Below are 279,814 nucleotides of genomic sequence, written 5' to 3' on the forward strand. Positions count from 1 at the left end.
TGACTCTAGGGCCGGTGCTCTATCCTCTGCGCCACCTAGCTGCCCCCTCTTTCCTTCCTTTTAAAATACATATTAATTTTTTTCCAATTACGTGTAAAAACAATTTTTAACATTTGTTTTGTTTTGGAATTTTTGAATTCCAAATTCCTTTTTTCCTTTCCTTCCTTTCTCATTGAGAGGGCAAACAATTTAATATAGCTTATACGTGTGCAGTCATGCAAAAATATATTTCCATATTAGTTGTGTTATGAAAGGAAACACAATAAAAAACCAAGAAAAATAAAGTAAAAACAAAGTCAGGGGATAAGTGACTCAAAGTAAAGATGACATCAGGGAATGTAGAGACACCCCCCCCCCCAACTACTCAAGCTGACAGGATGGTTCCCAGCTAGAACTGGTTCCTTCAGGCCACATCTCATCAGTAAAGTCCTTCAGCTTATTTAGACAAAAAAATCTGTCTCCACCTAAGGCTCCTTTGGTGAGCTTGGGCTTGGGGTGGGTTTGACCCAGGGAAGATTGGATAGAATCTCTCCGGGAGAGCTTGCCTTTGAGTGGAGGGGAAGGAGAACTTGAAAGAGATCTCTAGGTCCTCCAAGATATTGATCATTAATTATTATTTGTCATATTGTGATTCCTTTGTAAGTGTTTTGGATCATTGTATCGCTGAGAATAGTTCATTCATTCACAGTTGATCGACATAAAATACCGCAATTATCGTGTACAATGTTCTCCTGGTTCTGATCACTTCACTTTGTACCAGTTCATATAAATCTTTCCAGATTTTTCTGAAACCACCCTGCTCATCATTTCTTTTAGCTCAATAGTATTTCATAACGTACACAATTCACAATTATATGCCACAGCTTGTTCAGCCATTCCCAATTGATGAGCATTCCCTTAATTTCTAATTCTTTGCCAGCACAAAACAATCTGCTATAGATATTTCTTGCATTAGATCCTTTCCTTCCTCCCTTCCTTCCTCCCTCCCTCCCTCCCTCCCTCCCTCCCTTCCTTCCTTCCTTCCTTCCTTCCTTCCTTCCTTCCTTCCTTCCTTCCTTCCTTCCTTCCTTCCTTCCTTCCTTCCTTCCTTCCTTCCTTCCTCCCTCCCTCCCTTCCTTCCTTCCTTCCTTCCTTCCTCCCTCCCTTCCCTCTCTCCCTCCTTCTTCCTTCCTTCTTTCCTTCCTTCCTCCCTCCCTTCCCTCTCTCCCTCCTTCTTCCTTCCTTCCTTCCTTCCTTCCTTCCTTCCTTCCTTCCTTCCTTCCTTCCTTCCTTCCTTCCTTCCTTCCTCCCTCCTTCCCTCCCTTCCCTCTCTCCCTCCTTCTTCCTTCCTTCTTCCCTCCCTCCTTTCCCTCCCTTCCTCCTTCTTTCAGTGGCTGACAAGCTGAAAGAGCTTAGCTTCCTCTCTGAGGGGCAGGACATGGAGTCCCCTGGGCTGGCAGCTCTATCCAGTGCCAGCCCTAGCTGCTGGATTTGAGGACAGAAGCCAGGCCTCAGATGCTCCTTGCTTAGGTTTCAGGGATACCAGGCCCAAACTGGCCTTTGTACTGCCCCCTCCAAGCTCTGACCCTGCCTGGTGTCTCATAGCCTTGTATACCCTGCTCCTTCCCCCAGTAACTGACCTGGGGTAGCTGGACCTGAGCTGAAGAAGGGAAAGAGGTTCTGCATGGCTGACCCTCAGTAATAAGCTCATTAGCTCAGGTAATAACTTTGCCTGACCTCCCGGTAATTAGCTCATTATTAGGTAATGCCCTTGTTTTTGTCTGTGCCCTGGCATGCTCTCACGGCAGGGGGTACTTGAGGTGCACTGGGCCTCCCCAGGAGTCTGGGGTTAGCGTCTAGGCTCAAGCCTCAGCCAGACCAAACAGCCCCCTCCCTGCTCAGAGTGTGTGCTGGGAGCATGGGGGTGGGGTGCTGCTGCCCTGGGGAACAGCCTATGTAGTTCCCATGGCCACTGGGCCCTGCTGAGAGGAGTGGACAGGGAACCTTAAGTAGGCCCTTCCCCTTCTCCCCCTTCTCATCCCCCCAGCCACCAAAGCCTCCAACTCAGCATCAGAGCTATGGTCTCCCCCAAGAAGACAGGTGTAGGTGTTGGGGGGCTTTTGGAGAGATGGAGAGAGGCTGGGAGGGGCCAGAAGCTCACAGCCCCCAAGTCCCAGAAGGTTTCCAGAGCTCTGAGAAGGGAGCAAATGACTACAGATGAAGAGAAGGAGATTCAGAGAGCCCAAGTGACCTGCTCAAGGCCACACAGCATACAAGCCTAGGCCAGGGCACGTGGATGATGTTTAGACTGGAGAAATAGAAAGCTTGTGGGGGGGCTTGTGGGGGGTGGGGGGGCATAATACCATAGCTGCTTTGGGGTATTTGCCCAAACAGACAGAACAAATTTACTCTGTTTGGCCCTGGAGGGCACAAGTAGGATCCCACGGCAGAAGGTGCAAAAAGGCCAGTGGAGGCCGGGTGTCAGGACAAACTTCCTACCCTTCCCAGCCAGGACCAAGAGGGAGGAATGGGCTGCCTCAAAAGGTAGTGACTTCCTCACCATGGAAAGGCTTGGGAATCCTTGTTTGGAAACAGGTGAGAGTGCGGGCCTCTGAGGTCCCTTTCAGCTCTGAGAGTCTCTGAGATGTTTGAGATGTCTGAGACTGGGCTTAGATTAATTCAATTCATTCTGGTCACTTTTATTAAGTGTCTGTTCTAAGAATACAAACACCAACAGAAAAAAACTCCCTGCCCGGGGCAGCTAGGTGGCATAGTGGATAAAGCACTGGCCTTGGATTCAGGAGGACCTGAGTTCAAATCCAGCCTCAGACACTTGACACTAGCTGTGTGACCCTGGGCAAGTCACTTAACCCTCATTGCCCCACAAAACAAAAAAACAAAACAAAAAAACCCTCCCTGCCCTCAAGAAGCTTACATTCCCCCTTGGAGGAAAATCAGCACAAGCATAGAAACCTAAATAAAAACCATACACAACCCCTCCCCCAACAACAAAACACATACCAAGTAATTTGGGGGCATGGAGGAGGGCACAAGTTCAGTAAGAAAGGCCTTTTCCTAACATTAGCATAGTGGTTCCAAGGGGGACAACTGAAGGGTAGGGTGAGGACGTTAGGGGACCAGACGGAACGAGGCTGATGCAGATTGTGACTAGCAGAAAGCAGTGGACAGGGAAGGGAGCTTCTGCCCAGACAGTCCAGGCACAATTACAGGAATCATGAGCAGAGCCAAAGGGCAACAGAGAAGTGTAAAATCTTTCCAGGGTTCAAAAAATAAACTTCCTTATGCTTCTAGTGCATAGAGTGCTGGACCTGCAGTCACAAATACTCATCTTTCTGAGTTCAGATCTGATCCCAGTCACTTCCTGGCTGTGTGACCCTGGGCAAGTCACTTCCCTCTGTTTGCCTCATTTTCCTTATCTGTCAAATGAGCTGGAAAAGGAAATGGGAAACCACTCCAGTATCTCTGCCCAGAAAACCCCCAACGAGGTCACAAGGACATGGACACAACTGAAGAAGACTGAACAATAACAGTACAAGGTGGGGCAAGCAGAGCTATGGAGCAGGTTGTTTGTGAAAGCTGGGGACTCCGTGAGCTGCAGACCCTGTATGAGTCGGCAGAGTGACATGGCAGCCTTTTGGGCCGAGCGTGATCTTGGGGAGCGCTAAGAAGCTGGGCTTCCAGAACAGGGAGGGGACCATCCCACTGCCGTTGGAAGACGTCAGTGGGATGCTTGTGGTCACTACGGTTCAAAGACACGGTGGACTGGAGAGGATTCCAAGGAGGGCAATCCTGAGTCCATGGTGTAGGAGGTCAGAGGTTGACACTGGACAAGAGAAGACTCAGGGGGCTGTAGGAGTTGTTTACAAGGATTCATGGGAAGGATGTCTTAGGCAAAGGACTTAGGCTTGTTCTTTTTGGTCCCAGAAGGCAGAACTAGGAGTTGGGGGGTGGGTTTGTGAGGAAAAGGGAAATGAAGAGGTGCATTTAAGTCTGACTCAAGGAAATATTCACAATGAGAGCTGCCCAGATGTGGGACAGATGGGCTCTCTTGGGAGGTAGTGAGTTCCCCACATTTGGAGGTGTTCAAGCAGAGACTCGATGGCCACCTTGTCAGAGGCCACTTGTACAGGGATAGAGGTTGGACTTCTGTCCTCTGAGGCCCCTTGGAGCTTCTGTGCTTCTGGGAAGTGTTGGGCCTGAGGCTGGACCCAGGTCTTTGGCTCCAAGATCAGTTCTTCTACTGCACTGGGCTGTTAATGAGCTGGAAGAATGGGCCAAAGAAGTATAAGAAGTTAATTAATAAACCACTGGTCATACGTCAAAGCCCATGGGAACTTCTGCTAGGGCTGGAGGAGGTCACAAGAGAAATGAAGCCTGAGGCTGACTTGGGCTGGGGCTGGGGGGGGGGGTGCCTCAGGCCATGCAGCAGGGAGGACTAGAGCTCAGCTGGCTTCTGCATCTTTCTCCCCATCCTCATAATCCTTGGTGGCTGAGGGTCCAAGGGTCCTGCAAAGGGTCTGACTACCTGGGAACAGGGGAGCCCAGGCCCCTTCCTCAGGACCAGTGGCCCCATGCCCAACTTTCCCAGGGAACTTCTTTCTTTTTCTCCTCTCCAGACTGATAAAGCTCCATGGCGGAGGATTTCTGCAGGGGGTCCCCAGTGTAGGTGCTTTGGGGCCTTCTGGAGGATTTCAAAGTCATCTCAGCATGGGGGTATGGTGGTACAGCTGTCCCAAGAAGTGGAGGTGGGAGATAGAGAGGACATAGGGGTTCCTAGAGGGAGGGATGCAGGGGGTAGGGGCTGGACAGGGTGGGACATGGAGGGAGAAATGAGGGAGTGGGGAGACAGGGGCAGGAGTCAAGATAATGGGAGCAGGACCTGGGACAGAGGGAACGTGTGTATAAATTGTCAAGGCAGGGATCTTGAATGAGAAGGATCTTGGGGGCAGGGCTCAGGCTGAGAGGTAGCAGGTCTAACCACTGGGAGGGTGGGGGAAATAATCATTACAAGACCTGATTTTTTTCCACAGCACTTGTGATGACAAATTACCTCATTTAAGATGAGACTAGATAAATCCCGGAGCCCCTTCCAACTTGAGAGCTAGGATTTTGTGATTCTAGAACAATCTTGGGAATTAGGAATCCCCCTTTGACAGAGGAAAAGCTGAAATTCAGAGGGGGAAGGGACTAGTTCAGGGTCACACAGTGAGCAAGTGCCCAAGGGGGAAATTCTAACCCAGAGCCTCCCTGAACTCTGTCCAGTGCCACTTCCCCTTTCCCCAGTTCCTTATCAGCCCAGTGATGTCCCCTTTCCCTCCCCCATCATACCTTTTGTGTCTCTCCTCCAGGCATATAGAGAAAGTCAGAGTTATGTGTACATGTTAGATGACTGAGAACAGACAGAGATTTAGCTAGAAATTAAACAGGTGGAAGAGAGAGGGAGAGATGGAGAGAGACATGAGAGAAGCAGCAGGAGAGCAGAGACAGACAGACAGACAGACCCCCACACCGAGATTATGAAATGTTTACTCTGTGCTGGTTCCAGCCTTTTCTGCAGGGCCCCTGTCCTATTTTTTTTTTAAATTTATTTATTTAGTTACATGTAAAAAAAACCAACAATTTTTTTCACATTGATTTTTTAAAACTTTGTGTTCCAAATTTTCTTCCTTCCTCTCTCCTCACCCCTCCCTAAGAAATCAAGCCCCCTGGCCCACACCCAGCCAGACCCTTTCCCTCCGAGACTCCTTCCCCACTTTTCTTGGCTTCTGCACCTCCTTCCTCTTTGAGATTTCCTTTTTGAGATTCCCGTCCTTTCTCCCAAAGCAGGGAGGAGCAAGGGGAGATCGCGGGCTTGGGCTGGGGACGGATGGGAGGAAGGAGGGAGGGATCCATATGGGATGTGCGATAGGGACGCCGAAGGGGGAGAACACAGAGGAGGGGAAGGAGATAAGAGCCTGCAAGAGTGGGGCAGCTCAGGCTGGAGGTGGGGCGCTCAGAGGCACAGATGCAGCCTGGGAGGGGGGAGAAGGACTCTAAGAAGGTAGGGAGTAGGGCCAGAAAGGGAGGAACAGTCTGCAGGAGAGGAGTGTCAGGGGGAGCACAAGTTCGCTGGAGGGAGGCTATGGCAGGGCGGGGCGGGGTGGGGCCAAGGGAGTGTGTGCAGCGAGACGGGAGTTCTAGGTGGAGGAGGCAGTGGCCACCGGCAGCGAGAAAGTTCAGGCAGCGGGAGGTCCAAGCAGAGCAAAGTTGTCCAGGGGCTCCTCCTGCTGGCCAAGCTGGATCCTAAGCCCAGCTAACCCCATATCTGGGTTGGGACTCTGAATCCATTGATCCAGGTTGGGGCTGTGGGTGAGACACTGGGGGTCTGGGTGGCTTTGTCGGATCTCTCCCCCAGATCCCCAGTGACCATCTTGGTGAAGACTCAGACACCACCCCCGGGCTTTGGGAACTTTGTCTAATTGGGAATCACAATAAAAGCATCCATTTCTAGTACTTTAAGGTTTCCAAAAGCACCATCCTCATACATCACCCTGGAGCAGGTAGTGTAAAAAATGAGGAAACCCAAGATCAGCAAGGGAAAATCACTTGCTGAAGGTCACACAGCTAGGAAGGAGTCTGAGGCAGGAAAGGCATTGAGGTATCTAGCCTCTATTATGAGACCTGCAAAGAAGAATATGAGATAAAAAAGATCTCCAACTCTCACTGTCAGATTGGAAAGGCTGCTCTGGTTTCAAGGTCTGCATTCTGTCTGTGGGTCTGCATTCCTAAATCTTCAGTAGTCAGCCAAAGAATACACTTAGGTCAAAGCAAAGGCATTTATCGACATTGCAGGGTTTCAACTCCAAGATATTTATTCCACTCTGGCCTTTTCATCAGGAACGCTTGGAAGTGTCCTGTTTTGTTAAAGGGCCATTCCCCTCCTCCCCCCTAGTAGTTTATATTCAGTTTTGATGCGTAAACTTTTTTTGGCTAATAAGCCAACCCTTTTGCCTTCTATAATAACGTATCCCAGCCTCTCCACTCTTTCATACCAGTGGCTGCCAAATTGTGTGTGATCCTGGCTGTTTGCTCCTTGGTACTTCAATTCTTTCTTTCTGGCTACTTGCATTTTTTCTTTAACCTTGAAACTCTAGATTTTGGGAATAATGTTCCTAGGGGTTTCTATTTTGAGGTTTCTTTCAGGTGGTGATCATTGAGTTCTTTCTATTCCCATTTTGACCTCTGGTTCTAAGAGATTTGGGAAGTTTTCTTTTAAGATTTCTTGAAATATAATGTCTAGGCTATTATTTGCATGTGATGGATTTCAGGTAGCCCAATTATTCTTAAATGTTTTCTCTTCTGTTTTCCAGGTCAACTGCTTTTGCTATGAGATATATTACATTTTTCTTTTTTTCAGTGTGTTTACTTCATTTTAGTATTTCTTGTCTCATAACATAGTTGGCTTCTATTTGGTCCATTCAAATTTTCAGGGAGTTTGTTATCTGTGCGAGAGTTTGCACCTTTTGTACTGAGCTGTGAATTTTCTTTCCAATTCCTAACTCTCATTATGGCAATTCATAGCTCTTATTTCTTTTCCATCCTGACCCCCTCCCCATTCAGTGCTCTCATTTAATTTATAAAAACATTTTAAACTCTTTAAAAACTCATACTTCATGAACAGTATCAGAACATTTTGCACAGTAATAGCAATATTGTAATGACTGTCAACTGTGAATACACTTATCCAAGACAATTCCCAAAGACTCATTGTGAAAAATGCTATCTACTTCCAGAGAGAGAATTGAATAATGAATTCTGAGTGCAGATTGAAACATACTTTTTCCACTTTATTTTTCTTGTTTTTTTTTAACATGGTTATTGTGGAAATATGTTTTGTATGCCTTTACATATATAATTGGTATCATACAGCTTGCCTTTTCAATGGGTGGGGGCAGGGCAGGTGGGAGAGAGAGAATTTGGAAATTAAAAATTTAAAATATGAAGGTTTTAAAAAGTATAATTATTTAAAAAACACAAGTTTTTACTTTACTTCTTCCAGGACTTCTACTTGACTCTGTGTCCCACTTGTGTTTTTCTTTGAGGCTTTGCTTGTAGATATTTTGTAGTCATTCTCTTCTTCTGTGTTTGTGTCTGGTGGGACTCTTTTTTTAGTTTGCTTATATTTTCAATCTACCTTTGGACTTTGGACTTGATTTTAGGTTCTGTATACTGCTGGAGGTCTAGGATAGTACTGTTTGTTTGTTTTCTTAGCTGAGTGTTATTCCAGGCTCTCAGAGACAGTTTAGCTTGGAGACATGCAAGCACTGAGAGCTCTCAAAGTGGTCTGATCCAGGACAAAGTCCGATCACTGCCTTCCCTGTTATAACTCTGGGAGTGAGGATGCAGCTAGGTGGTACAGTGGATAAAGCACTGGCCTAGGATTCAGGAGGACCTGAGTTCAAATGTGACCTCAGACACTTGACACTTACTAGCTGCATGACCCTGGGCAAGTCACTTAACCCTCATTGCTCAGAAAAAAAAAAACAACAACTCTTTGTAAGTGGCTGACTTTGGTTTGGTTCTGAGGAAGAGAACAGAACAGAACAGAAATCTGCTGTTGGATTTAGCCACTTTTAGCCTGCCCCTGGTTATTTTCCTGTGAGCTTCAGATTGGGCTACAAGTTGAAGCTGATACTCTGCTTTGCTCTTGGGGTCAGTCACACTGCTGCTGCTGCTTCTGAATATATTTTCTTGGTTGGTGAGCAGGACAGCATCCAGGATGACAACTCACCCTGGTACCCAACCAATGTCATGCTGTTCACAAATCCCCTCCTCATTCCTCTCTGAATTTCTGACCAGGATGGGGGTGGTTAGTGACTGAGCTGCCAACTGGCACCTATTCCCACTTCCTTGTCAGGTCATAGAACACTGGTTTAGGTCTGGGACCTCCTCTTTCCCTGATGTCCAGCTTTGTTGGAATGATCCACACCCCCCAGGTTGCGCCTTGCCAGAATTATCCTTGGCGTCCAAAAACCTGTCTGTCTTTCTGTGCTGATCTTGCCTGGAAAAACAACTCACCAACATGTAGTGCCCATATCAAAAAAGGCACTGTGCTCTATGGGTGAAGCAGAATGGCAGTAGCTCAAATGAAATGTGAGATGTGCAAATTTAGGGACATTCCCACTCCAAATGTTCTTACGGGCTATTTGTGCTGACCTGTGGGAGAGCCTTCCAAGTTTTTATTGGTCTGATCAGCCACAGTTAATTGCACTTAACCCCAACATAGTGATGTCATTTTGATCCTCTGTGAGAAGGAAGGACAACAACCGACAACCATCAGAACGTTAGCAACTCCATCTTCATACAGCACCTTCTAATTGATCAAATAAATACCTTTCTAAGTTTCTCTGTACACTTGCGTTTGTTTTTCAAAGTTCCTATTCATCTCTGGTCTTTCCATCAGACATGCCAGAAAGTACTCTATTCCATTAAAATTGATTGCCTCCCAGTAGGTTGTAAGCTTATATCTTTTGCCTTTTGGAATGCTGTATTCCAAGACCTTCTTTTGTTTATAGTTGAAGCTGCTAGGGCTTGTGTGATCCTGACTATGGTCCCTTGCTATTTGAACTGCTTTTCTGGGTGCTTGCAGCATCTTTTCTTTGAAGTGGGAGCTCTGGATTTTGGTGATAATTCCTGGGATTTTTCCCTTTGAGGTTTCTTCCAGGAAGTAATCTGTGGATTTCTTTCTCACTTTACTTTGCCCTATGATTCTGGGCCAGTTTCATTTTTGCTATTTTTAAACACAGTGTCCAATATATAAATATATTATAATATATATTACATATATAGTATATATTATCATGGCTCTCAGAGAATTCAACAATTCTCTGATTATTTCTCCTTGACCTGTTTTTGAGGTCAGTTGTTTTTGATAGCAAATACGTTACACTTTCTCCTATTTTTTGATCTTCTGATTTTGTTCTAATATTTCTTGCTATCTCATGAAATCATTGATTTCTGCTCAGTCTAGTCTGGTAGACTTTTTTTTTGGGGGGAAGGGCAGTGAGGGTTAAGTGACTTGCCCAGGGTCACACAGCTAGTAAGTGTCAAGTGTCTGAGGCTGGATTTGAACTCAGGTCCTTCTGAACCCAGGGCCGGTGCTTTATCCACTGTGCCACCTAGCTGCCCCTACGGTAGACTCTTAATTGGGCAAAGCTGACCACCTTTTGTTCTAAGATATTTATTCTCTTTCGGATTGCTTCCTCCAGAACTTTTATTTTTTAATCACTCGAGTCATTTCATCTGGGCATTCATGGAGTCCAAAGTACCCAATCCAACCAAAGTCCAGGACAAATGGGAAATCATTAGGAGGAGGAAGCCAAATGGGGATGGTCGCCACCCCACCCTTACACTGAGGTGGGGAAACTGAGGCCCAGGGGCTTTAGCCCCTACCAGGGCCCCCGCTGCTCTCAGGCCATGGGCAGGCAGGGGTTCGGAAACCCCCCTGTCCTTTCTTGAAGCGCCGCATCCATAGGAGATGCAGGAGGAGAGAGGGCACGAGCCCTTCTCCTGGTGCCCAGCACGTGGTCAGCCCGCCCAGCGCTGGAGCGGGGTTGGTGCAGAGGAGGGGGCCGGGACTCGCGCCTGCTCACTAGGCGCACGTTGGGATCTGTTGGGGGCGGGGTTAGTGAAGAGGGGGGTGCCTGCACTTCCTGCCTGCTCAGGGGGCTCCCGCTAAAAGATGGAGGCGGGAGTACGGAGAGGGAGATGTCCCGTGAGGCGTGAGCGTGGGCGGGGCTCCGTTGGGGGCGGGGATTAGTCAAAGGGCGGGCGCTCCGGCTTTGCGCCTGCTCAGTGGGCGCGCGCGCACAGGGGAGGGGCGGTGTCTCGGGGTGTGTCGCCAGCTCCAAGGGGCGTGTGCTTTGCGTTGCTAGGCAACGCGGGACGGGGGCGGGACCGAGGGGCGCATTTCCTGGGATTTTCGGGCCCGTGGCGGAAGTCTCTGCCGTCGCCTTGGCAACTGTACCTCCAAGGGGACGCTCGGTCCTGGGCGCAGGTTGGTCCGGCCCGGGTCCCTGAGCCCCGAGGCCCAGGTGAGGCTGAGGCAGCGGCCGCGGGAAGCGGCCCGGGGCCCTCGGAACTCCGGAGTTCCCAGAAGCCCTGGGCCCGGGAGACCCCCTCGAATGCGCCCGGCTGAGGATCGTGGGGTTTAGGGCTGGAAAAAAAAGAGGGCTTACAGGCCCTCAGCTCCAATCCCTCTATTTTACTGATGGGGAAACTGAGGGCAGGGGGGCAGGGGGCCCGCCCCAAGTCACATACACCGGGGACCTTAGGATGCCGGTATAGGGCAGTGGATCTAGACCAGGGAGAAACCTAGAGATTGTCCAGCCCCACCACCTCCTTTTAGAAAGAGGGAAACTGAGGCATCTGTCAGGTGGAGGACTCAGGCTGGGGAAACGGGTGTGAGCCTCAGCTTTACCGCGTGTTAGTTGTGTGACTTTGGACAGGTCACTCACCTCCTCCGCAAAAAGGGATAATAGCATACCACAGTGTAGCCTCAAGGGTTACTGGGGGACAGTGGATCTAATGGGCTGGTCTTGGACTGAAGAAGACTTGGCTCTAGCAAGGCACGGCCTATCAGAGCCTCAGTTTCCCTCTCTGTAAAGTCAGGATAATAAGAGCCTCCTCCTCACGGTGATGTCGTGAGGGTTGAATGGAATAGTGTAAGTGAAGGGCTTTGAAAATCCCCCATTAACGTGAGAGCCCCAGGCCACTCTTTTATTTATTTATTTATTTTTATGGGGCAATGGGGGTTAAGTGACTTGCCCAGGGTCACACAGCTAGTAAGTGTCAAGTGTCTGAGGCCGGATTTGAACTCAGGTACTCCTGAATCCAGGGCCCTTGCTTTATCCATTGTGCCACCTAGTCGCTGCCCCCCCCCCCACTCTTTTAAGACCATTCAGAGAGTTTGGATCTGCAGCAGTGGAGGGAGCTTCCATAATTGGAGTTCCTCCCGTGGAACCAAAAATAAAATCTCTGTCTGCCTGGGTTTGGGGCAAGGATCAAATGGGGGCAATGACACGGCTTAGCAACTGTGAACTGTTGGGTAAATGTCAGCCGTTAATGGACCTGCAAGCACTTATTTAGGGCCTACTAGGGGCCAGGCACAGTGCTGCGGATACAGAGACAGAAGTGAAAGTCTGCTTGTTCTAAATGGGGGAGGCAACATGTCTGTAAGTATATGTAATAAACACGAAATAAATATAGTGTTGATAATAATAAGGTTGCTTGAGGTTACCCAGCCAATAAGTATAAGAGGTAGCACTTGAACCCATATCCTATGACTCCCAATTCATGGTTCTTTCTTGGGTCCAACTTTCAGGCTCTAAATGTTTTTTCTCCCTTTCAAGTATATTCAGAGCACCCAGTGCCTTGAGTAAATGGGTTGTCTCCATTATTTGATCTCCCCAAAGGAGGATTCCTTCCCCGCTGGTAGGCCTGGAGAAGCCTCTTGCTTGGAGAGATGGCAAGTCCGCTGATTTCTCAGTACCTGCCTCCTGACATCGACCCTACCAAAGTGTCCATAGCCTATGGACGCCGGGCTCTGCCGAAGCTGAATGAGGAGCTCCAGTCAGAGGATCTGCTGACTCGGCAGAAGGCCCTCATGGCCCTGTGTGACCTGGTGCATGATCCTGAGCACGTGTATGAAGCTATCAGCATAGGTGAGGGGCTGCTTGTGTTAGCACATTGGTGAGGTGCAGGGCTGGGACGGGGACCTCGGATGGCAAGGCCTCCCCCGTGGGGAAATCCCTTCTGAGCCCTCCATCTCAAGGGAGGGAACCCTCCCCGATCCAGCCCTCCTGGGTAGCTCGCTCCATTTTGGACAACTCTACTTTTTCTTCCAAGCCTGTTCCTTTGCCCTGTCTCCCCAATGTCCCTACTCTCAGAGACCTGCAGAGTGATGGTGGCCCCACAAAGCTTCTCTTCAGGGTAAACTACCTCAGTTCCTTCAGCCAACCCCCTGGGCCATCGTTTCTAGATGGTCAGTCCTCCAGCTTGGGGTCCCTTCCTAAAGGGGGCTCTCCATTGACCGCCAGATTCCAAAGGTGGTGGCAGAGAGAACAAAGGGATCGATTCAAACTCCCTTTGTTCTTGGCCTGGAGAATCTCGGATGGTGGGGGCTGATTTTTTTTGCATAGCTGTGGAGGCTTTGGGCTCCTATGCAGGTCTCTTTCATATAAACTGGGGTCCCTTCCTGCCAGCCGAGGGGCTCTGGCCTCTGACCTAAGCTGGCCCTCCCCATCTTGGGCCTGGGAGGTTTCTTTTCTTAACTCCAGTGCAGAACGCCACACTTTCCCCTCTTAAATGCCACATGTTAGATGCAGCCCAGCATTTGGGGGGCTGTTGAGGTTTCTAGATAACCCTTCTGGCCCTAGTTTGTCTTCTGAGATGGAAAACCAACCCACCAGGTCTAAATGCCAGCCCTTGACAGAAATGCTGGGCTGTCCAGGCAGAGGACAAAGGTGCAGGAAGGGATCTTTGTGGTGGAATTGCCCTTGGGGAATTCCCTTGGAGGGAATCACTCGCATGAAGACACTTTGGCCATGTTTATCAGATGTGCACTGGATCCCAAGCTTGAGGTAGGACGAAGAGGGGACCGTGGCCCAGAATTGGGATCATCCCGGGTATGGTGATTAGCTAGAATGTGGGGCTGACTCAGTTAAGGTGAGTGTAAGGTCCTGTCCTGTTGAAGTTGAGTTTCTGAATCCAGGTAGGGAAGGTATAGTTAGATAGCAGGGCCCTAGGAAAAGAATCCTCACATTAAAGCTAGCTGGGAGCTTGGAGATGATCTGCCCGGAGTGGGGGATTTAGATGTGCTTCAGAGGCCGAGTTGGAGTGGTAGTGAGGAAGGAACGAGTGCCCATAAGGAACTATGGGCATTCAGAATGTTCGGCCTATGGGCTCCTCCTATGGGTGGGCTCCTCATATGACCTGGTAAGTGGCTAGGAGGTGTGAGGGGCTGGGGCAGAAGGCACTAGTTTAGCAGCCTGAGAAGCGGCCTGCTCTTTGGACAGGCAGACCAAGGAAATGGAACATGTGCCCAGTGTAGCTAAACTACACTGCTGCTTTCGGGTGGGGCTGGGCGAGGGGAGGCTGCCCAGAGGAGACTCTCAGGGAGGCCGCTTTTTCTTTCCCCAAAGGGAAGTAAGTCCCCTCCTGCACTTGGAGCTGCTCACTTGGTTCACTGGGTGAGGAGCAGTGACATTCTATGACCAGGCCTTTTTAAAGTGCTTCCTAGGGGCCAGGCAGGGTGTTAAATGCTCGGATACAGAGAAAGGCAAACTATGGCCTTTGTCCTCGGGGAGTTCCCGGTGTGGACACTGGTATCTGCAGAGGAAGAGAAGGCAGTAGGAGCTGGGGGGGGGATGGGAGCCCCAGAATGGGTTTCTGCACAAGGTGGTGTTTGAGCTCAGTCTTGGTGGGGAGTGAGAGCATTCCAGGCGCGGCACAAACAGTGCAAAGGGGCTGAGGTGGGGAACTGCAAGAAGGCCAGTTTGACTGGGTCATAGAGTTGGGGGGGGCGGGGAGCAAAGTGTAAGAAGACCGGGAAGGGCTTTGAATGCCGAACCAAGAAGTAATAGGGAGGAACCAGTGGAGGGGAGGGGAGCTCTGCAGGTGGATGGAGGAGGGATTAGAATGGGGAGAGATGTGAGGCCATTAGAAAACTAAGTAGAAGACTAAGGTAATCATCCAGGCAGGAGGTGATTAAGGCTCCTCTTTTGTTTATTGTAGTTAAACAATTGCCTGCCCTCCTGCTGATCAGAGGGATAGCTCAGGGTCCCGGAAGATCAGATTTCTCTTCTTTGGATCAATGCCTGGAGCCCCACCCTGAGAGACACCCACACTGTCTCAAAGGAGGACAGCTTGGGACTGACCACCCCATACTGCAGGGTTCCTACTTACAGTCCTTCGGGCCAGGCCCGCCTCCCTGGGGATGTCCTCAGATGAGTTTTCACTGTGGAGCTCCCAGCTCCCAGCCCCTCACTGGCTCACAACTCTCACCATATTGGTTCAGATGGAGTCCACAGCCCTCCCCCAAGCCTGGCTTGTGTGAACTTGAGGGTGGCTCCCCCTTGAGTGGTTTTTGTCCTCCCACCTCTAGCAGGGGCAGAATGTGGAACTTAGCCCCTTCATGACTTTTTCCTCTTCTTGGATGTGTCTCTGAATCAGCTGACGGAGCCTTGGGTCATTCTGGGATCCCTCCTCCATCTGTCTGTGGTAAATGTTTGTCTCTAAATATTTTGTGTGCCTGTTTCTTCCACTAAAACCCTTTTATGGTACCTTGTTATGATACAGAGATAACTGGACTATGGACCATCAGGCAGTGAGGTGGCCTAGTGGGTAGAACATTGACTTGGGGGCAGGAAGGCTTGGGTTTGAATCTCTCTTTAAACACTTACTATCTGTCTGAAGTAACTTAACCTTTTCTAGCCACAGCTTGTTCACCTATAAAGTGGGGATCCAAGCTGGATCATAAGCTTGGCTTTTTGGGTGATGGATTTCTCATAGACTGCCCACTGAGGTGTCTGTGTTAGTAGGGGAAGTAACAGACCTGAAACATTGGAGTAATATATCTCTCTAGCTACATTCTTCCACAGTGATCTACAATTCTGGCATTTCAGTGGGGACCTCGGGGAGCTTGCTGCCCCCCCCAGCCTGGGTGGCACTTTGTATTTCCCCAGGGCCTCAGTTGGGGTGCCACAGCCCTTCCCCCCAGGGCTCTTCAGGAGCTTCTGGGAAGCCCCACGATTTTACTCTTGATCTGGGCAAACCGCTCTCTTTATTAAAAGAAAAAAAAATTGTATCAATACCATTTGTCTTTAAATCATAGTCATTTCTGGCAAAAGACCCCCCAGCCTATCCCCACTGCTGATGGAATCCTCCTTTGGAACAAAGAAAAAGAGCTGATGTTGTCACCAGTCAGACCGTGTATATCATATTCTGCCCAAGCAACCTCCCACTTTTCTGCTGTGAGGAGGGAACAATGCTTCACTTTCTGCTTCCCATAACCATCTTTGGTTTCACAGTTAATCAGAATTTAACTTCCTTTCAGTACCTGAAAACATTTACATTGTTGCAGTTATTGTATATATTATTTCTTTGGGTCTACTTATTTTATTCATCAGTTCATACAGATTTTCCCATGCTTCTCTGAATTCCTCATAGACCACCTGTCTTATTTGCTCAATTCCTTTACATTTACATATCATAGGTTTTTTTAAAAGCCTTTTTCCTAATCAGTAGGTTTATAGACACCCACTTTGAGCCACCACAGGCAACAGAATTGAAGAGGGGAAAGAGAAAGCAGGATTGTACTTTGGGAGCTGTGTAGCCCTTTCAGTGACTCCAGGCTTCTCCCTCAAATTCAAACCCATCGCACCAACATTCCTCCATCAATGCATGTGGTTCCAAATCAGAGACTACGCCCTCTCCAAAGACCCCAAGACTGACAGACTGCCTTAGGGTACAGTAGGCAGGCTGCCATCTATGGCCCAAAATAACTTCTCTGCCGCCACCAAAGACTGTCGTCCAGTATTTTGCTCCATAGCGGGCCTCTGTTCTGTCCCGACTTCCTTGGAACTAATGATCAGTAGTGGAATCGCCGAGTCAAAGGTCGTCTACAGTTTAGCCATTTTGCTTAATTCTAAATCGATTCCGGCACAGTTGGACCCATTCCTAGCACTCTCGATAGTGTCTTGGTGGGCCTGCCCTTCTGCAGCTCCTCCAACACTGATTATTTCTGGTTTTTATCATCTTGTACAGAGTGAGGTAAAGTCTTTTAAGTTATTTTAATGGACATTTTCTATTGGATTTGGAATTCAGTTTGTAGTTTGGCTTTTGAAAAGCTGTTCCTATGTTTTACATGGTCATGCACCCCCTGATGATCTCTTTCATGGTGCTTCCCATACACAACTGATTTGGGGTTATAAGTGGCAACCTGCCTGCCACCACCCGACAGCCTTTCGTTGCATTTTGGGCAACCTGCAATTTGGAGTCTTTGAAGATGGTGGTATTTTGTGATTTGGAACCATGTGTACTGATGGAAGAATATTGGTGATAGAAGTTTTTACTTTGGGGAGAACCCTTTCCCCTCTAATTCTGTGGCCAGTTGATGGGCCGGCTCAGTGAGCTGCCCATCACTAGGCATTCTTCATCCACTTAGTTTTTCAGATGTAGATTGTTAGGTCAGATGACTGCGAGTCAGGAGGCTCCGTGGCAGTGAGTACAACGCCAGCAATAAGCGTCTAAGAATACTGCTTTAGGACCGCTTGCATGATCTCCTCCATGACAAGGGCAAAAACTTAGCTAGCATTTTAGTTAATATCTTGTTTGCTATTAATGAGAACATTGTTGAATAAAATTAATTCTGCTGTTCCGTCTGTTAGGGGACAGGCAAAGGGTAGAGCATGGGATTGGGACGCAGGAAGACTTGGGCTCAGACTTACCAGTTCCTCCATCTGTGTCTGATCCATTTCCTCAGCTGTCAGAGGAAGGGGTTGGAGCTGGGATCTTGTGATTGGAACATGTGAGGAGGCCCTTTGCTGGAGGAGAGCTGTCACACGGCATTTTGTTCTCCTGAATCAAGCGCTTTTTATGGTCACAACACAGTGTCTCCAGGGTTCCTGTATTCTCGGGACCTTTCGGTTGGTGGTTTTGACCGTGATGTAAATGCAGGGCATCCCAAAAGTTTCAGTGCCGTCTTAAGCTATTTAAGCAAAAACAGCACCAAGACTTTTGGGACGCCCAGCATTGTTGGTGAAAGCCTCGCCGGTTCCGTTGCTGTGTCTCCGAAAGGACGCTCCCCAGATGGTGCCGAGCTCATTTTCAGAAGGATGCTGTTCAGGTGGCTTGTAGATCAGCAATGGCCTCTCCATTTCCTTTTTTGGTGCTAATACCCTCAGGGATTTTTCTAATCTCTCAGTATTTTCCCTGCTCTCAGATAGTTTTGCAACCAATCCCCAATTCAAAACTGTGCCCCTTTCATTCTGGGCCTCCTTTCTGGTACCTTACTGCCCTTAGTTAGCTCTCTGAAGTCTCTGGTGTCAGTGTCCAAGTGTGGTGACTCTTCTGTCATTGGGGAAGACAAAAGTTAATTGTGGACATCTTGATTTCCCTCCTACCCGCCATTTTTCTTTGATTTGTTCTTTTCCAGCTTCATTTTTAAATGCCCTTGGGACAGTCTGGCTTCACTGGCCCTCAGGCCATACTTTGTTTTCCCCATCTATTATTTCTCACAATTTTTGGAGCTGATATTTCTCATAAACTCCCACCATCCTCTCCTCTAGGGTTTGGCAAGTGCATGATATTCCAAACTGGAGTGGTCCTTAGCTATGGGGAGAGCACATTTTTGCTGGCTTTGGGAAGTGCTAGTTTAAAAAAAAAATCTTCTTTATTATGGCATTTGCTTTATATTACATTAACTCCTAGAAGAAATGGTGGTAGCTTATAGTGATATCACCTTTATCTTTTATCCTAAATTTCACTGACAGTAATTGGTTTAAATAGATCAAGTTGTAGTTATTTTGAATTTATTCAGTTATCTTCTCATTTTTGTTTCTCTAATTTGGTGGTCGATTCTGATTTTTCCTCTAAAAATTTGAAATTCTACTTTCTATGCAGACATTTTATTCATAAATGACTTTCAAATTGCTAACTAGTTATGTCAAATCTCCAAGATACAGTCAGTTTTGTCTGTAATGGGGAAAAGCTAGAAGCCTTCCCAGTAAGATCAGAGGTGAAGCAAGTATGCCCACTATCACCACTACTAGTCCATATTGTACTAAAAATGTTAGCTGTGGCACTAAGGGGAGAAAAAGAAATTGAAGGAATTAGAATAGGCAATGAGGAAACTGCACGATCCCTCTTTGCAGATGGTATGATGGTATACTCAGAGATTCAACTAAAAAACTAGCTGAAATAACTAACAACTTCAACAAGGTTACAAGATATAAAATAAACCTACACAAATCATTAGCATTTCTATATATTACCAAAAAAGTCCAGCAGGAAAAGACAGAAAGAAAAATTCCATTTGAAATAACCACAGACAGTATAAAATACTTGGAAGTCTACCTCCCAAAACAAACCCAGGAACCATGTGGACACAGTTACAAAACACTTTTCACACAAATAAAGGCAGATCTGAACAATTGGAGAAATATTAATCGCTCGTGGGTAGGCCACACCAATATAATAAAAATGACATTTCTACCTAAATTAATTTACTTATTCAGTGCCATACCAATCAAGTTACCAAGAATGTTTTACAGTGCTAGAAATATAATAACAAAATTCATCTGGAAGAACAAAAGGTTAAGAATATCAAGGGAATTAATAAAAAATGTGAAGGAAGGTGGCCTTCCCCTTAATCAGATCTCAAACTATATTACAAAGTGGTAATCATCAACACAGTCTGGTACTGGCTAAGAAATAGAGTGGTGGATCAGTGGAATAGATTAGGTACATAATACACAGTACTAAATGACCATAGTAATCTAGTGTTTGATAAATGCAAAGATCCAAACTTTTGGGACAAGAACTCACTATTTGACAATGATTTATGGGAGAACTGGAAGGTAGTTTGGCAGAAACCAGAGACAGACAAACATCTTGTACCACAAACTGGAATAAGGTCTAAATGGATACATGATTTAGACATAAATTGATGTAATAAGCAAATTAAGGGAGCATGGAATATTTAATTGTTAGATCTATGGATAAGCGGAAAATTTATGATCAAACAGGAAACCATTATAGGATGTAAAATTGATAATTTTGATTAGATTAAATTAAAAAGTTTTTTTTCACAAACAAAACCAATGCAGCCCAAATTAGGAGGAAAGTAGAAAACCGGGAAAAATTTTTTACAGTGCCTCTGATAAATGCCTCATTTCTCTAATGGGTAGAGAACTGAATCAGGTTTATAAGAATACTAGTCATTCTCTAATTGAGAAATGGCCAAAGGATATGAACAAGAAGTTCTTAGATTAAGAAATAAAATTTATCTACATATTCATATAAAAATGCTTTATATCATTATTGATGAGAAAAATACACATTAAAGCAACTCTGATATACTAATATGACAGAAAAGGAAAATTACAGATGTTGGAGGGGATGTGGAAAAATTGGGATGCTAATGCATTGTTGGTGGAGTTGTGAATTGAGCCAACCATTCAGGAAATCAATTTGAAACTATGCCCAAAAGGCTATAAAACTGCATCTATCCTTTGACCCAGCAATATCATTGGATCTTGTTTGTATCCCAAAAAGATTAAGAAAAAGGACCTATATGTGAAAAAAAATTTAGTAGCTCTTTTTGTGGTGGCAAATAATTGGAAATTTAGGGGATGTCCATCAAATGGAGAATGGTCAAACAAGTTGTGGCATATACTCTTGTGTCTATAACAAATGACCAGTAGGATGTTTTCAGAAACCTGAAAAGACATGAACTGATGCAAAGTGAAGTGAGCAGAACCACAAGAACACTGTACACAGCAATATTGTACAATGATAAACTATGAATGACTTAGCTATTGTCAGCAATAAAGTGATCCAAGACAATTCTGACTTATGAAAAATGCTCTCCTTTGGGGCAGCTAGGTGGCAAAGTAGATAGAGCACTGACCCTGAAGTCAGGATGACTCAAGTTCAAATCCAGCATCAGACACTTGCCATTCACCCTGGGCAAGTGACTTAACCCAATTGCCTTGCAAAAAAAAAAAAAAAAAGGCTATCTCTCTTCAGAGAAAGAATTGATAAAGTCTGAATACAGATTGAAGCATACTTTTTTTTAGCAACTATACTTTTTTTTTTGGTGAGGCAATTGGGGTTAAGTGACTTGCCCAGGGTCACACAGCTAGTAAGTGTTAAGTGTCTGAGGCCGGATTTGAACTCAGGTCCTCCTGACTCCAGGGCCGGTGCTCTATCCACTGCGCCACCTAGCTGCCCCGAAGCATACTATTTTTAAACTTTCTTTTTTTCTTCTCTCTTTCTCCCTCCCTCCCTCCCTCCCTCCCTCTTTTTTGCAACATGGCTAACATCGAAATATATTTTGCATGACTGCACATGTATAATCTATATCAAATTGCTTGCCTTCTTGAGGAGGGGGCAGAGGAAGGAGAGAGAGCATTTGGAACTCAAAATTAAAACAAAAAGAATGTTAAAAATTGTTATTACATGTAATTGGGAAAAGTGAAATACAAAAATCTCCACTTTAAAAAAAGATATAGTCAGTTCTATTTTTTGTGACATTGAGAGAAAAGACCAAATTTGGACTTTTCTCAGAACCCTGAAGATAGCCAGTAAGTTTAGTTCCAAGCCCTACAACTTTGTTGCCCTGAGCTTCCCAGCAGGGGGCTTCCCAGAACACAAGGCTCTGAGAAGCCGAGGCCTCTGGGCCTTAGGCCCGGCAGGGCCTGGAGCGGGTCCTGCACTTTGTGGGAGCCAAGCTAAGCCGGGAGTTCACCTTGAGGCACCTGAGGTGATTCCCATGTGACCCCAGAGTTCAAACTCCAACTTAAGTTTTGTTTCTTGACAATTTGTGTATGTTAACACAGCACTGTCCTAGTGAGGAATTCTTGCCCAGAATAAGGTTATGGCCTAGTGTTGCAGTCTGATTGGTTGTTACAATTACTATAAATGGGGGGGGGGTTGGTAACATATGCTGTGATTGGTTGTTTCTGTAATGCTGTATGTAAATGGAAACTGTAATGTGATTGGTCTAGAGGGACCCTTGGTAGGTATAAATAATGGTGCAGGATCTCCCTTTGGTGAACACTCTGGCACATTCAGGAGAGTGCCCATCTTCTAGAAGTTGAGTAAAGAAGCCTTCAGCCACACTCTGCTGCCGGCTTGGATTCTTTGAGCTGCTAGCAACACTTGAGCTGCTAACACTTGAGCTGTGCAATACTATTTGAGCCTTTAGCTGTATTGCTAACAACATTACTCAGTTCTTACCAGTGCCCTTGGACTCTTGTCTTGAAGAAAGTATTTAGGGATGGTCCCTTGGAGAGAGAGGTGCTTTATGGGGAAACATCTGTTATAAAAACAAAAGACTTTTTAAGAAAGACAGCAAACAATGCTATATATGTACAAGCCCCTGACCTCTTTCATCCCCCGCCCCAGATAGATAGTTTCCACAATATTTTTCATTGCCTTCCCTATGCTTATCTTTGCAGTGAAGTCACTGAAAATTAAAGCATATGTGGATTTTGAGGAAATAAAATTAAGTCAAATTGCCTAAGCTGTGTTTCTTTGTCTCAGAGTTAGGTTCAGAAGGTCAGCTTTCTTTTCTGACCTAAGTTGTTCCATAAATCACCTCAATTCAAAGAATGATGTTGTTTCTACACATCTTACTGCCCATGTATAATTAAGGGAGATCTGTTACCTACTAACAAGTCTTGCAAGATGTAAGTGGGTGCCAGAAAGTCTGTTACTTCTGCAACACTAGCTGTCCTTCAAGAAAGTCTGGACTATTATCCACACAGGTGGACACCACTAATGGGCTTTCCCTAGCAACAAGTTAGAAGGAGGGGTTGTTACTAGTTCTGCATTCTTTTTTGTGTGTGAGGCAATTGGGGTTAAGTGACTTGCCCAGGGTCACACAGCTAGGAAGTGTCAAGTGTCCGAGGCCGGATTTGAACTCAGGTCCTCCTGAATCCAGGCCTGGTGCTCTATCCACCGCGCCCCCTAGCTGCCCCAGTCCTGCATTCTTGACTTCCATATGGTCATATTATTTGATGTTTCCTGTTCTTTTTTCTCTTGTCCTTCCTTGAACCATATGAAAGCTAATAAGTCCTACCTCATGGTCTTTTAACTGAATGGAGAGTCAAGAGACCCCTTTTATTGGTAATTGCTAGCCTTACAAATAAATAGATTGTGCTTGGAACTTTGGGCTTCAGTTTACCTCAATTTCATTTGGGGAGTCCGTATCAAAGTCTTCTTCTGATTTTTCTTCTCCATCCTCTGCAACATCAGCTTCAGGTGTTTTCATGGAAGTTCTCTTGTTTACACACTGGCCTGTGAGGTGACCACAGTGAAAGAGTGTTTCCTGTTGCCTTTGGGAGTCCAACAAGTTGAACTCTGTGAAATGCTTTACTTGGGAGAAGCGGCCTTTCATTGAGCTGTAGTCGCCTCAGAATCTCAGGTTGTGTTTGGAGTGAGAATGTCAGTATTGCTATGATTGCGTCCACAGTGCTCTGCCCGCTCACTTGTTGGGCTAGGGTCTCACATGCAGACAATTAATAGGTATGGACATTGGCTTGTTAGGTTCACAGGGAGGCCGAGCCTGGTACATTGAATTCAAGAGGGTTAGAGCTGTAGCCGACTAAAGCCAACAGGGTGTCTGCGCTGAGTCCAGCACCGATATGGCCAGAGAGCCACCAGGCCACCTTGGGAGAGGTGAACTGGCCTAGCAATAGTGCCTGAGCTTCAGCCTGTGAAAGTCAGTCTATTTCTTTAAAAAATTATTATTATTATGAATGTTCATTAAAAAAATTGAGTTCCAAATTCTCTCCCTGCAGTCTCTCTTCCACCCACTGAGAAGGCAAGCGATATGATAGCGATTTTACATGTGAAATCATGCAGAACATATTTCCATATTAGCCATATTGAAAAAAAAATGAGAAAGTTATTCTTCAGTTTGCACTCAGAGTTCATCACTTCTCTCTCTGGAAGTGGGTAGCACTTTTCATCATGAATCCTTTGGAATTGTTTTGATCAGAATAGCTAAGTCTTTTACAGTGGATCATTTTACACCATTGCTGTTATTGTGTACAGTGCTGTCCTGGTTCTGCTCACTTCACTTTGCATCAGTTCATATTAGAGAGTCAGTCATTAAAACAAAACCAGACTGCACGATTCTTTTCGTTGACTGATGGTCATTTTGGCCAGCCTGCCAAGTCAGTGAAGAAGGAGATGCAGGATCCTCGTGTCTTTTTCTTTCCTTCATAGATTGCCGTGGCCAAAGTATTTATCATGGTCTGGTGGGCTCCCTCTGGGCGGTGAATCTCCACTTAGCCGGGCTCCTTCCTGGACAGTGGATCTCGGTGGCAGGGAGGGTTTTCAGTTTGGTGGAAGCTGCCAGAGCTGGCGCCCCAGTGGCTTAGCCGCGGTGAGTCCCGGCTCGCATCCGTCGTGCGTGTGCGCAGGCATCCACTGATGATGTGTGCACTACAGCCCCCAGTAGACTCGTTTATTTTCTGTTCTTTCTTTTACTGGCTTTTAATGTGAACTCTGAATCTCATGAATGCTCAAAGGTATTTCTGATTTCCAGGGTTTCTGAACAGCTTGAAAGTGCTGCTGCGGGACCCGGACAACACCGTGCGGCAAAAAACAATCGAAGTTCTTTACATCATGTCTAATCACAGTGTGGGCAGGTGGGTATGGCCTTCAGGCCTCAGCGCCTTTCGTAATCACTGCTGCTTTACTCAGCGTCAGGCGCAGTTGGGAAGAATGCTACACTGGGGGTCAGAAGAGCTGGGTTTGGGGCTGGGCCCTTTTTGCTTCTCCCTGCTGGCACGGCAGGTCCCTTAAGCTCTCTTGCGTCAGGTTTTCTGTTGTAAGATGAAGGGGTGGGATTCCCTCAGTCAGAGGCCTCTCCCAGCTTCAGCTCCTGCGACGTTTGCTGTCTTGTGGAGGTGTCTGTCCTCAGGCGCACGGGACAGTTGGATAGAAGGAGCATCGTGCCTTTGGAACTAGGACCTCCTGGCTGTGGATGGGACTTGGGGCCAGTGACTGGCCTCTCTGAGCCTCAGTGTCTTCTTTGTAAAGACCAAAGGGACAATCTTGCCTGTCCCAGCTGCCTCACACGGTCCTGGCGGAGGGGAGGGGGGGCAGGACATGCTTGTTGGCCTTAAAGCACAGTACCCAGAGGGCTCTTGTTCTTGTTCTTGTGGAATTCAGTAAATATTTATTGAATTACATCGAACAGAGACATTCTAAAAGAGAAGGCTGAACTGTCTTAGAGGTGAGAAACTGTGGGTTCTGTACACTTTAGAAATAGAGATTATAGATTTCGATAATCCCTAAGATTTCTTCCCAGCCATTTATTCTACAAAACGGTGATCCAGATCAATGGTGCTCAACCCAACTGGAAATGGGGCCCAGCCCTCTTGACGTGAGGATCCCCAGGGGCTGCCTACGGACTGTGTGAGCATGTGATGTCGTCGCTGTCCTACTGCGCTTTTGTTTATTTGGTTAAATACTCTCCAGTTGCATTTTGATCTGGTTGGGGGTGGGCATCATTTCACAGATGAAGCTGTTGAGCCTTAGAAAGCTGCAGTCACTTGCCCAAGGCCAGTAGCGATGTTGGCCGGCATTCTGTCGACAGCCTTCGTTTCCTTTCTCTTCTCTCCATTTTCCTTGTCCTCTCTCGTTCACACTTTGCTTAACGTGTGGTGGTGTCTTTGTGTGCCTCCCCTTCCTCCAGTATCAGCCAGTATCTGCCTTGAGTGCAGAGACCCATCTTTGTTACCCCATATGTGTTTCAGGAGGACAGAGTTGGGGCTCGAAGGACCCAGCTTCATACATTGTCCATTTAAAGGAGACACCCTGGGGCAGCTAGATGGCTCAGTGGATAAAGCACCGGCCCTGGATTCAGGAGGACCTGAGTTCAAATCTGGCCTCAGACACTTGACACTTACTAGCTATGTGACCCTGGGCAAGTCACTTAACCCCCATTGCCCTGCAAAAAAAAAAAAAAAAAAAGGAGACACCCTAGAAGGCCGAGAGAAGGGCAATGAGGGCCTGCCCTCAGGAGGTGGCCATGGGAGTAGAGATAAGGGGACATCTATCGGAGAGGTTGTGGAGGGGAAGAGGAGGTTTGGCAACGGAGTGGATATATGGGATGAGGGAGATTAAGAAGTTAAGTAGGTCCTCTGGACACGAGGTAGAAAAAGTATCTTTTGGATACTTTGATTTGGATATGCCTGTGGAATGTGCAAGTAGAGACTCCCGTGGGCTTTCGCTGCTGCTCTGCCGTCTTACTCCACCTCCCTGCGAAAACTCTCCTCCCTATCCCTCCCTCCCTTCGCAAATCTCCCATAGCTTCCTCTCCTGCTCTCTTAACTGAGAATCCCGAGAATCTCATATTTTACAGAAAAATCGAGGCTCCCTGTGAGCTCCCTCTTCTTCCCTCTTCCCCATCTCCTATCATTCATGGACCTTCTGTCACCTTCTCCTCCTTCCCATATCTCATGCGATAAAGTGGCCTTCCTCCTAACCAAGGCTAATCCCTCTACCTGATAAAGTGACCTCATTCCATCCCATCTCCTCCAACAGATTGCCCCCTCTCTCGGTTGTCTCCACACTCACTTCTTTTCTTTTCTTTTTTTGCAGGGCAATGAGGGTTAAGTGACTTGCCCAGGGTCACACAGCTAGTAAGTGCCAAGTGTTTGAGGTCAAATTTGAACTCAGGTCCTCCAGAATCCAGGGCCAGCACTCTATCCACTGCGCCACCTAGCTGTCCCCACACTCACTTATTTTCAATCTCTCTTTGCCTTCTGGCTCATTCCCTACAATCTGCAAACACAGCCATGTCTTCACCGTCCTCACAGAGCCCTCCTTGATCCTCTTGTTCCCAGTGACTGGCCCTGGGTCTCCCCGCCCTCAGAAAGGCCGGTTATAACAGGTGCCTCTGCTTTCTCTCCTCTCACACTCTTCTCAGCCCTAAGGTGTCTGGTTTCTGACCTCATCATTTTGCTGAAACTGCCAAAATTACCCAGATCCCCTAATGGTCAAATCCGGTGGTGTTCTCCTAGTGCTCATTCTCCACCTCTGCAGCCTTGGACGCTGCTGGTCACTGTCTCTTGGATCCTCTCTTCTTTCTGGGTTTTTAGCACCGTGCCCTGCTGGCTCTCCTCCTTCCTCTCGGACGCTCCTTCTCTAGCTCCCTCCAACCCTAGGTGTTCCTCAGCTCTCCTCCCTCTCTACCACTTCACGGGGTGATCTCACCAGCTCCTCTGATTCTGAAATCTCCCTTTCCTGCCCCAGCCTCTCTGCTGACCCCCAGTCTCCAATCTCCAACTGCCTTTCAGACCTCTCTCTCCCACTGGATTTCCAGGAGACTTCTTAGACTCGGTATGTCCAAAACAGACCCAAATCCTCTCCCTCTCCTGCCTTCCCGGTGGGTGTCTAGGGCATCACCATCCTCCCGGTCCCTGGGGCTCCGAACCCAGGCCTCATCCTGGGCTCCTCACTATCTCTCCCCATCTTCCCCCACCATATCCAAGCTGCTGCCAAGTCCTGTGGAGATTTCACTTTCCCCAACATCTCTCTTTTGCCCCTCCCTCCTGTGTGTGCCGCTGATGCTGCCCCCACTCGGGTGCAGGCCCTGTTGCCGTGGCCTGCTAGCGGGTCTGCCTTCCTCAAGTCTCTCCCCACTCCGGTCCACTTCCACTCAGCCACCAAAGGGATTTTCCTAAAGCACAGGCCTGGTCATGCCACACTCCTCCTCAGTAAACTCCTGTGGCTCCCTATTGCTGCCAGGATCATGTACAAAACGCACCGTTTGGCCTTCAGAGTCTTTCCAGTCTTCTCACCCCTCACTCCCTGACCCATGCTCTTTGATCCAGGACCCCGGCCTCCTGGATGTTCCAGGGACAAGACCCTCCCGCTCTCAGCTCTGGGCATTTTCTCTGGCCATCCCCATGTCTGCAATGCTCTCCCTTCCCTGTAGACTTCTCTGAAGTCCCAGCTAACGTCTTATCTGGACCTGGGACATTTCTTTTAAAGGTTTCTAAAGCCCCTTTACATTAAGAGTTTTCAAAAAATGGATAATCATTTGTTTTTTGTCCTTGCCTCCTTCCCTACCAGGAAAAAAAAAGAAAACCAAAAGCCTTTTTACAGACCGCCATCACCCACAGGTAGTGAGGCAGAGCCCATTCCCACCTTGATGTCCCTTGTACTCCTGCGTCAGGATGGTCGTATCCTGGCCCGTTGGGCCCTCCTCTCCATTCCTGTGACCCCACGCCATCTCTCCTCTTCTGGGGCTCTCTACGTCCCTCGAGTGCCCTCACACGGTGGCAAGCACAGGGTTTGCCAGGAATGTTTGCCGGTTGTCTCAGCATTGACCTGCTTAGGTAGGAAGGCCCAGTGGTTCCCTGGCCTCTCTAGGATTGAATCTGACCTCCTGGCCAGTGTGGCTCTGGGCTCCTCCCATGGAGGACCTCTGGGGCCTGGCCCGACCAGCCACCAGGGTGGCAGACTGCTGTCTCCTCTCTCCATCTGGCCCCAAAGCACCACCTTGTTTGTCCACGAGGCCCGTCCTGATCCCCTGCCGCCGGCACTTGGAAGTTCCTTTACATTTACTTTTTATGTGTGTATGTGTGTGTGTGTGCGCTCACACACACGAGGGTGTCAGTGTCCTCGGGAGCAACCCCTTTGCTTTCCCCCCTGTCTCCCAAATATCTCGCAGAGGGCGTGAGCCAATGGCGGTGTCTGGGGGAATAGACGGCACTGCAGGAGGAGATCTGGCGGAGGGACGGCTCCCTGTGACGGACTTTCATTGGCGGGCCACTCTGCTGCTTCCCAGAGTGCCCTGTACCAATGAGGCACTCAATCCTCGTCTGTAGAATTGAATTATATTCGCCGTGCCCTTCCTCCGGATCATTAAATAAAATAAATCCGATTGGAGCTTCCTCTTGGCCTGTGTTGCTGAGACGTAAGGGGTTTCATAGAAAAATGAGGTGACCTGGTCTCCGCAGACATCGGCAGGCCCGTTGATTTGGTCCATTTATGTGAAGGCTGCAGACTCTCTTGAGGGTGACAGAGGGACAACAGAGGAAGGATTATAGGCTTTTTGCCCTAGAACAGACCCCCCCCCCCCACTGGGGCCAGGAGTGACCCCTTCAGAGGAGCCCAGGAAGGTCAGGGAAAGGAGAGCCCGAGCCATGGCATGCCAGGCCATTGCAGGAGGAGGATGGTGCCTCCTGTTCTGCTCTGGTTGGCCGTCCTGGGTCCGTCTGCACTGGGGCGTCAGGGCTGCAAGTGTGGGCACCTGCTTGGGTGGGTCTGATTGGTTTCCCATCCTGGAGCCAGAAAGATGCAGTGAAGCTTCTCCCCTGGAAGCATCCAGGTGTCAACTCCCAGGTATTGGGGGGATGGCTCAGAAAAAGGGAGCACAGACGGCTCATTGGACGTCTAAAGCATGAGCCCTCGTGGCCCGTGTGTGACCTGCTTGCCTGTGCAGGTGTGCGACCCTGTGGGGCTCATCCAGTGAGCCGGAGGCCACGCCTCAGTTCTCTGGAGCAGGGTGCAGTCTCCCTTCTAGCCACCAGAGGGGGCTCAGCCGGCGAACACCTGGGCTGGTTGGTGCTGTGGGGGAGCTGGCCATATGAAAAGAAAGCCCAGGAAGGCTGACGGCAGAATTGGAACGAGGGGCTGATAGGACATCAGACACCCAACTTGGGAAGCCTGGGGTTCCCACTGCCACCCCAAAGGTTTCCGGGACAGGCTCTTAGCCAGCCCTAGCACGTTTGTGAAACACGGGGGACAAGGAAGGCTCAGGGCCTTTGGAGCCCTTTCGGAGCCCCTTCTGAGCCCCCTCGGAGCCCCTTCTGAGCCCCGTCTGAGCCCCCTCTGAGCTCCTTCTGAACCCCTTCGGAGCCTCCCTCTGAGCCCCTTCGGAGCCCCCTCGGAGCCCCTTCTGAACCCCTTCGGAGCCCCCCTCTGAGCCCCTTCTGAGCCCCGTCTGAGCCCCCTCGGAGCCCCCTCGGAGCCCCTTCTGAACCCATTCGGAGCCTCCCTCTGAGCCCCTTCTGAGCCCCGTCTGAGCCCCCTCTGAGCCCTTTCTGAACCCATTCGGAGCCTCCCTCTGAGCCCCTTCGGAGCCCCCTCTGAGCCCCCTCTGAGCCCCTTTGGAGCCCCCTCTGAGCCCCCTCTGAGCCCCTTCTGAGCCCCGTCTGAGCCCCCTCTGAGCCCCCTCTGAGCCCCTTCTGAACCCATTCGGAGCCTCCCTCTGAGCCCCTTCGGAGCCCCCTCTGAGCCCCCTCTGAGCCCCTTTGGAGCCCCCTCTGAGCCCCCTCTGAGCCCCTTCTGAGCCCCGTCTGAGCCCCCTCTGAGCCCCTTCTGAACCCATTCGGAGCCTCCCTCTGAGCCCCTTTGGAGCCCCCTCTGAGCCCCCTCTGAGCCCCTTCTGAGCCCCGTCTGAGCCCCCTCTGAGCTCCTTCTGAACCCCTTCGGAGCCTCCCTCTGAGCCCCTTCGGAGCCCCCTCGGAGCCCCTTCTGAACCCCTTCGGAGCCCCCCTCTGAGCTCCTTCGGAGCCCCCTCGGAGCCCCCAGCCGCTTCTGCTCCTTCGGGAAGGGCAGGGCGGGAGTCCCTGAGAGCCTCGTCATTCTGGGAGCTCGCTCACCCTCGGATGGGGTTCTCTCAGCTCTCAGTCCTGCCCCGTTGGCCGGTCTCCACTCTGTGGGTCTCTCAGGGTGTGCTCAGCTCCTCTTCTCACCCTGCGGAGCGCTGGCGGGCAGAGCCCTGGGCCCCGGGGCGGCCGCCGCCGCGGGAATCAGACGCCGCCGCAGCCCAGCAGCGCCCCACGGCAAACGGAAAGGCTCTCGGACGCTGCGACGGGAAAAGGACGCTGGGCTGATGCGCTCGTCCCGAGCTCATCCCTCCTTGTTTCCAGCTCTGCTGTTTCTTCTCCTTTGGGAGGAGAAAATGGTAGTGGTTAGAAACTGAGGGATTATCAAGACCATGCCCTGGCTTCTGGGGGGGGGGCGGTACAGTGGCGTGGGCAGAGGTTACAGTAGAAAAGGCAAAGGCTTCTTAGAAACGCAGGACTTCCCTGGACAAATGTGTATGTTCAGTGTGCGAGCGCACACACACACACACACACACACGTTCTCTCTCTCTCTCTCTCTCTCTCTCTCTCTCTCTCTCTCTGCCTCCTCCTCCTCTCCTCTTTTCTTCCTCCCTTCCCTTTCTCCCTTTTCCTTGCCAGGGCAAACACACACAAGTGATTTCCTTCCATCCTGTCTTCTGCAACAGATCACTCCCTCTCTCCTCCTCATCTTCCACTTAACCTTTAATCTCTCCCTGTCAGCTGGCATCTACCCTGTTGCCCCAAACACGCCCTGGTCTCCCCCATCCTAAAAACTCCCACACCTGATCCATCCATTCCTGTTTTCTATTGTCCTACACCCTTCCTCCCTTTGGTGGCTAAACTTGAGAAGGCCAGAGGTGCCCCATTTCCTTTTCTCTCACCTTCCTAACTCTTCTCATTCTGGCTTCTGACATCATCATTCAACTGAAACTCTTGTGGTCACAGTCACTAACGATGTTGTCATGACGAGATCGAGTGGCCTTTTCTCAGTCCTCATCCTCTTTGCAGCCTTGACACAATTAATGTTGTTGATGAGCCCCGAGCTGTTCTTAGCATTCTCTGCCTCCTTTTCTGTAACTCTGTCACTGCTGCTGCTGGAGGGGGGTGGGGGGTGGGGAGCTGTGTGGGGGGAGCGGGGGGTGGTGTGCTGCATCAGTCTTTGTTTCTTGGCTTGGCATGGCCAAAGAATGCATTACCCAGTGGTCAGCCAGTAATGGACCTCTCTAGATTTTAGCCAAGGCACTCGTTGTCTTGGTAAACCTTACCAGGGCTCCTGGTACTTACACAATCAAGGCGAGCCCAGGGCTACTTCTGTGCTGTAATGAGATGTCAGAGCAAGATTTTTGTTGAGGGTGGAGTTCTCCTCCCCCTTCCTCCTCCTCCTCCTTCCTCCTCCTCCTCCTCTTCCTCCTCCTCCTCCTCCTCCCTCCTCCTCCTCCTCCTCACCTCTCTCTCTCTGTTTCTCTCCCCTCATCTCTCCTTCACCTCCTCTCTGTATATATGCATGAGCACATACGTGTCTTTCTATGTATATTTCCCCTCCCTCCAGGCTCTTGGTTGAGGGGAATGGCCTCACTTTGGAGAGCCCTTGAGCTGGGAAGGCCGCACCGCCAGCCTCTGTGGGAATGTGGGCTGCGGTGCCAGGACGTGTGAGTGCTGCGCTGTCGCAGTCCTCGTCCTGAAGCCAAGCTCTCTGTTTCTCTAGAGAAGGCTTTTTGAAACACCAGATCATCCTTGCCCTCTCCAAGATCCTGGACGACCCCGTGCTGTTGTGCCGCAAGTTCCTGCACATGACCTACGCGAGTGTGGCCCAGATACCCAGAGGTAGGACCCTGTCGTTTTGTTGCTTCTCCTTGTGTTTGCTGTTGGTCGTAGCGTGTGCAGTGTTTTCTTTATAAGAAGCCCCTCGGTGGGGCAGCTTCAGTGTTATGCCCCTTGGCTGTTACTTAAGCAGGTGTCAAGGAGAGAAACTGAGTCAGGGGTTGCCGCCACCCATCACCAGCGCTGCCTGTTGTTCACACAGTCCCCTGTGCTCTTCCTTCATGCCCGGCCCCTCTTTTCCTGCCTTCAAGGTTGAACACCAATGTGGCTTCCTCCAGGAAGTCTTCCTTGACCTTTTCAACACTCCAGGTGAGAGAGATCTCTCCTTTAAATGTCTTTGCTACCATTCCATTCCTCCCTGGTTTCACACTTATCTGTATCCATATCATGTCCTTCCTTTTGCCCTCAATTAGAACGGGAGCCCCTTGTGGGCAGGGCCTACTTAATTTTTTTTTTTTTGTGAGGCAATTGGGGTTAAGTGACTTGTCCAGGGTCACACAGCGAGTAAGTGTTAAGTGTCTGAGGCCAGATTTGAACTCAGGTACTCCTGAATCCAGGGCCGGTGCTCTATCCACTGCGCCACCTAGCTGCACCCCCTACTGAATTTTTTGTTTTGTTTTGTTTTTTTGTTTTTTTGGTGAGGCATTGGGGTTAAGTGACTTGCCCAGGGTCACACAGCTAGTAAGTGTTAAGTGTCTGAGGTCGGATTTGAACTCAGGTCCTCCTGAATCCAGGGCCAGTGCTCTATCCACTGCGCCACCTAGCTGCCTCCCCCCTCCCACTTAATTTTTTATTTGTGTATCCCCCATGCCTAGCCCAGGGCCTAGAATGCAGTAGGCGTTTAATAAATGTTTGGTACCTTGGTGATGCTTGGTCAGCTTGTCCCCAGAGACATGATGCAGAAGGCCCTTTCATGGGGTCTGCATACAGTAGGAATTTAATAAATGTTTGGTATCTTGGTGATGCTTGGTCTGCTTGTCCCTGGAGACATGATGCAGTGAGATAACCTCTTCAGGCAGGCTGGTGTGATTCTTAGAGAGTTGGCCAAGAAGAGGGCCCTTTCATGGGGCCTGCATGCAGTAGGTGTTTAATAAATGTTTGGTACCTGGGTGATGCTTGGTCAGTGAGATAACCCCTTCAGGCAGGCTGGTGTGATTCCTGGAGAGCTGGCCAAGGAGGATCCTGCTCCTGGGAAGGGCAAAGATGGATGGGCAGCAAAAAAACCAGTCAGACAACACCCCCTCCCCCTAAGAAAAACCCCAAACCACCCAAGACGACAAAGCAAGACATGACCCCAAGCTCTTGTTGGGTGTTTCTGTACCTTCTGTTACTTACTGGTTTTCACTTTTTTATCTCCGTCATGACTGTAACTGTGGTTTCTGCAGCATTCCAGGGCTCTCAAAGCCGTTTCCTCAGACCTCCCCTTGAAGTTGGGGGTGTGAAGATCAGGACCTCATTTTGCGGAGCTCTTAGAGGGTCACCCCGCTGCCCTGGGTCCAGAATTCCAAGAGTAGCCCTTGAGGATAGTGCAGGGAAGGAAGCCGGTCTGGCTGCTTGGAGGGGTCTGGGCCCGATGCTCTTGAGGTGATCAGACGCCAGGCCGCTTCCTCTGCCAGGTAGGACCGGTGCTTGCTGGAGAGGGCTTTGTGGCCGTCTGTGTGGAGGGACCTTGGAAAAGGAAGCTCTGGGGACAGGTTGTCCAGGAGAAGACACTGCAGTGTCTGGGAGAGGGGATGAGGCCTCCCAGCATGCTTGTGGCTAAGAGAGGGGAGACATGTGGCCTGAGCAGACTTGACCAGACATGGCAACAGAGGAAGGGGCGAGGGTAGCCGAGCTTGTGACCCTGGGGGCGTGGGGGGAGCTGGTGCGCTTGAGAGGAAGGGACTGTTTGGAGGAGGGCAGGTTTTGGCTGCCTGCCTAGAGGTACCCTGGGGATTCGCAGGGGCAGATGCCCGTGGGAGGCCTTTGGGACGTGGGCCTAGAGCTGGGGCGGGCACGGCCAACAGGGTTAAGATGTACAGAGAGGTGGGGCCAGACAGCCGAGTGTAGAGGAGAGAGTGTTGGATTGGGCAGTTAGGAGCACCTGGAGGGAGCCGCCTCATGGGAGTGTGGACAGCCTTGGGCAATGAGGAGGAGGCCTTTCTCGGGGAGTCTGACTGCCCACGGGAGGCCAGAAGGAGGCCCATCCCTTGTCTTCTATGTTGCCAAGGCCGGGGAGAGGCCTGGGCCTGCCACCTATTCATTTGGTGCAATCTGAGCTGCTCTTATTTAATGCCTACTGTGTGCAAGGCACTGGGATGGCAAGTGAAAGGGGGAGGCCACAGAGGGGCGTGCTTCCAGAGCCGATAGGAGCGGGCAGCCCTGGCAGAGAGGAGCAGGGCGGCAGAACTCCCAACAGAGATGTTTCCTCAGCCTAGACGAGGGGGAGGGGGCCATCTGGCTGTGAAGATGGTATAGGAGGCTCTGAAGTGGGATCCTCTGGAAGGGAAATTCCCTGTCCAGGGTCTCCCAGCCAGTCACGAGACATCGCCTGTTCACTGCAAGCAGAACCGATCTCCACCCTTCCCCCAACCCTCCCTTGGGCTGAAGTTCCCTGGTACTGCCAGCCCCCAGAGTCACACCCTGGGAGTCCTCACCCCCAGATCCAAGCTGGTGCCAAGGCCCATCGAGGTCACCACTGCAGCCTCTCCACAGACACTGCTGCCTCCCTGGTGCGGGTCTTCATCACCTCACATACGGACCATGGCCATTGTCCGCTGGGGAGGTTGTGCCCTCCAGTTCGTCCTCCGTTCAGTCTCTGAAACTAAGATTGGACCATGTCATGCTGCCCTCCTCCTCCCTCCCTCAATAACTCCAGTGGCTCCCTGTCACCTCCACAGTGCAGTCCAAAATGCTCTGTTTGGCATTCAAAGCCCTTTACAGCCTGGACCTCCCCCCCCCCGCCCCCCCAGCTCTCCAGACATCTTATACCATAATCCACAGACACCGGCCTCCTGGCTGCTCCTTACCCAGGATACTCCCCAAAACATATCCCTAATAAATGCCTGTCGACTCACTGATAGACACATATACACGGATAAAACACATACAAAGTAAGTCTAAAGTCATGTAGCAGAGAGCGCTCAGAGCCTTGAGGGGGGCCATGACCACGGGCCCTACAGCCAGTCCAGTGTGGGTCGGAAGCTTACCTTCCGTCCAGGCTGGCTTTCCCTTCACCCCATGTGTGCTCACGCTCATGCTCACACTCTTGTGTGCGCTCTCTCTCTCTCACTCTCTCTCACTCTTTCTCTCACTCTCTCTCTCTTACTCTCACTCTCTCGCTCTCACTCTGTCTCTGTCTCCTGTGCTTGTCTGCTTCTGGGCCCCAGCTTCCCTCTGAAATAGAGGACATTTTGCCGACAGTAGACATTCTATGGACTGGAGCAGAATGTTTGGAATCGCTATCACAAGGGGGATGTGAAAACCCCAGGGCCCAAGGGGTCGTATGGGTTTCTCATCATCTGGTAGGCTTTTTAAAAAATTCAAGGGCAGGGAGCCACGGAGACTGAAGAAGCCTGCACAGGTGAGAAGGGGGAATCTCCTGGGTAGGGGAGACTGCCTGCGTAAAGCCGGGAGGTAGCACAGGGTACCTGGGCCCTAGAAGGGACAGGTAAGAATGGGTCCTGGTGTGAAGAGCCTGCAGTGGCAGATGGAGGCCTGTGTGATGCTAGAGGTGGGAGGGAGCTTCAGGACCGATATGGTCAAGCCTGTGCTCAGGGATCATCGCCGGTGACTTTGCTAGTCCAGGTGAGAGGTGATGAAGGCCTGGGTTTGGGAGGGGGCTGTTTGGGTGGAGAGAGAGAGATGGGAAGGCAGAAATGGTAAAACGAGATTTGGTGGTGGATTCACTCTGGAGGGTGAGAGTGAGCAGTGGGGGTTGGCCAGTCGGGGTGCCTCTTGTTGGCCTTGCCAAGAAGATGGGCTCCCTCTTTTTCCCAGACTAGAGGAAAAGGAGAGGAGGGTGGCTCAGGTCAAGTAGATGAGGAAGACACAAGAAGGAGCTGAGTGTCGGGGGTGCTTTTCTCATTAAAGTAGGAGATGAGATCAGGGCTGGGGGGGGTAGGCTCAAGGAGAGCAGACTTGGGAGCTGCCACCGGGCTCTAAAGCTGGTGGACGCTTCCACGGTTTGTGCCAAGGGGGGGGGGGGGCTGGCCGGTCAGGGCCAGAGCATCGTGCAAGGCTAGGGGTGGCGGGCCTGGGGCTGAGGTGCCCGGGTGGGAGATCCACATTTGGAGCAGAAGCCAGGACCCATAGCCCCTGAGGGAGGGGCGGCCAGCAAGGGGTTCACTTGGGCAGAGAGTGCCTGGCTCTGCTGCCACGCAGCCAGCCTTTCCCTGGGCACCCTGCTTCTCCTTGGTAGCACCAAGGTCGGGAGAGCAGCAACCTCATATCTCTGCCCCAGTGCCCCGGACCCAGCTGCTGCTCCTACAGTAAGCCCCAGGGCAAGGCCTCACTATTTCTTATTCTACTGCCACCAGCTTCCTCAGGCCTAGCTTTGCAGAGAATGGATGTTCAGACACAGCCATTTCTGGCCTGGCTCCTGCTGACATCCCTCACTTGCTCTGCCTGCCACTGAATGGTGCTCCTTGAGCATCGTCTGGGGGAGAGCTGTTGGGGCCTGGCAGGCCTCTCCCTGCACCCTCCTTGGCGATGGCACGAGGGGTGGCTCATGAGCACCCTGGGGCTGCTTTAGTCCCACCAGTGAGAGCTAGCAGCCAGGGACCCCAGACAGCCTGCAGGAGATCCTTGTGCTCTCACTCAGGGCAAACCCTCAAGCTCTCGAGACCAGAGGTGGGAGCCACTCTTTGTTTCCTAACATAGGATGATTCTAGAGAATCCTGGAATGTCAGAACTGGCAAGGGCCTAGCCTAGATCTCGCCCGTTATGTACCAGACACCAGGCCGAGTGCTGGAAAGGTGGCGGGGGTCACGTGGGGAGAACGTGACCCGCTGAGCAGGGAAGTTATAGGGGGCCATTAGATTTGATGGAGTCAGGGATTGATTAATCAAGCAGTAACCATTTACTTAAATGACTAACATGGGCCAGGCATTGTGCTAAGTTCTGGGAAGAGAAGAGGCAAAAGACAGCCCTCACCCTTAGGGAGCTTACAGTCTAATGGGAGAGACCATATGCAAATAGACATGATGAAGCAAGCTCTCTACAGGATAAATAGGAGATAACTAACTGAGGGAAGGCCCTGGAACTCAGGAAGGCTCGAGGGCTTCCTGCAGAAGGTGGGGTTTTAGTTGGGACCTAAAGGAAGCCAGGGAGGTCAGTGGTCAGAGCAGAGGAGGCAGAGGCTTCTGGGCATGGGGGATGGACAGAGAGAATGCCCAGAGCCAAGAGATGGAGGGTCTTGTTCATGGAACAGCCAGTCGGCCGGGGGGCACTGGATGGGAGAGTAGGACGAGTATGTGGGGAGGAAGGTTTAAGGAGACTGGAATGGTAGGAGGGAGCTTTGAATGCCAAGCAGAGCATTTTGTATTAAATCCTGGAAACGACTGAAGTGAATTGGGCTGGAGTGGTCGGGTGGTGGTGGTGGTGATGTGATCAGACCTGAGCTTTAGGAAAACCACTTTAGTGGCTGAACGGAAGATGATCTGGAGTGGGGAGAGACTGGAGACAGGCGGGTGGGTCTCCCCCTCCCCTCTCCCCAACCAGGAGCCACTGCAATAGTCCAGGTGTGGAGAGATGCAGACCAGAGCTGGGGGCAAGGTCAGAGAAGAGAAAAGGGCGTATTGGAGAGATGTTGCCAAGGTGAAATCATCAGGTCTTGGCCACAGCTTGGTTATGGGGGTGAGAGGTAGTAAGGAGTCCAGGATGACTCCTAGGGTGTGAGCCTGGGGGGCTGGGAGGGTGATGGGGCCCTCCTCAGTAATAGGGAATGCAGAAAAGGAAGACGGTTTAGAGAGTTCTGTTGTGGACATTTAAGTTTAAAACATGAGTCTACTAGACATTCACTTCAAGGTATATGAAAGGCAGTTGAATATATGAGATTGTAGGTCAACAGAGAGTTTGGGGCAGGAAAGGTTTGAGAATCATCAGTTATAGAGATGGTCATGAAATCTTTGGGAGCTTATAAGATTTCCCAGTAAAGTGGTATAGAGGAAGTGGAGAAGAGGGCCCAGGGAGGAGCCCTTAGGGGTGCCTTTGGTTGGAGGGAATGGTCTGGAGGGGGATCCAGCAAAGGAGACAGAGAAGGAGCCGTCAGAGAGGGAGGAGAGCTGAGAGAGAACAAAAACAGTACCAAGGAGGAGAGAGTGCTCACCATGTCACAGGCTACAGAGATGTCAAGGAGGGCGAGGACTGAGAACAGGCCATTGGGTTTGGCCACTAGGAGACCCCCAGTAACTTTGCAGGGAGCCGTGTTGGCGGAATACTCAGGTCGGAAGCCAGATCGTCAGAGGTGATTGGTTAGAACATGGAAGCCCAGTGGAGTTAAGTGACTGGACTAAAGTGATTCAGCCAGTTGAGTCAGGGGCTGATCTGGGACTCAAACCCAGGGCATCTGAAGGGGGCAAAGGGATGGAGAGAGAGTAAGAGAGGCTGCAAGGGGCTAAGTATCATTATTAGCCCCACTGGCAATATTGATGAGAGGCAAAAGGGGAAGATGACTTTAAAGGAGACGGCCTTGTTGGAAAGGGCATTGGATCAGAAGACCAGGGTCTGAGTTCAGTTTTAGCATTCTGTGATCATGGGCAAGCCTCTGACCTCTCTGGGCCTCAGGGTTCTCCTCTGCAAAAGGGGCCTACTGGTACCTTGTCTACTCTCAGCAGGTTGCTGTGAGACTCAGATAAATCCTGTAAAGGGATTGTGTTTATGCTGAAGCAAGTATAAGAGATTGCCGCGTCTGATTGTAGAAAGGGTCCTAGAGCTGCTCACAGAGCTTGGAGTGAGAAAGGATACCTTACCCCTCGCATTGTGGTGTTTGAAGAGAACAAGTTTTGGCCTTAGAATAAAAAGTCTGAGTTCCAGCTGCATCTCAGCGTGTAGCCATGACAAAGCTGCTTCACCGAGCTGGGTCCATTTCCTCATTGGCAAGACGGGGGATTGGTCTAGATGAAGTGTAAGGTCCCTTCTAACGTTAACATTCTGTGACTTTCCAGATAATGAGATGGAGGCCCCAGAAGGGTCAGTGACTTAGCCAATGGCACAGTGCTGATCCGAGGGCGCCGTGTAGAGAGGGAAGAGAAAAGGAATTGGGATTGAGTCTTGGGGGAACCCCGTGTTTACAGGGGTAAGAGATCTGTAAAAATCTGCAAGAGGGGCCTGAGGAATGAATGGTCAGAGAGATTGGAGTTGAGTGTGATGGACAAGCTGAGGAACGAACACCATCTAAGGATGGGTCAGGAGAGGCAGAGTGCCAAGGATTAGGGAAGGCACGGGGCTCCTGCTGAAGTTTGGGTCTAGGTGGCTCAGTTCTGGTTAGCCCACACTGGAGGATCGTGTTCAGTTTGCAGGGTCCAAGTTAAGGAAGGACATTGATAAACTGGAGACTCTCCAGGGAAAGGTGACCAGGATGAGGAAAGAATTTGAGATGATGATACAGGAGGATAAAGCACTAAGAATGTTTTGCCTGGAGAAGAGCCCCGGAGGCCATAGGAGAAACCTTCTGCCATTTTAAGAAGGACTAGACTATTCTGCTTGCCCTCAGAGGGATGAATTGGGAGCAGTGTGAGGAGGTGACAAAGAGACTTCTTGGCACTTAGTCCATTCTCTGCCCAGGGAGGCCGTGAAGTCAGCAGTCACTGTAAGTCTTCCAGCAAAGGCTTGGTGGTCACACACTGCACGTGTGGTGGAGAGGATCCTTGTTTTGGAGCGGGCTGGACCAAATGACCCCCAGCGGTGCTTCCAGATCTTCCGTTCTGTGACGTGGGTCATGGAAGTTGAGGTTGACAAACTGGAAGACCAAGGTATTCTAAGGTACATCACCGTCCCCAAGGGTGGAGGGCAGGGGCTGGGGCAGAAAGGAAGATGGTGAGTCAGCTACGGAAATCCTTAAGAAAGTAGACGAGTGGGCTGGACATGTCTGGCAGCGCGGGTACCATTGCTGTGGCGCAGTGAAGATGCGCAAGTGGCGGTGAGGAGTCTTCCTGGTCTGTTTGGGGGCAGAGATGTGGCTTCCCAAGAGGAAGGCCCTCAGCACTGAGGAGAATGTCCATGGGACAGCTGGGCAGGAGGGCTGAGCTGGGTAGGGATGGCAGTATAAGGAGAGATGGCGGGGCAGAAGAATTTGTCCCAGAGAACATAGGATAAGGGAACTCATTTGATTGGGGCCAGGGCTGATGATAATGGGCATCCTGAAGATGAAATGGCAGAAGAAGCCCCACCCCAGGGCATCATGGGGCTTGGGCAGCCACTGAATTCTACTCCTCCTTCATGGTCCTGGTGAGTGGCAGCTTCTGGCCCCTGGTAGGTTAGTTGGGTGCCAGAGGCGGCTAAAAGCCTGGGCACGAGTCCTTCCTCTCTCCTTGGGGCTGGGGACCCTTGGCCCCGTGGCCTGCGTACAGTGGCAGGAAGCAGGGTGGCTCCTGCTCCCGCCAGTGTTTCTAGTCCATTGCACAAAGTGGCCAAGCAGGACGTTGGGACCCTTCCACAGTTGTCAGTGGCAGCTGGTGGTGGTGGAGAATGCAGGGAGGAGGCAGGGCTGAGGCAGCAGCCGTGGCAGGGACAGGGTGGTGGCCCGAAGGTCGTCCTCCCTGTACAGTGGGGAGCTGTGGTGTAGTTGGCCTCATTTTACAGGTGATGCAGTGGAGAACTTGTGGCTTGCTAGTAGCTCCTGCCTCCAGGGTCAGTGTCTGTTCCATTGCGCCATCCCTGCCCTTCCCTAGCAGTTTCCAGTTGACGGTGAGGCCATCCTGCCGCAGGTTCCAGCAGACAAGGAGCGGGGATGGGATATGGTGGTGGGGGCACAGGCCAAGAGGTCCCAGGACATATCTGAGGCCTCGCAGAGACAGGAGGAGAAGCGCGGTGGCTTTCACTTGTGCTGGTATGTCAGCACGGTCTGGATCAGGCCTGGGGTTCTCAGGAGCTGTGGGATTTTTGGAACAAGCTTCAGAGGGGAGCCGGTGAGGGGCTGAGTTTGTGGTGTGAAGGCCAGGCCATTCAAATGCACAGAGACTCATCTCCAGTTCAGATGGGCCCTGGGCTTGGAGGAGAAATGTCACAATCCCTGCCCTCCAGGAGCCGACAGTCTAATAGGGCAGATGGGCACCAATGAGTATACCACCAAGGAGAAGGGAATGGAAGCCCAGGATGACCCTCGAGGAAGTGACACCAGAAGGAGACCTTGAGAGAAGAGCTGACCCCATCAGAGGGGGCAGAGGGGGCAGCCTCGGAGAGTACACGGAGGCACAGAGACCAGACTGGGGGAGCAGCAAGCAGGCTGACGATCTCGAATAGTCGACGTCTGGCCGAGGTGTGAGGGTCAAGGCAGATGGAAGCAGGCCCAGATGGCGGCCAAACGTGAGTCCTGGGAGCTTCGTTCCCAAGCGTCATTGGGGAGCCTCCAGACTTTGTGCCCAGGGCCTGGCATGGAGCACAGGATTAAGATTTTACAGTTGCTGAGGTTCTTAAATCATCCAAGCTCCAGAGAGTGCCTAGGACTTGCCTCAGGTCACCCAGAGAGTAAATGGCAGTCAGCAGCATTCGAACCCAGGGCTTCAGACTGCAAGTGCAGGCTCTTTGTACTGCAATGCCCTGCCTCTGAGAAGGGTCAGCAGAACCCCGGGGAGAAGCTTGGCATCGAGGCAGTGAATCTTTTGGTCATGCAGAGCAGCTTGTGCAACATGATGGTGCAGGCCCCGACAGCTCAGGGTACCTGGAATGGCCCATTGACTCAGGTCCCCGGAAAGCCTGGGGGGTTTTGTGTCTTCGTCAGCCCTGGCAGCATTGGGCAGCATTGCCCTTGTCAGATTCAGAGTCTTTGGCGCCTGTTGTCTCCGGTGCCCCTCCTACCATACATAGTGGTGGTCAGGGGGTGGCTGCTCCCTTCATGGTTGGCAGGAAGAGCACAAAGCCAGTCCCAAAGTCCTCAGGCCAGGGCGCTTTCCTTCCAGAGCCCATGGAGGGACTCCAGGTCCCCCCCCCAGGCTTAGGGTGTCTGAGGGCAGCGGAGCAGGAGCCTCCCCCTCCCTAGAGACCCTCATTAACGCTCCCAGAGAGCAGCATGGCCTCTCCTGGGACCTCAGCTTGGGAGGGCAGTGACTCCTCACCTGCTGGTGAGACACAGAGCGGCTGTTGTCCCTGCCCTCAGGGAGCTCCCAGTCCAGGAGCAGGGAGTGGCGCACCTGGCCGGATAGCTGGAGTACCCACGTAAGAGCAGACCATACGGAGTCACGCCGGCCATGCTGGGCAGGGATGTTAGCATGGAAGGGCCTTTGGCTGAGCTTTGGAATTTTACAGAACTTGTTCCCCACTTGAACCAGGTCATAGGACTCCCCTCACACGATCTCAGAGTGGGAAGCGACCCCTTAAGGAATCTAGTTCAGTGCAGACCTGGAGGACTCTCCAGCATCCCTAGTAGTGTTCTTTCCTTCTTCCTGGGTTGCTGCCTATTGCTGGGCTGCTCCAGGTATCTCCCTTCTCTGTAGGGGGGCAGGGGAGGGAATTGGTCATGGCTTGGTCATTTGGCTCAAGTCCTTTGAGGCTGAGTTCACTAACTCCACCCCCCTCCCCCATCCAGGAGGGCTGTGTAGCTAAGGAATCGATCTCTTTCTAATACTGGCTATCATTCTCTGAAATTTCATGGGGTGAAAATTTATGCCAGGTCTGCCTGCCGGAATCTCGTATGAATAGGAACCAGAAATAGTTATGGGACACATAAAGGTGTAGACATCTGAAGTCACTCCTATTTTGTAAAACAGCTACCGTGGTCACAAGCACTGGAGCTCGGGGTGAGTGCGGTCGGCTGGCCAGGGAAGGGGTCCAGGGGCACTGGACAGAGGCCCTTTGATTGGCAGCTCTCAAGGGAGGTTCCCAGTAACAGGCCAGGGATGTCTAATGGAAGCAGGGGAAGTTGTGTTGGGTACTGGGAAGGGCCTTGGACTTGGAAGCAACTCATGTTCTACACACATCTGTTAAGTGCGAGGCACTTTGGGTCAGAGATGGACCAATTCCTGCCCTCAGGAGGCTTACATTCTAGTGGATAGTGGAGGAACAGAACGTGGACGCCCATAAATAGGAAACAAAGTAGAATGTGAGATCCCGACAAAACGCTCAAGGAGATTTGAGTCCGAACAAGGCTCAGTTCCTGCGTGTCCCCTTGTCATAGCTTCCTCATTTATGAATTGGAGGCGAGCCGCTCATTCGTGTACCCCAACCTCACAGGGTATTGTGAGGAAAGGCCGTGCCCGTATGTGCCGCTCTCATTAGCTGTGAGGCTGGGGGACCTTCCCATGGGGCACTGCTCCTGCTCCAAGCTCCAGACCTGTGCTGTTTGCTTAGTAGCTGCTTTATAAAGGCTGAATAGAACGGGACAGAAGGCCAGGCCAGTTTTAGTTTGCCTCCATCTGAGGAATACTTATGGAGTCACAGATTTGGGACTGGACGGGGTCTCGTTGATCATCCAATCCAATCTTTTCATTTTCCAGAGGAGGAAACTAAGGCCTAGAGAGTGACTTGCCCAAGGTCACAGAGGTAAATAATAGCAGGACTGTAATCCCCCCTCCCCCAACTTCTTCTTGTACATTGCCTCCCAGTGGGGAAAGGGCAGGAAACCTTCAGCTTGCACTTCAAGGGCCTCCTCTCAGTGCTGGAGCAGGCTGTCTAAGGGACAGACTGGGAGGGAGCTATGTCATCTGCAAAGGGATGCGCGGACCGAGGTGTGTAAGGCAAAGGCTAAAGGCCGGGGCTACAGGATGAACCAGAGAAGGCTGCTCGGAGGAGGTGGCGCTGAGCTGGGGCCGAAGGAGGCTGGCACCGCCTCCTTCACGTAGCTAGCATGGCAACCGCGGCCGCCATGGCTAACTGGGACCAGCTCGCTATGCTTGTGTCCAGATTGCATCAGTACGATTTCCTCACGCTTGCGTTGCCCCAGAGAAATGGAAGAATTTTTGTTCTTTCTTTTAATTAAAATTCTTTGGGGGAAACTTTGCTGCTCATTTGCGTGCACAACCGCGCCAGCCCGTGTGAGCTGGTGAGGAGTGGGCCGGTGAGATTCACGCCTCCTCCACAGCACACCGTCAGCAGGCAGCTCGCCTGCTAGGGAAGTGGGGGGCGGCCTCCTGAGTGGAAACTGTCACTCCTCCGAGAATGAGGTGCTTTCTGGGTCACTGTCTTCTTTCAGAGAGAGAAACAGTTTGGGAAACAAGGGCTCACTAGGGAGAAAAGGTGCCTCTTCTCGGTGTTCTAATTTACTGGAGGCAACTTAGACCACCGACTCTCACGCCAGCCGCTTTTGAGAGATGGGGCGGCATTCCAGAAAGGCCACAGTGTGAGTGCCAGACTCCCTTTCCTTCTGGCTCGGTCCCCAATACGTAGATGGCTAGAACTGGCCTTCCCTTTGGAACCTGGACAACCCCACTGTTTGTGGGTGGGCACACCAGGCCCCAGGGGAAGGTCTTAGGTCCCCAGCTCTCCAGACCTGCACCCACCATGCTGCTGCACGCGGCCACAGAGTACAAACCAACCAAACAACCAGCATCATTTGGATGATTTTATTTTCTTAAGGTGGACAACTTCTGACTCGGATTGGATCTCTTCCCTCCCTCCCACTTTTCTGAAAGCCCTTGTCTGAATCCTCACCCTCATCCTGGACCACGTGGGAGGGAACAAAAGGAGAATGAAGATTTTCACTGGGCTGGCCACTTCAGCCATGGCTGGACATGCATTTGTACCACCCATTTCTTCCCAGACAAGTCTGAAAACAGGCTTTTGTGGTGGGGCTGTGGTGGGAGGAAGGATGGGATGATGGGAGGGTGTGTTTCTTGGTAGAGTCCCCATGGTATACTCTCATCTTCCGTCAGGCACCCAGACTCTCTGGGCCTTCACAAGAATTGGGGCTGCTCAGTGTCAACCTGTGATGATGAGATGATGTTGGGGAGCCCATCCCTAATGGAACCGAAGAGCCAAGAATTGGCTCTTTTACACACCAAAACACTTAGTTATTGTTCACAGTGCTCCCACATTAACCTTCATCAGATACACTGTTTTAAAAAAGAAAAACAGAACCAAAAGCCTTGGCAGGAACAAATGGACTTTTGTAGGGGCTTATATTCTACACCCATAATGTCAGGAGCCCGAGGAGGCTGGTATGGTCGGACCACGTTTCCCAGAACTTCCTTTGAGGATCCAAAGCTATCCAGTGGCTGTTTTTATACTCAGCAAGCCAAACACACAAACAATCCTCTGAGAAAAACACACGCGCGCGCGCACACACACGTACACACATACACACACACACAAAAGCCAAAAAACTATCGTGCGATTTCTTTTTGCAGTCCACATTTTAAAATGAACACTCATTTGCTTTTTTTGGATTTTCTGTAATTTTCCCCCTCATCTGTAAAACAGCACAAGGTTTGCCCTCCCCACCCTCCTTCAGAAAGTCAAAGAAGAAAGCCCACATCTGGATGTAGAAAAGTCCTGGCTGATCCAAGGATTGCTGGTCCCTTTTTTGGCCCGCTTGGCTCATCGGATGCACGTCTTTTGAAGCTTTTGTGAAGAGCTCCAAGAGGGTGACCAGTCAGGTTGGGAACCTTAGGCTAGGGCTATGCCATTGGCTCCTGAAGGTTGTGGAGGGCACCCGGGCTGAGCCCTGGGCAAAGCAGAAGCCGCCATGTCTAGCCTGTGTGTACCCCCAGAGCCCCTGCTCACCCGGGTGCCCTCGCTTGCTTGCCTGTCTTATCCCAGAGGCCTTGAGGAATGCTTTGCCTTTCTCCTGGAAACCGAGTACCAAGTGGGCCCACGATGCCTCTTCTCTGAGGTGGTGAGACGGCCCCAAGGCCGGGTGAACGCTTGTCTGCTGCACAGGATGGAGCTGCTCTCCAGAAAGCCCGATGAAATGGATGGCTGGAGCATTCAGTGACTATGGTGAACACCCTTCAGATCCCTCCAAAAGCCCTCTTTGGGGAACTTTGCAGATGTGTTTATATATGTATATGTCTAGCTAGCTAGCTACCTACCTATCTAGATCGCTCTATGTATCTGAATATATATATGTACTTTTGCAAAAGATGTGGGGGGAGGAGAATAGCAGGAGGTGTCCTCCACCTCGCCCCCCACATTTTCTCCTTTGGCCTTCAAGGGCTGCCCCTCGGGGTGGCGGTGGGCTCGTCTCCATTGGTTTCACCACAGGCAAACAGATGCATCCATCCCCAGGCATTCTTAGCAGAGGCCGATGTACTTGAGATTGTTCTGGATAATGACATCCGTGACCGCATCAAAGACAAACTGGATGTTACTGGTGTCGGTGGCGCATGTGAAATGCGAGTAGATCTCCTTGGTCTCCTTGTTGCGATTCAAGTCCTCGAACTGGCGCTGGATGTAGACCGCCACCTCCTCGTAGGTGTTCTGGCCCTTGTACTCGGGGAAGCAGACGGTGAGCGGGATGCGCCGGATCTTCTCGGCCAGCAGGTCTTTCTTGTTCAGGAAGAGGATGAGAGAGGTGCTGATGAACCAGTTGTTGTTGCAGATGGAGTCAAAGAGACGCAGGCTCTCAGCCATCCGACTCTGCAAGGGGAAGGAAGCATTGGGGTTTAGTCAGAGCCACAGAAGAAGAGAGCAGCGCAGCCTCCCCTGCTTCTGGGGACCAAGGCTCAGGAGAGCACGCAGGAGGGGACCCTTCCAGGGACAGGCGAGGCAGCTCATCCCCCACTGTTGGCCAGTCTCTCACATTGAGCTGAAACTGGCCTCCCCAGAACCTTGTGCCGTTGGTCCTGGTTCTCTGGACCCACGGGGACAATGGAACCTTCAAGCACGTGAAGACAACATGTCCACTTCCTCCCCTCCCCCCAGACACACACACACTTCTCGAGGTTAAGAATCTTGGAGGAGAGAATTCCATAGGAGAGAGCAGAGAAAGGCCTGCTCTCTCAAGTGGCCTTCTCATGGCCTGGTCTCCGGGCCCCTTCCCATCCCAGCCACCCTCCTCTAAGTTAGCTCCAGCTTGTCCGTGTCCTTCCTAAAATGTTGTGCCCACAGCTGGACGATGTCATGCTCCAAGCAGGACTCAAGACTGCGGAACCATTGTTGCCCCTGTTCTACCCATTGATCACATTGTCAGCCGTTTGCTGCCCTTCCTAGACTGAGCCTGTGTTCAGCAGGAAGGCTCACATTTTTTCTGCCAGAGGAGAAGCCACGCTCTAACCCTAAACTGTGCTCAGCAAGGGCCAACCTTGCCGAGCGCTTGCCTCACAACACCTCTGGGCAGGCAAGGGTTACTGACCCCACTTGACAGAGGAGCCGACAGGTCTGGGAGGAAGCCATTTGCCCGACTCAGCTGTCGAGCTTGGGAGTCCAAGACTTTTCCATCACAGTCATATCATTTATGAAGCACCTTCAATGTGCCAGGCATCATGCCAAGTGCTAGGGATACAAAGAAAGGCAAAAGAAAAAAGAAAAAAGCTCAAGGAGCTCCCAGTCGAGTGGGGCAGACGGCACGCAAAGGATTATGGGTACACCAGCTAGGCACAGGAGAGGATGGATGAGAACGGCACTAGAGTAAGAGGGACCCAGAAAAGAGGGCGTCCCGAGGGCCGGTGCGGCTTTCAGCTTTGATAGCTCCAGACCGCAGGGAGACTCTCGGAACAGTTTGTCGACCCTGTGTTTGCGGGGCCGGGGCTCTGCCCTGCTGGTCCTTGCCCTTTCCTTCCCCACACTGAGTCTAGAGTTCATGGGCTGGAGGAGCCAGGACTCAGGGTCCCTCCTCTGGCTGTACACCATGGCCTGGAGCTGGGGCCCGGCCTGGATTCCTGCAGAGCCAGGGATCTTCAGGGCCAGAGAGGTCCTTGGCGAGTGTATGTAGATTATTTCACCGTGAATGGTGTCCCTTGTTGTCCTATGTATTGTATTTTATGCATTTAAAACCATTATTCTAGGACGGGTCCAGAGAGTTCACCAGACTGCCAGAGAGGCCCATGGCAGAGAGAACCCCGATGTAGTCCAGCCCTTCCATTTAACGGATGGGGAAACCAAGGCCCAGGAAGTAAGTCATAGCAGGAGTAAATAACAGACTTGGGATTCTCAGACCCCAAATCCAGTGTTCAACCAGAGGGAGGCAGCAGCTGCCCATGATTTAGTGATGTCTGGTCTGTTGCCCAAGGGTTGCTGGGCAAAGCCACCCAGAACAAAAGCTCTGTGTTTCGGGCTGTGTAGTATTTGGTCAGGATGGATACTGGAGGGCTCTCATAACCTGCAGAGGCTCCCACTAGCATCAGCCATGACGCAGTCTTACACTACGCTAGTAGAAATATGGCATCCAGAATGAGGAAGATGATGGCCCGCTGTCCTTTGCCCGGATCAGGCCACAAGTGGCCTCTGGGGCCGTAGGAAGTGCTCAGGATAGCACCGAGCTGACGAGTGTCCGGAGAAAGGTGACTAGGATGACAAAGGGCCTGGCTCAGGCCATGGCAGGACCGGCTGATGGAATAGGGGACATTGAATCTCGATGTGAGAAATCTTAGGGAGAACATGGACTCTCTCTTCAAGCGTATGAAGAGTTATCATGAAAGATTGGTCCTGCTTGACCCCAAAGGACAAAGCCATAAATGTGGAAGAAGTTTTAGGCCACAGATTTCATCTTCCTGGAATGAGGAACTTCCCATCGGTGAGGTCTTCCTTCTACCCTTGGTCTTCAAGGGGATGGTTGGGGATGCTTTGCAGAGGATTTCTGCTCAGGCTCCTGTGGGATTCAGTGGCCATTGAGGTCTCATCCTGCTGCTCTGCGACCCTGGGATTCCTTTGAACTCCATGAAGGACTCTGGGAAATGGGATCCTTGGCACAGAATAAAGGCTGTTCCAGGGTTGGGGTACCAACATGGTTGTCTTGACATCCGAAATGATGACTCGTTGAAATAGGAGGTGTTACTATTTTGAACTGTAACTTGGGAAACGTTTCTACTGTTGTAACACTTTCCCTGGGGCAGCTAGGTGGTGCAGTGGATAGAGCACGGGCCCTGGATTCACGAGGACCTGAGTGCAAATCCAGCCTCAGACACTTAACACTTACTGGCTGTGTGACCCTGGGCAAGTCACTTAAAGTCACTTAACCCCAATTGCCTCACACATGTGCGCGCGCACACACACACACACACACACGCACACACACACACACACACACTATGTTTGGGGCAGCTAGGTGGCGCAGTGGATAAAGCATCAGCCCTGGACTCAGGAGGACCTGAGTTCAAATCCAACCTCAGACACTTGACACTTGCTAGCTGTGTGACCCTGGGCAAGTCACTTAACCGTAATTGCCCTGCAAAAAAAATAAACCAACCAAACAAAAAACCAAACAAACACTTTCCCCATTAGTGATGAGTGATTTCTTCTCTGGGTTTTAGGCCTGCAGGAGTGGGGCACATCCCCCCCCCCCTTCTCCTCTCTGCTCAACAGTACCCCATTCTGCCTGGCCAACCTGACCTCCTTGCCCCAGACCTCATGTCTGTTCCATTCCAAGCATCCCAGCCCCTTCTCTGTGGTCCTGGAAGCAGGGAAGGGAGCACCTGACTATTGGTTAATAAGCCTGGCGTGGTGGGAAAATAAGTACTGGCTTTGGAGTCGGGAACTGGATTCAAGCCTTCACTAGCCCATTTACTAGCTGTGTGACCTGGGGTAACCACTTCCCCTCAGCCTCTGTTTTTAAAACGAAGGGGTTGGCCTAGATCATTTTTTTATTTTTTTTGGTGAGGCAATTGGGGTTAAGTGACTTGCCCAAGGTCACGCAGCTACTAAATGTTAAGTATCTGAGGCCAGATTTGAACTCAGGTACTCCTGACTCCAGGGCCGGTGTTTTATCCACTTTGCCACCTAGCTGCCCCGGCCTAGATCACTTATAAGGCCCCTTTGAGCTCTAGCCTGACGTATCCCTTCCCTCTTCTCAGAGCTAATCCCTCTGGGAGAAATGAGGGTGAAGCAGAGATTGCTTTTGCACAGGTTTTTCCCCAGGCCTAAAGGCTCTCTCTCATCTCACCTGATCTCAGTTGACCTTATAGTTATTAACTATACCACACACTTCTTTTTTTAATGTATTTTATTTGGACTCTCAGTTTGCTAACAAGTAGCCCTGGGCAGGACACACACCCTCCCTGACCCTCAGTTTCCTCATTTGTACAGTGGTGACCGTATAGCTGCTGTGAGTAGACTGCTTTGTGGCCCTCAGAGTGTCGTGTTATTGTTATCATTGTCTCTCTGGCAGTGCCTTGCATGTAGTAGGCGCTTAATAAATGTCGACGACACTTGAACGCCTCTCCCCCTCTGCGATCCCGGAGAACCAGTGAGAAGTCGCCTCCATGCACATCTTAATAAAAATGAGATAAACCACTCCCACAGGGCTGCTCTCCAGCCCTTCCCCACAATCACCCTGTGAAACCACTTGTCAGAAGGCCGCTGTAGCCTCTTCCTAGATGAGGAAACAGATCTGGGGGATGGAGGGTCTTGCACTGGCTGCCTGTGGACATCCCACGTTCACCAACCTCAACCCCCAGCCACTTCTCGCTTTTCTGCCGCCATCTTCCCCGCAGCAGTCACTTCAGATCTGCCTGCCATCGATCCATCGACACCAAACTGAAACCAGCCTCCGCCCCTTATAGAACACTTGTCAGTTATTTAGTAGGGCCCCCGCCGCCAGGGTCTGACGCCTACTCGCCTTTTGGCCAAAGTCCATGCCTAGGAATTGGGTCTTTCCGGCCAGACTCTTAGGTCAGCCACCTATGGGGGGGAGAGGGGTCAAGTTGACCTCCCCTCTTAAGTTTTTCCTCTTGAATGGTTCTTATTCATCTTTCCACAAAGATACTTAGATCTTTGCAGTCCTAAAAAGCCCTTCCGCTGACCACACGCACCCTTTCCTCTCTACACCCGTGACTTTGTGGGCTGCTGGACCAAGCGAGGTGTTTGGAGCCAAGGATTCCTGACTGGGTGAGTAAGTGCCTGCGTGGTCTCGGACAAGCCCCTTACCTGCCCTGGACCCATGGGCTTCATCTTCAGAGGGGCTGGATTAGATCTCAAAGGCGCCTTCCCCTTGTCTCTGGTGAGATGTGCCAGCACCTGGCACTGATGTAACGCTGACAATGAGTACAAGCTTAACCAATGGTCATCGAGGCAGAGAGGCTGGCTTGTGATGGGAAGGGAACGGGCATTTATATAGCGCCGACTATGTACAAGGAGCCTCTCTACACGCCTTTTACAAATATCTCTTTGGATCCTTACAACCTCCCTGGGACATAGGTGCTGTGACCCTCATTTTACACTAGAGGAAACTGAGGCAAAGAGAGGTTAAGGAACCTCCCCAGGGTCACCCAGCTGGTGTAGGAGGTCAGGTTTGAACTCAGGTCTGTCCGACTCCAGGTCCAGTGCTCTGCCCACTGCCTCACCAGCTGCCCAGGGTGTGGGGGGGGTCAGGGCCGGACTGGAGGCAGAAGGCCTCCATCGGTCACAGATGAGCCATGTGACTTGAGACAGCTCACCTAATTCCCCTGAGCCTTAGTTTCCCTGTCTGTGACCCTTGCTGTCCCTGTTGGATTGATAAGCCTTAGCAGGAATGGATGTTACTGTCACAGATCATGTCATCCTTTCTCTCTCTCTATAGCAAAGTGTGTCACTGTCGTTTGCCCTTTGTTCCCAAAGAGGTCATGACAGGGGGTGATGTCATGACATGCAGTGAATTGGACTGAAGTGAGGGAGGGCCGTGCAAAGTCACCAGCCTTGTGCTCTCCTCCAGATCCATCTGGGCCCAGTGGCAAGATATAGATCAGGACCACTGGGGATGGTCTTGGATGTTTTAAGGCAATTGGGGTGAAGTGACTCGCCCAGGGTCACATAGCTCGTGAGTGTCTAAGGTGAGATTTGAACTCAGGTCCTCTCGACTCCAGGGCCAGTGCTGTATCCACTGGGCCACTCAGCTGCCTGGGGACCATGGCCTCCTTGGATGCCTGCTCCTTGAGGCCGGGATTGTTTTGCCCATGCTTAGTCAGTGCTGTCGACTGCCAGGCTGGAGGTTAGGCCTGTAGCTCTCAGCAATGGGCTCCTGTCCCCTGGGGGGAATGCCCACTATCTCAGGCTCCCGAGGCCAGCATAGAGTGGATGGCGGAGGCAGGATGAGAGTGTAAAAGCCACCAGCATTTGAAGAAGGAAGAGGTCATGGGGACTGGTGCAGTCCTCAGAGGCTTCATGGAGGGGGCAAGACGTGAGCTGGGCCTCGAATGCCGACCAAGAGGCAGGCGGAAGCAGGGCTGTGCAGGAGGCCAGCTTGGCTGGCCTAGCAGTTTGGGGTGGGGGAGCAGGTGAGGGCCTTCTTGTGGGGGGCCTTGAACACCAGGGTGAAAGGCCTTGAAGGGCTTAGAGAAGTAGGCAGGGCCTGGATTTGGGAGAGCCCTGAATACTGGGATGAGCAGCTGCTTCTGAGTTGGATGGAATCTCTGAGGTCACTGAATCATTTTACAGATGAGACCTTGTGGGCAGCATGGACACAGACAAGGGGATACAAGGTGCTGGCCATCTAAAACGGGCTGGGAGTTTTCATCTAGTGCCCAGCGCCCTGTCGACCCTCAGCCCACCCTTTCAAGGCTGGGCAGAAAGGCTTTGGTGCCCCTCAAAGGAGAAGCATGAGTTCCTGTGATCCCCACTGCTCCCTCCTGGGGGGCTGGGCCTGCCAGGGCCCTTGGCTGGCAGCACCCATCCTGCAGGCGGCACGAGCTGAGTTCCTTGGTTGACCCGGGTGGCCAGGCTGTTCCGCGTCCTTGCCCCGGAACCTCTTTGGCCCTCATGCTCCTGCCCTCCGCTGGTGCCACACTGACCAGGCCCAGGGAATGGATGGGTCTACGTATTGTTTAGTGCATAGTAAGCCGGTAGTGAATGCTTGTGGACTGAATGAGTGACTGATTGGTCAGGCAGGGTGCACACAAGGCATCATGATCACCACTTGTGAGGGTTAGTAGAAAGAAGTGGGGATGTTTAACTTGGAGAGGGTGGGTGGCAATGGGCCGCCTGCAAGGCGGGGGAGCTCCCCATCCCTGGAGGTCTGCCATCAGAGGCTGGGCACCCCCTGGTTGGGAGTCCCCAGCTCCTGATGCGGGAGCCCCCGGGATGGGGGGGCACATTTCTCCTCCCCCCTTACCCAATTCAGAGAAGAGAGACTGCCTAGTTTCTACCCTGGGGTGGGGGCACCTCCCGAGCCTGTTCCTGCCTCTTCTACCAGGCCCCTAACTCAGCAAGTCGCTCCCCCTCTCTGGACCTCAGTTTCTTCCACTGTAAAGTGCAGGGGTTGGATTCACTTCTCTCTCAGCTCAGCACCAGAAGCCCAGCAGCGACTCCAATTCAGAGTCCAACAGTCAGGGTAGGGTCTTTACCTGCCTCAGACTGTGGCTTCAGAAAGGACAACCAAGAACCACAACATGCCGGCACTGGGGGGCCCTCCCCCACATAGCTGCCAGGGCCCCAGGAGGTTGGCCAATTAGGGCTGGCCTTGGGGAGCCGGGGAGCGCCTTCCTTCAGAAAGCACTTATGGGGCCTGGTGGCTTGTCAGAGCCGGAGGGACTAGGCCTGAGACGCTAATTAATTAAGGGCCCCACCCCCGCTGGCTTCTTGCTCTGCCCAGAATAAATTTGGAGTCTGTTTGGGAGGCTGGCTTCCATTCACCCATCCCGCGTTCCCAGGCGGTCCTAGCCCAGTACACGGCTTCCCCTGGCCTGTCAGCTGGAGCAAAAGAGAGCTCAGACTCGGACTCTCACAGATACCTTGAAGGTGGCCTGGGGCCTGAAGCACGAGCCCTCTGAGGCATTGGCATATGGCCAGGAGGTCCCTGGTCTTGGACAGTGAGGCCCACTCTGGCCACTGGCTGTCTTGGGTGACTCTGGGCAAATAACTACCCCCCAGCCTCAGATGGAAAGCACATTCTGCCTCATTCTGCCCATGGGTCTTGGTAACATCTCCAGCTCAGTGTCTTTCTCTTCTCCAAATCTACCCCTTCTGCACACTTCCCTCATCCTGAGGAGATTTCCATCCCTCTTGGTACCCAAGCTTGCAACCTTTCTCACCACCCATATCTAGTGCCAGTGATTGCGGAACCAGATCTCGTCAGTTCTCTTTGTACAGTCTCTGTCCCTGTCTCTTTTTCTCTCTCATACACTCTCCTTCATCCCTGTTTCTCCACCCACACAGACACTGTCCTGCATCAGCAGTGGTTGCAGAAGTGTAAGGGGACAAGCGCTCCTGGGTGTGCTTGATGCCAGGCTGCTCCGGGGGGCTGGCATTTCGGCTGAGAAGCCTTGGAGCCAGGGCCTGAACCAAACCGGGTGGGAGGTCTGTCAGTGACAGTGACAAGGACCTGGGTGGGATGAAGGGACCGTGGAAGGGCCAGAGCCAGCTGCAGAGGGATGGCAGTCGTGGAGAGAGGAGCTGTCTCCCGGACTCTCCCCAAGCACCGGCAGGAGCATGTCAGACCCTGTACAGGAAGCATTCTTTACTCCCTCTTGCTTCTAGGATCACCTTTCATGCCTGGTTGGTGTTTAATGTCTTCTGTCTGGCTCCAGCCTGGCTTTCCAATGCCCCCTTCTCAGGGTCCTGGTGCTCAAAATCCCCTCTGTGCCTTTGCTGGGCCATCCCCCTCCTGACCCAGAATGTGACTGGTCTCTCCTTGCTCCCTTTGGGGCTCACTCGCCCCACCCCCAGCTCTCCTGAGTAGTTCTCTCCCTTCCTGGTCCAAGTGTCATTGTGGTCTCCCCGCTCCCCAGCAGAATAGGAGCTCCTTGAGGGCAGCAGAAGGGAAGGACAGAAGCGCTTACACTGCACCCGCTGTGTGCCCGGCTGTGCCAGGTGCTTTACATGCATAGACCGGCAGCCACCCGCCTGTCTCTGTGCTCCCACACTCAGCACAGTGGCCTGGCCCGCACTATATCCTCACTTAGCTTTTGTGGAATTGCATGAAATCATCAAGTACCATCCAGCTCACTACCTGACCAGCTAGCCCATTGGACGTGGGATGTCTCTAACCCTCCCCTCTGTATCCTCCGGCCCGCAGGGGACATGCACACAGACATACACACAGACACACAGCGTGTACACACATACACACACACTCATAGGTGCGCGCACACTTGGCCTCTCAGATATTTGAAGGCAGGGATCCTGCCCCACCTCCCGTCTTCTCAGGAGACTAGACATTTACCTTTTCAGGCAAAGCAGGGGAAATGCTTATGTGCCCGGAGGGGGTGTGATTGGGCTCAGTGTCTGCTGGGAGCCCAAGTCCCTTCATCTCTGGGGCGGGAGTGAAGAAGAGAGTCCCACCCTGGGAGCCGTTGGATCCTGCCTCGGTCACTTGCTCTCCCTTGGCCTCAGTTTCCTCCTCTGTACAGTGGGAATAGTCATCCCCGCCCTGCCCTCATCATAAGCTTGTTGGATCATAGATGGAGGGCGCGATGACATCTGAGCTCTCCCTGTTCTCATTAGGATATGGGGAGGAGAGGACACGTGCTGATCGGCTGGTTCTCCATGGGGACGGCTCAGCTGTGGGGGGAGTGTGGGGGGCGGCGCCGGGATCAGTCCTTGCCCTCCCACAGCTTCCTCGCGTGCCAGTGGAGCAGGGCTAGACTTGATGGAGCAGGGCTAGACTTGAAGGGTTTGTTTGCTTGTTTCTTTTTGGGCTAGTGGCTAAAATAAGGCGGCCAGTGTGTATTCAGATGCTTCTTAGGGACGTGAATGGGTCTGTGGCAGCCTTCAGAGATGTCTGGAGGAGAGTGCTGCCGGGCTCTGTCATGGGCTCTCTCCTGGTCAGCATCTTGTTCGATGACTGAATGGAGGCATAGACGGCGTGCTTGTGCACCTCACAAAGATGGAGGCAGAGACAATAGAGATAGGAGCCCGGGGCCTGGAGCAGTGGTTTGACTATAAGGAGGTGGTGCTTCAGGAGCCTGGGATCTTGTGGACAGTTAGAAACTCAGACACCACTCGGTAGAAGGCCCCCCAGAGGGTTTATGGTCGCAGACTTCTTACCCGGCCCTGAGGCTCTCTGAGGTTTCCTGGCTTGGTACTTGGATGAGGCATATACAGTATTAGCTGGCATAGCCGACGAGAAGGTGTTGAGGGGAGTGGGGCGGATGCCCGAGGATCGCTCGCTTGAATTGGAGAGCTCTAAGCCGCTGGGCTGGCCTGCTGACCCAGACGACATCCGGCCCCTACCGCTGTGGGGAGCCCCCAGGAGCCCAGGGCCAAGCAGGCGGACAGTGGAGGAGAAGAGCAGCCGAGGCAAGGGAAGCTTGCCTGCTGACCAGTACTGGGGGTAGCGGGAGGACTGTGAATGGCTGCTGCCCTTCCAGCCTGGGAGAGTTAGAGACCCAAGGAGCCAAGGATGGGCTTTGGAAGCACCAGGGGAGAGGACTGGAGAAGCACAGCTGGCCTCGGTCCAGTGTGCGGGCAGCTCCAGTCATGCGGCCTGTGTCTGAGCGTTGCGGAGCCGGGCCCTAGAGGGTCCACTCTGCTCGCCCCTGCTCTCACATCTCCAGCCATTGGGCGCCTTGAACTGGAAAGGACATAGACATCCCAGGACCGAAGCAGGAACTGTGCTCTTCCCCTCACACTTCCCACTCTTCCTGACCTCCCTGTTCCTGGCAAGGGCACTGCCATCTTCCCGGGCACCCGGCTTGGTTCCTCACTTTCTCTCACTCACTCTGTCCAGTCAGGCGCCAAGCCCTGTTGATTCTGCCATGGCAGCATCTCTGCTCTGTGCCACTCCGTGCCCCTCTGCCCCAAGCCCTGGGCACAGCCTGCCTGGACACTGCCCTGGGGTCACTGGTTCTTAGGCTATAGCAGCAGGGTGGATGGCAAGGGTCAGGGGGTCAGAGAGAGATGCTTGTGGGTGTGGAGGGGATAGTAGGGAGCATCAGGTAAAGCCTGGTTCCCATCTTCACCACTTCCTAAGGCTTGTATCAAACCATTTGACATCTCTGGGCCTCAGTTTCCCCATCTACAAAATGGGAATCCTTCAGGGCAAAGAAGCCTGGCTCTGGAGCCAGAAGACTGGAGTTCCAATCCTGCCTCAGAGATCTGCCCCCTGTATGGCCTTAGGCCAGTCACCTAACCTCCCTAGGCCACAGTTTCCTCAAGGGGCTGGACTGAAGGATCCCCCCCGCCCATTTAAGAGTGAGGGCTGCTGTGGAAGAGAGATTGTGGCTGTGCAAAGTGAGAAGGGAGATGGAGGAGGGGGCATTGGGGTTCCCGTTCCCCTCGTTACTGCTCCTCTTGTAGCCGATGGGAAGGGAACCTGTGGCTGACTCGCCTCCCAGGAGGCTACCGGGAGGAAGCCAATTGTAGGCCGCAGGGATGGGAGCTGCCAGAGAGGCCTCTGGGGGCCCGAGGCAGGAGCTGACGGAGTCCGTCTCTGGCTGTTTACGCCTGGGGCCCAGACCGACACTGCTCGCCCTTGGAGGAAGCTGGCAGGCCATGAGGCTTGGCTTGGTTATTTCTGGAATTCTTTTTACGTCTCTTTGTAGAGTGTGTGAGTGTGCGGCGTGTGTGTGTGCATGCGTGCATGCGTGCGTGCACAGGTGCACCGCTACCTGATCTCCTAGCTGTTGAGGCTTCCTGCGTGTGTGCATGCGTGCATGCACAGATGCACCGCTACCTGATCTCCTAGCTTTTGAGGCGTCCTGTCTGTTACAATTAATTTGTGTTATTATTGGTCTAACTCACATAGCACTGCCTAAGTCTGCGTGGCGCCGGGAGGCAGCTACCGTTATTATCACCTTTATACTGGTGAGGAAGCTGAGAAAGAGCGAGGTTCAAGCCCCTTCTCTAGCTGCTTCGAGGCTTGCAGGCCACTTTGACCCTCCCTACAGAAGTTATTGTTATCCCCATTTTGAAGGGGAGGAGACTGAGGTGAAGAGTTAGGCTGGAGCAGCAAGCGAGTAAGCGATCCCCAGACATCCCGGGACGGTTTGTTTTGTTTCCATTTTCTTGGTGTCTCTGTGTCCAAGGTGCCGAGCACTGGGTGAGAGCTTGTTATATTGAAGGAGGAAGGTGTTTCCATCCAGCACAAAAGACCTGGCTTGGGCGTCATCTCGGCCCGGCTGCTGTGTGCCCTCCAGGCCTCGGTTTCCCCCTCCATAGGCTGAGAGGGCCGGACCACGTGGCCTGCAAGGTCCCGTTCCTGCTCTTCTTCCTTTGCTGCAGGTTTTCAGGCTCCTCCCTGTCCTATCTGAGGTCCACCATGGTCTGTGCTGAGGTCCCACTGTGTCAGTGACGCTGGCATCACTGATGTTGTCAGGACGGGGCAGTGCCCTTGGGGACAGACCCACCACTCAGAAGCTGGTTGGACCTTGAGCCCCTGCATCTCTCTCGGCCTCCTTCAGAGAGGGGACTAACTGTGTCGCAGTGGGGCTAATGTGGTGTGGGGACCTCGAAGTGCATAGAAATGGGAGTGTTCTGGTGGGAGGAGGCTCCCTCCCGGTGCCGGCCAGCTCCGGAGGCCCACTCTTCTTGATTCTGCCTTGTGACCTCCTGTGTTCTCCTTGGCCAGAGTGGACAGGCAAGTCCCCAAGAGGGGAAGGGGCCCCTGCAGCCCCGGCTCAGGAGGCCAAGACTTGTTCTGGGCCACACCGTCTTGGTCCAGAGGCCCTGCGAGCTCCGGCTCCTGTGCTTCTGGCTCAGCAACTGACCACGTCACTGTTCCCAGCCTCAGTTTCCTTCCCAGTCTTCCTTATGTCTTTGAGGGCATGAGGAGTCGTGCTAAGGAGGCGATCAGCGCTCTGCTCTCCCTATTAACTGCAGGGCTAGGAACTGCTTTAATACACACCTTCCCTTCGCCTCCCTGGCTGGCTCTCACCTCCTAGGCCTCTGCTGGAGAAATTTAAGCTGCTGCCCAGGCAGGCGGTTGGCGGACAGAAGCTTCCTCAGAGCCATTGCCTCTTGGGCAAGCCTGGGAGAGTCTCTGTTCCAGTCTCCAGGCTCCGCCTCATGAGGGAACTGAATGATAATGAACTGGGCTTTCTCTTGGCTTCCTTGGAAGGGTTCCAGTCTCTGAGGGGGACAGGCCACATGGCCCCGACCTGGGGCCTGACAAGTGGGCATCCAGTCTTTCCTTGGAGACCTCTGGGGAGGGAGAAGGGAATAGAAGGGAGACGGATGCCTGCCCTCCTGGGCATGTCTCCCTCTTGTTTCTTGGTCTCCCGTCTTGGCCACAAGCCCAGATGCATCGTGGGGGCCTCGGCTCCTGTTTCAATGCCCTCCATCCAACCCCCCCCCCCACCTCCCTGAAGGCCTCCTCTCCTGGCTGTCTTCCCCAGCCTAGGCCCAGGAGGCAGCAGAGGGGAAAGAGAAGCGGCAGGTGGGACGGGGCAGGGTGGGGCAGGGTGGGGCAGGGCGGCGTTTTGTCCCCTGGCAACTCCCAGAATGAGCCTGGTGTCAGGAAGGCGCCTGTCCCACAAGTCTCCCACACTCCCTCAGCACAGCTCAGCCCCCAGAATGCCACATCTTTTCAGCAGCACTCGGCCGTTTCCATGGAAACCCAAGTTAGAACCCTCACATGAGAGTCTGGGGGAGGGAGAAGGAATCTGCCCATCCCCCTCCCTTCAGGCACCCAGCCCGAGGAGCAAAGTGATCCATCAAGGTGCTGCTGCACTTGGGCCAGTCATTGCCTTCTCTCAGCTTTGGTTCCTCATCCGTCCCATAAAGGGGGATGGAGGGAGGGTAGCCCAATGATGGCCAGCTCAGCCAGTCAGCGTGCCCTGTCCAACAGCGAACCCTTACTAAGCACTGCTGATGTGCAAGGAAGGCGCTGGGCTGGGCAGTGGGAGTGTTCTCAGTCTCCTCCCACCTCCGACATTCCCTCTTCTAAGGCCCCCCCCCCCCCATCTGACATCCCCTGTTCTCAGGCCCTTCCACTTCTTAACCTCTCGGTATCATTTTTTGCTAGTAACCACTCTTTTGTTTCTCAATACAGTCCCCTTCTGTGAGACCAGCTTCCTCTTTTTCCCTTTATAACGTCTCTTCCTCTTCTTGATCACTCATGGTGGGCATCTCCCACTGTGTGGGCTCACTCTCTGTCTCTGACTCTGTCTCTGTCTCTGTCTCTGTCTCTGTCTCTGTCTCTGTCTCTGTCTCTGTCTCTCCTCTCTGTCTCTCTCTCTCCTCTCCTGTCTGTCTCTGTCTCTCTCTGTCTCTCCTCTCTCTGTCTGTCTCTGTCTCCCCTCTCTCTCCCCTTCAAACTGCTTACATCTTTGACCCTTCCTTCTCCCTGGTCCCTCAGACCCAGTGATGCTAATTCTGCCTCCAGAATTTCCATCTCATCCATCTCCTTTCTATTCCCACAACCCCCACTAGAGGCCAGACTTTCATCATTAGCCATTCGGATCATCACCACAACTCCTGCCTTAACCCTCCCCCAGCTGCCCAGTGCATCCTTCACACCTTGACCAGAATCTTTGCTGCGCCTCTTGGTTATAGGGTCTCTTGTTGCTCTGCAGTCATCTGGTCTGGTCTCAGGCCCCTCATTTTACAGGTGATAACACTGAGGCTCAGAGAGGGAAGGGGGCTTGCCTGAGGCCACTCAGGTGAGAAGAGGCTTTCCTGGTGTCCTGTGGTGATGCTGTAATTGTGTCACTGATCTCCCCGTCCAGGGCTGTGCCCCCTCTCACGGGATGCCGCATCTTCCCCTTCCAGGCTTACTTCTGCCCATCCCTTTTAGCCAGGGAGCTCGTGAGTAACCAGCCTTCCCTGTTTCCCACCTCTTTGCCTTTGCTCACACTGTTCTGTCTGAGAGGCAGAACCTCTGAGCCTTGGGAGAGGGATGCTCTTTTGCTACATAGTGCTAATGCTCCCTTCTTCCCGGGGCTGCTGTGAAGCAGATAGAGATCCTGCAGTTGAGGTGCTTTGGCAACCTCTCGGCACAGGCGCAGCCGGCATGCACAGCACACGTGGGGTCTTCACCTGGGACCCATCCCTGGCGGGAGGACTTTGGGGCTCTCTTTTCACCTCCCCAAGCAGCCTGATGTACGGCGCTCCTAGGAAGCCCTCAGTCACACTGACGCTTGTTGAAGTGTTGTTGTTTGTCCTTCCTGAGGATGATGTCATGACCTGCACTGAATTGGATTGAAGTGAGGGAGGGCTGTGCAAGGTCACCAGCCTCACTCTCCTGCAGTGGGTCCAGTGGCAAGATAGACATCGGGATGACTGGAGGTGACCCAGGATGTTTAAAGCAGTCAGGGTTAAGTGACCAGCCCAGGGTCACACAGCCAGTAAGTGTCTGAGGTGAAATTTAACTCAGATCCTCTTGACTCCAGGGCCGGCACTCTAACCACTGCACCACCTAGCTGCCCTGATGCTTGTTGAATTGGGTAGGGATGTCCCCCTCCCATTCTGCCTGGCAAGATCTAATCCATCCTTTAGCCAACTCCCCTAACCCTGTGCTGTCCGACTCACAGGGCTCTTCTAAACCACATCAGGAGAAATTTCTGAACTTTGAGGGGCTGTCACAGTGTGAGTCCTTGTTCTTGGGAGTTGGGACTCTGTCTCCCCCCCACCCACAAAAGCTTCCTATGGGGAGGGGCCGTGTCTCCCTCCTGTTGTAGCTCTCCCAGTGCCTGGCCCAGGGCTCTGTACCCAGTAGAGACATACTGCACATTTGGTCAATTGAGCTGATGTGAAGGAGGAAGTGGCTAATGCTTAATTAATGACTGACTCTCTCTCCTCCCCAGAAGGCAGAATCCCTCCCCCACCCTTCCCAGATTAAATTTTGCTAAAGGTCTGCTCTGCTCACTAGTGATCACGGGCATTGCCGAGATCCCTGTCAGCAAGCAGTGCCTGACATCCAACAAGGGAAGCAGTGGGGTTGGGCGGCCATTTGGTGAGGATGCTAGAGGGAGCTCATGGCTTCTGAAGGTCCTTCCAGCCCCAGAATCTTGGGTTTCTACTGCTAGCGAGGATCCTAATAATGCCCACCTTCCCAGGTGCTTTGAGATCTGCATCTCCTGCGAAGGGGAGGTGGACGTACAGACTCACGCCTCTACAAGTCCACGCTTCTGCCCGAGAAAAGGGGCAGGGTGGGCCAGGAAAGCTATGTGCGCCCAGATTGGGCAGTGGTGGCAGGGGCACCCGTGGGCTGCCCCAGGGTGGTTACTCGGGAATAGTGACCCCATGGTCCGTGCCGCCTGCCGGCAGTAACAGCTCCCCCTCAGGTGACTGAGTTCTCAAAGGCTGTGCTGGTGGAATGCAGGCCCTGGCAGATGTGTCCAGCTGGCAGGACTTCATGCCCAGCCTGATCTGAGCATGGGCCTTGTTATATGTAGGGGGTCACCAGTGGGAGGCTGGGCACCTTGTGGCCTGTTTTGGGCCAGAACCACTGCAGAAGGCCTGCCTGCTTAGATGCAGTGATGGGGGTTTGTACTGGTAGAGTGTGTTCCCCAATTAGGGTTCTCATCAGTTGGGAGCTCCCCTCGGGGATGCCAGTTACAACCCATCTCTGCCTGCCCATCGTGTGCCACCGTTGCCCATGCCCCTTCCAAGGTTTGCCGCAGCACGTCCACCCTCACTCCCCGCTACTGCCGTGCACCTGCCAGCCCTCCACCTCTCCACTGCAACATGCCGAGTCTTCTCTCTCAGTCACATAGCCTCTCGCTGACGTGCTCTGCTCTTGCTTTTTGGAGTTCTTGGCTGGCTTCCTCACTGGAGTGGGCTGCGGCCTCCTCCCACCCCTGCTGCGCCTCCCTTCTCCTTGCCAAAGCACACCTCTCTACCTGTGCATCATCCTCTGGCTCGTGTTCATCTTGGGGGGCACAAGTCTGGCTCACAAGATGGCCTTGGCTGTCCGAGGAAGCTGGAGATCCGTCCTCCTGCTCTTCTTGCTGCAGTGAAGGGACTTCCCAGCCCAGACCCTGCCCTGCATCTCTCTGGCCACGGTGATGGATGGCTTTGGTGAGCATGCCGCTCTGCTGTGCGCCTCACCTGGGCCTCAGTATCTGAGGGCTGCTGAGCAGGGTATTTCTAGTGTGATATCTTCCAAGGAATCCTCACCGATCCTGATCCTTGGAGATACTTGGACCAAGCACTTGTAAGGTGGCGGTGGGTTGTTCTTCCATAATCACACACAGTCAGCACGTCCTCTCCATCTTTGTGTCAGTCTCGAGGCGGTCAGGATGGGGTTTGCCTCCCGCTCGCTCCCTACGGCTCTCTCCGCCACGCACACAGATGGCCAGACTCGTTGTCCTGCCCTCCCCTCCTACCACTTCCATGCCCAAGAACCCTGGAATTCCCTATCTACTGGCGGTCTGTTGTCATTCTCCCTCCCCCTCGGCCTCACTATGACCCTCGGCCTCTTGACCCTTTGGTTGTTCCCAGGCCATCCCTCCTGCATATATCCCTGCCCCATCTCGACCTTTTGGTGAACCATTTGCCTCCACAGTGCCCTCTTCTCTGGGGTTTTGTGCCTCCTTCTCATCTCTCTCATCTTGCCCTGCCAGACCTTGACCTTGGGTCACTTCCCCGCCTGTTCCCTTCTCTCCTACATGGCTGCTGAATGAAGCTAGAGAAAGCCATGAAACTGTGTTGACGGAGCCCACCACACACGCTGGGTAGCTTCAGCCAGCCTCAGCGCCTTGGGGCAGTCTTTCATGCCTCCCTCATGTGCCCGCTCACTGTTCCCCTCAGCCCTTTCGTACTTTTTCATCTTTATTCAAGCCTCCCGGGGCTCCCCCTCCCTCTGCCCTGTCAGATTAGAATGTCACCTAATTCGTTGAAAGAACAGAGGCCATTGGCCCAGAATTCCCTTTCCCGCCTCACGTCAGGTCACCCAGATGCCTTGTGTCACTGTCATCTTCTTCACCCTTCTCCTTGCCAAAGCATACCCTCTCCCTGCACACATGACCCCATCCCATCATGCCTACCGCCCTCTCACTTACCCACAAACATGCCCACGTCTCCCCCACCTTCACAAACTCAGTCCTTCCTTCCTCACCATCATCCTAGATTTCTCCCTTTTGTGGCTAAACTCCTTGGGAAGGGGCTTCAACAACAGGGGCCTCCACTTTCTTTCCTCTCACTCTCTCCTTGGCCCCTTACAAGCCACTCCCCAGAGCTGCTCTCTCCAGAGTGACCAGTCGAGTCTGAGTACAGAGGCCTTTTCTGGATCCCCCAGAAAGCTCTTAGAAGCCTTGGACACTGTCAGTCACCCTCTCCTTGATGCCCCTTTCTCCCTGCATTTTCTACAGGTCCCACTTGTCTGACTGCTTCTTTCCCAGGCTCCCACCCTCACTCCATGTGGGTGTCCTCCAGGCGTCTGTGCTGGGGCCTCTCCTCTGCTCCCTCTGTACCACTTCACGGCGGGGGGGCGGGGGTCTCATCCACTTCCATGGATTCAGTGATCATCCCTGTGCCCACGACTCAGATCCACTTTCCAGCCCCAGCCCTTCTCCTGGCCTCCATACCCCCTTCTCCAACTGCCTGGGGGATATCTTGAACCCAATAACCATCTTAGACTCCACATGGACAAAGCTGAACTCATCTTCCCCCAAAGTCCCCCCACTCCCTAGATTTGCTGTTTCTGTGGAGAAGAGGACCAGCATCCCCCTGGGCACCCAGGGCCACCTCCTCCTCCCTCTGCTCACAGCCTGGATCCAGTCTCCTGCCAAGTCCTGCACACTCTACACTTGCGCCTTCTCTCCTCTGATGAGTCACTGCTCTCGCCGCCTCACTCCTGGACTAGGGCCATCGCCGCAAGTCTCCCCCCACTCCAGCCCATTCTCCATTCATCCGTCAGATGGGTTTTTCCTTCCTTCCTTCCTTCCTTCCTTCCTTCCTTCCTTCCTTCCTTCCTTCCTTCCTTCCTTCCTTCCTTCCTTCCTTCCTTCCTTCCTTCCTTCCTTCCTTCCTTCCCCCCTCTCCCTTCCTTCCTTTTTACTTTTTTAAAGACATTTTATTTTTCCTAGTTACATGTAAAGACACTTTTTAACATTCATTAAAAAATTTTGAGTTCCAAATTTTCTGCCTTCCTCCCTCCCTCCCCACATTAGTTTTCCTAAAGCGCTTGCCTGAGAATGTTACCTCTTACTCACTAAACTTCAGTGGCTCCCTAGCACCTCCAGGCTCCCATAGGAAATCCTCTCTGGCTTGTGAAGCCCATAACAGCCCGCACCCTCCTGCCTTTCCCATCTTCTTACCCTCAGCATCTCTGTGCTCTGTAACTCCATGACCTCGTGACCCCTGGCCTCCAACATCACCCTCTCCTGACTCAGGGCGTCTTTAAGAACTGTCCCTCATGCCCGGAGTGTTCTTTTTCCTCCCTGCCGCCTCCTATGACCCCTCGATTCTTTCAGTCTGGCTCCCGGAGATCGCTGCTGCCCCTTCCCCCCAAATTAAGTTGTGTTTGCTTTGCTGACCTATTTTGTATCCACACAGACACGGCAACATAGACACATACACACACGTGCGCGCATACGTGCACACTCGGCCTTTTCCTCAATAGCAGGTGAGTTCTGTTAAGGCAGGGCCTGCTTCTGCGTTTGTGTTGCTGGAGCATCCTCATCTCTGCCTCTCGGTTACCCAGATAAAATCCCACCTCCCATCAATCAATAAGCACCTACTATGTGCCAGGCACTATACTCTATGCTGGAGATGCAAAAAGAGGCAAAAGACAGGCCCTGCCCTCAAGGAGCTGACAATCTAAAACTGCATCTCAGTCTGGACTGTTATTTACCATGACTTTATCCAAGTCACTTGACACTCTGGGCCTCAGTTTTCCTATCTGTAAAAGGGAAGCCCCACCCTGAATCCCTCCCTGTATTACCGTGGTAACAATTGATTGAACCTTGCATTGATTACTAATCATTATTATATCAAGAACAACATATATACGATGCTTTAAGACCTGTAGTGTTTTACATACGTGAAATCTAATGATGATAATGGCTGGCGTGTATATAGAGCTTTACGGTTTGCAGTATTAACTCATTCGATCCTTACAACAACCCTGCGAGTAGGCGCTGCTATGATTCCCTTTTTCCAGATGTGGAAACTGAGAGACTGAGGTGGGTAAGTGCGTTGCCCAAGGTCTCTCTCTCACACACACACACACACACACACACACACACACACACACACACACACACACACACACACACAGAGTCAGTGTCTGAGGACAGAACTGAACTCGAGCCTTCCTGACTCCAGGCCCGGCGCTCTACCCACTGGACCATTATCTGATGCAGGTAACATTTCTCGTGCTGTCTGTGTTAATAGACCTTAGGCTCATTGACTTTCATGCCCCTAGAATCTTAGGCTTTGTGACTCCTCTAGGCCGCTTTCCTCATCTTCCAGGTGGGGAATCTGAGACCAGAGAGAGAAAGTGACCCCACCCATGTCACACGGCAAGTGAGTGACCCCCAGGAGGAGGCCTCAAGTCTGCTGCCTCCTGGGCCTTCTCTTGCCTTCTGCGCCGTCGTTTTGAAACATGACTAAGTGTCGCATTTTCAGAAGTCCCAAGGCCATCTTTTCAACTGAAAGCCAAACCGCTTTCCTGTTGCTGTTTTTCATGAAATATGTCCTGTTTACTGCTAGCCCCCTGATGTCCGTGGCGGGGAGGAAATTGGCAAACAGCAGGCAAACAGTCTGGGAGCCGTCCAAAAAGATGGCGGATCCCAGACCCTTCATGGCCCGCAGACACTTAGCCTCAAAGGCATTGGCCGCCGTCTGTGAGCCAAATGCCTTTGGTGGCATCATTCGGAGAAGAATTAGGAAATTCAGAAAGGCCCACCAGCTTTGTCTGCTTTCCTCTGTGGCTGTAAGGACAAAGACATCAACCCTCCCTGGCGTCCAGCCACTTCCTGCTTCTTAATGACCTTGCCCACTCCCAAGCATGTCAGAGACCATCTGGGTAAAGCTCCCACTTCACAGAGGAAGAGGCTGTGGCCCAGGTTAAGTGCCTTGTTCAGGCTTACACAGCTGGGCAGCTGCAGCAAAGCCAAGATCCAAAGCTGGATCTTCTGACGCCATCTTGATAATCCATTCGTCTACACCACACTGGATTCCCTTGTGGGACTGGATCAGCAGTAGGCTCGAGCTCGTTGAGTGCAGGCACCCACAGAGATTCCAACTTTAGGACAGTTTGACTCCTGCTTACAAGGTAAACTCCCTCATTCCTATGAGAATTATAGAACACAAAAGGTTGCCGATGTAAGGGACCGGAGAACAACAGATCACAGAATGTTGGAAGTCACAGGGACCTTAGAGGCAGCGTATCAGGAAGAAGCACAACAAGCTCCCCTCCCCACATGGATCCAGAAAATGGTGCAGATCACAGCCTTATGAAGAGTCCAAGAAACCCACAGTGAGTCATTTATCCAGTCCAGGGTGGCACAGGCAGAGAGGTCTGTGGCTACCAGTCTTGGCATGTGGCCAGGAGCACTCCGCCACCCAGAGACTGCGCCCAAGGGCAAGAGGAGGGGCCAGATCCATCCCGGGGCACCTAGATCTTATGGAGAGGGTGGGAACAGGTGCCAGCCGGGAGCTTTGTCTGTCACTTGTCGGTTGTGGGTCACAGATCCAGGGCAGGGTCAGGAGGGGCTCTGTGGCATTCTGGGGTGAAGAGAAGTCATGGGCCCCAGCCTGTGTACTGAGAGCAAGGAAGAAGCTGCAAAGCTAGCAGCAGCAGGGGCTCAGATCTCAGGAGCAGTGTAGGATCTCCGTTCCCATGCCAAGCCTAATCTGAAGCCTGTGGAGGAATACAGGGCAGGAATACGAAACCAAAAGGAAGCCTACAGAGCTTCTCAGCTTTCTGCTGTTGCTCAGACTCAAACCCAGGCCAGGAACTTGCTGAGTTCAGACCGGGGGGGGCGGGGGGAGGGCAGCAATCCATGAGATAGCAGGAGATATTAAAACAAAGTCAGAAGAGTGAAAAAAATAGAAAAAAATGTAAGGTATCACCTAGCAAAAACAACTAAGATTGAGGAAAAAATATGGAAAAGTCATTGGACTGGGGCAACTGGGTGGCACAGTGGATAAAGCACTGGCCCTGGATTCAGGAGGACCTGAGTTCAAATGTGGCCTCAGACACTTGACACTTACTAGCTGTATGACCCTGGGCAAGTCACTTAACCCTCATTGCCCCACCCTGCCCCAAAAGAGAGTCATTGAACTGTCTGAATATTGTCACCAAAATAAGAGTCTCGATATGATATTTCAAGAAATCTTAAAAGAATACTGCCCAGCTCTCTTAGAACCAAAGGGTAAAGAAAGAATCCACTGCTCACCTCCTGAGAGAAACCGCAACACAAAACCTCCCAGGAGCATAGTCAAAATTCAGGGCTTCCAGGTAAGAGAAGGGGCTTTAGAATGTAGACTATAGAACGTCAGAGCTGGAAGGAGTCTGAGAAATGGAGGCTAGGAGCTGGCAGAGCAGCAGCACGTCGCAGAGCTGCTTAATAGAAAACTGCAATACAGGCCTGCTGGTGTCTCCCCAGTAATCAGATACAACTGTGGGAGAAGGGGGGAACGGGGTTAAAGAAGCAGGACAGGAAGGGTGGGAGAGAGAGAGAGAGAGAGAGAGAGAGAGAGAGAGACAGAGAGAGAGAGAGAGAGAGAGACAGAGAGACAGAGAGACAGAGAGACAGAGAGAGAGACAGAGAGACAGAGATAGAGAGACAGAGACAGAGACAGAGAGACAGAGACAGAGAGACGGACAGAGAGACAGAGACAGAGAGACAGACAGAGAGACAGAGACAGAGAGACAGAGAGAAACAGAGACAGAGAGACGGAGAGAGACAGAGAGACAGAGACAGAGAGACAGAGAGAAACAGAGAGACAGAGACAGAGAGACAGAGACAGAGAGACAGAGAGACAGAGAGACAGAGACAGAGAGACAGAGACAGAGAGACGGACAGAGACACACACAGAGACAGAGACAGAGAGACAGAGAGAGAGAGACAGAGAGAGACAGAGAGACAGAGAGAGACAGAGAGACAGAGAAACAGAGAGACAGAGACAGAGACAGAGAGACAGAGACAGAGAGACAGAGAGAGACAGAGAGACAGAGACAGAGACAGAGACAGAGACAGAGAGACAGACAGAGACACACACAGAGAGACAGAGACAGAGAGACAGACAGAGAGACAGAGACAGAGAGACAGAGACATAGAGACGGCCAGAGAGACAGAGACAGAGACACACACAGAGAGACAGAGACAGAGAGACAGAGACAGAGAGAGAGACAGAGACAGAGACAAAGAGACATACAGAGAGACAGAGACAGAGAGAGACGGAGAGACAGACAGAGAAAGAGACACACACAGAGACAGAGACAGAGAGACAGAGAGACACAGAGAAAGAGAGACACAGAGAGAAAGAGAGAGAGAGACAGAGAGGGAGACAGAGACAGAGAGACAGAGACAAAGAGACATACAGAGAGACAGAGACAGAGAGAGACGGAGAGACAGAGAAAGAGACACACAGAGAGACAGACAGAGAGACACAGAGAGACAGGGAAACAGAGACAGAGACAGACAGAGAGAGAGAGAGAGAGAGACAGACAGACCTGGAGGGGAGAGGGGTGTGTCTGGAGACTCCAGGAATGGGAAGGACATTCTGCACCACCAAGCTTGGCTTCCACACTGTCTGGTAGACACAGAGCCCTTTGGCAGCTGCCCAATCAATGGCTGGGTGACCTTGGGAAGATCACCTCCTTTCTCTTTGTTTCCTCCTCAGTAGAATGAAGGCCCTTGTAGTGCTCATGTGGTCAAGTGGTCAGCCATTTGCTGAGGCCAATCTGGGTGGTCCTCTTGGTTGAAAGGACAGAAGAGGACTAGAGGTGCTGAGTCTCCAATATGCTAATAGATCCAGGCTCGATCACTGTGTCAAATGGTTTCGCTTGGTCTTTTATTTTGTAATCAGGAGGAATTCTGGGTAGGGAGGGTATATCTGGAAAAGACTGCTTTTAGAAAAAAAATGTATTGGTAAACCTTTAAAAACTTCATTCAGAAGGATCCTGACATTCTTCTTGTGAAAGAGAATAATTTGTTAGGTTATATAAGGCTACCTTGGAAATTATGAATCTCTGAAAATAAGACTGAAGATGAAACCCCCCCACTAAGATTCACAGGCGTTTATGAGATTCTTGCTGGTTATCTGCCCCTTGCTCATGAGTGAGATGCTACTCTTTCTGGGAAGGCTCAGCTTCAAGAACAAGGGTTGGGAGGCCTTCGGTGGCTTTGCCAGCTTCCAGGTCAGGCTGGGCATTCACTGAGTGCTCTCTAGGAGAAGTGGCGTTTGCATTCTAATGAGATTTCCCCGAGCCATTGGTTGGAGAGGGAGCTCTGTAACAAGAGGCCCGTGGCCCGGTCAGGGAGGAATCTAATAGAGCAGGCTTGGCCTGGGCTTCCCTGCACTGCGGGGAGGTTCCCTGACCTCCCTTGTGTTTTCCAACTCTGAGCTTGGTGGTTTGCACCACTTGGCGATCCCAGAATTCCAGGGTTTGAGACGTTCATGACGCTAAGATCTGGAAGCCCTGAATTTTGACTTATTCCCCTGTCTCCCCTCATTCACAAAGCTGTGGTCTTTCCTGAGACCACCTGTGTGTGTGGTCTGATCTTTTGAGTGCTCCTGATAAGCCTAGGTACTCCCTGAGGAGCGCTGGCCATCTCTAAAGCGTGGAGAAGGCCCTTTTCTCGGAAATGGCTGAATCCATCTTCCTCCAACTTCCCCCAACGGCGTCATCACAGGACTAAAAATAATCCTGGGAAATGTCAGGCCGGAAAGTGTTCGAACAAGAATTGACAAAAATCGAGAGTGCTTCCTTCCCACCCCCAGGAGCCATCTGAACATAAGCTCTGCAAAGCCTGGGGGCAAGGGGAGGCAGAGTGAGAGGAGGGGCTGTGGGGAGTGGGATGGATGGGCAGGGGGAGCACAAGCAGCTGCTCCTCTCCGCCCCATGGGGGACCGTGTCTCATGGGGGAAGAAAGGCAAGCAGACAGGTGCAGTGGGAAGGACCCTGGCTCCCCGGGGAGGAGACGGAGGCCTGCTGCTGCCTTCGCTCTGTGGCTGCCTGTGTAGCCCTGGCTAAGACCAGAGGCTGATAAAGAGCAGTTTCAGAAGGCCCTTCCAACATTTTATGTGATGTCCCTTTCAGTCCCAGCACTCTGTCCCCCCCCCCGCCCCCGCCCCAGACTCTCTAAAGTTATAGACCAGTCAGGATTGATTTTGGTGGAGGGGCTTCCTCCACTGGGAGTTCCAACACGGACGAGCTCGCAGGGCCTCGACTTACTGACTCATGAGAAGACTGGGGAGGGAGGCAGGCAGGCTCGGGGAGAGAAGCAAGATTAGGCTCGTTCTACCTGGCCCATGAGGCGAGAACTGGCAGCGGCGGAGTGAGGGTCGGTGGAATAAAGAACTCTAATCAGAAGAGGTGTCCTTCTTTCTTTTTTTTGTGGGGCAATGAGGGTTAAGGGACTTGCCCAGGGTCACACAGCTAGTAAGTGTCAAGTGTCTGAGGCTGGACTTGAACTCAGGTCCCCCTGAATCCAGGGCTGGGGCTTTATCCACTGCAGCGCCCCCTAGCTGCCCCTGAGAAGAGGTTTCTAATGATTGGAGGAGGGTGCTTCACGGTGCACTAAGATCCTCAAACTGAGCCTGGAGGAGCCTCTCTCGGGAGGCTGTTGTGGGGCCTTAGGTCGGGGCTGGGGGTTGGTTGGGCAAAATAAATGAAGGAAAAGAATTTATTTAGCACTTACTGTGTTCTGGGTGCTGTGCAAGCAAGAGGGGGAACATCATGCAGAGGGTAGCGGTCAAGGAGGCATGTTTTGGACAGGGAGAGATGTCTCTTGGACTGTCATGGCTCATCGGGCAGCTGATGAACAGGTGTGGGAGGGTTGATTTGCTTAACAGGGGCCACTAGGGGGCACCAGAGCGCACAGAGCTAGGGGCTTGGAGTCAGGAAGATTCATCTTCATGAGTTCAAATCCAGCCTCAGACACCTACTAGCTGGGTGACCCTGGGCAAGTCACTTCACCCTGTGTGCCTCAGTTTCCTCAGCTGTAAAATGAGCTGGGGAAGAACTGGAACTCTCAGGAAGTGACTGTGGTAGGCCTGGGTCCAGGGGGTGTAAGCTTGAGTTCCTGGACAGTCTGTGAAGAGGTAAAAGAGCAGAAAGGACCCTGTCCCTCTCACTGTGGTCCCTGATAAGGCTTCCTGGGCGTGCTGCCACTCCCTACCTTCTCCCCTTCTTGTCCCCTTCTCCCTTCTTCAGGAAGCCTTGGCTGGGCCTCCCAGAACTTTCCCCATTACAATTCCAGACTAGTGGTTGTGTGGTTGTATCTTCTGTAGCCCTATTAGACTGTAAGCTTTATGAGGGCAAGGACTCTGTCCTACCTAAACTGTGTATTTCCTCCAGTGCCTGGAACACAACCCTGACCACAGCAGGTGCTTAATAAACATCAATATTTATGATTAATAATTAATAGATAATATATTAATTGTAGCCATTAGTAAATATTGGTTAAATGAAGGAAGGAATGAATGAAATTCCTGGAACCCTGGCACCTCCTCCATGAAGCCCTTCTTGACTTCCCAAAATTGAAGTATTCTCTCCTGCCTTCACTTCACTCACAGCACTTTTCCTGGAACTTTCCCATGTTTCTGAAGAACTGATCTCACTCAGTATCGTGTCATAGTTATTTTGTGCTGTCTTTCTTACCCAGCAGATGGCTAAGGTCTGCGTTCAAATATTCTTTGTGTTCCCATTGCAAGCACAAGACCTTGTGCCTAGTAGGTGCCTAGTAGGCCCTTAACTGATCCTTATTAGAGCTTCCATTCTCTGTCCTCCTGTTCCCTTCTTAACTCCTGTAGCCTGGTTTCTTCAGTGACCTCCTAATGGCCAAACCAAGCGGTTGCTTCTCAGGCCCTGCCCTCCTAGGTGGCTACAGCCCTGCTCTTTGTGCTTACACACCTTGGTCCCCACTGGGATTTCAGGGGGACTTGAGCTTTTCGAAGTGTTGATCCTAGAGCCAAGGACTAGAGTGTGCCTCAGAGAGAACAATGAAGAGGAAGAGAAGAAGGATGAAGGTACTGGGCTATGTGCAAACAGGGAAGAAACTGGGGCATCTTGGCATGGAGGAGCAGTGACCCAGTGGAAGCCTGGCATTAACTGGGCTTCAGATCCTGAGGCCTCCTTTTTTGTGAAGCAGTTGGGGTTAAGTGACTTGCCCAGGGTCACACAGCTAGTAAGTGTCAAGGTTATGAGGCCGGATTTGAACTCAGGTCCTCTTGAATCCAGGGACGGTGCTCTATCCACTGAGCCACTTAGCTGCCCCACCTCTCCCCTGAGGACTCTTGTAGGGAAATGGCAAGAGACTTGTTCTAACTGAACCCAGACAGAGAACTAGGAGGGAAGAGTGGAATTTGCTGAGAGGCTCCGCATAAAGAAAAATGGCCTAACAATCAGAGCTGCCCCAACGTGGACAGAATCTACTGCTGCCTCTTCCAGGAAGCTTCTCCAGATTTCCTACCCTGCGGCCACCCCACAGATGCTAGGGAGCTCCCACCTGCCTACCAGCCACCTTGGATGTGTTCTCTCTATAAAGTTGTGTACAGATGTTCCCCATCTTGGATGTGTTCTCTCTATACCCTTGTGTGCAGATGTTCCCCATCTTGGATGTGTTCTCTCTATAAAGTTGTGTACAGATGTTCCCCATCTTGGATATGTTCTCTCTATACCCTTGTGTGCAGATGTTCCCCATCTTGGATGTGTTATCCCTATACCCTTGTGTGCAGATGTTCCCCATCTTGGATGTGTTATCCCTATACCCTTGTGTGCAGATGTTCCCCATCCTGGATATGTTCTCTTTATACCCTTGTGTGCAGATGTTCCCCATCCTGGATATGTTCTCTCTATACCCTTGTGTGCAGATGTTCCCCATCTTGGATGTGTTATCCCTATACCCTTGTGTGCAGATGTTCCCCATCCTGGATATGTTCTCTTTATACCCTTGTGTGCAGATGTTCCCCATCTTGGATGTGTTATCCCTATACCCTTGTGTGCAGATGTTCCCCATCTTGGATGTGTTATCCCTATACCCTTGTGTGCAGATGTTCCCCATCCTGGATATGTTCTCTTTATACCCTTGTGTGCAGATGTTCCCCATCTTGGATGTGTTATCTCTATACCCTTGTGTGCAGATGTTCCCCATCTTGGATATGTTCTCTTTATACCCTTGTGTGCAGATGTTCCCCATCCTGGATATGTTCTCTTTATACCATTGTGTGCAGATGTTCCCCATCTTGGATGTGTTATCCCTATACCCTTGTGTGCAGATGTTCCCCATCTTGGATGTGTTATCCCTATACCCTTGTGTGCAGATGTTCCCCATCTTGGATGTGTTATCTCTATACCCTTGTGTGCAGATGTTCCCCATCTTGGATATGTTCTCTTTATACTCTTGTGTGCAGATGTTCCCCATCTTGGATATGTTCTCTCTGTGATGGGTAAAACTAAATGTGTGTGGTCACCTTACCTGTCCCCAGTGTGGGGAAAGCCAGCTACACATCTCTATACCCTTGTGTGCAGATGTTCCCCATCTTGGACGTGTTATCCCTATACCCTTGTGTGCAGATGTTCCCCATTTTGGATGTGTTATCTCTATACCCTTGTGTGCAGATGTTCCCCATCTTGGATGTGTTCTCTCTATACAGTAGTGTACAGATGTTCCCCATCTTGGGTATGTTCTCTCTATACCCTTGTGTGCAGATGTTCCCCATCTTGGATGTGTTCTCTCTATACCCTTGTGTGCAGATGTTCCCCATCTTGGATGTGTTATCTCTATACCCTTGTGTGCAGATGTTCCCCATCTTGGATATGTTCTCTTTATACTCTTGTGTGCAGATGTTCCCCATCTTGGATGTGTTCTCTCTATACCCTTGTGTGCAGATGTTCCCCATCTTGGATATGTTCTCTTTATACTCTTGTGTGCAGATGTTCCCCATCTTGGATATGTTCTCTCTATACCCTTGTGTGCAGATGTTCCCCATCTTGGATGTGTTATCTCTATACCCTTGTGTGCAGATGTTCCCCATCTTGGATGTGTTCTCTCTATACCCTTGTGTGCAGATGTTCCCCATCTTGGATGTGTTCTCTCTATACCCTTGTGTGCAGATGTTCCCCATCTTGGATATGTTCTCTTTATACTCTTGTGTGCAGATGTTCCCCATCTTGGATGTGTTATCTCTATACCCTTGTGTGCAGATGTTCCCCATCTTGGATATGTTCTCTTTATACTCTTGTGTGCAGATGTTCCCCATCTTGGATGTGTTCTCTCTATACCCTTGTGTGCAGATGTTCCCCATCTTGGATGTGTTCTCTTTATACTCTTGTGTGCAGATGTTCCCCATCTTGGATGTGTTCTCTCTATACCCTTGTGTGCAGATGTTCCCCATCTTGGATGTGTTATCTCTATACCCTTGTGTGCAGATGTTCCCCATCTTGGATATGTTCTCTTTATACTCTTGTGTGCAGATGTTCCCCATCTTGGATGTGTTCTCTCTATACCCTTGTGTGCAGATGTTCCCCATCTTGGATGTGTTCTCTTTATACTCTTGTGTGCAGATGTTCCCCATCTTGGATATGTTCTCTCTGTGATGGGTAAAACTAAATGTGTGTGGTCACCTTACCTGTCCCCAGTGTGGGGAAAGCCAGCTACACATCTCTATACCCTTGTGTGCAGATGTTCCCCATCTTGGACGTGTTATCCCTATACCCTTGTGTGCAGATGTTCCCCATTTTGGATGTGTTATCTCTATACCCTTGTGTGCAGATGTTCCCCATCTTGGATGTGTTCTCTCTATACAGTAGTGTACAGATGTTCCCCATCTTGGGTGTGTTCTCCCTATGCCCTTGTGTGAAAATATTCCCCATTTTGAATGTATTCTCTCTATACCTTTGTGTACAGATGTTCCCCATCTTAGATGTGTTCTTGTGTGCAGATATTTCCCTGTTAGAGCGTGAGCTTCTGGGGCAGGGACTCTGGCTTAGCACAGTGGCTGGTAGTAGATGATTAACAAATTCTCGTTGCTTGACTGTTGCTTTGAGAAGTAGTGAGCTTCCCTCTCCTGGCAAATCCAGCAAAGCCTGGATAAGTACTTGTGGGGGCAGTTGTGGAAGGGGGGCCTCATCGTCAATTACAGGTTGGACCCAGTGGACTCAGAGATGACCTTCCGACTCTGAGAGTCAGTGAGCCTTGTGAAAATCAGCATTTGAATCCCAGTTCCCATGTCTACTGGCTGTGTGACTCCAAGCCAGCCACCACAGCTTCCAGAGATACACGTTCCTAATCTGTGAAATGGGCACCATCCTCTTGGCACCATCTGCCTTGCCAGGGATTGGGAAGAAGATGCCTTATGAAAGCAAAGGGCCTCAAAGTGTGGACTGAGAGTCTTCTCATGTCTTTTGTTTCCATTGACTTTTCCTCTTGCCAACTAATCCTTCCCTCTTTTCTGCTTACCATCCTTGTTTCTGCATCTTCCCTAAATCCCTCCCTTCATCCTTTTCTTCACCTTCTCCCAGTACTGCGCAGAAGGGAAGGACAACAGCTACTTAGTACACACTAATGGAGGGTGGCCAGATGCCCAAGAGATTAGTTTTTATTTGAGAGGGGACTTGAGACTGAAGATCACCCCTAAGAGATTCTCTAGTCCTGCTGCCCGCAGTCCAGTGTCCCAGGTGAAGGGCTCTGGGAGGCTCTCTCTGGCGCTCATAGCGGCTGAGAGCTCTCCTTGTAGTACCTCACAAAGCAAGCTCCTCTGTTTCTGGACATTCTGGTTGCTAGTAAACTTGGCCTTCCGTCGATCTGAAATCTTCCTCTCTTTCCCTCCTCGATGCCCTGGTCCTGCCCTCTGAGTTGCTCTTTCCTATGGTGGTCCCTTGGGGAAAGGAAGGCCTGGGGGATGTTGATGCTAGGAGCCCCATATCCTCGTTGCTGGACCAGGGTCTCCAGATTCCATAGAATCGACCCACGGTGGTCACAGTGAAGGGTGATGAGAGCCTCTTTCTGGAACAAGTCAGCAAACTCTACCTGACCCTTGAACTGGAAGAACATGAAAACACTCAGATAATCTGAAGTGTCCACTAGAGCTGGAGTGGGAGCGGTGTGGACAGAGGAGAACTCTATGGCAGTGTGGCCACAGCTCTCCCCACTCAAGGCAGGGGGGTGAGGGGGTGGGGAGTGGCAGGGGATGAGCGCTGGCCTTCAGGCAGAGGCCTGTGAGCCCCTTACTCTGTGTGACACCTCATTTCCTCATCTGCAAAACGAAGGGTGGGGGTGGGGGTCGAGAGCAGGGCTGCTTCAGGTTTTCCCACTCCCCACCCTTTTTGCCTGAGAAATGTTTACGCGACCCTGGGTATAGCAGTATATAAAACAGGGATACCTGGCCTTTTCCTGTTGCCAAACTTTTCACAATCCCCACATCCAGTTATGACCCCAGTTGGGGTTGTTAGGGTCTGGAAGACATGGAGAGTATCTTCTAGTTCTGACAGACCGTGGGGTGCCTGGGTAAATCTCTTTCCTTCTCTGGGCCTTGGTTTCCCCATCTGTGACCTCTATGGAGGGAGAGCCCAGCCCCTGTAGAGGCGGCTCATTTGGCTCTGTTAGCAAGCATTTCCTTTCACTGAGGCTCTTGGAAATGTCCACCCACACCCCCTAACTCCCGGCTATGCCCTCTGGGACCATGCCATGCAAGGAAATCTCTCCCTTCAGATCCGAGGCAGCTCGGAGGTGTAGTGGTCAGAGCACTCTGACACAGACTAGCTCCCCAGCCTGTCCGGGAGCAGCACAAAGCACCGAGTCCCCCTGCAGCCAGGGGATCTTCCCAGTTGGGGCCGTCAGCGGTGAGGCGTCCAGGGCAGGGATGGGGCCAACAGCCAAAAGCTGGCCACGCTTCGGTTTGGGCAGACACGTGGTGTGGGAGAAAGCCAAGGTCACACAGGACGTGGGGCAGGCTGGCAGCTGAGGTTAGCCAGCATGTGCTTGGGGTGAGCAGGTGGGCTGGGGGAAAGATGAGGCCAGGCAGGACGCATTTGGGTCAGATGGCTGGTTTAGGCGCTAGCTGAGGTGAGACGTGACGTGAGCTGGGCAGGCAGCTAATACCTGAGGCATCTGAGGTCAGCCAGGGCACCATGGGGTTAGCTGGGGCCAGGCAGGGCACTGAGGGGGCAGTTATAGTACAAAATGCACCTGCAGTCAGAACAGGCAGGTGGTAGAGGGGTCACCCAAGCTTGTAGGTCAGGACAGGCAGATGGTTTCAGAGGCAGCTGAGTTCAAACAGGACATGGTGTGGGGGGTGTAGGTACCATATATGTGGGTCAGACAAGGCCAGGAAGCATTAGGGCCAGGCAGCTGATGGGGGGCTTCCAGGTTTAGAGAGGACAGATGGGAGAGCCAAGGCAAGAAGCTGATAGTGGAGGTCGCCGAGACCAGACCTGGCTTTCTCACAGGTGCTCCTGCTGCTCAGGTCAGCCTCCCCTTCCTTGCCTCTAGCCCCTACCATGGGCAGCGGTTCCTAGCCGCTTTAGTTTCCCATTCCATCTGGGCCATGCCGGCCCACGTGCCAGCTCACCAGCACACGGTGCCCTGTCCATCCTTCAACTCCTGCTTTCAGGAAACGCCATCAAAGTGCCTCATCCCTGCTTTGGGATGGGGGCCCAGAAGCTTCCTCCACCCTTCCACTCAGCAGCCTTGAGTAGAAAACTCTCTGGGAGGGGAGCCGGCCTGTCTGGGTGTGGGCCCAAGCATCCGCAATGATAGCAAATAGGATTGTGTGAGCCCAGTCCATTCTAGGCCCAAGTGTGGCTCTCTGGAGATGGCTTCCACCTCTCTCAGTTCTCTCAGTCTCTCTCAATCTCTCTCTCTCTCTGTCTGTCTCTCTCTCAATCCCTGTCTCTGTCTCTGTGTCTTTCTGTGTCTCTGTCTCTCACTCTCTCTCTGTCTCTCTCAATCTCTCTCTGTCTCTGTCTGTCTTTCTCTCTGTCTGTCTCTGTCTGTCTGTCTCTCAATCTCTGTCTGTCTCTCTGTCTCTCTGTCTGTCTCTCCTGACTTACAAAATGGAACTCATTTTATCTCCCCCAACTCATATCTTTTTCTGACCTCAGTCAACAGTCACTAAGTTCAGACTGTGTCCTTGGCACTGTGCTCACTTCTGGGCAGACAGAGAGACAGGAACGTGGTGTCTGCCCTCAAGGGGCTCTTAGTCTAGAGTGGGGGACAACCTGGCTCTTACAACCTGGATGCAAACAAGAGATGCACAGTTATCCTTTCCACCGTGCGGGTTAGGGGCACAGTGCCCACCGATCTGGAAACTCCACCTAAGGTCCCCAGGGGCAGACCCTTCCCCTTCAGTGTCCTTGAGGGAATCCTAGAAGGACACAGCCTTTTCTCATATGTGCCAGAGTCTACCCGAATGCCCTTATGAAATAACAATCCTGCATTTCTGAGTCCCTGAACTTCCTGTCGTCTGCTGGCCTTTGAGCGTTGGCTGCAGCTCCCGCAAAACTACCAAGAAATTCCCATTTAATTTCTTATGCCGATCCATGAGTCATGGAAACCACAAGGGGGAAGGTCATGATTTGGAAGGGACAACTGTCCAGTTTGTTGTTCATTCATTTCAGTCGTATCTGATTTTTTGTGACCCTATTTGGAGTTTTCTTGGCAAAGATACTGGAATAGTTTGCCATTTCTTTCTCCAGCCCATTTTACAGATAAGGAACAGAGGCGAACAGGGTGAAGTGACTTGCCCAGGGTCACACAGCTAGTAAGTGTCTAAAGCTGGATTTGAACTCAGGTCTTCCGGAATCCAGGCCTGCACTATAGAGCCACTTAGCTGCCCCATACACAGTGTGGATGGAAGGTCATTTCAGAGGGGACGGCGTTCATGAAAGGGAGACAAGGACCAGGAAAGGACTCCTGCCAAAGGTGGGACTTGAGCTGGGACATGGAGGATGCTGGGGAAAGTCAGAGGCAGAGCCTGGGAGTAGTGATGGAGGCTGGTACTCCAGGAAGAGCCAGCTGGGGCTGGGCTCTGGAGGACTCGGAGTACCCTCGAGGCGCTCTTGGGCACTTCATCGGTGTCAGCGGAATGGCGGCTGATGGGAAGGATCTGGTGCTGCCCCTCTCAGTCGGGCCCATGCAGAATGCAGTCTCCTGGCTGTCCCTCACCCTGTATCTGATCAGCTGCCTCGTCTTGTCGGTCCTGCCTCTGTGACACGGCTCAGGTGTGCCCCTTCTCCGGTCTCCCTAACCCCCCCAATCCGTGCTCTGCCCCCTCCCAAATGGACAGTCCTAAAACATCCTCCGACTCCCCTCTACCATGCTACTCTTTCCACCCTCTGACGTCCCTGCCTCTGCTCAACAAGCCTTTGGGATGGGCTGGCTCTGAGTCATGTGCTGGGCTGCATGTTGATGCTGCTCATACAAAGAATGAAGCCGGGTGCCACGGGGCAGGACATGGTGCAGAATAATGCAGAATGAATGAATTATAGACATAGCTGTTACACACCCTGGCGGCGGGAGAAGCGGGAGACACCCCCCCCAGACAGAACCGGGGGACCTCAGAGAGCTAGTGGAGCCCAGGCCTTGTTGGACCAAGGCCTTAGGAATGTGGGTGGGGGGTTCCAGGTCACCGGGCCCTCCAGGAGAGGGGCTTCCTCCTGATCCATCCTGGTGCGTCCCTAGCCTGGGGCAGTAACATTGAGGCAGGGGAGGCGCAGAACACTTCACAGGCTTGTGAGGAAGGTTCCCTATAGATGGGGGCTGGCATCAGGGATGGTAGCCAAAATTCTTGAGTCTGAGTGAATCTGGCCTGAAGTGTCGAGGCCCTGACCTTGTTGGCACCAGAGCCCCTAAGCCCCTTAGATGTTGGCTTGCTATTCCTGGGGGCTGCTCTGCCATCTCTCCTGTCTCTGCCTCTTCTGCTGCTGTTTGCCACGTCTTTCAGACCACAGGCTGCACGTCCTGGGATTTGCTCACCAGGAAGAAGAGTGCGTGTGCTGTGAGAACACAGGATGAAAACCGTGTCAGCCTGGCCTGGCGGGGAGGCCTCACCTACAGTTTGGCCTAGACACCTCCCAGAGCCAGGCCCCAGAGAGCAGAGCAGATGGCACTCAGACATCCTACAACACCCTCCTCTTTGACGTCTTCATGAGGCTCAGGGCTGGGAAAGGCCCTAGAGATCATCCCTTGCCTACAAGTCACAGCAAAGAGCCAGAATTCAAACCCGGGGAGCCTGCCACTGACTGCACTGGCCTCTTACCGTGAAGGCTAATATTTATTATGCACCAACTGCGTTCAAGTGCCCTGTGTTAGGCCCTGGAGGAGAAGCAAAGTTGAGAAAGGAGGGGCTTTGGAGGGGGTCCTGGACCAGCAGCACCTGTGCTAAGTTGTCGGTTAGATCCCGGCTTATTTTCTAAATGCCCTGTGCTAAAAGGGAGTGCTGTCGATTATTTGATTTCCCCAGAGTGAGTCATGATGAATCAGGAGGGATAAGTTATGTATCCAATTCAAGTGGAGCAAAGCTGGGGCCCAGCGTGAATGGGCACACCACACCGGGAAGGCTGCCTGCTGCTCTGTAATGATGGAGTTACCATGTTAATGTGCCACATGGCGGGTAATGCCCCAAATGTGCATAGATAGCCACAGGACAACACAGTAATTCATGACCAGCAGGTTAGACAGGAGCAAACCCAGAGCCTGGTGAGGTGTGTATATGTGTGTGTGTGTGTGTGTGTGTGTGTATGTCAGGGGGTGATTCCCAGAGGCCTCATGGATCAAGTGGCCTTTGGGTGGAACATGCAAGAAAAGGCAGGGCAGAGCCAGAGAGCTGGCCCAGAAGGGGAGGGTCTGAAGCAGGACCATTTTACCTCTAAAACACTGTCCTGTGCAGTAAGGAGTCGACTGTGCTTTGCTAAGATGGGACAGTTCTAGGAAGGCAGACCTTCCTAACCTTGGCTGCCCCTCCACCAGGGGAGAGGCTGGGCTAGGGCTATTGGAGAGGAACATGATTGGGGTTTCATCAGATATCCTCCTCTTTGGAGGAACTCGGACCTCAAGCTCTCACAGACCCAACTCTCCTCTCCTCTCCTCTCCTCTCCTCTCCTCTCCTCTCCTCTCCTCTCCTCTCCTCTCCTCTCCTCTCCTCTCCTCTCCTCTCCTCTCCTCTCCTCTCCTCTCCTCTCCTCTCCTCTCCTCTCCTCTCCTCTCCTCTCCTCTCCTCTCCTCTCCTCTCCTCTCCTCTCCTCTCCTCTCCTCTCCTCTCCTCTCCTCTCCTCTCCTCTCCTCTCCTCTTCTTTCCTCTCCATCCTTTTGCTAATTATTACATCCTCAGATCCTGCCGCTAACCCCCACATAGCTTTCTTTCAATTATTGAGCATTTTCCTCCCTTCTACCTCTGTTTCTCCTCCTCCAGAACAAAAACCAAAACCTTGTAACAAATAAGCAGTCACACAGAACATCCAGTCTCAGCTTCCTCATCTCTAAAATGGGGATAGCAATAGCCCCTGCCTCCCAGGGGTGTGAGGATCAAATGAAATCATGTATGGAACGTGCTTTGTAAACCGCCAAGCCATGCGGAGTGTCAGCCCATCACCCCATCATCACCATGGTCACCCCCACCTGCCCAGCGCCTGCCGCCAGCTCCAGTCCAAGATCCATACAGCTGCCACCCGCTTGTCCGCCCTACCTCCCATCTCCAATCAAATCAATCGACGTCCTCCTGCCATCTTCCTGAAGATACCCTATGAGCTCTTCAGCATGGCCTGACATTGAACACCCTGTGGCTTTAGCTGACTTTTGGAATCAGCTGGGGTTGCTCACAGTGCTGGGCTTGGAAGTAGGAAGACCTGACTTCAAATCCAGCTTCAGGCACTCACTCACTAGCTGTATGACCCTGGGCAAGTCACGAAACCTGTCTGCCTCCCTTTCCTCAACTGTAAAAAAGTAAGGCTAATTACAATGGCGCCTTATCTCCCAGGGTTGTGGTGAGGACCAAGTGAGAGGGTATTTGTAAAGTGCTTCGCACAGCCCATAATAAACGTGCGTTCCCTTCCTTTTCCACTGCCTATTCCAATTCACTGACCCATTCATGGCATCTGCTTTGCTGCCTCCAGATCTTTGCACAAACTGGTCCCAGGGCCCGGAATGCTGTTCCTTTTTTTTTTTTTTTTGGTTGTTGGTTTTTTTTTTTTTTGCAGGGCAATGGGGGTTAAGTGACTTGCCCAGGGTCACACAGCTAGTAAGTGTCAAGTGTCTGAGGCTGGATTTGAACTCGGGTCCTCCTGAATCCAAGACCAGTGCTTTATCCACTGTGCCACCTAGCCGCCCCCTGTGCTGTTCCTTTTTACTTCCTCATCTTGGGATCCCAAGTTCAGGTTAGAGACTCCCCTCTCTCCTTCCCCTCTGACAGGTCTTTCTTGAACCTCCTCTTCATTTGTGCCTCCTCCTTCAGTTGCTTGATTATTCTCATTAGGATGGAGACTCTGCCAGAGGCCTAGTGAGAAGATTCTCTGTTGATGCAGATCAGCATCTTTCTCTGGAGAGGGAGTCACCAGGGATCCATCCAGATGAGGTCCCTCAGCCTGTGGGGATCGAGCCTCCCTCTTGGAATTGGCTTTTTCCCATCTTGCAATGACGTATTTGCACACCAGTTTTTCTTCCCAGGCCTCCAGTGAGCTTCTTGAGGGCAGAAAGGTTTGATGCTCTTGTCTTTGTATTCCAGCACCAAAGCAGAGGGTCTGATACACAGGTGGTGCTTCATAAATGCTTGTCATGTTGCTGGGTTTAAAGCAAATCGGATCACGCGTTCTGTGGAGAGAGCTCGAGGGGTCCCTGGACTGGGTATGTTTCAACATAGTTTCCTTTGTACTCAATGTATTCTCTTGGATGCGTTTCACAGCCTGATTCAGGGGGTCCGTGGGCTTTAACAGATGCCAGAGAGGGGCCACAGCACTTGAGGGGAAAACCCTTGCTCTGGTTTGGAGATGGGGGCAGTTGCCGGGCCTTGCAGACTCAGTCGGTGGCAGAGCTCAGGGTGCCTTGAGCCCAGACCTCTTGCTTGGCAGTCTAGGGGGGCGGGATGCCCTCACTGGGCTCTTCTGTGATCTCCTTGGAATCTGGGGCTTGTGTGTGGATTCAGGGTGGATGCTGCCACCTGGGGCCACAGAGACATGCATCACACAGAGCCTTTGTGCCAGGCTGCTGGTGACTGCTCTTCCGGGGAACAGGGTGAGGAGAGGGCAGCCTGGTCCCTCAGGGCCTCCACCCGTCTTTGGTTTTATTAATGAAATTAGACAAAGTGGATGGAATAGCAATAATAAAAGCACTAACAACTGGACTGAAATGAACATAAATAAAACGTTTGGCCAGGCTTGTCCTCTTTCTAAATGTCAAAGGAGATAGAACTTGGTATTTCTCAGAGCTGTCTGATGAGGGAATAGTTTGTCATGTACAGGTAATGAGTGCCCTGTCACTGGAGGTATTCGAGTGAAGGATGAATAACAAATGGAGAAGAGACTCCTGGATGGGGTGGGAGGTCGAGCTTTCTTCTAGCTTTGGGAGCCATGAGTCTGCCAGAGCAGAGTGTGATCTGGAGGGGTGTGTGTTTGGGGTGGGGGGAGGTAGGAGTGCTTCTCTCACAGTCCATCTATCCCATCCCTATGATGTCTCCTCACCTCCAGGATGTCTCTTGCTCTCTCTCTTTTTTTTTTTTTTGGTGAGGCAATTGGGGTTAAATGACTTGCCCAGGGTCACACAGCTAGTAAGTGCTAAGTGTCTGAGGCCAGATTTGAACTCAGGTCCTCCTGACTCCAGGGCCGGTGCTCTATCCACTGTGCCACCTCGCTGCCCCTAGGATGTCTCTTTATAGCCTTCCAGGGCTGTCCTTTCCTCCTGAAATCTTACGGTGCTTGAAGGCACCGCCAGCCCCATCCACCCTTAGCCCTGGCTCATTGGAAGCTATTCATTGTTTCTTGCTGGGTCTGACCTGAGACTTCACAAAGAACAGAAACGTCACCTTCTCTTAACTTCCCACAGCTCAGGTCTAGACCAAAGCTTCTTAAACTGTGGCTTGCAATCCCATATGGGGTCGCATAGCTGAATGTGGGGATTGTAAAAAAAATTTGGCAACAGTAAAAGGTTATGTGTGCCTATTTTATATACCTATATACCTGGGGTCGTGTAAAAATTTCTTGGGTAAAAAGGGGTCGCGAGTGGAAAAAGGATAAGAAGCCCTGCTCTAGACAAGCCCAGGGCTAGGCTCTGAAAATACTATAGACTTATAGGAGCAAGGCACTGACTCTGGAGTCAGATCCTGCTTCTGACCCTTCATACCAGTATGACCTTGGGAAGGTCATTTAACTTTCCTAGGCCTCAGTTTGCTCAACTATAAAACAAGGTCTCTTAGGTTCCCTTCAGCTGTAAATTGATATCTATGATTTCCATTTCTGTTTGGGATCCATGAATTTGTATTAAAATTTTTTTTTGGATCACTTCTTCTAATACAATTTGTATTCTTTTGTCATCCTTTGTATTTTATTTTATGCATTTGAAAAGCCTGTTTTTGAGGAGTCCCTAGGTTTCACTGTCTGTTGTTGCCAAGACCTGTGATTGTTGCCTCCCCAAAGCCTCCTGCATACACCCCTCACCCTGGCACAGGCCCTCATCACCTCACCTCGAGACTGTTGAAATAGCTCCTGGGCAGGGTGGGGGGCAGGATCTGCCTGCCTCAGTCTCTCCCCACTTCAGTCCATCCTTCACTCAGCTGTCGTCTGAGTGTGCCATTCCCCTCCTCAGTAATTCCAGTGGCTCCAGTGGCCTCCAGAGCCCCCTCTTCCCTTTCTGGTCTCCTCACATCTCAGACCCCGCCCATCTGCTCTTCCATCAGTGCCAGGCCTCCCGGCTGTTCCTCCCTCTCTCAGCTTTGGGCCTTCTCTCTGGCCGTGCTCTGTCCTCATCTCTGCCTCCTGGTCTGCTCCTCCAGCTTCCTTGGATCCCAGCTCAAATCTTGCCACCTTCAAGGAGCCTTTTGGACGCTTCTGCATGCTCCTGATTAGAGCCACCATCTCCTCGGCATCTCGTTTGTTCGCAGTGGTGCTCCTGTTGTCTCCCTGGTTAGATGGTGAGCACCTCGGGGGCAGGGGCTCTCCTGCCTTTGTATTCCTAGTGCTCGGCACAGAGCCTGGCACACAGTCAGCACTTGTAGGAGTGTTGGCCTAGGGACTGGCTGACACAGGGAGGCTAAAGCACAGGACCCAGATGGTCTTTGTGGATTTCCACCCGGAAAAATCTCTAAATGTGAGTCTATTTCACATCGGTCGGGTTTGATCTGTGTGGCGCCACAGTGTGGGTGCTGACGGCTGGTGGAAGCCCATGTGTGGCTGGCCGCCAGTGCGGGCCCCATCACCTCTGACTCGGATGTGGCAATGGCGTTCTAGCTGGCCTCCTGGCCTCAACACCCCACGCTAACTGTCTACCATGCAGCTGCCAAAGCATGGGTCTAATCACATCACTCCCCTTCTTGATAAACTGCAGTGGCTTCGGAATTCTCTCTAAGACCACATATAACTCCAGTGGTTGGCATTGGAAGGCCTTTGTAACCTGGCCCTGGCCTGCCTTTGTAGCCTTAACACATGTCATTTCACTTCACATAGACTGGGACCTGACAGAGCCACCATGGGCTTCCTACCACTGCCCACACCTTGGAGATACTTCTCCTCACCCCTACTTGTAGAATCCCTTCAATACTCCAGCTGAGCATCAGCTTCTCCACGAAGCTGCCCAGCTGCAAGTGCCCTCCTACCTAGGCCTGCCCTGCCCCAGCCAAGTCACCCGCTGTCTGCCCCAGATGCCCCTACACTGCCCAGCATGTGCTGCCTGCCTGAGAGAGGGGCCGGTGGGGGCAGGACCGTCTCCCTCTGTTGCTGAATGAACGTGTGGACCGAGCACCCTTGGAGGTGTTGAACTTAGAACCTCTCATCTTCTAGCTGAAGCACCTGGGAGCCAGAGAGGGAGAGGGACTGGCCCAGTCTGTATGTGTGTGAGCATGTGAGAGCATATGTACACGTGTGTGCACATGTGTGTGCATGTGTGCATATGTGACAGGGAGACAGAGCCGGCTGCCAGGTTAAGCAGCAGAAGCCAGGCCGAGAGCCCCTTCCGGGGAGTCTCTGGTGAGCTGCTCTGCAGGTGAGCTGGGAGCTGTCCCTCAGCACCTGCTCTGTGCCTTAGGAGCCCTAGCATGGCATCCACCGCACTGAGCTGCCCCAGCCTGTGCCAGAGGCAGGACTTGGGAGTCCACTGACTCCGGAGCAGCTGCCTCTCTTCCTGCTGCCTCTCGGAGCTGAGGATTCAGTGGGGAGGCCCTCAGAGGCCCCTCTCACCCCTTCGAGTCTCTGCTTCTTTGACATGTGCACACAAACACCATACACGGTGGCGTGTGATGGGGGCAAAGCACTCTGAGTGACTGAGGGGAGTGGGAGCCTTGTCACCTGAGGCTGTCAGGAATGCCATCATCGGGCGTGTGTGCGTGCTTGTGTGCATGCGTGTGTGTGTCTGCATGCGTAGCTGAAGGACAAACAAGGATCCCACCAGGTAGAGATGAAGGAGGAGTGCAAAGGGGCAGAAGATGGCAGGTGTGATCCAGAGACAGCCAGGAGTCCATTTGGAGGAGAACACAAAGTGCATGCAGGGGATGGGGTGAAAGTAGTCTGGGAAGGCTCAAAGGCAGTTTGTGTTTGATCCTCTGGGCAGTAGGGAGCTACCGAAGGTTTTTGTTCAGGGGACTGACAAGGTGGGAGCGGTGCCCTGGGAAGATGATGTGGGCATCTGTGGAAGCAGGACAGTGAGGAGACTAGCCTAACACCCCAGGAGGGAGGGCATGAGGCCCTGCAGCAGGGCAGTGGCTGTGGGAGTGGGGAGGAGGAGCAGGTGGGAGAGGCCCAGGAGGCCTTGGGGTGTTTGAGCCAGGGTGCCTGGGAGCCTGAGGATGCTGAGCAGAGAGCCAAGTTGGTGGTGGAATGGGTTGGGGAATGACTAATGGGGCCTGCTTCAGACAAAATGGAAAGTCTTCCTTCTCCTCTCTTGAGTTTTTGGAACCCAAATGTAAGACCTTACACTTATCCCCATTACATTTCTCTCTTAGGTTTGGCCCATGTTCCAACCTATTAAGATCCACTTGCCTCCTGAGCCTGTTGTCCAGTAAGCTAGCGATCCCCCCCAGCTCAGTGCCCCCTACAAACCAGCCAAGTCCGTCGGGTTTCCCTTTCCCCTGTCACTGATAAAAATGAGACACCTCAAGGTCAGGGATCACTGTGTGGTCAAGCCACTCGACTGCTCTGCCCCAAAGGAGGAAGCCTGCTTGGGGGCTGTTGTGATGATGACTGAGTGGGGTTCTGGCAGTCCGGCTTGCGGATGGATGCGCCTCATGTCCTGGGTGTAAGAAAATAATGGGCTTTTGCCAGTGCCCAAAGGCCCCAGATTGATTTGGACTGATTGGATTGGCTGAGAGTGACTGACTTGGCTGATTAACTCACTTAAAGTTGATTTGATTAAAACCATATCTGGGGGCAGCTAGGTGATACAGTGGTTAGAGCACCGGCCCTGGATTCAGGAGGACCTGAGTTCAAATCAGGCTTCAGACACTTGACACTGACTAGCTGTGTGACCCTGGGCAAGTCACTTAGCCCCAATTGCCTCACAAAAAAAACCCAACAACAAAAAACCCAACAAAACAAAACAAAAAAAACCACAAAACAGCAACAACAAAACCATATCTGCCTGACTCCTAAGAGGGACTGTTCTCAGAGGGTGTGAACTCTGACCTCAACACAGGACCACCCTCAAGTCCTGTGAACCAATAGATTTGATTGATGCTAGCCAATGAGCTTGAAGCAGTGTGTAAGGACTGCCTCTCCTGCGGACCCAGAAAAAGCTTCCACACACAGTTACTTGGCAGTTTGTTGCTCTAAGGAGCTCATGGTGGAGGACTTGGGAGAAGAAGCAGGCCAGGCTGAATTCTTATCTCTGCTCTAGGGTAGATAGGCTTTTTCTTGGCTTTCTGACCCAGGTGTTCTCTTTTTCACAAGTAAATGCTTAATGCCCCAAACTGGTGCTAAAGCTTCTAGTTTATAAGTAAGCCTTAGCTAGTTTTCCCTACACTAGAGGCAGGAATAAGGTGACCACACATTTAGTTTTACTCATCATATGGGGCAGCATGGCATAGATGTCACTGATGGGTGGATGGCATCTGCTCCACACCACACCTTGTATGGCATCATGAGAAATGTTTGCACTGTGCACCCCCAGTGTTTGTCTATCAAGTGTGATAAAATAGTGGAATTTGTCAGGTGCCCAGGGGTTCCACCTGATTGATTTAGTATTGTTTGAGAAACCAACTAAGTACCTACTTGGGATGGTTAGATATAGGCTACACCTGGCCTGCCCTGAGTGACGTATCTACTGACGTCACCAGAGGACCACTCTCGGCCAAGCAACTTGAAGGACCTCCCTTTTGGGGGAGGGAGAGAAAAAGTAGAAAAGAGAAGGCTGAGGCTGGGAGCTCTCTCTTTTCCTGTTGGTGAGCATCCAAGAGTGGACTGGACAGGGGCTGCATAGCTGACTCCCATAGAGACTCTGGACCCCAGGTGGTGAGTTAATAGAAATGAGGCCAGCTCTTTGGATTAGCTGAGCTAGAAGCAAGTTTGGGGATTGTGTCGGTCTTTGCTAGAGCCAGGGAGCTTATCCATTTTTCTCTTCCTCTATTCCCTTGTCATTGGCTTTATTAACTTGACCTTTATTGTCTATTTTATTCCCATTAATAAAACCTGATTTGTTTGTGGAAAAGAGGCTCTTGATCTCCTTTCTTATTAGCCTGGGAGAAATAACAAAAAAGGCAGTTTGGAAGAGAGAAACTTTGGACCTAGGGGTCCCTCATTATTTTCTGAACCCCAAGATTATGGCGACCCACCCAATTAACTCTCCCCATATTAAATTTGGCCCCTACACAAGCAATCGGTGTATAGGTTATATACCCATGCTACTAATAATGATGTACAGGATAAAGCTGACACAAAGATAGGAACTGTGAAAGGATGAGATAAAGATGAAATAATGTTTGGCCAAGTGGACTGCCAAGGTTACCGAGCAGGAGAACAGCATCATGGGTGGGCCTGACCTTTAGGGTATTCACTGGGGCAGCTGTGTGGGGAGAGCCTGGAGGCAGAGAGACTGCCTCATGATGAGGCTTGAGGTAAGGCAAGGGATGCTGAGGTCCTGAACTAGGGTGGTGGTTGAACCAAGTAGAAACAACGAGGTTTGGCAACTTGTTAGATGTTACACCTGCCTCCTCCCTCCCCCCTCCCATGTTGGTCAGTCATTTTCAGTCATGTCCGATTCTTTGTGACTCCATTTGGGGTTTTCTCAGCAGAGATACTGGAGGGGTTTGCCATTTCCTTCTCCAGCTCATTTTACAGTGAAGGAAACTGAGACAAACAATGTGAAGTGACTTGCCCAGGGTCACACAGCTAGTGAATGTCTGAGGCTGGATTTGACCTCAGGCTCCTGACTCCAGGCCCAGCTCTCTATCCATTTTGCCACCTAGCAGCCCCATAGTAACAGGGAAGTTTTAAAGAGAGATGGCTTTTTGGGGAAAGATAATATAATTAAATCTGCAATGCAGATCACAAACCATTCAGGCCTGGTCATCCCATGTGACTCGCTGTGTCTTACCCAACTCTTCCCTGGAGTGCAGAGCCAGCAATGGTGCCTACTGTAGCCATGAGATGATCTGAGGGTTAGGGTGCCGAGGTATGTTTGTGTGTGTGTGTGTGTCTGTGTGAGAGTGTGTGTGAGTGTGTGTGTGCATGCAAGTGCCCAGTGACACCTACTTGGTTCCTGGTGTGGATGCCTGGGCTGGGCTTGAGTGGCAGCCATGCAGAGGGGCCCATGCCAGGGCAGAAGGGGTTAGTTGGGGCTCTTGCTGAAGTGTCAGAGGATATGGTTGTGTTAGAGACCAGGCCTGTGATTGGCTGTCGCAGGGAGAATGGGATTGTAGACTGCCATTGTTGGGGGAAGAACGTAACCTTCCTTGTTGGGATCTGTGGTGTGGGAGACAACAGAGATCCTCCTGGGGGGTGGGGTGGGGGGTGGTGTAAAGCCACTGGTGGGCATCCATGGCTGAGGCCAGAGTGGGGCTGATTGGGAGCTGCCCTGGTAAATTCTTTTTTTTTTTTTCAGTGAGGCAATTGGGGTTAAGTGACTTGCCCAGGGTCACACAGCTAGTAAGTGTTAAGTGTCTGAGGTCAGATTTGAACTCAGGTACTCCTGACTCCAGGGCCAGTGCTCTATCCACTGCGCCATCTAGCTGCCCCCCCCCCCCCCGGTAAATTCTTCATGTAGAACCCTCTTTGGCTGCTCTGCCCTGCTCTGGGGAGAGGAGATGGAGGAGAAGCTCACCTGTGCACCCAAGCTGTCCCCTAGTCCTTCCCTCCAAGACCACTGCCTAGGGAAACACCAGTGTCTTGGGTCACTTCTCCACTTCTGCCCAAGGTGGTCCCTGGCGCCCTATGGGCCTGGGATTGGTTAGGCAGCCAGAGAAGGGGCTGAGGCCCCAGGACTTGTGGCACAACTTGTATGGGAACCTGGGGCTCTCCTCAACACGTAGCCGGTGTCCTCTGGATCTGCCTCCTCCCAACTCCTGCTGTCAGCACCCAGGGGTCTCACAAGCACTCGCTCCCTCCCTCACTCACTCGCTCCCTCACTCTGGCTGCTTCCCACAGCAGCTCACCCTTTGTAGGCTGCCAGATCTGGGCACATCGTGCTGCTCTGAGCCCCCTGTTGCCTAGGAAGTCTCTGCCTGGTCATGAGAGTCCTGCAGCTCGTCCTCCCTGCCTCCTTCCATGTATGGTCCTTCCTTGAAGATGTTACTGAAGCGGGGGCTCCTTTCCTCTTGGGCTTGGATGGGGTGGCCTCTGGCTCTCCAGTCCTATTGATTATCCTTGCCTGTTTAGATCAGCTCTGTCCATTCAAGCCCAACTCAGCTGCCACTTCCTCTGGGAAGTCTGACCTGCTCTTGTCTGTGCAGTGACCTCCCCGCTCAGGAACCTCACTGAAGAAGCCCCTGGCCCTGTTCAGTCACTTGGTAGTTTACAGTTATCTGTGTATGTGTCCTGTTCCCCGTAATATCTGTCTGAGCCTGGGGCCCAGCACCCTGGTCTGAATGAAGAACGCACCTACCAGGAAGGTGCCCTTGGGTGGGGGGCATAGGGGACCAGAAAGGGCTAGTGTTCTTGTCGTCTGTCCTTCCACCTCTGTCAGCATCCAGGGACAAGAAGCCATTTCCCCTTGGCCTCCTGCCACCCCTTCTCTGCCCCGTGTTGCCCTCAGAACAAAGCTCTGTTTGTCCCTTGTATCACCCTCACTGAGGGAGAGTGAAAGCCTGGGTGAAGGCTGTGGCTCCCACCTGGATGTGTCTTTGTTGTTCTAGGCCTGGGCTGAGGATGGAGGGATAAGAGTGGCGTGGCCTTGAGGGCTATGGCAGCAGTTCCTTCTGCCAACCGTGTGGCCTGGTCTGCCCCGCGAGCTTTGGAGCAGCTGGGCCCTGGGGCGGCCACAGAATCTGGGAAAAGCAGAGGGCAGTGCCTTGCCTGGGCTGCCTCATTGGCGAGGCAGGGAAAGCTATCACCCACGTGGTGCCTGGGCAAGAGGGCAGGCTGTGGACCGGGGAGCCCTCCTGGCCTATGCAGGAAGAGCCGAGAATCAAGTGTCAGAGCAGAGCGGGCCCTGGAGGCCCAGAGAGGACCTGGCTCAGCCGGGGCTCCCCACTGGCTTGTGGCACAACTGTGTGTGAGCCTTGGGCTCTCCTCTCCTCAACCCTGCTTTCCTCAGCAGCCCTGCCTGAGGGTCCCCTCCCTCTTCTCAGCCATAACCAGTCTTCATTCCACTGGGACCCTTGGAGTTATTAGACTCATAAGTTTCCATGAACTGAAGGGGTAGGAAAGGAGGGAGGTAGAGAAGGTGTTGGGGCAGCTTGGTGGCACAGGGAAGACCCGAGTTCAAATCCTGCCTGAGATACTTCCTAGCTGGGTGACCCTCATCTGTCAAATGAGCTGGAGAACGAAATGGCAAAACTGTGTGCAGGGACTCCTCCCTTTGTTGATTTAAAAAAAAAAAGATTTTTCATTTATCCCTGTTATAGTGAATCTTATTCGGTTTGGCCCAATATCTAGCCTATCCAGAGTTTTTTTTTTTTTGTTTTTTTTTTTTTTGGTGAGGCAACTGGGGTTAAGTGACTTGCCCAGGTTCACATAACTAGTGTCAAGTGTCTGAGGCCAGATTTGAACTCAGGTCCTCTTGACTCCTGGGCCAGTGCTCTATCCACTGCGCCACCTAGCTGCCCCATCCAGATATTTTTGAGGCAGTATTGAATAGTGGATAAATTGAAATCAGAAAGACCTGGGTTTGAATCTGACCTGAGCCAGTCACTAGCTCCTCTGGGCCTCTCTTCCTTTGGCCTCCCTGTCCATTGTTTTTGGTCCCTTTTGCTGAATCATCTTCCCCTTGCATCTGTCTATACCCAAGTCTCTGTCCTGGGTCCTTTTCCCTTTTTTCCCCAACACTTTCTAAGACTTCCATCATTACCCCTGGGCAGAAACCCTCTGATGACCCCCCTCCCCGCAGCCAAATCTATCATGTTCAGCCCTAACCTCTCTCCAGGGCTCTGGTCCCTAACTTCCCCTGTTTTCTGGGCATTTCCCACTGGCCAGGTCGCTAGCACCTCCAGTTTAACAGCCCAACCTTTAGTTCTTCCCCTCTCTCAGTCTTCCCCTGCTCTCAATTTCCTGCTTCTGTCTAGAACACTCCTGACCTCCCATTGTCACCCAGGCTCAACACTTGAAAGCATCTGACTAGGCTCAATCCTGGCAACTCTACCTCTGCCATGCTCTCTTCTCTGCTCCTGGTTAGGCTTGGGCCTTACGCCTCACCTGGGCTATTGGCCTAGCCTCCTGGTCCATTGTCTCCCTGCCTCCGGACTCTCTGCTCCTTCCCCTTTCCCTCTCTCCTGCCAGACTAATCCCCCTAATGCAAAGTTTCTTAAACTGTGGGTCTTGACCCCATATGGGGTCATGTAACTGAATGTTGGGGTCATGAAAAATTTGGCCACAGTAAAAGGTTGTGGATCCCTATTTTATAAACCTATGTACCCGCGGTCGCATCAAAATTTCTCAGATGAAAAAGGATGGAGAGTGATAAAAGGTAAAGAAGCCGGGGTCTAATGCCCTGAAGTGCCCCCTGGGTAGAAGGCAGCCTCATTGGCCTGGCATTCACGCCCTACCCGACATGGCACCAAATTCCCTTTCCAGCAGGAGTCGACCCTACTGCCCTTCACCTAGTGTGGCTTGTAGCTAAGCTGAACTGCTCCCCAATCTCTGGTCCTGAAGGTCTCCCCACATTTCCTTTGAGGGCAGACAGTGCAGGCTCTCTGCACTGTGGAGAGATGAGGCTCCACACACACTCTCAGGAGGCCCTAATCGGCCCCTTCTCTCTGGTCTCATGTCGCCCTGAGATGTCCCCCTCCTCCCCTGTGGGCTTTGGGCCACATCCCACCCCTGAGGCTTCCTGACTTTGTGACCTTGGACAGATCCCTCAGCCTCAGTATCCTCCTGTGTCCCTTCCAGGACAGAGTCAAGCACAAATCCCTGTGACACCCTGACCTCCATCCAAATCCTTTGCTAAAATGTGGAGGCTCTAGCCTGGGGCCTGAAGCCAGCAGGGCCTGTCCTCATGAACGTGGGCGTCTCCGCTCACTGCATTTGGAATCAGTCGAGCAGAGCTCCTTGCTGGCCTAAAGTTTGCAGCCCCCTCCCCTTCTCTCTTTGGAGCAGCAGGACACATGCCTGTTCCAGAGCCTCTTGTGGTTTCCAGGGCACCTCTTCTTTTTCTTGGATGCTCCATGATCTTCCCAAGGGGCTCAGCACCTTGGCCAGTTCTCCCAGCTCTTAGAGTCAAAGCCTGCAGACTCTCTGAGGCCAGGGAGGCCTCCTGCTGGGCTGAGATCAGGGATTGACCCTTGGAGGTGTCTGTGGATCAGGAGACCAGGCCTCTACCACGAGCTTCCTGAGCTTGCTCGTTCTCTCTCTCTCTCAAGGGCAACACAGTGGATACAATGCTGCCTTGGAGTCAGGGAGACCCGCATTCAAATCCTGCTGCAGAAATTTACTGTGTGACCCTGGGCAACTTCGCTCAGCCCCAGTTCCCTCATCTGTAAAATGGGGCAGTTTCCTTTGATGACCTCTCCGGCCCCTTGGCTCTATGTCTATGCTCCTATCACTTCCAGCATCATATAAATGGCTACATAAATGGGCTGGCTGGGGTAGGACCCTCAGTCCCTCTCCTTTGCTTGTGCCCCTCTCACCCAGAGAGAAAGGACTTGGGTCATTGGCGGGACGCCATGCTAGTGTGACAGCTTCCCCGTGGCCAGGTCATCTCTACATGGGGGCACCAGCTTCTAGATCTGAGTCCTCGCCACAACCTGATCCCCGAGGACCCACTCAGAGTTTAGCTGACTTGGGGCTAGATGGACCCACAGAGTTAGATAGTCACTAGTCCCATGAGCAGGGCTGCTGCCGGGCCAATCTCTGGTGTCCTCTACACTCTCCAAGCTCCAGTGGCCCCTGGAATTGGGCTGCCACCAAGGTGCCACTAATAGGCTAGTGTGAATTAGGGTAAGATGTTCCCCCTCCCAGGAGGAGGTGAGGAGGGGAAGGTCCAGGGCTAGAGCTACCCTTGAGGGCAGGTAGTTGGGAACCTCGGGCCATCTGGGTCCTGTTCCAGCCTCCAGCCCTGGTGGCCCTTTGCTAAGGGGATATGTCTCCCAGGGCACCCTGGGAAATGACCCATGGCATGCTTGCTGGCCTGTAACCCAGCCCTTGCCAGCACCTCCGCTCTTCCTCTGTTGGTTTGGACCTCTCAGGGTTCCAGCCTGGAACGTGGCTCCGGACCCAAAGAGGCTCTATCCTGTGCCTCATGTAGCTCTAAGAGCTGGGGCTGATGCTGCCAAGTGTGAGAGCCCCTTCTTTCTTCTGGGTGCTCACTCTGAGTGCTCTTTTTCTGCCCAGAGATTCTTCTCTTTGGCATCTGCCTGGGTCTTCATGGCGCTTTGTGCCGGCAGACTCCCAGGCTCCTCTTTTTCTCCTTGGCAACACACTGACGCAGGGGGAGGCAGCTGGGGCAGATGCTGCTCCCACACCCACCTGGCTCTGTGGGGAAAGGTTCTATCCCGAGACCTCAGCAAAGGGAAGAAATGTTGCTGGGACCCAGAGGACGAGGCCTTGCTGGAGGGAGCCTGTGGCTCCCTGGTGCCCCGTTACCCGCTGTGCAGCTGAGGGAAATCTGCCAAGCCACAAGGGAACGTGGCAGGACCACTGCTGAGGCCAGCCACCCAGGAATGGTGTGCCAGAAGCCACAGTCCTGGGCTGGCCTCAGGGAGGCCTATAGTCTGAGCTCTACTCCTAACCTTTGTCCCTGGCCTCGGGTCTATCCCTGGCCCAAGCTTTGCTCCTGTCCCAGCTGCCTCCTTGTCTTGGCTCAGGAAGGAGTTACTGGTGGAGGGCTAAGGGACCTCATCAGAGATATGACAAATGTCCAGGCCTGTGGGAGCCAGGGGCACACGTGCATGCACATACATGCACATGCACATGCACATGCATGTACACACATGCATGAATATGTGTACATACACATGCACACCCCCTACACACATGTAAACCTACTTATATACACATACACGGTGAGGTAACCGAGGCTCAGAGAGAAGGTGCCAGAACTAGCACAGGTTCAAGGGGTCCTGAATTTGGGGGGGCCACCCCCCAGGTGCTCACCAAGGCCCACCTCCTGTTGCCAGGTGTGATCTGGAGAGAGTGACTGCTTCAGCCTGCCTGCTCACAGGCCTCTGACGGAGGGCCTGTGCTGCTGTACTTGTGTTTGTATCCCAGGGGCAGGCCCTTAGGGGGCCCCTAAGGCAGCTCCCTCTCTTAGGAGTAAGGTTCTAGAACTGGAAGCTGGCCTCCGAGGGGACCCTGGGAAGGAGCCTAGCCCTGAGAGCACTGCAGGTTGGAGCATGCCTGAGAGGCCTTGGGAAGAAGAGCAGCTCGGATGTCTGCTCAGCTCACAGGCTCTAGGTCCTCCAGCTGGGAGGCTCGTCAGAGGCCCTCAGGGCCAGCCACCTTATTTGTCAGGGTTCAAGGAAGCCGAGGCCCAGGGAGGGGAAGCGACTTGTCCAGTGGCACACAAGCAGTCAGCAAGGCATAGGGTCTCTATTGGACAGAAGAAGAAACTGAGGCTCAGAGAGTTGCCTAAACCCACGGAGCAGGTAGATGGCACATGACATTAGAACACAATGTAGCAGTGTGGCAGAATGGTTAGGGTTTGGGGCTGGCCTGGGGGCCAGGAGGCCTGGGTTCAAATCCTACCTCAGACCCTTACCAGCCATATGACCCTAGACAAGTCACTGGACAGCTCACAGCCTCAGTTTCTCCTCTTGTAAAGTGTGGGGGGGAGTAATCCTCACACGACCTATTTCACAGAGTAGTTGGGGAGAAGGTGCTCTGCCCGAAGATGCTTGGAAGCACGAGTCCTCCGTCAAACCTGTCAGAACCCAAGGGCCCTTGGAGGTGAGAGCTGGGGCTTGGGGGCAAACCCTGAAGCTCAGAGTGCTCCCCTTCTAGGAGCGGTCACTGGGGAAGGGAGCAAGCCCTTGCAGCTGGTTAGCTCAGGAAGGCTTCTGGGAAGAGCCGGGTTTGATTTAGATGAGGCTAAGACCTGGTGCGGAGAAGGGTGTGCACGGCAGGCCGCCGGGGCCCCAGGGGCCGGGGACACTTCCTGTTAGATGGGGCAGCCCGGTCGGGAGGATGCCAGGGCTGCCTCCTTGGACTCTTGGAGCGTGCAGGCTCCGCATCCCCAACCACCGCTGAGGGCTTGGCCGGGGAGTTCGTATTTTAGGGTTACTTGGCCGGGACCATGGAGAGCACCTTAATCATCCTACTGGGATAAGCAGGGGGGAAAAGACTTGGCCAAAGTCACAGAGGTAGGAAGGGAGAGAGCTAGGATTCCAACCCAGGCCTTCTCTTCCCACTAGGCCATGTCTGCAGACACAAAACCAGTGCTCGGCCGTGCGTGAGACAGGGAGGTACAGAGGGGTGTCGGCCTCATGCCTGGGGCCCGCGCTGGCAGAGCTCCCATCTCCTTGGCTTGTGTCCCCCCGCTCTGATCTCCCTGCCGACGCCCCGCAGGGACGACCCAGGCTAGAAACACAAGAACGCGGAGATCAATAGAGACAGAGCAGGGCGGTCTCCGGCACAGGCTGCGCTGGAAGAGAGAGCGGACATGGCTCGGCCTCCCCACCCCCTAGGCAGCACTCTGTGCATGCGCCATCTTATCTTTGCTAGAGTAAAATGGGGTGCTCAGAACTGGACCCGAGGGTCCAGTTTGTGGAGGCTTTGAGCAGGACAGCGGCTGCTGGGCCCAGCCCACCCCTCTTTCAGGACACTAGATGGTTATTCAGCCGAACCCCTCCAGGGGTAGAGGGGATTACAGGTCATACTTGTGACTTTACTTGAGTGTGGTCCACTAAAGCCCCCAGTTCTTCTTCCTTCACTCGAATTGCTTACTATCCAACTGCATCTCCCTGTCGGGGCAGGGTGGTGGTGAGATGGGGAGACAAAGGGTTGAGGACACATGCATTTTTCTCCCCGGTGGACTAGAATCCCATCTATAGGACTGGGCGTCAGCACCCGGGAAGGCCCAGTGGTCATGCTAGGAGAAGTTCTGTGCTGGAAGCTAACTGGCAGCCCTGGGTCTCTAAGGGCTGCTGCTACTTTATGGTGACCCCTCCCCCCAACTGTGACTTAGGAGAGAGCAGACACCTGGCTTCTGGGGCCTTGGGAAGTAGCCACCGGCAGGACATGGGAAGGAGCTGCATCAAGGGGCAATTTAACGGCCCAATTCCGAGAGCACCTGAGCCAAAACACGCCTTTACTCCCCCACCCTCCCAGCACCAGCTCCCCACGCAAGGGCCCAAGGGATCCCTCCCTGCCTTGTGTCCCACTGCACTCCTCTCAACAGACACTCGACTCTTTTGTTCAGTGCCCTTTCCCAGTGACCTTGCGGAGGAGGTGCTTCGAGTTGTCAGTGTTTCAGAATCGCAGACACAGAAGCTGAGGCCCAGCAAGGAGGAGTGACTTGTCCGAGGTCACCCAGCGAGGTGGTAGGGGGAGCTCAGATTTGAACCATGACACCTCCCAGGAGGGGAGTCCCAGCAGCTTGCTTAGTGCCTCTGTCCAGGCCCACTTCATGCTCTGGCTGCTAGTAATAAACCAGTATGTTCCACCACCATCAGCCATCCCCCCATTATTCCCATCACGGCCCTACAGAGCAAGCGCGGCACCTTTCCATGGGCTGTTGGGAGAAGGGAGAGGCGTTTAGGGCCCACAGACGGTGGCATGAGGGCTCTGGGCTCCGGGATGGGGCACTGAAGAGAGAGACAAAAGAGCACCTTTGCTTTCTTTCCCTGACACGGGAATCTGCAGCCAAGGGCCCAGGCCAAGGTCCTCCCGCACCCACTGTTTGCCTGCTGACCCTGAGGTATAGCCTGCGCCACTTGAGGGTTTGAGTGAGACCTCTGCCACGCATGCACCTTCTTCAAGATTCCTCTCAGCTGTGATCTTCCATGTTCTAGGGTCCTTTCCTTCCCCAGATTCCATGGCCCATGGCCCCCAGGCCTGACTTCAATCCTCTTATTCTACAAAGGCTACCAGCTATGAGGACACACCAGAATATCAGAGGTCAGAAACCTGGGCCACACAGACAGACAGATGGAAGGACAGCCTACCAGTCTCAGAAGGCCTGAGGGGAAGAAAAGGCTCTCAGGGTCGTTTATTTGGTTCTTGACAGATTGTGATTCAAGCTGAGGGTAGAGGTGACTTGGGCAGAAGGGAGACTAGGAGATGGCTCTAGAGGGCAGATCCCAACACCTGAGCAGGCGGGCCTTGGGGGAAGTGGGGGCCTCCATTGGGCAGCCTCCTCAGGAGGCCCCAGGGGAGCAGGGCCCTTCTCTTACTGTGGGACCAGACGCGAGAGTCCTCCCAGCTTGCTGAATGGGTTACCACTGCAAGGACAGAGGCATGTCCTTGCCTTCTGATCCAGCTGTCTAGTGCTTTCCCATCAGCACCCCCACACAGCTGTGTTTCTCAACACAGCTAGTGGACACTGTGGGCCCCAGGTCAAGGCACAGTGGGGCACGGAGGGAGGCAGCAGATACGTGGTGAATGGCTCAGCATGGAAGATCAACTGGGATGGGTGGCTCTGTGTGTGTGTGTGTGTGTGTGTGTGTGTGTGTGTGTGTGAGAGAGAGAGAGAGAGAGAGAGACAGAGAGAGAGACAGAGAGATAGAGACAGAGAGACAGACAGAGAGACAGAGACAGAAAGAGAGACAGAGACAGAGAGACAGACAGAGACAGAGAGACAGAGAGAGACAGACAGAGAGACAGAGAGAGACAGAGAGACAGAGAGAGGTGGAGGGAAGCACGAGGGCAGGAAGCCTCAGGGTGGCAAGCTTGCTGTGTGACCCCCTGATGCTGCCCTGCTGGTCTTGGGCTGTCGTCCAGGGAGGGCTCTCTGAAGGAAGTGTGGGTGCAGGGGGAGGGGCCAGGACCTTAGGGGAATGACTGCTTTACCTTGGCTTTCCAAGGTGAACAGTGCCCAGCATCAGTTTAAGTAGGTGCTGAGTAAATCCTAGTGGGGCAGCCTGGTATGGTTGGGGAAAGTGCCCAGTCCTGCCCCATAGCAATCTCGTGTCCTCAGGTAGGTCATTTCCCTTTCCCTTTCTGGTTTCAGTTTGTTGAGCTGTAGATTGGAGATACAGGGGCATCAAGGGAGTAGGGAGAGTCCCCAGCCTGGAGTCAGGAAGACTCCTCTTCCTGAGTTCAAATCCTGCCTCAGACACTTAGAAGCTGGGTGACCTGGGCAAGTCACATCACCCTGTTTGCCTCAGTTTCCTCATCTGTAAAATGGGCTGGAGAAAGACATGAGAAACCCCAAACCCCAAATGGGGTCCCAGAGAGTCCGATGCAACTGCAAAATGACCAAGAAGTGTAGACCATCAAACCTGGCTTCCAGGGCAGCTAGGTGGTGCATTAAGTAGATAGAGCACTGGCCCTGGATTCAGGAGGACCTAAGTTCAAATCCAGCCTCAGACACTTAACACTTACTAGCTGTGTGACCCTGAGCAAGTCACTTAACCCCAATTGCCTCACTTAAAAACAAAAACCAAAAACCTGGCTTCCTTTGTGTCCATCCCAGGCAGTGCTGTCTGCCTCCCTCAGACCTCAGGGAACACAGCTGTGCCTTCTCTAGTGCACTGTCTTACTTCTCTGTGCTCAGGGTCAGCCCCCTCGCAGCCAGTGCTTAGGAAAGGGTCCTTGAATGACTGGCACCCCTCCTCCAGGCATTCCCGGGGTGGAGTGAGGAAGACCTTTGTGAAGCTTAGGCTGCTGAGACACAGGTTCAGGGACTTGACCCCCAAGGGGCCCACAGGCTCTGCCCTGAGTTCAAGTCCTGAAACCTAGGGAGGACCGAAAACACCGGACTAGGCTGGAATCAGGAGACCCGGGTTCGAATGCTGGCTCTGTCCCTGATCAGCTGTGTGACGTGGCACCAGTCCTTGCTCCTGACAGTCACCTGCCCTTGGGCTCCTCAGCCTATGCCCGTGCAGTGACTAACCTGGGGCCATGAGGAAGTCAAGGGTCAGAGGAAGGAGGAAGGGCATGAACAAGAGGGGGAGCGTCCAGCTGGGGAGACCTCCCCATCCTCCTGTGCCAGCTGGGGGAGGGCAGCCTTTGGCATGGGGGGAGGCAGGCTGTCAGGGCCCAGGGACCACTAGCACAGGCAGCCAGTAAACTGGCAGAGCTCAGTGGGGCAGGAGATGGCCCTGGTTCCAGGCTTGGAGCCTTTCCTGGGGCTGGAGGGGGGCGGGGAGGACGCTCCCCAGCTGAACAACTCTTTATGTCCCTGAAGTGTGGGTGACTTCAGGGGGCTCTCCCTCAGGGATTGCCTTATTACAGTGTGTTCCCAGCAGACCGCACACGTGCCCCCACCATTCACCTCGTCACACTCCCAGAATCCTGCCAGGCCTGCGCACTGGGCAGGGAGGACTGGAAAGAGGCCCTCCCCAAGACCCAGGCCTTGTGGTTGGGTGGGGAACAGTGCCTGCTAGGCAGCCCCTGCGGAGTTGGCGGGGGTCTCTGTGCCCTGGCTCTTCTCCCTGCGGCTCAGCCGCTCCCTGGGAGAATGGATAAGCATGGAAAACAAAGGGAACGGGAGCCGGCGGCAGGAAGAGCCACGGGGGCCGCAGCCCTGGTCCTGCGAGCGGCGCCACCCTTTCCCTCCAACGCGCCGCCCTCCCTCTTCCCCCAGTGCGCCGGCCGCCGGAGCCTTAGAACCTTAGAACGAGGACCCTCTGCCTGGCCCGGGCCGCCGCAGAACGATCACGCACACAGACCGCACAGAGCATCGCCGGGCCCGCGGGCTCAGGTCGCGCCATACTTACCGTCTGGTTGTCCTCGTAGAGCTTCAAGTCATAGCCGCTGAGCTCCACGCAGAAGATTATTGCTGTCACTCCCTCGAAACAATGAATCCATTTTTTGCGCTCTGACCTCTGGCCCCCCACGTCCACCATTTTGAACGTCAGCTCCTTGAAGGTGAACTTGTTCTCCACAATGCCAGTGGTCATGTCCCGGGAGCGCAGAATGTCCTCGACCGTGGGGATGTAGTCCAGTGCGGCGATCCTTTCGAGGTCGTTCAGGTAGTAGGCCGCATTGTCCTCCAGGTGGTACTCGCTGGAGCGGCAGAAGCACTGCTGCACCCCTGGGTCCGCCCAGAGCCGCTTCATGACGCCCAGCAGCTCGGGGGTGATCTCCCCGCGGCTCTCGGCGGGGCCCGTCAGGGCGAAGAGCTGCACGGCATCGTAGGCCCGGTCCGGGTTGTGGAACTCGATCTTGAGAGCCGCCAGCGCGCGGATGATGCGCGTCAGGGAGTCGATGGCGTTGTAGACGATCAGGGGCTTGTACTCCTTGCAGGCCTCCAGGTTGAAGCCCCCGCTGTGGATGATCTTCATCTGCTTGACGATGGTGCTCTTGCCCGAGTTACTGGTGCCCAGGAGAAGCAGCTTGATCTCTCGGCGTTGGCGCTGGCTCTCTGAGCGCAGGTGGCGGTCAATCCTCCTGGACCGCCGGGCTGCCTCTTTGTCCTCCGAGCTTTGCCGACATCCCATGGTATAGCAGCGGGGAGCCGGCCGAAAGGGCGGGGAAGCTGAGACGGGATCTGGCTCTGCCTCTCCCTCTCTGGCTCGCCCGCTCCTCGGTGCCTCTGCGTGGGGAGCTGCAGCGTCTTTGAGTCCGCGTGTGCCAGGTGCACCTTGTGGAAAAAAAGAACAGAACTCTCCAATACCCGATGGGCCAACAGGTCTGTACCAACCAGCTCACTCCCAGCAGGGGGGTGAAGACCTGCAGACGGGCAGCCACAGACGGACTGTTTCTTCCCCGCCTCTCATGGTGCTCCCCTGCCCACAGAAGGAATGGTGGCACATTCCCTTTAACGAGAAGACACGTCCCTTCTCCTCGGCTTGGCCCGATCTCTCAGGGACCCCTTCCTCTTCGGCATAATGATTTGCCTTCCTTCGGGCCAAAGGTGAAGAGCTGCACAGTTTGGGCTCGGCCTCCGTTTGCCTGTCTTTTAACTCTATTTTCTTGTTGCTCTGGAGATGTTGCCAGGGTCGGCTGGAGAGCCTCCCGGTGCTGCTGCCGCCGCGGCTGCTACAGTGCCCTCTTCGCCCCTCCTGGATCGGGCTCTTGCAGGTCAGATCTGGGCATCCTTGTCCCCCACCTGCCAAACAGAGAGAAAAAGCAATGAGTGCCGGAAGGAGCAGCCTCGCTCTCTTGCTGCCTGCATCTTCCTGCATCTTTATCACTCCCGATCACCACCAGGCACCCCCAAGCTGCAGATAAGAAGCAAAGGAAGGCATTTCTGAGAGTCCAAGCCTGATAGCCCAGCCAGAAACACAGGAACAGCTGATGTCTCCTGGCCTCGGAAATGTGTTCCCCAAACAATGGTAAATCAAATGCCCTTTTCTTTCCAGCCTGCTGTGGTGTTATTATCCAAACCCACAGGAAAACAAACAGTGTCTCGCTGTGTCCCAATTCACTCCCAGCTAGAGCCAGCCGCCAGCCTGCCCAGCCCTGTTCTGACTGGTTTGCCCCAAGCAAAGGACGAGAGGGAAGGGTGGAGGCTCAGTTGGGCCTCCTCAGCCCAACCCACTGTGTTTACTGTACCATTCATTCCCTCCCTCTACTCCTGGCCCTTGGGTCCCTCTGAGCTCCAGCCTGGCTTCCCGTCCGGGCCCCACCCCTTGGATTTGCACAGGCCCCACCATTCCTTGCAGGGTATTGCTGAGCTTGGAGGAGACAACCTTGACCCCCCTCCCCTGCCCTTTTATCTTCCTTTGGGGAGAGGAAACGGATTTAATAGAAAATTCCCTGAGCTTGGATTCAGGAACTCTAGGCTTGAGTCAGAAACACTGCTACTGAGTGCTGGGGTGACCTTAGGCACATCCCTCTCCCATTTGTCAAGGAGGGGGAGGTTGGGTCACAGGGATGGGAAGGGATCTTCTCAGTGTGGTTCATAGTTCTTGGAGGGTGAGTGAACCAGCTGGGGCCATGAGAGTCCCATTGGACAGCTCACTCTTCTGGAGCACTTCACAGTTTACAAAGCACTCTCCTCACAGTGATCCTATGGGACATTCAAATGCAAGAGGGGTTTGGAAACATCTACTAGTCACAAGGCACTTTGCCAAGCACTGGGGATACAGAGAAGCTTACATTCCACAGGGTGGGGTCCCATCATCACCTCGTCCCAGACAGGGATGATGCTGAGGAGAGACTGAGGGGCACCAAGGAGAGGTGGGCCCTAGGAATCTTGTGTGTGTGTGTGTGTGTGTGTGTGTGAGTGAGAAGCAATTGGGATTAAGTGACTTGCCCAGGGTCACACAGCTAGTAATTGTCAAGTGTCTGAGGTTGGACTCAAACTCAGGTCTTCCTGAATCCAGGGCCAGTGCTCTATCCACTGTGTTACCTAGCTGCCCCAGGCCCTAGGAATCTTTAATGAGGGAGTGGTCATTGACATCTGGAGGGGGACCTAGCTGGCTTCATGGAGCCTTGAAGGGGGATTCATTTCATTTCCACCAAATTGTATTACACATGCAAAGCCCCATGCTGGGCGCTGGGGATATTCTGAAAGACAGTGATGAAGGGGGACGTTGAGGCATGGGATGGTGTATCCAAATGCAAAAACAGAACGTCAAGTCTAGGCATTAGCCAGAAATGCAGTTGTTCTGGGACTCGGAGTAGATGGAGAGTAACTCAGATTAAGGCTGGAAAGGTGGGTTGGAGCCCAATTAGAGGGTCCCAAAATGCCAGGCCGAAGGGACTGTACTTGATCTGAGGGCCAGTGGGCTTGCCTGGGCCAAAGGTTTTGGAGCAGGGGAATGGCCTGGTCAGACCTGGTGCTTGGCAGTTTGGAGGATCGTCTGATTGCCAAGAGATTGCCAAGGTCCAGGCCAGGAAGAATGAACACCTAAGTTGTGATGGTGGCCCTAGGAGGAGGGGACAGATTTGAGGGATGATGCAGGTGTCCTGATTTTACAGGTGAAGAGCCTTGAGCTTCAGCGTTGAGTTCAGATGCTGGGCGTACACAAGTGACCAATGACAAAATGAGGAATGACAATCCATACTCATAGATATTCAGAGAAGGAAAGATGAGAAGGCTTCTTGGAGGAGGTCAGGCTTGGGTTAGTTTGGCTTAAAAGGGGGTGGGTTTAAATATAAGATCTTAGATGGGTTAAGAAAACAACTTCTAAGGGGGCAGCTAGGTGGCGCAGTGGATAGAGCACCATTCCTGGATTCAGGAGGACATGAGTTCAAATCTGACCCCAGTCACTTGACATACTTAGCTGTGTGACCCTGGGCAAGTCACTTAACCCCAACTGCCTCACCAAAAAAAAAGAAAAAGAAAACAACTTCTCATGTACAAGAGAGGGGAGGCTGGTCTGAAAGAGACAGGGGAAGTTCAGCCCCCCCATCAGCAGTGTGATATGGCACCCAAAGGTCTGTGGGACCTCCGCCTACAGTTAGAGTGTCCAGGACTAGGGAGGTCACTTTCCTGCTATCCTCTGCTCTGGTCGGCACATTCAAGGAAAGGCATGGAGTGTCTGGAGAGGGTCCCAATGAGGACAACTGGATGTTGGATGGCCTTCAGTGGAAGGAACTGAGGAGGGTTAGGTTTTCGTAATGGCCTCAGAGAGGGAGTGGGAGCTGCAAAGGGGCAAATGGAAGCTTCCTAAAGGGAGTTGCTACCTTGGGAGTGGGGGGAGTCCCTGGAGTTGGGGGAGTCCCTGTCACTGGAGGGCTTCAAGCCAAGACCAGACGATCACTTGGGGGGGGGGGAGGTATGTCATAGAGGATGCTCTTGTACCTTCCCATCCTGAAGAAGAAGAAGAAGGGGATTCTAGGTGGACAGAGGGGCACACAGGAAGAAAAATATAGGACATGTGTGGGTGTTGCTGAGTGGTTTCCTCTCCAGTTCTCCAAATGTTATTCAGCAGGTGTAGAGTACTGGACAGTGTGGATTCTGGGGAAGATAAGATATAAGCACCTTGGCACTCAGCCTTACATACACCCTCATACTGAGCCGCTTTATGAGTCATTTGTATCCATGCAAATAGAAGACATTTAATTAAGTAGCAAAGTGAATAAAGAGATAAGAAAAGATTTCCCTATGCACACATGGGTTAAACTCCCACAGGTTACCTTACCACCGACTGGGGAGGGCACCACACAAAAAACATGTGACAGTTGAACATACATGTAAGGAGTGTACGTGAAAGAAGCATTAAGGTCAGGGAGATGCCGGGAACCTGAGTGGCCAGAGTGTGTGTGGGAGGCATACATATTAGGGACATGCATGGCCAGGGCAGTTCACACCTCTGAGAATCTTCAGGGCTACTAATGTCCTCTAGTGACATCACACTCTCTGCTGGGCTCTGCTTTTCACTGGGCATGTTGTCTGCCTTAGGTACATTATTTCCATGCTGGGCACTATATCTCCACTGGACACATTTGTTGAACATCTCCAATTTTCACCGCTCTATGGACACTGAGTTTCTCTCTTTGCCACCTCTTCAGACCTATCTACTGATCCTTGGCTCCTATCTACTAAGTGTGATGACTAGAAAGCCTCTCCCTGATAAAAGAGGGCTGGACTCTTTTACTCTAGTCAACGGCAGCTGAGTAAAAGTTATCCAGAGTGCCCCAGCCCAAGATTAAGTCTATTCTTTTGACTGCCAGTGTCCAGGCGTGATTTAAAGTCTCTTGTTCCAGACATCTATTTGATAGGCTTAGAAAATTCTTTGTAACTTCTGTTTAAACCCAAATGGATGGGGCAGCTAGGTGGCACAGTGGATAAAGCACCGGCCCTGGATTCAGGAGGACCTGAGTTAAAATCTAGCCTCAGACACTTGACACTTACTAGCTGTGTGACCCTGGGCAAGTCACTTAACTCTCATTGCCCCGCACTAAATAAACAAACAAATAAATAAAATAAAATAAAAATAAAAAAAATAAACCCAAATGGATTTCCTGTTCCCTCAAATTGAGTACTTAAAAAAAAATCCTTTACAGGAGCTAGATATCAGCTGGGTCTTTGAAATTTGTTCCAAGTTCTTCTTTGATGGGCATTCATATGAAGTTGAGCAAAAAAGGCAAGGGCGTTGCTGTCCAACTCATAGCCCACATTCTTGCCTTTATCATGTATACATTGATGCTCACTATGGAACATTCCTCTACAAGGCCCACCCCACTTCTCCCTAGAGCCTCTGTTGTGAAGGGGCCAAGGCAGCCTTCCTTCCTTCCCCTCTCAGCCCAGTTCCAGACTTTCTGGACTTTGAAATCATGCTGGGTACTTTGGTTCCCCCATCCCCACCCCCCTGATTTTTTAGCTCCCTTTTGTGTGATGCTTATTAATGAGGAGGAGGTTGGTGCTGTCTTCCCCCATATGTCAGCAACAAAATGACCCTGCCTTTTGTGAAGTATCATCCCGGGCTCCTTATATAAAGTTTAGGGGTCCTTGCTGTCGACATGACATATACAATGCACGATGAAGGAGGCAAGTGGTAAAGTGGAAAGAATACCAGATTTAGAGTGCAAGGATCTGGGTTCAAATCCTGACTTGGCTGGATACTACTTGATCAAGTCACTTCCCTTCCCTGAGCTTTAGTTTCCTCTTCTGCAAAATAGTGAGTTGACCTAAGCTAGTGTCTGAGGTCTCTTCGATCTTCAAATTTTCAGATACTTTGGATTAAAGAACATCATGTTGGGTGTAAGCAAGGTTTAGACTGTCAGTGCTTTGGAGGCCCAGTGAGGGGTATGGGAAATCCCTTCCTCTTCTCATTGAAAGATGCTTGGGGTGGGAGAGGGAGGGATCTGGGGGATCAGAGTCATTGATCTGGAGTGGAAGGTGGCCTACGGGCTATCTAGGTCAAACCTCTGATTTTCCAGGTGAGTGAGAAAGCAGAGGCCCAGAGAGATTAAGTAATTTCCCCCAAATTGGGAGGCCAAGACCTTCCTGCTGGGCCAGACGGTGCCTTTCCAGGGCCTTGTGCACTCTCTGGCCTGCCTGCCTACCGGGGAGGAACACTTGCTAGCTCATAAAGTCTGCTTCCCCTGCTTGGCTGACCTTGGCCCAGCTTGCCCAGTGTGCCTTATTTCTGTCCTTGACTTGTCTTTCTTTCCCCTTCCCCACCTCTCCTCTGCTGCCTGGGCTCCTGGTCAGAGCAGTCTCTGGGCCTGGACATCGTGAGTTTCAGCTCCAGCCTGGCCTCGCTTTTGCAGGTGGGTTCCTTCCAGGGGCTGTGGGCCGGGCAGCCTGGCTTGTCCCTCAGCAGGGAGTGGCCCAGTATCATAAACAGGACTTAATATGGAGAAGGTCTCAGTCCAGCGAGGAGCTTGAACTGTCAACAGGCTCTCCCTTTTCTAGGTCTCGGGTGGGCATGTGACAAGAAGATGGATCCGAGAGCTGTCAGAAGCAGTGACGTTGGGAAAGAAGTGAAGGAGGAAATCTCAGGACACGAGCAGGAAGGTTTTGTTTCCTGGCGAGGGCGTGCCAAGGAGGAGCCTGGCTCGGACTTCCTGAGTCGCCTCCCCGTTGTGGTTGTGTGTCTAGCTTAACAAGGTGTTCAAGTGGCTTGATGAGGTTAGACTTTGACACTACAAACTGCTTGGCTCAGACCATTGGTGCCTTCGCTCCAGGAACAACACCACATTGAGAGTGATTGATGGATTCCTGGCCCATTTCATAACCTGGTCTTTAGAAGAGAAAGCCGGGACACAGATGTCTACTTCTGTCACTCTGTGACCTCCCTTGCCATCATAGGAAAGACCCTGGACCCTGACTCAGAGCACAAAAAGACACTGATAACAACTCTAGGGAGAATTCCTACTTATCTTGCACTCGGCTTGCTTTGTGTGCTATTTGTTTGCATATTGTCTGTCATGATAGACCCCAAGCTCCTTGAGGGTAGGACTCTTTTTTTTTTTTTTGCAGGATAATGAGGGTTAAGTGACTTGCCCGGGGTCACACAGCTAGTAAGTGTCAAGTATCCGAGGCTGGATTTGAACTCAGGTCCTCCTGAATCCAGGGTCGGTGCTCTATCCACTGCGCCATCTAGGTGCCCCCAGACTCTTTGGATTTTTTGTATTCTCAGAGCTTAGCACAGTGCCTAGAACGTAGTAGGCACCTAATCAATGTTTCTGATTGGTTGATTTCTTTTTTTTTAATTAATAAAGTATTTTTTTTCTGTTACATGTAAAGATAGTTCTCAACTTTTGTTTATACAAGCTTTACAATTTCAGATTTTTCTCCCTCTCTCCCCTCCCTCCCCCCTCCCCGAGACAGCAGGTAATCTGATATAGGTTATATATATATACACATAATAACATTAAACATATTTCTGCATTAGTCATGTTATAAGAGAAAAAATCAGAGCAATGATGAAAAAGATTGGTTGATTTCCGAGAGATGAGAGTGAGAGACAGATGCAGAGAAGGCTTACCAAGACAGACCCAGGCTCAGTCAGTTGAGAAACATGGATTAAGCACCTACTGTGTGCCAGGTATCTGAGAACAGAAGCAAAGTGGCCCCTGTCCTTGAGGAGCCTACAGTCTAGTCAGACAACACAACAACACAACTTGGACATTTGAGGCATATATACTCAATGTATACAAGGTGCTTTGGGGGATGGGGGAGGAAAGACACCTGCATGAAAGACTTTGACGTATGAGGTGGCTTCTAAGTGGGGGAGGTGAGGAAGATGGGCCCTCTTCACAAGGTCATGAAGATGGCGTTCTATCTGGGGGCAGATCCCTCCTTTGATGGGGGAGACTTTGGGCAAGTCATTTTAAATGTCCCTATCTATAAAGTGAGAGTCGTCCCGATGATCAGAGTGAACGTTTGGTCGGGGGGGTAACAAGCTGGAGTTTTGATGCGGACTTCTTGGGATGGTAGGGACTCGAGGGGGATGCTCAGGCTTGTCTGTGGGCAGCTGGGAAGAGGCCAGCCAGTGGTGACAGAATGAAGACAAGGGAGAGGGGAGCGTTTTGCTGAAGATGCATGGAGCAGGGCTAGCCTGGGAAGAAGAGTCGTTCCTGCATCCCAGACTGGAGCTGCGGAGGAGAAGGGAGGGGGACAACTTGCAGAGAAGGGAGAAGAGGGAGCTCGTAGGGCCTGGCCCTGGCCTTCTTAGTCAAGGCTGGGAGGGTTGGTGACAGGCCGCCCCTGGGAGAAGTGTGGTAGAGTCACTCAGGGAACCTCTGTCTCTGTGGCTGCAGTGAGGGCCCAGTTTAGATCAGATGGTCAGCCAGGTTGTGTGAACTTCTCAAGGCCCTGTCGGCTAGGGACTGAGCAGGCATGACTGTAGGGTTGGGGTTCTGGCAAGGCCCAAGGGGCGACAGGATGAGGGAACAAAGGATCCAAGAGCGGAGGAATGTGTAGACCTGAACTGGGTAACTAAAGGGTTGGGGCTGGAAAAGAGGCAGCTTAAGCTAGAAGCAGGGTGAGAGTCTGGGCGGAACGGAGGGGTGAGGGAATGGCCGCTGTGGTGCAGATGACAGCTGGGCTAGGAGAAGGGAGGCACAGGAGTGAGCTAGAACGAGAGGATGCTGGCCCTGGATAAAGTCGTTACAGGCTCAGACTCGGGGCAGAGGTCATCTGGTCAAGCTGGCACTTGAAGCATAGCCCCCAGCATAGGCTCCTGTCTTTGTTGGAAGACCTTGGAGGGTGGGTGGGCAGAGAGCTGACCTTTGGCAGGGCTTCTTCCCTTGGGGTGGACTTGCCTCTGTGTAACCTTCGCCCCTGAGCCCTGGTGCCACTTGCAGTGAGTCTATCTCCTCTTTCATGGAAGTCAGCAGTCCTTGTCCCCAGGCTAAAAGTCCCCAGTTTCTTCAGGTGATCTTCCAGTGAAAGCAGGGCCTTTCCCCATGCAGATTGATTCCCTCAGATACTCTCCAATGGTCACTAAATGCACTCACCCAAGACAAACCCAAAATGGCCACCAGGGAACCTGAGGCCCAGTCAGCTGATGGTCAGGGAGCCGGCCAGCCTTCCAGTGATCTTTGAAAGACCATGACTGTATGCTTGCCAGAAGACTGGAGAAGGGTGTGGGGATAAATAATTTGAGACATATTTTCTGGGTAATTTAATCATTTTATTAATAAGGCCAGCAGGTTACTAATAAAAGGATGGTCATTTGGCCTTCTCTCTTAGACTCAAGACCCCTCATGGTGGGGGGGCTCACAGTTTATGTGCCCTTCAAAGAGTAGGTGTTCAACTCTATTTGGATAACACCATGGAAGGTGAGCTATATTAAAATGAGGGTCATGGCATACCAGACTTTGGCCACCCAAATCTTAGTCAAAGAGACATAAATTTCCATTTCACCTGTTTTGACAGTAGGGATACTCAACACTCTCCCAGACCTGTCTGAGCAAAAACAATGAGAAATTGTCTACCCATTAGGCCAACTTCGAATTTCTCTTACTGTCGCATTCAGTCTTGACAGGGGGAAATCTTTAAGAGTGATTTCCCACACTGGTTGGTTTCTGGATGGATGAGGAAGTAGAAAAGGGGAAAAACCTTGGCCCTAACACAATCAGTTATTCAAAGCAAGGGCAGGGAATGAAGGCTACAAAGGATAGGCTGGGGAGCGAAGAGCTGGGGAGGAAGCAGGGACCCGAGAAATCTGGCCAGGCTCCGGCTAAGACCAGGTCATGCCAGAATCACCTTGTTTCCCTTAGCAGTCTCTGGTCACAGGCAGTGCTGTGGACAGGGCTGCCCTAGATTTGAGCACGGCCCTTTTACCAAAGTCCCTTGTGCCATTTTTGTGGAGGAGAGAGAGATGTGGGGGAGGTTGGTTCAGAACCGGCAGAGGAGCCAGACCTAAAGAAGAGTTCACTGCTGAACGGTGCCCACCCAAGGGTCTCCAGTAGAGTGCTCCAGGGATCTGCGCCCGCCTCATGCTATTTCACACGTATAGACAGCCCTGGCCTGCTCGATCTTAGACGTTTGATGAGAAACGTTCAGATGAGAGAACTGAGTCAGGATCTGGGCAGAGTGGTGCACGAACTCTGTTAGGAGGAGATTGGATAAGGGCAAGAGCAGCATCCCAGGACTCGAGGAAGAAGATGTGGCTAGATGGCAATTGGTCTGCTGGCAGAGACGGGCTAGGGGCGGCCACAAGCTCTAGGGGAGCCACGAGTGTTCTCTTGTGGGCAGCCCCACAGTCTGCCGAGAGCACAGGTGAGATTGGTAGGTGGGAGAGGAGCAGGGGTCCCCCTGCACCAAGCCCCTTCTGTGTTCCATCGGGTCCAGTGCCAGAGCCCCCATGAAGCACCTACTGTGTGTGAGGCACTCATCTTGGCGCCATGTTCTGAGAAGGAAGTTGCTAAGTGGGGAGGGGCATCTCGGGTTGAAAGCACTGGCTGTGGTTGTCACAGTGCAGGTCCCAAATGCCACTCCCCCACTGCCGGCTGGGTTCCATGCTGGGTGCTGTGCTAGGACTGAGGATACAGAAATGACTCTGGCCAGCGGCTGCTCGGAGGAGTTTCCATTCTCCCTGGGGGCTATGACACATGAGCCAGTCTGCACATGGAGTTCTGGAGTCTTTGGCAGACTGTTGGGAGACAGAGGGACCAGGCCCAAGAGAAGCAAATTCAGAGGAATGGGCCGAAATGACAGGCGAGTCCGGTCTTGATGTCAGGAGACATTTGGTGACAAGAGTGACAAGTAGGCAGCTTCAGGAGATAGGGAGCTCCCAGGCCTCGATGGCTACGTGGGGTGGGGTAGAATGATGGGGAGGGGATTCTTGGTGAGGTACAGCTCCTGAGACCCCCTCCACCCCAGAGATCATCTTTGACATGGAAGGATTCTGTGATGAGGAACGGATGCCCATGGCACTGCCAAGGGCAGGAGGGACCTGTTGTTTCCACCCTCACTCACATTACAGCACCCAGGAGAATGGCTGGTCCAAAGCAGGCAGTTAAACGGTGCTTGATGAATACTTATTAATCACCTGCAAATTCAAAGCACCTGCCTAGGGTTGTCTTCCTGCCATAGCCTGGGCACAGATTCTATGGTGAGGAGGCTTTGTTCAAGCCTGGGGGCCCCGGCCTTGTAGGATGAACAAGAAAATCCAGATAGATCAGTAATCAAATGCTTGGGGAGCCCCAAGCCTCACAGAACACAGGATGTCAGAGCTGGGATGGCATTTAGAGCAGAGAATGTCAGAAGAGGGACCTTAGAAAAGACAAAGAACTGGCAGGGGCCTTAGAACATGGAATGTCAGGATTGGGAGAGACTTAGACAAAGAATGTCAGAGCTGGGAGGGGCCTGAGAACAGGGGATGTCAGGGCTGGGGGCGGGGGGGGGGGATGTCAGAACTCGTTGAGTAGCAGAAGAAAAGCAGGAGGTGCAGACAAGCTGAGTCCGAGCCGTCTTGCAGGAGGAGGTCAGCGGTTCTGGAAAGGTTACAAAGGGTCTGGTTTTCATGAGTTCTCTCATTGGGATTCCACAAGGATGACAGAGGCAGCTACTACAGCCATTCTCATTTCTGCTCAGGACTGCAGTGGGAAGCATGCTGGATCAGGAGCCCAAAGCCCTGGGTTCAAATCCTGACTTCCACTTATTGCCCCTGTGATCTTTACAATGCAAATGTTGGACCAGGAGACCTTTAGGTTCAGTTAAATCTCCGGTCCTGTGATTTTATAATTGACCCTGAGGAGGAAAACTGGGGATGGGGAAGGAAGGAGCGAGCAATGGATGAAAAGTAGGTTCTTAGAGCTTCGACTTAGAGATTATCCTTCAGTTGTCTTGTTTCCTTCTTCCTCATTATTTTACAGATTGGGAAACAGGCCCATCTAGTGCATGCCATCAGTGGTATGGCAGAGGCCCTGCTGTCCTGGCAGACGCTTGGGCTGTGGAGGGCAAAGCGAGTGGGGGTTCCTAGTGCTCATGGCCCAGCTCAGAGGCTGCCTCTTCTGGGAAAGCTCCCCCCACCACACAACTGGGAATGACCCCTATCCTCTCTGAGCTGGCTTTGTCTGTCCCACACATTTGGTGCCCAGCCTTCACAGTAATGCCTCATCTATCCAGCATCATGGATAATGGAGGGACATTGGAAAAACTGCTGGGCTCAGGAGGGACCTGGGTTTGAATTCTGCCTGGGTGGTCAATCCTTGGCAAGTCACAACACCCTAGAGCTTCAGGCTAACGTCCGTCCTCCCTATCTCTCCGGGTTGTAATGGTGCCTTGACCCGCATAGATAGACAGGTGCCAGATGATGCCCCATGGGCTTCATGAGTCGCTCTGACTGCCCTCGTCTGCTTTGCAGATGTGGGCAGACAATCCCAGCTAACTCCCCCCCAACAGTGGTTTACATGAGCCATCCAAACCCGCCATCTGGACAGGAGTCGCTACTGACTGCCAGGCTTGTGCCACACTGGGCCCCCTCGCTCCTCTCGTGTCTCTACTCGGTTCCCTGGGGATCTTTTCTGCTCCTGGGGAGTTGGTTACCATCTCTGTGCAGAGGACTCTCATTCCCCTCTTCCTGCCCCATCGGCCTGTTGGATATTCCTGCCTTGATGGAAGATCAGCATCTCAGACTCACCACACTCACACTTTGCCCTCCTCAAGTCGCCCCTCTACCAAACATCTCTCTTTTGGTTGAGGTCACCACCATCTGGGCACAAAGTCACCTAGCCTTGTGACCCCCTTTCCCTGACTCCTGCCCCTTGTGTACCTAGTTCTGCCCTACCCCTCCATCCAGTCAATCAGCAAACTCTGTCAGCTAGAGGCAGCCTAGTGGTTTGGTGAATACAGAACTGGCCCTGGAGTCTGGAGGATCTGAGTTCAAATCTCACCTCAGACACTCCCTGTGTGACCCTGCTCAAATCACTTAACCTGAATTGCCCCAAACATCCAGGGCCCCTCTCCAGGGATGTTTGTCTATCTTGCGACGGGACCCAGATGGTTCTGGAGGGAGAGAGTGAGGCTGGCGACCTTGCACAGCCTCCCTCACTTCAATCCAATTCACTGCAAGTCATGACGGCACCCCGAGGTCATGGCCCTCTGAGAATGATGGATAGCCAGCAGCAACAATGTTCTGTCATCTAGACAGTGATGGGCCTGGAGTCAGGAAGTCCTGAGTTCAACTCTGACACTTTCTGGCTGTGTGACTCTGGGCAAGTCATTTAATCTCTGTTTGCCTCAGTTTCCTAATTTGTAAAATGGGGGTAATAATAGCACCTACCTTGAAATGTTGTTATGAGGCTCAAATGAGATAATAATTTTAAAGTGCTTGGCCTAGTGCCTAGTACATAGTAACCATTATATAATGTTATCTGCCACTACCACCACTACCACCATCCCTGGGAAAGCCACTTAGTCCTTGTGCCCCAGTTTGCTCAGCTGTAAAATGCAGTTAATAATGGCACTGACTTCTCAAGGTGGTTGTGAGGATCTAATGAGATAATGTGGTACACAGTACGTGCTTAATCAATGCTTTCCCCCTTCTTTACTCCCTCTCCCTCCACAACCTCATTTGTATCATCCCTTTCTCTTTACTATCACACCTACCATTTGTGCTATGGCAATAGACTTCTTTTTTTTTTGTTTGCAGGACAATGGGGGTTAAGTGATTTGCCCAGGGTCACACAGCTAGTAAGTGTCAAGTGTCTGAGGCTGCATTTGAACTCAGGTCCTCCTGACTCCAGGGCCGGTACTTTATCCACTGTGCTGCCTAGCTGCCCCCGCTAATAGAATTCTAACAGATGTCCCTCCTCCATCCAGCTGCAACGATAACCATTCCAAAGCACAAGTCTGACATGTCATTGGCTCACTCTCTTGCTCAAAAAACTGGCGAGTTGACTGTGTTAAAACCTGAAGAGTCTCTTTAGCCATTGGGGGTGGAAACGTTTCCAATCTGTATCACATCCTCTTCCTTCCCTGCTTTCTCACGCAACAGACTCCACATCATCTACCTGGTCCTTGAAGACTCCGGGATCTCCCTCAGGAGCATGCGTTGTTGGGCCCTGGCCTCGGGGACTGTCTGGTTGTCCTTTCATTAATGGGAAGGCTGAGCTATCAGCTCTGGGTGTCTCCTCCCCCAACCCTACCTCCTACTGGCTGCTTTATCTCTGTCCCGGGAAACCAGAGATCCAATCTCATCGCAGCAACTCGTGAAAAAGATAATACTGTCAGAATCAGGTCTGAAATAAGGGCTCTTTTAGCTGGCTCTGAGCAAAATGAACGAGCCTTGGAGAAACCTGTTTTTCTCAACAATCTCTCACGGTCTTCCCTTCCCTTCCCTTCCCTGTCCTTTTCTTCCCTTCCCTTCCCTGTCCTTTTCTTCCCTTCCCTTCCCTGTCCTTTTCTTCCCTTCCCTTCCCTGTCCTTTTCTTCCCTTCCCTTCCCTGTCCTTTTCTTCCCTTCCCTTCCCTGTCCTTTTCTTCCCTTCCCTTCCCTGTCCTTTTCTTCCCTTCCCTTCCCTTCCCTTCCCTTCCCTTCCCTTCCCTTCCCTTCCCTTCCCTTCCCTTCCCTTCCCTTCCCTTCCCTTCCCTTCCCTTCCCTTCCCTTCCCTTCCCTTCCCTTCCCTTCCCTTCCCTTCCCTTCCCTTCCCTTCCCTTCCCTTCCCTTCCCTTCCCTGTCCTTCTCTTCTCTTCTCTTCTCTTCTCTTCTCTTCTCTTCTCTTCTCTTCTCTTCTCTTCTCTTCTCTTCTCTTCTCTTCTCTTCTCTTCTCTTCTCTTCTCTTCTCTTCTCTTCTCTTCTCTTCTCTTCTCTTCTCTTCCCTTCCCTTCCCTTCCCTGTCCTTCCCTTCCCTGTCCTTCTCTTCCCTTCCCTTCCCTTCCCTTTCCTTCCCTTCTCTTCCCTTCCCTCCCCTCCCCTTCCCTCCCCTCCCCTCCCCTCCCCTTCCCTTCCCTTCCCTTTCCTTCCCTTCCCTTCCCTGTCCTTCTCTTCTCTTCTCTTCTCTTCTCTTCTCTTCTCTTCTCTTCTCTTCTCTTCTCTTCTCTTCTCTTCTCTTCTCTTCTCTTCTCTTCTCTTCTCTTCTCTTCTCTTCTCTTCTCTTCTCTTCTCTTCTCTTCTCTTCTCTTCTCTTCTCTTCTCTTCTCTGCCCTGCCCTGCCCTGCCCTGCCCTGTCCTTCTCTTCTCTTCTCTTCCCTTCCCTTCCCTTCCCTGTACTCCTCTTCTCTTCTCTTCTCTTCTCTTCTCTTCTCTTCTCTTCTCTTCTCTTCTCTTCTCTTCTCTTCTCTTCTCTTCTCTTCTCTTCTCTTCTCTTCTCTTCCCTTCCCTTCCCTGTCCTTCTCTTCTATTCCCTTCCCTGTCCTTCCCTTCCCTTCCCTGTCCTTTTCTTCCCTTCCCTGTCCTTCTCTTCCCTTCCCTTCCCTTCCCTTCCCTTCCCTTCCCTTCCCTTCCCTTCCCTTCCCTTCCCTTCCCTTCCCTTCCCTGTCCTTCCCTTCCCTTCCCTGTCCTTCTCTTCCCTTCCCTGTCCTTCCCTTCTCTTCCCTTCCCCGTCCTTCCCTTCTCTTCCCTTCCCCGTCCTTCCCTGTCCTTCCCTTCCCTTCCCTTCCCTTCCCTTCCCTTCCCTTCCCTTCCCTTCCCTTCCCTTCCCTTCCCTTCCCTTCCCTTCCCTTCCCTTCCCTTCCCTTCCCTTCCCTTCCCTGCCCTTCCCTGCCCTGCCCTGCCCTGCCCTGCCCTGCCCTGCCCTGCCCTGCCCTGCCCTGCCCTGCCCTGCCCTGCCCTGCCCTGCCCTGCCTCTAAATGGCTCTCTATCCTCATGGCACTCTGATTCTCCTTAACATGGCTGACTGGAGAAGCTGTGCCCGTTTTTCCTCTGTTTAGAAATCTTCAGGGGCTTCCTGTTGCTGACAAAGTCTAAACTCCCTTCTCCTGGTTTTCCAGGCCCTACACCATCTGGCCCTTGCTGCCTTTCTAGGGTTATAGTTTTGCTGCCTGGGATTCCCCAAACAAATCGCTGTGTTTCCTTCATCTGGGCCTCATGCAGTTCCTTCCCATCCATCATTCAAGGCCCAGATAAAATGCCCCCTTTTTGAGAAAGCCTTCCCAGGTACCTCATCTGAACTTCTGCCAAAAAGTGCTCCCAGATAGGCTGGGTTCATTGATGTAGAGTGTCCAGAATCAGGGAGGTGAGTATCGCCCCGTCCTCTGCCCCTGTTAGATTCTAGCTGGAGTACGATGTTCGGCTTAGTTTTAGGAAGGACATTTTATAAACTGGACCTTGGGCAAAGGAATCATCCCCATTAAAGTGATAAACCCTTTGGTTGAGCGTACATCTGTCTCCCTGGTTTATGCCCTGCCTGATATTTATGGTCACGGGGATATTTCTGTTCCTGTGTATTTGATGACCAGATGGTGAAGACCTTGTTGTTTTGTTTGAAAAATACCTTTTCATCATCGATGAACCATAAGAAAAGTGGGGCCTCCTATTCCCCACAGCTCCTGCACCATGAGCCTGCCACCTTGGGCGTCAGAGGACCAAGGTTCAAGCCTTGGCTCTGTGAGCTCTAAATGTCTGACATTGGGCCCACTCCTCTGCCCTCTTGGGCTTGGCATGCCTTCCAGACCCGTGATCCTCTCCTTACCCTCCTGGAGGACATCGAGTCGCGCATGGATGATGCTGTACACACAGGACCAGGCCTGTCACTGCTAGTGTGCGGCACCCGCTCATTTACCCCTTTCCACCTGGATGAAGCCTGAGGTTCTTGGCTGAGCCTTCAGGATCTGTACCCTCTCTGCACTTAGCAGCCCCGCCTTGTTCCCTCTGTCTGGTTCTGTCCCTTGGTTCTCCTTAGTGCCGCCATCCCAGACCCCGAGGTTCTCACTCATAGGGAAGGGCAGCAGCAGCATGATTTCTGTCTGAAGGGCCGCCATTGGGAAAGATTACACTTGTTCTGCTTGGTCCACAGGGCATAACTAGGAGTGACAGGACGGAGCTGGAAGGACACAGGTTTAAGCAAACTGAGGCAAAACCTCCTGACTAAGGGGGCAGCTAGGTGGTGCAGTGGATAGAGCACCAGCCCTGGCCTCAGACACTTAACACTTACTAGCTGTGTGACCCTGGACAAGTCACTTAACCCTCATTGCCCCGACAAACAAAAAACAAAAACAAAAACAAAAAACCAAACCTCCTGACTGTTTGGGATTCCCTGTATACTGTCACATAAAAGGGCATGTGATAAGTACATCAATGAAGTGCAAACCAAGTTTTGTTCCAGCACTGTGGGTGTAGGGGATGGGGAATTTCTTCTCTAAGAGGTGATTGGTGGCCCAGGGGATAGAGTTCAGGGCCCAGAATCAGGAACACCTGAACTCAAATCCAGCCACAGATGCTTCCTAGCTGGGTGATCCTGGGCTAGTCACTTAAACTTTGTCAAAGCCTCAGTTTCTTCAGCTACAAAGTGGGGATAATAATAGCACCTGTGTCCCAGGGTTATTGGGCTGTTTATAACATGCTTAGCACAGTGCCTAGAACATAGGAGGTCCTTCATAAATCCTTTATCTCCCCCTCCCTTCTTCCCTCTCTCCTCTCCCTCTTTTCCTTCTCTCCCTCCCTCCTTTTCTTTCCTTCCTTCTTTCTTTCTTTCCTTCCTTCCTTCCTTCCTTCCTTCCTTCCTTCCTTCCTTCCTTCCTTCCTTCCTTCCTTCCTTCCTTCCTTCCTTCCTTCCTTCCTTCCTTCCTTCCTTCCTTCCTTCCTTCCTTCCTTCCCTCTTCCCTCCCTCTTTCCTTCCCTCCTTTCTTCTTCCCTTTCCCTCTCTCCTCTTCCTTCTTGGATTTTCTGGGCCCTCTCCTCTGCTGTCTTACAAGAGAATGAGGGGTTGCTGTTTTATAGCAGATGAGACCACCAGTGGGACGTGCCCAAGGTCATTGAAGGCATCAGTGCTGAAGCCAGGATAAGGCCTCAGATCTCGTGGCTTATCAGCTTAACAGGCTCCTACCAGCTGCTGACACACACTCCAAAGCTCCCTCTGAAGGAATTCTGAAACTCTGGTGCCCCGGTGATGCCCCGGTCCTGATCAGACTCTTCCCAGAGCTACCATTTGTGGGTGTCTGGAGTCCTTCTCCCAGTGTCCTGGGAGGATGAGGCTGGGGTCTCTCGATAAGCCTGCTGGGCCCTGGGGACTGGGGAGAGCACCATGGGGCAGAGGGTCAGGGCCAGAAGGGCCTGTGGAGGTCGTCCTTTGCAGCCCTCTCCTTTGGCTCAGACACAAAGACTCAGACTGCCCCGGGTCACAGGGTGGGTTAGTGACAAAGTAGATTCAGTCCTGGAGGAGCCATGGCATCATCGAATCAAGATGCATTAAGTGCCTGCTGTGAGCCAGGCCCTGTGCCAAGCTCTGAGGATACAAAGAGAGGCAAAAGGCTGTCCCTGCCCTCAAGGAGCTCCCGGTCTTATGGGGGAGACAACAAGCAAACGCGTTTGTTCCAACAAGCTGTAGATGGGAGAGACGGGAAATAGTGAACATGGGGAAGGTCCAGAGGGAGGAGGGTTCAGGAGGGCTTCCTGTAGGAGGGGGCTTTAGTTGAGATCAGGAGTCAGAGAGGAGGAAGAGGAGGGGAGGAGGAAGGAGAGGAGGAGGAGGAGGAGGAGGAAGGGGAGCACTCCAGGCATTGTAGGGGGGGCTGGTGTCCTGGATGGAAGATGGAAGCATGTGCTTTGCACGATGAGGTGGGAGAAGGCTGGGAAGGTGGGAGGGGGCCAGGCTAGGAAGGGCCATAGGGAGCCACTGGAGCTTGTTGGCAGGGGATGATGTGGTCAGATCTGCACTTTAGGACAGCCACTTTAGTGGCTGAATAGAGGATGGATTGGAGAGGGGAGAGGCTGGAGGCAGCAGAGCTCCCAGCAGCTACTGCAGTGGTCCAGGCCAGAGGTGACGGGGCCAGCACCAAGGTGGGGGGCAGGGTCAGAAGAGAGAAGGGAAAGGATGGATTTAGAGTCAGGAGAGATGTGGATTCGAATCCTGCTCTTCATCTGTAAAATGGGAATAAGGACCTCACAAAACTATGGTGGGATAATGCGCTGGTGCCATCTTGGCCACGCCTCCTGCAGGTGTCTCCAAAGGGATGGAGATGTGGGAAAGGCACGCCTATAGGCTGGGCAGAGATTTCCCGAGTCCTCCTTCTCCCACGGACCAGGAGGCGAAGAAAGGTGTGGGAATGATGCAGGAGGAGGGGAGGAGGCAGAGGCCAGATGAGTGAGATATGGAGAATCATGGGGGAGGAAGGAGCAGGAGGCAGACTGGCCCACGGAGAACCAGCAAAGGAAGCCGGCTTCCTGGAGGAGGGAGCTGGGGAAGCCGGCAGGGGGAGATGAGGGTCATAGCCAGGGGAAACATATGGAGTCTGGAGATGAGAGTGTCCTGTGGGAGGACAGGCCAGGAAGCCAGGGTCACTGAACTGAGAAAAGGATGTTGGGGTGCCGAGAGAGGGAGGGCTTTAAGTGCCCCAAAGAGGGGCCTGGAGAGCCTGGGGAGGGGCCCCCGGGCTTGTGAAGGACAGCCTGGGGTAGACCATGGTTCAGGAATGAGGTGATGAGGGCGGGCACGGGGGTGGCAGAGGCAGAGCAGAGAAGGGCTTTACCAGAGGTGTCCCAAAGGTACAAGGGACAGTCCTTGGCGACAGATTAGATAGGGAGCGTGCGAGAGGGGGATGGGCAGGTTTCAAGCCCGGGAGACCGGAAGTGGTGGTGCTCTTGACAGCGGCAGGGAAGTTCAGAAGTGGGGGAGAGCTTTGGGAGAGAGGAATCATTCACTTCTGGATATTTTTAGTTCAGAATGTCTGTGGGACTTCCAGGTGGAGATGTCTGACAGGCAGCTGGAGATGTGAGACCGGAGGTTGGCGGAGAGGTTAGGGCTGGATAAGTAGAAGTGAGAATCATCAGTGTGATGATTCAGTGAACTGGCGGCTCAGTGGATAGAGCACTGGATCTGAAGTCAAAAGACCCGAGTTCAAGTCCAGACTCAAACACTTCCTAGCTGTGTGACCCTGGGCAAGTCATTTGGCTTCGAATGGCCCGACAAAAGGATCTACTGGATCCACTGGAGAAGGAAATGGGAAACCACTCCAATATCTTTGCTAAGAAAACCCCACAGAGGGGGGCAGAGATGGTCATGGAATCCATGGGAGCCAATGAGGTCACCAAGGGAAGCAGTACAGAGGGAGAAGAGAAGAGGGCCCAGGACAGAGCCCCCAGGGACACCTGTGGGGAGGGGGCATGACCTGGAGGAGGAGAGCAGGAGGGGGGATGCTGAGGAGGGGAGAGAGGGATGGGCAGTGTCCGAGGCTGCAGAGAGGTCAAGGAGGAAGAGGAGGATGGAGGAAAGGCCAGTTACTAAAAAGGTCAGCGTCCAGCTCATGGTCAGAATGCTTCCCTCAGTTTTGGGGGGAAATTGGCCTTGAACAGCACCCAGAGTCTTTGCCTTCCGGTTGTCACCTTGCCTCGGTTTCCACTGAAAATGAAGGACACTGAACCTAGACCTTTAATAGGCTTCCTCTCGTGGGAGAGAAAAACCAGCAGAAACGGTTTGGGGGCTGTTGAGTTTCCCCCTTTCTGCTAAGTCCTGTTTCCCTTGGCTCTTGCCTAAGACCTCTTCCCTGCTTCTGAGGAGGTCCTTTCCCCCATAATCCTGTGAGGCCCGACTGTACAAGGGTTATTGGTCCCATTTCACAGACCAGGAGACTGAGTTTGAAAAGAGCTGTGCCCCTTCCTGCCAGTTCTTAGGCCCACTCTCTGGAAGATGAGCCAGGCCTTCCTTCCATTTTGCTGTCACTGCTGTGTTCTTCCAGCCCCTGGCCTGCTCCCGTGCTATGTGTGCTCCCCCCCAGCCAAAGAACCTCACAGCCCGAGCTTGAATGGACGGCCATGCTGAGGGGTCCAGCGGTATCTGGTTCTGCTCTTGTGTTCCCAGTGTGCGCAGTGGTGGGGCGGGGGGGACATGGTGGGGGCAGCCCACTCTCGCCAGGGCTCAGCTGAGGTGCCCCTTGGCTCCCTCGAGGCCTCTCCCGATCCCTCTTGCAGCCCCATCGCCTCCTATTTTCTCTGTACTCTGCCTGTGCTACTCCCTGCTGGCTCTGGCCTCTGGGATCAAAGGCCAACCCCTGAGATGTGGCTCCAGCCTCTCTTCAGGCTTTTACATGCCAAACTGCCCTCTGGTGCTGTTTCCTCTATGGGACATTCCATAGTAACCTTCCCTCCCCCCATTCCCATAATGTTGGTCAAACTATTGACAAGTCCTTCTGACTGCTTCCTGCCAGTGTTCCCTTCTGCTTTCCCATCCATCCTTCCCATTGGGCCCAACCTCTCATGTCCATGAGGGCTTGGCCTGGTCGGCTTGGTCCCCCAAGGTGGAGCTGGGAGCAACATAGAAAGCCCAGGGTCACAAGACTTCCTCCCCATTTGAGGTCTGGAAAGTCTAGAGAGGCAGTGAGGGCCTGAGTCATCATAGCTCATCTACAGAAAGCTCACACACACACACACACACACACACACACACACACACACACACACACACACACACCCGGGGCACTTCACCTCCCAGCCTGCCTCAGTTTCCTCATTGCACCCATCTCGCAAGGTTATCATGTGAGGGCTTTTACTCATCTCGAGGGGCCCCAGAAATCCCAGCTATTGTTTTTCTCTCATCGGGATATGTTGTAGTGAGGGTCCCTTGGGGACACTTTGCACTCTTCTCATTTGGTGATATTCTTGTTTGGACACAGACCTGCCATGTCCCTTCTCTGCCCAGTGAGGCCACAGGGGCACCGCTGCCCTCTACGACAGGGCACCACCTTCCTTTCCTAGTTCTCTTCGGCCACAGTGGCCCCATCTCTTTCCACAGTGGCTGCCTTTGGTTAGGCCGCCCCTCGGGCCTAGAAGCCCCCTCTCCCGCCCCAGCATCTCTGCCTTCCCTATCCTCCCCCTCCCCGTCCCAGCGCAGGTGTTCCGTCCCCTGTGGGACTCTTCTGTCCTTTCTCTCTGCCTTCCCTAATTGTCCAGTCATCCCCCCCCCCCAATTCTCATCCAGAATAGGAGAGTCTGCTTCATCTCCTGCCTTGCTTAGGGAAAGCCCTTCCCCTTCCAGAGTCCTGAAAACCCACACCATCACGGGGTTGTCATAGCAGGAGGCCCAGCCAAGTCGAGGCCCCGGGTGGGGGAGCCCAGAGGTTGCTGGGGGCAGACGCTGGAAGAAAAGGCTTTGCTTTGGGGGCAGGTGTCCACGAGGGCAGAGCGTGTGAGGGCTCTGCTGCAGGCCTTTGCCCTCTGGCAATCACCCCAGGCCGCACGCTCTGGGTGCTTCTCCTTTCATCTCCAGCCCTTTCCTTTCCCGATGCTCCTTGGAGCCGGGCCCCTTCCTGATGGTGTCCCTGGCCTCCATTCCCAACTCTGGCTACACTTTCATTTGTTCCCGCCAGTGCACTGGTCGATGCGAGAGAGCCGGACGGTTCCACGCTCCCCATTGCATTGGAGAGCCCCATGCAGGCTCTCTGTCTACCACCATCACGCAGGAGCCTCTCCTCACTCAGAATCCTAACAGACCCCCAGTTCACTCTTCTTCCTTCTTTAGTGTGTCAGTCCTTTCTCTCCTCAGCTCCTTCCCTCATACCAGGGACTTCACCTCACACACCGTTCCTCCCCCAGCCCCCTGACCTTACAGTTCCTCCACTTAAATCATTCCCCAGGACCTTCTCTTGCAGTTCTTCTCAGTCACACCCAAAGATGGTCACGCCCTTGATCTTGCCATCACCCACAACTGCACCACTTCCATGTTAATCTCTTGTCTGATCACATCCTATTGTTATTCCACTCCTCACTCTGATTTGCCCTTCAAGTCCTCACTGTCCCTCAACCCCTCAGTCCTTTCTGTGGCCTGCACTGGCCACACATTCCTCCCTTTCCCATCTTGACCCCTTGGCGAACCAGTTACTTCCACACTGTCGTTTTCCCTTGAGTCCCTCATCCCTGTATCATGTCATTGATCTTGTCCTGCCAAGTTTCAACTCTGGAACACTCTCCCCATTCACTCCTACACAAAAGTTGCCGAATGAAGCTGGAGAAAATCATGAAACTGTGCTGAGTCCATCACAAATTTATGTGGCCTAATCTCAGCTGGGCCCTCACTGCTGCAAGGCAATCCTGTTGTGGCTCACTATTCCACTCGACTGCCATGGCTCTTTCTGATCTTTTCATCCCTTCTTAAACCTCCCATGGCTCCCCCAGCTCCACTCACTGAGAGCTCCTTTTTCTCCCTCCTCACCTCAGATCACCCAGACATCCTCTGCCACTATCACCTCTTTGTCTCCCATGAAGAGGTGGCCCTTTTCTTTGCCAAGGCCAACCCTTCCACCTGCACAAGAGATCCCACCATCTCATATTCTCTATCCAGTTTCCTCCTCCATCATATCTTCTTGCATACTGGCTGCATCCCTACTGCCTACAAACTGTCTACACCTCCCCCACCCTTTAAAAACCCTCACTACTTATCTTTCTTTATCTGTTTTCCCTTTTGTGGCTAAACAGTCAGCTGGGTGGTGTGGTAGATAGAACACCAGTCCTGGAGTGAGGAAGACTCCTTTAAGTGAATTCAAATCTGGCTTCATACATTTCCTAGCTGTGTGACCCTGGACAACTAACTTTACCCTGTTTACCTCAGTTTCCTCATCTGTAAAATGAGCTGGAGAAAGAAATGGCAGAGCACTCCAGTATCTCTGCCACGAAAACGCCAAATGGGGTCACAGAAAGCTGGACACAACTGAAACAACTGAAGACTTTGTGTTAACACTGCACCAGGTACATAGTAGGCATTTAATAGGTGCTTATTGACTAACTTACTTGAGGTTAAGGACTCCTGTACTAGTTCTCTGAGGTATTTTCTAGCTTTTCAACTCTTGACATCCCATGTTCTATTCTAAAGTCCCAGACAACTTTTGAGTCGATCTCATCCATCATCCTGTGTTCTAAGGTTCCTTCTAAGTTGTGGCAGCCACTGCTCCATGCTGACAGTCTCAGCTGTGCCACCAATCCTGTTCTGAGGACTTGTTTAAAAAAATCAGCTTCCTCCTTTTATTAATTCATTAGCAGCTCCCACCATTTATTAACACCATGTTATTTAACACAGACACCAAGGCTTATCCAAAGTACTCTTGATATACAACCTCCTCATATTTTGTCAGTTTTCTTTAGCAAAGAAACCAGGAAATGGACAGTCAGATGGATGTAGTCGACAAGCTTGTCACCCGTCATCTTCATGTGACCAGGAGCCAGCAGCAACCCCAGTCCCTTTCTCATCTGAAACCTGATAGTGGATTTAACCTCACTGACCTTCGCCACCATGTTCTCACTATGGCTGATCAGAGATGGAAACCTGCCAGCTTTGTTTAAACCAGGACCCAGGAGTGGAGGGGTTTGCTTGATCAAGGACTCAGAGGCCCAAAAGAGCCAGCTTCTTGACCGGTTTCTTGTTCTTGTTTAGCTTCCTCAGGGCCTCAGTGCCAGGCCATGGATATCTATGGCCTTGGCCTCACCCCGGGGCTGCTGCTCTCCCGGGACAAACACAGAACATTTGAGACTAATGGTGCCAGAGAAACGTTTGTCCTTTGGGGAATTGTGGTTCTAATGGCCAATCTGCAGCTCCACACTGGGTTCCACGCAGGCCCTCTCACTCAGTTTCCTAGAGAACATTATGAGAGACCTTGCTTCTTGTGACTGCTTATGACTGCTCGTCACAAGTCGGGAGAGGCTCTGACACACTGTGGGTCTACAACCCTTCGAGCAGTATAATCTCCCTTACCCCACCGAGACCAGATGGAGGCATTACTGAAGTAAGATTGAATCAACTAGAGGAAACGAGGCATTTCTTTGAGCTGAGAGAAGTAAAAAATACATAAGCACGAAGGCTATGAAAGCTATGGGGAGGGGGAGAAGAAATAATATAGCCTGGCAAGAGGCTCGGGCCTTCATTAGTGAGCCAAGTCAAATGGTGGCCCATCTTTAGGGAGAGATCAGCAGTCTTCCAGTAGCCACTCAAACAGTTTCCATGGTGAATGGACTTGCTGATTTAAATTCACAACTATCACCTTTTTGGGGTGGCGGAGCAATGAGGGCTAAGTGACTTGCCCAGGGTCACACAGCTAGTAAGTGTCAAGCGTCTGAGGCTGGATTTGAACTCAGGTCCTCCCGAATCCAGGGCCAGTTCTTTATCCACTGCGCCACCTACCGGCCCTCTTTCAACTTTTTTGATGGCACACCCCCCCATATATGTATATTATTTATAATTATTTGCATGTACTGCTGTACCAATAATTATGTACATTTTAAAACTGAAACAAAAATATAAATTAAAAAAAGAAGATGAAATAACATTTTATCCTAAAGTCAGTAGGGAGCTCGTGGAGTAGGAGAATAGCACGGTCAGACCTGTGGAATACCAGGGTGATGGCTGGGTGGGGGAGTTAGAAAGTTATTATAGTGTTGCTGGTGAGAGGCAATAGCGAACCTGAACTGATTGGGGAGGGGCTGATCTTGTAAATGGGAAGGGAGGGTTGAGGCAAGAGATGCTGTTTGTGAATGTGGAGTCGGCCAGATTTGGCATGGTGGGAGTGATTCGAATACTTGAAGATGACACCAAGGTTATGAACCTGGGTAGCTAGGAAGACAGTGGGATGTCCCATTCTGTAAGAGGGATGTTTGGAAAAGGGGTAGGTTATACTGTGATGGGATCTGCCATCCATGCCCACTTGTTCCATGGGGTCAGTCATTTTGTGCTTAATGCCTCCTGCCTGCGAGTGCAGATCCTGGCGAATGCAGGACATTATCGGGGGAGGGGGGAAGCAGCGGATATTCTGCCTGTCCATCTGCTGGTCTGGATGCCCAGGCAACCATTAGGTTATGGCCAATCTGAGGGCCCAAATTCTAGAGCAGAACTTCTGTCTAGGCATGAGAAGCCAGGGACGGAGGGGATTGAGAACAGGAATGTCGTTGGGGGATGATGATGAAGGTTGGGGAGGAGTTTGTGGGAGACGAGTCCCATGATGGGCTATTTTGGGAAAAGGTGGGGCATGAGGATGTGTACCCACATTTTCTCTTTATAATTGGTTCACCCTTCAAGGACATGCCATGGCTTACTGGGGTCCCAGGAGCCTCCACTTTGGAGATTACTGCCTAGGAGCCTAGAATGTCTGAGTTGGCAGAGAACTTAGGACACAGGATGTAGGATGTCAGAGGTAGAAGAGACCTTAGCATATAGGGTATGGAATGTCAGATGGAAGAGACTTTGCCAAGTATTGAGAAGTCCTTCTTTTCCAAATCATCCTCCTTTCTCAATCTGCCTCTTGGCTCTTCTTTCTGTCCTCTTTTATTTTCTACCTAGAATGAATACTTATTGATGATTGGATGCCATTTCTTTTCTTTCTTTTTTTTTTTTTAGTGAGGCAATTGGGGTTAAGTGACTTGCCCAGGGTCACACAGCTAGTAAGTGTTAAGTGTCCGAGGCCGGATTTGAACTCAGGTCCTCCTGAATCCAGGGCCTGTGCTCTATCCACCGCGCCACCTAGCTGCCCCTGGATGCCATTTCAAGAAGCTTTAGAACACAAAATGGCAGCACTAGAATGTTAGAACTGAGAGGGACTGGAGTTAGAATATTGAATGAGGGAGCTGTCAGTGGTCTTAGAGTATAGAATTGGAGAACGACAGCGCCAAGACTTGGATCACAGATGGAAGGGACCTCAGACCCCCTAAATCCAACTCCCTTTACAGATGAGGAATCCCTTGGAGGGACCACGGTCACATGGCGAGTGGAAGACAGACAGGAGCAGATCCCGTCTCTTGACATTGAGCTCAGGGCTTTTCCTACCAGATCAGCCTTGGAAAGGATTCAGTTGTCCCTACTATTGGATCTCTCTCTGGTCCCTTAAGCCCAGCCTCTATCTTGGTTCCATGACAAAGCTCTGGGAAGCCCAAGTCTCTTTTCTGAGTGCTCCTTCTAACTCTGCCTCTTGGCTTTTCTCTCTTCCCCCTCCTCTTCAGCCTGTCTAATTCTCCATCTACTCATGATGGCTTCCATTTTTCTCCAAACTGAGGATGAGAATTGTTCTTTGCTCATCGCCTTTCTTTAGGATTGCATGACCACTGGTTGTAAGAGCTGACTTTTCCCAGAATGCCAGGGGGAGAACGAATCTGCTCCTCCTCCCCCCTCATCTTACAAAGGAGAACCTTAAGAGCCATACAGAGGAGTTGACTTGTCCAAGGTCACACTGCTAGTAAGTGGCAGAGCTGGGACTTGAACCCAGACTTGTGATCACATGACTAACATTCTTTCTAATACATCGAGCTGCTCTTCATGAAACAGTGTGTTGGATGGGAGGAAAGGAATAAGGAGGGCCTCAAACAGTGGCATCGGAAATGTAGCTGTCATTGACCTTGTGGCAAAGTCACCACTGCCCATCCCTTTGGCATATAATGTGTTTCAGGCCTCCAGCTCCTCCCAGTACAGGCTGGTGCATAAGACTTTCCCCAGGGACACAAACAAGAACAACACAAATCTGGGAACAAAGGGGAGGCCACCCAGGTAACCAGACACCTCCTGGCTGCACTGCTTTGCTGCAGTGGGCTGGCTCATTCATTCACCTTCCTCGCAACCCCCTCAGGGCTCCAGCCACAGTCTAAGAGCCAAGTAAGGTGCAGTGGCCCAGGGCTGGGGGTTCCACCTGTCAGTGTAAGCTGTCTCTGGGCAGCTAAGGTGGGTGTCCACATCAGGACCCTTACCCACACCGGCTGCCTGCCTGTCCCTCTAACAGAATTGTTCAGTTAGAATTCTTTCTGGAATAAGTCATTTCCCCTGGACTTTAGTTACTTCTTGCTCCACCACAGTCTGTGTCCTTGACAGAGAGTTACAGACCCAGACCAAGACTTGGCCTACGGATCTCTATATGGCTCTTCTGGTTGATGAGAGCCCGTTCCCTCTGCTGGCTGTGGACCTGACCATGCTTCCCCTTGGTCACCTGTCACTACCACAGCCTCCAAGTGGGGCCTCCAGGGCACCTAGAGGTGCTTTGGAAACCTGGCCTGGACCTACATCATCCTGATGGGGGAGAGCCTAGGATATCTGGGCACCCCATCCCGAGAGCAGTGGTCAAATCAACATTTCCATTGCTTCTGATAAAGGCATGCCAATCAACTGCCCCTTGCTTCATTCACTGTCCGTATCCCCTGAATATGTTATCGTGTATTAGAATGCAAGCTCCTTGAGGTCAGGGGCTGTATGGCTTTTGTATTTGTATCTCTAGAACTTAGCTCAGGATACAGCATAGTGAGTGCTTCATAAATGCTTTCTCTCTATCCATCCATCCATTCATCTATCCATCCATCCACCCACCCATCTTTGTCTCTCTATTTGTCTCCATTTATCCATCATCCATCTATACATCTTTGTCTGTCTCCATCCAACCATCATCCAGCCATCCAGCCATCTATTCTTGTCTTTCTGTCTCCATCCATCCATCCATCCATCCATCCATCCATCCATCCATCCATCCATCCATCCATCCACCCACCCATGCATCTTTGTCTCTCTATTTGTCTCCATCCATCCATCATCCATCCATCCACCCTTATCTCTCTGTCTCCATCCATCCATCTATCCATCCCTTCATGTGTTAATTCATTGCTCATTTTATCCAGCACCCTTGGCAGGTGGGGGTCTAGCGAATAGTCAATGCCAATTGGCGGGATATCCGCCCAAGTTGTTATCTAGTTATGGGACTCAGGTTGTGTGAATGCCCCGAGGTCACCCAGCTTGCAAGCAGCACAGCTGGGATTGAATGTAGGATTAGTGGTACTAAGCACACGGGGGAGAGGAGGGGATAGAAGGTTACTGAAGGCTCAGGGATTTCTTCTGAGTCTTCCATTGCCCAACTAACAGCTCTAGGTCAGTCCTGCAAGCATCTGTGGCCTGCCCTAAATTAACCCAGATCTCAGCCCCTCTAGGACCTCATAGGTGATTGTGGTAAAAAACAAAACAGAAAAGCAGTTGATGCCCTGCCTACTGGCGACAGTCTGCAGTGCAGCCCGGCCCATCCAAGAAGCCTTTCTACACTTTCCTAAACCCTGCTGCAGCTTAAGCCAAGATGCTGCATTGGAGGAAGAGGACATTGAGGTGGGGGGAGAAGGGGTGGAGGCGGAGAGAAAGCCCTTCCAAATGCCCCAAGTCACAGGCCGGCAGTGTGGGAAGGGGGCTTTCAGGGAGAGGGGGAAGCTAGGGTTCTAGACCAAGGATGTGTGTGTGTGGGGGAACAAAGTGTGGCTGCTACCTCATGAAGTAGAGCACCTCTCATTGATGGAGATATTAAAACAGAGATGGTCAGTTGATAAACATTTATTAAGCATCTACTATGTGCTAGGTGCTGGGCCTGGAGTCAGGAAGGCCTGATTTCAAATCCAGCCTCAGACATTTCCTAGTGCTGTGACTCTGGGCAAGTCACTTCACCCTGTCTGCCTCAGTTTCCTCACATATTGCCTATCATCTGTAAAGGGAGAAGGTTGGACTAGTTGGTGTCTTGGAGGACTTGATGATCTTTTTTTGGGGGGGAGGCAGGGCAATGGGGGTTAAGTGACTTGCCCAGGGTCACACAGCTAGTAAGTGTCAAGTGTCTGAGGCCAGATTTGAACTCAGGTCCTCCTGAATCCAGGGCCGGTGCTCCATCCACTGTGCCACCTAGCCACCCCCTTGATGATATTTTGATTGTGAGCCCCGTGAAGATGGGAACCAGGGCTCATACCCGCTGTGGATCCACTCCCCCTGCCAAACCCAGGACTTAGCGTCCATCAGAACCTCAGAGCTGAAGGCCAAAATCCCTTCCACAACATCTTCAGCTAGTGCCCCCTTCCAAACAGAAGCAATAAAACAACCTGACTCTTGTCAAGGCTAAGGCTCCCCATTCCCTCAGTGGATCCTTTGTGGGCCTGGATTCTAGTCCAGTCACCATCTGGGCTGCCCTGTTCTGGAGGCACATCTGTTTGCCATTGGGCTTTCTAAAGATTGGTGGTGCTCTGGGCAGCTAGGTGGCGCAGTGGATAAAGCATTGGCTCTGGATTCAGGAGGACCCGAGTTCAAATGTGGCCTCAGACACTTAACACTAGCTGTGTGACCCTGGGTAAGTCACTTAACCCCAATTGCCTCACCCCCCCCCAAATTAAATTAAAGATTGGTGGTGCTCAACCTCAATAGAAGGTGAGGGGGACTGCCACCCTCCTCATACTGGACACTAGACTGGGACACATTTAGGCAGCCTGAGATCTCATTTTCTTTTTTGTGGCTGCCTACCTCATAAGAATGATAAGGAGAAAACACTTTGCAAACCTTGAAGTGCCCTAGCAATATGAGAGTCGTCCATCACTCCATCACCATCATCACCGTTGTCATTAACCTCATTACTACCACCGTCACCATCATTGTCATGAACGGTCTGTACCGTGGTTTCCTCATATGTAAAAGGAGGGAGTTGACCTACATGACCTTCCCGTTCTCTGTCAGTAATCGTGTAATAACAACAGACCCATGTCACACTGATGACTCATGTTGAGCTTTCAGGCCATGGAAGAATATCTGCCCAGGCCTCCACCATGCTGGCCTCCTGCAGTTAGTTTTGTTAAATTGCACTGAATAGCAGCCACTTAACAGATGCTTGTTGAGGTGAAGCAGAAGGCACAGGAAGTTGGCGTGAGGTGACCTTGATGGCCCCGGCTGCCTGAGTCCCTGGGCTAGTGACTGGTCTCCAGCCTGCCTTTACCGACCCTTTGCGCCTTGGGTGAGGAGGGAGCTGTGCTGAGCAGCAGTGAGGTCAGAAGTCAGGTCAGCAAATGGCCGGCATAAAGACATGCACGGCAGGGGGGAGAAGGAAACCCCTCTGCTGGAGGCAGCTGTTCTCTGTGCTCTGGCTCAGCACTGGACATCTCGGCCTTGGGAATAATGCAGCCATCCCTTCTTGGTTCCTGTGGGCTTGTGCTCTGGGGTCATGCAGCTGCCCCTTGGTGGTCCCTGTGACTATGGGATGCTGTTAGGGAGGACCGGCCAGTGGGCCTGTTCAGTGGGCTTTGGAAGGGAGAGCTCTCCAAGGGAGAGCTGGCGGGATCTGAAGCAACATCTTAAAAAGGGACAGAAGAGAGAGGCAGACACTGGTCCTTTCCTGTTTTCTCTTAAAGCTTATCAAATAGGGGGCTCTTCTCAGCTCAGGGGCCAATCCTCTTGGACACAGTCACAGCAACCAAGGGACCAATCAGGTGCTGCTGGGCCCATGTGTCTCTATTAGGGCCCACCCGAAGGGGTGAGGGCACAGGCCTGTCCCTGCACATGCTTCCCATTGGTTGAAGTGTCATCGACTGAGAGGCCTAGAGGAGTGAAAGGAAAGCAGGGTTGGGGGAGAGGGCCAGGAGAATTGGCTTTAGTCCCGGATGGGTATTCAGGTGATAGTGAATCCCATGAAAACCTGCAGCTAGTTAGTGCAGCTGCAAAGGGTGGGAATGACCCCAGGTCCTGATAATATTAGAGGCCCCTTCCAGCTCTCCTACTCTTGTACAAAACAACGTGTATTAAGCACCCACTGTCTACAAACAGTTCCAGGTGCCAGGGACTGGGCAGAGATGGGACTGAGATTGAGAGGGGAAGGGAGCCTGGGATATGGAGTCCAACCCTCCGATTCACCAAGGAGGAACCTCGCTCAGAGAGACGGTGTGACCTACCCACGGTCACACAGGTGGGAAGGAACCTCCAGGGACCCAACCCCAATAACACATGACCCTGCCTTCTGGGGAAGGGGGGGCTCTTTTTTTTGTTTGTTTTTTTTAGGGCAGTGGGGGTTAAGTGACTTGCCCAGGGTCACACAGCTAGTGTCAAGTGTCTGAGGTCAGATTTGAACTCAGGTCTTCCTGAATCCAGGGCCATTGCTTACTAATTAATTAATTAATTAATTAATCCACTGAACCACCTAGCTGAGGGGGGCTCTTTCTGAGCTTGGAGGCAGAGCTGGAAGCATGGGGCGGGGGGGGGAAGTGACAGAAAGGCAGATTTGGGCTTAATGATTCGAGTTGTCTGATGTGGAGGAAAGGGCTGCCTTCGCTGGAGGGTCTCTTGGCAATAGGGAGGATGTTGAAGGGCCTCTTCATCAGCCCTGGGCTGCGGCAGGCCAACACCCCCTCTGTGCCATCAGCCCCACTAAGCTACAAGGCACAATATTGTGTGCTAAATGCAATAGAGAGGTTACCCCCAACCGGGAGGTTCCCCCTCCTCACCTCGGCCTCTGGGCATCCTGGGCTTCCTTTAGGACTAGCTCAATGCCTGCCATGTCCTCGGGGAGGCCTTCCTTGTCCCCCGGATGCTGGAGCCTTCCCCTCTTAGGCCCCCTTCCGTCTACCTTGGGTGTATCTTGTACAGCGCTTCCTCCAATAGAATATAAGCTCCATGAGGACAGGCGCTGCTCCACTCCTGCCTTAGAGTCCCCAGAACTTAGCATAGGGCCTGGCAAATAGTGACTGTTGAATACAGGCTTGGGGACTGATGTAAGTAAGGAAAGAGGTGCAGGTGACGTGCGGAGGTGCAGGGGCACTGTGCGGGAGAGGCGACGGATTAGGGAGCTAGACCAGGTGGGAGGGGGCGGGGCAGTCTACAGCACTGATGAGCTGCCTGGCTCTGAGGCAAAGGAGAGGGAAGAAGGCCTTGGACTTGGGCCTCAGGGTGGGGGGCAGAAAGAAGAAAGTCAAAGTGACAAGGATGATCCGCTCGCTCGTCCGCTACAAAGGACAGTAAATGCGAAGGGCCCGAGCTCCTTGACTGCCTTGTAAGGAGGGCTGGTCTCAAGAAGCCCTGAGCCCCGGGCCCTCTATGCCCCTCATAGCCCAGCTGTCCCCTGCCCTTCCTCCCAAGGAGGCCCTTGTCACTGCGGCCATGGCCAGGAGCTCCCCTGAGCACAGGGGCTCCCTTTAAGGTAGTTTCCCTAATGCCCCCACTCACTCCAAGCTGCACAACATGTGGATTGTCCTTTCTGTACTGTGAAACTGGTGGTTCAGCCTGCACTGCCACTTCTCTGGCCCATGGCATCCCTCCCTCCCTTCCTTCCTTCCTTCCTTCCTTCCTTCCTTCCTTCCTTCCTTCCTTCCTTCCTTCCTTCCTTCCTTCCTTCCTTCCTTCCTTCCTTCCTTCCTTCCTTCCTTCCTTCCCTCCCTCCCTTCCTTCCTTCTTTCCTCCCTCCCTTCCTTCCTTCCTTCCTTCCTTCCTTCCTTCCTTCCTTCCTTCCTTCCTTCCTTCCTTCCTTATGTAAGGGGCTAAAATTCTAGCTATACTGTCTAAAATATCTAATGAGTGGTCTCCAATAAATTATAAGCTTTAGCAAGAGTTAGGCTTTTAAGCATTTATTAAGGAGAATAAGAATTTGGTAAAGAGAGAGAGAAAGGCCTAGATTCCTATCTATTAAAGGGAGAGCACATTTCTAGCTCCACTCTCCACCAGAGTCCTCAGGAAAGAGAGCGAGTCAGAGCACCAGCCTCCCCCTTCTTCCTCCCACAAGCCAACGTCACTTCCTGATGCCCAAGAAAAGCCGCATGGTCCTGCCCTCAGAGGCCCTCTCCTCATGTTGGAGCTTTCCTACAGTAAATCTCCAGCAGGTGGCGTCATTCAATCGTTACAGTTCATTACCCTTCCTTCCTTCCTTTCCTTACTCATTCACTCACTCATTAATTTATTCATCCATCCATTTATTTATCTATTTACTAATTCATTTATTTATCATCTATCTATCTATCTTGTGGGGCAATGAAGATTAAGTGACTTGCTCAGGGTCACACAGCTAGGAAGTATCAAGTGTCTGAGGCCAGATTTGAACTCAGGTCCTCCTGAATCCAGGGCTTTATCCATTGAGCCACCTAGCTGCTCACCCATGGTATCCCTTTAATCGGAATTATTCCCTATCTGCCTGTGCTCAGTAAGTCCTGCTTGTCCAAGAAGTCAGCAGTGGAGAGCCTGGAGGAACCTCAGAACCCAGAATATCAGAGTAGGGAAGGAGCAGAGAACACAGGATGGCCAATGGAGACAGAACCCCAGAACTAGGAAGGAGCCGAGAGTGCAAAGCTGGGAAGAAGGGCTGGACCTGGAAGACCCTTCCGACCTGGGACTTCAGAGCCCCAGGGTCCTGAGAAAAGACATGGCAGGACTGGGAGGAGCCTCTGCCACAGAAGGCCCTGGCTGGGACAGAACATCTAGTCTGGCCCATTCTTATTCCAGATGGAGGGGACACAAGCTGTGGCGCTGCAGTCATCCAGGCTGGCAGGAAAGCCAGCGTGATAGGACACTCCTGCTCTCAAGGGGCTCCCAGTCCAGAGGGGGAGACAACAGGCTAGAGCCAGGTGAAGGATGACATCATTCCACCAGAGCCCAGGTATCTGGTAGGGGTCCAGAGGCACTCAATGAATGTTTGACATGAATTTGGACCCAACACACTCCTCTCACTCCCTGGCCTTCTGTACTTGGAGAATGATAGCCTTCTTACATCTAACTCTGGGACTCGGTTTCCTTCTTGGCCCAGCTCTGGTGGAATGATGTCATCCTTCATCTGGCTCTGCTATGCCCCAATCTGCCTTCTCAATGGAGAGGAGGAGAGGATCAGGGAGAGAGAATGTGCTTCTTGCGTCACCCAAGTGGTCAAGGGATCTGCAACAGGGGAGGATTTAGAGGTGGATCAGTCCAATCTGCCCTTTTTACAGGTGAGGACACTGAGGCCCAGAGGGGTGGTGACTTGTCCACAGAGTAGAAGACAGACTTGGGCCTCCCATTCCAAACCCAGAGCCTCAGGAGACCATGAGCACCATGTTCCTGGAGAGGCCAGCCTTTTTGCCGGGATCACAGCCTCCTATGTGGGGTGGGAAAGGGGCTTTGGGGGTTTCTAGTGCAGGACCCCCATTTACAGATGGGGAGACTGGGGTGTGCAGAGAAGCAGATTGTCTTCAGAAGAAGCTGAGGGGGATTAGAACCCAGAACCTCTGACTTCACATCCAGCAAGCTTCCCTCTGCCTCCTGCGGAAGCTGCAGAGGAGAACAGAGCTTCAGGATGCCCTCTGAGGGAGCTTAAATTGGGCCAAGACAATTCCAATTGGTTTTGTAAAAATCCATTTTTTGAGACTGAGGAAAAGTTGGGTTTTCTACTACACGTAGTGCCTGCCTGGCAGTGCCTGCCTGGCAGTGCCCCCTGGCAGTGCCGGCCTGGTAGTGCGGCTGAGCACTCCATTCTCCAGCACTTTGCCATGCCTTGTTCTAAGATGAAGGCAGCAGCCCCTGGAGAGCTGAGCTCAGAGCACAAGAAGCAGCAGCTCTGTTGGCAAGGAGAAAAATTCAAAGGAGCTTTTGTCATGCAGAGACATCCTGCTGTCCCACCTGCTTAGAACTGCTTCCCATTCCTGCTGCTTGGTGCTGGGCCAAGCTCCTTGTCCAGGGTCTGGCCATTCCGGTTCTGGGTTCTTCATTGTACCTCGCTACTGTGTATGGAAAGTGGGGGAAATGCTTACATGCCTGTCCTCAAACGCCTTACATTCTACTGGTGGGAAATAACATGAACTGGGATGAGTGGGTCCCAAATGACACAGTCATGGGGGGTGGGGTTGGGGGCCCTAACAACGTAGGAGGGGAGCAGTTAGATACAGTGGCATGAGGAGACATTGGCCCCTGAGCTGGCCTTGAAGAACAGGGAGGGAGGGGGCAGACACTTATAAAGGTGAGTAGGTCCACTTGACGGGCACAGAGGTAATGAAAGACCAGTCATATGGCTTAAGTCAGGTTGGAGCCACATTGTGAAAGGTCTTGAAAGCCCTTTGTCTTAGAGGCAGCCGGGAGCCCCAAACAGCGTTTGAGCAGGAGAAGGATAGAGGCAGAACCAAGCATTAGGATTAATATGTTCAGTGTGTGCAACATGGACTAAAGAGAACAAGGAGGCCCAGTTAGACCACGAAAGAAGTCCAGTGATATCCAATAAGAAGCTGTGCCCCAGGGGGCTGCTGCCACTACTAGCTCGTTTGATGTCAGTGGGAGCAGAGAGAGGGAACGAGCAGGAGAGACCCTGCGGGGGTAGGACGAGCAACTGATGGATTTCTCTCCTGTGCCAAGATGACTGGGGTTTGGTGCCCACCTGGTGCAGCTTCCCCAAGTATGGAGGAGAATATGGATGGGAGAAGAGGATGGATTGGGATCAGTGTCTCCTCCCCGCTGGGGGCCCTTGGATGGTGTGGACATAGGGATCGGACCTGAGATTTCATCCGTAAATGGGGCGAGTCCCCCTACCCTTGCAGGCCAGAGGGTTACCTAGAGCAGTGAGGAATTAAGCAACATGCTCAGGGGCCTCCAACCCAGATGTGGTAGATGTGGGATCAGTGCAGGAAACAGAGGGATATAGTTAGTGTCCAGATGTGGATTCAAGTCCTACCTCAAACACTTTGGTGTCTGTGCCACGTTCACCACTTCTTCTTTTTTTTTTTTGGGTGGGGCAATTGGGGTTAAGTGACTTGCCCAGGGTCACACAGCTAGTAAGTGTCAAGTGTCTGAGGCTAGATTTGAATTCAGGTCCTCCTGAATCCAGGGCCTGTGCTTTATCCACTGCGCCACCTAGCTGCCCCTGCCACGTTCACTTCTTAGCCTCAGCCTTCCCATCTGTGAAGAGGGGACAAGAATTTTTGCATCCGTCCCTCACAGAGAGGAGAGTACAACACTATAAAGGGGAGCTATTCTCACTGCTGCCCATGGTCCCCTTCATGGTTGAGTTGACAGGAGAGAGAAGGGAAAATCCCAAAGAGCCAACTTGGCTCCCTCCTTGCAGTTTGGCCAGAGCTGTGGAATTGAGGAAGCTCTGCTGGGGCATGTTGGTAGGGGCCCTAGAGGAAGTCACAGGTATTGAGTTCATTTAGGAGGAGTGGACCAATGATGGTGTTCTGCGAAGCCATCCAAGGAAAGGCTGGGTGGCAGCTTTGAGGGTCCATTAAATATTTATTGAAGGGGCGGCTAGGTGGCGCAGTGGATAAAGCATCGGCCTTGGATTCAGGAGGACCTGAGTTCAAATCCAGCCTCAGACACTTGACATTTACTAGCTGTGTGACCCTGGGCAAGTCACTTAACCCTCATTGCCCCGCAAAAAAACAAAACAAAACAAAATATTTATTGATGATCTGCACTGTGGGAGGCCTCGTGCTGGGGGCTGGGAATACAGTGAGGAAAAATCCAGCATAGCCCCTGTCCTCAAAGAGTTTACAATCTGATCAATGCAAGGGAGAACATGATAGGGGCCTAGGGAGAGAATCCTCTAGGGAAAATTGAGGATGGAGAACTTTGAGCTGGGGGAGGAGAATCAGGGAAGCCTTCATGGAGGAGAGGGGCCCTGAGCTGTCCCTTCAGAGAAAGTGAGGAAGGAGTGGCATCCCAGGAGACCCTGCATGAACTCCTAGCACCCAGTACTCACTTAATAGATGCTTGCTGATTAACTGATGGACTCATGGAGGCAAAAGAGGGCAGGCAAAAATGAAGGAGCCTGGTGGGAATGGGAACCAGATTGTGGAGGGGCCTTGAATGCCAATCTGAAGAGCTTTTTATCCTGGTGGGGAGCCCCAACCTTCCTGTACCTTAAGAATATAAAGGTGGCATCTCTCTGAGGAAGATTGGATGGTGGGGCTGGAGCCTGGAGGCAGGGAGTCGACAATGACAACTGTACAGTTGTCTAGGTGAGAGTGAGCGAGGAGCTGATGTCAAAGCTGTTCTCACGGAGGAAGCAACAGGGCTGGGCCACAGACCCTTTGGACCAGGGAGGCGAGAGAGGGAGGAGTCAAAGGAAGGGAGCCGGGCTGCGCAGCTTGTACTCTGTTGCTCTCAGAAATCCCCTAGACAGCCGTGGGTCATTTCCTCTTTCTGAGACAAGAAATCACGTGTGAATGATTGGGCACCTTCAGGGAAAAGCAGGGCAGGGACAGCAGCAGAAGGGAAGCATGAGTTAATGATTACAGATCGGAACTTTGGCAACAGAGACGATGCTTTAGGGAAATCTAATGGGTGCTCAGCAAATGCCTGCTGGGGAGGCTGGCAGCAGCTGAGAGGAGGCAAACAAAGAAATGAGGCCAGTGCTTTGGCCGGAGCCTGACGCAGCCACTCCTGCTGCAGCCGTGGGCAGCTTTCCTCCCCACCCCTGCTCTCTGTGGGGAGCCTTGTCAAAGGCTTGGATGGGGGAGATACATGGAGGGGGTCCCAGCTGAAGGAAGCCCTGCCTTGTCTCTTAGGAGTCTCAGCTGGAATGAAAGCGAAATCCTGTGGAATTGGGGCAAGTCAGGCATGGGATGGAGTGACAGGTGGCCAGTCCCAGAACCCAAAGGATCATGGAGCTCAGAGTCCGAAGGAGCCTCAGGAGGCATTCAGCTCTGTCCCTTGCATGAAGCAGGGATCCCCTCTCGAGCCCACCCTAAGCAGGTGCACCCCAGCCTTGCCTTCAATGTGTCTGGTGGGGATGAGCCCTTTGGACAGGTCTTCCTATACTGAGCCTAGTTCTTCCTCCTTCTCACTTCCTCCTCTGACACTAAACCTTCTGGGACCAGGATAGGTGTCATCACTCTTTCATGAGACAGCTGTTCAGATAATTCTCATTCCCAGAAGCTGCTCTTCTCCAAGTTCAACATGCCCTATCTCTTCAACTAACCCTCCAGTGGGCTTTCAAGTCTTCTCTTCATCCTGGCCTCAAACCATGCTCAGCAATGCTTGTCTCCAAAGTCTGCCTGCCTGAGCCTGTGTGTGTGTGTGTGTGTGTGTGTGTGTGTGTGTGTGTGTGTGTGTGTGTGTGTACTGGCAACAATGTTCAGTTTGAATTTCCCTTAAGATCACAGGTTCTAGAGTTGACAGGGATCCTAAAAGGTATCTTGTCTAACTCCCTCATTTTATAAATGAGAAAATGGGGTGGGGGAGCCTAGAGTCACTGTTGAGTGACTTGTCCAAGGACGAATGGTTAGTAAATAACAGAATGGGATCTGGCCCTGGCTCTTCTGACCACACATCCAATACCCTTTCTCCCATCCTTGGTTCACTAGCAGGAGATAGCAAGGTTTTGAACCACGTTCCTCCCAATACAGAAGTCTTCAGGACTTCAACCAGCACCGTGCTGTGGTAACTCCCCAAGCTCTGGTGAGTCCATTCTCTCATTTAATCTTTACAATGACCCCGTGGAGGTGTGCAGGAGTTAAGTAGTGTCAGGAGCATTTTACGGGTGGGTGAGGAAGGGGAAAGGGAAGAAGTTTTCCTTAGGCACCCACTGTGTGCCAAGCACTTTATAGACATTATCCCTTCAATGAGATGAATTAATGATGAGGAAATTAAAGCTCACGGAATTTAAGCAGATTGTTGAACACAGCTGGTCCATGGCTAGCCCAGGCCTTCTGAGCTCCCTGTCTAGTGCTCTGGTGGGGTGGTGGGGGGAATGAAGAAGGGCATAGACACAGACAGGTCTGTCACCTTCCAACTCCACCAAGAGACATCTCTGAGCTTCTCACAGATTTCTAACTCCCAGAGAGTTGTAGTTTTCTTCCCAGGGTGCCCAAAAGTAAGGGGAGGGGAGAGAAGATACTAAGGAGCAAAGAATTTTGATCCCCATCCCCTGCTGAGTTCCAGCTGTGGACTAACAGTAGCTTCTATTACCCCATAGACACTATTACACTCCCTACAATACCTCAAAAAGAATCAGAAATGTTGGGGTGGGCAGAAGCCCAGGAAACCCAGAAAAGACAGACTAGTCAGCCAGCCAGGCAGCCAGGAGGGGAGGGTCATAGCCTCAAGGGTGCACACACAAACATAATCAGACCCAACATATATGTCACACATAATACATAAAATCACATGCACATCTCTAGCATTTCAGAATGAAGGGGCCTCAGAGGTCATCGAGTCTAACCTGGCCCAGAATGCACTGCAAAAATACCAAGGAATGCTCATTTAGCCTCTGAATGGAGCCCTGGTCCAGGCCCACCCCCAGCCTCCCAACCCTCCTCTCCCCAGCCCCACCCATACCCAAAAAGCATCTATTGCCCCACTTGGCAGCAGCCAAATGTCCCCGTGCTACCCAGAGACTCCCGGGAACTAAAATGTCATCCCTCTGCTCTGTGATCAGGGCCACATTTGCTGCTACAGGCTGTGGACCTCAGTCCCAGAATGCGGCTTTGCTGAAATCCATCAACAGACGATAACCTTGTACTGACCAGTAGGGGGGGGCATATACCAAGAATGGTGGCATTCAGCCATTGTCCTCCAGAAACTTCTAACCTAGTAGGGAAGCCAAGGCATGCCACCATTTTGGAGGTCACCAACACTGTCCAGGCTACTCTCGCCCTTCCTGCAGCATCTGCCAGTGTTCATGTACGCGCGCGCGCACACACGCGCGCGCACACGCACTCTTACTCCTGGAGAGCCTGTACTCCACTGCCGTTCCACAGCAGTGCATGCGCCTGGTTCAGTCTCCTTGTCCGGCGGTTTTTTCTGTGGCCCCTTGATGGCGTTTCAGAGCCAGAAGATGTCAGAGCTACAAGAGACCTTAGACACCCTCCAGCTCATCCCCCTGCTCCTTTGTCAAGTCTGGTATAGTGGGGATTCTTTGATGAGGCCCCTCCATCGCTACAGTTCTCTGAGATGAGGAAAGGGGAGGCCCAAGATTGCTAAAGATTATACGGAGAGACAGTGGCAGAGGCAGGACTAGAAAAGTGATTTTGTTTTGTTCACTCGTTTCAGTCGTGTCTGACTCTTTGTGACCCCATTTGGAGTTTTCTCGGTAAAGACACTGGACTGATTTGCCATTTCCTTCTCCAGCCCATTTTACAGATGAGGAAACTGAGACAAACAGGTTGAAGTCAACCAGGGTCACACAACTAGTTAAGTGAGGGCAGATTTGAACTCAGGAAAAAAAAATAACTTCCCTATTCCAAACTCCGTTTTTTATGCACTGTGGTGCCACCTAGCGGCCCAGGACCCTAGGACCTAGTCTCTTCATCTCTAGTCTGGAGCTCTTTGCCTTATATTCTGTTGCCTCTTAGCCCCTGGGGTCCCGTAACCGTGGCCATTTCCTCAGCCCTGATCCCTTTTGGGACGATCTGTATCTCCTCCACTCAAGGCCCCAGCTCCTGCCCCAACTATTCCCCTGAGCTCCAGACCAACATTTCCAAAAGTCCAAAGAAAATTCCTCCTGAACGTCCTCAATGTCTCCATTCCCCCTTAAACTCACTCCATACCAAACTGAAGCCATTCCTTTCCTCCTCCAAACCCCCTCCTGCTTGTTCATAGCATCACCGCCCTCCCAGACCCCCAGGCACAAAAACCCTGGGGCTGCCTGACTCCTTCTCTTCCCTTGCCCCCATTCTTCCTCTGCAATGAATGTCTGAATGTTTCTTGTATCTTTCCCTCCTTTGGCATCCCTATGGTCACCACCTCAGACTAGAGCCTCATTAGCTCCCCTTAGAATTACTGTAATTGACTCCTCACAGTTCTCCCTGCCTCTGTTTTCTCTCTCCCCCTACAGTCAGTCCTACCTGCCACTGGTGGGTTCACCAGCCCCAGCACAGTCCCAATCATGGCACTCCCTCAGTAGGTTCCCAGGGCCCAGGCTGTAAAGTCCGGCATTTAAGGCCCCCACAATTCCACCTCTGCCTGTCCTTACGACCACTCTAGCCATGCTAAGCTTCCCATATCCTCCTCATTTTTCACACTATCCAGTGGGCTGGGATACCTGCAGTCTTGGCTCATGACATTCCCACCTACCCAATTCAGAAAGGCCCCCCTTGAACTCCCTCATCAAGCAATGATCTCTTCCTCCCTCTCCACTACTTCATCAGCCCTTTATTGATATCTTTCTGCAGGCACAGATCTCTCCCTTTGCCTGTGTCAAGGTGCCTTATCTTTGTACCAATCATGCCTGCCCCATGAGATCATGAGTTCCCTGAGGGCAGGAACTGATTTGCCTCTTGAGCATATATATCCCTAGGCTCAACTGCATTGTGGAAGGAAGCAATAGGCACAAAAGATCGGGATAACATCTAAGTGTTTGCTATTGTCCCAGAAGGGAGACTAGAGCTTGACTCACAGAGAAAAGATCCAGTCATATAATCTTAGGAAGGATGTTAGAACATGGGATGTCAGAACTAGGAAGGATGTTAGAACACAGAATGTCAGAGCAGGCCTTAGGATACAGAATAACAGCTGGGAGGGGCCTTTGAGCTTCTCACAGGTGGGTGGGACCTTGGAAACAGAATGTCAGAACTGGGAGGGGCCTTAAAATGGAGACGATTAGAGTGGGGCTGGATCTGGGGTGCTAGAATAACATAGCTGCAAGGGGACCAGAGACATCATTCAGTCCAACAGCATTATTTTACAGTTGAAGAAACTGAGGCTGTCCAGTTAGTCCTTGTCAGAGGCTGAATTTCCTTACAGTGCTCAACCTTAACTTGGGCTGGATGAAGAAAGCTATCTATACTGACAGCTGTTGTTTCTCTCCCAGCTGTTTATGCCCTGAATTTAGAGTCAGAATGAGTAAAACAAATATCCCCTCTGTTAGAACAGTTCCACTGTGCCCAGACTGGCTCTTGTGGCTCTTCCACCTACAAAGGAAGAGGTTGCTTCAGTAGCAGGAGCCTCCTATCTATCACACTGAGAGCTTTTTTTTTTTTTTTTAACCAGCTTCGTTTCCCATATGCACGCTAATTCCTGTCAATGCCATTTCAGGGGAAAAATGCCACAGGCCATGAAGAAAAGGGCAAAAGACCAGCTATACATCAAGTGTTAATTTGCTCCTTGGCAGCTGTCCCCTCGTCCTGCCCTCTGCCCTCTGCCCTCCCAGGGTCAGCCCTAGAGCCATTCTAGCCCCAGAATTCTGGATCTCCAGGGAGTACCAAGGCACAGATTGTGGGAGAATCTGGCCTCAAACATTCCTACTTCCCCTCAGCTGGAACCTAGGGTTCCTTTTGGCTTGGGTTATCCCAGTGCTTACTTCCTGTTGCAGCCTTGGCCCTGGGTCAGGGACTTGGGCATACGACAATGTCATTCAGGTAAAGGTCACAACTGGCCAAGAGGGATCAGTCCCCCAAAGATGGGGAGGTGATTCCCTGAGTCACTGTCTCCAGACAGCTCCCCCTGAGATCCCAAAGGCATCATCTGTTCATGAAGTGCCACCACACCCACTGAAGTGAAATCCAAGGAGAAGGACCAATGGCAGGCTGAAGATTCCTCCAGATACCCCCATTTTCTCATCTCTTCTGGAAACGACATAGCCCTGAAGCTTGGCTGCTGTCCCAGGCAGCTTCCTGCCCTCTTAACCCTCTGCACCAGGCCCATTTAGGCTACACCCTGATGATGTTACCCTTAAAGGTCAAATCAGGGATTCCATGTTGAATTCCACCTGAGAACATCCTCCTAAGCCTCCCCTTCCCCCCCCCCCCAACACCTTTTAAAAGCAGATCTGGGAGCCTGCATTCCCATGTGGCCACATATATATATCTTCCAGTGAGGGAAGCAGCTTGCTGCCCAGGGATGATTCCAAATTGACAAGGAAAACCACCTCATGCTTGAGGCCTGCCCATTCTTTTGGGGCCGAGGAGGCCTGGCCTGCGATCTGAATTGAGTGTCTCAGGGACCCTTCCTGCAGTCATGCCCTGTGGCTGCAAGGTTGGAGGGTTTCCTGGGTGTTTGTCAGCTGGGCAGCAGGTGCTTGAGACGTGCAATGGAAAGGAGTGGCCACCTAAGGATTACTCTTTAGGGGAGTTAAACTGTGGGCAGAGGAGCATTTAAAGAAGGGAGGTGGGGGGGGCACAAGTCGATTCTTTATATCCGGCCATTGGTCAGCAGGGGCACGAAGGGAACAATTTGGTGACAAGAGGGTGCCAAGAGTTTGGGTCTGGCCTTGCCCTCGCTGCTATTTTCCCCATAGCTGCCGCTAGTGGGGCCTGGGGAGTCTAAGCACAGCGGCCCGCTCGTCTGGATTAGCCAAACGGGATTAGCCCCGAAAGCCGGGGTTGGGTGTTAGGCGTGGGGGGCGCTAGGCTAGGGAGGTGACCCTCTCTTTTTCCAGCCGCCCCCTCCCCCGCCCCCTCTTTGTTCCTTCAGGGCAGAGCGGGCGGTGGCGATGAACCAGTCTCCAGCACCACCACCCTCGGACAGCTCCCGGCGCAGCGCAGTCCAGCCTAAACCAGCGCTGCGCAGCTCAGTCTGGCGCAGTCGGGCGCCGCGGGACTGTCTGGTTCGCACTTACCTTTGGGGCGCGGGTGCGGGCGTGGACCCCCTCCATCGCCCCGGGGCTGGGGGCCCACGTGCCTGCTTTCCTTCTAGCCTTCCTGCCGGGTGCTCCGTAGCCCTCGATGCCTCTAGTCAGCGCCGGAGACAGACTGATGATGGACAGCGGGAGTCGGGAGAGCCCACGGCCCAGCCCAGCCCAGCCCAGCCCGGCCCGGGAAGAGCTGGGGCAGGCGGGCGGGCGGGCAGAGAGCTCGCTAGCCTGCCTCTCTCCCCGACTCCTCCTCCCCCACCCTTACCCCTCCCCCTCGCCACCTCTCGCTATAAATAACGCTAATCGTCAATAGCCAGCCTGGCTGGACGGTTTCGGGGCCCCAGCCCGAGCGCAGCGGAGGGGCGCAGGGTCCGGGTCACCAGGTGACTGCCGGAGCCGGGTTGCGAGGAGGCAAGGCGAGGGGGAGAGGGTGGTGGTGGCGGGGGAGCGGGAAGGGGATGACTCGCGTGTGAGTGCGTGGGGGAAGGGGAAGTGGAGGAAGCTGGAGAGATGGGGGCGACCGCGAGCCCTGCACACCCAGGAGCCGGAGCGCTGCGCCCTGCGCAGGGAGCCGCCTGCTCCCCCACTCTGAAGTCCAGGCGGCGGCTCCCCCCTCCCCCAACTCCAGATTGGGCGGCGCCGGCCACCAGGAGCGAATTGCTGCTGGAGCGGTCCAATGGCAAGCCTGGGAGGGCGGGATGGGGTGGGGCTAAGTACTTCTCCTCCCCCCCCCCTTTTTTTTTTTTTTGCGGTCCCCCTCCCGTTTCGGCTTTCTGCAGCCCCAGGCTCGGGATTGTAGCTCTCGTTTTCCGTGGGCTGCGTGGGGAACGGGTGCTGAGGAGTGGGATGTAGGGGAGGTGTTCCGTGGGAGGCAAGCAGGCTGAGAGGCGGGAGGCTGGGAGGGCTGGGGGGAAGGGCGGGGAGGCTTCGGAGACATCCTAACCCACGGCCCCTCCAGTGCCAAGGAAGACGCAGCGCTTTCCCGGCAGGCCATGGCAGGATTTTTACTGTCGTTCCCCCCTCCCTTCTCCCCGCCCCGCCCCGCTTTCTGTTGGTGTTTAATCAACCTGTATTAGTGATTCCGAATGTCAGAGCTCGCATAGACCTCAGGGACCCTCTAGTTGAACCCCTTCATTTCCAGAGAAGGAAACCGAAGCCCATACTGTAAAAGAGACTTGTACAAGGTCACACAGTCCAGCAAGGACAAGAACCCAATCCTCCGACTTCAGTCCAGTGCCCTTTCCCCAGCACCCCTGCCGCTTCCAGTCAGGGCTCTGCCACAGATCAAGCCAGGCTTTCAGGATGGCCAATGTTAACCCAGCATGAAGCTCCGTCATTCCACTAAAACTGCTCTCTTCAAGGTTACCAACGATTTCTAAAATCCGTTGCCTTTTCTCAGTCCCCCCCCCCCCCCCCATTCTCTTGCCTCGCCTGGCTTGGATGACGTGCCTTGTTCCTTTCCTGCTTCATACCTGGCTGACCTTGTCTTTCATAGGTGTCTTCCCCAAACTGTTCTGAGCCCTCTTCGATTCGCTATATTGTCTCTTCGGGCAGTTCTTTTTAATGCAGATTTCTGTGTAAATAATGGTCAAATCTATTTATCTCTGTCCTCTTCTCCAGTCCCACATTGCCACCTGCCTACTGGACGTCTCTGCCTGTGTGTATCCTAAATGTCTCAAACACATCCAAAGCAGCACTCATTATGTTTCCCCCCCAAACCCACCCAGCTTCCCCCTTCCTTCCATCTATTGAGGGTATCACTAGCCTTCAAGCAGCCCAGATGGGGATCTTTGGCTTCATCCTTGACTCTTCTCTTTTCCCTAATTCCCACAGCCAATCACTGGCCATCTCTCCCGCCTTCTTCCTCCTCCACTCACACAGCTTCTATGGTAGTTGAAATCCTCATCTCCTCTTACTCAGGCTATTGCAATAGGCTCCTAATTGGTCTCCCTGCTTCCAGCCACTTTCCTCTCCAAATCATCCTCATGCAGCCACCCAATGGGTATCCCTAAAACCCAGATCTGACCATGCCACTCCCCTACTCAGAAATCTTCAGCTGCCTCTAAAATAAATTAGCAGCTCTGCAGCCTGGCGGGTAAAGCCTCCCACAATCTGCTCCTCTGCTCTTTCAGTCTCATTTCAGATTCCCTTCCTCCCTTCACTCTCCATTCCAGTCAAACCACCCTGCTACCTGTTCCCCATACCCAGCATTACATCAGTTCCCCTTTGGCCTCCTTCCCTCTGCACAGGTCCCCACCCTCTCCCCATATCTGTAATGTCCTTCCTTCCTTCCTTCCTTCCCCTCTTTCCCTCCCCCCTCCCTCCCTCCCTTCCTCCCTCCCAGCTCTGATATTTCAGGATTTTGACACCTGTAGTATTCTGCCCCCCAGGAGTATGTGTAAGGAGTATGAAATGACAGGAGAGCTGCCCATAGAATAGTAGGGGGCCTGCAGGGTGGGTGCTTTGGGGAGGGTACTCCTAGGACTGCCTGCCTCCCATGACTCCCATTTCATCCATGATGCAGATGACTTGTCACCCCCTCTTCTGGCTTCTCCTGGTGATTTGGGGCAGCTGGTTGGCTTTGGCTCTCTGCCTGTCACCTTGATAAACCTTCTCAGGGACAGAATTTCATGACTTCATGCAAGTCTGAGTCGCTGAGGCCTCTAGAGGTCTCTGCCTTGGTGACAGTCACTCCCAGTGTGGGGAACCTGGGTTTTAGATGGGCAGCTCCTCCCAGGGACAGATTACAGGATCACAGGACTCTGAAACCATCTCGTATCACCTCCCCACCCATTTTACAGAGGAAGGGACTGAAGCCCAGGGAAGGGAAGAGACTTTGCCAAGGCCAACCCGAGAGCTAAGGAGCAGAGGCAGGGTGTGACCATATTCGACTTCCTTTACAACACCCCCCAGTGCCTGGGACTGCGTGTCTTCCACCACGAACCACAGTGATCCAATGCTCTTGGCAGGGACATGAGTCAGCTGGAGAACAGTCTGCTCCCCTGCCAGCTCTGCACTCAGCTTCCTAGCAGGCCTGCAGGCTGGATTCCCTCAGGACTGGCCTTCCCCCTTCTGAGAGCTATAATAAAGGCAGCTGAGGCCAGGTCAGGAGCTCAGGTCTACCTGCCTTGGCTCTTTTAGGCTCTCCTTGTTCTCCTTCAGTTCCCCAGGCCGGCTGCCTCAGCTCTAGACTTGGGGCTCCACGGAAGCACTTTGCTAGGACCCAGTCCAGGGCAGGGTGTATATCGTGGATGCTTCCCCTACCTGGAATATTCTCCTCCTTCCCCTCTACCCTTTAGAATTCCTGAGAAACGTCTACAGCACCAGTCAATGACTCAGCATTGCTTTCTGTATGCCAGCTACTGTGCTAGGTCCTTGAATGGATGGATGGATGGATGGATGGATGGAAGAAAGGATGGATGGATGGTGTCTGACTGTTCCAACATGTAGAATGCTTCTACCTTTTCTTAAGCTGTTTGTTATGCTTGGAATGCCATCCTCCCCTCCCCTGCCATGGAATTTCTACCTGTTCTTTAATTGTCTCCTCCAGGAAGCCTTCTTTGATCCCCACAATTTCCAGTGACCTTCCTCCAAGGACTTCCTGTAGCCTTAGTTCTGTGTCTCTCTAATGCACTTATCATGTATTAGTGAGTATTATAACGATCTCGGTGTTTACGTCTTATCCACCCCACCCCACCCCACCCCCTCCCTTGAGGGAACCACATCTTAGCTAAACCCCATATGTTCAACAGAATTTGGTGCATACATGAGGTGCTTAATAATGTAGAATTGAATTGCAACAATAGCAATAGACTGAATATAGTATGGGACATAGTTCATGGAGAGAAGTAACAGGCACTCGAGTTGTAAAGGTAGGGTGGTGTCAGGTTGTGGGGGGCCTTGAATATCATGCAGAAGAATGTAGACCTTACTTTGCAAGCAGGAGGAGACCCTGATCATTCTGGAGCATGCGCAGATCTTGGTGCGAAAAAGCTTATTTTCACACTTCTGTAAAGTATGAATTAGTGGTGGGGGTAGGGTGCTGAGTCTCTTCCCCAACCCCTCCCCCTTCCAAACTTTCCTCTTTTCCATTAGAGATATGACCAGGTTAAAAATCTTGATGATCCCCTTGCCGTCATGTATCGGCATAGGCAGTCAGCTGCCAGGTCTTGTCAGGTCTAGCTCTGGGGCATCTCTTGTCCATGCCCCCTCTCTCCATTCACATAGCCACTGCCCTAGTTCAGGACCCCACCACCCGCTACCTGAACATCCCATCCTGACACACTTGCCAAATTGGCTTTCCTAAAGTGCAATTCTCAATAAACTGCAGTGACTCCCTAGCACCTCTAGGACCAAGTACAAACTCCTGTGTGGGTATTTAAAGCTCTTTACAACCCAGCCCCAGCCTCCCTCTTCAGCCTTGCTGCTGCCCCTTATCCATGGACATTTGGCTGCTCCTTTGATGCAGTGCTCTACTTCTGTGACTTCTTCATGAAGCCTTTCCTAATATGCCCGAAGGTGCTAGTGCCTCCACCCCAAATGACCTTTATGGAATTCTATGTGTGTATGTGATCTCTTCTGATAGAGTGTAAGTCCCTTGAGGGCAGGGCCTGTTTTATTCTTTATGTCTCAAGTGTCTGACATGTACTTGCCACTTACTAAATGCTTATTGACTGATAATGATGGGGAGAATAATCCAAAAGGGTGATCGTGAAGGCCTAGATTAAGGTGAGCATTGTGGGAGGGAGAGATGCTAGAGATGCTATGGAGGGGGAAATGACTGGACTTTTGATAACCACCTGTCTGGATGTGAGGGGTAATGGGGAGGGAAGAAGACTCAAAGACCGCCCCAGAATTTGGAATGTGGACACCCAAGTAAATGGTGGCATGGTTGGCAAATTCAGAAAGATAAGTTGGATGGAGGGAAGGATGATAAGCTTGGGTGTTGGTGGGATATCCGGGGGAGATGTCTGCTTCCCAACTGGAAATGTGGCACTGAGAAGAGGGGGCTGGACTGGACTGGAAGGCTAAATCTGGATATCCCTGCAGACAGGGGATGTGGAGCCATGGGAACATATGAGATCACTGAGGGAGGCAACAGGGAGAGTGGCAGGAAGAGGCCTGAGGGACCTGAAGCCTACCTATGTGAGACAGTTGGCAAGAGAGTGAAGAGAAGCCACTCAATTGGTAGAGGTGGGTTTGAATTTGATTAGAACACCTGCTTCACTTTACTCCATGAGCTCCTATCTATGTGCTCCTGGCTGGAGCTGACTTTTACAGGCTGTGGTTGCCACTTGGTGTGGGCTTCTGGGAAGATGTGGCTAGACAGAAGTTTGTGTTCGAGAGAACTGGGGCTTTCCACAGAATCTCAGAGTTTTTTGGCTGGAGGGGACTTTGGGGCTTAGTCCAACCCATGTCTGAGCAAGAATTCTCATTCATTATAATGTCCTCGGTAAGTGGTCCTCCATCCTCACCTCTCGAACCCAACCATTGCACTCGGGATTGCTCTGCTTCTTAGGTCAGGCAACATACCTTAATTACTTACCACATGGGCAGCTCGGTGGTGCAGTGGATAGAGCACCGGCCTGGAGTCAGGAGGACCTGAGTTCAAATCTGGCCTCAGACACTTAACACTTACCAGCTGTGTGACCCTGGGCAAGTCACTTAACTCCAATTGCCTCACTAAAACAAAACAAAACAAAACAAAGTACTTACCACGTGCCAGACATTGCTCTGAGTTGCCTTGACACAAATACAAGAAGAAAGACAGTTCCTGGCCTTGGGGGGGCTTATACTCTAACAGGAAAAGGTACACAAAAGGGAACTGAAAACCTGGGGAGGGAGGTGAACAGCATGGTACCGAGGAAGTCCAGGGAATCCGAAGCAGGAGGAGGAATGAAGGTTGGTCCATCTGTTCCCCTTCCCAAAATAGAGGCTTTGGGGAGAACTCTTCATGGAGAAGAGGTCACAGCGGAGGGATGTTCCAGATGAGGAGGGCCTAGGTGTTGAAGCACGGTGGCAAAGTTGGAGGGGAATAAAAGTTGGCCCACCTGGACCCCTCCCCAAAACTGCAGTTCCATGGGAGAAAGGGACATAGCATGGGGGAGGAGGCCCCAGGCACTGAGGGAGAGACCATAGCTGAGGAATCGAGGGGGGTAAAGGTTGGCTGCTTGGAGCTCTTGTCTTACCCTTGGGCCAGACTGATCCTCCTTCTTTTGATGGCTACCCTTCCAATACAGGACAGCATTTGAAAACAGCCCTCACATCCCCCTTTTAGTTTTCTCCCAAGACTATTTTTTTAACATTTTTTTTTTTTTTGCGGGGCAATGAGGGTTAAGTGACTTGCCCAGGGTCACACAGCTAGTAAGTGTCAAGTGTCTGAGGCCAGATTTGAACTCAGGTCCTGCTGAATCCAGGGCCAGTGCTCTATCCACTGTGCCACCTAGCTGCCCCCTCCCCCAAGACTCTTGACACTTGGAGTTATCTCTCTCTGATGCTTCTCCAGTTCAGCCATGTCCTTACTAAACTGTGGTACCCAGCACTGAAGCCAGTACCCCGGGTCTGAGTGGCCCGCAAGTTCAACATGCATTCGTAGTGTGAGCTGACATTCCAAAAAGCCATGCCAATTACTTGAATGCAGGCTGCATGAATGGGGTGGGGTGTTTGAGTGTCCAAAGTGAAGAAGGCAATCAGTTTTCTCCTCCAGGCAGACTACATCCGGGAAATGTGGCTTCTCTAATTTAGCATCTTGAGCATCATGTCCATTTCTAGGTGGGACATTGAGAAGCTAGGGGTGTCCAGAGGAGGAAAGAGCAGATGAGGATGAGCTGGTTAGCCAGGAGAGGATGCGATCACAGTCATTTTCTACCAGAGAGACTGTCAGATAGGGAGAAGAACAGGCTTGTTCTGTTTGACAACATAGGATACAACTAGAAGGCATGTGGGGAAGGTATAGGGAGACACACTTGGACAAACTCCCTAACAAAAGAGCTGAGTGGGTGGGTGACCAGTTCCTCGAAGAAGGATGCCCTCTGGGGTGCTGGTATAGATGATCAGGGGATTTATAGTTGGAAGAGATCTTTGAGATGCCTAGTCTAGTTCTAGTAGTCTAGGTGAGGAAACTGAGGTCTGAGGTGGAAAGTGACTGGGCTAAGGTCACTCAGTCAACAGCAGAGAGGGGATTTCAAGCTCAGTTTTCTGATTCGCCATCCAGTTCTTTGCCACAATTCCATCCTTTCTGCCTTCCAGTTCTGGCCTTTGAGATGACAGTCATCTCACTGACAGAAGCAGAGTAGGCTCCTGAAGCTCAGAAGGAACACTGAGGACCACCAAAGGGGTTTTAAACTCTATATTGGGTAAGGAAGACAGCCCAGAAGAAATGGACTGCTGCTGGGAGGGGAAGGGAGGATGCTAGCCTGTGAGGGAGAAAAGGCAGAGCGCAGGAACTCAGATCTTGGTGGGGTTTTTCTTCCGAGAGAGTAATCTTTCATTTGGAAAACACAGAACAGCTGCGATCTGGGCTGAGAAGGGTGAGAAGGAGAGAGGACCTTTATGTTTGGGGGCTGGATTTGGGGGTGCTGAAGAGCTGGTGGGTGTGGAGGATGCCACTAGTGGAGTTTGAGAGGTCATGGCCAGTGGGAGAGGGGCCGGGGAATCAAACAGACAGGCATATTTAAAGAAGGACAGGAATCTAGGCTCCTAGTAAAATCTTAGTGTGTTTGTTATTTTTTTAAATTATAAAAGTATTTTATTATTTTCCAGTTACATGTAGAGATAGTTTTCAACATTTTTTGAATAAAAGTATTTTATTATTTTCCAGTTACATGTAGAGATAGTTTTCAACATTTGCTTTTATAAGATTTCCAATTTCAAATTTTTCTCCCTCCCTCCCTCCCCTCCCCTAGACAGCAGGTAATCTGATATAGGTTATATATATATATATATATATATATATATATATATATATATATATATATATATATATATGTGTGTGTGTGTGTGTGTGTGTGTGTGTGTGTGTGTGTGTATAAAAGCATATTTCTGCATTAGTCATGTTATAAGAGAAGAATCAGAGCAAAAAGGAAAAACCTCAAAAAAAGATAAATAACAGCACCAAAACCCAAAGAAATAGTATGGTTCAATCAGCATCCATATTCCACAGTTCTTTTTTTTCTTTTCTGGATTTGGAGAGCCTTTTCCATCATGAGTCCTTTGGAACTTTCTTGTACCATTGTATTGGTGAGAAGAATCTAGTCTATCACAGTTGATCAACACATAATGTTGATGATACTGTGTATAATGTTCTTCTCATTCTGCTCATCTCACTCATCATCAGTTCATGCAAGTCCTTCTAGGTTTCTCTGAACTCCTCCTGCTCATCGTTTCTCACAGCACAATAGAATTCCATCACATTTATATACCACAACTTGTTCAGCCATTTCCCAATTGATGGACAGCCCCATAATTTCCAATTCCTTGCCACCACAGCGGCTATAAATATTTTTGTACATATGGTTCCTTTTCTCTTTTTAATGATCTCTTTGGGAAAAAGACCCAAAAGTGGTATTGGTGGGTCAAAGGGTATGCACAGCTTTATAGCCCTTTGGGCAAAGTTCCAAACTGCTCTCCAGAATGGTTGGATCAGTTCACAGCTCCACCAACAATGCATTAGTGTTCCAATTTTTCCAAGTGTGTTTCTTATTAAAGGAATGGTTAGTAACACCCAACAAAAGAAGTGGCGACCATGGAGTGCCTATGTGGCTTGAGTAAAAACTGTGCAATGGGGGATGATCGGGGAAGATCAATGTCCCTTATGCTATTCTAGGCAATAGCACAAGTGGGGAAGCTCCTTAAGGGTAGCGCTTGTCTTTGGCTTCTTTCTGTATTCTCAGTGTATTGACAGGCCATGTCTTGAAGAGTGGTTGCTATTGATTTGATGTCAGCTTGGAAAGAGGGTGTCAGGGAAGCACCCAAGGCATGCTTTGTTAGCTCAGGCCTTGTTAGTACTTTTATTAATGAATCAGATGAAGGGACGGCTGGTATGTCCATCAGATTTTCATGTGACACAAAGCTAAGAAAGAGAGCCAGGGGTGTGTTGGAACCAGCACATATTGGGGTCTGATGACAGCCAGTTGTTAAATTTAACAGTGTGCATGCTTACACCTTGGGGATTGGTGACACTACAAATCCTGGCTTGTTTTGTTGTTTTATTGGCTGTCTAATCCAAAGAAAGTGATGGAGAAGATGTAGTAATGCAGATTTAACTTGAAATTGTGTGATGCATACATTGTTTTCTTTTCAGAGAGCTAGTTCAACACTTACTAGCAGCATGCCCTTGATAGAGCTAAAATATTGGATGATGGAACCAGGATCCTGGATGATCTTATCTAGCTAAAGCATTAGGCTAAATCTACTAGGATGATTTTAATTGGGAGAAATTAATTGGGAGAAAATCTTTGTTATTGTTCAGCATTTCAGTCATATCTGAGTCGCATTTGGTCTTTTCTTGGCAAAGATACTGGAGTTGTTTGCCATTTCCTCGTCCAGCTCATCTTACAGATAAAGAAATGGAGGCAGGGGGCAGCTAGATGGTGCAGTGGATAGAGCACCGGCCCTGGAGTCAGGAGGACCTGAGTTCAAATCTGGCCTCAGACACTTAACACTTACTAGCTGTGTGACCCTGGGCAAGTCACTTAACCCCAATTGCCTCACTAAAAAAAAAGAAATGGGGGCAGCTAGGTGGCGCAGTGGATAGAGCACCGGCCCTGGAGTCAGGAGTACCTGAGTTCAAATCCAGCCTCAGACACTTGACACTTACTAGTTGTGTGACCCTGGGCAAGTCACTTAACCCCAATTGCCTCACTAAAAAAACACCAAAAAACAAAACAAAAAACCAAACCAAACAAACAAACAAACAAAAAAGAAATGGAGGCAAATAGGGTTAAGTGACTTGCCCAGGGTCACACAGCTAGTAAGTGTTAAGTGTCTGAAGCCAGAATTCAACTTAAGTCTTCTGACTCCAGGCCTAGTGCTGTAGCCACTGCGTGGTCTAGCTGCCCTTTAAATGTAAAATCTTACCTTTGGGTTAAAATATCATTTTCAAGTACAAGACAGAAGAGATGGGAAGAGGGTGTGAGGGGTTGCTACAATGGTTGACAATGCATGTCTGGGGGAAACTGTCCCTGGGGGAAGGCTTTTCACTCCTGTATCGATGGTTTCAGTGTTTCTTGCTGGTGCCTTTTGTCCCAGCCCCCATGGTCTTGGCGTGATGGGATCCTCAATCTGAAGAGGGAAGGGCGCTCAGGGGTCATCTTTTCTAACATATGCATTTTACAGATGAGGGAACTGAGGCCCAGAGAGGCGAAGAAGCTATTGAGCCCAGGTCCTCTGACTCCAGAGCCAGGGCTCTTTCCACTGAGCCGCCATCTTGCTTCTTCCGCGGTCTCCAGGCTGACTCTGACACTTTCTTAGTGACCCTGGGCTCATTCCTTAACGTCTCCAAGCCTCATTTTCTTCCTCTGTCAGATAGGGGTGATCACCCTTACACTTTCTGCCTCCCTGGATTACTGTTGGGAAAGCATTTTGCAGACCTCTATGGCAGTGCTATAGAAAGAGGGGATAAGTGCCTGGCATAGAGCAGGCACTTCATGAATGCTTGTTGATTGACCTTTCATGGAGCTTGAAAGAGATACAGGGGGGCAGCTAGGTGGCGCAGTGGATAGAGCACCGGCCCTGGAGTCAGGAGTACCTGAGTTCAAATCCGGCCTCAGACACTTAACACTTACTAGCTGTGTGACCCTGGGCAAGTCACTTAACCCCAATGGCCTCACTTAAAAAAAAGAAAAAAAAAGAGATACAGGGATGGACCCCTGCCTTGGGGCTAGCCCAGGCTCTAGAAGGTTACATGACTTCAGCTCAGTGAGCATTTATGAAGTGCCTCCTGTATTCCAGGCCCATTTGTAGGTGTTGGGGATACATAAACATAAAAATACTTTTTGTTGTCAAATTGGCTACATTCTGCTGGGCCTTCCTTATACCTCTAAGGATCCTTCCTTGGGTGTGACCCTGAGCAAATAATTTTGTATTTCTGAGGGTTATTGTCCTCATCAATCAAATGAGGTTACCAATACTTATGCTCTCTATCAACTCCTACATTTTGGTGGCCCTGTGTGGCCCATGAAGGCAGGGGTCAGAACTCTTGTCGGGAGCATGACCAGAGCTGTGGGTGGGGACGACTTTTGCAGCATAGAGGATGAAATATACAGGTCTGGCCTGATGGCCCATGGGGCCTCTGCTAACGCAGAGAGTCTGTGCTTCTGGTTGGAGCCTGCAGGAGCGAGAGGCAGGAATTAGAGGACATTGTAGGAGCTTGGCTATGAGAGTCTGAAGTGGAGCAGCAGGAGCAGAGAGGAGGATCAGAGGAGGAATCAGCTGGCTGGAGGTGGGGAGATCGAGCCTCTGGAGAAATGGAACCTGGAAGTCTGACAGCTGCCCGTGGTAGGGGAGGAAACATTTCCCGGAAGCTTGGAATCAGTAATTACTCCTCAGGGTAAAAAAGAACTCTGACCCCCTGGGGAGAGGATGGAGCCAGAGCTCCCCAAGATGCTAAGCAAAGGTGGCTAGGAGGAGAAGGGGGAGGAGAAGGGGGAGGAGGAGGAGGAGGAAGAGGAGCAGGAGGAGGATGATGGCATCGCTACCCATCGCAGCTCCATGCTTGGCCCCATGCTAAGGCAAGAACACCAATCCAGGCCTTGCGTGCAGGGGGCTAACAGTCTAATGGGGGCAGCCAGCGTGCAGAGAAATGGGCCCATACCAGATAGATGCAGTGCAGGAGGAAGGTCCCTTTGGGGGAAAGGCTTCGGCAGAAGGTGGTGTGTGAGCCAGAGAAGTTAAAGAAGGGCTGGAGGTGAGGAGCCCCAACATCGTAGGCTTGAAGGCGACCAGTGAGGAGGCCCAGAGGTGGGGGACGATGCAGCCTTTGTGAGGCACGGCCAATAGTTGGACTGGTAGCTCCCCGAGGGCAGGCTTGATGCCTTCTCCATACATCCCGTCTCCTCCGACACTGGCACAGCGTTGTCCACATGGAAGGTTCTTGGTGAATACTGGTTGTCGTTGAGCTCAGTTTTGGCCTTGTGGAATTTGAGGTACTGGTGAAATCCATCAGGCAATGGGGGATTAGGGATGGGAGCTCAGGATTGAGGTGAGGGCTGGAAAAGGAGATTGGGGTGCCATGTACCTAGAACTGGGGATAGAAGTCTGGAGAGGTGACATCACGGACGTGGAGCTGCCTCAGAGAGTGGGCATGGGCTCCTAGGAAGGGCTTTGCTGGGGCCCCCCAAGAGTTCCCTCTGGGCTGGCAGTGGTGGCTTCTCTCACTCCTTGCTTTGGGTCTATTCCGCCCCTCTTTTGCACATGGAGTCGCAGATCTGGGTTAGTTATAAATAGCCAGGCCTGCGTGTCTCCTTTTAGCACATGAAGGATCCAACTGAACAGGGAGGCAGGCGCAGAAAGCTTGTGCTGTATTTTCATATTTGGGTTTTTGCATCTCTCTGTGTCTCTGGTTCTCTTTCTCTCTGTCTCCTCTCTCCTCTGCACTCCTGCTCTCTAAAAGTGCTCACACACACACACACACACACACACATATGTACACACTGCATATGTGTGTGTGCCCTTCTGCTGAGGTGTAGTAAAGGATGGTGGGAAGTGTGTGTGTGTGTGGGAGATTGGGAGGCAAAACTAAGAACAAAACTTCTGAGCAGGGCCAGAGCTCAGGCTGCCTCTGGGCAGCTTTGGGGTTTCCCGGGCAGTACCCAGAGGGCAATACTGATGTACTGATGACCCAGGGGGCTCAGTGTAATGGGAAGAGCCCTGAATGTGCAACCTGAGTCTCAGATCTTCTGCTTCTTAACTGAGGGACCTCTTTGAGCCTCCAGCAACTCTAAGGATGCTCTACTATGAAACATTTGCTGGGGCAGCAGCAAGGTGGCACCATAGTGCACAGAGCATGGGATCTGGAGTCAGGAAGACCGGAGTTCAAATCCTGCCTCTGACACTTACTATCTGTGTGACCCTGGGTAAGACACTTCTTTCTGCCTCAGTTTTTTCTTCTGTAAAATGGAGATCATCATAGCACTTACCTCACAGAGTTGTTGAGGACCAAATGAGATAACCCATGTAAAGTCCTTTCTAAATAGGGACTAAGCTAATTAGCTGGGACTATCTGGGTGGCCTTGAGCAAGTCATCTAATGCCTCAGTGCCTCAGCTTCCCTCTGTGGATTAGCTAAAAGGACTGAGAATCTCTAGTCTGGAAGAGAGACACCCTAGGTGGAGGGTAACATCGCTGTTTCCCAACACTGGATGAGCTGCTACATACCTGGCTTGTGCCGGCCCTCACCCCAAGTGCTTGATTTCAAGGGTAGAGGCATATTGCTTTAGGGCTGAATGACCATTTGGGAGAGGGAGTTTATCAGCGTTTGTTGACTGACTGACTAGAGGGAGTCCTTGTTCATGTGTATTGTTGCATTTCATCGTCCAACTCTCCATAACCCCATTTGGGGTTTTCTAGGCAAAGATACTGGAGCAGTTTGCCATTTCCTTCTCCAGCTCATCTTACAGATGAAGAAACTTAGGCCAATAGGGTGAAGTGACTTTCCCAAGGTCACACAGCTAGCTAGGAGGTGTCTGAGGCTAGATTTGAACTCAGGAAGATGAATCCAGTCCAGGCACTCTGTGCACTAGGGTGCCCCGCAGCTGCCTGCCAACTCATGTTCACGTATGTTGTTCCTCTATGGCTTGGATCCCATAGTCTCAGAGGCCCCTTCTGGCTGAGATTCTGTATCAGCCTTCATTGCTACGTGGTCTCTAAGGTCTCAGCCTCTGTGAGCCTAGAATTCTTTCCTTCTTCCTTCCTTTCCATTCTCTCATGCCCTTTTGGGACCTTCCCATCATCCTTAGCAGAAACTCCGAGTTCAAATCCTGGCTCTGCCACTTGCTCCAGGCTTGGGGGTGGGGGAAGGTGTGAATGGCTTCCCTTCTCATCTGTGATTCTGGATGAGCCGAACTGTCCCTTGCAGTTGGAGATGCTCTGGTGGAGGAGATGGCCCAAGGATCCTCAGACATTTAGGACTGGGCTTCCCTCCTTTAGCCTGCAGACATTCCCATAAAGTCTAGCCTCCTCTGAAGCCCAGGGCGGGCCAGCAGCCCGTTAGCCTCTGAAGGAGGGGGATGCACAGCCCAGCTAGCTCTGCCCCCTCACCCCCTCCCTCGCCTGCCTTTTGAAGTCCCCAGGGGGCTCCGAGGAAGGCTCTGGTAGCCTTCTAAAGGCCATACTCCTCCAGGCTAACGGAGGTGTGGTAAATCAATTACTGCTAATTGGCGCCCAGAGACCTTTAGGCTAATGAACCTGCCCCTTTGTCCCTTTGGAGTAAATGACAGAGGTTGGCTGGGGAGCAGGGCAGACATCTCTGCTTGCAGCCACCTTTGAGAGCAGCGGGTAGGTGCCTCATCTCTGGGGACCCCTTGGGGTGGAGGGCTCTCAGCGGGTGGGTGTGCTTGGCTTGGCATCACTGGACTTCTGGCTTGTCTTGGAAGTAAGTGGGCAAGACAACCTTTGGCCTGCCATCCTTGGTCCCTCCCCACAATTCGTAGTGACTTGCATGGTCTCCGATTTCCTTGGGGGGCACCACCTCCTTCTGTGAAGGCCTTCCAATAGCACCCCCACTTCACCCCCACCTTGTGACTTGGTAGATGGTCTTGGGGAGTGCTGGGCCTTGGGACGCACCCCTCTCCACCTCCCTCATGGAAGCGCCTATGTAGCTGGGGAGGCAGGCCTTGACACCAGAGACTTCGATCCATCCTGGGCTCAGGCTGTGCCCTCAGCCTGTTTGCCTCTTCTGGCCTCCTCGACAGAATCCAGGTTGGGGTGATCACCCTAATGAGCCTCTGGGGAGCTTTTGGATTGACAGGCATTTCTTTCTACAGACAGTGACAGGCCTCCAGAAAGATGGTGCCCCAAGGAATGGGCTGAGTCAGGTGGGAGAGGTTGGGCAGCAGCCGAGGAGCAATTCTGCCCATTGCCCTTCCTTTTCCCCTTCGCTCCTTGGACCATAGAGTACTGAAGACCCATTGCAAATTCTGGTTCTATCACTTACTAGCTGTGTGACCCTGGGCAAGTCACTTAACCTCTCTGGGCCTCTGTTTGCTCCTCTCTAGAAAGAGGTTGTTGTTAATGTCCAGTTATTTGAGATGTGTCCAACTCTCCGTGATCCCAGTTGGAATTTTTTTCCGGGGCAATGAGGGTTAAGTGACTTGCCCAGGGTCACATAGCTAGGAAGCGTCAAGTGTCTGAGTTCGGATTTGAACTCAGAGTTCTGAATTCAGGGCTGGTGTCTTATCCACTGCGCCACCTAGCTGCCCTTCTTTTTGTAATTTTCTTGGCAGAGATACTGGGGTGGTTTTCCATTTCCTTCTCCAGCTCATTTTACTGCTGAGGAAACTGAGGTCAACAGGATGAAGTGACTTGCCCAGGGTCACACAGCTAGTAAGTGTCTGAGGCTGGATTTGAACTCAGGTCTTCCTGACTTCAGTGTCCTATCCACTTGAGCAGTCATCCTGTGAAAAAGAGGGGGTTGTGGGGCAGCTAGGTGGCACAGTGGATAGAGCGCCGACCCTGGAGTCAGGAGTACCTGAGTTCAAATCCGGCCTCAGACACTTAACACTTACTAGCTGTGTGACCCTGGGCAAGTCACTTAACCCCAATTGCCTCACTAAAAAAAAAAAAAAGAAAAAAAAGAGGGGGTTGCACCAGATATCCTCAGAGATGCCTTCTTTTGACTAACTCTAGGACCTGTACTCCCTTCCTCCCCCAGGGGCTGACGCGATCATTGGAAGTGGACTGATCCCCTTTCTGGTGGACAAGGTGAAAAATGAACATGAGGAAATCCAGGGGATCATCTTGGACACTTTGTACTTCTGCCTGCAGTGGGATGCCTCGCAGGCCTTGCAGAGCAATGCTGTGCCCATCTTGCGGGAAAAGCTCAGTAGTGTCAATGAGAAGATCCGCAGCAAAGCAGCCCACACCCTGATGGCCATCTGGTGAGAGGCTGCCCCATGTGGGGCGGCCCAGGAGGAGAAATGGAAGCCTCTAGGCCAGGCGCACGCGGGGTGGGGGTAGGCCTCAGTGGCCACATCCGTAAAATGAGATGAGTTGCTCCCTAAGATAACTCAGGGAGGCCGCAGCGGCTTTGGAGTCACAGGGTCTGGGTTCAAGTCTTGTTGGTCATCCTAGACAGCTCCCCTTATGTCCTGGCATTCCACTTTGTCCCTCTGTTAAATAACAGGGCTATTTAATGACCTTTGTTCGGCCTTGCTAAGTACAGAAAGGCTCGCCCTATCTCTCTGGCCTCTGCCCTTCTGCCTCCCCCCCACCCCCTTTGCTCCCCACTGTGCCCTTCTTATAATGGCTCCATGAAACAGGTAGGAGAAGTGTAATTATTCCCATTTTGCAAATGAGGGAATGGAGTCTCAGAGGAGGAAATGAATTTGCCCATGGTCACTTAGCTAGGAACTCTCAGAGCCTGGACTAGAGCTCTGGTGTTCTCCCTCCTAGGTCAGCATTCCCCCTCCTTGCCCTCCCCCACTTCTAAGGCAAAAGGGCCTGGACTGTTCCTCATGAGCCCTCCCCCTTCCCCCTTCTGGGGCTTAAAGCAGGTGGCTGGTCAGAGACCTGTATTAGACCCCCCCCCCACTGCTTCCTAACAGTCGCCATTGTTCCTGACATGTTTGGAGCACATCACGCGTGCTTGTCTGATGGCCAGTGTAACCTCTCCGTGCCTCAGTTTCTTCATCTGGAAAATGGGGGTGATCACAGCCCTGACCTCCCAGGGTTCTGGTGAGGATTGAGTGAGGTGCCCGTTAAAGGGCTTGAGTGCGCTCGCCTTTACGGTTGTTGTGGCTGCCCTGAAAGACCCTTGTGTTCTGAGGTCCCCGAGGTGCAGCCTGTTCCCCTCTGGCTGGCCTGGGGCCCTGACACTCTCTCTCCTCCAGCATGCCGCTGGAGGGGAAGAACAAAGTGTGGGAGAATGATGTCATTTCCCTCCTGGTGATGCTCCTGGATGACCCGGATATAGACGTGAAGGCCAACGCAGCAGGAGCACTGATGTTTGCCGCGGTGACGACTGCAGGTGAGGGGCCCAAGGCCAGGGGGAGACGGAGGGGAAAGCAGCGACCAGGGGTCAGAGATTTCCAGTGGGTCCGAGGTTCCAGCTGCAGGGACCATAGGAAGGGGCCCAAGGCCAGGGGGAGATGGAGGGGAAAGCAGCGACCAGGGGTTGGAGATTTCCAGTGGGTCCGAGGTTCCAGCTGCAGGGACCATAGGAAGGGGCCCAAGGCCAGGGGGAGATGGAGGGGAAAGCAGCGACCAGGGGTTGGAGATTTCCAGTGGGTCCAAGGTTCCAGCTGCAGGGACTATAGGAAGGGGCCCAAGGCCAGGGGGAGATGGAGGGGAAAGCAGCGACCAGGGGTTGGAGATTTCCAGTGGGTCCGAGGTTCCAGATGCAGGTTGGAGAGGTGACTGAGTACAGACTGGCCGGAGCCTGCCTCACACAGGGAGCACAAAAGCAGTATGCAAAGGCTGCCTTCCGAGGTGTGGTATGCACAGGGGCTGTTCCAGGAGTAGGGAAGACGGGGATCGGGCAATGTTGTCTGACCTCTCATTGCCCCAGGCAGCTCTGTGCATTGCAGAGCAGGTGCCACTTTAGATCCAGGAGCAGGGTGCCTGACCCCTCTGCATGAGCTTCCTTCTGTCCCCGAGAGAAGCAGCCTAGACCCACAGCAGGAGGACCTGGCTCCCTTCCTGAGCTCTGCCGCTCACTGTCACCTCTGGGGCTCTGGCCACTCATAAAGTCCCTTCTCGGGAACAAAGGACTCCCAGGTGCCTCCCAGCTCTAAACCATCAATCCTATGAATAAACCCCCTAATTCTAGCCCGGAGCTGTGCCCATGGGCTGGAAGCTGTGTGCCCACCCCATGCCCGACATGTCACCAGCAGGATTCTTTCCTTGGCATTTGGAGCACTGTTCAGGGGCTTCCAGAGTCCTCAATGACCACATTCCACTGGGAGGAAGACTCTGGGGAGTTGTCAACCATTGATGCCTTTTAGGAGTTAAGTTTAGCAGCTCAGTTGGTAATCCTCCTTGGGGGAGACACTTCATGGATCCTGGAGGACTGGGGCATCTGAGGTGAGAGGCTAGCCCTAAAGACGTGTGGGCGGACCCCAAAGAGCAAGGGGCCTGACACCACCAGTTTGCTATGTGCGGCCTCTAGGGACTCCCCCAACCTGCTATTACTGTCCCCAGAGTGGCCTTGTAGACCTTTTTAGGGTATTTGACAGCCCCAACCTTCTGGGAGGAGACTCGGCCACACATGATCCAGTCACAGGGTCGGGGAAATCCAAGCAAGAGTGGAGCTTCCCTCTACCCCAGATCATAACCAAGCGATCCCGGACCCCATTTTTAACCCATCACTGTCTTTGGCCCAGGCCCCCTGAGAGGTGAGCTCAGAAGGCCACGGAAGGCACCCCGAGGGCCCAGTCAGATAGGGGGACACGCCTGTCATTGTCCTGAGCCCACATATTTAATGTGGGTTGGTGAGACTAAGGCAGAGTTGAGTTTCCAGTATTTGTTCAGAAAGATGCCTGTTCTGGGGAGAAGTTAGGAAATTCTAGGGTTGTGACAGTTCTTTTCAGGCCTATGCATATATCTCTGTGTGTGTATGTATGTATGTGTCTGTGCATCTCTGTTTCTGGACATCTATGTGTGTGTATCTCTTCACATGCCTCTGTGTGTGTGTGTGTGTGTGTGTGTGTGTGTGTGTGTGTTTGCTTGGTATCTGTGTAGCTTTGGGCGCGTTTCTCTGTGTCCCCATGTATCTTTGTCTTTCTGGACTCTGGCTATGTATATGTATCCCTGGGCATATTTGTATCTGTATCTCTGTGGGTCTGTGTGTTTGTGTGGATCTAAGCTATTGTTTAGGAACATACCTATGTGCTGATTTAGTGCCCTGCATGTGCAGGTAAATGCATTGCCCTCAGTGTTAAGGCAATCTCTCCATTGCTGAAAATGCTGGAGGTTAGAAAGAGGAAGCTTCTCCTGAGTGCCTTGAAGGGGCTTACATGCCGGCAAAGGCCCCTGAGGACCATGCTGAGGTATTCAAGGAGTTGGATAAGTTTGAGAATCTGCTGATGGAGTAGGACCCAGACTTGATTCGAATAGACCAGATCGCAACCAAAGTCATCTTGTGACCTTTTAAAAAATTAGTATTTTATTTTTCCCAATTACATGGAAAGGCAATTTTTAACATTCATTTATTTAAAATTTTGAGTTCCAAATGATCTCTCTCCCTCTCCACCCCCTCCCTAAGACAGTTGACAATTTAATATAGGTTATACATGTACTATCGTGTAAAACATATTTCCATATTAGTCATGTTGTGAGAGAAGAAACAGGCCAAAAGAAAAGAACCATGGAAAAGTAAAGTGAAAACCGTCTTCTCTGCATGAGTCTTTTGGAATTGTCTCGGATCATTGTATTGATGAGAAGAGTTAAGTTGTTCACAGTTGATCCTAGCACAGCATTGCTGTTACTGTGTACTATGTTCTCCTGGTCCTGCTCCTCTCACTTACCATCAGTTCATGTAAGTCCTTCCAGGTTTTTTTGAAACCTGTCTGCTCATCATTTCTTACAGCACAGTAGCATTTCATCACAATCATATACTACAACTTGTTCAAACATTCCCCAATTGATGGGCATTCCTTTAATTTCCAATTCTTTGCCACCACAAAAAGAGCTGCTATAAATATTTTTGTACACGGAGGTCCTTTCCCCCTTTTCATGATCTCATTGGGATGCAGATCAGCTAATGCTATTACTGGATCAAAGGGTATACACAGTTTGATTGCCCTTCGGGCATAATTTCCAAATTGCTTTTCAGAATGGTTGGATTAGTTCACAACTCTACCAACAGTGCATTAGTATGTCTATTTTTTTCACATCCCCTCCAGCATTAAGAAATGAGGTCTTTATCAGAGGCACTTACTGTAAAGATTGTTTCCCACCTTTCTGCTTTCCTTCTAATCCTGCTTGCATTGGTTTTATTTGTTCAAAGCCTATTTGATTTAGTATAATCAAAGTTGTCCATTTTATATTTTGTAAGGCTCTGTATCTCTTGTTTGGTCATAAATTCTTCCCTTCTCCATAGATCTGAGTACACTATTTCCTTGCTCTCCTAATTTGCTTATGGCACACTTTTTATGTAAACTCATGTACCCATTTTGACTTTATCTCGGTATATGGTGTAAGATGTTGGTAGGACAAGAGCCTTTCAACTGTGACTGACCAGGCAAAACCCTGCCCTTGATAATCCTAATGATGATGGTGATTGCATAGTAATTGAAAATATTCATCTGCCTTATTTAGGTTGTTATGGCATCTCATTGGGCAAAATAGTTGCTAATAATTTCACATTTTGTCTTCATTTTTTGTTAATTCACCTTTTTCATTTTTAATATTAATAAATTGGTTTTCCTCCCTTTTAACAGATTAGCTAATGTTTTATCTTTTATTGTTTTTTTTTTGTTTTTGTTTTTTTGTTTTTAGTGAAGCAATTGGGGTTAAGTGACTTGCCCAAGGTCACACAGCTAGTAAGTGTTAAGTGTCTGAGGCCGGATTTGAACTCAGGTACTCCTGACTCCAGGGCTGGTGCTCTATCCACTATTGTTTTTTAAAAAACAACTTGTAGTTTTCTTTGTCATTCAGTACTTTGTTTTGTTTTTAGTTCTACTTATCTCTTCTTTGATTTTCAGAATTTCTATTATTTTTATTGGGGGCAGTTAGGTGATGCAGTGGATAGAGTGCCCGGCCTGGAGTGAGGAAGTCTCATCTTCCTGACTTCAAATCTGGCCTCAGACACTTAATAGCTGTGTGACCTTGGGCAAGTCACTTCACCCCGTTTGCCTCAGTTCATCAATTGTAAAATGAGCTGGAGAAGGAAATGGCAAACTATTCCAGTATCTTTACCAAGAAAACCCCAAATGGGGTCATGAAGAGCTTGACATGACTGAAAAATGACTGAACAACAACAACAACAACAATTTTTTTCTGTTTAGATTGAATTTTTAAAAATGTATTGCTTTTATTAGTTGCATGAACAGTACACCAGCCTATTCTTTCTCTGTTTTGATGATGAAAGTATTTAGAGACATAAATTTTCCCCAAGGACTGCCTTGGCTGTATCCCAAAGGTTTTGGTTTATTGTCTCATTGTTGTCATTTCCTTTGATGAAATTATCTATGATTTCTATAATTTGTTCTTTGACCCACCAATTGTTTAGGATTAAAATGATTTATTCTGTACGTTTGACTCCTTTCTTCAAAGGCCCTTTATTGATTAGATTGTTTATTGAGTTGTGTCAGGTAAAGGACATGTTAAATATTTTCTGTTTTTCTAAATTTTTTATGAGATTCTTGTGCCTAACACATGGTCAATTTATGTAAAAGTGGCATGCATAAATGAAAAACGTTATATTGCTTCCTATTCATATTCAGTAGTTGCCAGAGATCTATTAGCAAACATTTCTAAAATTCCATTGAAGCACTTATCTTCTTCCTTGTCTCTTTGTTAAATCTGCCTAGTTTTAAAAGGGGCTCACTGAAGTCTCCAACAATTATACCTCTGTGATTTTTCCTTTAATTTTTACCTAGATACTGTGTCATTTGATGTACATCTGTTAAGTATTAATATTATTTCATTATCTATGGTGCTATTAAGCATTACGTAGTTTCTCTGCTTATTTCTTTTAACCATGTCTATTTTTTGATGCCCTAGGGTATGACCGATGTCCCAGTTTTAAAAACATGCCTGATGCGTAATAAATTCTGTTTCAGCCTCTCATTTTAATTCTGTGTGAATCTTTATGTTTGAAGTGTTCTTTGTAAACAACATATTTTGGATCCTGCTTTTTAAGACGTTTTGCTATCTAAATCTCTGTTTTCTTACGTTTTACATTTCAAATATTCTACTCAGCTGTGGGTCTTTTCATGAGGAATTCTTGGAAGCCTTTTTTTTCTATTAAAATTCCATTCACTATTCCCACCCTGTCTGCAGGATATTATGAAGTTTTGTAGTGTGTAAACATATACCATTAAGGCCTCGGTTGTGTTATGAAACATTAGGAATTAATGTTCTAATAGGGTTTTTGGTCTGATGTTCTTAACCTCCCTTGGCTCCCTGGAATCAAGAACCATATCAAGGTAGGGACTGCGCTGAGCAGCTTAGAGGGATTCAGAACAAGTGAGCATATCCCTTTGTTACCCAAAAGAAGTGTCCCTTAGTTCATCTGGACTGAATCATGAGAGGTAAGCTGTATGTTTATCCTGGAGCAGACCAAAAGAGGAAACCCTTTAATTTTCTCAGAAGAGGGATCATCTGCAGGATTCACCTCAAACATTCATATAACTATTGCTCTGATAAAGCAACAATGACCCAAACCTAAACTGCACTTTTGTTCTGTGATGCTGTGGACTTGTGGCCTGTTTTGAGGTTCCTACAAAATGGAAGCATACATTGGCTGGGTCAGGAAGAATTCCACTTAGCAGGGGAAACTCGACCCACTTGGGCCTCTCTTTGTCCCTCAAAGCAGGACTGCTTGTACCTCTGTCTGTCAGGCAGATTTGGCCTTTCCTCTTAAATGGTCATATTTCATTTGGAGTCAGCAAGGCTGGATAACTCTGTTTCAAAAATGCCCCATGCTTCTAGGCAGCTGGCCACCAAGCATTTCTAGGTGGATCAGTTCAGGGCAATGATGGCTTCTAGTGGGTGCTGGAACTGGGGGCTTTCCAAGTTACTGAACTGTAGGACAAAACCCCTTTACTTTGTGTTTTGGCCCAAGACTGTCAGCCCACTGAGGTGTCTTTTCATTGCATCTGTTTTGTTCACGTCCATCTTTGAGGCCACCTTCTGTGTTACAAACCACACCAGGATAGATGTCTTTTCCTCGTCTGGGGCTAATCCAGTTTCAGTATGACTGGACCAAAGCTGCTCCTGAAGATGGGGATTGGCCCATAGCTGCGACCTTGTGCTGGGGACACTTTCCTTACTTGCTTCTTGCACCTCAGACTAGTCTAAGATTAAGTCATGATTCTTGTTAGTGAGCAGGTACTTAACTGCCCCCCCTTCCCGGAATTTCCATCAGCCTTGTGAATCTGCAGCTCCCAGGTAAGTGGCAAATGAAACCTTAGTTAGGTGATAAGTTTGGTTTCCTCTCCATACTGTTTGTGTATGTGACTTGTTCTGTGTTTCGATATAGCCTAGTTGCGCCTGTAAGATTGCCCTGACAAAACAGGAGAGGGCTGCAAGAATGCTGCAACAGTTGGGGCTGCTGCAATAACACTGAGCCCCCTGGCATTTGGGTGAGGCCTAGCCTGAGGTCTTGCCATCCAGGGATGTCATTAAGATGTTAAGGTTAGAGGCTCTGAGCAAGTGGGGCTGGAAGCAGACCCCTTCAGGTCAGTGAGTTTGGAGGCTCAATTTCTCCCAGGTCAGGTCAAATCCAGTCAGAATGAAGTCTCCCAATGTCAGAGTTTGGAGGGGCTTCCAGGATGGGGAACGGAGCAGCCCCAGGAAGAGCAAGAGTCTAATGTTTCACCTGATTTTGGGCCTCAGAACCTTCCAACTCATGGACCAATGGGATGGAAGTAGCTGGAATGAGCAGCGTTGAGAGAAGAACTGTTTGAGCTAAAAGATGAGTGCTCCCCCAAGCTCTCCACATATGTGAATAAGGGGTTGCTGGCACAAAAGCGATGGCCTTTGGCCTTTGTGTACGTCTCTGATGAAAGCTGCTCGTTAAAAAGGCGTTCAGCCCCTCACACAATTAGAGTCCATTTTAGGAGCTTGTTTTTTCCAGTGACTTCCAATGAGAAGAAGCCTCTGAGGCCTCTGCAGTCAAAGGTCATGCTGAAGATCCCTCTCCTGCAAGGATCGTTCTGGTCACTCCCCCCTTCTTTTTACCTCGGAGAAGGAAGTTTGTCTTCTTGCCTCATAGGACATAGTTCTGAGGAAAGGAGGTAGCTCGGGGCCAAAGGGAACCGAGTATTTTGGAGGAAAGGTCTCTACTTTATGAATGGTGTGACCGTTCAGAATGATTTAGCAGAATGGAATTGTCTAATCAATTAGATGCAAAGGAATTAGAAAGAAAGCATTAGACTGGAGCTGCCATTGCAGATAAGAAAACCCTTTCCAGGCTGATTTATAATGGCAAGAAAAGCAATTGTGTCTCTGCACCCAGATGCTTCCCTTCTTGCCTTGTTGTTGAGTTGTTTCAGTTGTGTCCAACTCTTCAGGACCCCTTTTGGGGTTTTCTTGGCAAAGAGACTAGAAGCTCTATTCACTACGCCACTCACTGCCCTGCTCTATCCCTTCTAACCATTTAGTAACAAAATGATGCAGTTGATTAGAGAAACTGCCCGAAGAATGCACTGCATGTAGCCCCAAGGGAAGTTATTTGGATATGAACATCTGCATGGAGAAAATTGTACTGATGTGCAAAAGAGACAGATTTGGGAGAAGGACGAGAGGGGGCACCACAATTGGAAGGTGAAAAATAGTTTGAAATCAGAAAAGTGTCAGGTTAACAAATGAATCAGTGTGCGCCCCCGAAGATGGCAAAATCCCAAATCAGCATAAGGAGAGAACAATTAATCTGGGTTAATCATTCAGGGACTGGGGTGAAAAGGGATTCGATCTAAATGTAGTTGGGGTAGCACAACTGCCTGAAGGCCAGACAAGTTACACTTCACACCTCCCCCAGGGTTCTCTGAAAGGGGCTTTCTCCCCTGGACTCCAGCCCTCACAGGTAATGTTCCCTGAGTAGTTGATGAGGGGTCCCCTGTGCCTCAGTGCCATTAAACCACCAATGGTGAGATTAGCTTTTATGAAGGAATATTTATTCAAAGGTATTATCATAAATATACAAACTTACTCCCCTATATATCACCTCATCAGTCTCTGGGGAGAGGAAAGGGGTTAGGTTTACAGATTAGCACAGTTCCCGTAGAGAACAGTCCCCAGTGTCAAATCCCAAACCGTCCTGAGACTTGAGCTAGGGTAAAAGGGGGTGGGAGTGAGGAAGGTATTCCTCCTCCCATTTCAGTTCATGGCACCCACATTGTGGGTGATCTTCACCATCTGGGAGTAGAGAAGAGGGAACATAGGAAAGAGAGAGTCTTTGTAGCAGGGACATTATAATTTATTAATAATTATTAATCAAGAGGACCCCAATTAGCAAATAAAAGCAATAACCACTCTGTGCTGATTTCTGAATGCAACTAGCAGGATGGCCAAAATTGGTCATTTTGTAAATGGTCCTGGTTTTTTTTGCCTGAACTATATGATTTACATAGCACTTTGTTGTCTAACTCTTTAATGTGTGTTGCTTTTTTTTTTTTGTCATGGCATAATTTTTAAAAAATCTTAAAATTATTTTATTATTTTCAAGTTACCTGTAAAGATAGTTTTCAACATTTGTTTTTATAAAATTTTGAGTTCCAAATTTTTCTCCCTCTTTCCCTTCCTTCCCCCCTCTCCAAGACAGAAAGCAATCTGATATAGGTTATATATGTACAATCACATCAAACATATCAGAACAAAAGGGAAAAACATCAAAAGAGAAAAAAAACAACAAAAAAGTAGAAACATTCTGGTTCAATCTGCATTCAGATTCCACATTTCTTTTTTTTTTTCTGGATGTGGAGAACATTTTCTATCATGAGTTCTTTGGTATTGTCTTGGATCATTGTATTGCTGAGAAGAGCTAAGTCTATCACACTTGATCATCACATAATGTTGCTGTTACTGTGGTGTACAATGTTTTTCTGGTTCTTCTCACTTCACTCAGCATCATTCCACTTAAGTCTTTCCAAGTTTTTCTGAAATCTGCCTGCTCATCATTTCTTACAGCACAATAGTATTCCATGACATTGGTGTACTACAACTGGTTCAGCCATTCCCCAATTGATAGGCATTCCTTCGGTTTCCAATTCTTTGCCACCACAAAGAGCTGCTATAAATATTTTTGTACATGTGGGTCCTTTTCATTTTTTATGATCTCTTTGGGATATATACCTAGTAGTGGTATTACTGGTTCAAAGGGTATGCATAGTCCTTTGAGCATATTTCCAAATTGCTCTTCAGAATAGTTTCTAATGCATGTTTTACACATTGTAACCTCTATAGGCCTACTTCTGCTCTCATTGGCAAGTCAAGTTTCCAGAGTAAGTAGCCTCAATCATCTCCATGCTCACTTATCTTCAATTATCTCCTTACTACTGGTTTCTTCCCTATTGCCTACAAACATCATGTCCCATCCTCAAAAAGCTCTCACTTGATTCATCCGTCTGTTCTAGCTATCATCACATAGCATTCTTCCCTTTAGAAGCCACTGAACTTTTAAGAGGACCCCAATTAAATTAACTCCAGATGGGGTTTGGGAGTGTTCTACTCATTTGTGTAGGAAGCAACTCCATAAGAACTTTTCTCTTCTTAATGAGTGAAGACTGTCCATCCGGCTGAGAGACTCCAATGGTACAGAGCCTTCTCTGAATTCTAGGAGTTTTTGAATGCCTGCCTGTGGGCTGCATCTGACAGCCTCGCTCCTCACTCTTGACCTGGCAGTATCTATGTCATGAATCAGGAATCTCTTCTGACCTATGACTGTGCAGTTTTGCCTGAAGGTTATCAGTCTGGGCATGCAGCCACTCCCAATGTACCTCCAGACCTATCACCCTATTAATAGAGTCTTATGACTTGTGGAGACCCACAGGAAAGGGATGGGAGGAACAATTCCAAAAGGGAGCCGAGTCATTTCACAAGGGCTCCTGGAATAACGCCACACATTTTCTAGGGAATAGGAACTTTGTGGACTTTCTGGCCTCCATACCCATTTAGGTGTAGGGTGCACAGAGATTAGAAATGAGGATGTGGTGGCTGTACAAGATTTATTGGGCTGGCCAAAGACTAGGAAACACACCCTCATATGAGATCATTATATTGGAGCAATCAGTGGATAGAGAACGTCCATTCTCAATGGCTGTGGTCTAGGGGTTCAGACAATTTAATGACCAGCAAAGCAGAGGGTTAATATTACCTTTAAGCTTTGATCAGACCGCCTTGGTTCCTAATCTCCAAAGCTTTCTGGCTCCTTTTGTTAGGGGATTGAAGGATTGGAGAGTCCAGAGTGTGGTTTTTACCTCCTCCCGCTGCATAGCTTCCCATGCCCCACTGATATCACTTGCTACAGGTACAAAGCAATTTCTATACTCTGTTATGCCGCTCGATATGATGTTAGAGCATCGGGGATGGTTCCTCTCTTCATCTAACTGTTTTGCTGCATCCGCTGTATTAAGGTAAACTTCAGAGAGCTCCACAGCTCCTATACTGAACCAATGAGGCTAAAGGTATCTCACTACAGATCTAAGGCAGCCTAAAAAACCAGGAGAGCTGGGGCAAAATTGGATCCTTGAATTAAGGAGACCCTGCTTGCTCAGGATTAGTTTGTGCTCAGCACAGAAGGGAGGAACGTAGAAACAACTTAGCATGATGGCCTCACTTATAAAATATTAAGAATTGATATTGTAACAATGCCTTTGATCTGGGGGTTCTTAACTCCTCTCGGCTCCCTAAAATGAAGGATCATAGCAAGATCGGGTATATACTTAGTTGCTCAAAGTGACCAGAATCACTGATTAGATAGAGGGAGTATCCCTCGGTGTATTATAGAATGAATCATGAGCTAACCCATATGTTTGCCCTGCCTGTCGAAGAGAGGGATCCAGGAGGGTGGATCAGATCCAAGAGGACGGCTCAATATTGTTACTGTTACCCTAATAAAGACCAAACATACAAACAAAATGACAGTTGCTTTATCTGGCTTTTGTTCAATGGTTACTATACTATTAATGTGAAGTGTACATTGCTCAGGTCAGAGAAAAATACACTTAACAGGAGAAATTGCTCATTTAGACCTCATCCTTGAAGCAGAAATTGCATATTAATAAAGTATGTCTGATGGACTTTGGTGAAAATGCAACAGAGAATTTTTCTTCTACAGAGGGATAACGTATTCTTGGTTATAAGCCTTTGGGTTTTGCTTTTTCTGGATTCCTCTGCCTTCTGTAACACTCACTCCACAACAGATCCGTCTATTTTCATCTTAAATCTCCTCTTTTCTCACTCTTCCAATATTTTGGCACATGTAGATCTGCCTCCTCCCCCCCCCCCCCGCCATGACATTTCTAGTACTGATTACACTTTCCCTCGTACCCTGCAACTCCCTGGTCTTGGCAAGAAGGGTGCCCAAATACTCCTTGTTTCCCATGACCACTTTTTTGGTGAGGCAATTGGGGTTAAGTGACTTGCCCAGGGTCACACAGCTAGTAAGTGTCAAGTGTCTGAGGCTGGATTTGAACTCAGGTCTTCCTGACTCCAGGGCCAGTGCTTTATGCACTGCGCCACCTAGCTGCACCCTCTCATGACCACTTTTATCTTCTCTCACCATCATTCAGCAATGTCTTCTCTTTTGAGGTTCACATCATCAAAATTTATCACTTAATCAGGATCCTGATAGTCATTATCTATCAATCCCTGGGGCACTCTCCTTTGTCCCTCAGTGAATTCACCGTCTTTCTCCCTGCCCCAACTCTTGCCCTCATCCAAGGAAACTTCAACATATATGATGATGCTCGTTCATTTCCAAGTTCCTCAGTCTGTTCAGTTTCTATGACCTACTCCTCCAATCCCCCTAAACTATAGACAGAGAAAGTCATACCATTCATTTATTCATTCAAGGATTCTACTTCTATGTGGAATATGGATTCTAAAATTCCTTTATCAAAGATAATCCCCTTTTTATCATTCTCTTTCCGTACCCTTTACTTACCCCAACCCTAGCCCTATTCTTCATCTTTACTGGGACCTTCATTCCTTTGGCTCCTCAGTTCTACTTTCTCAGGCCATCATTAGCTACACTCTCATCCCTTTCCTGTTTTGACCCCTGGTAAGCCAAACTCTTCCATCTCCTCTACTGTCAATACCCTTACCCCCTTATCATATTTTCAACCACACCTTGTCAAATGCCAACCCTGAATTACTCTTTCTATCCATTTCCTTGTACTGCTGAATGGAATGGAAGGAAATCATGAAACTGTTCCAATTGGGTCCCCCACAAATTTATGTTGTAAAATCACAACTGGATTCTCTGCAGCAAAACAATTCTACTCCTTCCTAATTGATTCCATAATCTGCTCTCCATGGTGGCTGTTATAGACCTTGTCATTATTTAAGCCTCTCATACCTCTACTTCCCCATACCCTCTAATTGATTGGCACTCTACTGAAAAAACAAAGACATGTTCTGATAGCTTTCCTTTATCCTTTCCTCATCTCAGAAATCTTCTCCCCCATCTCTTTCTTCCATTGTAAGAAGTAGCCCTTCTCCTTGCCAACTCTTCTACAAACACCCTGATCCCCTTCCCTCCCACCTTCTCCAGCACTGTCCTCCCTATTGTCTCCTCTGCTCTCTCTCTCTCTCTGTCTCTCTCTGTCTCTCTCCCTCCCTCCACTTTTCCCCTATTGCCTCCTTCCCAGCTGCCTACAAATCACAAATATCAATATTCACCATAAACATAAATATATATGTATATCTATTTGCATCTATCTATCTACTTGACCCAACCAGCCCTCATAACTATCCTTCTATATATCTCTTCTCCCCTTCATGAATGCTCTTACTCCTCATTTACACTTCTTAATTTCCCTGGTTTCCTTCAAGATTGAGCTCATTTTACCTTTTCACCTTGGTTCCCTCCCAGCTGCTTGTGCTTCCCCTTCTGAGATTACTTTCTCTCTACTCAGCTTATACTTTGTCTGTGACTGGTTATTTCCATGTTGCCTTTCTCATTAGATTGTTAGCTCCTTGAAGGCAGGGAACATTTTTGTTTTTCTTTTTATTTCTAATACTTAGCATAGCACAAGGTGCACATTGAGTACTTATCAAATACTTGTTGATTACTCACAGTAATTATCTTTGATTTGAAAGTTCTATACTTTTATTCTGACCATTTCTAGGGGTTTTCAGTTTACACTTTTTTTCAGGAGGTGATTGGTAGATTCTACTTTCACTTTGCCCTCCAGATCTGGGAAGTTTTGTCATTTCATGAAATGTACTATCCAGGATTTTTGTGTGGTTGTGCTTTTTAGGGAGGTGAATGCTTTTAAATGATCTCCCCTTCACTGGTATCTCAGGTAAGTTTTAAAATGTAGTTACCATCTATATTTTCAATCTTTTGACTTTGTTCTAATATTTCTTGTTGTCTTGTGGAGTTATTGAGACCTGATTGCTCCATTCTGTTTGTTTCTGGGAGTCCACTTCTTGGGTGAGCTCTTCTACATTATGTTCAAAGCTATTTATTCTCTTTCTACTGTTTCCCCCTCAAGAGCTCTAATTTCAGTGTTTATGTGATCCTAGTGGATGGTTCTTTAGGGGGTAGAGTTGGCCCACTGGTACCAAACCCTTTTTACTCCCTTCTCCTTTCTGGAAAGGGATAGAGCTGAGTCTTGCTAGGCCTTGCTAATAATCTACTTGTGATGTGTTGATTTAGGTTATGACATCCTCTACTCCATGCTTCTCTGTCAAGTCCAGGCTTAGGACTTAATCAGCCACGCCCTGTTATAACAGCTTACTTTTAGCCTAGGGGCAATAATGGCTTTCAGATCCACCTGCTCCATTTCTCCACTCTTTTATGATATTTTTGTTTGACAAAAAGTTATTTATACAATTATAATATCCTACAGTCTCCAGTTAGGAAAATTCCTAACATTCATAGAAAGGTTTGACTCACTGTCCTAATTGAAATTTTATGCATTTCCAGCTAACCGCTGGTTTCTTTTATTCCCCCTTTTAATGAGTTTTCATGACCAATCCTGAGTTTCTTTACATATTAATTAAAATCAGGGTACAGGAAATACTTAGGGAAGAAAAGCACGAAGAGTATGTAATGATGTCTATTACTGTATGGGGCTGGGAAGGAGAAGTTGAGGAAAGAATAGACCTTTGGAACTTTCCTTTGTTCTTGAAGAGGTGCTTAGAGCTTGTATGGAGGAGCTTCTGTTTCTTCTCAGTTTTCTTTATTGTATCTATCTTGGTCCTTTTCAGGTATTTCTAGTGAGCTGGAGTCATTAGCTACCTTCTACATCATCATCTTAACTGGGAGTCAACCTATTGTATGATAATTGTGCCTTATGCCTTATCTTCTGGACAACCCAGACAATCCCTAACCTGAATTGAATTCCTTGTCATGAAGTGGGGGGCTGAATTATAGACCTTTCTGGGGTTCTTGACATACCTGCCTTTTTGGGGAAGGCCACACCTGATCTAATCATAGCCTGGATGGGAATCCAGGAATGAAGTGACCAAGTGAAGCCTGCATTTACAGACCTGTCTGAGTATGCATCTCTCAGTATATGTGTATGGTGTGTGTGTGTGTGTGTGTGTATACACCTGCATATCTCCAGGTCTTTAATTTTGAGGATGTGTGAGGGTTTGTAGTTGTGTATCTGTTTACATCCCTGTGTCTGTATACGTGTGTTTTTGTGTATACATCTGTATATGCACCTGTGCCTTTGTGTGTCCGTGTGTTACTCTGCATGTATCTGTGTGTATGCTTCATTGCATTTCTGCCTGTCTTTGTGTATCTTTGGGTACCGGAGTGTAGAATCCTTGGCCGTGTGTTTGCATAGCTGAGTGTTTATATGTCGCATATTTGTGAATCAAATCAATATGTTGGTGTGTTGGTATATCACAGTCTATTTCTCTCGACTTAGCTCACTCCGTGTGTGTGTGTGTGTGTGTGTGTGTGTGTGTGTGTGTGTGTGTGCAAATCTCTGCATTTTTAGGCAAATATGCTGCCTTGGACTCAGGAGCGATCCCATTTCTGCTGAAATTGTTGGACATCAATGTGGTCAAGGTGCGCTTGAATGCCATCAAAGCTCTAACCATGCTGGCAGAGGCTCCAGAGGGCCGGCGAGACCTGCTCCCGGAAGTGAACAGATTCAAGGCACTGATTAACAACCCGATTCCAGCTGTGAGCCGGGCGGCCCAGATTGCCACCAAGGTCATCGAATGGAAGCCCTAAAGTCGCAGACCCCCCAAGCTGGGCCAAGCCCCATCCTTAAAAGGCTTTAACAATGATTGTGAATGTATAACCATTATGCCTCATGCTTTATTCTAGCCACGCCCCAGAGAGTCACAGGTGAATCCGGGGAGGTGTGGAAAGGCAGAGGTCCTTAGTCCCAGCCTCCTACCAATTCGAGCTAGCCAAAGGTGGGATGGGGCTGTGGAGGGTTACATGGATCTCCCCCAGGACCACAAGCATTCACATGGGCTCCTGGATGATCATTTGTCAGACATGTTGGAGAGAAGATTCCTGCTCATGTAGGAGTTAGGATACACTCACAGGCTCCTGGATTAGTACTGGACAGTACCTGAGAGGCTCAGAGGGGAAGTGGGTGGTAGGCACACTCAACCCCGATTTCCTGGGCTTCTTTGCGCTCTGCCTTGATGCCAGCCCAAATCCAAATAGCCTGGCTCACAGACACACAGAGATGCATGGAAAGGTGGTTTGGGGTGCCTGGAGGGAACACATGTCCCTCTTAAGACCTTGGTCCAGGGGTGTTATCTCCAAATGAGACCAGAGTACCGGGCTGACTCTTGGCTTGGCCCTGCAGAGACTAGCATGGAGGCAGAGGTGGCCTGCTTGTCAGGTTCTGGAGTTATATAAAATTGGGAGGGACAGTTCACCCACTGAATGACAGTCAAAATCCAAAAAGATCTCAGCAGACAAGAGTAGGGCTGAATCAAATAAAATGAAATCCAATAGGGATTAGTAAAGCACTGTGGGCTGGTGAATTTGAAGCTAGACAGGACCTCAGAACCCATCTGGTCCCACCCCTTCATTTTACAGATGAGAGAAGCAGAGGCCCAACTGAGAGATGAAGTCATTTGGCCAAGGTCAACCCATCTCTCCTTCCCCTCTCCCACAATGGGGAGGCATGCCTAGACAGCGATTCAAATGAAGAAGATCTGGGTGTCTGGTCAAATGCCAGCTCAACAGTGCGGTCCAGCAGCCAGGAAAACAGATTCTATCATAGGCTGCATGAATTGAGATGAAGGGATCAGAACAAGGGAGGTCTTAGTTCTGCCACTCCTTGGATCAGTCAATAAACATTAAGCACCTGCTATGTGTCAGGCACTGTGATAAGTGTTGGGGATGCACAAAGAGGCAAAAGCCAGTCCCTGCCCTCAAGGAGCTCACAGTCTACTGGGGGAAACAACATGCCAACAAAGCTATACAAAGTGAGCTCTATAAGGATAAATAAGAAATAATGAACCGAGGGAAGGTGCTAGGATTGAGCGCTGAGGAAAGGGTGCCTTGGAGTACCGTGTCCAGTGTGGGGCACCACTATTCTGGCAGGGCATTGATAAGTTAGAGTGAGTTCAGAAGAGGGGGACTAGGATGGAAAGGGGGACTGGAAACTGTGTCATTTGAGAATGAGTTGAAAGAGAAGGGAATGTTAGAAGGAAAGAGAAGAAGGAAGCCACAGTGGGAGGGTGGTTGGAGTTATTAGGTGTGTATAGTGATATGGACAAGGGGAGAACATTGGAAATGGTTGAGGGTTGGGGTCTATGTGTAGGGCTGGGAGATATGCTAGAGGGCACAGACTGGACATATGGACAGGGTTAGAAGGGAACTATCAGCGACCTCAACAGAACAGTTTGGGAGGGGTAAGGAGACCAGGCAGCATGTTTGGGAGAACACTGGGGAATCCCGGCAATGAGAAGAGCAGAGCAGGAAGTGGGCCCCAGTGCCCCCACAGCTGGGCATGGCAGGAGTGGCCGGTACCTGCCTTTGCATTGGTTAGTGTGGGTAGGGAGGGGGATGTTTCCATGAGAGGTGTGACTCCGGGGCGGGGGCCACTCTGATAGCAGAGCAGTGTCAGGAATGGTAAATGTCACACTGGGGTGGCAGTAGTCCAGTCATTTACTAGAGGCAGCTGCCATCAGTCTGTTCCCGTGCCAGACATTGAAGGCAGCCTTCACTAAAGCAGTGTCAGAGCTTCTTCTGACCAGCTATTCTCATTCAGGGAGGGACATATAGGCCATTGGTGGTACTGTGTCCTTGTTCTGGCTTCCCACAGAATGAGAATCCAGAACCTTCGGTCTCTTCCAGGATGTTTCTCCCCTGATAAATTCCTTGCTGTCAAAAGGCTATCCATCACTCAGGTGGCCTCGATATTTTACTCTCTTGGCTTCTGTCTGAAGATTGTTCTGCCCCCACTTTCATCAAGGGTCCATTGCATTAGTCCTGAATCTCAGATTTGGAAGGGAACACAGTAGTTGTCTGGTCCAGCCCACATCTGAGCAAGAATTCTATAGATGACATCCTCCAGCAAAGGGGGAGATATCTACTTTGAGGCAGGCCATTCCTTTCTGGGACAGCTCCTGTTGTGAGCAAGTTCTTTCTGACCTTAAGCCTAAATCTGCATTATTGCAATCTTGGCACACAGCTCCTGGTTCTGCCCTTTGGGGCCCAGAAGAACAAGCCCATTCCTTCTTTCTCATGATGGCCAAGCTAGCTCTCATATCCCCATCCTGCAAATGCTGTTCTTCTCCCAGGCAAACCTCCCCAGTCTCTTCCAGTGATCATCATGGGTAATCATACGGAAGCCTAAAGCAAAGGACAAAATGGTCTGGATTGGGGCACGGTTGGGAGGTAGGTTTGGAGGCACATAAACCACAGTGGAGACGGCCAGGGTTATAATGGAGGCAGAGGGTCTGGCCACAATGTGCATGTTTGGGGGTAGGAGAGGTCTCCAGAGCATTTTGGGGATTAGAAAAGTACATTGTTGTAGTCCTGGCCATTAAGGCTGTTATGACTAGGACAAAGGACAGCCTTCAAGGCAGGGAAGACTGTGGAGTGGAGAGAGGAGAGCATTGGAGAGAAGAGCACAGGGAATTCCAGCAGTTGAAAAGACCCTGTGCAATGGGGCTCTGTGCTAAGAGGATCCCCTGTTCCTTCTAGGAGGTGAATGAACAGGAGAAAGTTTCACATTATGGAACCTGCCCTTGTATGGTGGGCAGTTTATTTTAGAATTGAGCAGAACCTAGGCTCCCAAGATTAGTGTCACCATCTACAAAATCCTTTGATGGGTCAAGGCCTTAATGACCCCCTCTGATCCCATCAGGGAGGTGCTCCCAGATTAAAGAATTCAATGAGCTAGCCATATATATGAGCGAGACACTTTTTTTTTCCCTGAAGGGTTTGTAATAGGGCATCAGATCAATTTCCATCCCAGAATGCAGGCTGATGTCAGTGTGGTGGGGCTTGACTGGATTCATTCCCATGGAGCTGGATGTGGCCTGGGGCCCCAGGCACAAGCCGCTAGCTCTCGCTTGGTCCCTGTGACTTGGGGGTTCATATGCTCATAAACTTAGATCTGGAAGGAAACTTGGAACTCATCAAGTCCAACCCTCTCATGAGGAAACTGAGGCCTAGAGAGGTTAAATACTTGCCCAAGGGAACCCAAATCATAAGTGTCAAATTTGAACTCAAGTCCTCAGACTCTACCACTGTTGAAGATGACTATGGGTTGAGGAGTCACCTTCATTTCCCAAGTAGGCTATAAGAAACTGTAGAAAGGCCCTACTCACCCCCTCGATTTTGCTGGCAGCTCTACCCACTCTCCCTTGGCTTTTTCTCCCCTGGCCCAGAGCATGACAGCAGATCTCAAGTCCCAGGCTGCCTACTCTGGTATTTGTTTCTGTTCCCAAGCACAGTACAACCAGCAACCAGTGAGCCTGAGAGATGGATGCCCTAGTGATCAGCGATCATCTCCTGAGCTCCAGAGATCTCAGGTTCCTAAATCAGGTCCAGCTGCTTGGCAGGAGGCATTTCCTGCAAGGACATCTCTGGAGAGAAGGTTACTGGTGGCAGGTCATTTGGAACCTGAAGGGACGGCTGAAAAGATTTGAATCTTGGGATCTGCTGAGACCTGATGTGAAAGGGAAAGATCCCCTCTGAAGCCCTGCAAAGCCAAATCTCCCTCCCAGGAGGCTCTAAGAGGGATGAATGGTGGATGCTCTTGGGAGTCTTTGGGGGTTTGGTTATTTCCTTTGCGGTGGAGGAAATAAAGAGTTGCCCTTTCCCGACTGCCTACTTGGCATGTGCATTGAATACCCCTTTTAGAGGGAGAGACACCATATAGGAGTCTAATCTAAACTTAGCTTAAGACAATTTCCCTGCGATTCTGCTCAGGGTTAGGGGCAGAAGGAGCCAGAGGATATGAGAAAGGCCAGACTCTCTCTAAGGTCCAGTTGTTCCCTTAGGACCGAATCCAGTCCATGTGAATCCATAGAGTCCAATCATAGCCTTTAATGGAAGGACCCCAATCCTCACCCTCAGGTCAAAGGTCATGTCATGAATAACTTTCCTTGACTGCAGGAATGATGCCATCCTTGAGATACAATGGAAAGGATATTGGGAGGAGCCAGGATGGGCTTTTCTTAGGAAGGAGTAAAGTACAGGCTTGCTTACATGATGTGACTTACGAGGAAGTTTGGAAGGATCCAGAGCCACTTACCACTTGAGTCATAGGCTGAAAGTAAAGCCTCTCTATTTCTTGAGATAATGCAAAAGAAAAAATGCTTAATGTTTCTCTGGTATTTTGAAGTTTACCAATTACATTCTTTTGAACAACCTTATGTGGGAGACTGAAGCTGTGGCTCAGACATTTCACAAGTAAACAGTGAGGTGAGTGTTGTTAGGCAGCATTTCAGATTAAGAAGATTTGGGGACTTTAGTGGACCACAGACTCAACATGAATCAATAATACAATATGGCAGCTCCCAAAAGCTACATTAAGAATGGTTGTAGGGGGCAGCTAGATGGTACAGTGGATGGAGCACTGGCCCTGGATTCAGGAGTACCTGAGTTCAAATCCGGCCTCAGACACTTAACACTTACTAGCTGTGTGACCCTGGGCAAGTCATTTAACCCCAATTGCCTTACTAAAAAAAATAAAGAATGGTTGTACCTAACCCACATGTACAAAAATATTTATAGCAGCTCTTTTTGTGGTGTCAAGGAATTGGAGTGGTATATAAATGTAATGGAATACTATTGTGCTATAAGAAATGATGGGTAGGCAGATTTCAGAAAAACTTGGAAAGACTTAAGTAGATTGATGCTGAGTGAAGTGAATAGAACCAGGAGAACAATGTATACAGTAACAGCAACATTGTGTGTTGATCAACTTTGATAGACTTAGCTCTTCTCAGCGATACAATAATCCAAGATAGTTCCAAAGGACCTGTGATGGAAAATGCTCTCCACAGCCAGAAAAAAGAACCATGGAATCTGAATGCAGACTGAACCATACTGTTTCTACTTTTTTGTTTTTTTCTTTTTTGTTCTGATTTTTCTTGCACAACATGACTAAAGCAGAAATATGTTTAATAATGATGATTGTACATATATAACCTATATCAGATTGCTTTCTGTCTTGGGGAAGGGGAAGGGAAGGGAGGAGGAACAAAAATTTGGAACTCAAAATCTTATGAAAACAAATTTTGAAGACTATCTTTACATGTAACTGGAAAAAATAAAATACTATTAAGATTGGGGATAAAAAGAATGGTGTGGTATCTGAGCTAAGTAAACTGATGATCCTGCTGCTCCCTGCCCTGGTCAGGCTGTGTGTGGAGTCTGCATTCAGTTCTGGGCTCCAGCATTTGGGAAAGACATGAAGAAGCTGCCAAGTAGATAGAGGGCAGCCAGGATCTAGTGAGGAGCCTGGAGTCCTTGCTGTAGGGAAGAGTAGTTGGAGAAACGGGGCCTGTTTAGCCTGCAGAAGAAAAGGCTCTGGGAAGATTTGATATAGGTTAGTCATGACTCTGCTTGGCCCTGGAACTTGGATAGAGTTAGATGTCAGCTGTCTGGAAGCAAAGGCTTTATGAGAAGGAGATTTTCTAGAAGTGAAATGGACTGCCTTGGGAATCGATCTATTGACATGCACTTATTAAGCACCTTCTGTGTGCTAGTTCGAGGTGCTTCGGATATAGAAATAAAAAGAAGCCATCTCTCTCTTAAAGGAGGAGACATCCATCATCAGAGGAAGTGGTGAGCTCTCTCTCACTGGAAGGGAGGCCTGGCCGGGGGCTTCTTGTCACATGTCATATAGGAAGTGTCAGAGACAGGATTTGAACTAGGCTCTTGGGATTCCAAATGCAGGGCCCTTTGAATACAAAGCCACCCTCAAGAAAAGAAGGAGGGATTCAGAAGATGCCCCCCTGCCCTCAGTGCTCAGGCAGCTGGTGGCCTCCTGCCTCTGAAGGGCAGGATTGTATTCCTCATTGGACAATCAGTCCTTGTCAGACCCAGGGCCTGATGCTTATCAGAAATGATAGTCTCTCGGGGAAGGCCGGGGCTTGAAAAATGAGGCAGAGGAATGAAAAGCAAACAGAAGTCGACTCAGGCAAAAGCTAGGAACATGAAAATAAACACAAGGAATGGGCTGCGCATGCAGAGATGGAGAGAGCCTGGATTAAATTCAAAGAGAAGACCAGTGTTTATGCAATCAAAGCATCTGGCCTGAAATGAATCCTGCCTTGGGGGAGCAGATGTTCCCATTTGCATTGCTCATAGGATGGGGACGGGCCTCACTTGTGCTATGGACATGCCGCAGCTGGCTGGTGGCTGAGCTGGGTCAGGAGACTAATCCAGCCTGGCCCCAGGTAGGTGCACACGGCGGGCTCCCCACTGCTCCTCACTCACTTTCCAGGGGAGAGCAGGCCCTGCCCGACTCAGCCAGATGAGCAGGGCAGGGTTTGTAAGAACATTGTTATGTATTTTATTTTTAATTATTGGCATAAAACAAGCATTTCCATAATAAGGCAATAAAAAGAAAGATTACACATGAAACTGTACATCCATCGTGTACAGTGCTGGGGGCTGTGCCAGGTCCTGAGGAGGAATGAAGAGCTATGGGACACAGGCCCTGCCTCTTTCACGGGCCCTCCCAGAGACACCTTAGGAGTCCTCCTCGCCCATCACTGAGGCTGCCTCGCCTTTCCTGTCACCCTCTGATGGAACAGACAAAGCACTTGGAGGGGCAGAACTGAAGAGCACCCTGGGTTAGTGAGCACAGAAACCCCACATTGGAGGGACCTTAGAACATAGAACATCGATATTAGAACTGGATTTGGGGCTAGTACATAGATCCTGGAATGCCAGAGGTGGAAGGGGCCTCAGAATATAGACCATATCATGTTAGAAGTGGGAGGGACCTTAGAACAGGGGATGTCAGGGCTGGGAGGGACCTCAGAACATAGAATATCAGGGCTGGGAGGGGCCTGAGAACAGGGGATGTCAGGGCTGGGAGGGTCCTTAGAAATATAGAATATCAGGGCTGGGAGGGGCCTGAGAACAAGGGATGTCAGGGCTGGGAAGGGCCTTAGAACAGGGGATGTCAGAGCTGAGAGTGTCCTTAGAAACAGAATATCAGGTCTGGGAGGGGCCTTAGAACAGGGGATGTCAGGGCTGGGAAGGGTCTGAGAACAGGGAATGTCAGAGCTGAGAGGGTCCTTAGAAACATAGAATATCAGGGCTGGGAGGGACCTTAGAACAGGGGATGTCAGGGCTGGGAGAGACCTTACCACATAGAACACAGAGTGTCCAAGCTGGAAGGAACTTAGAACATGGATTCTTGAATGTCAGAACTGGGGGAGGAACATAGAAAGAAATCTTGTCAAACCCCTCATTTTACAGAGAAGGGTGTGAGAGGTAGCACTGCCTTGCTTGGGATAATGCAGTGAGTTAATGGCAGAGTTGAGGCTGGGCCAGAACTCATCCATGTTGGGGCAGAACCCTGTACAATCCACAGGAAGCCTGCCACTTACATGAGGGGCTTGGAGTGGGAAGTATATCAAATGACCTGGATAAAGAACATTCATTTATTGGCTGAGAAGTAATTGTTTGTAGGGAAGTTTGACCTCAAGGACACCTGAGGAAGAGATGAGCCTGGACAAATTGAACCTTGCCTGAGTAATATTTAATAATATTTAGCATTTATATAGATTTGAACTATATAAATATAAAATATAAATATATGTAAAAACTATTCCTACAGCTTCAAGGGTTGCAAAATACTGTATAAACATCTCATGTGATCCTCACTGCAAACACTGGGAACATAGGTGCTATCATTATGCCCAGTTTACACATTAGGAAACTAAGGGGTAGCTATTGAGTGACTTGCCCAGGGTCACATAGCCAGTAACTATCTAAAACAGGATTTGAATTCAGGTCTTCCCAACACCAGGTCCAGTGCTCTATCCACTGCACCATAAAGCTACTTCTTGTTGTTTAGTCATTTCTGACTCTTTGTAAGCTCCTTTGAAGGTTTTGGTGGTTTTTTTTTGGCAAAGAAACTGGAGTGGCTTGCTGTTTCCTTCTCCATTTTAGCTCCTAGTTAGGCTTGAAGGAATGAACCTAAACTAGAAAGTAGTCTTTAATGATCCCATGTTGCCTTGAAAGGAGGTCTTTAGTGGAGTACAGCAGGGATCTGTCCTTGGCTCTGATTTGGATGAAGTCATGGAAAACTCAGCTGGTCCATTGCATGTGTTGCAAAGCTGGGGTGATAGCTAATACCTTGGATGGTGGAACTAGAATTCAAAAAGAAGTGTATTACCCTAGAACATTAGGCTGAACAGATAAGATTAAATGTAAAATAATATGCTTGGGTTCAAACAATCAACTTCTCAAGGAATGGAAAGGGGTGGCTCGACGATGGTTTGGGTGGAAAGTATCTGAGGGTGCTTGTGGGCTTCAAGTTCTCTGTGACTCAAACTCCTGTGAATCTAGGCTTCTTCAGGAGAGGCATAGATTGTGCAGGGCACAAGAGGCCATAGTCCTGCTCTTACCAGGCCATGTCTGGAGCACTGTGTTCAGTCCCAAGTTTTAGGAAGGATTTTTTTCTTTATTTTTTTCCTTTTTTATTCATTCATTCATTCATTCATTTCCCCTCTACATTCCAATCGGTCTCAACATATCTACCTTTCTTAATAATAAACAAATCCAAAGGAACAAACATTCTCTTGGGTTAAATAGCCCTTACCTTCATAAGGTTCTTTTCCCACATTCAAAACTCCTAAGCTTTATCTTTACATAAATCAAACAACTTGGTACAATTATCCTCATTATTCCCATGCCAGTCTTTTCCTACCTTTCCTCCTGTCAGAATGGAGGGATTTTTTCAAGCTGCAGAGTACCCAGAGGAGAGCAGTGAGGAGGGGGAAGAGCCTCAAGGCCACATTAGATCAGGGTCACTTGAGAGCACCAGAGATGTTTAGTCTGGAGAAGAGAAGGTTCAGGTCTTTAAGTATCTAAAGGGAGGGCTGCTGCATGGAAAGGAGATTGGATTCAGTCTGCTGGGTTCTAGAGGGCAGATATGGGAGCAACGAATAGGGCGGCCAATGAAGGTTTGACTTAAGAAAAGGCTTCCTGCCAGTGAGAGCTGTCCCACAGTGGAAAGAGCTGCCTTGGGAGTTGGTGGGCTCCCCCTCCTTGGAGGTCCTCAAGCAGAGCTGGAGGATGACATGCTGCCTATGAAGAAGAAGGAACCATTGTCTAAGTGTCAGTTGGGTTAGATAGCTCCTGCCATCCCTTCCAACTCTGAGGTTCATGCTTTTGTGGTTTCTACCCCCAAAAGCAGGAACATATGCTACTGTTCAGTTATTCACATCCTTGGGTGATGCTTGACCCATGACCAGCAGGACCAAGCTGGTGCTAGCCCTGGTTCCAAAGCTGGATCCCTCCTTCAGTGAGCCACCCAGAGCAGGGAATTGGAGCAACACCAAATGCTGACAACCTCAATTATTCAAGCGCCTGTGTCACCAAGGGCTTGGGGGAGGGAGTAGAGTTACTGGGAGGAAGCCCAGAGCTTCCAGTAAGAAATTGAAGCACCCAAGGGAGTGGGCAAGTGGGAAGGCAGGACAGCCTTCTTCCCAGGCCTCCTTTGAACATGGCGCACCCATCCTGTCACCCACCATTGGCTACTATCCACTGCCCTCTGACACTGGTGGCAGGACCTGTGGGCACAGCTCACATGGGCATAAGACAAGCTCATCCCTTCCTTCAAATCAAGAGGGTACATTGTTGGGGTCCTCGTTGGGGAGCCAAAGGGGAGGACAGAACTCAGGGAATGGAGCACAATTTGTTTCTTTTCCCCAGTTACACCATGGAAAGGTCAATGAGGTCCAGTGGAAAGAGCAATGGATTCAGAGTCAAAGGGCCTGGGTTAGTATTCTATTTCTGTCCATTGGTACCCATTTGACTTGGGGTATGTCACTTCAGTTCTTGGTGTAAAATGAGTGGGGGGAGGTAAACTAGATGGCCTCTCCCTACTCTGAATTAAAGGATCTGTTGTAAGGCAGTGAAGTGCCTTACAGGACAGGAATTTGGAGTCAAATCCTGCCTCTGCTCCTTATTAACATCCATGCCTTTAGGCAAATCACTTTGCCTCAGTTTCCCCCTCTGTAAACTGGGGGGGAGGGGTTGGAGCAGCTGGCCTCTGAGGTCCCTTACAGATCTGTAGTCCTATGAACTCTGGGACTTAAAAACAGAATCCAACTTTCAGGAATAGTCCACCTCTTCTCATTTTCCAGAGAGGGGAACTGAGGCTCAGAGAGGGATTTCGAATCTGAAGATGCCTCAGAGGTCATAGAGTCCAACTCTTTCATTTTCCAGGGAGGGGAACTGAGGCTCAGAGAGAGGTAGAAAGTGGAGGAGCAGGGTTTGGAATTCAGAGCCTCTGGGTTCAAGTCCAGCATTCTTTTCACTGGGTCAGGCTGTCTCAAAAGGACTTGCCCATGGTTACAGCTAAGGACTCTTCTCACTGTGCCAGGCCGTTCTATGGTATGGGCAAGGGTTTAATAATTGATGGATTGTTCATTACAACAGTGCTCAGGAAATCAGTCGCACATTCATGAGCAAACACTGTGGGATAATAAGGGAATATCAGGGCAAAGAATCCCCCTGGCCAGTAAAAGGCAGCATGGAGCAGAGCTGGGGAGGGGGCGGGGGCTAGTGGGAGGGGGCAAAGGAGCAGGGAAACTGATGGTTTCTATGAATTACCAGTCATGGAGTGGCTGGCAAGGGAAGAGTTAAATATTGACCCTGGGGCAGAACCCAAGGGATCCTCTTCCCCAACACATTGACACTTACTCTTGACCCCTACCTCTCTTGAAGACCAGGGTCTTACACCAATGTAGGGCATAGATAGGGGCTAAAATGTCTCCTCTCCACCTCCTGCCCTTATCCTCTGATGCGACCCCCAGGGAGCGTGGTGCAGGGGACAGAGTCCTGCATTTGGAGGCAGGAAGACCTGGGTTTCTGTCCCACCTCAGATATTTACTAAGCAACGTGACCCTGGGCAAATTACAAAACCCGTTGGAATTTCCTCCATCTGTAAAATGAATAGAGTAAATGCACCTCCCTCTCAGGGCTGTTGTAAGGAGACCAATCATTTCTTTAAAATATCCTGTGACTCTCCAGGTGCTGTAGAAAGTGAGCCAGTACCAAAGAAGCTCTGCTAGATGATGGGGATGGAATATTCTGGTGCTCTAAGAAGTGACAAACAGGGTGACTTCACAAAGGCCTGGGAAGACTTGTATGAACTGATGTAGAGTAAAGTGAGCAGAACCAGGAGAACGTTGTATACAGAGACAGCAATGTTGTTGGATGAAGAACTATGAAGGACTTACCTATTCTCAACAATACAATGATCCAAGACAATCCCAAAGGACTAACGATGAAGCATACTATCCACCTCCAGAGAAAGAACTGGTATTGATGGAACACAGACTGAAGTGTGCTATTCTTCACTTTCTTTCATTTTTTTCTTTTATTCAAGTTTTTTTGTACAAAATGACTAATAGGGTCATATTTTACATAATCGCACAGTCATAACCCATATTTGATTGCTTACCGACTCAGGGAAGGGGGAGGGGAGGGAGGGAGTGAAAGAGGAATAAAAATTGGAACTCAAAACTATAAATAAAAATGTTTATTATTTAAAAAAATTAATCGGGCTCCTGCTACTCGTGGGAGTAGACCTGTGTTTTTGACACCTCTGTGCTGAAGAATAATAAAGATAATAAAGATAAAGTTCAAGGAGAAAAAAAAAGTGAGCCAGCACAGGACTCTACTCATGGTATCCAGTGAGATTTGGTTCAGTTCAGTGGGGATTAATGAAGTACCTATTATGTAGATGTGGTAATAGCAACATATGTTTTATGTAAGACCAGCTTGCCCTTCTGCAGGTGAACCAGGAGGCTGTTTTGTTTCCTTATTGCCAGAGGCATAAAAGGCCCAGCCCAGGCCCGGTAGGATGGGGAGCTTCCCATTGTTTCTGGCTGCCTTCAGGAGAATACTTTTCTGGCTGTTTTTACCAGTTGACTCTGCAGAAGCAGTTGAGTAGCGCTTTTTCTTTTTAAAAATGTGTATCTTTTAAAATTGAATCTTTTAATTCTTAAATCAGTGAAGTTGTTTCTCATTGGCTTCTTTGCTCAAGGCATGCTTCTTGTTCTTTAAATCTTGAATTTCCTTTAAGCTCACCCTGCAATATTTGGTGCAATGAACAGAGGATGGCTTGTTTTGTTTTTTGCATTGGTCTCAAGATTCAATTCTTTATTAAGTGAAGGAAGAGAGGGCAGATAGGTGGCACAGTGGATAAAGCACCAGCCTTGGATTCAGGAGGATCTGAGTTCAAATCCAGCCTCAGACACTTGACACTTACTAGCTGTGTGACCCTGGGCAAGTCACTTAACCCTCATTGCCCCCCTCCCCCAAATAAAATAAAACAAAATATATGGGAAACCTTCCTTGAGGGTTTGAATGAAATGAAGGCTTTTAGTGATCCTGTGGGGTTAGTATGATGCATGTTTGAGGACAGCAGGAATACTTACCTGGCTCTTATTAATCTGTGGAAAAGTTGTGCCATCAATACAAGTAAAGTAACAATCAATTGTCACTGTGTTTCAGGTCATTAGAGGGAGAGGAAGGTGAGCTATTGATCTTCAAAAATTTGAAGGGAGAAGAGTCTTTAGTGGATTTGTTGATTGCCCAGTTGAAAATGTCAGTGTTATTGGGGGCAGAGACTTCATAGCCTATGGGTAGGAAGCTTGTTCTGTGACCTTGAGCCCCCCCCCCCCCCCCAGAAACTCAGATTATAAAACAGAAGAAGAGAATTAAGTGATCCGTGTTCAAACATTTCGAGAGACATCTTGTGAAAGAAGAATTAACTTGTCTTGCTTGGCTCTAGAAGGCAGGACCAGGATCACTGGGGGGAATGCAAACTCTTTGGGGTCAAGGATTGCTTCAGTTTCATCTTTGTTTGCAAAGTGCCTGCCACATAGTAGTAGGTATTTAAGAGATGCTTGTTAAGTGAATAAATTAGAAGAGAGAAAATTTTGGCTAAAAACTATGAAGAGCTGTCTAATGTAGTGAGTCACTGATGGCATAGAAGCAAGAGTGTGTTGTACATGGAACTCCAGTGCCAGGTTGAGAATTGTACTCCAGAAAGCCTGAGCTTCTGGTTCTGCCAAATTAAAGACCTTGGTATTTTGTCCTGGGGGCAAGAAGAGGCCATAGAAGATGTGTTGAGCAGGAGAGTGACTTGGTCTGATGTTTGAATTAGGAAGAAAAATAACTATTTATTGAATTGAATTGAGACAGGAAGCATCCCTTCCCTGAGGACATCACACCCAAAAAAAGAGGTGATGGAAATTTTAAACAAAATGGGCAAGGGTGATGACTTAGGGTGCCAGACTTATGGAACACTTGCTGGGACCTTGTGTTTAAGAGCACCTAGTGAAATGGGTTTCTTTAGGGGAAGATTTCTTTCCATGCAGGCACACCCAGCTGCTGCCCTGTGCTCTCTCTATAGTCAGGGATCTGTACACGCTCTGCTTCTTCCTGTTATCTGTCACAAAAGGTGGCTCTATGCATTCCTCCCCTCCCTTCCCTCCCTTTCCTCCCCTTTCCTACTTTCCCTCTCCCTCCCTCCCCTCCCCCAACCTGCTGTGAATTCATCCCTGGTAACTGGACTGTTGGCACACAAATGAGAGGGCATGCATGAATGACCCACTCTGTGTCCATTTATATTAAAATAATGAAGCTCTTTAGTTAATGGATTTGGGATAGTTAATAATCTTAACGGCTAGAATTCTCCATGCCTGCGTATTTGTAACAACTTACATTTATATTAAGGGCTCACAACCCAATAACCCTGTGAGGCAGGTAGTATAGATATTAGTGTCCCCATTCCACACAAGGCTTTCGAGGCCTAGGAGGGGAAAGACTTGCCCAAGGTCACAGGGCTGGTAAGAAGCAAAATCTGAATTTGAACCCAGGTCTCCTGACCCCCAGTTCAGGACCAGCTCTTTCTACCACGTCAGGCTGCTGTATATTTAATGGAAGTGCTGTTATTTGACAGGGAGGGGGGCATCTTGCTAATCAGACCTTCCCGTAATAAGAAAAGATTCCAAATGGCCCTGGCTGTTACTGGTTTTCAATGGGATTAAGTTCCATTTACCTGCAATGTGGGCGGGGGAAATCAGGTGACAGCATCAGCACCACGAACAGCAGCAGAGTTTGGGATTTGGGGGGCATGGTAGTCCCAAAAGAAGAATCCTGGAATTTAAACAGGTAGGGACCTCAGTGGCCACTGTTTTGACCCATCCTTGATCAGAAATACCCTCTACAACATGCGTGTTGAATGGTTGGCCAGTCCTTGTGTGAAGACTTTCAGCAAGGGAAACCCACCCCTTCCTAAGGCAGCATATTCCACTTTGCTCTCATTTTTCCTGACATTAAACCAGATCTTCCTCATCACCGCTCCCTCCCCCATTGCTTCTAGCTCTGCCCTCTGTGGGCCCAAAAGACAATCCCTCTGCCGTACGAAAGTCTGAAAGCCCTTCAGGTATTTGAAGACAATCACCAAGTGTCCGCTGTCTTATCTCATTTAAGTGAGCATGCTTGTCTAGTGTGCTCTTGCTGTAGCAGGATCTTGCTCCTGGCCCCTCCCATCCCCACCATTCTAGTTACCCTCTTCTTGACACTCGCCAAATCATCAATGTTCTTCTTAAAATGTGGTACCCAGAAGTGAACACATTATTCTAGGCATGGTGTGAACAGGGAAGAACACAGCAGGATTAATGGGGATGCTATTCATCTCTCTCCTAACTTGATGCAACCTAAGATTGCATGTTGACTGCTTGAGGGATACAGAACACCTCTTTCAGAGTACCCCTGTCCTGTCTTAGATGTGACAATGGCATCTCAGTAATTGGGATTTGGTGATGATGTGACATCCTCTTGGGTCTGACATGTTGGTTGTAATCAGCCCCAAATCTATGATTTCATTGGTGTGGACACTCATTCCATCCAACAACTCCCTATTCTATAGTAAATAACTTCATGCAATTCTGTAGCAAAAGATCTTCTCCTGACACCAGTTTGGCAATGTGCCTCTCTAACCTTAGGAAGTCTGGTTCTCAGACAATAGATGTTACTGGGCCTCTACTCAAACCCTTTATGAATTGTTGGAACCTACCAGAGCTTGGGCTCTGCTGGCATAATCTTCAAGCCATGGACATGTTTAGGCTTTGATGAGGCATCAGTTAGTGTGGTGGTAAGGGGTGGGAAGTGATAGATGGCTTTAGTTATCTGGAGGCTATAGCATGGAGGAGATAGTAGAAGACAGATTTGATTTGTTCTGATTGGTCCCAGAGGAGAGAACTAGGACTTCTGGATAGAAGTTGCAAGGAGGCAAATTCAGACTTCATATGAGGAAAACCTCCAAACAATGAGAGCTTTCCCAAAGTGGAATGGGATGGCTCCAGAGGTAGTGGGATCCCCCGCAATGGAGGTCCTCAAAGAAACAGTGGACAACCCCTTGCATTGGTTGGACCTGGTGTAGGGGCTTCATAGTATGGCGAGTAGAACCTTGGAGCTGGAGTCAAGAAGACTTGGGTTCGAATCCTTCCTCAGAAATTTACAAGCTCTGTGATTCTGAATAAGTCATTCAGCATTTCTAAGCCTTGGTCTCTTCATCTATAAAATGGAGGAGAATAACAAGAGTACCCACCTTTCAGGGTCGTTGGAAGGATCAAAGCAGATCATGGCTATAACATGTTTTGTAAACTTCAGTGCACGCTACAAATATCAGTTATTTAGAGGGGATTCTTATTCATGTTTGGCTTGAACCAGATGATTTTTGCTGTCCCTCCACTGAGATTCTGTGACTCTATTATTTTAGTGGATAATTGTATTTATTCTCTTGATATTCTCTTTATATACTTCTAAATATACCTTGTTGTCCCCCCTCCCCCATTATAATGTACTCTACAACCAGTGCTGAAAGCAATGCTTGGTACATAGGAGACCTTTATTAAATGCTTGCTCAGTATTCAATGAGACTAATGTAATGTGGATGGACTGGAATATAGGGTCCATGCCTTGGAACACATGTAGTTAGATAGTCTCTGTCTGTTTCTAGTCCATCACATGGAAGCTTTGGAGAGTCTACTTCTAGCCAGGTGTAACTGAGAGATTTGCATTCTCTGGTGGCAGAATTCCCTAACTGGCTCAATGAGTTGAAAGAGCTTATGACTCAGGGGCTTAAAGTGAAGATTCTGAAGAGTTCTCTGACCGCTGAGCTGGAACCCAATGGTTATACAAAAGGGTTGACCATCCTCACTACCTCCCTTTCTTCCCTTTGGCCTCAAATCTGTAAAGAATTAATTGTTATTTGAGGTTTTTATGCCTCGGTGCGCACTGGCCTGGGGCTCCGCAAACCCCACGGTGCTCCAACCCTCTGGTTGTAGCCGTTGCCAGGGCTCTGGCACCTCAAGTCATCACCACTCGCCGACACCTACATGAATTATAATGATTGGAAGTCTAGTGAGGGCAGTCATGCGACTGTCAGAGCGGCCCTCCCATTGGCTGGGGCTGTGTGGGGTGTTTCTAGGTTTGGGGGAGGAGAATTGGGCATTCGAGGTGGAAGCTGGAAAGTGACAGGCGTTCTGCTGCATATTTTCAGCTGATTCCTGGGCAGTGGTACTTTTTCAGGTATTATAATTTCCCTTTCCCCATTTTATTCCCTTTCCCTTGATCCTACTGATCCTGTTTGTGTGTGTGTGTTTTTTTTAAGTTCGTTCTTGTTAAAATAAATCTTGTTCTGTTTTGAGGGAGGCTGCCGGTCTCCTTCCTTGCCCCAATATTGCGGCGAGCCACTTAGCTAGCACTCCCCAATTAAAAATTGGTCCCCACAAATCCTAAGGACTGCTTAGAGGCTTGGGTAGGGGCTGTCCTTACTTGAACTCAGTCTAAGGCTACCACTGGTCCTGGACATGTCCACCATGGGGTACTCATTTGCTTAAGATCAGGAAAAGGCAAAGGAAGTCATATGCTCACAGCTGCATTGAGGCTAGATAAATGTCAGAGTACAGCTGCACCTTCACCCACCCAAGTCACAGGACCAGTGCTGAGCACTTCTCTCCTTAAGGCTGAAAGCAAGAGACAGGGACAGAAAGCTTGGTAACTTCTTTCTATATCTTTTGAGTGTTGGCTCAGCAGGAAACTCATCATCATCTCCCATTGTAAGTCCATTCATGATTAGATCTGCCAGCTCAATAGCCAGTTTAGAGACTGGTTTTCATACTATAGTACAAGACTCTCAATCACACGTGATCAAAATTAGTCTTTCCCCAGAGCTTCCACATAGTGAACTGGCACCCAAGAATATCTGTACGGGCTCCATGGAATAGTCCTTCTAGGTCAGTCCACCAACATCACATTCATAATTTCCACGTATATTGTGCTCTAATTTATGGTGTGTTGTTTTCAGCCCCTGTGAGGCAGGTGGTATAAGAGGTAGGTGCTTAATAAATGCCTGTTGGTCACAAAAAATAAAAGCTGTGCAAAGTATGGTTGTAACAACCAAATATGGCTCTAAAAAGATGCAGGAACAATATACCTTCCATCATTCTTTGCAGGCGGAGAGGAACACAGCATATACTTTTGGATTTGATGGGTTTTGCAGAATGGGTGGGGGAGGGAAGAGGACATATTAGGAAATAAAACTTACATGAAAAAATATCCCCCCCCCAATTTAAATGCTTGTTGAATAAATGAGTAGGTGGAAGGTATAGATTCTGGAGATTGGGCAGCAGTGGACAGAGCAATGCCAGGAAGACTTGGGGAGGAATCCAGCTTTATACACTTAGCTGTGTGACCTTGGATAAGTCTCTTGGCCTCTATGGGTCTCAGTTTTACTCTTTCTAAAATAAGGGAGTTGGACATGATGCCTCTTGAGGTCCCTATTAGCTTTAGATCTCTGGTCACTGGAGGTACCCTCCCCCCCTCACCAAAATAGACACATCATCAGATTTGATGGTGGTGGGAACAGCAGCTGTAAAGGAGAGAGCTCATTTACTGGAGGCAGAGGGAATGGGCAGGCCCACAGAACTTCATGAATAATGGAATTTCCAGCAAATCCTTCTCTGGGCATGTCTGTTCCCAATGCAGTTGAGCACAAGAACTGTGCTCTGCTCTGACCCCCCACTTCTCCTCCACCTCCTCCTCCCAAACTGTCTCTATGACGCAGGGTATCTCTCCCGCCAGAGCCTGGAAAGGGTGGAAAAATAAAGCTTGTGCTGGAATGAGGCATTTGGGAGCTGAGTGAGACACATTCTTTATCTCAATTACCAAAGGTCTCAGGGGATGTCAAGTGGGAATTCAGCATTTCCCATCTGATTTTCAAAAAGTCATAGTCATTTTCAAATGGATTAGATTAGTGCAGCTTTTAGATGCACAGAACAAGCCTAATTTCTCTTCTCCCAACAGCCCTTCACATAGTCAAAGACAGCAATCATGGCCCCTCTAAGAATTCTTTTTTGGGTTAAAAGTCTTGAGTCATACCATAGAAAAATGGACTCTCCTCCCACTAACTCCTCCCTATACTTAGGAACTGAAGTGGGAAAGACAGCAAGTGGAAGGATTGTGGTTTGACCACACCTCTCAATCTTATTGCCCACTCTAGCACTTGACCACACCCTGCTGACCTCAACCACAACCATGCCCATTCTCTGCTCTAGCCACTCCACCTTCCCAGAGCCAGTCCTCACAGCCCAGGTCACAGTCTTCCAGCCTTGCTCTCCTAACCATGACTGCAAGCCTACAACCTTAGGATCTTGGGCTTCCTTCCAGGTTTGCTTGTTCTTCTCTAGTCATTTCAGTCATGTCTGAGTTTTTGTGACCCTATTTGGGGTTTTCCTGGAAAAGATATAGGAGTGGTTTGCCATATTCTTCTCCAGCTCATTTTACAGATGAGGAAACTGAGGCAAACACAGTTAAGTGACTTGCCCAGGGTCATAGTTCATCCTTCATTCTCGAAGAGCACCATGACCTCAGGTGATGTTACAGTGAATTGAATTGAAGTGAGGGAGGGCTGTGAAGGTCACCAATGTCACTCTCTCCTCCAGAGTCATCTGGGTCCAGTGGCAAGATACATATTGGGATGACTGAAATGGCCCCAGATGTTTAAGGAAATTGGGATTAAGTCATTTGCTCAGGGCCACACAGCTTGTAAATGTTTGGGGCCAGATTTGAACTCAGGAAGATGAATCTTCCTGACTCCAGGCACAGTGCTCTATGCACTGTGGCACCACCTAGCTGCCCTTCAGGTTTGGATAGGACTTTAAAGGTCATGTAGTCTAACTTCTTGTCTGATGCATGAAATTCTTCCTAAAATATCCCTGACCAATGTCTAATCACCTGTTTCTGTTAGAGCACTGCCAATGAGCAGGAGCTCACTACTTTGTAAGAAGGTGTAGTCCATGGTTGGACAGTGTCAGTTCTTAGGTGCTTCCTTATTTTGTTCCACCCTTTAGAGCCACATTCAATTAATCTTCTTCCTCTTTCCAGTGGCAGCCTTCCAAATAGTTAAATTAGATGGGTACAGATAAGTCTCTAATTTGGGGAATTCATTTTCAGTTACTCAATTGTTCCTTCTGTGACATGGGAGCCCTATCTTATCTAAAGTTTATATCTCTCCAAGTGCTTAGCATAGTGCCCTGCACACAGTAGGTGCTTAACCACTGTTTATTATTTTTAAAATGTGAATACAATACTCCAGGCACCCCACTCTTTCTTTATATTTCTGTATCCATCCACCACTTTGGGAGGTAGTGAAGGAAAGGAAATAGTGGGAGGGACTATTGGAATTATATGGATAGAGTACTGGGCCTGGAGTCAGGAAGACTCTTCCAGAGTTCAAATCTGGTTTCAGACACTGGCTGTGTGACCCTGACAAGCCACTTAACCTACTTGCCTCAGTTTCCTCATCTGTAAAATGAGCTGGAGAAGGAAATGGCAAACTACTTCAGTGTCTTTGCCAAGAAAACTCCAAAGAGAGTGGGGTCACAGAGAATCGGACAAGACTGAACATTTTCACTCAGGATTGAGGCAGCAGACGATGGATTGGAGCACTAGTCTGGAGTTCCCTGACCCTGACACTTGAGGTGCTGCCAAGAGTCTGTTCCTGGACTAGACCAATTCTCAAAAGAACAATCTGCCCCCTGTGCCATTGCTGGGCTGGAGCGTGCTTTGCAGTGGAATGACTATGCCTTGCTTAGTAGGAACAAAGGGCTCTTGTTCCCACAGGATATGACCAACGTTTTTTTTAAACTTTCTATTTTTTATTATCAAGCATTTATTTCCTCTACCTACAACTTCCTCCTGCAATGAAAAGCAAAAGAAAAAAAACACCAATTAACTCACAGAGCAAGTTCAAAACTGCACGTCCCACTTTGCACCTTGAGCTCATCACCCCTAGCATTGGTCCTGTTGCAGGGATCTTATCCATTGGACCAGCTGATGCCGATAAGTCATAACGAATCAGAGAGGCAGATTTTCCTGCAGTTCATTACACTCAGTGTGACGTACCATACATGCAGTTGATGGAAACGTGTGCCTGATTATTTGGCAGCTGACCTTTATATATTCTCCCCCTCCTAAGTTACTTTGAGCCAGAAAGAATGACAAAAGAGAAGCTATGCTTTTTACAGAACAGTTTGATCAGAGCAGGAAGACCACTTAGTTGGGGAAAGGGGCTTAGTGTAAAAAAGGATGCTTATGACTTGTCACAAAGTGCTTATATAGCCATTTACACTAAACAAAAGGAAACTCTACCCTCTTTGTCAGTGAATCAGTCAATTAACATTTCATAAGGGCCTATATGTTCTTTTTGGGAAGCTCGGTGGCACCATAGTGCATTGAGTGCCAGGCCTGGAATCAGGAAGACTTATCTTCATGAGTTCAAATCCAGCCTCAGATACTTACTAGACAACTAACCCTGTTTGCCTCAGTTTCTTCAGCTGTAAAATAATAGAGAGAAGGAAATGGCAAACCATTCCAATATCTTTGCCACAAAAACCCCCAAATGGGCTCACAAAGAGTCAGATACAACTGAACAATAACAACATGTACTTGATCAGACAAAATAAAGAGGACCACTATTAAAGTGCTCTTTCCTTTCTTTCTTTTCCTTTTTTCCTCTTTGTAGTCATTTTGTAGTCATAAAGTGATTAGAAGGAAAGGCGATATTGAAGAAGACAGACGCTTTAAGCTGTTACTGCAGTAGTAATGCGTTAGCACAAAGTAAGAAATGGTGAAAACAGGACAAAATGGAATCAGTTATGTTGATTTCAACACAACATTTCTAGCTCTTAAAAATCATCTTTCCACAGTCCTCTGAACATCTAGGAGAGGGCCACCGGGTAAGAAAAATATGGCACATAAGGATCATTTGAGAGAGTTTGGGAGATTGGGTCAAGAAAGGAAAGTGTTGGGGTTTCTTTTTCTAATTGTAGAGATTAACTTTTTCTCTGATGGATCAAAGACTAACAACAATTCTTTGGGTGGCAGGTTTGTACTATAAAGGCAGGAGGCAGATAGACCCATGGGCTGCCCTTGGCTCCTTTGTTCTTGTCCTCAGGTTTATTATACCAACCAGGGGCATTATGGGAGCTGAGGGTAGATGGATAGCCCCAACCTCCAAAGCTCCTGGGGTGTTTGATAAGTAGAGTCCTCAGAAGGGACTTGGAGATACAGGCTGATAATCAGAAATTTGACAGGATTAAGAAGAGAGCCATTGGTTGGACTCTGAGTTGTACCAGGTAAACTGGCTGACCTCTAATGTCCCTTCTAGCTCTAAATCCTCTGATCTCATGGACACATTCCTCAAGGTTCCATCTTGGGCCTGCTTTTCCCTTGGTGAGTTCATTCATGCCCGCTGCTTCTACCATGGACAGCTCCCAAAGCTTTACTTGGCACTGATCTCTCCCGAGGTCCACCCGATGTCTGGACATCTCAGCCACCAAAACTTCAACTCAACCAAAATGGACCCCCTCAGAACCACCGCCCCCAGCCCTCATCTGCTCTTCCTTCTCTTCTTCCTACTTCCCCTCTTCCTCCCCCTTCTCCTCCTCTTCCTCCTTCATCTCTTGGCTTCCTTTAAGTTATCACAATTACGAGTTCCCTCACTTCCCCCATGTCCTGTTACATCTGCTCCCACAACATGTCTTATACTTGTTCTCTCTTCTCCATTTGCTTCATCTCTGCCCTAGTTCAGAGTCTCACCACCTCCTCTGACCACTGCAATAGCTTCCTAAGTGGCCTCCCTGCTTCCAGTCTCTTTCATCTCTAGTTCATCCTCCACATGAATGAAAGAATAATTTTTTAAGTGCTTGCTATGTGCCAGTCCCTGTGCTAAGTGTTGAGGGTACAAATGCAAAAGCAACCAATCCCTTGCCCTGAAGGAACTCACATTCTTTTTGTTTGTTTGCTTGTTTTTTTGCCGGGCAACGAGGGTTAAGTGACTTGCCCAGGGCCACACAGCTAGTAAATGTCAAGTGTCTGAGGTGGGATTTGAACTCAGGTCCTCCTGAATCTAGGGCCAGTGCTTTATCCACTGTGCCACCTAGGTGCCCCCAAGGAGCTTACATTTTAATGGGGGAGACAAGACATAGAGGGAGGGGAGTTTTGGTCTGAGAAGTCCCAGAGGTGAGGAGTGGAGTCATAGGGTGATTGGACCGGTCTTTCTGGGTATGCATTCCACATTCCCTATCTTGGCATTCAAGGCTCTTTCCAGGAATGCATTCCAAATCCCTATCTTGGCATTCGAGGCTCTCCATCATCTTTCCAGCTTGAGCTGACACCACCACCCTTTGTGGACTCTGTTTCAGCCAGCCTGGGAGATTTAGCATTTCCTGTGCTTCCCCATCTCTGTGCTGTCACTCAGGTTGTTTCCACCCTGGAAATGCCACTCACCATCTTCCTCATATGTTTGTTTAAATCCTTTCCTTTGAGGCCCATTGGGAGTGCCACCTCCTGAGATATCCTCTCCTCTTAATCTCCCAAGGTTTTGTTTGTGTCCCTTTTCTCTACAAGGAACCAATCTTGGTTTATTTTGCCTGTTATCTGTGTGCATGTCTTATCTTCCCTCCTAGGCAACCAGGCAGCTGGAGGGCAGGAAGTGGGCAGGGTAATGAATGCTCTGGTTAATATGGCACTTGGAGACTGACAACACACTCTTCTCACAGCAGCCCTGGGAGGCAGGTGGTGAAAAGATTTGTTGTTCAGTCATTCAATCCTGTCTGACTCTTTGTGATCCCATGGACCACAGCATGCTAATACTGTCCATGGGGTTTTCTTGGCAAAGATACTGAAGTGGTTTGCCATTTCCTTCCCTAGTGTTAAAAAATATCCCTCTTCTTTGGGAGGTGGATCTATTTCTCACCTCCATACTTTTGAACTGGCTGTGTTTCCCATCAGGTCAGCCTTTCCTCCTCAACTCTCCCTCCTAGTAGTCTCAGCTTCCTTTTAAGCATAGCTTGGGTGGCACCTTCCAAGTGAAGCCTTCCTTAACCACTCCCACCTCCATTTATTCCTGTTTTTCATGTATTTATTTCTCATTTAATGGTTGTATTCCCTACCCCCATGGAATGGAACCTCTTTGAAGGTTGTGACTGTTTTTTCCTTTAGTCTTTTTACCCACAGTGCCTGGGACTGTCAGGGAACCTGGGTCCTACTCTTGGCTCTTATTAATTAGCTCTGTGACTTTGGGCAAGTCACTTTACTTGAGCTTTAGTTTCCTCATCTGTAAAGTGGGATGAATGACTCTTGCATTATCTATCCCACAGGGTATTGTGGGTGAGGAGCCAATGAAGGAATGACTGTCAAGAGCATTGTGTGTGTGTGTGTGTGTGTGTGTGTGTATGTGTGTGTGTGTGTTTTAAGGGCTGTAGGAAAAAGAACTACAGACAAAAAGACAGAAGGGGAAAATTCCCATTCTCTTCTTTTATATACCAGAGGGCATCAGTGACCTTACTTCCTGATGAGCAAGTGAGACAGCTCCAAGCCCAGGGGACCACCTAGCGCAACCCTGGGCCATTGCTTCCTGCTTCTTGAACCTCTTGCAAAATTTGGAAAGGAAGGAAAAGAGAGAAGGAGCTGCCAGAAGCAGGCAGATAACATGATCAACTGAGGCTGGGAGATGGAGCTGATGGCATAGCCTGCTTAGGAACTATCTTGATAACAAATAGCAAAGAGATTCATGGTGGGATAATGACTTCATGAAACCAAGAAGAGTCATTCACAGAATTCAGGAACTGGCCTGGAAGATGACACCAGCTTGGGGGCAGCTAGGTGGCACAGTGGATAAAGCACCCGCCCTGGATTCAGGAGGACCTGAGTTCAAATCCAGCCTTAGACACTTGACACTTACTAGCTATGTGACCCTGGGCAAGTCACTTAACCCCCACTGCCCTACAAAAACAAACAAATAAAAAGATGACACCAGCTGAAAAACAAGGACAGTGACCGCCATCATCCCCAAGCTGGAGGACACAGATGTTGATACCTGTGGTTCCCAAAGTGGAGATAGAAGGTTCCAGAGCCTCAAGAGATTCCTTTAAACCGTGTGGATCTGGGCTTCTTGTAGAACTGCCCCTTTAAGAGGTAGGAGAGGGGCAGAACCCTGCTTGGCCAGTACAGGTCATTGTTCATACAAGAGACCTTTGGTTGGAGGAACTGGAGATAGTGTTAGGCTTGGAGAGAAGACTCAGGGGACTGAGCTGCTTCCAGGTGCTTTAAGGACTGAAATAGGGAAAAGGGATTAGCCTTTTCCACCTTGTCCTAAAGGGGAGAACCAGGAGCAATGGGTGGAGTTTGCAAAGAAATAAATTCAGGCCTGATATCAGGGAAAGGTCACAGTAGGCAGAAAGGGCTGCCCTAGGAGCTAGTGGGTCTTCAGAATGAGATTGGATGACCCTCTGGGGATGTTGGAGAGGGTAGTCTGTTCAGACTAGGCCTCTGAGGGCCATTCTAACCTTACAATCCTACTCCTGGCCCTGTCACTTCTCCCCTCTGTGTCTAGACCATGTCTTCAGCAGTCTTACCTCCATCTCCCACCTCTCCTTCTGCTGTTGGAAACTCACTTCTCTAAGCCCAGAATCTCTCTTCCCTTCTCACTTGGATTCTCACTCTGACCATAGTGGTAACAAAAACAAGGGACTTGTCAGGTGTGGGCTCCTCAGGATTCTTTTTTTTTTTTAACTGCCCCTCCCCCCCGCCAAGATTGCAACCAAGTTATATATGTACAATCCACAAGTGTTCTTTTTATCAATTCTTTCTATAGGGGTGCATAGTAAGCTTCCTCATTAGTTCCTTGGGATTGTCTTGGATCATTGCATTGCTGAGAGTAGTTAAGTCATTCACAATTGCTCATTGACCAATACTGCTGTCACTATGCACAATGTCCTCCCAGCTCTGCTCACTTCACTATACATAGAAGTTCATTAGTCTTTCCAGGTTTTTCTGGGATCATCCTGTTTGTCATTTCCTGTAGCACAAGACCATTCCACTACAATCATATAGCACAGCTTTTTCCATCATTCCTCAATTGATGGACATTCCCTTGATTCTCAATTCTTAGCCACCACAAAGAGCTGCTATAAATATTTTTTGTACAATTTTCCCCCTTTTCTCTTTTTCATGATTACTATTGTTAACTATTTCCCTTCCATCCTATTCTCTTCCCCATGATATTTATTCTATTATCCATCTTCTTCCATCCTATCACTCTTCTCCTCAGGATTCTTATTATAACTTCCCCCATTTGCCTCAGATCCCTGCATCAGCTGAGACACTGAAGATACTTCATGGGTCTACACCAGCCCCCACTTCCTAGGATCCTCACACATTGTGCTTCCTGCCTCCCCCTCCTCATCACCTCTTAGCTGACACAAACACCCCTTGGACTTGAGCCCCTCATTCTGGGGCCATGGCCAGTGAGTAAATCACATATGCATAGGCATACACATGGTTGCTTTTCAGTAGGAAACAGGGAGTAGCAAATATGAATGGGTTCTGATGACATTATTTCCCCCAAGCCCACCCCTTTTCCAAAGCTGCCTTTTTCTGTTGAAGGTTACCCCTTTGACCTGGCCTCCTGTGTTGGAAATCTGTCTCATCTGCCACTCTTTATACAAGATCATGGATTTAGAGCTGGAAGGAACCCTAGAGACCAGTGAATTCAACCCCCTCATTTTACAGATGTGGAAACTGAGGCACCAAGAGATTAAGTGACTTACCCAGGGTCACACTAGTAAGTATCTAAGGCAAGACTTGTAGTCAGGTCCTCCTGACTCCAGGTCCTGCACTGTAGCCACTACACCACCTTGTACCTGTTCCCTAGCATCTGCCATATCTTGACATGTCTCCCTTTGCATCTTTTCTATCCATTCTCTTCATTTTAATCACACAAACTGCCCCTCATTCTCTCTTGCCTGAATGACTGCAAAAGAGTCATCCCTGGACTTCTAGCCTCCATTCTCTCCCAATTTGAAGCTAGCCTCCACTCAGTTGTCAGATGATTTTCCTACCTCATGTCGCTCCATTCAATGTCATTCAATAAACTCCAGGGCCTCTCTATTACTTCTGGAATCTAATATTTACAGGCAGATATCGTAGTGGATATAGTGTTGGACTTGGAGCCAGGAACACCTGAGTTCAAATCCAATCTGAGACATTTATTAGCTTGTGATCCTTGGCAAGTCTCTAACCTTGGCAAGGCTCTAACCACTGCCTCAGTTTCTTTCTCTGGAAAATGGAGATAATAGTAACACTTACTTTCCAGAAGATCAAATGAAATAATATTTGTAATATGCTTAGTGCATGGCTAGCACAAAGTGGGATCTTAATAAATGCTTGATGATGGACTAGTTGGGTGTATCATTTCCTCCAACAGAAGATAAGGTCCTTGAGGTCAAAGACTGTTCCCCTCTTATCTTTGTAACTCAGCCACGATGTCCTTAGGAGACCCCTTAGGGCCGTAGGGCCCTGCTCTCTGGTCTCCTTCCTCTCTCCTCACCTTCCTTCCCCTCCAGCACTTGGCTTGAACTGGGTCATCTGACCTGATATATAGACAATTATTCCCTGAGCCCAGAAGAGAAAATCAAATTCAGTTCTAATTACAAGATTGATGTTAAAATTTCTGTTTTCAACTCACGAGAGTCATTTTTCCATGTGGATTTGTACTTTAGTTAATGGACAAGGTATTTTCCTGAAAGTCCACAAATGTACTAGTCCTCATGAAATTTCTCTCTCCATTTGTCTTGAGCAGAACCAATGGCTTATTTACACTGAGGTTCAGCACACAATTTGTGCTATTGTCCATTGCCCAAAAGAGCCCAGGGAGCACTGCTTCTTTTTAAAAATATTATTTTATTCCCCCAACCAATTACATGTAAAACAATTTTTAATATTTGCTTTTTTTTGTTTTGAGTTCCAAATTCTATCCCTCTCTTCTTCCCCTCCCCCTCTCTGAGATGGTAAACAATCTGATAGAGGTTATATATATGCAATCATGTAGAACATTTCCATATTAATTATTTTGTGCAAGAAAACTTAAACAGAAAAGAAAGAAATAAGGAAAGAAAGGAAGGAAGAAAGGAAGAAAGAAAGAAAGAAAGAAGGAAAGAAAGAAAGAAGTGAAAATAGTATGTTTTGGTCTGCATTTTGATGCCACCAGTTCTTCCTCTGGAGGTGGATACCATTTTTCATCATGAGTCCTTTGGGATTGTCTTGGATCATTGGATTGCCGAGAATAGCTAAGTCCTTCCCAATTCTTCATCAAAGAATTTTGCTGTTATTGCATACAATGTTCTCCTGGTTCTGTTCATTTCACTATAAATCAGTTTATATAAGTCTTTCCAGGTTTTTCTGAAATTATTATAAGAATACAGCTTCTAACAGCTTTAGTAGAGATATGGCAGATGGTGCCTTTCTCAAATGATGTGGTTGGATTAGAGCAGGGCTTCTTCACTAGGTGTCTGTGGACTAGTTTTTAAATGATAGTTTGATAACTGTATTTACACACACACACACAGGGATCTGGCCCCTGCCTAGACCACTTTAAATGGAGTCATCCATGGGGAAGAGACTGGAAGACTGACGCATGCATCATTGGGAAAAGCCTTGTTGAACTTAGCCAGAACTGTCTGCTTCTTTAAAATGATCCAAGTACAAGTGGGGCTTGTCCTGTATTTGATTCTGAGAATGAAGGATACTTTCACTCATAACCAGTGACACCTATGTGGTAAAGAAGAGGCTCTGAGAACCTCCCACCTTTCTGGTCATCCTTTAGGCTACCTGGCCCTAAGAATTGGGCCTGAGGGGATATCCATTTTCTTCAACTTTTCCTGTTTTAGGTGCAAGGGGTGGAGTGTTAAGCCCAGGAACTCAAGCTGTGGAGATCCAAGAGTCCAGGAATCCAAAACAGATGTTGTAGCAGTAAAACCCTGGGGAGCAAGGGTTTGGAGACACTAGTCAGGGGTGAGATTTTGAACTTGAATTTGGAGGAGCTAATGCTTTACAGGAATTGAGCTAAACTGTGAGCTTAATCCCCCTCCCTCCAGAGGCAGAGGTGGTATGTGTGTGTGTGTATGTGAATTATGCCCCCCAGATATTGAGTAAAATGTTTGTAAATGTGTTCTTGCTATTTCTTTGAAGTAAAAAGCACTCTGTAAAAGCTAATCTGATGTTAGCTGATTAGATGGAACTAGAGTGCTAGTCACTGGGCCTCTAAGATGGGCGGGCAAGACCAGTGGGGGTTTGAGCCAGTGGCAGAGAAGTGCCCCCAGGGTACCTGGGATTTCTGTGGGGGGTATAAAATGTGATGAATCTCATCCTCAGACAGGTCACAGTCAAACCCATGGTACACATATAATTAGTCTTCTTTGTGGCCCTATGTTTTTAATATTAAACATTTTTTTTTTGGTGAGGCAATTGGGGTTAAGTGACTTGCCGAGGGTCACACAGCTAGTAAGTGTCAAGTGTCTGAGGTCAGATTTGAACTCAGGTCCTCCTGAGCTGGTGCTCTATCCACTGCTTCACCTGGCTGCCCCATTAAACATTTTAAAATATCATTTTGGGAAGGATCCATAGGTTTCACCAGAATGCCAAAGGATCCAGGAAACAAACAGGTTGAGAACCCCCAGATGAAATCATCATTAAGGCCCTTTGCAGTCCCCTGTCTTCTGCCTTCCCTCCCCATGCTCTATTCTAAGGGCCCTCCCAACTCCCACAGTCTCTGTTCCAAGGGTCCCCCTGCCCCTGGTATGACACTCTATAATTTGATAATGAAGCAAGGGGATATGCAGAAGTAAAATGAGTATTGTGTTGGGAGCAATGGGGTGAACTTTGGAGGTGATTTTGAGACCTTAAGAAAGGAGTGTTGTTTTTTTTTTTGTGAGGCCATTGGAGTTAAGTGACTTGCCCAGGGTCACACGGCTAGTAAGTGTTAAGTGTCTGAGGGCGGATTTGAACTCAGGTACTCCTGACTCCAGGGCTGGTGCTCTATCTACTGTGCCACCTGGCTGCCCCAAGAAAGGAGTGTTTTCTGGGGACAGAGCTGAATGGTGGGGAAGGCAAAAGTCACCAGGGGAAAATGAGTATTAAGAACTTGTCCCATGAAGTGTAGGAATCTTGGGGGAGCTGGAGCCACCAGTGGTGGCTGAAGAGCCAGGGTCCAGATAACCTGGCATGTGCTCTCTAGAGCAAGACAGCTGTAGTGAAGTACAGAGGGCAGATCATGGCTTCTGGGGTGGGAGGAGGGATGAGGGAGAAGCCACATTGCCAGGCAGCCGACTCCAGGCCTGCCAGCGTTGTCTTGGCAACAGCAGTTGGAGGAGTGCTTATGGCTTCTAGCCACTGTCGATGAGCTGACATTGTGCCCAGTGGGGCTCTCTGTAGCGATAGCTGCTTGGACTGCCTCCTTCCTCCTGTTGCTCAAGCCTGGTTGATGGTGTTTCTTCTCTTTGCAAATTATTGTATTTTTTAACTTGTTATTCCTGACTCCAGCAGAATGTAAGCTCCTTGGGGGTGGGGCTGAGTCATAGAAGAATTGCGAAGACCCCAAGCACATTTGACTGGGGGTGACGGGCTTGGCAGACTTCTGGGAGGACAGGGCCAGAGTTCAGCACCAAGGACAGGACAAGCAGGTATAGGCTCGTGATCAGCCTCATTTCTCAGGGTGCATGCCCTGGGCCAGAAAAGCAGAGAGATGATCCCCAAATATGTCTGGCTAGAGGTTTTTTATAAGCTATAAACACAGCCCTAGCCATGTTCCCGCAGTCCACTGTCACATTAGTGATACAGCAGGAGGCTGGGCAGCAGAACAGAGATGAGCATCACAGAGGCACAGAGGCACAGTATCCCTCTCCAAGGCCATCTAGACCAACCCCCTTATTTTACATAGGAGGAAACTGAGGTCTGTGGGGATAATGACTTGCCTAAGGTCATAAAAGAGAACAATGGGACAAGCCCATCTCTATTCTTGGACACTGCCCACGATGGCATTAGCTTTCTTGGCAACTGTAGCACAGTCACCCCCTTTCCTTCTGGCTCCTGTCTAGTCCTGACTGGGGACAATGACTATTCTCAGAATTGTGTCAGGATTTGGTGCCCACCAAACCATGCTGGTTGTCAGCTCTTTAGAAGTTTTAACTTCTATTAGTATGAGTTACATGACCACCTACAAATACGAACATTTCCCCCCAAATAGGATTGCTTTTAAAGCCATGGATCTTCACTACATACCCATTGGTTTTGGGGGATATATTTCAAATTTAACATGGTAGCTCCAACATTGCTCTGCTATTTTATTTTCTCTCATGAATTTTTTTCTGCTCTCTTCTTTGTATTTCAAAAACATTTGATATTCTTTTCTTGTTTTCTTCTGTTTAAAGTATCACTATCACTTCCCCTTCAGCTATTCTCTCCCTACCTAAAAATAAATGCTACCACCTGTAATATAAGTAGAATTAGGCAAAGCAAATCAACAGATTGACTGTATTTGAAAATGCCTGTCTCATTCTGCACCACTGACTCCTTTCTTTGCAGCATTCTTCATTATTTAGTGGAGTCATCATTGATTGTTGGATTGATCATAGTTTTTCCATCTTTCCTAATTGTTTTCCTTGACAATGTTGTAGTGACGGCATAAATTATCATCCTACTTCCACTAACTTTTTTTTGCATCAGTTCATACCAATTGGTAGGAGAATTCTTCTTTTCTCTGAATTCATCCCATTTACCATTTCTTATGGTTGTGCCAAACTTTGTTCAGCCATTCTCTAATTGATGGGTACCCATTTTGTGTCCAGTTATTTGCTATAGCAAATAGTTTATTTGGTACCTTATTTAGTACACCTCTTTGGGGCATAAGCATAGTGACTGATATTACTGAATCAAAGGATTTGTAAATCTTTATGACATTTTGAGAATAATTCCAAGCTTTTTAGAATGGCTAGATCAATTCAAAGCTCCACCCATAGTGCATTAATATATATCTGTGATCCAAAGCTCCTCTAAAACTTGTCATTTTCCCTTTTGGCCATCTTTGTCAAGCTGAATGACATAAGGTAGAACCTCAGAATTGTTTTATTTTGCATTTCTTTAGCTATTAGTGTTGTAGATTTTAAAAATGTGGCTGGTATAAGGAGCTGGTCTATAGCTCATTTATACCAGATCACTTGTAGCAGTTTTTGTCAAATAATGAATTCTTACCCTAGTAGTTGAGTTTATAAAATGCTACTAGTGGTGAATGACTATATTCAATTTCATCGGGATCTTGTGGTATTTAATTTGTTCTGCTATTCAACTTAAAAAATACCCAGTACCAAATAGTTTTATGATTATTGCTTTGTAGTATAGTTTGAAATCTGGAACTGCTAGCCCCCTTTCTTTCCCATTTTGTTTTTCATGATTTATTTGAAATTCTTGGCTTTTAGCATCTACAGATGAATCTGTTATTTTTTCTAGCTATATGTTGCAATCCTTTGATAGTTTGACTGGTATGGCACTGAATAAATAAATTAACTTAGGTACTATCATAATTTTTACTATATTGGCCTAGTCCTTCTTTGAACAATTAATGTATCCAATTATGTAGATCTGCATTTCTGTGACAATTAAAAATATGAGAGGCATAGTTTCTGGGTAATTTAATCATTTTATTAATAAGCTGGCAGGTTATTAATAAAAGGATGGTCTATTGGCTATCTCTCTCAGACTAAAGACCCTTAATGGTGGGATCTCAGTTTATATAACCTTTTAACTGTAGAAGGCCTATTACATTAGCTCAAACCATATGTCTCTATTATTAGATAATGAAATTTGGAAACTCAGACTAGAGGCTTTTACAATTTTTGTCCATTTGTTATGTTGCTACGTCTATATCTATATGCATATATGTTCATATCCAAGTTTCATACCTCTACCTCTACCTCTACCTCTGCCTATATAAATGAAACTTGTATATAAACAGAAAATTTTTTTCTTGACATTATTCAATCTCCCATTAGTAGGATGAGATTCTGCTAAGGAATCTCAGAATTCTTTTTATAAGATGGACTCCAATATAAAAATGAATTTGTATAAAAATTGCCAGATTAACTTCAAGTGTAACAAAAGGTTCAAGGATGATATACAAAAATATATTGAGTAGTTAATTTTAAGACAGTGTATATCAAATAAGTTATGTATAGTAAAACATTTTCAACTTCTATGTTCAAATGAATAACCCCTAATAAAAGTGGATGGTTTTTTTAAATTAATAAAGTATTTTATTTGTTTTCTGTTACGTGTAAAGATAGTTCTCATCTTTTGTTTATACAAGCTTTCCAATTTCAGATTTTTCTCCCTCCCTCCCCTCCCTTCCCCCTCCCCTAGACAGCAGGTAATCTGATATAGGTTATACACACACACACACACACACACACACACACACAATAACATTAATCCTATTTCTGCATTAGTAATGTTATAAGAGAAAAAAATCAGAGCAATGATGGAAAACCTCAAAATAGAAAAAAACAACAGCATCAAAAACAAAAGAAATAGTATGGTTCCTTCAGCATCTATACTCCACTGTTCTTTTTTTTTTTTCTTGGATTTGGAGATCCTCTTCCATCATGAGTTCCCTGGAACTCTTCTGTACCATTGCACTGGTGAGAAGAATCTAGTCCATCACAGTAGATCAACACTCAATGTTGATGATACTGTGTACAATGTTCTTCTGGTTCTGCTCATCTCACTCATCATCAGCTCACGTAAGACCCTCCAGGTTTCTCTGAACTCCTCCTGCTCATCATTTCTTACAGCACAATAGTATTCCATTGTATTCATATACCACAACTTGTCCAGCCATTCCCCAATGGATGGGCACCCCCTCAACTTCCAATTCCTTGCCACTACGTAAAGAGCAGCTAGAAATATTTTTGTACATGTGGCTCCCTTTCCCCCTTCCATGATTTCTTTGGGAAAAAACCCCAAAGTGGTATTGCTGGGTCAAAGGGTATAGTGGATGTCTTTTTAAGGCATTTGCAAAATAGATCACAAAGCTATGCTGATATTCCCTTCCTTAACACAGAACCAAGACAATTGTGTTATTAACTCAATAACAAAATCATATCCCGGCCTCAAAAATCTTTGCATCATTTGCCTAATGATTCTAATACCATCATGAGAAATTGAAGGACCTTATATTACACAGAAATTCATAGCTAGTAACAGATGTCAAGGCTAAATACTTAATTGTTAGTTGTTTGTGAGAGAAATGAAATAATGTCACACCAGAAAAATGCTGTTATCTCAGACAGGGAGGGAGTATGGGTAAGGAAGGAACATTACAGAAAGGAGATCTCAAGGCTGAGAGAGTCATAGGCAACTAAAAGTAGATATAGAAGAGAGCTTCAAGGCCAGTAGTCTAGCTAGGCCAAGTGTGTCAAAGATTAAAGCTAGTTTGTATTGCTCTTGCTTAATTAGCTTATGCATATTAACTACCAATACCCCAAAGGTAGAGACTGCTGCCATTTTCTTATTTTTAAATTTTTGTTTTATTTTGTTTTTTCATTTGGCCATTAAGTTTTTTTATTTTCCCAAATTTCCCCCAAATTACATATAAATACAAATTTTGACATCAATTAAAAAAAAATTTGTGTTACAAATTCTCTTCCTCACTCCCTCCCCACCCCAAGAACTCAAACAATTCAATATAAGCTATACATAAGCAGTCATGCAAAACATTTCCACATTAGCCAGGTTGTGAAAGAAATCAGACAAAAACAAAACTTCAGATAAAGGAACTAACAAAAAAAGTTTCAATCTGTATTCAGAAACCATCAATTCTCTCTTTGTAGGTGGACTGCATTTTTCATAGGACCTTCAGAGTTGTCTTGGATCATTGCATTGCTGAAAATAAGCAAGTCATTCATAGCAGATCATCTTACAGTATTGCTGTTATTTTGTATATAGTACATTTCACGTTGCATCAGGTCATGTAGGTCTTTCTGGGTTTTTCTAATAGCATCCTGATCATTTTTTAAATAGTAAACTACATTTATATAGTACTTTAAATAGAGATTTCCTTACAATAAACCCATGAGGTTAATTCTTGCAACAATAGTAATTTAATAACATTTATACAGTACCTTATACCTGAAAAAGAATAGCCCAGCAAAGTAAGTACCATATGTTTTATCATCATCAACCAATCCTCCTCCTCATCAATCAGTCCCCATCATCATCCAATCACCATTAATCCATCCATCCATCCATCCATCCATCCATCCATCCATCCATCCATCCATCCATCCATCCATCCATCCATCCATCATCACAATCGTCATATCTTACATTACTCTTTCTTCTGCTTCAAAATCTTTTCACAATTACTATTGTTAACTGTTTTACTCCATCTCACTCCCTTCCCAATGGTATTTACTCTATTTTCTATCTTCTTTCACCCTATCCCTTCTCAAAAGTAATTTGCTACTGACTGCCCCCTCTCCCAATCTGCCCTCCCTTTTTTCACTCCTCCCTTCTTATCTCCTTCCCCTTCTACTTTCCTGCAGGGTTAGATAGATTACTCCATTCAATTGAGTGTGTATGTTATTCCCTCCTTGAGCCGACTCTGATGAGATTAAGGTCTTTGAGCCAATTCTGATGAGTGTAAGGCTCATTCACTGCTCACATCTTCCCCCATCTCTCCCCTCAACTCCATAAGCAACTGCTGCTCTTTTCAAACATGAGATATATGTAACGAGAGGGGAGACATGTTAAGGGGACATATGTAGAAATGTTGCAGGAAGATAGTATACCTCTTAGTCCTCAACCAATGAGACAAAGAGGGGAGGGACTTTGCATTAGATTTAGGGATAAAAAGGGAAGTTTGCTGTGGCAAAGCACATCATTCTTCTATAGTGTGTGCCCATTCTTGCAAGAATGTAATAAGTCTTCATATAGTCACCAAAATATAAAGTTCAGTATTTTTATTTCTGACATTTGGAATATAGAAAGGATCAAAATTCTAGGCTAAACATCTCAAATATTATACCTACATCTTGTCTTATTAACACATATGCAGTCCAGGATTAACCTAAGATCCAATAATCACATCACATAACATCTGATATGATTATAGGAAGTTACCATAAAAGAATAAAGAAATAATTATAAAGGAAGGGAAGATACATTTTCCCCTAACTTGATGACAATACCAGACAAAAGTTATACAGATGGTAATTACATTGAGTCAGGACCACAGTCAGCCAAGTAGGATAGTTTCCATTCCAAGAAATGTCATATTGGGGAAATTGAGTCATGAACTGATGCTGAGTGAAGTGAGTAGAACCAGGAGAACACTGTACATAGTAACAGAAACATTGTGGGATGATCAACTGTGATAGACTTAGCTCTTCTCAGCAATATAATGATCCAAGACAATGCCAAAAGACTCATGAGGAAAAATGCTGTCCACATCCAGAAAAAGAACTATGGAGTCTGAATGCAGAGTGAAGTATATTATTTTTACTTTTTTTGTTGTGGTTTTTTCCTTTTCTGATTCTTCTCTCACAACATCACTAATGTGGAAATATATTTAACCTGATTGTAATGTATACCCCCTATCAGATTGCTTGCTGGCTTTGGGAGGGGGGAGTGAGAAAAATTTTGAACTCAAAATTTTACAAAAATGAATGTTGAAAACTATCTTTACATGTAATTGGAAAAATAAAATACTATTATAAAAGATTTGAGCCATTTAGTCTGAAATTTTGATACTTTCTATGTTCCAAACAACTAACAATTAACTATTTAGCCTTGACATAGATTACTGGTTATATATTTCTGTGTAAGATAAGGTCCTTTACAGCAGAGGAAAATGACAAGTATTGTGGGGGATATGGGGGAAATGAGACATTCATACACTCTTGGTCAAGTTGTAAACTGATTCAAACATTCTGTAGAGCAATTTGGAACTATGACCAAAGGACTATAAAACCATGCATACTCTCCAAACCTAGAAATACCATGACTATATTAGTACCCTAAAAAAGATTAAAAAAAAGTTGAATTTGAAATTGGGGTGATGCCCATCGATTGGGGAAAGGCTGAACAAATTGTATAATGACATTAGGATGGAACTCTATTGTGCTGTAAGAAATTATGAGCAGGATGCTATCAGAAGGACTTATGAAAAATGCAATACATCTACAGAGAAAAGAACTGATAGTATCTGAATACAGATTGAAGTATATTTTTTGTTAGTTCTAATGTGGAAATGTTTTGCATGACTGCACATGTATAACTTATATTGAATTGCTTGAGTTTTTAAGGAGGGGTAGGGAGAGAGGGAGGAAGAGAATTTGGAACACAAAGTTTAAAAAAAAAATCAATATGGGGCAGCTAGGTGGCACAGTGGATAAAGCACCTGCCCTGGATTCAGGAGGACCTGAGTTCAAATGTGACCTCAGACACTTGATACTTACTAGCTATGTGACCCTGGGCAAGTCACTTAATCCTCATTGCCCTTCCCCCCCCATATCTAAATCTATATATATCAATAAGAAAATTTGTTTTTACGTGTAACTTGGGGAAAATTCTAAATAAATAAAAACTTTTAAAAAGAGATAAGGTCCTTTAATTTCTCATAATGGCATGGGGATAATTAAGCACTTTATGCAAAGATTTGTGGAACTGGGATATGAATCTGTTATGTAGTTCCTATCACAATTGTCTCAGTTCTGTGTTAAGGAAGGGAATATCAGCATAACTCAAATATCAGCATATTTTCCAAATGCCTTAAAGAGACAACCACTTTTGTTAGGGGTTATTCATTTGAACATGGCTAGCATCCCTGAACCTTTTCCAACAACTGAAGTTAATCTGATGACTTTTATATGAATTCATTTTTGTATTAGGGACCATTTCTTGTAAAAAGGACTCTGAGATTCCTTAGTCAAACCACACCCTCCTAATAAGGGATTGAATAATGCCAGGTATAAAAATTGGGAAGTATAAAAATTGGGTTCTAATTTCCTATTTGTATCTGAGTTTCATAGACATAGACATAAACGCAGACACATACACACATACAATACACATGCACATGCACATACACATACACACAAACACATATACATAACAGTTGAATAACTCAAATTGTAAAAGCCTCTAATCTAAAAGGTTCCACATTTCATTTTCTAATAATAGAGACATAAGGGATTGAGCTAACTTTCATTATCTGACCTGGTTATTCGCCAATTAGTTAAAAATTGTGTTAAGATCAGTTTTGTAGGAGATTTTTAAGAGAGAATCTCTACAAGTGACCAGAACCTAAGAGAACAGTGAATTGGAGAAGAATTGCACTGAGCCCACAACTGAACCACAGGACTGCATCAGATATTTCCGGAGGAACAGAAGGAGACACATTTATGAATTTCATTTTGCTGCTTACGTTTTCTCTTTGTGTACTTTATCTGTAAGGTCGACTTACCAAAAGGGACTTCCCTCTTTGATTTTGTCAAAGTGTCATCTAATTTTTCCCCCTTTCCCCCTCACATTGTTACCCATCTTAAACCTCATAGTTAAAAACCTTTGATGAAGTGTCAGTAAGGGTCCCGGTACTGTTTTTTTTTTTCATCAATATCAAATCACTTTATTGGGATTTAAATGGTGGTAGTTTTTTGGTACAGATTATGAAAAGGTCAGATAACCAAAATATGCATGCATTGAAAGACAGGAGGAGTGGCGCCCACAGTTCCCAGGAGGGGGGGAAGCCAGGTGTGGCTTAGCTCTCTTTGTCACTGTCTCCAAGGGTGTGCTTGTCAAAAAGATACTCCGCCAAGCCAGAATGGGGGGGGGGGGGCATTTTGCGCAGGCTGGTCACGTGATCACTCAGTTGTTTGATGGATTTTACCTGTTTGTCTAGGTGGTGGGTTTCGATGAAATCACATAAAAGGGGGTTGTTTTTGTCAGTTGCCAGCGTGTGCAATTCCAGTAACGACTGACTGGCATTTTTTTCCTAAGTGCGGAGCACACTCCATTGTGTTCGATCTGCTCCCCCAGTCATCTGTCTGGTTTCTTGATGTCCTGCAGGAAGGGTGGGGCTGCCGCATTGGTTCTGCAGTTGCGTCAGCTTCTCAGCGCGCTCCCGCTGCTCGCGGGACTGGTGGAGGAAATACTTGGCAAAGTTCTTCAGGGCCACGTCATCTCGGTCGAAGTAGTAAGACACGGACATGTAGACGTTCCAGGTTGATCTGCTGGTTGATGGCGGCCTCAGAGTCCTGGTGGTAGTTCTGTCGAACCTGAGAGGGAGACAAAGTTATCATGGCGGCGGAAATGGTGGGGGCAGCTTAGAGGAGGAAGCGGAGGGAGGAGGCGGAGGGAGGAGGCGGAGGGAGGAGGCGGCTGCGCAGTGGCTGTGGCTGAGGCTTGGGCGGTGGCCGCAGCGGCAGTAATGGCGGGGGTAGCGACTGCGGCGGCGGCGATGGTGGGGTAGCGGCGGCGGTGATGGCTGGGGTAACGGCTGCGGCGGCGGCGATGGCCGGGGTAGCAGCCGCAGCAGTGGTTCGAACTGTAGAACAGAGAAGTGTTGGTTAGTGGAGGTGAAGGAGGAGAGGTGGCTAAGGGCGGCCCCGCCTGGGAATCGAGCAGTGGTTCCATTCAAGCACTGTTGAAGCAGGAAACTGCAGCGACTCCCCCTCCCTGCGCTTCTGGCCCTGTTTTTTTTTTTTTAATTATCAAATCATATTTTTTAATCAAGCCAAAACATCATTTAAGTAGTTGAGGAAAAAACTGATCCATCAGTCCTTCAATGAACCAAGTGTCTGAACCCAGCCCTTACCAGGCTTGTGTTCAGAGATTTCTTCCCCCCCTGCCCCAATTTTCAAACATTTTATTTAGTTTTGAGTTCCAAATCCTATCCCTCTGCCCTCCCTCTCTTCTTCCCTCCCAGAGATGGTAAGCAATTAGATATAGGTTGTACATGTGCAATGATGTAAAACATTTCCATATCTGTAATTTTGTATAAGAATACTCAAAGAAAAAAAGAAACTGAAAAATAGCTTGCTTCAGTCTGTGTTCAATCAATATCAGTTCGTTCCTTTGTTCCTTTGTTCCTTCCTTCCTCTTTCTTTCTTTCTTTCTTTCTTTCTTTCTTTCTTTTCTTTCTTTCTTTCTTTCTTTCTTTCTTTCTTTCTTTCTTTCTTTCTTTCTTTCTTTCTTTCTTTCTTTCTTTCCTCCCTCCCTCCCTCCCTCCCTCCCTCCCTCTCTCTCTCTCTCTCTCTCTCTCTTTCTCTTTTCTTTTCTTTTCTTTTCTTTTCTTTTCTTTTCTTTTCTTTTCTTTTCTTTTCTTTTCTTTTCTTTTCTTTTCTTTTCTTTTCTTTTTTTTCTTTCTTTCTGGCAATTAGGGAGACTTGCCCAGAGTCACTCAGCCAGTAAGTGCCAAGTGTCTGAGGCCAGATGTAAACTTAGTTCCTCCTGATTCCAGGGCTGGTACTCTATTCACTGCGCCACCTAGCTGCCCAATATCAATTTTTTTCTCTGGAGGTGGATAGTACGTTTCATCATTAATCCTTTCGGATTGTCCTGGATCATTGTATTGCTGAGAATAGCTAAGTTATTCAGAGTTGGCTTTTTTACAATGTTGCTGTCCTTGTGTACAATGTTCTCCTGATTCTGCTCACTTCACTATATATCAGTTCATGTAAACCTTTCCAGGCCTTTTTGAAATCATCCTGCTTGTAATTTCTTATAGAACAATAATATCCCCTTACACTCATACACTACAGCTTGTTTAGCCATTTCCCCATTGATGGGCATAATTTTTTGGCCTGTGAAGCAAGATCTACCAACCAAAAGGATTCTGTACTTTGTATAGCCTCTCTAGAATGTTCAAGTATTAAATCTGGTATCAAGCCAGATAAAGATAAGGCCCTGAAACATACTATCCACCTCCAAAGAAAGAACTGAAATTGATTGAATAGACTGAAGTTATTTTTCACTTTCTTTCATTTTTTCTTTTATTCAAGTTTTCTTGTACAAAATGACTAATATGGTAATGTTTTATATAACTTTACATGTATAATCTATATCTGATTACTTACTGCCTCAGGAAGGGGAGAAGGGAGGGAGGGAAAGAGGGATAAGATTTGGAATTCCAAACTATAAATAAAAATGTTTATTATTTTTAAAAAAGATATGGCCCTGGAAGAAGGGGTCACTTCAGATGGTGAGGAACATCTGAGATCCACTTCATCAGAGGACCCTTTAATAAAGTGCCATTGGCTCAGACCTCTGCTTCAGTGGCTTTTCTTGCAGATTGGGCAATTATAATCCCCACATAAATACATATATACAATATACATATACACATATATGCATATATATGGTGATCTAAATATACTTTTAGAAAATACTTATATACCAATGTCTTTTCTCCTTACATATCAAACACACTCATACATATATACACATATATACATGTATATATATACATATATGTATATATCTAAATATGTATTTTAAAAGATGTTTATGTATTTGTGGCTTTTCTGAAACATTTTTGAAAAAAAGCAACAAAACTCACCTCCCTTTCCCAGATTGAACCTTCTCATGTAACAAAGGAAAACAGTAAATCTAGAAAAACCCTTTAGAGTGTCTACCACCTGCTAATGTATAGATCATTCTCCTAAATAGATCCCTCCACTTCTTTTTTTAAATGTTAAAATATTCAATTTATTTAAAATAATAGTAAATTAATTACATGTTAATAGAAATAACATTTTAATGAAACATAGCTATATTTTCTTTTCTTTTTGGTGGGGCAATGAGGGTTAAGTGACATGTCCAGCATCACACAGCTAAATGTCAAGAGTCTGAAGCTGAATTTGAACCCAGGTTCTCCTGAATCCAGGACCAGTGCTTTATCCAATACACCACCTAGCTGCCCCTATATTTTCTTTTTTTAAAAAAATTAATAAAGTATTTTTTCCCTGTTACATATAAAGATAGTTCTCAACTTTTGTTTATACAAGCTTTCCAATTTCAGATTTTTCTCCCTCCCTCCCCTCCCTCCCCCCTCCCCTAGGCAGCAGGTAATCTGATATAGGTTATATATATATATATATACACATACATACACACACACATATATACATACATACACATATTTATACACACATAATAACATTAAATATATTTCTGTATTAGTCATGTTATAAGAGAAATATCAGAGCAACGATGAAAAACCTCAAAATAGAAAAACAACAGCACCAAAAACAAAAGAAATAGTATGGTTCATTCAGCATCTAAACTCCATAGTTCTTTTTTTTCCCGCCTGGATTTGGAGATCCTCTTCTATCATGAGTTCCCTGGAACTCTTCTGTACCATTGCATTGGTGAGAAAAATATAGTCCATCACAGTAGATCAACACTCAATGTTGATGATACTGTGTATAATGTTCTTCTGGTTCTGCTCATCTCACTCATCATCAGCTCACGTAAGATCCTCCAGGTTTCTCTGAACTCCTCCTGCTCATCGTTTCTAACAGCACAATAGCATTCCATTGTATTCATATACCACAACTTGTCCAGCCATTCCCCAATGGATGGGCATCCCCTCAACTTCCAATTCCTTGCCACCATGGATAGAGCAGCTATAAATATTTTTGTACATGTGGGTCCCTTTTCCCTTTCCCCTTTCTATGATTTCTTTGGGGAAAAGACCCCAAAGTGGTATTGCTGGGTCAAAGGTTATGCACAGCTTTATCGCCCTTTGGGCATAATTCCAAATTGCTCTCCAGAATGGTTGAATCAGTTCACAGCTTCACCAACAATGCATTAGTGTTCCAATTTTCCCGCAGCTTCTCCAACATTTATTATTTTCCTTTTTTGTCATTTTAGCCAATCTGATAGGTGTCAGGTGGTACCTCAGAGTTGTTTTAATTTGCATCTCTCTAATCATTAGAGATTTAGAGCATTTTTTTCATATGGGAATAGATAGCTTTGGTTTCTTCATCAGAAAACTGCCTGTTCATATCCTTTGACCATTTCTCAATTGGGGAATGACTTGGATTCTTTTAAATTTGATTTAGTTCCCTATATATTTTAGAAATGAGGCCTTTATCAGAAGTACTGGCCATAAAAATTGTTTCCCAGCTTTCTGCCTCCCTTCTAATCTTGGATGCATTGCTTCTGTTTGTACAAAATTTTTTTAATTTAATGTAATCAAAATCATCCATTTTGCATTTCATAATATTCTCTATCTCTTGTTTGGTCATAAACTGCTTTCCTTTCCAACGATCTGATAGGTAGATTATTTCTTTCTCTCCTAATTTACCTATGGTATCACCTCTTATGTCTAAATCATGTATCCATCTTGACCTTATTTTAGTATAAGGTGTAAGATGTTGGTCTATGCCTAATTTCTGCCATACTATCTTCCAGTTTTCCCAGCAGTTTTTGTCAAATACTGAGTTCCTATCCCAGAAGCTGGAGTCTTTGAGTTTATCAAACACTACATTACTAGTGTCATTTACTACTGCATTTCCTGTGCCTAGCCTATTCCATTGATCCTAGCTCCAGGTTTGGTACCGCTAACCCACCTTCCTGTGAATTTTTTTTTCATTATTTCCCTGGATATTCTTGATTTTTTGTTTTTCCAGATGAATTTTGTTATTATTTTTTCTAGCTCTATAAAATAATTTTTAGGTAGTCTGATTGGTATGACACTGAATAAGTAAATTAATTTAGGTAGTATTGTCATTATTACTATATTAGTTCTGCCTATCCATGAGCAATTGATTATCTTTCCAATTATTTAGATCTGATTTGATTTGTGTGAAGAGTGTTTGGAAGTTGTGTTCATAGAGTTCCTGGGTTTGTCTTGGTAAGTAGACTCCCAAGTATTTTATAGTATCTACTGTTACTTTAAATGGAATTTCTCTTTCTATCTCTTGCTGCTGGGCTTTGTTGGTCATGTATAGAAACGCTGATGTTTTATGTGGATTTATTTTATATCCTGCTACTTTGCTGAAGTTGTTAATTGTTTCAAGTAATTTTTGAGTTGATTCTCTAGGATTCTTTAAGTATACCATCATATCATCTGCAAAGAGTGATAGTTTTGTTTCCTCCTTGCTTATTCTAATTCCTTTAATTCCTTTCTCTTCTCTGATTGCTAAAGCTAACATTTCTAGTACAATATTAAATAATAGGGGTGATAATGGACATCCATGTTTCACCCTTGATCTTATTGGGAAGGCCTCTAATTTATCTCCATTGCATATAATACTTGCTGATGGCTTTAGGTAGATGCTGTTTATTATTTTAAGGAAAGCTCCCCCTATTCCTAAACTCTCCAGTGTTTTTATTAGGAATTGGTGCTGTATTTTGTCAAAAGCTTTCTCTGCATCTATTGAGATAATTATACGATTTTGGTTGGTTTTCTTATTGATGTGGTTGATTATGTTAATAGTTTTCCTAATGTTGAACCAGCCCCGCATTCCTGGTATAAATCCCACCTGGTCATAGTGTATTATCCTGGTGATCACTTGCTGTAATCTCCTTGCTAATATCTTATTTAAGATTTTAGCATCAATATTCGTTAGGGAAATTGGTCTATAATTTTCTTTCTCTGTTTTTGCTTTGCCTGGTTTTGGTATCACCACCATATTTGTGTCATAAAACGAATTTGGTAGAACTCCTTCTTTACCTATTTTTCCAAATAATTTGTATAATATTGGTATTAATGGTTCTTTTAATGTTTGGTAAAATTCACCTGTAAACCCATCTGGTCCTGGGGATTTTTTCTTAGGGAGTTCGTTAATGGCTTGTTCAATTTCTTTTTCTAATAGGGGCTTATTTAAGGATTTTATTTCCTCTTCAGTTAACCTAGGCAGTTTGTATTTTTGTAACTATTCATCCATTTCATTTAGATTGTCAAATTTATTGGCATACAGTTGGGTAAAATAATTCCAAATTATTGACCTAATTTCCACTTCATTGGTGGTACCATCACATTTTTCATTTTTGATACTGGTAATTTGGTTTTCTTCTTTCTTTTTTTAAAATCAAATTAACCAATATTTTATCTATTTTATTGGTTTTTTTCATAAAACCAACTCTTAGTTTTATTGATTAATTCTATAGTTTTTTTGCTTTCAATCTTATTTATTTCTCCTTTAATTTTCAGGATCTCTAGTTTAGTGTCTAATTGGGGATTTCTAATTTGTTCTTTTTCTAGCTTTTTAAGTTGCATGCCCAATTCATTAATCTCCTCTTTCTCTTTTTTATTTATGTAAGAATTTAGAGCTATAAATTTTCCCCTAAGCACTGCTTTGGCTGCATCCTATAGATGTTGATATGTTGTCTCATTATTGTCATTCTCTTGGATATAGTTATTGATTGTTTCTATGATTTGTTTGACCCATTCATTCTTTAGAATGAAATTATTTAGTTTCCAATTGATTTTCATTGTACTTTTCCCTGGCTCTTTCTTACATGTAATTTTTATTGCATCATGATCAGAGAAGGATGCATTTACTATTTCTGCCTTTCTACATTTGACTATGATGTTTTTGTGCCCTAATACATGGTCAATTTTTGAAAATGTGCCATGTACTTCTCAGAAAAAGGTATATTCCTTTCCATCCCCATTCAATTTTCTCCAGACATCTATCATGTCTAACTTTTCTAGTAATCTATTCACCTCTTTCACATCTTTCTTATTTATTTTTCAGCTAGATTTATCTAATTCTGAGAGGGGGAGATTCATATCCCCTGCTAGTATAGTATTACTGTCTAATTCCTCTTGTAACTCATTTAACTTCTCTAAGAATTTGGATGCCATTCCACTTGGCACATACATATTTAATATTGATATTACTTCATTATCTATAGTACCTTTTAGCAAGATGCAATTTCCTTCCTTATCTCTTTTAATGAGATCTATTTTTGCCTGTGTTTTGTCTGAGATAAGGATTGCTACACCTGTTTTTTTACTTTAGCTGAAGCATAATATATTCTGCTACAGCCTTTTTCCTTTACTCTGTGTGTATCTCTCTGCTTCAAATGTGTTTCTTGTAAACAGCATATTGTAGGATTCTGGTTTTTAATCCACTCTGCAGTTCGCTTCTGTTTTATAGCAGAGTTCATCCCATTCACATTCACAGTTATTACCTCTCTATTCTATTTACCCCCTTTGTACTTTTCCCAGCTTCTTTCACCTTATTCTTCCTCACCAACCTATTACTTTTTACCCCTGCCTCCCCCAATCTGCCCTCCCTTTTCTTTACCCTTTTCTCCCTTGCTTTTGTCCTCCCTTCTATCAGTTCCCCCTTTCCCTTCCCCCTTTGCTTCCCTAAAGAATGAGCTAAGTTTCTTTATCCCAATGAACATATATGTTATTCCCTCTTTGAATCAAATCTAATAAGAGTAGGGTTGAAACAATGTTCACCCCTCCTTTCTTTCCCTCTATTGTAATACGTTTTTGTCATCCCTTTATATGATATAATTCACCCCATTCCACCTTCCCTTTCCTTTCCTCCCCATAGACTCCCTTTTTAACCCCTTAATTTTCTTTGTATCATCACATCAAAGACAATTTATATTTATACCCTCTGTGTAAAGTCCTTCTCTTTGCCCAAATACATTTACAGTTCTTAAGTTATGAGTATTATCTTTCCGTGTAAGGATATGAACAGTTTAACCTAATTGAGTAAACTTTTTTCCCTCTGTTTACCTTTTTAAACTTCTCTTGAGTCTTGTATGTTAAGATCAAATTTTCTATTCAGTTCTGGTCTTTTCATCAGGAAAGACTGGAAGTCCCCAATGTCTTTGAATGTCCATCTTTTCCCCTGAAAGAGAACACTCATTTTCGCTGAGTAATAGATTCTTGGCTGCAATCCAAGCTCCTTTGCCTTCCAGAATATCATATTCGAAGCCTTGTGGTCCTTTAATGTTGAAGCTGCCAGGTTCTGACTAATCCTGACTGTGGCTCCATGATATTTCAATTGCTTCTTTCTGGCTGCTTGGAGTATTTTCTCCTTCACCTGATAATTCTGGAATTTGGCTACAATATTCCTTGGAGTTTTCCTTTTGGGGTCTCTTTCAGGAGGTGATCGGTGGATTCTTTCAATGATGATTTTATCCTCTGATTCTATGATATCAGGGCAGTTCTCCTTAGTAATTTCCTGGAATATGGTGTCTAGATTCTTTTTCTGGTCATGGCTTTCAGGCAGTCCAATGATTCTCAAATTGTCTCTCCTGGATCTGTTTTCCAGATCAGTTGTCTTTCCAATGAGGTATTTCACGTTTTCTTCTATTTTTTTCATTCTTTTGATTCTGCTTGACTGATTCCTGGTGTCTCATGGATTCTTTATCTTCCAACTGTCCAATTTTAATTTTTAATGCATTGTTTTCTTCAGTGAGATTATGCACCCTTTTTTCCATTTGGCCAAATGAATTTTTTAAGGCATTGTTTTCTTCAGTGAAATTATGCACTTTTTTTTCCCATTTGGCCAGATGAATTTTTTAAGGAATTGTTTTCTGCAGTCAACCTTTGAGCTTCCTTTTCCAAGATGCTGATTCTTTTTTCATAGTTTTCTTGTTTTGCTTTCATTTCTCTCCCCATTTTTTCTTCTACCTCTCTCAATTGATTTTTAAAATCCTTTTTGAGCTCTTCCAGGAAGGCTTTTTGTTCTTGAGACCAATTCACCTTCTCTTGTGAGGCTTCACATGTAGGCAATTTGAGGGTATTGTCCTCATCTGAGTTTATGTTTGCTTCTTCCCTATTGATACAGAAGCTCTCAATGGAGAGGGCTCTTTTTTGCTTCTTATTCATTATTTCAGCTTATTTATTTATTTTTTAAGTTGAGGTTTGCTCTGGGGGCACTGAGGTCCCTGTTTTGGGCTTCTTGTACAGGCGTATAGGTGCTGTGTGACTGGCTTTTTACTCTGAGGCCTTTATAGTGTGTGCAGTTCACCCCCCTGCACTTCCTGTCTGAGCACACTAGGTCAGTGTGCCTGGTCGTGCCTGTCCTGTTTGTGGCCCTACTGCTGGCAACTTGCCCTCTCGGGTAGTGCAGGTAGGTTTTTCCACTGTCCTGGTTGGCCACCAGATTTTTGAGCCAGGTTCCAGGGGCCTCAGTTGTTTGGCCGACCCCCTCCGCACGGGCCTCCCTTTTGCCTGAGTCAGACCGACCTTTTCCTGAAGTCTTCTAAATTATCTCTGGTTGGAAGACTGTCTCTCTGTCTCCTTGCAGGTTCTGTAGTTTCAGAATCTGTCCAGAGGCTTGACTTTATGCTCTTTTTGAGGGAACAGAAGGAGAGCTCAGGCAGCTTGCTGATTCCTCTCCACCATCTTGGCTCCTGATCCCTCCACTTCTTATCCTTGAGGGAGGTAAATTTCCTTATCTGTCTTCCTGACCTACAATTGGTATCTTTTTCATTCATTGTAGAGTTCAGATTCATATTAGTGATCTTTGATCACACAGAGCAGAGAGCAGTATACTCCCTGCTGGCCAGTCAGAGGACTTGTCTCTGATACTGTCTGTGTGACCTTGGGCACGTCATTTGAAATTTGTACACCTCAATTTCTTCATGTGTGAAGGGAGAGGATTGGACTAAGTGACACTTTAGTTCTGTCTTAGACTTCATTGTGGTGTATGTGTTCTTAGCGGGATTGCTACATCAAAGGTATTTAATCAGTGACTTGGATAAAGGCATAGAGGGCATGGACAGTGAATTTGAGGATGACCCTGAGTTGGGAGGGATGGCTGACATGTTGGGTGACAGAACCAGGGTCTAAAAGTGGCTTCTTTTCTTTATTTTGTAAGGAAGTTTTTATTTTACTTTATTTTTTAAGGAATTGTCAAAAACAAAAAAATTTTTAAAAAGTTGTTTCCATCTGTTTTCAGATACTATCAGTTCTTTCTCTGTAGATGGGCTGCAATTTTCATAAGTCCTTCAGGGTTATATTGGGTCACTGCCTTGCTGAAAATAACCACATGCTTCCCAGCAGATCATCTTACACTATTGCTGTTATTTTGTATACAGTACATTTCACTCTGCTTCAGTTCATGTAGGTCTTTTCAGATTTTTCTGATAGTATCCTGTTCATCATAACCTTTATATACTACCTCAAACTTGACATATAATTTTCTTCATATTAGCCCAGCAAAGTAGGTACCATACATTTTGCCATTATAATCAATCATCATAACTATTTCCCTTCATTCTATTCCCTTCCAATGATATTTACTCTATTTTCTATCTTCTTTTAACCTATTCCTCCTCAAAAGTGTTTTACTTCTGACTGTCCCCTCCCTCTCTCTGCACTCCCCCTTTTCACCCTTCCCTCGGTATCCTCTTCCCCTCTTACTTTCCTGTAGGGTTAAATAGATTACTCCTCCCAATTGGGTGTGAATGTTATTCCCTCCTTGAGCCCACTCTGATGAGATTAATGTCTGTGAGCTAATTCTTTGCTCTAAATTTTCTTCCTCCCTCCCTCCCTCCCTCCTCAACTCTCCCTATGAAATCAAGCAATTCAATATGTCATACTTGTGCAGTAATGCCGAACATCTTCACCTTCCTCAAAAGTGTTTTGCTTTTTACTGCTCTCTCCCCTAATCTGCCCTTTAATCCTTCCTCTCTTCTCTCCCCTCCTTTATCTCCCTCCCCTCCCTCAGGGCAAAAATATATTACTATACCTACTTGAGTATGTATGTTATTCCCTCTTTGAGCCAATTCTCATGATATTAATGTTCACTCAATGCCCCACTCCTTTCCCCTCTTTCCCTCCCCTACATAAGCTTTTTTCTTGTTTACTTCATGTGAACTACCTCTCCCCAGACTATCTTTCCCCTTCCTCTTCCCCCAGTCTATTCCTCCTACACCTTAACCCTATTTTAAAGATGCCATCATGGATTAGCTAGGTGGAACAGTGGACAAAGCACCAGCCCAGGACCCAGGAGTCCCGAAGCCCAAATCCAGCCCCAGACATAAGACAACCCACCCTGTTTGCCTCACAAAGAACAAAACATACATGCTTTACAGATATCATTCCTTCATATTCAGTTCAGACCTGTGTCTTCTGTGAATTCTTACTGAGAAAGTTATGAGTTTGAAGTATTATCTTCCCATGTAGGAATGTAAACAGTTCGATCTTTTAATATCCCTCATGAAGTCTTTCTCCTGTTTACATTTTTATGCTTCTCTAGGGCCTTGTATTTGAAAGTCAATTTTCCTATTTAGTTCAGATCTTTTCATCACAAATGCCTGAAAGTCCTCTTTTTCATTGAAGTCCCACTTTTCCTCTGAAAGAATATCCTCAGTTTTGCTGGGTACATGATTCTTGGCTGTAATCTCAGTTCCTTTGCCCTCTGGAATATCATATTCCATGCCCTCCAGTCCTTTAATGTAGAAGCTGCTAGATCTTGTGTTATCCTGACTGCGGCTCCACAGTATTTGAATTCCTTCTTTTTAGCTGCTTGCAGTATTTTCTCCTTGACCTGGGAGCTCTGGAATTTGGCTATGATATTCCTGGAGGTTTTCCTTTTGGGATCTCTTTCAGGAGATAATCAGTGGATTCTTTCGATTTCGATTTTGCCTTCTGCTTCTAGATTATCAGGGCAATTTTCCCTGACAATCTCTTGGAGGATGGTTTCTAAGCTCTTATTTTGATCATGGTTTTCAGGTAGTCCAATGATTTTCAAATAATCTCTCCTGTATCTTTTTTCTAGGTCATCTGTTTTTCCAAGGAGATATTTCATATCACCCTCTATTTTTTTATTCAGTTGGATTTGCTTTCCTGTGTCTTGATTTCTCATAAGGTTACTAGCTTCCATTTGTTCAGTCCTAATTCTTAGGCTATTATTTTCTTGAAAGAGCTTTTCTATTTCTTTTCCCATTTGGCTTTTCAAACTGTTGACTTTTTTCTCATGACTTTCCTTCATTGCTCTCATTTCTCTTTCCATTCTTTCCTCCATCTCTCTAAATCTTCCCTCTATCTCTCCTACTTTCTCGTCAAAGTACCTTTTGAGTACTTCCATGGCCTGAGACCAATTCATATTTTTCTTGGAAGCTTTGAATGTTGGAGCTTTGATCCTGTTATTATCTTCTTCTTCTGAGGGTGTATTGTGGTCTACCTTTCCCCCAAAGAAGTTTTTGATGGTCTGCTGCTTTCTCATCTTGGCTGGCTATTTCTTAGCTTTTAACTCCTTCTTAAAGTGTAGCACTGCTTCCAGGACACACTGTTTGAGCTACAGCATGGCCCAGGGGGTGTTGGGCTTCTTTTCAGCCTGCCTCACCTGTGTGTAACCACTGCGGATTTCTCTTTGGCTCAGAAACATAAATCTGATTGAACTGATTCTCTATGGTCTGAAGCTTGGTGTGTGCCTGTGCCCCTCCCCCACTGGGCCAACATAATTCAATTCAGCCCACTGGTTCAGAACCAGTGTGCTTTGCCCCAACTCCAGCAGAGACTGCCTCCACTTCACCCCTGCCTATCCCAAACCCCCTCACCAGTCTGTGATTGGAGCCTCAGAAGCTGCTGGCTCTGAAGACTCTGATGGGCGCTGGAAGCACTGTCTGTTCCAGGCTGGGTCTGACTGCAAGCTGAGCTGTTCAGCCTGGTCAGTAGGTGATTGCAATTGCCCTCTGTGACAATTGGAATGATGCCACCTGCTGGAGACTTACTGTAGAAAAGCTCCACCATGAGGTGAAGGCCTCTGAGGGCAAGCCATGTGGTCAAGGTCCTTAGCGTCAGGAAGTGACATTTGCTCATGGGTACTGTCTATTAAGGCTACCAGCCAATCAACTTGAGGAGCCCCCCATTTCTGGGAGGAGGACACAAATTAGGGAGTGGACACTGGTGGAGGGGTTCTGTCTCTTTTGGTTCCTGACCTTGCCATGGTGGTTCAGATGATAGGGTCTCTTAGAAATAGTTAGATTGGGGCAGCTAGGTGGTGCAGTGGATAGAGCACTGGCGTTGGATTCAGGAGGACCTGTGTTCAAATACAGCCTCAGACACTTTACACTTACTAGCTGTGTGACCCTGGGCAAGTCACTTAACCCCAATTGCCTCACCAAAAAAAAAAAAAAAGAAATAGTTAGATTTTTTACCTTTCTCTCTGATCCTAATGCTCTTTAAGAAATACTTAAACGTTTAAATACTCTTGCTAAAGCTTATAATTTATTGGCGACCACTTATTAAATATTTTAGACAGTATAGCTAGAATTTTAGTCTTAACACCTCTTTTGCTGAAAAATAGTCTCACTCTGTTCTTATGTGCATTAGGCTGCTGTGTTGGTTTTTTTAACCACATTATTTGGGAGTGAGTAGACGGGTTTATCTGGAGCTTGTGGGAGTCACAGTCTCTCCTTCGCCATCTTGGCTCTGCCCCTTTTCTTTATTTTGTTAAAATTTCCCAATTACTGGGGCAGCTAGATGCCCCACCCCCTCCTTGAGTAGGCAAGCAGTTTGATATAGATTTTATATGTGAAGTCATGCAAAACATATTTCCATATTATCCTTGTTGAAAAAAAAACACCACACCAAACAAGCCCAATAAAAAGAGAGTAAAAAATTTCTGCTTCAATCTGTTTCCAGAGTTGATCAATTAATTCTGTTTCTGGATGTAGATAACATTTTTTTTTATCATGGGTCCTTTGGAATTGTCTTGGGTCATTGTCTTCATCAGAAAAGCTATGCCCTTCACAGTTGCTTATTGTACAGTATTCCTATTATTGGCCCCCTTGAAACATATATATATATATATATATATATATTTGTTTGTTTGTTTTTGTTTTTGCAGGGCAATGGGGGTTAAGTGACTTGCCCAGGGTCACACAGCTAGTAAGTGTCAAGTGTCTCAGGCCAGATCCAAATTCAGGTACTCCTGAATCCAGGGCCAGTTCTCCATCCACTGTGCCACCTAGCCGCCCCCTAAACATATTTGATTCTACAAAAACTATTGCATTTTACCTTCTAAAAATTGTCTAATTTTTTTATTATCTTCTCTATCCTTTGTTTGGTTACAGATTCTCCCTGTGGCCATAGTGGTGAAAGATGATGTCCATCACATACCCCAAGCAAAGGCTTGGGTCCCTATAAACCCATCAAATTGATCAGGAACTCCCTTGATCAACCTTCCCTTGTATATGATTCTTTTTTTGGGGGGGCAATGGGGTTTAAGTGACTTGCCCAGGGTCACACAGCTAGTGTCAAGTGTCTGAGGTTGAATTTGAACTCAGGTCTTCCTGAATCCAGGGCTGGTGCTTTATCCACTGCCTCACCTAGCTGCCCCTCTTGTATATGATTCTAAGTGAAAAGTTTCCCTCCTCTAATGCTGTCATTTCTTTCTCTTCTTTGCTGCTTTGTACAGACCCAGCCTCAGACACTTAATGTGTGACCTTGGGCAAGTCACTTAACCCTGTTTGCCTCCATTTCTTTATCTGTAAGATGATCTAGAGAAGGAAATGACAAACCACTCCAGTATCTTTGCTAAGAAAACCCCAAATGGGGTCATGAAGGGTCAGACATCACTGAACTACTAACAGCATTGTTGGTTCAGAAGTTCAGGGCTGAGGTGGACGGAGCAGCCAAAACAGGCATAAAGATTCTTAAATTCATGGAATTATGGGATTCAAGAGCTAGAGCTGGAAAGAAGCTTTGAGATCAAGACCAATCTCCTCATTTTACCAAGTAGGAAACTCAGGACCAGAGAAGGGAGGTGACTTTCCTAATGTCACACAGATGTTACATGGCAGAACTGGAATTTGAATACAGACCTTTTGAGTGTTCTCTTTCCACTTTGCCAGGATTGCAAGACATTAATCTCTCTGGTGGCTTCCTTTGGACCTTAGGATAGGGACTGTTTTTTCTTTTCTTTCTATTTATATCCCCAGTCTTAAACACAGGGCTTAGTATGTAGTAGTAAGTGCTTAATAAATGTTCTTTTTTTTTTTCTTTCACTTATTCACTATCATTTTAGAAGGGAAAGGCATAGTTGAAAACTACTTGATTTGGAGTCTGAGATTCTGAGTTTGGATTTTAGCCTTACCAGTTAATTTAGCTCAATAAATGTTTATTAAGTGTAAACTTGACATCTTTGGGCATGCCCAGTTCTAACATTGAGATACCCTGAGAGGGGCCTTTTGAGCATGCTCAGTTTGCGTACCATGGAGCTCACTACAGACCCTACCACCTGCGTGGGGGTGTCTTCTTTGGCTCTCTGCATCTTTAAAAGTGGAAGACTGAACCATTCACTCTCTTTTATGACATTCTTTTCTGCTGTGCTCTTTTCAGTGACTCCTGTCTGCTGAGCCCAGTGTGGACACCAGGAACTGGACCAATGAGAAGAAAAGGATTTATCTTCTCCTGTTTATCTCTTTTGTACCCCAGTTCTGAAAAATGGGTCTGGTGCTGTTTGTTTATGTTCTGTTTTGTTTGTCCTCATGAGTTTCAGGTGCCATAGGTGATTTCTGCAGCCCCCAGGAGTTCTGGCATTGGCACTCCTAGCGCTAGAGACTCAAGCCCTTTGGGGTGATGGGGGCAGTTTTTAGACTCGTAACTAGAATTGTGCCCTGTGGGAACAGAGCTAAGCTATGAACCTAATCCTCTTTTGAAAAAAATTTCTCCTAATCCTTTTTTTGGGGTGAGGCAATTGGGGTTAAGTGACTTGCCCAGGGTCATACAGCTAGTAAGTCTGAGGCCGGATTTGAACTCAGGTCCTCCTGACTCCAGGGCCAGTGCTCTATCAACTGCACCACCTAGATGCCCCTCCTAATCCTTTATTATTTTTAAATAGTATTTTAGTTTTTCCCAGTTGTACATAAAAACAATTGTTAACATTCTTTTTTTTTTTAATTTGGAGATCCAAATTCTCTCCCTCCATCCCTGAGATGGTAAGACATTTGATATAGAACCTAATCCTCTTGCCCTCCTCAGAGACAGAGGCAGTAAAAGGGAAGAGGTAGATTATGTCTCCCATGTGTTGGGGGGAGTAAATTTGTATATTTCTAGTTATATATTCTGAAATAAATATTCCCTTGTAAAAGCATTTACTCAATATCAGGCATTGCATTAGGCTTGGTGAATACAAACACAGAGATGAAGTAATTCCTGTCCTCAAGGAGTTTACTCTGAGGGGATATGCCATGCACCCAAGTAAGTAAATGCAAAGTATTTACAGGGATTTCAAATGGTGATGAGAACTGAAAGCAGGAGAATGAGGAATGGCTTCCTGGGTGGGATAGTCTCCAAGTTGAGCCTTGAAGAAAGCCAAGACTTTCTGGGAGGTGGAGATGGGTGGGGGTGTGGAGAACATTGCAGAATAAGGGATGTCCTCAACTTTCTACCTTGGTGTTCTTAGGGAAGTTCTCCAAGCTCTCTGAGCCAGTTTGCTGGTCTATAAATGAAGGGGTTGAACTGTCCAGTGGACTGAGAACTGGCTTGGGTTTGAATTTCACCTCTATCTCTTACTAGTCATGTGATCTTGGACAAATCACTTTCTGTTCCTGGGTCTCAATTGCCTTATCTGCAAAATGAGGGGGCTGGATTAGAGTATCTCACTCTTTCTATTGTAGAGAGAGGTTAAGGAGCTCTTAAGTTCCTCCTATGGTATAGACCTTTTGGGGAAGCAGAAGTCACATACAAGAGCCTATAGCTGAGGCATCCCTATTACCAAAAGTCTACTTCTTACCTGAGTGGCTAGGTGGCGCCATATTGGATAGAGTGCTGGGCCTGGAGTCAGGAAGACTCTGTGAGTTCAAATCTAGCCTCAGATACTTACTAGCTGGGTGACCCTGGGTAAGTCACTTAACCCTGTTCTCTTCAGTTTCCTCATCTATAAAATGAGCTGGAGTAGGAAATGGCAAATCACACTAGTATCTTTGCCAAGAAAATCCCAAATGAAAAGCTGAAAAACAACTCAACAACAATAACAACATCTTCTTACCTGGTCTATGTACCAGTATCAAATGGAAATGAGGTTCATTCCGATAAGCATTCCCAGTCATGGGAGTTCGCCAGTGATGGAATCCTGTAAGAAGTGGAAAGGGCCCACTTTGGGCATGTAGCATTTTGAGTGCAGGGTTAAGTTTTTATCTGTGACAACAGATGGGATGGCTTTTGTGTATTTCTTGGTGAAAGCATCTTATCTTCCCACTTCTGCAAAGGCTGAAAAACATCAGAAAAAAGTGAACTCTGAGTCAAACAAGGTGAGCTGTCCTCAGACCATAATGACATGTTCATGTACATGAATGTCACCAACATCCATAATTTCCTAAACCTGTTTCCCTTCCCACCCGTCCCCTTGTCCTGCCCACCCTTCATACCTCCTGGGTCATCCTCTTTCCCACCTCCAATTGTATCCTATTTGGTTGTAGACACATTATTTCCCCCAGGAGAATGTAAGTTCACAAAGGTCAGGGGCAATTTCCTTTGTTTTTTACTCCCCAGTGCCTAGTAAAGTGTCATAGTATAAATTTAATAATGTTTGTGAAATCAAATTGGTTGGCAATAGCCTTCCTCTAATGTCTCATTATCAAGTTGGGTTCTCCCTGGACTTCCAGAGGTGGGCACAACAGAGTAAAGGTTCTTTCAGGTCTTGCTTAGCTAAAAAGGTTTGAGTAGAGGCTCAGCATCAGATTAAGTACCAGCCTGGCTAAGTACAGAGAGACTCACTACTAGGTTGTAGGATGGGAGTATTTTCTGGGGGCAGGGCATACATTTACACTTAGAATTTCTTGGGGGTGCATCCATCACTAAAGAAGATGGATATGAATCCCACATCATGGTGGTCTACCTACCTGGGGAATGGGGCTAAATTGTTTTTGTCTTTGTATCACCAATGCCTAGCACAGTGGTGGGCACATAGTAGGTGCTTAATAAATGCTTGCCAATTGATGGATGAGTTTTTGTAGATCCAAAATTCATGATCTATTTGACTTGGCCAGGCTGGTGCTTTCAGTGGATTTATATGTGATGCCTTTTCAGCTAGGCTAGAGTTTCTTTTTCTCTTGGAGAGCCTTCAGGGCCAGGGCCACCTCTCTGTAATAGTGAAACATCAGAAGGGGAAACTTGAATGTCAGGAAAATCAAAAGTGGATTCCCCAGAGTTGCATAAGAGGGATTATGCAGGTGCTATGGTCTTTCTAAATTGCCCCACAAAAGTAATCTAGGCTTCCTGCTAAAACAGATTGGATAAACTCAGCAAAATGAGAACAGATGCAAATGGCCATGGTAACCAAAGACATATGGCACCCATCTGCCCGTTCTTCTAGTCCCTGCCCTAAAACTGAATGGAATGGGCAGGCAGGCATTCTTTCCCTAGCGGGAGCCATTCTGATGATTCCCTCACCTCCAGGGCATTTGTGGGCATTATCTGAAGCCCCTTGGTTAGTTTCTGTCTCTGTTCCAGTCAGGTGGTCAGGTGGTAGTTGCACCCATAAGAGGGAGGGCAATGCTGATGAGCATGGTGTACACCTGGTAGTGTTGACTATTCTCTCTTTACTAAGGCAGGGAAGTGTGTGATAAACTATAGAATGATTTCCATTGAAATGGTTGAAAAAAACATTTCCTGGCAAAAAGTAATAAATTTTGGTTGACTGGGAAAAATAAATCTGACATCCTTGAACAATGATAGAGAAATAAGGTGGTTTTGTACCCTGAATTTATTGAAAAACTTTGATCCAAATGCCACTAGCTTCTGTCTGGGTATCAGCCTGGGAGTTGGTTCTCTGGTGACTAAAGCAGGGAAATTGGAATCCTTGACTCAAGAGCAAGAAGGATTTCACAGGTCATCTAGCCTAACTCCCTCATTATGGGGAGGAAGTATCAGATCCAAAAAAGTGAAGCGACTTGACCACATGTACAGTAAGGAGTAGATTTGAACCCAGGTCCCCTGACTCAAAATCCTGCCAGCCTACTTTCTACTACACCACAGTGGCAGCAAGCTAAACAAGCCCAGAGTGGGAAGAGGGGCAGGTCTCAGTAAATGACATCATGTCATTTACCACATTTAATCCCCATTTTTATAGGTCTTTAAATATTTGTTATGCTTTCCTCATAGCACATACACATACACATAGCACTCATACACAAAGAGTGTAAAGATTAACCTCCCCATTATACAGATGAGAAACTGAGGCTCTGAGATAATAGGATCATAAATTCAGGGCTGGAAAGATCCTTAGAGGTCATCTACTCCAATCCCTTAGAAGTACACTGAGGCAAAGAGAGTGAAGATAACTTGGCGAAGATCACAGAGTTAAATACCAAAGCTGGGACTTGAATCCAAGTCTTCTTGAATCCAGGGCTCTCTACTAGACCACGCTACTCTCCATGCTAAAGTGGACTCTTCCTCTCCTACCTAGAGTCCTTCACTACTAAAATCACAGCTTTCCAGAGAGCAGGAATAGAAAGCCCAGAGGATATGGACAGACAGACAGAGCCAGGAACAGACTCCCTGGCTCCTGGCTCCCTCCCCCTGCCTCAGGGCCACCTTCCCTTCCCCAGGGAGGTCCCTGGCCTGGAGTGGCTGTACTTACCATAGCCAGTGAGGATGAAAGAGCCGACCAGCATAATGACTGTCTGCAGGGTGTCAGTGTAAATCACAGATGCCAAGCCACCTGCCGAGGAGAGAAATGAGGACATTTGGATTCCAGGGGAAGGAATCCATTGTAGGAACGATAGAAACCATTGCTGCTTTGATGTTGTGTCTCCCTTCTCTCATTTTCCCTTGTGATCTCTGGACTTTTGGCTCCATGCCTTGCTTTTGGCTCATTGGGTTTGGAGAGTGCTTTAATCTTGTGACCACCTAGTTCTCCCCTGCTAACCTACCCAGGACTTGACCCAATATTTTGCCATGATGTCCAGTAAACTTATATGATATGGTATAGTATATGTAGCAGTGACAATGAAGTCTAGAGAAATCTGGATGAAAATCCTGTCTCTGGCCTTTCCTAACTGTGTGATCCTGGGAAAGTCACTTAACCTCTGTCTGCCTCAGTTTCCTCAACTGTAAAGTGAAGATGATAATAGCACCTACCTCCCAGGGTTGTGAAAATCCAATGAGATAATATTTATTAAAATGTTTAGCACATAGCAGAAATGCTATCAGGGGCAGCTAGGTGGTTCAGTGGATAGAGCACTGTCCCTGGGGTCAGGAGGACCTGAGTTCAAATCTGGCCTCAGATACCTGACACTTACTAGCTGTGTGACCCAAGTCATTTAACCCCTATTGCCCTGCAAAAAAAATAATAAATGCATATTTCCCTTTGTCTGTCTCTCAAATCAATCACTCAGCATTTACCAACTAATTTCTGCTAATTTCCTGTGTAGCCCTGGGCAAGTAAGCTGGGACTTAGTTTCCTCCTTTGCAAACTGAGGGAGTTGGACTCAATGACCCATGAATTCCACTGTGGCTCAAAATCTGTGGTCCTACTGTGATGGCCAACTTATCCAGGGTTGTTGTGAGCCTCAAACAAGTCATTTATTGGTATCCAAAGGATCTCTAGCTTCAAGGGACCAGCTGGTCCAACATCCTAATTTTGCAGATGAAGCAGCTGAGGTCTGGGATTCAGACCCAAGTCTTTTAAATGTAATCACACCCTCTTTACATGATGCCACTTTGCCTGCTCCATTTGCCCACTTGCATTGACTCTGGAATTCAGTGTGTGTCTGTGAGCAGTGCTTTGGACTAAGGATCCTCAACTCCTTCCATTGGGTGGCCATTGAGCCCAATCTATAACCCCAAAGAATCCTCACTATATTATCCTTTTTTTGGTTTGTTTTTGTTTTTGTTTTTTGTTTTGCCACTATATTATCCTTGATGAGCTTTCATCCAACTTCTGCATGGAGGCTTTCAGTGAGGGAATGGCCCTGCCTCCTCATGTATCCCCTCTGACCTTGGGACAGCTCTCACTGTTGGCAAGTTCTTCTTTCCATAGAGCCAAACTTTGACCCTTTGGAACTTCCTCTGCTCTCCACTCACCCTGCTTTTGGGGCCAAAGAGAACAAGTCTGATCCTTCTTCCACATTATGGCTCTTCAAATACTTGCTAGGTATCATGTGCCCCTTAAGTTTTCTCTTTTCCAAGCTAAAAACAGCACTTATTGCAGTGTGGGAGATGAAGTAAGGGCTTAATAAATGTCAGGATGTGGGGGAAGAAGACTGTATAAAAAGAGAGGAATAGGTAGGGAGAAATGGATACATATGAGTCTCACTTTTATTTGAACCAGGAAAAGAAGGATTGTTTACACACACACACACACACACACACACACACACACACACACATTTAAACATAGAAACATACTAAACTTTATGAAAGAATCAGATGGGAACAGGGAGAAAGGAGAGTAAATTAGGAATGAGGTTAGATTTTGGGAGGTATTTAGTAGTAAGCAAAACAAACTCCAGCTTCAGAGAGTCAATTGTGAAGGTGAGAATTAAAAGAAATTAAAAAGGGTAAGATACTGTGCTGGGGACTGGGTGAAGGAAAGAGACACACAAGATTCAATGAAGAAGTATAACTGTGAACATAAATGGGATGAACTAACCCATAAAATGGAGGAGGTTAGCACTGTGGACTAGAAAGCAGAATACCAAATAGGTTGTTTACTAGAAACAGAACTGAAGCAGAATGCTACACAAAGTTAAAATAAGGGGATGGAGCAAAATCTGTTATGCTTTAGGCCAGTGCTTTTTCCACAGCTCCAACCTGCCTTATAGGAAATAAACACAATTCTTTTTTTTTTTTGTGAGACAATTGGGGTTAAGTGGTTTGCCCAGGGTCACATAGCTAGTAAGTGTCAAGTGTCTGAGGCCAGATTTGAACTCAGGTCCTCCTGACTTCAGGGATGGTGCTCTATCCACTGCGCCACCTAGCTTCCCCAGTAAACACAATTCTAAAGAGACTAGGTATGCTATAGGGCAGCAAGTCAACTATAAAACTGCTAGGGGATGCCAGAGCCCTAAGGACTCAGGTGAGGCTGTGAAGAACCCTGTGATAACCGAAACAATGAGGATGGTCATATAAAAATCCAACCCAAGGGCCAGATCAATGAATATGCCTCCAAAGAACATTGTCTGAGAATGGGAGAAGGCTTCAAGATAGAAGAGGAGGAAAGCTCACAGTTGCTGAAGGGCTTATGATGAGTGGAGATAGAAACCATTTAGAGTTAGAGCCCTGGATGATAAGGCAGGAGATCTGAGTCCTGTTCTAACTGTGTTCCTATCTTGCTGTGCAACTTTGGGTAAATCTCTCTCTCCCTCTCTGGGCCTCACTTCCTCATCTATAAAATGAAAGGATTGGACCAAAATGATGGAAAAGTGACATAGTACAGGGGAAAGAGCTCTAGTTTCAGAGTCAAAGGATCTGGTTTTGAATCTCAACTCTTTTCATTATGATCTGTGTCATTTTGGGCAATTTTGGGTAATTCAGGCATTGTCATTTGAACATTTCTCTCATTTCTAATGGTTCATGAATACTCTAACACTTCCATGATCTATGATTTTGTTAGGGGGTAGTCCTCCCCCCACCCAGTTACAGATTACATGCCCTCTATGTCTGTAGACAGTCTCTGACAGTTTCTATAGCCAAAAATATTTATGGCCCACTGCCCAAAGTGGGGATGAGTGTCCTCCTCCTCACCTAATGTTGTGCATAGTCCATCACTGGCCATACTCTAAGCCCTCACTTCTGGGTATTCCCTACCAAGGCTCATGAACTACATTGACCCAGCCTTAGAGACTCTAGGGTCACCTTCCCAATGTGATAGAGTGTCAGAGGAAGAAAGTTCATAGGTTCATAGTTTATTAGAGTTGGAGGGACCTAGTCCAAACCTCTCATTTCATGGAGGAGGAAAGAGAAGCCCAGAGAAGTTGTAACTTGCTCAAAGCCACACAACTGAGAAAGCTTGAAGGCTCCACATCTGGTAGTCTTTGTTTGACACCATGCTGCCCCTTATTTTAGTGGTCACAAGACCTATAAATGCTCTTTTTTTGCAGGGCAAAGGGGGTTAAGTGACTTGCCCAGGGTCACGCAGCTAGTAAGTGTCAAGTGTCTGAGGCCGGATTCGAACTCAGGTACTCCTGAATCCAGGGCCGGTGCTTTATCCACTGTGCCACCTAGCCGCCCCCCTAAATGCTCTTTTCTAAACGATGAATGGCACTATACATATGTATATATGACTTTGGGCACTTAAGCTACTTAATGTCTCAGTGCTCTCAGGCAACTTTCTAAGGCTATGTATTAGAAATGAGTCACTGATCTGTATTGGGGTACAGAGTTTCCATTTTGGGAGTTCACTATCACAGGTATGGACCCACTTTCCCCCAGAAGAAAAGAGATGTGAAATATCTAAGTAGACAATTTGTGGGGACAGTTTGAAGGGTTTATCAATAAATGAAATATAGCACGTGTCACACAGGCAGGTCCAGGGTGGCCTGAGCTCCTGTTATAATCTTATAACTATTAAGTAGGATTCTGGGCAAGTCTTAATTAGCTTGAAAAATTTATGATGTTTTCATAACTCCTTGTTATCAATGCCCTTTGAAATGTTCATTAGCTGATAAAACATGATAAGAGTTCTCTTTCTGTCCTGGAAACAACATTATTTTTCCTCCTATTGGAGGAAGAAAAAAAAAACCCTCAGGGATTCTCAAGCCTTATGTCCACATCTTGTTGTTGTTGAATTATTTTTTAAGTCATGTCCAACTCTCTGTGACCCCATTTTGGGATTTTCTTGGCAAAAGTCCTGGAGTGGTTTGATATTTTCTTCTCCAGCTCACTTAACAGAAGAGGAAACTGAGGCAAACTGGGTAAAGTGACTTGCCCAGGGTCACACAGATAGCAGAATGTGGGGCCAGTTTTGAATTCAGGAAGATGAGTCTTCCTGACTCCAGGCTCAACACTCCATTGCACCACCTACCTGCTACAGGGGAGACATAGTTGGCAGTCCTTTATCTTCTGGGCCACCTAAACTGAGGCCTCAAGAAGTGAACTGACTTGCCCAAGGTCACAATCTAATTAGTGAGAGGGCCAAGAGCACATGATACCTAGCAAGTATTTGAAGAGCCATAATGTGGAAGAAGGATCAGACTTGTTTTCTTTGGCCCCAGGAACAGGGTGTGTGGGGAGTAGAGGAAGTTCCAAAGGGTCAAAGTTCAGCTCTATGGGAAAAAAAAACAACTTGCCAACAGGGAGAGCTGTCCCAAGGTCAGAGGGGATGCATGAGGAGGCAGGGCCTTCCCCTCACTGAAAGCCTCCCTGCAGAAGTTGGATGAAAGCTCATCAAGGATAATATAGTGGCAAAACAAAAAACAAAAAACAAAAACAAACCAAAAAAAGGATAATATAGTGGGGATTCTTTGGGGTTATAGATTGGGCTCAGTGGCCACCCAATGGAAGAAGTTAAGGATCCTCAGTCCAAAGCACTGCCCACAGACACACACTGAATCCCAGAGTCAATGCAAGTGGGCAAATGGAGCAGGCAAGGTGGAATCATGTAAAGAGGGTGTGACTAGATTTAAAAGATTTGGGTCTGAATCCTAGGTCTGATACCTAGGTGTCCTTGGGTTGGACCACCAACCCATTCTAGACCTCAGCTGATTCTTCTGTAAAATGAGGGTGTTGGAACAGTTAGTCCCTTGAAGCTAGAGATCTTATGGATACCAAAAAGTGACTTGTTTGAGGCTCACAACAACCCTGGGTGAGCTGGTCATCACAGTAGGACCACAGATTTTGAGCCACAGTGGGACACATGGGTCATTGAGTCCAATTCCCTAAGTTTGCAAAGGAGGAAACTAAGGCCCAGCCTACTTATCTAAGCAATACCTCCTTTCTTCCATTAACATCCTTCTTTCCATTAGGCTTACATAGCCAGGCCACCAGTATTCTTTAGATACCCAACAATACCTCTCACCTTTTCAACACCAGGCTTTCTGCATTTGCTACTGGCCCCCAAATCCAATTCAACAAACATTTACTAAGCTCTTCCTCTGTGCCAGGGGCTGTGATAGGCAGTAGAGATATAGAGACCAACAGGAGTCAGCTCCTGCCTTCAAGGAACTTATATTCTACCAAAATGCAGGGGTAATATGGACTCATTGAGATACTCATGGCCACACATGAGAACAGAAAAAGGAGAACAGAGGAGATGATCTGAATCTTCTTCCCTCCAAACCTCTTCATCAGGTCCTCAGGCATGGTCACCATTGCACAGATAAAGACTGGAGTCACCACGGGCATCACTGCATTCACAGGGCATCATGAAGATTCTGACCACTGGGATTTGAGGTGTGGGAGTGTTTTTGAAGAGTGAGCTCAGCTCATTCCATTCCACTGAAGCTAGTGTGGGAAGGCACCATCACAACATCAGATCTTGATTCAGTGACTTTGGGCAAATCACTTGGCTTCCCCATCTGCAAAATGAACATAAAACTTTTTTCCATTTATTTTAAAATTGTATTTATTTATTTTAATTTTTCTCAATGACATGTAAAGATATTTTTAGAGTTCCAAATTTTTCTCCCACCCTCCTTCCCTCCCCACTCCCGAAGCCACTAAGCAATTTGATATAGGTTATTCATTACAATCATATTGAACATATTTTCACATTAATCAGAACAAAAGGAAAGAAAAAACTCCAGAAAAAAATAAACAAGAGCAATAACAAAAAATCAACCACAAAATTGATAATAGCATGCTTCTGTCTGCATTCAGACTCCATAGTTCTTTTTCTGGATGTGGAGAGCATTTTCCACCATAAGTCTTTTGGCATTGTCTTGGATCATTGCATTGCTGAGAAGAGCTGAGTCTGTCACAATTGATCATCACAAAATGTTGTTGATACTGTGTGCAATGTTCTCTTGGTTCTGCTAATTTCACTCAGCATCAATTTATGTGAGTCTTTCCAGGTTTAGAGATAGGATCACAGCTAGGGACTCAGATGGAGTGTACATGGAGTAGGGGCCAAGAGTGGTCTGGTTTGAGGCCAGGAGGAAGTGAGGCTGAGAGCTGAAAGGGTGTAGAAGATGGCTGAGGGGGTCAGGGGAGCTAGGGATGGAGGATGAGAAAGGGGGAGTTAGAAGGGGATGAGGGGTTAGTGGGGTCCAATCACAGATGAGAGGTAGCAGGGGTGGGGAGAGGAAGGGGACTGAAGTAGGGCATGTTTCTAGGGGCTAAGGGAAGGGCCCATCCTGGTCCCTTTGGAAGAGAGTGGTGAGTGATACAGGCCTGAGCCCCAATCTCCTGTCTTCTCTACCTTAACCCAAGTGTAAGACTTTACATGAGCCCCTGTGAAATTTCATTTAATTAATTAATTTTTTTTTAGCAACATTTATTTTATTTTCCAGTTACATGTAAGGGTAGTTTTCAACATTCATTTTCATAAGATTTAGAGTTCCACATTTTCCTCCCTCATTCCCTCCCTTTCCTCCCCGCTCTACAAGATCGCATCCAGGTTATATATGTACAATCCACAAGTGTTCTTTTGATCAGTTCTGCATAGTAAGCATCCTCATTAGTTCCTTGGGATTGTCTTAGATGATTGCACTGCTGAGAGTAGTTAAGTCATTCACAATTGCTCACTGAACAATACTGCTGTCACTACACACAATGTCCTCCCAGCTCTAGTCACTTCACTATACATCAATGTTCATTAGTCTTTCCAGGTTTTGGGGGGATCATCCTGTTTATCATTTCCTGTAGCACATGACCATTCCACTACAATCATATAGCACAGCTTTTTCCATCATTCCTCAATTAATGGACATTCCCTTGATTCTCAATTCTTAGCCTCAACCAAGAGTTGCTATAAATATTTTTTGTACAATTTCCCCCCTTTTCTCTTTTTCATGATTACTATTGTTAACTGTTTCCCTCCCATCTTATTCCCTTCCCCATGGTATTTATTCTATTATCCATCTTCTTTCATCCTATCACTCTTCAAAAGGGATTTGCTTCTGTCTGTCCCCTCTCCCATACTGCCCTTCCTTCTTTTGCCCCCTCTCCCTTTATCCCCTTCCCCTCCTATTTTCCTGCAGGGTTAGAGAGGTTACTCCACCCGATTGAGTGTGTACATTATTCTCTCCTTAAGACAATTCTAATGAGATTGAGGTCTTTGAGCCAATTCTGATGAGTGTTAGGTTCATTTAATGCCCAGATTAAACAGATTACTCCACCCAGTTGGGTGTGTCTGTTAGTCCCTCCTTGAGGCAGCTCTGATGAGTTTAAGGTCTTTGAGCCTTTTCTGATGAGTGTAAAATTCATTTACTGCCCTGCTCCTTTCCTATCTCTTCCCCCACTCCATAAGCCTTTTCCTGTTTCTTTCATATAGGATTTCACCTCTGCCCTTCCCCCTCCCCCAGTGAATTCCCTTTACCCCTCAATTTGACCCTAAAGATGTCATCACCTAGCTAAGTGACACAGTGAACAAAGCATCACCCCTGGACCCAGCCAAAACCTGGCCTCAGACACAAGACAGTTGCCAACTGTACAATCCCAGGTATATCCCCCAGCTACAATTTGTTATGGTTCTCTAGGGTCTTGTATTTGAAAGTCAAATTTGCCATTCAGTTCAGGTCTTTTCATCACAAATATCTGAAAGTCTTCTTTTTCATTAAAGTCCCATTTTTTTCTGCTGAAATATTATGCTGAGTTTTGCTGGGTAGGTGATTCTTGGTTGTAATCCCATTTCCTGTGCCCTTTGGAATATCATATTCCATGCCGTCTAGTCCTTTAATGGAGAAGCTGCTAGATCTTGTGCTATCCTGACTGGGGCTCCACAGTACTTGAATTCTTTCTTTTTGGCAGCTTGCAATATTTTCTCCTTGACCTGAGAGCTCTGGAATTTGGCTATAATATTCCTAGGAGTTTTCCTTTGGGGATCTCTTTCTGGAGGTGATCGGTGGATTCTTTCAATTTCTATTTTAGCTGCTTCTTCTAGAATTTCAGGACAATTTTCCCTGAGAATATCTTGGAAGATGGTGTCTAAGCTCTTTCCTTGATCATGATTTTCAGGTAGACCAATAATTTTCAAATTATCTCTCTTGGACCTATTTTCCAGGTCAGCAGTTTTCCCCAGAAGATATTTCACATTGCTCTCTATTTTTTTTTATTCATTTCAATTTGCTTTATTGTGTCTTGGTTTCTCATAAAGTCACTGGCTTCCATTTGTTCAATCCTCATTCTTAGGCAATTATTTTCATCAGAGAGCTTTTGTACCTCTTTTTCCATTTGGCCAATTTGGCTTTTCAAGCTGTTGACTTTTTTCTCATGTCTTTCCTGTATCACCCTCGTTTCTCTTTCCATTTTTTCCTCTACCTCTCTAACTTTATCTTCAAAGTCCTTTTTGAGCACCTCTATGGCCTGAGACCCATTCGTACTTTTCTTGGAAGCTTTAGATATAGGGGCCCTCATGTTGACATCTTCCTCTGAGGGTGCCCCTTGGTCTTCCTTGTTACTGAAGAAACTTTCTATGGCCCTCACCTTTCTCTGTCAGCTCATCTTGCCTTTCTTTGACTAGACTTTTAGCTCCTTAAAGTGGAGCACTGTTTCCAGGCTGCAGTATCCCAAGCTTAAGAAGTCCCAGGTGGGGGCAGCTAGGTGGCGCAGTGGATAGAGCACTGGCCCTGGATTCAGGAGGACCTGAGTTCAAATCCAACCTCGGACACTTAACACTTACTAGCTGTGTGACCCTGGGCAAGTCACTTAACCCCAATTGCCTCACCAAAAAAAAAAAAAAGAAAGAAAAAGAAAAAAAGAAGTCCCAGGTGGTATTATTTAAGGAGAATCAGGTTCTTCACTGGCCTGGCCTGTTCTCTGGTCCTTAGATGACCCCAGACAAACTTGCTAATCAACCAGCTTTGTGTGTTGTGGTTGTTAGCTCGAGCCTGTGCCCCTCCCCGACTTGGGCCACTGCTACTTGAGCCTACCTCCTGGTTCTCAGCAGGGGTGTAAAACCCAAGTTCTGCCTCAGCACCAGCAGAGACCCCTGTAGTCTCCCCTTTGCCCAGGGCTCAGCCCACTCACCAGACTGTGAGCTTAGTTCCAGACAACACTGGTGCTTCAGCTGATTCAGAGGCTCTGGGGGTCTCCTTCTCTGGTGAGGCCTTCCTGGGACTGGATCTGTGTCAGGGTGACTGTGGGGTTGGGCTCCCCTCCTGTATCAGCACAGCAGCTCCTTCCTTCTGACCTTCCAAGCCGTTCTTGGTTAGATGATTTCAGCACATTCTTCTGTGAGTTTTGCTGCTCCAGGCATTTTCCTATGGTGTTATTTGGATGTTTTTTGGAGTGATCGTGTCATGAGTTCGGGAGCTCACTGCCTTTCCTCCGCCCAATTTCATTTAATTTAAAGCACTTTTCTCACAGTAGTTTAGAGAGGTAAACAATGTAAGGACTTTGTTCCCCCTTTTTCCAGATGAGGAAACTGAGGCTCAGAAAGGTTCCCAGGGTCATTCAGCAAATGAACATGGAGCCCCTTGTGGCCCTCCTTTGCTAACTGTCCTTAAGCTCTAATGTTTCTTTTAACTCTAGAAAGCTATGAATGATAACATTTCTATAACATATTAAGGTTTGCAAAAAACTTTCATTACACCAACCCTGTGAGGTCAGCAGAACTCTGACTCCTTCCACCATACCTTGAAGCCACCTTAGTCCTTTTATCCAGACTGAATTTTGCAGCTATCTTATTTTTTAAGCACCTCTATGCCAGATACTTTACTAGGTACTGGGGATAGAGAAGGAAACAGTCTCTGCCCTAAAGGAACTTTCATTCTATTGGAAGAGATACAACAGTTATGCCAATGTCACACATGACCCAGGACCAAAGTCTCAAGGCTCACATGGGTCATGTTTTATTTGAAGGGACAGTTTCAGAGGATCGGTTTATTTCTTTACTCCTTGCCCCACTAGGAATTAATACAAGATCTCCAAAGTAAAGTCTAGGTATAATTCACATCTAGGGTTCCCCCAAATGCCAATAATAAGATCTCCAGTTCTCAAATGGGCATTAAGTGTACTTCATTTTGAATTTAGTATGGGAAAGTCTTTATTTCACCAAAACCCATGAACAAATATAGAAACAAAATATAGAACAAGTATAGAAGCATAAATACCCTTTTCCAGCTCTGACATTCCTTGTTTTAAGGCCCCTCTGGGATCTGATAGTCTATAATTCTATTAGGATTGTCCTTTGAGTGGGGGAACTGAAATGGGTACTGAAATACAGTTAGTTGTACCTACAGATAAATGTGTTCATATCTATTCTTTCCAACAGCCAAGAGTCCACTCTCTGGCTAGTACTCATAAATAACCACCCATTTATTTCATGGTGCCCTTATTGTCCTTTTCCTCCCCAACATAATGCTTTGTTTGTTTAACTGATGCCCTATGTGATTATTGAAAACTTTCATCCTAACAAAATGTCATTCATTGAGCTGGGAAAAATGAGCAAACCCTGCTTGTGTTTAGTCTTCCTTTGCCAAAGCTAATTATGGGCTTTTCAAGCACCCTTTGGATGTGGTGCTGAAGTCTAATGAAGGGAGTGAAAGAAGTACACCATTGAGTAATAATAGAAGGGTCAACTCTTTGACAATCTATTCATTCAATGTTTGACCAGAGATTTTCATGGCCCTCTGCCATGACAAATGTGAACAGTTTCATGTAGTTTATGAACCGTGTTTCAGCTAAATCACAGCATCTCAGAACTGGAAGGAGTCTCAGAGACAGTCCTCTAGGCCATTCAAACTCCCTCTATGCCATCCCTGATGAGTGCTCACCTAGCCTTTGCTTCAAGACCTCCAACACTTACTAGCTGTGTGACCCTGGGCAAGTCACCTAAGCACAGCAGCCCTCAGTAATCATGGGACAGCTCTCATCATTAGGAAATTTTTGACCCAAATTTTATTCCTTCTATCTTGGCCCTGATCTTCCTAGTTCTAGTCTCTGGGGCCAAGCAGAACAAATCTCTTGCCCAAGATGGCCTTTCAGCTTACGTAGCATTTAAGAACAATGCCATCATGTTCTCTCTGAGTTGTCTCTTCTCCAGGGAAAATCCCTACTCATTTTCTTCAATGGACCCCCATATGACATTAACTCAAGGTCCTTAACTGTCCTACTGCCCTCCTCTAGACACACTCCAACTTATCAATGTGTTCCCTAAGCTGTGGTGCCCAGGACTGAACACAATCTTGTCTATGTAGTCTGATCAGGCCAGATCTGGCTATGCTGGGACACAATGGCTTTATTTATGTAACCCTAGAAGTGACTCTCCCAAGGCACTTGCAAGGGGAATGCTTTTGGCAAGTCACTTGTCCTCTCTGCATCTTACATCCTCCTCGGTGAGATAAGGGGGTTGGATCCCATGACTTCTGAGTCCTCAGAGGACTCCCAGCTTTGAATCCTTGATCCTGAGATCACATTGACTTCTTGGCTTCATGCTATATCACATTGCTGATTCACAGTGAGCTCTAGAAAACGCTATGGATTGTTGGTGGATCCATGAACTAAATATTCTTTTTTTTTGTGGGGCAATGGGGGTTAAGTGACTTGCCCAGGGTCACACAGCTAGTAAGTGTCAAGTGTCTGAGGCCAGATTTGAATTTAGGTCCTCCTGAATCCAGGGCTAGTGCTTTATCCACTGTGCCACCTAGCTGCCCCCTTGACCTAAATATTCTTTTTTATTTTTGGTGAGGCAATTGGGGTTAAGTGACTTGCCTAGGGTCACACAGCTAGTAAGTGTTAAGTGTCTGAGGCTGGATTTGAACTCAGGTCCTCCTGAATCCAGGGCTGGTGCTCTATCCATTGCGCCACCTAGCTGCCCTGACCTAAATATTCTTAATGGGGTCTGACCTGGCCTGAAGACAACTGGACATTAATATTCTGTTACTAAACATAAAGGCATCAATAGTATCCTTGTTGAATTTGTGGACAATAGTCCTGTTGTTGTTCATTCTTTGTTCTCAAAGAGAACCGATGATATCATGAGGATGCTTGATTTTTGAGTGAATTGTATTTACATGAGGCAGAGTTGCATAGTCATCCAAGTCCAGTGGCAAGGCAAAAGCCAAGACTACTGGAAATGGCCCAGGGTGCAGTGGGTGACCTTGGCCTTTCTAAATTAAGATCTTTCCCAGGTCTCAATTTGTCTGAGGCAATGCCCAGTAAAGGCTAAGTAAGAATTAAGACGAAAGATGACCTAGTCTGCCCTCACAAAAGAATCAGTTCGAAAGGGGAAGACCCTCAGACTTTCTGGCCAGAACAAAAAACAATTGCTATTTACACTCACTCTGAGCCACTAAAACCCAACAAATGAGCAAGAGAGGCTTGGGCTGAAACCTATTATTGGCCATTCATTGAAAGCCAGAGTGATTCGGGTTTAAAGGCATGGTCAAATAACTCCATTTGAATCACAATGGGCTTTTTCAAAGCCTGTTTTTTTTTCAGAGCTATATATCAAGACATCATAAATGAAAACTGCAAGACAAAGGGTTCGTTGTTCCAGCTTTTTGTGAAAAAAAGATAAAATGAATATAAAAATTTAAAAAAACCTAGCCCCCAAATACCAAGACATCTTACAAGATATAGGCAACCAAAATTATATTCTTTTGGACAGAGCACACATGTGTAAGGGTATGTCTCTCCATGTGGACAGAGGGACTGTATTGATAGAAAGAAGAAGAGAAGGGAGAAGAAGAAGAAGAAGAAGAGAGGAGGAGGAGGGGAAGAGGAAGAGGAAGAAGAAGGAAGAAAGAAGAAGCAATGCCTGACTTGAATTGGCAGGTTGGTTCCCCAGAAGGAGGTTACTACTACTCACAGATTGTTGTTTGTCCTGCTCCTACTTGATCTGAAAGCCTTCCTCTAAAGAAAGAAGGCCCTGGACTAGGTAGTCTCTTCAGCCCCTTCCTCCTGTTTTTTGTTTGTTTGGTTGGTTTTTGGTTGGGCAATGAGGGTTAAGTGACTTGCCCATGGTCACACAGCTAGTAAGTGTCAAGTGTCTGAAGCCGGATTTGAACTCAGGTCCTCCTGATTCCAGGGCCAGCATCACCTAGCTGCCTCCTTCCTCCTATTTTTGAAAGGATCCTTTGAAAATTCTCCTCCCCTTTCGAATTAGCAGGCAGTTAGTGAATAACCTGTCAAAATAGAGCAAAAAAGGGCCATATTTTGAGATTAATTGGTATTATAATCACTTCTGTGAAAAAATATATTTCATAACTGCCTCTTATGGCAAACAGAGTGAAAAACTAATAGAACAGAATCAGAGAGCAGTTAGGAGAACACAGCATCAGTTTATTTATCCCAAGAGCAAGCAGGCATGTACTTGCAGAGACTCCTTCCAAAGAAGGAGTGCAAAGACTCCTTTTTTAGTGAAGGCATAGAAACTTTGTTTGTTCACTGGTTACAGACCTTAGTTTAAGTCTCTATTGGTAAATCAATCAGGTCCATATTGATTAACTTTCAGTTTTCCAGGTTCATTAGTACAGGATGTTATCAGTTCCATTAGAATGATGCAAATCAGTTTGGCAGTTCAACTTAAAACCAGACAATATAACAAGAGTATATGAAGTACAAATCAGTTTGATAGTTCAAACTTGAAAACAAAGAATATCACAGGAGTATAGGATTCAAAAGGGGCTGTCAGAGATAAAGGCACTCAGATGTTTTTACAAGAATGGCTCCAGCAGAGAAAGGTGTTCATTAGAGAGCCATAAAATCTATCAATTATCCTGGGAAAGAAGTCAGTAGTTAGGGGCTTCTCTGCTAGCTATAAACTCCCAGACATTTGGAGAGGCAAAGGATATGCAACACCCAAATAACTCTGGAGTTTGCTTGACACTCATTTGTATATTGTCTGGGTTCAGTTGGAGTTCATTTGGAGGGCATTTTGATCTTATTAATCCAAGGTTTCATAAAATTCTTTTGGAAAACAAGGTGGCTCCATCAAGCATCTCATTTGTATCTAGATTATTAAATTTTGCATAACACATCTCACCTGCAGGGAATTGAGTGACTTCTGCAGTGGGCAGCTGCCATCCCAGCTTTGGAAAACATAACCTTCTACAATCTGACCCCACTCTACCTTGATACAGTTGGAAGAGAGCTTGGAGGCTTTTTATCCCAAACACCTCATTTTAGCCCCATCCTTACTGCTAACTTCCTCTGTGACACTGAGTAAGTCACTTTCTCTGTAAGTCACTCTGTAAATCACTTCCAAGCTGTCTTGTACGATGTCCTTAGCTTCCTCACTTGTAAAATAGGAGAATTGGACTAGATAAGAACTCCCTTTCCTAGAGCCTCTAAAGTTTTGAAAGGTAGCATGGAATAGTGGACAGAGCAATGGACTTGGATGCATGAAGTCCTAGGTTTGAATCCTACCTCAGATATCTGCTAACCGGGTGACCCTTCAATATTTTTTTAATTTTAGTTTTCAACATTTGTTTAAATAAGATTTCCAATTTCAAATTTTTCTCCCTTCCTCCCTCCCTTCCCCCCCCTAGACAGCAGGTAATCTGATATAGGTTATATATATATATATATATATATATATATATATATATATATATATATATATGTACACACATATACACATATACATGTATATATGTATATGTATATATATATAATCTATATATATAATTAAACATATTTCTGCATTAGTCATGTTATCAGAGAAGAATTAGAGCAAAAAAGGAAAAATCCCCAAAAAGAAAACAACAGCACCAAAAACAAAAGAAATAGTATGGTCCACTCAGCATCCATATTCCACAGCTCCTTTTTTTCCTGGATTTGGGGAGCCTTTTCCATCATGAGTCCTTTGGAACTTTCTTGTATCATTGGATTGGTGAGAAGAATCTAGTCTATCACAGTTGATCAACATATAATGTTGATGATATTGTGTATAATGTTCTTCTGGTTCTGCTCATCTCACTCATCATCAGTTCATGCAAATCCTTCCAGGTTTCTCTGAACTCCTCCTGCTCATCATTTCTTACAGCACAATAGAATTCCATTACATTCATATACCACAACTTGTTCAGCCATTCCCCAATTGATGGACATCCCCTCAATTTCCAATTCCTTGCCACCACAAAAAGAGCAGCAATAAATATTTTTGTGCATGTGGGTCCTTTTTCCTTTTTTATGATCTCTGTGGGAAAAAGACCCAAGAGTGGTATTGCTGGGTCAAAGGGTATTATGCACAGCTTTATAGCTCTTTGGGCATAATTCCAAATTGCTCTCCAGAATGGTTGGATCAGTTCATAGCTCTACCAACAATACATTAGTGGGGCAGCTAGGTGGCGCAGTGGACAGAGCACTGGCCCTGGAGTCAGGAGTACCTGAGTTCATATACGGCCTTAGACACTTAACAATTACTAGCTGTGTGACCCTGGGCAAGTCACTTAACCCCAATTGCCTCACTAAAAAACCAAAAAACAAACAAACAAACCCCAATGCATTAGTGTTTCAATTTTTCCACAGCTTCACCATTTATTATTTTCCTTTTTTGTCATATTAGCCAATCTGATAGGTGTCAGGTGGTACCTCAGAGTTGGGTTTGTGTTTTTTTTTTTTGCAGGGCAATGAGGGTTAAGTGACTTGCCCAGGGTCACACAGCTAGTTAAGTGTCAAATGTCTGAGACTGGATTTGAACTCAGGTCCTCTTGAATCCAAGGCCAGTGCTTTATCCACTGCGCCACCTCAGAGTTTTAAAAATTTGCATCCCTCTAATCAGTAGTGATTTAGAGCATTTTTAAAATATGGCAATAGATAACTTTGATTTCTTCATCAGAAAACTGCCTGTTCCTATCCGTTGACCATTTCTCAATTGGGGAATGACTTGGATTCTTATAAATTTGATTTAGTTCCCTATATATTTTAGAAATGAGGCCTTTACAGCCTCCGTCATGATCCCTGATCACCTCAGCATCAACCTCTCTCAACCCTCCACCCCTTCTTCTTCTTCCTCCTCCACCACCACCCCCTCGCTCGCCACAGCGGGGACCTCCGACGCACCCTCCAGCCTCCCCAACCCTCTTCTGACTGCCCCTTGTGTCTCCAGTCTGCTTGGCATGAAACCCATCCCTCTCCTGGCTCTAAATGTTGTGTCTGCTGCTAAGGGTCCTGGGGCTTCAGCTGCCACCACCACCACCTCTGCCGTGCCATGCGTAACTAACAAACTGAAAGCTGAGAAACAGAGATTTTCTCCCTACTGAGGGTAGATTTTGGGGGCATCCCTTCAAAAGTGTTTCTGGGCTTTATTTTTTCCCTTTGTGTTAACTTTGGTGAAAACCAAATAATTGTGAGCTTGTGACCTTCCTTGGTGCTTTTGTCGGGGAAGGGGGTGAGGGGAGATCCTTGCTTAGGTCCAGGTCAGTTGAGCTGAGTGTTTGCCTGTTTCAGAGTCTGTGATTTGTTGAATTCCTTATCTAGAGCTGTAGCTGTTGCTTCCTCCCTTTCCTTTCCGTCCCCCAACTCTTCTCTTTCCCTTTTTCTTCCCCCTTTCTGTAGCTTTTTTTGCCTTGCAATATGACAATGTGTTAGGGTCTGTGTTTAATGAATAAAGGTTACTCCATTAAAAAAAAAAAAGAAATGAGGCCTTTATCCGAAGTACTGGCCATAAAATTGTTTCCCAGCTTTCTGCATCCCTTCTAATTTTGGATGCATTGCTTCTGTTTGTACAAAACCTTTTTAATTTAATGTAATCAAAATCATCCATTTTGCATTTCATAATATTCTCTATCTCTTGTTTGGTCATAAACTGTTCTCCTTTCCAAAGGTCTGAAAGGTAGACTATTCCTTCTTCTCCTAATTTACCTATGGTATCACCTCTTAAGTCTAAATCATGTACCCATTTTGACCTTATTTTAGTATAAGGTGTAAGATGTTGGTCTATGCCTAATTTCTGCCATACTATCTTCCAGTTTCCCATTAGTTTTGTCAAATACTAAGTTCCTATCCCAGAAGCTGGAGTCTTTGGGTTTATCAAACAGTACATTACTAATATAATTTACTACTGTGTCTTCTGTGCCTAGCCTATTCCATTGATCCTCCTCTCTATTTCTTTTTTTTTTTTTTTAGTGAGGCAATTGGGGTTAAGTGACTTGCCCAGGGTCACACAGCTAGTAAGTGTTAAGTGTCTGAGGCCAGATTTGAACTCAGGTACTCCTGACTCCAGGGCCAGTGCTCTATCCACTGCGCCATCTAGCTGCCCCCCTCCTCTCTATTTCTTAGCCAGTACCAGATAGTTTTGATGACTGCCGCTTTATAGTAGAGCTTCAGATTTGGTACAGCTAACCCACCTTCCTGTGAATTTTTTCCATTATTTCCCTTGATATTCTTGACTTTTTGTTTTTCCAGATGAATTTTGTTATTATTTTTTCTACCTCTATAAAATAATTTTCAGGCAGTCTGATTGGTATAGTGCTGAAAAAGTAAAGTAATTTAGGTAGAATTGTCATTTTTATTATATTAGCTCAGCCTATCCATGAGTAATTGATATCTTTCCAATTATTTAGATCTGATTTGATTTGTGTGAAAAGTGTTTTGTAATTGTGTTCATAGAGTTCCTGGGTTTGTCTTGGCAAGTAGACTCCCAAATATTTTATATTATCTACTGTTACTTTAAATGGAATTTCTCTTTCTATCTCTTGCTACTGGACTTTGTTGGTCATGTATAGAAATGCTGATGATTTATGTGGATTTATTTTATATCCTGCTACTTTGCTAAAGTTGTTAATTGTTTCAAGTAATTTTTGAGTTTATTCTCTAGGATTCTCTAAGTATACCATCATATCATCTGCAAAGAGTGATAGTTTTGTTGCCTCCTTGCCTATTCTAATTCCTTTAATTCCTTTTTCTTCTTCTGTCCCATTATTGTCATTCTCTTGGATAAAGTTATTGAAAGATACTATGATTTGTTGCTTGATCCACTCATTCTTTAGAATGAAATTATTTAGTTTCCAATTGATTTTCATTCTACCTTTCCCTGGCTCTTTATTACATGCAATTTTTATTGCATCATGATCTGAGAAGGATGCATTTACTATTTCTGCCTTTCTACATTTGACTATGATGCTTTTGTGCCCTAATACATGATCAGTTTTTGAAAATGTGCCATGTACTGCTGAGAAAAAGGTATATTACTTTCTATACTGATTTAGTTTCCCCCAGACATATAGCATGTCTAACTTTTCTAGTATTCTATTCACCTCTTTCACTTCTTTCTTATTTATATTGTGGCTACATTTATCTAATTTTGAGAGGGGAAAATTCAGATCCTCCACTAGTATAGTATTACTGTCTATTTCCTCTTGTGACTCATTTAACTTCTCCTCTAAGAATCTGGATGCTATACCACTTGGCACATACATGTTTAATATTGATATTACTTCATTATCTATAGTATCTTTTAGCAAGATGTAGTTTCCTTCCTTATCTCTTTTAATTAGCTATATTTTTGTCTTTGCTTTATCTGAGATAAAGATTGCTACTCCTGCTTTTTTTTACTTTAGTTGAAGCATAATCTATTCTGCTCCAGTCCTTTACCTTTACTCTGTGTGTATCTCTATGCTTCAAATGTGTTTCTTGTAAACAGCATATTGTAGCATTCTGGTTTTTAATTCACTCTGCAATTTGCTTCTGTTTTATGGCAGAGTTCATCCCATTCACATTCACAGTTATTATTACTAGCTGTCTATTCCCCTCCATTCTATTTACCCCCTTTGTACTTTCCCCTCCTTCTTTCATCCTATCCCTCCTCAACAACGTTTTGCTTCTTACCCCTGCCTCCCCCAATCTGCCCTCCCTTTTCTATCACCCCTCCCTTTTCTTTACCCTTTTCTCCTTTGCTTTTGCCCTCCCTTCTGTCAGTCCCCCCTTTCCCCCTTACCCTTTTACTTTCCTAAAGAATAAACTAAGTTTCTTTATCCAAATGAACGTATATGTTATTCCCTCTTTTAATCAAATCTAGTGAGCGTAGGGTTGAAACAATGTTCACCCCTCCCTTCTTTCCCTCTATAGTAATAGGTTTTTTCACTTCTTCATTTGATGTAATTTGCCCCATTACATCTCCTCTTTCCTCTTTTCCTCATAAAATCCCTTTTTAACCCTTTAATTTTCTTTATATCATCACATCAAAGACAGTTTATATTTATATCCTCTGTGTATAATCCTTCTGTCTGCCCAAATACATATACAGTTCTCAAGAGTTATAAGTATTATCTTCCCGTGTAGGGATGTAAATGGTTTAACCTAATTGAGTAACCTTTTTTCCCTCTGTTTAGCTTTTTAAATATCTCTTGAGTCTTGTATCTTAAAATCAAATTTTCTATTCAGTTCTGGTCTTTTCATCAGGAAAGATTGAAAGTCCCCAATGTCTTTGAATGTCCATCTTTTCCCCTGAAAGAGAATGATCAATTTTTCTGGGTAATAGATTCTTGCCTGCAATCCAAGCTCCTTTGCCTTCTGGAATATCATATTCCAATCCTTGTGGTCCTTTAATGTTGAAGCTGCCAGGTTCTGACTAATCCTGACTGTGGCTCCATGATATTTCAATTGCTTCTTTCTGGCTGCTTGGAGTATTTTCTCCTTCACCTGATAATTCTGGAATTTGGCTACAATATTCCTTGGAGTTTTCCTTTTGGGATCTCTTTCAGGAGGTGATCGGTGGATTCTTTCAATGATGATTGTATCCTCTGATTCTATAATATCAGGGCAGTTCTTCTTAATAATTTCCTGGAATATGGTGTCTAGACTCTTTTTGTGATCATGGCTTTCAGGCAGTCCAATGATTATTATATTGTCTCTCCTGGATCTGTTTTCCATATCAGTTGTCTTTCCCATGAGGTATTTCACATTTTCTTCTATTTTTTCATTCTTTTTTTTTTTAGTGAGGCAATTGGCGTTAAGTGACTTGCCCAGGGTCACACAGCTAGTAAGTGTTAAGTGTCTGAGCCTGGATTTGAACTCAGGTACTCCTGACTCCAGGGCCAGTGCTCTATCCACTGCACCACCTAGGTGCCCCTATTTTTTCATTCTTTTGATTCTGCTTGACTGGTTCCTGTTGTCTCATGGATTCATTATCTTCCCACTGTCCAATTTTAATTTTTAAGGCATTTTTTTCTTCAATGAGATTATGCACCCTTTTTTCCATTTGGCCAAATGAATTATTTAAGGCATTGCTTTCTTCAGTGAGATTATGCATCTTTTTTTCCATTTGGCCAAATTAATTTTTTAAGGCATTGTTTTCTTCAGTCAATCTTTGTGCTTCCTTTTCCAAGCTGCTGATTCTTTTTTTAAATAATTTTCTTGTGTTGCTTTCATTTCTCTCCCCATTTCTTTTAATTAATTTTTTTTGCAGGGCAATGAGGGTTAAGTGACTTGCCCAGGGTCACACAGCTAGTAAGTGTCAATGTCTGAGGTCAGATTTGAACTCAGGTCCTCCTGAATCCAGGGCTGGCATTTTATCCGCTGAGCCACCTAGCTGCCCCCTCAATTGATTTTTTAAATCCTTTTTGAGCTCTTCCAAGGAGGCTTTTTGTTCTTGAGACTGATTCATCTTCCCTCTTGAGGCTTCACATGTAGGCAATTTGGGAGTATTGTCCTCATCTGAGTTTGTGTTTGCCTCTTCCCTGTTGATACAGAAGCTCTCAATGATGAGAGCTCTTTTTTGTTTCCTACTCATACTGCAACTTTAAAAAAAAGTTGAGGTCTGCTCTGGGGGCATGAGGGTCCCTGTTTCAAGTTTCTTGTGCTGGGGTATAGGGGCTGTGTCACTGGCTTTCTACACTGAGGCCTCTATGGCTTGTGGATTTCTCATTGCCCTGGCCTTGCTGGCTGGGTACTGGGATCAGTAGGCCTTGTTGCGCCTGTCCTATGGGTGGCCATCCACTGTCCTGCTGTGCCACCAGCTACATATACATATATATATATATATATATATATATATATATATATATATATATATACACACACACATATATATACACATAATAACATTAATCCTATTTCTGCATTAATCCTGTTACAAGAGAAAGAATCAGAGCAATGATGCAAAACCTCAAAATAGAAAGAAAAAAAAAAACAACAGCACCCAAAACAAAAGAAATAATATGGTTCAATCAGCATCTATACTCCACAGTTCTTTCTTTCTTTTTTTTTCTTGGATTTGGAGATCCTCTTCTATCATGAGTTCCCTGGAACTCTTCTGTACCATTGCATTGGTGAGAAGAATATAGTCCATCACAGTAGGTCAACACTCAATGTTGATGATACTGTGTACAATGTTCTTCTGGTTCTGCTCATCTCACTCATCATCAGCTCACGTAAGATCCTCCAGGTTTCTCTGAACTCTTCCTGCTCATCATTTCTTACAGCACAATAGTATTCCATTGTATTCATATACCACAACTTGTCCAGCCATTCCCCAATTGATGGGCACCTCCTCAACTTCCAATTCCTTGCTACCACATAAAGAGCAGCTATAAATATTTTTGTACATGTGGGTCCCTTTCCCCCTTCCATGATTTCTTTGGGCAAAAGACCTAAAAGTGGGATTGCTGGGTCAAAGGGTATGCACAGCTTTATTGCCCTTTGGGCATAATTCCAAATTGCTCTCCAGAATGGTTGGATCAGCTCACAGCTCCACCAACAAGGCATTAGTGTTCCAATTTTCCCACAGCCTCTCCAACGTTTATTATCTTCCTTTTTTGTCATTTTAGCCAATCTGATAGGTGTCAGGTGGTACCTCAGAGTTGTTTTAATTTGCATCTCTCTAATCATTAGAGATTTAGAGCATTTTTTCATATGGGAATAGATAGCTTTGGTTTCTTCGTCAGAAAACTGCCTGTTCATATCCTTTGACCATTTCTCAATTGGGGAATGACTTGGATTCTTATAAATTTGATTTAATTCCCTATATATTTTATGTAATTGAATCTTATTGCACCCTAGGAAACTATGAATGTGAATAATCTAGAGAAGCCTGGGTAGACATATATCAATTGACACACAGTAAAGTAAGCAGAACCAGGAAAACAATAGAAATACTATTAATAGCTAGCATTTATATGGTACCTTCTGTGTGCCAAGTGCTGGACCTTTTAAATTATTATCTTATTTGATCCTCACAACTACCCTGGGAGTTAAGTGCTGTTATTATCCCTATTTTATAGTTGAGGAAACTGAGGTAAACAGAAGTTAAATGTCTTGTTCAGGGTCACCCAGTTAAGTAGTGTTTTCAGCCAGATTTGAATTCAAGTCTTCCTGACTCCAGCCCCATCACCTAGCTACCCTACAAACACTGCAACAATGTAAATGGAAAAGAAGGGAAAAAAGAAACTGGTTATTGTAGAACTATTTGTCTGAAGGATGAGAAAATTCACCACCTTTCCTTTTTTGCAGAGATAGGGGACTATGAAGTTAGGAGGCACAGTGCATAGAGAACTAGACCTGGAATCAGGAAGATCCAAGTTAAAATCCTGCCTCTAGATGTGTGACCCTGGGCAAGTCACTTGATTTCTCTCAACCTCAGTTTTTCCATTGTAAAATGGGAATAACCATAGCACCTATTCCCCAAGGTTGTCATGGGGATGACACGTGATATTTGTAAGGTGCTTTGCAAACCTTACAACACTACAGAGATGCTCGTTATTATTGTTATAACAATAGACCCAGTGAGTGTGTTGATTTTTGCCAAACTGCCTTTTACTCTCTTTCTTTTTTAGTCTTTGTTATAAGGAATAGATGACTATATAAGAAAGAGGGGAGGGATATATTTGGGAGTGAAGATGATGTAAAAACAAAAGATACCACTCCATATGGCTTTATTTTGAAGTGATTTACATTTTTGATATATTGTGTTTTCATCACCTTCATTCCCATAGCTATAAATACAAATTAATTTTTTAAAGCAAGAATTATTCTTCTTGGCTTCCGAGGTCAGAAACAAGGAGTGGGTGGGTGTTACAGCAAGGCAGATTTATCCTGGATGTCAGGAGAACCGTATAATCAGAGCTCTCCCATGGGCTCTGGTGGGTTCCATCTTAATGGGGGTCCCCAAGCCAAGTTTTTCCTGGATACTATGGAGGGGGTTTCTCTTGATGAAAGGGTGGCTTCTTTCACTCTGGAGACCCTTTGCAGCTCTGAGATGCTTTAAGCTGATGATTGACTTAAAAGACCAAGGTGATGAGCATTTGCTTTAGTCAAATCCCCCGGGGGTGAGTCTTCCCCATCTCCTCCATCCTCACCACAGTTCCCCATCTTTTTGATCTTGGCCTGTTGCTGAGTTTAGTTGCTTTCTCTGAAAGTCTGAGTCAGTGAAGAGAATGCAATCCACCTCACTTCCTGCCTCAGCATCATGTAACCAAGCAGTAGAAAGTCTAGTTGAATTGCATGGCAATACTGACCAAATTTTTCAAACCAGGGAGCAGTGGTCAATAGAATGAGAAAAGCACTGAGTTGGCACTCAGGAAGCATGAATTCTAGTCTCTTCTCTAGTAACCATTTGTGTGACCTTGCACAAGTTCCCCACATCGAATATAGTTTTTACTTTGGTTCATGGTGAAAGGGAGCTGGAGTAGATCATCTTTACTGCTCCTCCCAGCACTGACATTCCCTGTCCTGAGAATCCTCCAAGTTCTGAAATTCCCTATTCTTTGGGTTCTGTTTTCTGTGTCATAAGTCAGGACAGAGGATCCTCTGAGACAGATGTATGAGCAGTCTCCAAGCTCAGGGACCTCTGACAATATTCTGTTTGCACATAGACCTCTGGTCAACCTCCTGGGCTTATTTGTGTACAGGTCTTCTTTTACCACATTCTAAAGTCTAGGAGGGCAGAGACAGGATCTAATTCACTTCTGTATCCAGGTGAATCTGAATCCATCAGTCAGCAAACCCTCATGAATGACAGCATTGGACCTGAATCAAGAAGACCAAAGTTCAAATTCAGCCTCCCACACTCACTAAGTGTGGGTCAGGTTGTTCAGTTTCTAGTGTGAGCATTAACACCTCGGAAATTGGCAAATGGCATAAGTTCCAGGTAGATTTACATTTTTGTGGATTGACTAGACTTAAGAAAATGATGTAGAAAATCTTAAGAATGCAGATTAATATTTTTGGGCAGAGCAATGAGGGTTAAGTGACTTGCCCAGGGTCACACAGCTAGTGCATGTCAAGTGTCTGAGGCTGGATTTGAACTCAGGTCCTCCTAAATCCAGGGCCAGTGCTTTATCCATTGTGCCACCTAGCTTCCCCCAGCAGATTAAATTTTAAAATGTATCACGAATAAGTTTTTTTCAGCCAGTTGTTAAACATTTACCAGCCTATTTCTGTGTTCATGTGACCCTAGGCAAATTAATTAACCTCGATCTACCTCAACTTCCTCATCTTGAAGAGATGGATGATAAGGGAACTTCACTCTCAAGGTTGTTGTGAGAATAAAATGAAATGATGTTTGCAAAGTGTTTGCAAGCCTCAAAGGGCTATATAAGTTCTAGCTACTGCTGCTACTACTACTGCTACTGGTACTACTACTACTGCTACTACTACTACTACTGCTACTGCTACTACTACTACTGCTACTACTACTGCTACTGCTACTACTACTACTGCTACTACTACTACTGCTACTGCTACTACTACTGCTGCTACTACTACTGCTACTGCTGCTACTACTACTGCTACTGCTACTACTACTACTGCTACTGCTACTACTGCTACTGCTACTACTGCTACTGCTACTACTACTGCTGCTACTACTACTGCTACTGCTACTACTGCTACTGCTACTACTACTACTACTGCTACTGCTACTTCTACTACTGCTACTGCTACTTCTACTACTGCTACTGCTACTTCTACTACTGCTGCTAGTACTCCTACTCCTATTCCTACCACTACCACCACCACCATCACCATCACTACTGTCACTATTATTACTACTATGTGGAAGTTGTTATACTAAGCATTGGGATACAAAAGACCATAGAATTCTATAGCTATGACATTGGGAAAAAATACTGCATGTGGTTAAACTCTGCTGGTGAGTATGACTCCACTGGAAATGAAAAAGGAACATTTCTGGCAAAGATGAAAATGTAAAAGATTCTAGTCAAGCTCAGCTCACCTAAGACACTCAGATCAAACACTACAAGGGGCACTAGCTGAAGCAATGACAACTCCAGTCCAACTTATGCCTGAACGTGCTCAACAAATGATAATCTAGCCTCTGTTTCCCAGTAGGATGTGTTGGGAGGCAGCTGGTAGCACCATGGATAGAGCTCTGGCCCTGAAATCAAGAAGACCTGAAATCAAATCTGGTCTCAGACATTTCCTGGCTGTGTGACCCCGGGTAAGTCATTTAACTTCTCCAAGCCTCAGTTTCCTCATCTATAAAATGTGTGTAATAATAATTCCTTCTCGGAGTTGTTGTGTGGAGTGCTTAGTATAGTGCCTGGCACACAGAAGGTGCTTAATAAAGGTTTGTGACTTTACAATAAACAAACAAATGAATGAATGGAGTTTGTGACTTTACAAGTATCCCTATGAAATTCCATCTTATTCAGTTTGACCTTTGTCTGAGCCTGCCAAGGTCTTTCTAGATCCTAACTCCAGCATCAAAAAACATTTATTATCAAGCTGTGTGCAAGACCTTAACCCCACCTCTCCAGTGAACTAGCTCTCTCCCCTAGCCTTGTACTACCTATAAATTGGATAAGCAGCTCTGCCCTTTTCTCCTCAGCTGCCTTGTAACCTGACCCCTTCAGGTATCCTGCCTTGGGCTCAGAGATTGAGTTATATCTTAAACCCTTGAGGCCTTTTAGGTGCCTGAAATGTTGGGTCCATGGGTCAAGTGAGGCCAGGATAGAAGTAATGTTTCAGAATTACTTCAAGGATCCTACATTTCACTATTACTCCATCTTAAATATTTCTGCTCTGTCTCTGTCTGCCTCTCTCTCTTCCCCTCCCTCCTTTGCTCCTTCACACTCCCCACTCTCTCCCTATCCTGAGCAGCCCAATCTGGGCACCTCTCCAAGAAGTCTATCTGAAGCCAGGAAAATCTGCATGATCCATTTGAGGTCTGTCAGGGGAAAAGCCAAGTTCTAATTGGTTTCTATGCAAAGAGGAGATGGGGATGGAGTTAAGGTTAGCACCCATGTTGGGCTACCAAGAGAGGGAAGCAGAAGCCAGGAATTGAGGTAGAGAATAGGGCAGAGGGTTGTTCCAACTTCAGGGCTAGTGCCTTCTCCTGGGCTAAGGTTGTGAAAGAGTGCAGAGGAGGGGTTCAGAAACCAGCCATCCCATTCAGAACTGGGGCAGAGCAGACCAGACAGAACATGACCAGAGCTTAGCTGCCTCATCCGACTGTGAGAGGGAACAGAACATAGCTCTGGCACAAAGTACAAATGTAAGGACTGAAACTGAAGACATCTAAATCAGGAATAAAACTCCCAATACAATGAAGAAATACTATGAGTTTGGAGAAATTCAAGAAGTAAACTCAGAAGAGGGAGTAATAGGAGTAAGCCCACAATCAGAACAAATAGAGTGTCCAAAAAATAGTTTGGCTACAAGGACTCTAAGAGTGATGGATAAAAATGTAGCAAGAGATTAAAAGGACATGATAATTATTGAGGAAAAAATTGGAAGAATAAACAGCCTCAACTAGAAGCAGAGAATAAGACCCAAGCATTTGAATCCCTGACAATCAGAATGGAGCAAAAAGAATTCAGTGATTCAAGGAGGAGACAAAGAAGAAATATTAGAACAAAGTCAAAATACTGAAATAGCATAACATGTGAAGCATCTCTATCAAATTTAACTGACCTAGAAAAGAGAAGAGAGATAATTTAAGAATCATAAGCACCCTGGGGCAGCTAGCTGGCACAGTGGATAGAGCACCGACCCTGGAGTCAGGAGTACCTGAGTTCAAATTCGGCCTCAGACACTTAACACTTACTAGCTGTGTGACCCTGGGCAAGTCACTTAACCCCAATTGCCTCCCTAAAAAAAAAAAGAATCATAAGCATCCTAAAGTCATGACCAAATAAAAAACCTAAATAGTGTATTTTAGTTCACTAGTTTTTGTCATGTTTGACTCTTCATAATCCTGTTTGGGATTTTCTTAGCAAAGATCCTGGAGTACTTTGCATTTCCTTCGCCTCATTTTACAGATGAGCAAACTAAGGCAAACAGGGTTAAGTGACTTACTCAGGGCCACACAGGTAGGAAGTGAATGAGGCTGGATTTGAACTCTGGTTTTCCTAAATCCACTCTCTATCCACTGTCCTTCTCTGTATCCACTGTGTCATCTAACTGTATTTCAAGTGTGTATTTCAAGAACCATGAAAGAAAACTCCCCAGAAGACAGTAAAAATTCAAAAGATTTACTCATTACCTCTTTTTTTTTTGTGGGGCAATGAGGGTTAAATGACTTGCCCAGGGTCACACAGCTGGTAAGTGTCAAGTGTCTAAGGCCAGATTTGAACTCAAGTTCTCCTGAATCCAGGGTCAGTGCTTTATTCACTGCACCATCTAGCTGCCCCTACCCATTACCTCTTTTTTTTTTTTGCGGGGCAATGGGGGTTAAGTGACTTGCCCAGGGTCACACAGCTAGTAAGTGTCAAGTGTCTGAGGCCGGATTTGAACTCAGGTACTCCTGAATTCAGGGTCGGTTCTTTATCTACTGCGCCACCGCTGCCTTACTCACTACCTCTTAAAGAAAATTCCAAATGAAAAACACCACAAAGTGTGACAACCAAAATCCAGAATTGTAAACGAACACAAAAAAACCAATTTAGAAGTAGCCCCAAAGAAAGAATTCAAGTACTAGGGATCCACAGTTACGATGAAACAAAACTATGCTGCAACTATTTGAAATGAGAGTAAATGTTGGAATATGACATTCTAAAAGGCAAAAGATAAAAGTTTATAGATGGACACCAAGAATTCACTAAACATTTATTCTGTTCCATGCACTCTTCTAAAGTACTGAGGATATAAACAGAAGCAAAAAGAAAATTTGTCCTTAAGGAGCTTACATTCTAATAGGCAACCCATGAAAAGGAGCCTAAGGGGTTAGGAAGGAAAGTTCAGGAGAAGGAGTATGGTGCTGAAGTTTGCGACAGTCATAGCTAGATGAGGAATGAAGCATGGGTGACCTGAGCTTGTCCTCAAAGTAGAAACCTCAGAAGGAACTGAGAAAGAGGGGATATGATGGTGGAGGTAAACTCTAGGGTGAGAAGATCCCAGAAGCTGAGAGGTCAGAAGGCAGTCATTCCAAATCCCCTTAGATTTCAGTATCTCCAGTGATCATAGAAGGAGTAAAGAAAGAAAAACATATGGCCTAGATGTGGGTTTGTTCTATTTTATTGATTTGAATAAGAAAGAAAATTGAGGGAAAGAAAGGAACAAAGGTGGCAGAAAGAGAGGAACTATACAAAGAAAGATGAGGACTATATAAAAAAGAACCTCACTCTAATGTTGACCAGGCAAGTTGGGATTGAACATACATACTATACATACATACATACATATATATACATGCATACATCTACTTAAAGAGCTCTGAATAGAAATAAATTCAACATAAAAACAGGAATGGGGAGAGAAGAGACAAAAGCTTAAGAGGAAGGATAGAATTAGGAAAGGACTAAGCAAAACAAACTTTAGCTATGATCAGGAGACCAAAAGGAAGTAGGATTAAAAAGTAGGTCAAGGGCAGCTAAGTGGCAAAGCACTGGCCCTGGATTCAGGAGGACCAGAGTTCAAATCTGGCTTCAGACATTTCACATGTACTAGTTGTGTGACCCTGGGCAAGTCACTTAACCCTCATTAACCCACAAAAACCAAACCAAACCAAAACAAAAATGGGTCAGATCCAGTAATCAGGACCTGGGCTAGGTGAAGAATGAAGAGGCAGGAGGTACAAGCTTAGACCACTGCAGTTATACATTAGTAATGTTGATTTCATTTCCTTTTTTGTTATGTTCTTTTTAAAGACAGTATAAAGTGCAAGGAGAGAAAAAATTATAAGAGATTATGATGGAAGGAAAAACACAACTAATAATCAATCATAACCATTTGTGTGAATGGTATGAACTCCCCCACAAAATGGAAAACGATAGCAGACATGATTTCAAAGTAGAATCCAACAATTTTTTTTGGTGGGGCAATGAAGATTAAGTGACTTGCCCAGGGTCACACAGCTAGTGAGTATCAAGTGTCTGAGGCTGGATTTGAACTCAGGACCTCCTGAATTCAGGGCCGGTGCTTTATCCACTGCACCGCCTAGCTGCCCCCTCAACAATTTTTTTCCCCAAGAAACACCCATCTAAGATAAGGCAACAGCAAAAATAAATATGGTTAGACATTAGAAAGAAAGCTACATTATGTTAAAAGGTACTACAGATGAAAAAATAATTTCACTTCTTTATATATTTGCTGATTGGAATGGCATCTAAGTTTCTTGAGTTGTCAGGTCTAAAAAAGGTCAACACCAAGTGTCTAGCTCAGTACTGATGGCCCTTTCTATAGGTATCTAGACTGATCCTTGGAAAACAGACCCAATCCCTTTCCAGGGCCATATTCTAAGTCTTTTCAATATAGCAATACCTTCCACATCTTATATTCACTGGTACAGAACCTAAAGTCACTTCTGTACTGTGATGAGTCACCAGCATAGGACTAAGTACTTAAAGCAAAAGCTAATCAAACTACAGGAAGAAATGGACAGCAAGACTACAATATTCAGGAATCTCAGTGTTGCTCTTTCAAACCTAGACGATTCTAAGAAAAAGATATGGACAAAACCAGAAGCTAGATACATTAGATATGTTAGATATGATAGAACTTTGGTGATTACTGAATGGGAATCAAAAGTACTATACCAATTCTGAGATTTACATGGCACTTTACCCAAACTGACCATGTGCTAGGGCATAAAAATATATAAATATTGTTAAACATGAAATGTGTAAATATCACTAAGCATAGTTTTAGTTTATCACAAACCAACAATAACTATAATCAATAAGAGTAATTTTTTTGCAGGGCAATGAGGGTTAAGTGACTTGCCCAGGGTCACACAGCTAGTTAAGTGTCAAGTGTCTGAGGCTGGATTTGAACTCAGGTACTCCTGAATTCAAGGCCTGTGCTTTATCCACTGCGCCAACTAGCTGCCCCAATAAGGGTAATTTGAACAAAGGATTCCAACTTAAATGGAGATTAAGAATGTGTTGGGTAAATCATAGAAACAACAAATAATTTTATCAAAAGAATTACAACAAAGAGAAAGCCAAACAAAACTTTTGGGAGGAGCTAAAGCAGTCCTTAAGGGAAATTTTACTTCTATAAATACTTTCATCAACAAAAGAGAGGCAAAACAAACCAGTGATTTGGCACATATAGAGAGGTGGTAGGTTCTTCCTCCTTTAAGGGATTCAAGAAGAGACTGGAAAACTACTTTTCAGCAGTGATTCTTATCATGTATGGGTTGGACTAGATAACCTTCACCACTCTCAAAATCTATGATTCTGTGAACTAAAAACAAAGAAAAACAACAAATAAAAAAATCCCAACTACACACAAAGATAGAAATCCCTTTCTACTTTCCTCCCTCCCTTTCTCCACAAAGGGAACTAGACAAACTAGAATTCCTTCACAAGAGCTGGACTCTTTCTCCACAGCTGGCTCTCATTTCCATTTCTTTTTTTCTTTTTCTTTTTTTTTGTGGAGCAATGAGGGTTAAGTGACTTGCCCAGCGTCACACAGCTGGTAAGTGTCAAGTGTTTAAGGTCGGATTTGAACTCAGGTCCTCCTGAATCCAAGGCAGGTGCTTTATCCACTGTCTCATTTCCATTTCAAGATATTACTCCTTGAAATGCCAAGGATGACTCCTTTAATGACTGAAGCTAGCCAACTAGCTTTTTAAAGGCACCAGTTTTTGTGGGAAAACTGGGATGCTAATTCACTGTTGGTGGAGTTGTGAAAAGATTCAACCATTCTGGAGAGCAATTTGGAACTATGCCCAAAGGGCTATAGAATTGTGCATACCCTTTGATCCAGCAATACTACTACTTGGTTCATATCCCAAAGACATCTCCAAAAAAAGAGAGAGAAAGACCTATTTATACAAAAATATTTATAGCAGCTCTTTTTGTGGTGGCTAAAAATTGGAAATCAAAAGTATGCCCATCAATTGGGGAATGGCTAAACAAACTGTGGTATATGATGGTAATAGAATATTACTGTGCAGTAAGAAATGACAAACAGGATGACTTCAAAAAATCTTGGAAAGACATGTATGGAATGATGTATTGGAAAGTGAGTAGAACCAAGAGAATTCTATACACAGAGACAGCAATATTGTTCGATGATGAACTGTGAATGACTTGACTATTTTCAGCAGTACACTAATCCAAGACATTCTCAAAGGACTATTGATGAAACATGCTATCCACCTCCAAAAAAGAACTGATATTGATGGAACAGACTGAAGCAGGCTATTTTTCACATTCTTTCATTAAGTAACAAATATGGTGATGTTTGCATGATCATACATGTATAACCCATACTGGATTGTTTGCCACCTTGGGAAGGGGGGAGGGGAGGGAGGAAAGGAGGGATAGAGATTGGAAAAGAAAAATATAAATAAAAATGTTTAACTGTAAAAAAAGAGAGAAAAAGCCATCAGAGGTATGACTGATGCTTCATCGATTAGTGAGTAGGTTTATTATAATTCCATCAAGTTGATGGATAAACTTCTTTATAACTACTAAACAGAGTAATGGAACATAAAAATATTTTCTTAAAACCTATTAATGAGCCATTCCCTGTTTCACACCCTTCACTGCCTGGAAAGAGACCACTCAGGATGTGAGCTATTCAGAGTTTCACATCTTTTCCATGGTGCCAAGTAATACACTCAAACTTTGAAAGATCCATGCTTTTTACAAGGTGAAAATATGACATCTCCAAGTCCAAAAGGGGTGCACCCTTTTCAGGGTGCAAATGTTAATCAATTCATCAGTTGAGTCCCTCACATGATTAAGGTTCCCATGGTAACTTCTGACCTCAAACTGATAAGTAATTTCAGAGTTCTTAAGCAATGAAATGGAACACTTTTAGGTGTTAACAAGATCAAGGGGTGGCCATCTCTATATAGAGAGGGAGGAATAAAGTTGGTCATAGGAGCTGAATAGATTGAGGAACTTGGGAGGTCAAGGTTCCATTCCCTAGGACATTTAATGATTTTATCTATGACTGTGGTACAGATTCCACAAAAGTGGGAGTGATGTACTCAACAATAGTGTTGGAAGGAAAAATCCACTACCATAGGTTGGAACATTTGGTTAAATCTGTGTGTGTGTGTGTGTGGGGGCAATTGGGGTTAAGTGACTTGCCCAGGGTCTCACAGCTAGTGTCAAGTGTCTGAGTCTGGATTTGAACTCAGGTCCTCCTGAATCCAGGGCTGGTGCTTTATCCATTGCGCCACCTAGCTGCCCCACATTTGGTTAAATCTTACAAAATTTTATCACTATTCAGTTTAATAGGGAGTCCAGCACTGGGGAGAAAGGAGCAGGATCCAAAATTAACTTCACAAGTAGGAGATGAGTGAGACATAGACAATAGTTTTCAGAAAACATGAGATCAGGGGGTTGGGGAGCCCAGGGAAGGAGGACTTAATAGACTAGAAGCCCAATAGAAGGAAGTAGTTCAATAAGACAGCAAAAAATGGAAAGATTAGGTTTCCTTAGGATATTGAAGTGTCCAGAATCAAGGAGGCAGTGTTATTACTGGGTTCTGCCCTAATCAGACCACAATCCTGGATCCTAAAGGAAGAACTTTGATAACCTTGTGGCATTTTGGGTAGGGCAACCAGGCATCAGTGGTGAAAATGGGCATATTTAGACCACAGAAGAGAAGACTTAGAGGCAATTATGTAATCATTTAAAAATTTTAAATCTTTAAGTACTGACCAGGCTTATCAAGTCATGGAGTCTTAGAGTCATACATAGAAAAAGAGCTGGAAAAAACCTCAGAAGCCATCTAGCCCAACCCTCTCCTTTTACATATGAGAAAACTGAGGTACAGAGAGGGGTTATGGGATCCTATATCTAGAATTAGGAGTGACTTCAGAAGCTATCTAATCTAACCTCCTTGTTTTACTGATGGAAGAGGTTTTTTATTCTACTTGGCTCCAGAAGCTAGAATTAGGATCGATGGAAGCAACTTATAGAGAGATAGATTTAAGATCCTCTTTTGGGGGGGCGGGCAATGAGGGTTAAGTCACTTCTGCAAGGTCACACAGCTAGTAAATGTCAAGTGTCTGAGGCCGAATTTGAACTCAGGTCCTCCTGAATCCAGGGCCGGTGCTTTATTCATTGTGCCACCTAGCTGCCCCGATTTAAAATCCTCTTAAAGAAAAATTTCCTAGCAATTGGCAGTGTCTGCTAAGTGCTTTATAAATAAATCAGAATGCTTGATGCACAGTAGGTACTTAATAAATGGCCAATCCCTTCACCTCCACTCTTCAAGAGAAAGTAAGCTAAACCATATTGAATAAGGGATTCTGGGTCAAGTGAGGGTTGGACTACACAGTCTCTGGAACCTCTTCCCACACAGAGATTCTGTGATTCTGTATCTCCTGAGTAACCCCTATCCGTAGTACAAATGTTGTTTTAGTGACATTAGAAGAGATCTCTGCTGCCACCTGTTGGGTACTGTAAGTATTGGCTTTGTCTTTTCTGTGCCTATACTACATAACTTTAGCATAATTTTTTATTTTCATACATAGTGGGTAGCATGGACAGTACTCTAGAAGAGTAATGTAGAACAGAACTAGATCATGTGGCTCAATCCCTAGAGTTAAAAAAATATTTTGTTCAGTCATTCACTTGTGGCTGACTCTTCCTGACCCCATGAACCTTGGCATGCCAGGCCCTTCTATTCTCCACTATCTCTGGAACTCTGTTCAAGTTCCTGTTCATTGTTTCCATGACACCACCAAACCATCGCATACTTTTCTATCCCCCTTCCTTTTGTCTTCAGTCTTTCTCGACATCAGGGTCTTTTCCAATGTGTCCCATCTTCTCATTATGTGGCCAAAGTATTTCAGCTTCAGTATTTGACCTTCTAGTGAATGACCTGCATTCATTTCTTTAATCATTGACTGATTTGATCTTTTAACTAAACAAGGAACTCTCAAAAATTCTCATCTATCACCACAATTCAAGAGTCGATTCTGCACCATTCAGCTTTCCTGATAATTCAACTCTCACAGCCATACATTGCTACTTGAAAACCATGGCTTTGACTATATGGACCGTTGTCAGCAAGGTGGTGTCTACTTTTTACTGTGCTATCCAGATTTCCCATTGCTTTCTTTCTGAGCAACAAGCTTCTTTTAATTTCATGGCTTCAGTCACCACTATCTGCAGTGATCTTTGAGTCCAAGAACATAAAATCTGACACTTCTTCCATTTCTTCTTCCTCTATTTGCCAGGACATGATGGAACCATTTGCCAAGTTTTTTTTATGTTAAGCTTTAAGCCAGATTTTACACTCTCACCTTTTACCCTCATGTAGAGGCTTTTAAATTCTTCTTCATTTTCTGCCATCAGAGTGGCATATCTGCATATCTGAGATTGTTGCTATTTCTCCCAACAACCTTAATTCTGGCTTTTTGCTCATCTAACCTAGCATTTTGCACGATGTACTCTACCTACAACTGTGACAATTAAAATATGAGAGACTTAGTTTCTGAGTAATTTAATAATTTTATTAATAGGCTGGCAGGTTATTAATAAAAGGTCCATGGCTGTCTCTCTCAGACCAAATACCCCTAATGGCAGTGGGATCACAGCTTAAATGCCCTTCAGAGAGGAAGTGTTCCAGAGGGATGCCTAATCACCTCTGATTGGTCAACTTAATTTGGAGGTAGGCTATATTAAAATGGAGGGCTAACAACCTTGGGCTAACTACTGAAAGAATGCATATCCTCTTTCAAATAGGTGAATAGCCTTTCTGGCTAAACTAAAGGTCTATGTCCTTAATAAGACACCATGGGGGGAGGGCAGCTAGATGTTGCAGTGGATAAAACACCAGTCCTAGATTCAGGAGGACCTGAGTTCACATCAAACCTTGGACACGACACTTACTAAGTGTGTGACCCTGGACAAGTCACTTAACCCTAAAAAAAAGACACAATGGGAATCTTTATCCCAGACCAAATTTTTATGACCCTTAAAAACTTATCAAGATTCCTAGAGGTTTATAGCACTGACCAGGACCAAGGAGAGTTAACTTTATTTTATCAAGAATGACTCTGAAATGGGGGAAGTCAGGATTGAATGTCTAAGATATTCGTTACAAATAATAGTTTCTCCCATGAGTTAAATAAACATACAGCCTTGTTGTACCCCTTTCCAATTTCAAATCAATCAGTTGTTCCATGTTCAGTTCTAACATCGCTTCTTGGCCCTCATACAGATTCCTCTGGAGACTAGTAAGATGAGCTGGTACTACCATCTTTTTGAGGACTTGCCCCATTTTGTTGTGATCAATGAAGTCAAAGGCTTTAATGTAGTCAATAAAGCAGAAGTAGATGTTTTTCTGGAACTCCCTTGATTTTTCCATAATCCAACGAATGTTGGCAATTTGGTCTCTAGTTCATCTGCCACTTTGAAAACCAACTTGGTGCCATACCCATCAGATTACCTAAAAATTATTTTATAGAGCTAGAAAACAATAATAACAAAATTCATCTGGAAGAACAAAAGGTCAAGAATATCAAGGGAACTAATAAAAATGCATAGGAATGTGGGCTAGCCTTACCAAATACCATAAAGTGGCAGTCATCAAAACTATTTGGTACTAGTTAAGAAATAGAGTGGTGGATCAATGGATACTATTGTGCTATAAGAAATGATGAGCAGGCAGATTTCAGAAAAGCCTGGAAAGACTTAAGTGGACTGATGCTGAGTGAAGTGAGCAGAACCAGGAGAAAATTATACACAATAACAGCAACATTGTGTAATGATCATCTGTGATAGATTTCGCTCTTCTTGGCAATACAGTGATCCAAGACAATTCCAAAGGACTCAAGATGGAAAATGCTCTCCACATCCAGAGGGAAGAACTGTGGAATATGAATGCAGATTGAACCATACTGTTTCTACTTTTTTTGAGGTTTTCCCCTTTTGTTCTGATTCTTTTTGCACATGACAAATGCAGAATATGTTTAATATGATTGTACACGTATAATCTATGTCAAATTGCTTTCTGTCTTGGGGAGGGAGAAAAATTTGAAACTCAAAATCTTATAAAAACAAATGATGAAAACTATCTTTACATGTAACTAGAAAATAATAAAATACTTTTATGATTAAAAATAAAGTAACATATATATTACATATATTATATATATATACATATTATATGTAGGGGTCTTCTATGGAATATCAAGATGACCAAGAACTATATTATTCCAGAAATTAGAGCAATTGTAGCATATGAGTAAAGAGGAATCATTTAGAGGGTGTGTGAGAGAAAGAGAAACCTTGGTTCTGGCCTCATCCTAGGTCTCCTTCTCCACCCTCTTTGGCTGGAGGATTATTTGAGTTTTGAAAGATCCAGATGTATTATCAGTTTCCTAGCATCATCCCCTTCTTTCCCCAAACAACAGCACTTGGATATGATGCAGGGAGACATATTTTCTTCAACAAGATGAGCAGAAAAGGAGTAACACCATGCTCTTAGCAACCAGCAGTTATGTTTTTCCCACATGGTCTCTAAGCTTGAGCCCACTTCCCCTTGGATTATGTATATACAAATGGGAGAGTTTATCACAAAATTAGGAAAGGGAGGGGTTTTGAGATAACTGCTCCTACTGTATCACCTTAATAAATGCTACTTTCTAAAAGCTACTTATAACTAGCATGGATGTGATGTAATCAGTAAAGACTGATTATGTTACAAACTCTTTTATGTACATGGTTATCACCTGGTCCTCCCAACAACCTTGTTAGATCATGCTAGCATTATTTTTCCCCAGGGCAATGAGGGTTAAGTGACTTGCTCAGGGTCACACAGCTGGTAAGTGTCAAGTGTCTGGGGTCAGGTTTGAACTCAGGTCTTCCTGAATCCAAGGCTGGTGCTTTATCCACTGTGCCACCTAGCTGCCAAGACTGATTATGAATAACAAGCCAAGATGCTACTAGAATTAATAGAAAACTAAATTCACTTGTAACTAATAATCTTGGAGAGAAGTATGCCAGTGGGGGATTGTGAGCCACAGTACTCCCTAGAACTCTGAGAAGACATAGTAGCCATACTCTAGGGACTCAACTCAGTAGAACAAGTATGAATTACAGTATATACTATTTCAAAAGCTTTCTGGTCCTCTAGAAATTGGGAAATAAATGATATTATAAAATGAGATGGGGGTTCAGTCATTGTGATGAATTATGATTGACTGTTGGGAATCTTCACATGCTTAGAGTAGATAAAATCTGAGCTGAGACACAGAGGACTGTGGGAGCCAGGCAAGTCCTTTTTTGTGTACATACAAGATGAAAAAAAGGGAACTCAGGGCTGAGAGTACTCTATCTTCTTTGCACATATGTAAACTGAACTGAAGCAATTCAAGCTCTGAGCACCATCTGATGGCATATCCAGAAATTGAACCCTGAGCTGCTTTTCCCCGCACTGCCCTCCTTAGGAAACAGGCAGAGGAAGCAATGGTTGCAAAACATCTCCTCCCTGCCCACCCCAACACTACCTTGTGTGTAAACTCACCTGTCATGCTAATGTACTCACGTTCACTTACTAATTTTGCTGATGCACTCAGTAAACCAGGCTCAAACATGGTCAAAAACATTTCATTTGATGGACAACAAATATACAATCCTTCCAGCCTCTAAACATGTGGCAAGTATAAAAGGTGAACTTATGAAAAATAAAAGGAAGCAGCAAAAAAAGAGGGTCATATAGCCAGGCAGTGCCAGAGGCAGGATTTAAGTCCTGCTCTTTCCTTTGTTACCAGACTCTCCCTTTTTTCTAATAATAAGCATCTTTATTTATAGTTTTGAGTTGCAAATTTTATCCCTCCTTCCCTTCTTCCCTTCCCCGCTCCCTGAGGTGGTAAGCATTCAGTTACAGGTTATATGTGTGCAATTATGTAAAACATTACCATATTAGTCATTTTGTGCAAGAAAACTTGAGTAAAAGAAGAAAATGAAAGAAAGATAAAATAGCAAGCTTCAGTCTATGTTCAGTCAATACCAGTTCTTGCTTTGGAGGTGGATAGTATGCTTCATCATTAGTCCCTTGGGATTGTCTTGGATCATTTTATTGCTGAGAATAGTTAAGTCATTCACAGTTCTTAGCCAAACAATATTACTGTCTCTGTGCACAATGTTCTCTTGCTTCAGCTCACTTCACTATACATCAGTTCATACAAACCAAACTGTCTCTTGTGTTAGAAATGGAAGGACCCTTCAGAGAACACCCAGCCAAAGAATCAGAATTTGAGAGGTGGAAGAAGCCTCAGAGGCCACCGAGTCCAATCTACATGGGAAAGGGATCTCAATAATAATATGACTAGCAAGTAGTTGTCTCTCCCTTTCTTAAATATTGCTTCTTCAAAGGGAAGTTGCCAAGGTAGCCCATTCCCCTTTGGGACAGCTCTAATTGTTAGGGTTGACCTTGGAAGGACACTTCTCCAGTGACTTCATTTTACAGGTGGAGAAATTGAGGCCCAGAGAGGGGAAAGAGCTTGCTCAAGGTAACCCAGAAAATTACTGGCAGAGCCAGTATGTGTCCAGATTCTGAGTCTCAGGATCACCAACTACCCCAACTTTTCTGACAGTTATCACGCATGCTTTCTCTGATGCCTAGGGCTAAAATGCAATTGATCTCCTGGAAACCAGTCTCTAAATCTGTGCATCCTCAGGTACTGTTTTGTTTTGATCTTCATCTTCCCAGCACCTAGTACAATGGTAGGTGCTTAATCTTCAGGGAAACTAAAGTGGCCTTTCCCCCTTGTTTTAGGGAGTGTTAGTATGTTCACCTTTCTTCACTTTGCTTCAAACATAATTTAGCAATGAGAATAATATTTTCATTTGTATAGGCTCTAACTACAAATACGTACACTTGTATTCTTAGTTATGGTTTACAACTGTATTCCTTTCTCTTCCCCTCTCCCATGACAATGCAGCATGGAATCCAATGGATGAAGAAGGGATGAGAGGCTGTCCTTCAAGAACCTGATCTGCAGCAGAGGGCCAACTGCAAAGAAAACATGGCAAAAGACATCTACAGTCAGGAGAATGGTGCCATTGCTGTTGACAATATCTCTCCAAAAGGGCTTCTCTTATGTGTCTGTCAGCTTCATCTTGAGGGCAGTGTAATGATTGGAGTGATGCCACCTGCTGGAGAGTTACTGTAGGAAAGCTCCGCCATGAGGAGAAGACATCTGAGGGCAAGCCATGTGGCTTTTCTTTGGTGTCAGGAAGTGATGTTTTCTTGTGGGTATTGTCTATCAAAGCTACCAGCCAATTAGCTTGGAGCTGTGTGTGCATGTGGATGGGGGATGTTCCCAGTTTCACAGGAGGCTTCTGGGAGGAAGGAGGAAGCATTGGGTCCTTTTTGTTCCTCACCTCAACATGGCAGGTTGGATGATGGGGGCTCTTAGAAATAGTTAGATTTTTACCTTTCTCTCTGATCCTAATGCTCCTTAATAAATACTTAAACACTTAAATACTTTTGCTAAAGCTTATAATTTATTGGTGACCACTCATTAGATTTTAGATAGTATAGCTAGAATTTTAGCCCCTTACAGAAGCTTCCTCCTCCTTGGTCAGCTTGGGCCCCTTCTACTGGTCCAGTCCACAGAACATGTCACAGGCCTTCTTAAAGCAGCTGTTATCCTCTTGTAGGACTTCTGTGTCAAAGAAACCCAAGAGAATTATGGGACCAAGGGGGCAGGGGAATCTGAAAATAGCAAAAAGATAGTCAGTCTCCTATAAAGAGGGCAATATACCTTCTAGTCATCAGCTGTCCCAAAGATGACTTTCTCCACACTCTTTTACAGAAATGAAAATGATATAAAATATCTTCAGTAATATGTTCAACTTGTCACAGTGAGGTCAGCAAAAAGGAGTGGCAAAAGCCTGGATTTGGGGGCAGAATCCTTGGGGTCCTATGTGGGCAATGATACTTGCACTTGTTGTGATAAGAAAATGAGATAACAACAGTGAGAGCCAACATTTCTTTAGGAATTTTAATGCTTTTGAAGGGCTTTACATTGTTTCACTCTATACTAACAGCAACTCAGTGACGTAGACACTATGACTCCCATTTTGCAAATGAGGAATCCAAGGCTGAGACAGGTAAAGCAACTTGCCCATAGTAACATGGTGGGTAAAAGCAAAGGGCAGGATGTGAAGCCAGTTCTCTTGAATCCAATCCAAGCACTCATGTGGTAAGGTATTTACAGTCATAAAGAACTTTGTAAATATTCTGGGGCCTTTTCTCTTTGTTTCCAGATGCAGAAATTCATTTGTGTAGTGAATCCCCAGTGATGAAATGCCCTCTACCAATGAATATTAGCACCTTGTCCTGCAACATAAGATCTTGGGGAATTGACAAAGGCACTCAGATGTTAAGTGACTTGCCAAGAATCACATCACCATCATGTGACAGGGGCAAGACTTGAACCTAGGTTGTCCTGATGCCAAGGTTGGCCCTTTATACCCTATGCTACTACTGAGAATCTTTTTTTTTTTGGCAGGGCAATGAGGGTTAAGTGACTTGCCCAGGATCACACAGCTAGTAAGTGTCAAGTGTCTCAAGCCAGATTAGAACTCAGGTCCTCCTGAATCCAGGGTCTGTGATGTATCTACTGTGCCACCCAGCTGCCTCCTGAGAATACTATAGATGTTAGTACTGATGACTTCTTTAATCCTCCACTAATGTCCTAACAAGCTCTCAAAGTCTACTATAGTGGAGTATAAGCTCTGGCAGTTCCTTCCAAGCTGGAGAGGACTAGAGAGATTAAGTTTGGACAGATTTCCCCAAACTAGAGGGTGCCAAAGTCTCCTTCAACACTAAAACCCGTGAGCCTAGGATGCCTTCAAGTTATTTGTGAAATGTTGGCAAAAATGGCTCTAAATCCTGGAGAGTGCTTGAAGGTGTCTGGGAAGCTGTCTGTGGTTCTGAAACCAAAGCACTGGTCTCCTAGAGCAGACTAGGTATACAAGGGCTTCAAGGTAATGAATTTATAACAAGTGAAAAGTTTTTGTTAACGCTTT

The 279,814-nt window shown here is 47.8% G+C and overlaps 2 protein-coding genes, 1 long non-coding RNA gene and 1 pseudogene across 3 annotated transcripts; 1 reads left to right on the forward strand and 3 right to left on the reverse strand.

The window, feature by feature from the left end:
• The first annotated feature begins 10,943 nt into the window (after nt 1–10,943).
• RSPH14 (radial spoke head 14 homolog) lies at nt 10,944–179,639 on the forward strand. Its single transcript, XM_043989497.1, has 7 exons — nt 10,944–11,072; nt 12,453–12,701; nt 24,317–24,419; nt 32,065–32,183; nt 163,250–163,475; nt 164,427–164,563; nt 179,379–179,639. Exons 2-7 carry the CDS (start codon nt 12,503–12,505, stop codon nt 179,615–179,617), a joined length of 1,023 nt encoding a protein of 340 aa, XP_043845432.1. The 5' UTR covers nt 10,944–11,072; nt 12,453–12,502; the 3' UTR covers nt 179,618–179,639.
• Nucleotides 26,449–35,004, reverse strand: LOC122744128. The gene is made up of 5 exons (XR_006355051.1): nt 34,817–35,004; nt 33,516–33,938; nt 33,286–33,368; nt 30,393–30,679; nt 26,449–28,796 (listed from the first exon to the last, which is right to left on the reverse strand). It is a non-coding gene; the product is annotated as an uncharacterized LOC122744128 (long non-coding RNA).
• GNAZ (G protein subunit alpha z) lies at nt 45,380–147,982 on the reverse strand. The gene is made up of 3 exons (XM_043989484.1): nt 147,368–147,982; nt 102,969–104,302; nt 45,380–46,889 (listed from the first exon to the last, which is right to left on the reverse strand). Exons 2-3 carry the CDS (start codon nt 103,689–103,691, stop codon nt 46,545–46,547), a joined length of 1,068 nt encoding a protein of 355 aa, XP_043845419.1. The 5' UTR covers nt 103,692–104,302; nt 147,368–147,982; the 3' UTR covers nt 45,380–46,544.
• Nucleotides 127,198–127,769, reverse strand: LOC122736596 (annotated as a pseudogene).
• Nucleotides 179,640–279,814: the final 100,175 nt, after the last annotated feature.

Source organism: Dromiciops gliroides, chromosome 1, assembly GCF_019393635.1.
Source record: "Dromiciops gliroides isolate mDroGli1 chromosome 1, mDroGli1.pri, whole genome shotgun sequence".
Lineage (NCBI taxonomy): Eukaryota > Metazoa > Chordata > Mammalia > Microbiotheria > Microbiotheriidae > Dromiciops > Dromiciops gliroides.

What these genes read in the sequence shown, in the direction of transcription:
- RSPH14 (XM_043989497.1), top strand. Translation starts at nt 12,503, where the DNA reads ATGGCAAGTCCGCTGATTTCTCAGTACCTGCCTCCTGACATCGACCCT. An exon ending in GTATGAAGCTATCAGCATAG is followed by an intron (nt 12,702 to 24,316) that starts GTGAGGGGCTGC and finishes TCTGATTTCCAG; the next exon opens with GGTTTCTGAACAGCTTGAAA. An exon ending in TGCCGCGGTGACGACTGCAG is followed by an intron (nt 164,564 to 179,378) that starts GTGAGGGGCCCA and finishes CTGCATTTTTAG; the next exon opens with GCAAATATGCTGCCTTGGAC.
- GNAZ (XM_043989484.1), bottom strand. Translation starts at nt 103,691, where the DNA reads ATGGGATGTCGGCAAAGCTCGGAGGACAAAGAGGCAGCCCGGCGGTCC. An exon ending in TCTACGAGGACAACCAGACG is followed by an intron (nt 46,890 to 102,968) that starts GTAAGTATGGCG and finishes TTCCCCTTGCAG; the next exon opens with AGTCGGATGGCTGAGAGCCT.